The sequence below is a fragment of the Alligator mississippiensis genome, chromosome 3 (genome assembly GCF_030867095.1).
Source record: "Alligator mississippiensis isolate rAllMis1 chromosome 3, rAllMis1, whole genome shotgun sequence".
Classification (NCBI taxonomy): domain Eukaryota; kingdom Metazoa; phylum Chordata; order Crocodylia; family Alligatoridae; genus Alligator; species Alligator mississippiensis.
Genome location: NC_081826.1, coordinates 166,349,509 through 166,637,866, shown reverse-complemented (window position 1 = coordinate 166,637,866; position 288,358 = coordinate 166,349,509). Strand labels below are relative to the sequence as shown.

At 44.0% G+C, this 288,358-nt stretch overlaps 1 protein-coding gene across 5 annotated transcripts; it reads left to right on the top strand.

The window, feature by feature from the left end:
* The first annotated feature begins 97,362 nt into the window (after nucleotides 1–97,362).
* On the top strand, nucleotides 97,363–232,503 carry LPAR1 (lysophosphatidic acid receptor 1). 5 transcript variants are annotated; one of them, XM_014596357.3, is made up of 4 exons: nucleotides 97,363–97,384; nucleotides 144,724–144,893; nucleotides 170,063–170,810; nucleotides 230,175–232,503. In XM_014596357.3, the coding sequence occupies exons 2-4, from the start codon at nucleotides 144,834–144,836 to the stop codon at nucleotides 230,474–230,476; spliced, it is 1,110 nt and encodes a 369-aa protein (XP_014451843.1). In that variant the 5' UTR covers nucleotides 97,363–97,384; nucleotides 144,724–144,833; the 3' UTR covers nucleotides 230,477–232,503. The 5 variants fall into 5 exon arrangements, with proteins under 5 accessions (XP_014451843.1, XP_059580616.1, XP_059580615.1 ...); XM_059724633.1 differs by lacking the exon at nucleotides 97,363–97,384 and adding an exon at nucleotides 97,639–97,660; XM_059724632.1 differs by lacking the exon at nucleotides 97,363–97,384 and adding an exon at nucleotides 97,791–97,814.
* The last annotated feature ends 55,855 nt before the right edge of the window (nucleotides 232,504–288,358 follow it).

Genomic DNA, 288,358 nt, shown 5'->3' with positions numbered 1-288,358 from the left:
TCCATTTTGTCAAAAACCATTTTCAGCCAAGAAGAGCATTGACGCAATTATTTGCCAAGCTCCAGCATTGGGGGATAATGTTCATTGAACTGATAATTTAGAAATGTAAGTTCTTTACTGATATATTTTCAATAATATTTCAGCCCAGACTGACACCCAGCAGTTACTGCTATCTATCAGCTCTCTGTTTAGTATATATGAAACAAATTTGGTAGTCTCCGTTTCCCCACACTTTTATCAACTGTCTCTTTAGGCTCCAAACTCTTTTTTTATGTCAGGGATTCTCTCTGACTTTGTATATCTATAAAACAATGGAGTTTTAATGTTGGCTGGAAATTCTAAATGTGTCATTTTATTTCAAAAATAAAAATAAGTGAATACTCTCTATTGTGAGTTCACTATTTTTAACATTATGAGAGTTACCGTCTAGCTGCAAGGAAGTGAATTGCTTTAAAGGGTGCATCACTGAATAGTTCCCAAGTGATTATTTAAGTATTATGGATGTTTCCAAGCCAGAATCATGCAATGTTAACATGGGAACTTCACTGTGGATTTCTCTGAACATAGGATCAAGTTGGAAATAAATACAGTTTGCGAACCTTGTTTGTAGCAGTTATGGCAATTAATCTCCCCAACCCACCCTTTAAAAAACCCCCAGTTATATATAAAACACAGAAGTGGGTTTCCAACACCTGCTAGACCCCTGTATGAGCTCCTAAAATACCTGATTTCAAGTGGTGAATAATTTCTCCATAAGTCTGTTTCTCAAGAATGTACCTTGTTTAATTCTCAAAGCTTGTCCTGATTCAGTAATGGTATGAATTTGCCCATCACATAAGCATCTAGGTTCATAGGAAAGTAGGGCTGGAATGGACCTCCAGATGTCATCAGGTCTAGCCCTCTGTTCAAGGAAGGACCATCCCCGACTATGTCAGCCAAGCCAGTGTCTGTCCAACCTGCTTTTGAAAATTTCCAGGGATGAAGATTTCACAACTTAAGTAGCCTGTTCTAATGTTTGTCCACCCTTGTAGTCAGAAAGTTCCTCCTAATCTCCAAACTAAATTTCCTTTACTCAAGTCTGAGGCCCTTGTTCCTAGTCATCTCCTACAGCCACAGAGAAAAGCCCAATCTCCATCCTTTCTATAATTGCCCTTCAGACAGTTATCAAATCCCTCTTCACTCTTCTCTTATCCAGACTAAATAACCCTAGTTCTTCCAGTCCTTCCTCATAAGCGGGGATCTGGGTTTTCCATTTGCAACAGAAAAATGCAGTAAAACCCAGATTTTCTCATTTTAAGGAGAAAAACTCAGACTCTCATTTTGAGGAGAAAAACCAGGATTTTCTCCTTTAAAGGAGAAAAATGGAGGAAATGGTGAGTTTCCCCTTGCAGGTTGGCAGAGTGATACATACATACACACATACATACATATATATAATACATACATATATATATATATATATATATACATACATGCATATATATATATATATATATATATATATATATATATATATAGTGGTATTTCATTTTAATTATGGAAAAATGCAGATTTTGGGAGTTTTAGTCACAGAATTTGCTTTTTTTAATTAGAGAATTTGCAATTTTTAACCAGAGTAAACCAGAATCCCTGCTTATAAGACATGCTTCCCAGGCTCCTAATTATATTGGTTACTCTCCACTAGATTCTTTCCAAACTGTTCACATCGTTTTTGAAGTGTGGGGCACAAAACTTCATACATACTCCTAAGCAGGGCCTCACCAGTGCTGAATAGAGAAAAAGAATTGCTTCCCTTGAATTCAACCAACTATACTGTTGGCCTTTTTTGCAACAAGAGCACACTATTGGCTCATATTCAGTTTATGGTCTACTTTAAGCCCCAAGTCCTTTTCTGTGGTATTGTACCCTAGTCAATCATTCTCCAGTCTGAATGCAATATTCTATTCCAAGTTCAGGACTTCGCACTTTTCCTTGTTGAATCTTATCTGGTGGAGTGAAGACCATTTTTCCAATATATCTAGGTCATTCTGGATCCCAACCCTACCTTCCAGAGTGTCTGCAACTCCACCCAACTTGGTGTCAATTTTCTTTATATCGGTGCTGATCCAAGATGGAACTGATCAGTGCACCTGTAAAAAAAGCATTAAATAGTTCAGCTTTCTCTCCGTCATCCACAACTAGATTGCCTTCTGCATTTCATAACAGACCTATAGTTTATTTGATCTTCCTGTTACTCTTGACATACTTGTAGAATCCTTTTTTATTGCCTTTTATATCCCTTGCCAGTTGGATATCAAATAAAGCCTTGACCTTCCTAATTCTTTTCCTGCATGCCCATGTAATACTCTTATACTCTTCCCAAGTACTATGACTCAGTTTCTACTTTTTATAGGATTCCTTTTTGAGTTTCAACTCATTGAAGATATTGCTGTCTAGCCAAGCCAGTCTCCTGTTGCACCTTCCATTCTTCTGTAGTATCAAGATAGCATGCTCCTGTGCCCTTAAAAGGTCATCCTTAAAGTACAGCCAGGTTTCCTGGATTCCTTTTCTACTCATACTTGCCTCCCAGGGGATCCTGCCCACCAGTGCCCTGAGTTTATGTTTAAGTCAGTTTTTGCTAAAATGTAGTATCTTTATTCTGCTGTGCTCCTTCCTTTCTTCCTTTAGGATCTTGAACTCTGTCATTTCCTGATCACTCTCACCCAAGTTGCCTTCTATCTACACATTCTCAACCAATATTTTCCTGTTTGTGAGCAGCAATTTGAGATGATCTTCCCCCCAGTAGGCTTCTCTACTGTCTTGGACTTCCATATAGGGTGTATGGTTATGCAGGCTTTAAAGTGATGCACAGGCTTTGTGCTAGCCATCTGTATGACTCTGAGTCTTGATAAAGTTTGGCAAAAACTAAGCCATTTTTGGAAATCAACTGAAAAGGGGAAACTTTTTACTATTACTTACAGGAAAAAGGAGAACACAAGACAGATTTCTAGATCAGACTAGATAAGCTGGCTGCCTTGAAGGGACAGGCAAGCAAAGAACTGGGTGCCAGTCCTATCATGCTGCTCAATGATTTAGAGAGACAATAGAACTAAGGGAGCAAACATAGCAGCACACACACACACCATCTACTTTCGTACACCATCCATTTTGGCACAACTCTCCTTGGACCGTAACCTTGTCATGGTGGAGAGGCTTGTGTGTTTCAACCGCCCTCAGAGCTATGTCGTCTGGAGTCTTGTACTCCTGGTAGGGTCCCCCCTGGTGAACAGGTTTGAGGTGAGGTCCCAGACTAAGCATGGTCCAAACTCCTGAAAACCCCAATGGCAGAACAGGCATACTTGAGGACCTGTTGTTTCTCTGCAGCTGTGAAGGCAGATGAGCGCTGCAGTGGGATGGAGATCTCCAGTTGTCTAGGACATCCTTGCTACTGGGTTCAGGGCTCCTTCCTGTCAAGTGCAAGTAACAGCCACGTGAACACTGGCTTCTCCACATTAAAAGATGTCACACACAGACCTCTGCTAGGGATGTTAACATGTCCCACAAATCAACTCCTGTGGCAATGAATATGTAGTGGTGGGGACAGGAATAGTGATCTCTGGGAGTCCCTAGTCACAAATCTGTATGTAAGCAGCAGTCATGTGATGGCTGTTTTGCACTTACTGAAACAGAAGTACAATTTGGCAACTGTGACTGAGCAGCCCTCTTAGGATCCCCTTTGCTCACCCTGACTGTGGAAGGGGCTAGAAAAGGTGTCCTAAACATACGCTGTTTCAACCCCCCTGGCTGGATTGCTACATCCAGTGGGATCGCTCTACCTGTGGCTGAAACCAACAAAATAAAGTACTCAAATTCACCACATGGAATGTATGTACTCTCATGAGTTCCTTGAACTGTCCTGAAAGAAGAACCACCATAGTAGCTAGAAAACTTGCAAGATATGATATTGTTATTGCTGCCCTAAGCAAGGCCTGCTGGGCAGATGAAAGCCAGCTGAAAGGAGGAGGAGGTGGATACACCTTTTTTTTTGGAAAGTCACCTGAAGGGAGGCACATTCATGGGGTTTGCTTTGCCATCAAGAGCAAGATTATGAGTCAGCTTTCAGAACTTCCTGTGGGCATTAATGAATACCTTATGACTTTCCACCTCAAGCAACCAGTATGCTACAGTCATCAGCCAGTATGCCCCCATAATTGATGATGAGGAAGTCAACAAGGAACAGTTCTACTGCAGTCTTGACAAGTCCTGACCTTCACTGCCAAGGAAGACAAACTCATCCTCATGGGTGCCTTCAGCGCAAGAGTTGGGCAACACTCTGAACTCTGGAGTGGCACTGTTAGGAAAGAGGGGGTGGGGAATGTCAATTCCAGTGGTATCCTCCTCCTCAGCAAATGGCGTCCTCATCACCCTGACCCTTCAGGTAAGTTTGTGGGGCACACATAGTCTCCGCGGTTTCTGGCCCCACAGAGCTCCCCTGCATGCTGCTCCCTTCTCTGGAGGACAGCCACCTGCCTGTTTGGCTCCCTTTTAAATTCCCACCCTGATCAGCTGTGACCCCGGTGGCAGCGTTCCATTCGCTGCCTTGCCGGCTCTCACAGCCAATTGATTTAATTGACATCCGGGTCCGCTGCTCATCTTTACTTCTGCCCAGGCTTGCTGCGTCTCTTCCCTTCATCCTGGTTTGCTGCACCAGTATGTTTTGGCCCCTTCTTTGTAATTTCAGGGTCTCATGACAGGGTAGGCTTACTGCTCTGTCACAGACTTCAAGAACCAGTGGGGGCAAACGAAGGCCATGGAGATCCAGAGTTTTGCTGACCAATGTAATATGAGAAGCTTCTTTCAAGCAATAAAAGCCATCCATGGACCATGTTCCAATGGCTCAATCCCCTTGCAATCCCAGGATGGCTCCACCCTTCTCACGGATAATGTATCCATCAAACAAAGCTAGAAGGAGCACTTTAAGGTTCTACTCAACAGTGAATCTGAGGTCTCAGCTGCCACCATCGAGACCATCCCTCAACACCCAGTAATACAACCTCTTGCTGATTCCCCATCCTTCAAGGAAGTCTGGCATGCCATCTCTGAGATGAAGAACAATAAGGCACCAGGACTAAATAGTATTCCCACAGAGGTCTTCAAAGCTGGTGGAACAGCACTAGCACAAAAACTGCATGAACTTCTCATCAAAATATGGGTTAACAAGGAAGCTTCACCTGTTTTAAAGAATACCAACATTGTGACCATCTTCAAGAAAGGGAACAAGTCAGTGCATGGGAGCTACTGAGGCATTGCCCTTCTCGCTGTTGCTGGGAACATTCTTATTAGCATCCTTCTGAATTGCCTCCTCCCCCTTGCCAAAGATGTCCTTCCAGAATTCCAGTATGGTTTTAGACCATCACAGGGTACCACCGACATGATTTTTGTTGCATTACAGATCCAGGAGAAGTGTAGAGAACAATACCAGGAGCTGTTTATGCATTTATTGACCTAACCAAGGCCTTCTACTCCATCCGTCATGAAGCCTTATGGAAAGTGCTGTCTAAGTTTGGTTGTCCACTTAAGTTCATCAGCATCCTTGGGTTACTCCATGATGGGATGACCACCACAGTCCTTTGCAATGGATCAGAAACAGACCCATTTACCATCTGTACTGGTGTCAAGCAAACATGTGTTATTACTGCAACCCTTTTCTCCATCTGTCTTGCTGTGGTTTTGATTCTCATCTGTGACCACCTTCCTTCTGGAATTGAAGTTGACTATTGAATGGATAGTTAGCTTTTCAACCTCTGGCACCTTCACAGCAAAACAAAAGTTACCAAGACTGGCATTACCAGCCTTCAGTATGCTGATGACTGACCCTTAATATTGGGACAGGACTCTCCCTTAATATTAGGAAGACCAAGGTCTTCCTGCATCAGCCTGCCCCAGTACAAGCTGCCCCCCTCCCCCCACAAATAACCACTGGTGGAAAACCCCTGGAAAACATCAAGCATTTCCCATACCTTGGCAGCCACCTGTCCTAGTCAGTCTTGATGTAAAGTCAAGCATAGGATTCACTGTGCCAGCATATACTTCGGAAAGCTGTTTCACCATGCCTTTGCCAACTGAGATTTGCTGATGGAAACTAAGATCCTGGTCTACAATGCAGTGGTTATCCCCATATACATGTGTGAGACATGGGTGATATCAAAGCCATCTTAAGCACTTGAAATGGTTCCACACGCCTTGCCTCAAGAAGATCCTTCATATTAGATGGGAAGACCACTGCACCAGTGCCAGCATCCTCTCTGCAGCTAACATAACCAGCAATGAGGCAAAGATCATAAAACATCAACTCTGGGCTGGCCATTGTGTGTGGATGGCTGACACTCGTCTCCTAAAGCAGGTCCTCTTATCAACTCAGTCATGGTAAGAGGACCCATAGAGGACAGTGGAAGCACTACAAGGACACCCTGAAATCATACCTTAAGAAGGGTGGCATCAACCTTACAAACTGGGAAGTGCTGGCTGGTAACAGGTCTCATTGGCACTGCACTATACATCAAGTTATTGTCCACTTCAAAGAGAATCATCTTGCTCAGGAAGCTGAGAAATGGCAGAGGAGGAAGGAAAGTGCACAACATCCTGGCCAACAGCTGTGCCCCCTTCCCCCCCACCCAGCACCATGTGTCATATCTCTGGAAAAATTTGCAGAGCATGGATTGGATTCCAATAGTCATCTTAAAACTCATCATTAATACCCCCTGGCAGAAATCATCCTCATATTGAGAGATTGCTAATAGTACTTTGGCACACCATATACTTTGGTTATGTCCATGCTATGTTCCTGGAGTATTTGGGAAAGAGTACTCCTATTTTCTATCCACATGCTTCCACCTACATATATATGTGTGTGTGTGTGTGTGTGTGTGTGTGTGTGTGTACATATATATATATGTATATGTGTGTATGTATATACATATGTGTATTTTATATATCTGTGTGTGTGTATGTATACACACACACACACACACACACAGATATATAAAATACACATACATATATACATACACACATATACATATATATATGTATACACACACACATGTATTCTGTTTTATATATATATAAAACAGAAACACCTACTGTGGGATACCTGGCACTAAACATCCCTCAGTGAACAACAATGAATTTTTAAAAATTCCAAATTTATCCTTTTACTATAACAACAAACACAATAACAATTGGGCAACAAACTATAATTGAAACCCTAGCAAAGAAAAACATTAAAAATCACAGTAAATACAGTAAATCACCTTCCACCTTCACCTTGTATTCTGATTCTGGCCAGCAGCAGATTGAAACCACCTTCTCTGGAGCATATAGATGGATCCAATACACTTGTGTCATTTCTTCCTCCTCACCAGTTCTCAGAGCAGGACACATGCCTCTCTTTAGCAGCAGGAACTAGAGCTAGTACAGCCCTGGTCAATCAGTAGTCTCCTTAGGACAGTCTATTTCAGTCCATCAGACCTTCTCCTTTTCACAGAGAGTTCACTCCAAACACTCAGGGCCCCTCAGGTACACCAAACATGGCTGCTAGCCATCACCATTTACCCACCAGGCCCACTCAAGAAGGTCTCACTGACCTTCCCACTAAGAGGACACTCTGAAAAGTTCCCTTTTACAGTACAAGGAGGATTACATTTGGTTGCTTTCTGTTTCCTGGCTATGGATTCTGAGAGAATGATTTAATCTCAACTGGAGGCTTAATGTTGCTTAAACTATACTTTTTCTCCTGCCGTAGCTGACCTACTGTCCAAGGAGAACCATCCAGCAAAGTAATATGCTTTGAAGGATAGTCAGTATTCAGTAATGACTAGAAGAAACCAGTGCCTAGTGAATAGCACTTTACTTCCTTTCACTCCATTAACTGAATTACACACAGGCCATAATTTCTTGTTGAGATAAGGAAAATGTAATTAGAAGCAGGCATAGATAGGAATGAACTATTGATTGGTTGAGCATTTTTCTATGTGGTATAATTGAGAATCTGACTCAGTAAAGAAGAGATAGGAGGAAAAATGGCTCTGGATCACTGCTTCTCAAGAAATAGCTTATTTCACTCCCTACCCACAAGTGAGAATCATTTGCTACCAGGTTACTCCAAAAACCAAACAGTAGCATTAGGTACAATGTCTGGGTGACTTGGAGAGTTAATATATGAGACGGAGACAATTAAAGGCTTCTAAGAAACAATGAAATAAATCAGGGGTAGGCAGCCCCTGGCATGTGTGCCAGAGTGTGGCAAGCAAAGGCATTTTGCTTGGCATGTGCACCTGAGGGTGGATGGTGGGGGAGCCATGAGGGGCCTAATCCTTGTTGTGGCAGTACAACCCTGGCCCTTCCCTGCCAACCTCTTTGAGGCACACATGAACGCACCACCCGCAATTAGCCTGGGCTACAGGCTGGTGGAAGGGGCCTGCCTAGTGCCTGAGCCAGTGTGGCAAGCAGCCAGGAGGCTGCAAGCAGCTACACCAGGGTGCACGGAGCCCCAGCCCAGCTGGCTGCTGGCAGCGGGTGCATGTGCACCTCAGGGAGGATGATGGGGAAAAGGCTGGAGCTGTACTGCCACAACAAGAATCAACACCCTGGTGGCTCCCCTGCCATCCACCCCAGCCCACCATCATCTTTCAAATCAAGGTTGCAGGTATTTTGGGTGCTCTGACCAAATATGTTGCTGATCCCTGGACAAGACTGACAGATATGCCCTGACTGTTGTGTGACACTTGATCAATGAAAGGCAGCTATAAACAAAGCCTACCTAGCTAATTAAACTGGGCTTATGTTTGCTTTGCATCACTGAAGCAATGCAAAGGATCTAGAGTGCACCAGTTAATCTGGTTCCTTAGCTTTTTTTAACCTGCTCTAATGAGTGTGGGACTGCCAAAATCCAAGTTTCTCTTCCTGGCTCTGCTGTGAAGCCTCGACAAATCCTACTACCCTTCAATGCCTGTTTTCCTTAACTGCCTGTCTTGTCTATTCTAGAGACAGGTATTAGAGGCAGGACCTGCATCTCACTATTTGGTTATAAAATGCCTAGCACACTGGAGCCCAGATTTTAGTCTTCAGTTTGCAACTGTAGCACAAATAACAGCCTTTGACCCTCTCCTCTTAACTTCAGGAGACGGTCAGGAGACGGGCATATTGAAGGCATTTCTTTCCTGCCTGAGCACTGCTGCTGAAAGAATGTCTGGGTAGCCTTTGGGGGTCATTAGTTGGAGTGCCAAACACCTCACTCATCCTCGTTCAAGCTAAGCATTTGGCAATTTTATTTGCTAGCAGGTGTTTGGACACTGAACTGCCAGGTATTTTGACACTGGTCCATCTGTTAAAAGTATCTTTCTTCCAATTCCCTTGCTGTTTAATGTGGAACATCTGTCTCTTTTTTCCTAAAATAGATTTTTAGTCAGCTGCTGACTGAAATGTCTGCTTTGTTTTGAATTTTCTTTGGTAGTATACAAAAGGTTTTCAGACACCTCGCCTCACTTCTGGCAAACAATTCTAAAAATTTCCAAAAAGAATTCACTGACTTTTAGTTCGTTTCCATATAATGCCTCTTTTGGGATTTAGTTTCAATCATGTGACCCAATGAACCATAAAGTACCTGGTTCAGACAGCTTGTCTGACTAACTGCAAATAACGTTCCTGTGACTGAGATTGCCCTGGGGCCTCTGCATCTTCTCACAAAATAAAACTTTTTCCATCTGTCCTTGAAAATGCAGCAGTTTGACAGACATCTTTTATGAACTGTAGGGCTGTGCAAAGCTTTGATAGGCGATTCGATTTGGAGGAGATTCGGCCCAATTCAGCAGCCGAATCTCCGAATCTGAATCAAATCAGGAGACCAATTAAAAGGTCCGAAAGGAATCAGAAGCCTCGGAATCGATTTGGAAAAGATTCAGTGCCACTTTGGAGATTCGGCCATAGATTAAATAGGCAGCCGTCCAGCAGACACAGGATGCGGGCACTGCCACCACTTGCCCAGCTGGCGCAGGGTGGTGCAGGATGCAGGCGCTGCTGCCGGTTGCCCCGCTGGCACGGGGGGCGGGTGCTGCTGCCACTTGCCCAGCTGGCACGGGGGGCGGGTGCTGCTGCCACTTGCCCAGCTGGCGCAGGGAAGCTCTGCCCTGCTGCCTCTTGCTCAGCCAGCATGTGGGGGTGGGTGCTGCCACTACTGGTCCAGCCTTCGCAGGGGGGTGGGCTCTGCTGCCACTTGCCCAGCCAGTGTGGGGGCATGCAGGATGCAGGCACTACTGCTGCTTGCTCAGCCAGCACGGGGGGACTCTGCCCTGCCACTGCTTGCCCAGCTGGTGCGGGGGGGCAGGCACTGCCACCACTTGCCCAGCCAGTGCAGGGAGGGGCAGGGGGGAGGGTACAGGATGCATGCATGCAACCGCTATGCCCTGCTGCTGCTTGCCCCCTTACACCCAGAATAAGCCATGCCTACATTGCGCCCTCCCTCCTTTCCCCACCCCCCCCCAGCTGGGCAAGCAGCAGCAGGGCGTAGCCCCCACTCCCAGCACTGCTATGCCTGCATCCCATGTCCCCCCCATCCCTTCCCTGAGTCCCTTGCCCCCTGCCCCAGTTGGGCAGCTTGTCCTAGCCCCAATCCCTCCCTCCCCCAGGCCCCTTCCTTCCCCTTTCTACCTACCAAACAGATTTACCAGCTGGAGGCAGCTGCATCCAGTGGTGAGGACTACTGCCTGTTTAGCCTATGGCCAAATCTCTGAATTGGTGCCGAATCTTCAGATCCGATTTGGCCGAATCAAATCAGGACAGTGATCCAAATCGTATCACTGTCCCTCCAAATCTGCCAAATCTGAATTGGAAGCAAATATTTGCTGCTTTGCACAGGCCTAACGAACATACTATATGAGAAACTAATGAGTATTAAAGTCCCCTGTATTTATCACCCAACTGTAATATTATTGGCTTTTGAGTTTGGTTGCAAAATGTTTTGCAGAAACATACTGCTTTTGAAAGTGTCACAGGAGCAAAGTATTTAAACTGGAAACCTGATGTAAACCCCCATAAAGTCAGTGGAAAGACTCCTATTGATTTGGTAGTGTTGTAGATTAGGCTCTTAGACATTGGATTAAAGGAACACGGGAGGAAAAAAAGACAGAAGGACCAATTGTGTACTTGTGACTTCATTGGCTATTTTGAGTACACAAAAAATTCAGGACTGGGCCCAGTAATGACACATATATTATCTGATTGAGCTAATAGATATAAGTATCCTATTCATCTACTGGCAGTAGCTAATTTTTCTGACACACCCTTCACATGAAGGTGGCTCTTGATTTTTAAAACAGAAGTTTCTTTTTCTACTTCTCATCCCTTCCTTTTTAGGTTAGCAGTTGAACTTTTGGAAATGCCAGCACCACAGGAAACAATAAATGTTCTACATGGAGCCATTATTGAGAAATAATTGAATATCACTGCTATCTTTTAGAGCTGTGATAAGGGAGGATGTAAAAGGAAGTTAACCAGATAACCTCCGCAGTCTGTGTGCTTCATGTTTTTCACGGCTGATTATGTTTTAGCACAGTAGTGGCCAACCTCTTTGGCAGACATGCCACAAGTAAAGTCCCCCCGCTCCAGCTCCCCAGTCACTGCTCTCATCCCCCCTGCAAAGGCATATCCGATAGAGTTTATGCCCTGGGATCCCAGGATGGAGGTAGGATGGCTCCAGCATCCAACTGCAGACATACAGAGCCAAGAAGGGGTAGAACACTGCTGCAGTAGGAGGTGTCACCACTAAAACCCTTAGCCCCTGCCTCCATTCTGGCATTCATCCTTTTATAGATATAATCCTCCTTGATCGTATACTATGCAGAGCTGTTAGCTCCATATCTGTTTGGGCTGCCTAACGCTTCCTATTATAAGACCCTATTTTCAATGGCTTGGGTAAACATGGCCTAGGCTGAATTTTTCCATGCACTGGTATCTGCTTCAGACTGTACTTTTTTTGAACGCTTCAGGAAAAATTGTTTAGCCATTTTTGAGAGGATGATTGCAATTATATGCTCATAAAAGTCCTTTATGCTTCGAGAAGGACCAAAGCCTTGATGCTCTGAAAGAACAAGACTGAAATTAAACAAAGGGCATTGCCCTTATGGCAGGAATGTGATATTTGCTGCGCTGGAGGAGGCATAGATGGAACAGGATACAAATTTCAGTTTCTACCCAGTTAGCAGAGACCCAGTATCTTGGGACAGATAAGATTCGATTTGTGCTCTGCATGCTTTGGCCCAAGGCTCTGAGGAAACAGGACTTGCCCTGCAGTTATTCCTCCTGGTTGCTGTAGCAGCAATGCAGGAACTAAAAATAGGGCAACTGTATCTTGGTGCTGTCCAGGCAGTGTAGAAATGTCCAGGTAGTGTGGATGAGCTGCCAATTGACTCAAATGCAGAAGCTTCAAAGAAACCAGGTTGGCAGTGTGGGAGGGAGGGATTTAGATACAAAGTCCTGGGATGGGGGTGGGGGTGGGGGTGTGGAGCTGTAGCCAGTTGTGGAAAAGAGAAGAAAGAGAATTGAGATCAGAGTAGCCCTTGGTCTAAGGAGCACTGACTCTGAAAACTGACTAAATCAGGGTTCAACACCCGAAACCCATGGGCTGAGCATATCCTACAAAGAGATTTTTATCTGGCTTGCCAAGCACACTGCTGTACAAGGCCATAGTACAGCAGCAGCAGACGGGGGGTAGACAAAATTGCCAAATGCTTAGCAGCAGGTAGGGTCTCCATAAAGATTGCCTCCTAGGTTCCAATCAGTCCAATTCTGTAGCAGCTGGAGCAGACACAGAAAGCTGTCAGGTTCTGGTTGCAACTTTTTGGGATCAACATATGCTGTTTGAGAAGCAACCTGGCTTCCTCCCAGCCCTTTCAGTGCCAGCAGCTTGGCCATCAGGCATAAAGGCTGAGCCAGAAGCACCTGAGCTCCCCAGAGTCTTCTTGGGTCTTTGGAAATGAGCCATTGAGGAGGATGCAGGGCAGGGCACTGGATCCCCTGCAGGTAACTAGGGTGACCACCTTTTCAAAAAGCAAAAGTGGGATGCATGCCATTTAAAAAAAAGCAAGGTAGTATTGTATATGTATACATTTTGTATTCAATATTTAATAATGGTAATTAAAAAGTAAATATCAATTTACCAATGTAAATTGCTCTTAATCTCTCAGATTGTTTTTTGCAGTGAAAAAAGGTACAGTTCTCTGGCAAATGTAAAAAATAAAATCAGCAGTGTTCATTTCAATTTAAATGTATGCTTCCTATCAGGTCTTGCAGATTCCGAGAGTTTGTATCGCCAAAGCAGATGAGTTTCATGTAGCATTTCATGATACTGGGACAATAAATGGTCATAGATTGGCAATTTACACCGCCCCATATGTCAATCATTCTGGGGCTGTGTAAGTATTGTGAATGATGCAATAGGGGGTGGGGCTTTGCACTGCACTGTAGTTGCTTTTGTTTGACTGTCGCTAAACCCTAAATTTGAACTGTGTTGAGGGGAATCCAGGACAAATGCTCTCCCAGAGTCATTCAGCCAGGGACCAGGAGTTGGTTTCATTTTTGGACTATCCCACCCAATTAGGAATGGGTACAGGTCATAAGGAGCTTGGTCCTTTGTCCTTGCTCTCTGGGATGCCCCAGGGCATACACTTGTGGCCCACATTCTCAGATAGCCAGCGCCTCTATTTTGACTATTTTTTCTATTTTAACTCCTAGTCCTCCTGAAGTGAGTGGGTGCTTCAAGTGCAGCCCTAGTTGAGGTGCCAGTGGGTTGGGAACTTGCTAGCCCATGCCTGTGCCTTAGTTCTTTAAAGTGCTATATTATAGCTGCATCCATAAGACAAGAGGTTCTTCAATGAGTAGGGTGGCTGTGCTTTGTCACTGGCAGAAGGATAGAAAGGGGACTCAGCTGACCTGTATTCCTGTATTCTCTTACTTACACTGTCCTCACCTCTAAGCCAACTGTGGCTTGCTTTGCCAGCGTAGCTACCTACGCTTGTAGAGAGTCACGCCCTGCTTTCCTCTAAATGTGACATAATAAATAACATAACATACCAAGGATTTGTAAAGACAATACATCAGCCACTGCCTATAAGAGCTTCTCACAGTAGGAAAGAGGAGGAAAGGGGCGCTGCTAACAAGCTCTTAGCACAAAGAAGCCCTACTAACATTTTCTTTGGGCCTACTCTAAATAAGGTTTTGGGTGGGAAATGCACTGAAGGGAGTGTTTAGAGAAGGGGCGGGCAATTATTTCGGGCAAAAGGCCACTTACTGAGTTTTGGCAAGCCATCGAGGGCCACATGATAGGCAGCCAGGCGCAGATAACTATTAATTTTCTAAATTTTTTAGGGACCCCACAGGCCAGATAGAACGGCCTGGTGGGCCACATCTGGTCTGTGGGCGACATTTGGCGCACCCTTGGTTTAGTGGCTTATTTAGACTCCTGGCCTATAGAATATGGGGCTTGGTGGAAATGCATGTGCTGTTCAGCTGTCAGCTATTGCTCAACATTTCCATAGAAGACTGGTGGGATACATGACCTGCAACAGTGGCATAACTAAGAGAGGGGCAAACAGGATGACCAGTCCAGGTGTTGACTTGGGAGGAGAATGGAGATGAAAAAAAGCGACTGCTGCTAGCAATCACAAATGTAATTGCAAAGCAACTAGAAGTCACTGGTGGGTGCCCCTGTGTCCTGGGCACCTGACTGCATCCCTACGCTACTGACTCCCACTATGTGGAAAATTCTGCTTTCTCTATTTTTGGCTCCAACATCCCAAATTCTATTCTCTTCTGTTTCTATCAAAATAAAGAACGAGTCTGATGGTTCAGTTCCAAGTGCCAGCTCTTCCCAGAGCACGAGTAAGCATGCCAAAAACTGGTATTGTCATGGAAAATTATATATCCCACAATTAATAATTTTTGCACAAGGATGGGCCATCCAGTAACAGAATATCTAACTGCTGCTACCTTTGACCCAACACGACCTGTTAATTAAGCCTGTGTTAATTCAGCCCATTGCTATTGAAAGGTTGCAGACCCCTGGACTAAATCAAACAATCCCATCCAGTTTCCAAAGAGTCATTATGTAGGATATGCAAGAAGACTACAACAAGGAACTGGGGTAGTGTAGAGTGAGATTTAGATTAGAGGAGAATCATAAGGTGTGGCAGATTGAGACAAGGAGCAGGGACTACTAATTTAAGATTATATTATATCATATTGCAGATGCATTGAAGACTGGAGTTACGGTTACATAGACAACTTTAATTCTGGCTTTCCCTCCCACCTGACTCTTTGACTCTACCACCCTGATATTCTTTTAACATAAGATTTTCCTATGCAATGCTGACTGCACCAATAATGTATTTTCAATTGATCAAAATTACTAGTGATAATGTAGAAAACCCAAGGTAACGGTAGAATCAGTAAGAAGTCTTTCATCTCTAGATGCAGGATGTGAATGTGTACCACAATTACTTGGAAGTTTTACCCTGAGTTTTATTCTGTAGCAAATTTATGCCATAGTAAGGGGCAGAGAAACAACCAGTGCTCTGAAGGTAGGTGCTATGACAGTACTTGTCCACTCAGTGTTGAGGATGCCAGTGTGTTTTGAACAAAGTGCTACCCTTTCCTCCTGCCCCCTCTCACCCCCCAGAAGGAAAGAGACAATGGGGAGTGGACACTAAGTGCCTTCCACATAGTAACTTTCCCACAGAATAAACTTACGCAGTTTTCAAGGAAAAACTTTCCCTTGGATTTGTGTGATTTGCTTAATACTACAACTGTAAGTCATGCATTCACTTTAGCTGTACAGGAAAGAGCACCTTGGGAGAGTGACATCGTTGTTTAATTACTAGCAAGAGCATATGACATCATGTGGAATGGCTGGTTGTCTTGGGAAGTCTGCAACACTTACATTTTGTTTTCACTTTTAAAAAAGCCTCTGAGTGCTTTGTTTCCTTTAACTTATTTATGGTTTATATGCAATAAAGTTAAACAGGACATTATGTATGTTTATTTTATAGTGACTGCCAAAGATGCATTTACTTTGCTACTGATGTTAGCTGAAGTCATTATGGGCTGTAAGGTTAAAAAAATCAAGTGCAAAAATGCTGCCATTGTTGAAATTGTGATATCCTTTCAATACCTAGGGAAGTGCTTCTGAAGGAACTTAGTCTGATTGCCCAGTCTAAGGACTTTCCATGTTTCCTCACTGCTTTTTTCTGTGCATCCTACTATACCTTGACTTCTCCACAACTGACCAACAATAGTCTAAGCAACACTCAAGCTAAGGTGTGTTGACTAAATGCAAAATTAACTCATTCGTTCCAATCCATTTCCCATAGCAGCATAAAGCAGAGGGGACAGAATCATGGCTTAATTTTCTGCTCCTCCATTCTCTGATTTGCTTTGAGAATGGAAGTCTCTCAATGGAAAGGCTGTGGGGAGCAATAGGAAGCTGGAAAAGAACAAACACAACAAAGTAATAGATGAGAAAAGAGGAAAAGTAGACAGTGTTGGGAGAAAAAAAATAATAGTCTGAAGAAGAGTTAAAAGGAAAAAGAAATGGAAGTAAATGTAAAAGCTAGTGACTTAGTTGTTGAGTGGTGCAATTTCAGAAGCTAGAGGTGAATGCATTTTACTCGAAGCCACATTTATTAAGCTGCCATTTTTGAGGGATATAGATCAAGATCAGCGCTTGAAAACAGATGATCCTCTATGTTGGGGGTTCCCAAACCACGGTACACATACCCTTGGGAGTACATAAGACATCTCTGGGGGGTATGCAGGGGAAATTGTGTAATGGTGGATTTAATTTTCATTATAATAATAACTGGCATTTAACGGATTAAAATATAAAACTTATGCTGGTAGAGGTATGCGGGCAGCTGGTAAATCCGGTAGGGGGTATGCAATAAGAAAAAAATTGGGAACCTCTACTCTATGTAATGGGCCAGCCTGCGAGCTGGGGCAAATCAAACTAGTTCTGCTAACTTGAGTACTGAGAACCTGATAGCCCCACCTTGAGTAACTGCTATCATGGATCTAGGTCTGGCCACCACACTTCAACAAGGATGGGAAAAAGCTTAAGAGAGTCCAGAGAAGAGCCACCAGTATGATCAGAGACTTGCAAAGCAAGCCATATGAGAAAAGGCTGAGGGACTTGGGTCTCTTCAGCCTAAAAAAGAGAAGGCTGAAAGGGGACTTGGTAGCAGCTTACCGCTACATCAGGGGAATACATCAAGGTCTCGGTGAACAACTGTTCACCAGGGCACCCTTGGGGAGAACCAGGAGTAATGGCCACAAACTCCTGGAAGACCATTTCAGGCTTAACACTAGGAAAAACTTCTTCACAGTCAGGGTGTCCAGACTGTGCAATAAACTCCCTGCAGAGGTGGTGCAATCTTTCAGAGGAAACGGGACGGTCACCTTGCTGGGGTCACCTGACCCCAGTTGCTTTCCTGCCTAGTGTAGGGGGTGGACCTAATGATCTTGCGAGGTCCCTTCTAGGCCCTTACAATCTATGAATCTTTCTAAGTACTTCTTTGTTCTTCATGCTTTAGAATTGGGGAGTTAAATAAAGCAGTGACGTATCTCTTTGTTTTGGTCTGAAGATTTAGCATCCATTTATTTTCAACGTGAAAGAAGGCTGTTTATAAATATTGTTTGCTTGATATACTTGATGCTGTCCCAAAGGTGTGGGGATCTCCTGTCCTGATCCAGGCAGGCTGCATGGGGACTGGGCTCAGCCCAGGACCACAGCAGTGGTGTTGGCAGTGGGCAGATGGGTTTCTCTTCCCCATGCCAGCTTCCAGGCTGGCAGGAAGCATTAGGGGGGCCAGGCAGGGATGGGGAACCCACCATCCCACCTGCTGGCTAAGCCCAGTCCCCACACAGCTTTCCTGGAGCAAGACAGGAGTTACCCTCAGTGGCAGTAGCAGGTGGGATAGGGGGAGATGGGAGTGGAGGAGATATGCCTCTAAACAGGGAGGGGAAGAACTCTTCCCTTCTTTGAGTATTTAATAGGGTCCTCGGCTGCTGCTCCTGATGCATGGTCAGAAAGGGAGGTGCAACCGTGCCCCTGATGACATCCAAAGATTCTTGTGTAGAATATGCTATTCAAGGGTGACATAGCCTTGAAATGCCTTTGTCTCTCTTTGGCATCAGTTAGGTCAGATTTCCCCTTTCATAATCAAACCATAGAAAAACAGAGCTGGAAGGGACCACAGAAGGTCACCTAGTTCAACCCCTTTGTTCAAGGTGGGACTCTTTCTCTCCAAACCTTCCCAGATAAGTGTTTGTCTAGCCAGCTCTTAAAAACTTAAAGGGATAGAGATTCTCTCTAGGTAATCCATTCCAATGTTTAACTACCCTCATAATAAGAAAGTGCTTCCTAGTATCTAACCTAAATTTCCCTTGTTGCAATTAAAGATATTTACTTCTTGTCCTATCCCTTGGTTTCAAAGAATAGTCTATCACCATCCTCCTTATTATTACCAAGCCCACGTTTGAAGACTTTTGTCAAATCCCCCTTCAGTCTTCTGTCCTCCAGACTTCCCCTTTTTCTCTCTGCTTACAAATTGTAAACACCAATAAGTTGTTTTCAGAGAATTTCCCTAAAGGAAGTTCTTGTGTATTTCTTAGACATCTGATAATGGGATCAGCTTCAAAGCAAGAAAAATAAATATGACCTTAAGTGGCTTTATGACATGTCTCACGGATATTAAGCACAACTGCTTAACTTCAGTGTGTATATATAAAAAGGTTACATATGGGGCATGACCCCTCTTGCAGGCTATTGCCTTACTGTGTAGGTGTTGCTTATTAAAACTATGGGTAAGAGAGTAAAACTAGCCATAGACTTTCAAGGAGAAAATTATATGATCTCACAGGTGGTTAAAACATTCCACTAACTAAAGTCAAAATATTGACACAAAATAAAAAAGATTGTCGGTCCCATTATTTTATCATGGTCATCTATTTACATGTTAAATATATGTCACAAAAATTTACTCTGTTTCTGCTGAAACAATGGGCAATTAATTTTCCTTACAAAAGAATCTGCTTTCACATTATTTGATAAAAAAATATGAAACAAAATTAACATCTTCTTCTTCTTCTTTGTTAATGGATTTTCCTCTTTTGATTTTTGAAGCCTACAACATGTGGTTAATATAATAAAGTCTATGCTAATCATTTCAATAGCTGGATAACACTTAGAGGCAATAAAAAATATCCTGCTAGGGCTGCCACTGATCCTGCTTCCACTGAAGTCAGTGGCAAAATGTCTGTTAATAAGAATGGGAGCCAGTTGAGATCCATTGTTTTCTCAGTACTTTTCTATTTAACAAATTGCGTTTTAATTTTCTCATACCTTCTTGCTTCATTTTATGTCTGGGAGGATGGCAAAGAAGGACTACACAGATTTCAGGAAAGCATTTCTTCCTCACTAATATGAACCTAGACAATATGCAGAGAAAAGAACCCTGTAACATGCAGGATGTTCCAACACTGATCATGAAAAGCCACTCAAAAAGATAACAAGGAGGCATCAGGAAAATGTTTAAAGAAACAAATGCAGTCTAGTATCTATGCTTTGTTCCATGAAGGATGACTCTGGAAACCATTACGAGCTGAAGGTGTTTCTTCAAAAGGAGAGGTACAAATAGATGATCAGGCATTGCACTGAGTTTTGATGACACTTGGCAATGCAGAAGACAAAACGCAGAATCATAGAAAATGTTGGAAGGGACCTCAGGAGGTCATCTAGTCCAGCCCCCTGCTCAAAGCAGGACCCTCCCCAACTGGATCATCCCAGCCAAATGGAAATCACAAGGTCTTTGAACTCTGGTCCTGTGAACTTTAACAGGAAAAGGTTTGGACCTAACTATTTGCTTCTCATGGTAATTAGTGACAAACACTAAGAAAACAAGGGCGGTTCCTCAGCTGGCAGTTTCTCCTCACACAAAGTATTCTGGCTTCCCTAAACTTAGTTTGCATCAGCTGAGGCATGATCTCAAGTCTCAAATCATAACTCCATCATTAGGCTGACCTACTTCCAAGCACAGAAAAGCAACATCCAGGAAATTCTACAGGGTTTCTTCCAAGCCAAGTTTCCTAAGGATAAAGAATAATAAAGCAAAGTTTTTTAAAACATGGTAATAATTTTCCTATTAAGCTGATATGTGATCTCAAATTCAGTTGATTTTTAAATAGGAATGGGGGAAAGTGTGTTTGTAGAGGTCAGACACTGGAGTCCACATGTCTCGTTCCAGGTATAAATGAAGATTCCTGAGGTACTTCATAGATGTTAGGGTCGGAAGGGACCTCAATAGATCATCGAGTCCGACCCCCTGCATAGGCAGGAAAGAGTGCTGGGTCTAGATGACCCCAGCTAGATGCTTAGCTAACCTCTTGAAGACCCCCAGGGTAGGGGAGAGCACCACCTCCCTTGGGAGTCTGTTCCAGACCCTGGCCACTCGAAGATAGGGAATGACCTGCTGGGTGGCACAGAAGTGAAAAGGGATCTTGGAGTCCTAGATGAACGAGTCGGCAGTGTGATGAAGCCATCAGAAAAGCCAATGGCACTTTATCGTGCATCAGCAGATGCATGACGAATAGATCCAAGGAGGTTATACTTCCCCTCTATCTCCTTTCAGTTGGTTTTACAACAATTAGTTAAATGTTCATCTGTGATATTTTAGACATTTTACAGTGTTGTTCACCTTGGATCTGACTCTACCACCCACCAAAGTAGATAAGGAGAAAAAGCTCATTTTCCCCCTTTGGGTCCTTTTTCTTCTTTTTTCCCTTCCCCATCTCCTTCCACCTTTTCACATCTTCTACTACCTCCCCTCTGTTTGGTTGGTTTTTTTTGTTTACTGTGTCACTCATAAATTGGTAAAATCAGTCACATTTTTTAAATTTTAATTATTTGTTTTTAAAAAGGTTTATGAGGATGTCCATTTTCAAGAAATTAATGAAATTACTGATATGAAATTTTCATGCCCAGAAATGATTTGAAAAAGAGAAATTGTCTTTCATGATGAATTCCAGCTTTGAAAACAGGCAGTTTTGGATAAAAGAAAAGATTTGTTCTGACATTTTTTCAACCAGCTCTTCAAAAAGTACATACCATATTCTTAAGTTTAAAATTCCCTCTAGATAGTTTGCTCTAATCCAATGGTGCCCAATCTTCCAGCCTTGTGGGTCAGATGAGTGGCATGGGTTTAGTCCACAGGTGCAACCCAGTGCCCTAATTCCAACCTCACGTGCCCAGATCCAGCTGTGCACTGGAGCAATCTAGTGCAGAGCCAAGGCATCCAGCCTACAGGATTCTCCATAGCTCTGGAAATTTGTTGGTGGGGGAGTGGCAATTAACACTGTCACTGCTCACCCCCCCCTTCCAAATTTCTGGACTGGAGGAACCCTAAAGACCAGATGATGATGATGAAGCCACGATCACCATATTCATATCACAAGCATGAGGGCCAGAAAGCCAGCAACAGGTAGAATGGTCAATGTCAAGAAGACCTTGGGCACCCAAAGGAGAGTCGTAAGGGCATTCATAGATTGTGTGGTCTACCATCTCAACTCAAGCACCACAGCTGTAGCAGGCCTCATTGGACAGGCCCCCAGGAGTGCATGCTCACCTTGAACTGTCTAATGCCTGTTTGTTCTGAGATGGTCAAGAACAGTCCAGACCCTGCAGGGCAGCTGCCCACGTGTGGGGCAAAAGCTGGTATTGGGGATGAAGTTCTTTGGCTGCAGTTCTTGTGCAGCATACCAGATGACATGGCTCCATGGTTCCTTGAACCAGATCTTGCCCATGGCCCCGAGTTTCAGTTGGGTTGGCAACATACGGCCCATTGACAGGATCTGACCTTTCAATCTGACCTGTGGAGCTGCAGATTCAGAGACATTTGACAGCAGGGGACTTTGCCCATTCTGTGCTGCAATAAGACAGTGGGGCTTTCAGAAGAGTGGGCAGGGGGAAAGAAGGGGAGGCTTTACCCACACCACACCATAGCCAGAAAGCAGAAAGAAGTCACGCCAGAAAATTTTGCCAACCCCTACTCTAAACCTAGGTATTATATTGGGATCCTCCCATTTTAATAATATCTATCTGTTATTATGGTAGGTGATTTTATTACTGTTCACCTGGCTCTTCACGTGTTAAAAAGTAAAACACTGATGTATATGAGTGATCCTCTTAAAAACTCAGTCAAGGCCATCACCGGTGTATTATGTATTTAATTTAATAAGGAGATTGGAAAAGGCAGTAATACATCAAATAATATCACTGGCTAAGAAGGAAAAGCAATGCCAGGTGGGGACCCTACTTTGCAGTCCTATGAATACTTCCCCTCCCTCCCCCTTCATTGATGCAGATTTTAGGTTTCACCTGGCACTTCTACTACTGGAGCCAGAGGGAAAAAAGACATCTCATTATGTTAATTGGCACCAGCTGTTTCTCTACAAAAAGGCAGTAGTAGGCTCTCATCCAGCTGTGATTTGTGCAAATGTATCACAGCTAGAGATGTCTCGCAGCCCTACAGTCTGCTTTGCAACAGCCCTAACTACTACTTGCCACTAAAACCATTCCATTCATCTGTTTCCCATGCAACTGCCTACAGTAGCTGTTTTATGACTGATATCAGTAAAGTATTGATTCTGTGTATTGGTTCTGCGAACTAATGAAAAATGCTCCATTATTACCTTCCCATTACATGTCAAAGCTCAACTGCCAACCACAACTTCTTTGCTTCTTTCCAGCAGTGAATCAATCAAACTGAACTGCCACAGGCTTGACGTTATGCCAGTGTTTCTAGGAGAATTTGAGAGAGGTGCTGGTTGTCAGACAAGACTTTAAAAAAGACAAAAGACCTTAAAAATGTGTCAACTGAACTTTCAGTAACACTTCCTAAAGGTGTTACCTTTTGTATATCTCAACAACATCATGTCCCAAGTACCTCCATCTGTTTGAGTTTAGGCAACAGCCTATGAGAAGAGGTTGAAGGAAATGGATTTGTTTACACTAGAAAAGAGAACACTGGGCATGACGAGGGGCATGATCTGTTATATAGAATATTATGTAGAATATTCTTTAGAAAGATAAAGGTGATCAATTTTTCACCGTGTATATTGTGTATAGAACAAAATGAACCCAGCTTATTTGCAGCAAAGATAGGAACCATAGAATCATAGAAAAAGAGGGTTTGAAGGGACCTCAGGAGATCATCTAGTCCAACCCCTGCTCAAAGCAGGATCATCTCCAACTAGATCATCCCAGCAAAGGCTTTGTATACCCAGGACTTAAACCTCTGGGGATGGAGATTCCACAAGCTCCCTGGGTAACCTGTTCCAGTGCTTTTACTACCCTCCTCAGGAGAAAGTTTTTCCTAATATCCAACCTAAACTTCCCTTGCTGCAACTTGAAACCATTGTTTCTTGTTCTGTCATCTGCCACCACTGAAACCAATCTAGGTCCATCCTCTTTGTAACCACCCTCCAGATAGTAGAAAGATGCTATTAAATGCCTCCTCAGTCTTCTCTTCTCCAGACTAAATAAGCCCCATTCCCTCAGCCTCTCTTCAGAAGTCATGTGCACCAGGCCCCTAACCATTTTTGTTGCCCCCCACTGGACTTTCTCCAGTTTATCCACATCCTTTCTGTAGTAGGGGGCCAAACCTGGACAAAGTACTCCAGATGTGGCCTCACCGGTGCTGAACAGAGGGGAAGAATCACTTCCCTAGATTTGCTAGCAATACTCCTACTAAGGCAGCCCAGTGTGACATTAGCCTTTGTGGCAACAAAGACACACTGTTGGCTCATATTCGGTTTATTGTTCTTTTCTGCAGACCTGCTGCTTAGCCAGTCAGTCTTCAGCCTCTGTCTGTGCATAGGATTCTTCCATCCTAAGTGCAGGATTTCACACTTGTCCTTATTGAACTTCATGAGATTTCTTTTGGTCCAATCCTCCAATTTGTCTAGGTCTCTCTGAATCCTAGCCCTATCCTCCAGTGTACCTACTACTTCCCCCACCTTGGTGTCATCTGCAAATTTGCTGAGGGTGCACTCTGTCCCATCTTCCAGATCTTGATGAAGATATTGAACAAAACTGACCCCTGGGGCACTCCACTTCATACCAACTGCCAATTAAACATTGAGTCATTGATTACTTCCCTTTGAACCCAATGATCCAACTAATTTTCTAGCCACCTTATAGTCCATTCATCCAACCCATACTTCCTTAGCTTGCTTTCAACAATGTTCTGGGAGACCATATCAAAACCCTTTCTAAAGTCAAAGTATATCATGTCCACTGTTCTCCCCACATCCACAGAATCAGTCATCTTGTCATAAAAGGCCATCAGGTTGGTCAGGCATGACCTGCCCTTCGTGAGTCCATGCTGACTGTTCCTAATTACCTTCTTCTCCAAGTGGCTAGAAATGGATTCCTTGAGGATCTGCTTCATGATTTTGCCAGGAACTGAGGTGGGGCATGCTGGCCTGCAGTTCCCCAGATCCCCCTTCTTTCGTTTCTTAAAGATGGGCACTATATTTACCCTTTTCCAATCATCATGAACCTCTCCCAATCTCCATTAATTTTAAAAGGGTAGTGGCTAACAGCTCTGCAATCACATTGGTCAACTCTCTCAGCACCCTTGGGTGCATCACGTCCAGCCCTGTAGACTTGTACCCATCTAGCTTTTCTAAATAACAAGATCCCCAAACATATTTCCAAAGTTTTGCCTAGAAGTTCACTTGAAAAAATAACACAAATCAGATTAACTGCTCTTTCACCACTGTTGACTGTTTATCTCCCCAAACTTTGCTGCCAGGGGTAGTAGTCTGACCTGGCCTGTGAACACTGAGGTGAAAAAGGCATTAAGTACTTCAGACTTTTTGATGTCATCTGTCACTGGGTTGCCTTCCCCATTCAGTAAGAGACCCACACTTTTCCTCATCTTCCTCTTGTTGCTGACATAACTGTAGAAACCCTTCTTGTTACCCTTCATATCCCTTGCTAGTTGTAACTCCAATTGCTCTTTGGCCTTCCTAATTTCATCTCTGCATGCCCAAGCCGTGCTCTTATAGTCCTACTTAGTCATTTGTCTAGGTTTTCACTTCTTGTAAGCTTCCTTTTTGTGTTTGAGCTCACTGAATAGGTCCCTGCTAAGCCAAGCTGGTCTTCTGTCATACTTGCTAGTCTTCCTGCACCCTCAGGAATATGTTTTATATGAGATTATATATCAGGGAAAAAATATAAGGACACTAAAACACTGGAACAGGCTATCTACAAGATTGTGGAATATCTTTTTACTAGACTTTTTAAAATTGGTTATATAGCTATATGATAGGGAGGGTTTATGTATTCTTATCCTGCCTCAGTGGATGGTAAGATGGCCTCTTGAGTTGTCTGTGTGTCAATATTTTTCTGATCATAGCTACCCTTCCATGAATGCTTTAGGATGTCCACAACTACAAGCTTTCTAAGGCAGTGTATAATATACCCCTTCAGGTTGTGAACATGATAAGGTCTACAATGAAGTCACCATGTGACACATACTTCAAGGTGGCTATAGATTTAGGTTACAAATTAGAAGAGTTTTTCTCATTTTTTTTAAAAAGCCCAAGATCACAGATTAAAAGTGATTCGAAGTTACCATGATATAACCTATATACATATTCCTTTCAAAACCTATAATGAGCATCCCAGTGTTCCAGCCATTGGAACACCTCTTGAGAAACATGAGGAAATTCCAAACCAAAAATGTTCATCAACGTAGAGTTGTAATTGATATTATCGGTTTTGCTATGAACTTCCAAAAGCCTACCAGAACTTTGGCATGTGCCATCACGTGTAATCAGCCAGTAAGTAAAACTATACAAACCAATCCTAGTGAAACCTCACCTTTTTGCCTAGAAGTTCACTTGCAAATGCATCAACAGAATGTCAAAGAACTCAGCAACTGTTCCTAGTGACACTGGTAGATCTACATGTTGGTCTAGATATGTATGTATATGGGTCAGTTACATTTAATTTCATGAGATGTTCTGCCAGCTGTGATTTGGTAGTGAATGTGAACATAACTAAGAGGAAGGATCTTTTCGCTACTTTATAGCGATACTTTATACCTGGTGTGCCCGCATCCGCTCGACCAGGCGCTCTCGGGCTGCTCTAGCCCGAGTGGCCATTCTCACTGGCCACGAGCTCACGAGAGGACCCTGGGAGGTGCCTCGGGTGGTGACGGGAGGCCCCCTAACCTCGCCTGCCACGACTTTGAATGTAACCTCAGTGGTGGGGGTCTCTGTTAATGCTGCCTCCCAGGGTCGTTGTGCCTTCGGCGGGCACTCACGGGGCTCCAACCACCCCTACACCCCGGCCAATCGCCACCTGCTGCTGCTGATCTTCTAGTGGCCTTCCTTCGGCGGCCCCACCACTTTTCCGGTCCTGAATCTCCCGGTGGTCCTTATCCCGGGGATCCAAACTACCCAGGCTGAAAGCTGCCTACGGGTCTCACCCCTCCTGGTTTCTCGGCTGCCCCTAGCCCGTATGGTCCCGAGGCCTCCACAACACTACAACCACGAGCTAGCCCCAAGGGGGAGCGAAATACTGAAACTAAACTCCAACTCCTATATCACACCTAGCCCAGGGTCTGACCCGGGTGCCTAAGCCCTGACTGATGAGCTCCCCCCTGGCTACCGGCCTGTCAGGAGGCTTAAGGCCACCGGCTTCCCCGGGTGCCTACTCCCTGAGCTTGTGGCTCCCTCTCTCTGGGAGTCTTGTTCCTGGTGTTCTCTCCCTCGCCGAGTCCACTGCCAGCTCCCCACCGGCCTGCCTGTCACTTCTCTCGCGGGGTCCGCGCTTGATTGCCTCACCGGTTTCGCCACCCGCACTTCTGCTACGACTGTAGCCAGTTCCTCCTCCCGTGGTGCTACCGACGTTGTCTTCTTTTTCGTGCACGGCTCCTTTAAGAGCGCAGTCCTTGCTGCTGTAGCCGCAGCTTTCTCTCCCGGCTCCCTTAACGCAGCGGCTCTCTCTGCCATGGCCGGTGCTGCTATCACTGCAGCTCTCCCGGCAGCTGCTGCAGGTAGCGCCGCTGCCTCGGCTGACCCCGTCGGGTTGGATACATGTGCCCTGCTGGCACGGGTCCCGCTCTCGGGATTCCCTGAGGGCTTCCCCCGCCTCTCTCCCGGCCCCGCTTCCGGGGCCGCCTTTTATCTCTGCCGGGCGGCATCTCCCGCCGGCGTCGCCCGGCCCCAGCTGGATATAAGCGCGGCTTACAAACCACGCTGGCGGTCTCGTCGCGCGCGTGTCCCTGCTTGTCCCGGCCTCTGCGTGGGGTAAGTAAGTGGTTACTTCCCCCCTGGTCCAGCCCCAGGGTACCCTTCTAACCCCAGCGTCCCTGGGACACCTGGTTTGTAGGTTGGTCTAGAGCTTGCACAATGACAGAGGTGGAAGAATGCAGGTGATAAAATGAAGTAATTTCATGGAAAGGTCTAGAAAGCTCACAGATTTCAAAATAAAATCATATCCAACCTAAATTCAAATCTGTAAGCAAGGCCTGGCAGCACTTAAGACAGGGGGAAAGAATGAAGGAAACAGAGCAAAATGTTAATGCAATGAAGTATTAGCCATGAACATTTGAAAGACCAGCTCAAAGGAAAATAAAATGCTATAATAGAGTTTTTAAAAGCTCTCAGTTACTGCATAAAAATAGCTCTCCTAACATTTTTATGGAATCTGCATTACTTTGAGGGAGGATATGTTAAAATATTTATTTTAATTTAAAATAATAAGAGTCTGGAAAAAACTTACACTGTCAGCAGAAATGGAACAAATAAGAGGAAAAATAAGTCCATATAGATTTTAAGATGTAGCATAACCTAGGGCTAGAACACTGGTTTAGCGTAATGTACTTTAAATAATAGCTGTTTGACAATTTTATATGCAATACTACTATAATAATTTTGGAATGAAAAAATATAATTTTATGTGCATAAATCCAATAAAACTTCAAAGGGAATGTTTACACTGTATGCTCACTCATTTTCCTTGGACTATTGAATACAACTGTTCTCCAACCTTGTGCCTTGCAACATGTGGTACATGTGTGTATTTGTTATAACCAAACATTAATCTGTGTGATTGCTTATATTAACCTCCACTTTTGCAAAATGGCTTTCTCTCATGGATGGAGCACTACTGCTGTTATTCTTCTAATTCAAGTACCAGTGGTTCGTGGTTTGAGAACTGGATGTAATGGATTCAACCCCTGTCAACAACTCAGCTAAGAGCTCCCTCTAGCTAAAAAGTGTATTAATGGTTTTATGAAGACATCCATCTCCTCTCAAAAAGGCAGAATGAAGGGCAGGGGGATGGACACGTTAGAAACTAAATTGTTCAAAGAGGCATATACTTTTGTAGGTTATAGCCTACTTCCTCAGATTAGAAATTTTTAAGGGAAATCTCCCTCCAGTCTCCCATTTTAGTCTGACAGAAGAATCTCTGTCATCGACACTATTATTATTATTCATTTTATATTTTATTACCTAATCATGGACCAGTGCTCCTCTGTTGTAAGCTGCAATACTCACTTGAATGGAGGAGGTCCCAGACTTCTTATCCCCGAAAGATACTTCTGCACTGATATTGATGAGTGAACTGGAGACACAGACAGTTTGCAAAAACTTTTGCAGCTTGGAGGAAAATAACAACCAACCCTGGAACCTGAAAGTTTTAGAAACAAAGGTCATAAATATTGTTTAGAAGCCCTTGATTCTTAATTTACATTGGCCTGTTGTTTGTTGCCACACTTGACACTCACAGTTTGTCCTATGCAATCCATTAAAAGCAAACACCAAGTATGTTTCTTTTCAGGAGACAATGAAATCTGTCCCTTGAACCCCACTCATTCTCATTATAATGTGTTAGTGGCACAGAGCCTATTGTGCAACTTGTTCTTTTGGCAGAGACTGTACTACAAGTAACAGCCTGAAGAGGGTGGGACCCTCCAAGGCCATTTGTGAACTAGAAGAGAGCCAACTTTTACATCACAGTGCAGTTCTGGAAAACATCTCTCCTTCCCTCCCTGCTAATAATCTGGACAGGAACTCACTGTACAGAATTGTTTTAAGTAATACTGGATTTACAGCTGGCTGAGGAAGAGGAGATCTGAGGGTTAGAAGAGCAGAGTAAGAACTCAGAATACATAAAAAGAATTTAGAGCAAATTACTTCACACTGAAAGGGAAGTGAATGTTGCATGATGCCATATGGTCCTGCATTTTGCCTTCAGGAGGTGGAGACAATAGCAGGAAAAACACTGTCAGAGCTGTGTGCTTTGAAATCTAGACGAGGGCTACTTCACCACAGAGATCTTTGAAGGCTGGCCCAAAAAACATACATTGCAAATATGGTGTCCTGCACAGTTGCTGTGAATTCCTAAGTATACCTTTGGAGAAAGAACATGACTTACTCTTTACAATAAACCACAGATAAAGAAAATAAGGAGTCAGTGTGAGCAAGATCGTAGTCCATAGGGACAGACATAGCTCATGTAAATCGACGTAGCTCATTAACTTCACACAGATGCCAAAGGTCAGAAGTGACTATTATAATGATCTACTGTCACATACTGCATTACTGTCATTCTAAAATGAACAAAAATTCATGAGGTAGACCTTTCAAAAACATTAGATTGGTTTAAAGAAATATATATACAACTAGTTTTAAGATAGCTTTTGGGTTCTTTTTATTTTCTATATGGTTTTTTGCACCTTCAGGAGTGCTTTGGTCATGTTTTTCAAGCTTTTCTAAGAAATCACGAGGGCTAGAATTTTTTTTTTAAAGCTCTATGCCTGATTCCCATGTGTTCACCAGACTCCAGATGCTGGGGCTCTAAGAAAAAGATCAGATATCATGAAGTTCATGATACAGTCATCAGACTTGGCAACACTGCTACCCTAACTCCTGCACTACAGAGACTTATTTTGAGGGCAAAAGCTGCCAAAATTGTACAAGTAACTTCCGGGTTCATACATACGGACAGATGTTGTGGGCAATTTACGGCGAAATAATCTTTCCCAAGGCCTGTAGGCATGGTGCAGAGCAATACCATGAGTGATACCTCAGCTCACTGGCTATAATAAATTGCACAAGATTAACTTGTTTGTAAATAATTGTTCTTGCTGTTCTCCCAGCACTAATGAAGATCTCAGACATTTTTCACTTCTCCTCTAAGAGTTTTGCACTCTATTAGTTTCAGATTGTAAATGCTATTGTAGCTGTAGATGTATTTAACTTTTTCTCTGTGATTAGCTAGATGCCATGCTTAATCGGGACCTCCTTTAAAAACAGCCCAGTTAAGTGAATAAGGAGACACATGATGTATAAGGTCATTAGACCAGTTTGTTATACTAGTAAAATTATTTTATTGCTTAAAATTCAGAAAAAAAAGAAAATCAAACCCTGTCTGACCTACAGCTGTTGCAGGTTGTCATAGCTCCAGTGGCTTTATTCGGTGATTTCTTCCATTAGCAAATAATTGTGATCATGTGTCTGAGTGAGAGTGGCTTGAGATAAGAAAGGATTTGAAGACAAGGTAACAGAAAACTTCATTCTGAGGCTGAAAGCTTTTATGAATTTTATAGATTTACAAACCTCTGCTAAATTGACTTTGCCTGTTGTAAATGAAGTTTTATTGTAGCAGCATTAATGGACCATTTGCGGGGTTTACTCTTGCCTTTTGTCACTCCTGTTTGTTGTTTATGAAATAGTTATAATCACAATAGGGTGTACTCTCACCAAAGTGTTGCAGACAGACTACAGGAGGGCACTGAAATTTTATTTCACTGTTCATACTAATGTACTTTGTGTATTTGTGGGTAACTAAACTAGCCTCTCTGTGTGCAGATGAGGCTGGAAGTACATAAATTGTACCAATTTAACCCAATCAGTTTCTAAATCTGTTTAATTAAATAGGTGTCATTCCCTTGTGAGGACACTTTTAAATCCCTTTGAAAGCCGTTCAAATCTATTTTGCTTAATTGAGACTTAAACAAAGCCTCAAAATCAATGAGGAGAACTGGTCCTTTCTTAGAGCTTAATCCATGGGTAACTGGAGTCAATGTACAGACTTCTAATTGATTTCTGTGCATTTTGAAAAGGTCCTTACAGAAGTCTGGCAGGATTTATTTGCTGGTCTTTCATTTGCATACAAAATGAGATAATTGGGCTGCGAAAGGCTCAATTTACCCGCACCATATTCACATGAGCAAATATGGTAATTTATACCACAAAATTAGATACCATTTTTTGGAATTCTGCTACTTGCTGGTAAAAGCCTTGGCTGAAGAGGAGCTATAGATGAAAAGGATTATTCTTTTGTTACAATATACCAGGTTTTTTCATGCCTGAGTATATTTGCTCTTAATAAATTCCATACTGCAAAAGTCCCATGCAGTGAACTGAAAATATATGCAACTGCCATTGTTTGTTTAATGCCACTTACTTCAAAAGCTGTTAGTAGGAGAAGCAAGTATAAAGTTAGTTGCCCAAGCAAGATACTGAATATGCAAGATGAAGGACAGTGCAAATAGAGTTGGAAAATTAGCAGCACAATTGGAATTAATTATTCTCTGTATTGCTTTGAGACTCTTAGAAACCAGGCTGGTGGAGTTTTGCTGATGTCATCTGCCAGGAGAGCACAGCTGGAGCGCAGCATGAAGGCAGCACATCCCCAAGACAAAATCACACTGTTGGTATTTGAGCCACAGCCACATGCAGTCTTCTGGGACCTGATGTTTTAAGGCAAAGAAAATAATTATAAAAACAGAATAATAGCTTGGTCCCACAGGTGAGAGAGATTCCAGTCCAATAGGGATCTCATTCACAGTTTACATTAACTACAGATGAGGCTCCATTGCACTGGGCTGAGGTGCTCTTGCATATGTGCTCTGCAGGGTTTCTAGTCTCCATGGAATAGGTAGAAAAAGTATGATAGAAAGGAACTAGTATTGTCCCTAATCTACAGATGGGAAACCACAGCACCAGGAACATGAAGTGATGCACCCAAATTCATACAGAATGTCTAACAAAGCAGGCTGTGAGCAGAGCTCAGCTGAAGCTTGGTGCAGAGCATTAACCAGAATAGAGTCACCTTCTGTGGTATATGGAAGGGGCCAGCAGTAGGATGACCCAGTCTCTCTCCCCATGATGCCCTGTGGGTGTGGTTTGTGGTGGTGAGTCGTGGTAGTTCTCCCTGCAAGCTGTGAGCATGAGAGTTGCTGAATCCTGCTCTTAATAAAGATAAAACTGTTTACCACCCCACCGGTCTCTGCTGCATGGTGACTCGAGGACAGAACCCCAAAAGCATGGAGGTCTGAGTGAGTACCCCACCCCTGAAACCCAATGGCATAGAGTAAACATTATACCTTTGCTGTCAGTAAGAAATGCTTGTCGAGGGGCTGGAAAAGGTTGGCCAAAGCCCACTGCCCATTACTTAGTTTTCATCTTGTCCACCATGGGAAATTATTTAGAAGTAATAAGCCTCTTCAGTGTTACTAATTATGTATACTCAGTCATGTATATATTTGTATTGCACTATTCATAATGGCAAGAAAGGCAGAACCAATGCATGCAGTTAAAAATAAGCAGATAACATTTGCTGTGACGAGGCACAGGTGACAAGCAGAAGATCCAGTTGTGGTCCTTCAGGAGCCATGGTCTCACTATTACCGCTTCCTTATACACTGCAACACATGTGCCAGCACTGGAGAGGCAGCTGGAAGGACATGAATGTGAATCGGAATTGTTCAACCAGTGGCAAATTGGAAAGAACTGCTAAAAGATGAGTAGGGAAAGAATTACGAAATGTCCAGCAACATTTTTAGTATCTGGTGCCCCAGGATGAGGGCTTGTGGGGAGTAGGAAGCACCTTGGAGACTTCTGTTCCTGTTGTGCAAAAAACACAGGCAAATATCTGACTGAGCTCTAAGCCACCTGGTTCAGAAAACAAGCTGGGATCTATATCAGGATTATGGAGGTCAAGCTAGGATCTGTCAGGGTTACTTGCCTGATTGTCCTTGCCTTTCTCTTCCTCACCCTGCTTTTGGGAGCAAGGCTGGAAAAAAATTGCAGCCTTATAATACCTTGCCTTAATGGCAAAAGAGGAACAGCACAGGTTTCTCATAATTAAACTGTTGCTTATCAAGGCAGCTCAGCTATCTGCAGCTCAAAACCACAGGTGGTCTGGCTGACAGTGTACACTTCTTCCAAGCAGCCACATAATAACCATTATCTCTGAACAGATAATTTCTAGATCACAATTTGGCAAGCTATGCCACATTCTTCTCTGTATTTCATGTTCCTTCCAAAGCAAAGAGATCAGAACAAAGAGGCTGCAGATTATTTGAAGAATACAGTAGGAGCTTCTAATCAGGGTTGAAGTTTGCTGCAGCTGAGTTTGATAGTTGATTTACCAATCTGGGAATGGCCTGACAAAATGGCGCAGCTGATTATAAGCATCACCTTGATAGCTTCTTCTACCGTCTTCCTTCAGGGCCACCTAAACCAAATCTAGGGACCCCCTTGCAAAGAGATTAATGTGAGTGGGGAAAGAGGGAAGGGCTGACTGCAAACCAGGTGTTTGGAGGTGAGACACTCACTTGATGGCTACTGGCATAACTTTATTGATGGCCATGGGACACTGATATATACCAGCAGGGATCTGTTCCAGTGATGTATAACTTTCTTCCACATCTGAATTGCTTCATGTTGGGAGATTCTGTCTTATACAGGTGGTCAGAAAGCAATAGGCCCATAGCAGCTGAGTGGGTTTATGATAGCCCCAGCCAGGACACTATAAAGGGAAAGAAAATTTCTCTTTCTAGAGACTCTGAGTAATATTAGTGCTGACTTCTTCATGCATTCATGTGGTGGTTTCCTGTACAACGTCTGCCTGCTGCTTTTGGTAAGTATCAGGGGATGCTTCACAACTGAAGTATCAGCACATTTAACACATTGACCACATAAGTATTTCTATGATGCTTGTGTATGTGCTGAACTGAAGATCTCTAGGGGAAAACATAAGACTATAAAATATTTGATTTGAATCTATTCAATTCTTATGTGTGTTAATTCCTTGCACTGGACAACTTTATATGCAACTGTTTTACCATCGTTTGGTGTTCCTCTGGGTCTAATTGTGTGTGTGTATGAAATATTGATGTTTCTTCTACCTGCAGTCCAGTACACAAAAGAAAAAAATTGCAGGTGATGGGCAAATATAGGACCTACTCAACTGCTAATGAGCCTACGCAAGGACACTTAGACACATCCTCCATGGACAGACAAAGACTAAGTTTTCCTGCCACATCTCCCAATAAGTATTTTATAGTCCTATGACCTCACTGAGTCACCTCTAAATGTGGCTATATCCATGGCATTAAAAAAGCAAGACTATTTAGTACGTGTAGAGAAAATGGATGGACAAATGTACATGAGCACAAATTAACTTACTTAGCTTTGCTATAAGGGGCTCAGGAGGTTGGCGAATGGCTATGAACATGGCAACCACTTGGGATGCAAAGAAAATGGCAGAAGCAAGTGTAGCAGACTTACCTTTTGAGCTCCAGATTAATCCAGGCTCGAGATTCTGCAATTTCGATTGAAGCCCATCCACCAATTGGAAGCAAGTCAGGGTAAGCAAGGCTGCACCCTTTCCCTGAAGGGAGGAGTCAAGGAGCAATCTGGACCTGGTTTGAGACTACGCCCTGCCACGCCAGAAAACAGGGGTGGAGCCCCTGGCATGAGACGGGGGAACAGGAGCCAGTAAGGGCTTGGCTCCTGTGGGAGCGCCTGGGGTGCCCAGTGCGGAGCACCAGGCCATCGAAAGGAGTTGGAGGCGCTGCCAAAGACAGGCCCCTGTGGGACTGGCCACCAGGGGATGAGCCTTGACTGCTTCAGAGCAGGAGCGTGAATTGCTGGGGAAGTGGGCCTCACAGGGGAGGTGGGCTTGGGAGAGAAGGGTCTGCCACCTCCACCTTCCTCCATTGTGGGAGGGGACATGTCCACATCCCAGGGCCCTGAAGGGGAAGGCCTCCAGGGAGCATCTGATGGGGTGCTGAGTGCACCCCCATATTTTGTGATTGTTGTTGTTTCGTATTGTAGAGGGTAATATAGTTATGGGTACTCCTTAAGGGAATTTATATGGGTTTATCTGTCTTCATTGTCTATATGTGTTTATTGCCTATTATCAGAACTTACCTGTATTGTTGTCTGTATGTCTATGGTATTGCTACCTCAACTTACCTGAGTTATCCAAGTTGATGCTTATATGTGTTTGTGTTGATGCTTCACTTTACCTGTTCTGAAGTGTTAATGCTTATTCTGTGCCGGGGCTTAATTATTGCATATGCTGTGAATCGCCCAGTTTGTTTTTGTAGTCCCTCAAAGCCGTGCAATACTTTGATTGGAGGTTATTGTATATGGTGTCACATACTAAGTTTGCTGTAAATATTTAATGTTTCTTATTCATATGTATTTATTGTCATAAGAAATTTGTATATAGTTAAGTGCTTGGTCTTGGCCTGGCTCCTGGAAAAAGGAGGTGGCAAGCTAGGGAATGATATAGACTGATAAGAGTCCCTGCTTCATGCATCGTGCAACATCCATGTGATGAGATGATAGTCCTTTTGGGATTTCAACAATTGCTTGTAGCAAAATAATTATTTTACTCAGATGAATAAAACAACTCACTAGAGAATGAAAAGGAGTGTTTCACAAAAACTAGCCTTGTGGGTAGTATCCCAGCTTCATGGTTCCCTTCATAATATTTTCACTCTAGTCTCGCAAAGATATCATCTCCAATACATTCGTTCTGCAGCTGAGGTCCTGCTGAAGCAAAACTGACATAAAACCAGATAATCAGAGTGACACCAACCCTTGAAGGCCCTGAATCACAGTGCTGCCTTTTGTTTGGTGTTAAAACTTGCAGCACATTGCAGCTCTTTATGTAGAAGCTCCCTGGTGGCCTGTAGTAACCACAAATAATTGCATAGTCAGACCCTCACACAGTAAATGAAAGTCAGTTTTGTTCTCTGGTGTTAGTAAACAGATGATACGGATGGTGATGTATCTGATGGGGCTTGTGCATTTAGATCCTGAAAAGATCTGAGATGGCTGTAGAAAATGTGCAAAGCTTTCCTAGTTTTTTTGGGAAAGGAGCCTGAGTTAGATCATTTGAACTACTTGTGCCAATAAAGCACAATCTTTCAATTCCTCTCTTCAGGCATAGTAAGTTACCATATCCACTCTGCAAGTTTGGACAATTATTCATGTCCTTAACAAACCTCTCTGTACCTATCATTGTACACAAATCTGGTCTATGCAAAAAAAACCCAACAACAAAAAACAGAAACAAAATCCAAAAAGTAATCATGTCAATGTTCCATTATCCCCTCCATTTTTCTCTGTTTCCTTATCTGTTGTTTCACCAGCCTGTTATGCATTATCTTAACCTGCTGCCGCAACCCATAATAGACCTCCCCTGGGTGGATGCCTAAGTCCATAAGCTCCATGTGAGGGTGGGAATGTGCTTGCATTGAGACATATAGGTTAGGGACAGACAGTATACATAAACCGGTTTAAGTGATCAGAAGTGGTTTAAACCTGCAACAGAAGAGATGTTCAGTTCACATAAACCAGTTTGAAAATGTTCGAAACTGGTTTGAGATCAGTCTCATACTACATTCAACCCGACTTAACTGATTTGGATCAAACCAGTTTATGCAATGTCTGTCCCACACCCCTTGCTTGTTTAAGCTAAATCAGACTCCCCCAGCATGTTCTCTGGGCTGGGTAGGGCTCTATGCTCCACAGCAGAGCTGGCCCCTCCCTTCTGTTCCTTGGATAGAGCTCAGCAGAGACTGCAGGCATCTGCATGGCTTACCCCTGCTCCTCCCCCTCCCCTCCCTGTCTCCTCTGCCTTATGCAGACCCATCTCAGCATTAGCTAAAAGACCACATGCTGGCTACAGTCCATGCTGTGGCAGACAGGGCAAAGGCAGAATCAACAGGTAGCTGGTAATGCCCCTCTGTTTTCTTAATGAAGTGATAAACACTGCATTATGAATTCCATGCTGAGCTAGTCAGAAGGGGGGGGAACGACATCTCTTTAATTGAAGTGTCCAGCCGGGGCCTGGCTACACCCTCCCCTCCTCAGCTCAGCACTGTAGAAGTGAAGGGAGGGCTCCTCTAGCACCCCCTGGCTTCTATCCTGAGCCATTGTAGGCATGTGCCTGCATCTCTGGGATGTCTATGCAGTTACAAACTGATTCAGCCTAGCCAGATTAGACTAACCTGCAAAGATTGAATCAATTCAGGCTCAGACTTTTTGAATGTCTGTCCCTGGCCTTGCAGGATTATGGATTGTACTTTTCAAACACTTCGGGATAGGTGCTGCCTATCTGCACACCACCTAAACACAATTAGGTTCTGCTAGAATAGAAATAATTATAACAATTATTCTGTAGCATAGCCATCCTGGGTAAATTGGGAAGCTTGACGACAGCAAACTTCATATATCTAATATGCCTAGGGAGCCATTTAATGGTAATGAAAGATTCCCCCCTGCCTCCCCCTCTGATGTTTTACTAGCCATAACTAAAAAGGCATCTGATTTTAATTTTAACTACCTACTTCCAGTTTGAAACAGAGAAGCTATATTCAGTAGAATAAATCAGCCAGAGCACAGCTGCATAATACAAAATAAAGCTGTTTAAGGTGCCACACAGAATAAAACCAAAATACCATTGCAATGCACCAACTGAAAAATTCTATACTGAATAGGCAAAAAAATATTAAAGTAAGCATTGAGATTCACAGATGTCCAAGCTACATGCATTTTAATGTTGCTTGGTGTCTATCATATTTCATTTCCCTGGCTATTTTTGTCCATCTAAATTGATCTACCAATATTACAATTGAATTGGTGCAGGTAAACATATTTTAATCATTTTAATGAAAAGTCTTTTTCCTTGTGCAGTCCTTGCTCAGAGAGGTTGGGCAGCATATGTGTTCATTGAAGGGACTGTGGAGAAAGCATTAAATCTGAATATGCTGCAGGAAAAGAAAGGGCTGGGTCTGGTGACAGCCTGAGTACATTTAGGAAAATGGTTTCAGGGTGTTGAGCCTGAGTAATGGTACAGATAGCAAAACAACAATAAAGTGAGCAGGGAAGGGACATACAAGCATGTTGAACTAGTTTAAAGTTGTCTGTACAATTCAGAAGTGTACCTGGAAAACCAAGTACCATTTTTTAACTGGTTCAGTGTGAATTGGGTTAGTGTTATGTGTAGACATCAAATGTTCTATGACACAGATCTAGTGCTATACTGCATTGCTTCTCAACCACCCCCCACCTCCTGCCCTGCTGCTGCAACTGGGTATGCTGTTACTCAGCCAGAACTCTGTTACCCACTTCCCACTTTCTCCTTTTGACAGCATTTCATCAATGAGCTCACTTGCACTGCTTATTCAATAAAAGCTGTATTTCTGTAAGTGGTTGGTGTGACTTGACCATGGCCTCTCATCATGTCCCTCCAGTCCTTGGAAACCCCATAACATGGATCCAAGCCCTCCCATTCTCCTGACACTCTCTTTATTGGATTCATGTTTAGGAGGAAAGGAAAAGCAGAAAAGTGAACATGCCCCAGCCTTTAGCCACTCTCTCCCCTCCAGGTCTCCAAAGTTTGGGTACAAGTGCTCTTCCCCCTTCTTTCCCCCACTTGCCCACTCTAAGGCATGCTGGGCTGGGTGCTTACTTCCATCCCCTGGTATCAGAGCCACAGAAATTGAATTACTAAAAGTTGATGGTTCTAAGTGGAATGCCATGACACCTTTAACGCTGAGCTGCAACAATTGTATCCTGGTTCCCGGTCAGCAAGGTTTGGGAAGATTAGGTTTTTCCATGTGCCCATGCCCAGAGATATAAAGAGAAAGTCAGTGTAGAAAGGTCCTCAAGTCAGAGATGCTAAATGAAGCCTGAGATGATAAGGGTATCTCAGGCTAAAGTGGAATGAGAAATGAGGAGCAGGGTCTAGTCTCTGATCAATGCTGCAGATTGTTTTGTCTGAAATCCCCCCCACACCCATGATGTCATCAACCAAAAGAGGCAACATAAATAATTTTAAATGACATGCTGAAAGCACCTGTTTGGGCTCTTCCAATTGGCATTCCCAGCCTTGGGTCATGGTTGTTACATCCAGCTGTCAGTCTTATCTGTGTTATGACTTGCTTAATGGGGGCAAACTGATTGATCTTCCTGATGCTTATCATTACTTAAAACCATCTCAGTGGAAGAAAACAAACCTTTCAGAGTGGACCTTAAAGCTCAAATAGGTTATGCCAGGTTGAAAACCCAAGGCTTGTCCTGAGGCTGCCATTTGGTTCTTTGGAACATGCATTTCTTTCTTTTTTCTGTGTTTTTTAAAGACAGTCTAGCCAGCACGTTACAAAGGAAATGTTGAAAAGGGGATATTGGCTTAACTGTAAGGCAGAAAAGTCAACTTGAATTTGCAGAGGTGGACCTAGAGGCAGTAGAGAGATGAATGTGGACTGGACATCATGTTTGTTCCTATGTGGTCATTACAAGTAAGCCCTAAATCTTTAGTGAGAACAAATGACCAGAGCTTTAGTTCTGTGTGTTTTCTGCAAGTGTGCCTTTCTGGTAGCACACTACCTTTTGAAAACCACACGGAGGAAGGAAGTGGCAGAAGAAAAAGAAATATTTGTCACTGTAGCACCACGAACATTCTTCTGACATTTTCCGACAACACAACTCCAGGGAAAACTACTCAGGTTATTACCTGATGTCAGAGTGTACACCTTCACTTATAGAATGACACTTGGAACAGACATGGTTAGAAGCATGACTAAAAGGTTAGGACAAAAACCTAACAGATTAGGTGGTGAGAGCTGCCGGAGGAGCCACTGAAAAAGCAGTTCCCAGACCGGTGGCATGCAGCGGTGGGAACCCCCCTCCCCAAGTCCCACATCCCCCAGCCCAGCTGGCTAGGCAGCTTGTCCCAGCCCCAATCCCTCCCTCACAGTGGGGGTGTTGATTTGCCCTCCTCCACCCACCACAACAGACTTAGCAGCTGGAGGCAGCTGTGTCCAGCGTCGTCAAGGACTGCTGCCTGTATAGTCTATGGCTGAATCTCTGAATCTCTCCAAATCAATTCAGAAGCTTCCGAATCAATTTGGACCTTTTAATGGTCTCCCGATTTGATTTGGCAATTCGGCCACTGAATCTCCTCCGAATCAAATCAGCTACCAAAGCTTTGCGCAGCCCTAATTTGTAGTATGTGTGTCATACATCGGACCCCGCACCCCAAGAGTAGGCATTTGTTATACAAATCTAATGGCTTCTCTGTTGGTTGTTTATCACTGAACACTAATTTAACATCCTAATGAAGGTGTAAAATTGTGGATTACACCTGTACATTCATTTTTAAGTATGTCTGACTCATTAAACTGAGCTGTGAAGACTATCGAGCAAATTTCTTATGGGATAGATCTGTTGTATGCAAATACACCACTGATACCACTGCCTTTGTCTCCTAGCAGCACTTCACATTTAAGCAAATTTAGCTTGCAATAAAGCTACTGGAAAAATCAACAAAAACGTCAAGGGTCATGGTAGTTTATGCTCTGCCATTGCATTTATAGTCAGTGAGGCAAAACATAGAGGTAGTGTTTCACATCCTACACTAATTAACATGGGATGGGGTAAAAAGGAAGGGTATCTAATGGTATAATACTAGTTTCTGCTTGTCAGTTAATAGTGATAATATAGTTAGAATACCTGACCATCTCAGCATGTATGTGACTGTGGTATCCAAGTACTGACTACTATTGCAATCCAAACAGTTGGCTTGCTTCTAATTGTTCACTTCTTACACTGTTGATTTTAGACACAGCCATCTGTCACAGTAAGAGACAATCAGCTAAATGCCCAGTCTTCTAGCTAATATCTTTTCTCATGGGACCTGATTCAGATTACTAGGGATCTTCATAATGCCTGGGTTGGCAGATGGGTTGGGCCAAATGCCAAGCTCTTTGCATGGGTGAAACTTTCTCTGCAGTAAATGGAAGGAGATCTGCCTGAGGAAGGAGCTGTGGACTTTGACCAATTGTGAGAAATAAGAGAACAGTCTTCTGGGGGCACCAGGCTTCTTTGGGCTGTAACTACAAATAGGATCCTCTTAACGCAGGTTCCCTGGCCAAGGGGTTAGGGTGCTGGCCTGGGAAACTGGAAGAGACTTGTGAAATTGGGTTTAATCCCCTGCTTGGCTAGAGACTTCCTATGTAAATTTAGCCAAGTCACGTTCTTTCTCCACCTCCATTCTCCCACTGCACAACAGGGATAACAGCACTGTCTGACCTAACAGGGAATTAGGAAGATAAGCACACTAAAGATTGTGAGGCACTTTGGATACTCTTGTTAATGAGATTGGAATAAGGACAAATAGGTAAACAGTGCTAAGTTTCTCACTGGAAACAGAAATTGCCAGGCAACTAATATTAGATAACCTTCTGGTCTATATATCCTTAGAATCTCTTCTGTCAGATCTCCATGACCCTAATCCCTGAAGAGCCAGGTAGATGTGCTGTGGAGCTGATCATCTGGAAGCAGCTTTCCTTTAGTGCCTGAATGAAAGGAGTGAAACAGTGCCCTCTGTCCCTGACTCTACAGGGTACAATCTGGGTTCCTGGGTCCCCAAGGTTTTCCCTTCCTTTTGTCATGAAATTATGCAAGTAACACAGGCAAGCAGAACCATCATTTTTCCTTATAATACAAAAAAATACTAAAATGGTCACCCCCTCCCGTCAATTTTTGTTTTAAAGCTCCTAAGCACATGTCCTCATAGCTTTTATTACCAGAACAGATCTAAAAAGTTCTGGCAACCAGTCTACAAAGTTTTTTTGTGATGCACATGAAACACTGCCTGGGCCAAAGATGGACTTCCTATTCCAAACCACAAGCAGTATATTCCCATTTTACATGGCAGCTTAGAATAGGCTTGAAAGGAGAAGAGGAAAGGGAGAGAAATGGTGAGAGGGAGTGCCTATCACCTCATAACTCATATATCTATTGCTGACAGAAAAGGAAATCACTGGATTTTTTCCAAAATGGAAATGCTTCCAAACTTCATGTCCTGGTTGATGAACTAAAAGGGATTTTTCCCCCCAGATCAGACAGAGTGAAAATCACAGTAAAGGGCAAAGGGTCATACCTCAGGGCAGCAGAAACTGACTCCAAATAAATAAGACTATGATAACATAAAACAGATCTTTCCAGGAATTCCAGTTAGTGAGAAATTTGGAAATGGTTAACAGAGAGAGGGTTTATTCTCCTGACTAGAGAGACAGTTCATTACAAATACTTTTAGTTTAAGGAATCAATGATAAACTTAAGTATTTTTCTGTTGTTGCTGTTGGTTTGAAACCACAAAACATCCCAGAACTGAAAACCTAACATGACTCTTATCAGGATACCTTATTTTTAGCCAGAAAGAAAGGAAAAGTTACCAGAAGGAGAGAAATGATATGAAACACAAGGGGACTAGGAATACAAAGTCATACCCTTGAGTGAGAGCTAACAATTGATTAGTTGTTAGTAATGAGAGGCTGATATTCCCTCCACCCCTTTTAAATAAGTAAAATGTCTTATTTTGGATTAAGTCACTGATTTGAACAGCTCTAGAGTAATTTCATGAACATATGGGAAAAAAGGTATCTTCTTCTACCATCTGCCAGTCACTCCACATTTTTATACACATTTATTTTTCAGCAGAAGGGAAATTTCCCTGCCTTTTCCTGTGCTTCTCAGATGGTAATATTCCAAGGTAGTGATTATACAAAACAGATCCTTAGTCTGTGGCAGTGGGCTAAATTCAGGCCTGGAGTAGGTAGCTGTGACTCTGTTTCTCTGGAGTTGTAGCCACTTACTTGGCTAAATTCTTTTGTGGTGTATCTTCTTTTCTGCATAAATATCTGCCCTTCAGACTATTAGGCCATACAGGCATGCGATTTCTCAAGAATTTATCTTTTCCCTCACTGCAGCAGTATCTAAGCACTTTGCAATCTGTAAAGTAGTCATATTCACCACAACCCTGTGAGATGAGAAGGTCACTATCCCCATTTCACAGATTAAAAAATGAAGCAAAGAGAAGTTAGCTGACACATCAAAGTTGCACAGGGGTCTGCAGCAAAGCAGGAAATTGAACCCAGATGGCAAATTCAGCTGTCCAGCATGCACACACAACTCTCTTCAACAGCAAAGAAGAGCTGCACAAAAGTTTCAATAGCAGAATTTGGCCCATAGGGCACTATATTGATGCCAGAGCCCAGACCAAATAACTGGACTAGACCCAAGGCAGAGGAGCAGGGGTGGTGGTGAGCTGTACAAGAATCTCGCATCCCCCAACTACAAAGCAGCTACATAATCATCCACCTTTTCTACATTTTCTACCTTTCAGCTTTTCCCACATCTCTGGTTGCCCCCCAAGTAGGGTACCATGCTATATAGGCACTGTGCTGCCTCTGGCATGAGTGTGTGTAGGGGCTGAGAGCAAAAGAAGGAGGAGAAATCAGCAGCAACAAAGCTTTCTTATAAGATTTGGTTACTAGGAAATTTGAGTTTCTGTAGAGCTCCAGTGAGGACATGCACGAGCTATTCCAAAGAGGAGAAGATCAGATATTGCCAGAGCAGTACTTCTACACCAAAGTCAAAGAGATTCTAGTGACTAAATCCAAATGGGCAGAATTTGGACCTCAGTGAGTGCATCTGTGATGAGGAAAATTCCACAAAGCTTAATGGAAACCAATGGCAAGAGTCCCAAGGAGAGCTGGCTCTAATATTGCTTCAAATTTCCTAGGCCTCCTTTCTTTTCCACGTAACAGTCATGATTAAGGCAGTTACAATCTGCATGCACAATAAGCAGAAGATCCATAGGCCTGCCATCCTCTCCTATTGCTGAACTAGTTTCAAGGTGGCTCTCATCTTGAGAAGTACTATTAGCAAGCAATTTTGCTTTGCTTCTTTCCAACCAAAGACTGTTTCTTTGTAAAAGAATATTAAAGTCATGAAATCTTCATAACACTTGAGGATGGTTAAGGAACTCCAAAGTTGTGCAACTGAGGTCAGGATAAGGAACATGCATCAAATGGATTTCTATATTACTTATATCTGTTAGCAGTTCATGGTGATTATAGGTCCCAGTGTAAAGAACTCAGCGTACAATCCTGGGTATCAGGTCCATCATACCAACCTGAACAAATACTTTGATCAAGACCTTGCAGTGTATATTTTGAATATTTCTCCTGTCCATATTCCTGCATTTCATCTTATCAAAAGCAGCTTCTTAAGGAGTACTGGTAACAAGTCCAGGATCTTCTGCTGTAGACTAAACTTCCTGTCACAGCACATGGTCTTTGATTCTCCAGCCTTGCATTGTGTCATCAGGGCTAGGGACAGACATTACACATAAACCAGTTTAAGTGATCAGAAACTGGTTTAAACCTGTAACAGAAGAGATGTTCAGTGCACATAAACCAGTTTGAAAATGGCTGAAACCGGTTTGAGTTAAACCTGGTTGAATGTAGTATCAGGCTTAACTGATTTGGGTCAAACTGGTTTATGCAGTGTCTGTCCCAGACCCTTTGCTGGTTTAAGATAAACCAGACACCCCCAGCATCCCGGCATGATCTCTGGGCTAGGCAGGGCTCTTTGCTCCACAGCAGGGCTGGCCCCTCCCCTCCACTCCCTGGCTGCAGCTCCAGCAGAGACTGCAGGCACAGCAGGGTCTGCCTGGCTTCCCCCTGCCATACCCACCCCACCTTTGCTGCTTATTGCTTAAGCAGGAATCCTGCCCTGCTTCCTCCTTTCATCCCTCCCTCCCATCTCCCACAGCATGGACCCCAACCCCACGGACCCTAGGCATGTGGTATGCTAGCTGATGCCAAGAGAGCTCCAATTTCACTGGGGCAGGCAGACAGAACAGTGACTGCTTAGGGCTTTTTGGAGCTAATCAACAGGTCAGCTGGTAAGCTGTTTAAGAAGAGTTTCAACTAATGGAGAGAGGCTATAGTTTTGCTGATGAGGTGATAAACACTGTTAGCAGCTCCCTGCTGGCCGGCTTGCTTGTCTGTCAGTTTGCTGCAGACAGTATAAAGAAGTAGGGAGGAAGATTGAAAAGCTCTGTATATCAACAGATGCGTGCACTGCACACCTTCTCCCCCCACTTTGCCTCAGAGTGCTAGCAGGGGGCTGGGAGCTGGCAACACTCCCGCCCCTTGAGCAGCTAGTGGGAAAAGCCTGGGATGGTGCAGGCAGACCTCCCTAATCAGAGGTCATGCCCCCCTCAGATCAGCACTATGCCCGGGAAGGGAGGACTGCTCTAGCACCCCATGGCTTCTAGCCTGAGCCACTAAGCATGTGCCTGAATTTCCTCAGTCCAGAGAGAAAGTCTGTCCAGTTACAAACCAGTTAAGTCTAGCCAGGTTAGACTAACCTGCAAAGATTGAATCAATTCAGGCTCAGGCTTTTTGAATGTCTGTCCCTAGCCCAGGCTGCCAGATCCTTAATCAGACAGTGTAATTACTCAAATGCTCTAGGGTCCACCTGAGGGAATGTCTTGTTCCTTGTCAAAGTGTTGCACTCAGCCCACTACCAATACCCCAGAGAGAAAGGACCAGCCACTGTAATAGCCTGGAATGGTTGGTGCACTGACTACCAAATGTAAAAATCATCCCTTTCTACAAACTGAGGTCTCTGCCTTTGGATAACTTGAAGCTCCTTACAATAAGTGATCATCATTTGGCCAGACTGGCTCAGGAAAAGTATCTTGACCTTCAACCTACTTACTGAAAATGAAATATTGAAGGAATGGATTCATCTAGAAACCAGGAGGGAGTGTTAATATCTCCAATTTAAGGATGCCACATCCTACCAGGTTGACCCCAACACCTTTTCTACCCCCTTACCTACAAACCTGAATTTCAGTTCTTCAGAAGCTAGAAGACTTTTTTTTTCTGCCTGATTTCAAACTAATCTGTTTCTTCAGAAATTATCCTGATTACCACAACCTGTAGTAATGCAATACACATGCACATGTGCACATGTGTGCATGCACACACATCTGGCTAGGAAATTTTATTTAAACAGGTCCTCAGGGAAAAAAATGGGAGGAAAAACCAGGCCAATTATTCTCTGTTAACCAAAAGAAGCAAATTTTAGATAGCAGTCTCAGGGCCTTGTTACACAGTAATTTTGGGCAGCTCCTGGAGCTTTTAATACCTGAATTATTTTCACATTAAACCCTTAAACTAGTTTTAAGCACTCTTACCTGTATCCAAGTTATGCCACTCCAGGGCAGAATTCTCTGATCTGTGTTACCCACTTCATGTTACACTAAGGCAGGGGCAGGCAGTTCTTTCGAGCAGAGGGCCACTTACTGAGTTTTGGCAAGCCATCAAAGGCTGCATGACAGACAGCCAGGGGCAGATAAATATTAATTCTCTAAATTATTTAGGGGCCCCGTGGGCCAGATAGAATGGTCTGGTGGGCCGCGTCTGGCCCATAGGCCACATTTTGCCCACCCCTGCACCAAGGTGTAGCCACTCTAGGCTATACCTTAGTATAAACACCCCACTGATCCCTACTCCTCACCCTCCCCAGGACCCCATATTCCTGCTTACTGTCTTTCCACCTCCAAGTTACTTGTGGCTGCCCATGCTGTCTGTCCTGGGGGAGCAGGCAGCAGCCTGGCAGCAGTGGTGGTGGGTCCTGGGCAGGCAAGTTAACCCTTTCCTGCCTGCTCCCCAGGCAGCGCAGACCGGCACAGGTAAGTGGGAGTGGTGGGGAGCACTGGGCACAGGGAGGGAATGGGGAGAGCCTTGGGGATACGAGTGGGTGGGGAAATCAGGGAGCCCTGAGAAGCAGGGGGGATTCTTACCTTTCAGTGCTGAAGAGTGACTGTTCCAAACTCAAGCCAGCACTAACTCTGATCAACATTTGTGTGGCTCACAATGTAAGGTGCAACAAGGCACTCAATTGCTCCTCCAAAGGAGATTAATTCTACAGAAAATAATCTGGAAGATGTATGGGCTCCCTCTTGGATGGTTTAAAATAAATGCCCCTGAATCAGGCAAATATTAGTACTGACTGAGAAAGTGAAAATTCAACCCACGTGCTGTGGGAGTGTTTCTGCATCTACCTGTTCAAAACAAAACTTAAACAAATAAAATAGTATAAGCATCTAGCTATATAAATTTAAGCCTGGAGGGCACAAAACAGAAGCTGAATACATATGATATTTTGCCTCAGCACATCCCTAGTAACTGCTAAGAGACTAATGTTATGTAAGTGGAAACCCAGGAAGTACCCAAGTACTTAAGATTGCAGAAGAATGCCTTCCTCCCAAACTCATTCCTTTCCCTCTTTTATATCTCCTTCTTAACTCCTTGTGTCTTTCCCTAGCCTTTTATTCCTTATTTCAGTAGCTAATACAGCTGGAAGTTGGAATCAGCCCTAAAGTTAATTGGATTTTTATACTGGTGGTTTGTAAAATGCATAAAGCAAACAGTTGATCGCATTGTACATAATCATCATGTTTAAAGCTTAGGTGAAGTCAGCCTTAAAATGACTAATATTTTATGAGGTGCTATTCTATATTCTTTATAGACATCAAAATTTAATAAAAAATTAATAGGGGTGGGGGAGAAGTTCCCCCTTCAAAGCTGAGCTGCACACTGGAACCTGTAGTCTTCATGGACTATACATTGGTATTCAAAATGAAGCTGGCCTGTGGGTCCTGCCTGCAATTTACTGGTGGTACAGATGTTTTTAATTACTTGTCTAATGACCTGGCTACATGTGGCCTATATGGCACGCTTTGGCTACCTATAGATCAGTATTTTCATTTCTGAAATTATATCTCAAATGCTTTGTGAGCCATAAGGAGGTTTTGTTTTGTTTTGTTTTGTTTTGTTAATCTAGCAACATTTTTTGAGTGAAATTAAACTGGTTAAGTTTGGAGTTCAAGTACTTTCTGGCACCATGAATCTGAATTTTAATTAATGAAAAAGAAAGAGATTCTTGATACAAAGGAATGAAATGAGAATGTAAGGGATAAGAAAGCAGCTTCATAATTTGGGAAGATGGAGTTCTGGCTACATAGCCTTAGGGATGAACTGACAATAAGGAGGTCCTGGTCAAATAAAACCTGCTCTTCTGAGGGCATTAGCCACAAGTTCTTTGGTTATTGTTAGGAATGGAAACATCTGTGGGGCTGTTTATTATTTTTAATGATATTTTGGCTTATAACAACAGGAAAATGAGCTATGAACATAGAAAAGATCTCATGTCTGAGTGCAGATGCAGAAGCATACCTTTCCTGAGTTTTGGAAATCAGTGGCTTTACTTTTTAGATTTTTATTTGTTTCTGGGTCAGAAAAAATGGCTGGTCAATAAAGAGAGAGAGGCTGCTTCTGGGTAGACACAAAAATACCAAATACATTCTAGGTGTGGGCGTGGCTGTGTTTAACCTCTACACATGCTGGTAAAAGTGCAATGAGATCTAATGTATGATCCACACACTCATGCGAGGTGTGATTGTATGATTGTGCATTAGATCCCATTGAGCCTTGTTGTTGGTGCAGGAGAAGCCCGATCCTAGGCTTATCCTGCACTGGCAAGAAGCAAACTTTGGCAGCTGGGAGCCTCCTCACCTGAGGGGCTCCTAGTCGTGGGGGTACCCCACACACCCCCATAGCTGGGAGATGCACCTGCCATAATCTCCCATCCCCAGGGGTGCATGAAGCAGGGGTTCCAGCACCAGGAGGCAAGCTGCTGGAACTCAGCATCTGCAGCTGCCAGACTCTACGTCCTGGCAGGTGCAAGGTGCTGCCAAGACTTAGAGTCAGCTGCTGCTGTGGCTGAAATTCCCCTTAGCTATGGGACTTCCAGTCCCAGTTGGGCATGGTGCACCCCTGAAGCTGGAAGCCCATCAGCTGCTACATGTGAAAATTAAAGCTGGATAGCAACCAGCTATAAAGTTACTGCACATTTTCAAGATCTAACTTTATAGCTGGTTGGAGTTCTTTATGGTGTGATAAGTACTTTGCATGCATAGCTAGTCTCCAGATAATTGCTCAGTTTGCCAGTTAATTGCACAATCCCTGTAATGTATAGAGATGTGAGTGTACAGTGAGATGCATATACCCAACCTGTGTGTAAAACCTATATGCACAAAATTTCCAGTATAGTATTTTCTGGCTTCTTCAAAATAAACTTCAACCTTTTTGAGGGTTGCCCTGAGCAAATTGCACCTGGCTACATGTACAGATGTTTTGCTGTCTCATGAAACATGCTGCATTCAGCAGTAGCCCAGCTATTCCATTTCTGCGTTGAAATACGGAGTGAGGAAATCCTAAATGGTGAGAAAAATCAGAGAACAGTAATTTGTTATGGTTGTTACCTTTTGACCTGCTCATAATTCTGCGCTCAAAAAATTTGTTCCACTCTGCTAATGATACTTGGGAGCAATGCAAGCTGTGAAGAGCTCGGCTTTCCCCTCCCAACATGTATCTTTGATTGTTTATGTCCTGATGCTTGCAGACTATTATGGAACACCATGAGCCATGTAGGAATGATGCTGGTTCAGCAGGAAACACTTTTTTTGATTTAGAAACATTAATGGGCAGGCGGACTGTTCTGACCACATGCACCGATGAAATGTATACCTCTTAAAAATCTGTTTCCCTGCCACTTGTGCTTTTATCCTACAGCGGCATAGCTGTCATAGTTTAAGGACCGTTACATGATGTTTCCTCCATAGCTATCTAACTTGCTCATGGGGATGCCCTGTTTCCTTCTAATAGTACATGGGGACCAGTAGGGGAAAGTGAGCCTAGAACAGCTTTTTAGCTTCAACAGTAAAGGCTCAGGCTTTTAGCTCCTGAAAAATCAATGTTGGCCAACTGTCAACAATTGGCCCACAGGAGTGATATTTCAGTTATTAGCAATGGTCATGTGTAAATTATTTGACTGGAGGCAGAGCAGTACACTTAGGCACTATTCTACTGCAAAAACAAACTCACTCTGCTGGACTCCTGTTATGCCATCGCCCCACAAAGCAAGAGCCCCTACTACTTGCAAAGCTACATCTCCTACAGAGCAGGATATGACCCTGTCATACTCCATCAAACAACTTATTTAAGGGAGGGGTGAGGGGTTGTTGTTTTTTTAAAGGTAACCTAGCCTCATTAGCAGAATTACTGAACAGATTCAAAACTAATTGAAGTTAATGGGGTATTAGGTGCTCAGCACTTTTGATAAACTGGACCATAAACCCTTTACTCAAGCTGAGGAAAAGCTACAAATTCCATTGGGTTTCCGGGACATCATTGGTTCTTCAATACCCAGTGAAAAATGAGACATCTGTGTCTAGGTTTATTGATTATGTTCTTCGTTGTTCGCTAACCCTACCCCAGCCTCCTCTGGGTAACAGTTGTCAGTACAAGAACACAAGCTGAGGACTTAGTATCTCTCAAGACTGCACAGGGTCAAAGCAGGAACCTGCATGGAAAAAAAAAAGAGAACTGCACTTACCACAGCATCCTTTATCACAGAAAGACCTGTTGTAAATGGGACCAGATGAAGCAATTTGCATAGATGGAGAATGAATGCAGAAGTTCACCCAAAACTCAGACCAGATCTTTCTAGTGTTTAAAGTGAAAGCAGAGAGAACTCTTTTTTTCTCAATGTTTTTCATTGTTCTATAATCTTGTTCCATTGGGACTGGGAACAGATACCAGAAAACTATCAGCAAGTCTATTCTGTGAGGCTATCTGATCTCTTTGACAAAAACCACAGATCTAGAGATTATCTGATATTTGTGACGTGTTATAGTGTGGTTTCCACCTGAAAGACAAAGTGACGCAAATAAAGCCTTCGCTGGTTTTTCCCACCAGTTAGCTCTGTAGAACCAACAGGGTGACCTCAGAGGTAATTGGATTCTATTCTTTCTACTATGGCTCCTGTTGTGGCTAAATGATTTGTAAAGTACTTGAAACATGACATGAATTAGATTCAGACCAATGCAACTCGGTCACAGAGGCAGGCAGAATCTAGTAAAGACACGCATTTGAATCTTTTGTGATGGCAGACCTCTGGGTTGTGTTGTTTACCAAGTCTCTAGATATGCTGGAAGAACTTTGGACTCTTGTCCTCTTTGGTTGCTTCAAAGAAGTAGTAAAATGTTAGGTTCTCTGCTATATACATATAGATTTCCCAGGGATATATGGGCTTGACCTGTGCTCAGCAAAACAGTTCTAGAAGCTGGAAGTCCATTCAACTATCATCTTGTATCTAATCTTTCTAATTTTGGTTATGAGTACAAAAAGTTGGAACTGTGATTAAATAACTTATGCTGGCCTAATGCTTTAAAATTCCTTGTCAAGATTGTTACAGTGTAGGCACTGTCCTTGTCATACTGGTCAGTGGGGTTGAACCAATCTTACTGAGGATATGTAGGTGCAAAAAATATTCATTTGCAGGTGTGTAATAAAGCAACTAGTTCACTCAGCAAAACTTGTATTGTTTGTGTTAATGAATGAGGCAGAAGAAACTGACCCTGACTTAGAGCCCAGTGGGGTCTGTGAGAAATAAAAGTGATATTTCTTGTAAATTATATTCCATTCAGAGACCTGGAATAGCAATAAACATGCTCCTTTTTGTACTTGATCCAAACAGAATGAAACTTTATGCCACTTAAATCTGCATATCATAAGAAATCCATCCATTAAGAAAACAGGAGAAGGGAGGAATATAATTTTTTCTTATGATATGGTCTGCTCTAAGTGATTTTAATGTGACCCCAAAATAATGACACAATGTGGCCCTGAGTTGGTTTGTTTCTGTTACTGGGAATTTCCTTGAGTTTGGTATACATAATTACATAATTACACACCAATGCTTAGCCATGTACAGAAAACAGAAACCAAGTGAAAAGAGTTCTCCTTATCTTCATGCCTTTGTTTAATAACCCAAGCTTCCTCTAAATGATAGCACTCAGCCAAGAAAATTGTTATACTGTTACAAGACATGTTCATCTGAAAAAAATCCCCCAAAAAACCCAGCCATCACTTTGGTCTATGGCTGTACATTAAGGACCAAATGTGGGTCCAAATGTCCAAATGAATTTATTGATAGGTAAAGTTTCCTCTTAGACATTGAAAGATCTTTTGTCCTACTGAGGACAAAAGCATCTTTACCACTGATTTAAGTTGCACCAAAATTTGGCCTTAAATTACTATACTCACTTTCTGGGTTAGGAGCAGAGGCTTTGTGCCTTCAGGTGAACTATCAGTCCATTGTACACTGAACTGTCAGAAAAAAGATGACCACCACAACAGCAAAAATGAACCAGAATCTATATGTTCATTGGCGATTCGTAGGGAGTGAATGCAGGTGCACGTGCACCCTCTAAGATTGGCGGTGCAGCCCCTGAAAGAAGCACCGCCAACACTGCCGGTGGCACTTGCGGGCAGTCACTGCTCGCCACCAGCAGTGTCAGCAGAGAGGGTGGGATCTGTGGGCAGTCACCAACCACCAGTCAGCACTCATCACCCCTTCCCTCTCCCCTGCTGCCGACACCAACATGGCCTCCAGCAGGAGCTCTCTGCTCACAACCGCCACACCCTCGCTGCCACCACCATTGCCTGCGGGGATACACCATGCCCCCCCAGCCTCTGGGGGCATGTGTCATTCATGTATATGTTCACCCACAACATTTTTCTGACACACCCGTCAAAAAATCTACTGGAAGCAGCTGTACGAGTCTGCTTTCCTCTTTTGTAGGAGGGCTTGGAGTCTCATCTTGGCCAGGAATCCAACAGCTGCAAACTCACAATGGGAAACTCCTCAGGCTTACTGAGATCTACTTGTTTAAACAAGGTACTCAAAGGAGTTACAAATTCAGAATACAAAATCAGGGTTACTACACAGAAGTGCTAAAGTCAATATAATCACAACAGTGTACAATAAGTGGAATAGGTCAGACTGAGGCCATATTGCATGAATGTTTTCTCTAAAGGATGCGGGTGTTGAAAATCATTTAGGAACCTAACCATGCCAATAAAAATCACATGATCCAAAATACCCTATCATTTCTGACTGGAATGAGGTATAGAATATTGCTTCCCACCAGAACCATGCTGAGCCTAGAGGCTGGATGATGTTGCTAACTGAGAGATCAAGGAAATTAATTTGATTGTCCTCTGGGAGAAAAAGTGGAAGCCCCGCTGCTTAGGCCTGTAGCTGAGCAAAGTGGAAAAGAGTATTTGTAAATTGAATATTCATTTGGATTTGGCCATATTTTTTCACTCCTTCCTATCAGCTTTTCTCAAACATTCTATTAAAGGAACAAAGGATCTTACTTACTAGTAGGCAGCTTTCTTATCTCCAGCATTGGTAGAGATCAGATGTCTCAAAGGAAGGTGCAAGAAACCTTTTAGTAAACTATTCAGCAGTAATGTGGACAGAGACTTAGTCTTTCTAACTCTAAGCAGTTGTTGTGGAAACACACACACAGTATTTTTGGGTCAGGTTAGCAGAAGCTTTTATTTAAAAGAAACTATAGCTGTAGGGGGAGTTCCAAAGTAACATGGATTTTTCAAGCACTTGGAAGGGGTCCCCACCCAAGAGCAAAATCAGGAGGCTTATATACTTTTTAACAGTCGCTTACAACTCACGTGATCATATAGTGAAATTAGCATGAAAAGCGGCTATAATGTTACTTTATTATTTCTTTGTTGTTATCAGGATGGGAATTATGGGGGAGGTAGGGTTAGTTCACAAACCTCCTTCTTGCACCTGGAAATCTATTTTGTACATACTTTTTTTTTTTACCTTCAAGGCCGCGGTGAGCGAAGCATTTGTAGAAGAGTTATAAAGAACAAACACTTGCCCTTATCTGTTCTACTGTACCGAGCCAGCAATTCTACACAAAGCGGTTATGTCATCTTATAACTAAAATAATCAAAGTTTAAGGCATATATTTTTTCTGATTCCACAGCCCCCCCCTTTGAGACTATTTAGTCTCACTTTAGCCTTAAATTTTCATTTTCATGAGCCCCTCTATTTTATCATGCAGCCTTTTATGTTTTTTTTTAATCTGCTCACACTTTTGTAATATCATTATTTTAGACTCTGCTGTGGGTTTTCTTGTCTTGCTAAAGCTTCCCCTGCTGGCTTTTACGCAGCAGAGGATCAGTTGCATTAAGACATAGAACATTATCAGAACTATCAAGACAAACAATATTTTATACAGGATTTTTTTGCCAAGGGCCCCGAAATCTGGGAGCCAGGAGGTTAGCCAAGACCACATTTTTTTTAGACCCCAGTCAGTATTTTTTGAGGCCACTTGATGTAGGACCCTTAACTGATTTCGGATTTTGTGAATGTCAGTTTTGATTCGCATGTCCTGATTGACATAGACACAACAGGTGGAGTTTATTAAGGCACATACTCCTCCCTGGGATACCAATAGGTAATCTAGGGCTATGCGGTGTTGTATAGTTATTTGTGAGATCTGGGAGATCTCTTTTTGCAGAGCCTGAATTGCATCTGCAGTGGCATTTTTTATAGCTTCTATTGTGGCTGAAATGTTAATTATGGCTAGTTTCAATTCTCTTATTTCAAGCCACGGTATGAAGGTTTTCACAAATCGATGGAACCCTGTGTTTCTGGTAGCTAAGGGGTTAACCGCCCTTTTCATGTGATGGTTGAAATTTTTTATTTGTTTTAGATATATTGTACTATGCATTTTGAAACCAGGGATAACACGTCCAAGAGTGCATGCCCCCACCCAATTCCAGGGCAAGATTTTATGAGCCCTGTTTCCGCAGAGCCAGTAAAGGCCTGGGGCAGAAAGGGTATTCAAATCTCGACAGTTGTTGTGTCCTATCCGGCACTTTTGATTGATATGCATCGTATAGGACGGTCCACGTTCAGCTGCTATCCTGCTGGACCGAGATATATTATAAGAAGTAAAATTGGAGTGAATGTAAAATTCCAATCTGTTTGCAATGAGAGCCACATGAGGTTCCTTAGAAAAGTTGTAGACCATGAATCCTGTACAATTGAGAGAGGGTACGTTACCCAACAGGATTCCACTGGTGCTACTAGGGCTATAATCTAGAGTAGTTAGGCAATGAGGGTAGTGTTCTACAGGTGTGGCTTTATTATAAGCTCCGGTGTTGTTGGATCTGTAACAGAAAGGCGCCTCTACTCTTGGGGAGATTATCCAGTTAGCAGGGGCGGCCCTTTATTCTTTAGGAGCGGACCGATGGGCAGCTAACGAGTAGTGCCTAACGAAGCCGCCGTTTATTGTTCCCCATTGCTGGAGGGATATTGGTACTCCGATCATTGGGATTCTTTGGTGTAGGTGTGCTGGGCTGTGAGAGCATATCCAGCAGTCACTTTTATTTCCAGCTTGAGCCACCGCATGGGAGATCTGCAAATACAAATTTTTTTCCCACCCCCCTTGGGTGATACTGAGATACCCAAGTGTGATATATAAGGATATCAGTGCCATTTTTAGATACAGGAGGGACAAAGAATCTTAACAACAAACATAACCAGCACCAGTAAGAAAAAGAACACTACCAGCCAAACCCAGGATGGCAGCCAAAGTCTTTTTTCGTCCTCTGGGCTCAAGTTATCTAAAGGACTGATAATGTCAGCTCTTGGTCTTGATCGAGGTGGTGATCTTCCGAATGGGAGCATTCACTTTTTTCGAGGCCGAAGATGATATCTTCGTTCTTCAACTGATGAATCCGGCTGGGCTGAGGTGTTGGGTGCAGGGGAGAGGTTACTAGCACTTGCACCCTGATGCTCCTCACTTGCCTGAGTGAGGTCCTGAGGGTCTTTGTCCTTGGCCTCAGGGAAAGATCCCAACCTTGGTTGGAATACAGCTGCTTCGGGGTCCAATGGAGGTGATACCTTCTTGCAGTGCGAGGCGTGAGTCCACGTTTGGTGACCTTGGCAACGAACAGCAGAATTAGTGGTTAGAAGTACCTGGAAAGGTTCTTTTCATCTGGGTTGAAGTGCGTTTTTTCGTTGATAGACCTTTACGTAGATCCAATCCCCTGGTTCGAGGTTGTGACAGGGAACATCTGGTGGTTGAGGTAAGGCTTCTTGGACCTGTGAATGAACAGACCTGGCATATTTCATTAATGCCTTGCAATAATTTAGTACAGTTTCATCAGTTAATTGTAGGTCTGTTTGGTGAGGGGCAACAGGTGGTATAGCTGGCATCCTCATGGGTCGTGCCATGAGTATTTCATAAGGGGTTAGGCCATGTTTTATGTTAACAGTGTTTTTAATGTGTATAAGAGCAATGGGCAGTGCATCAGGCCATCTGAGGCCTGTTTTAGCACAAATCTTCGAAATGCGCGTTTTTAAATCAGAGTTTTTCCGTTCTATAGCACCACTTGACTGTGGATGATAACTACAGTGTAGGTGTTGTTGTATGTTGAGTGCTTGGCAGATGTTTTTTATTATCTGTCCTGTGAAATGGGTGCCACGGTCACTATCTATTGTGAGGGGCAATCCAAATCTAGGGATGAATTCTTTGAGCAATTTTTTTGTTACAGTGATGGAATCAGCATGTACGCATGGGTAGGCTTCCACCCATCCAGAGAACACATCAATAATAACAAGAATGTATTTATAAGAACAGCACTTAGGTAGCTGCACAAAATCAATTTGCAGATTTACAAACGGTCCCCATGGAGGGGGATGGGCTGCGGGTGTCGTTTTTACCCGTTGCCCAATGTTGTGAGCTAAGCAGATGGGACAGGAGCTACAGTACTGTTGTGCCATGGAAGGAAAATTTGGGGCAAACCAATTTCTTTGTACTGTAGCAATCATTCCTCCTTTGCTCGTATGGGCCACAGAGTGGGTTAAACGAGCAAGATGTGGCAAAAGCTCTCTAGGCGCCACCAGGCGGCCGTCCGGGGAGCGCCAGAGAGAGTCGGGGTGCAGTGAACATCCTGCACGCAGCCAGTCATTTATTTCCTTTTTTGGGGCCTGATTTTGAAGAAGGGCCAGACTTGAAAGGCTAGCCAAAGGAGACTAGTCTGCTGAAAAACAAACAAAAACAGAGTTAGGAGCCTGTGGGCCAGAAAGGGCCGCATTTCTGGCAGAACAGTCTGCCAGATCATTTCCTCGTGTGACATCATCAAAGGGTTTCTCATGAGCTTTACATTTAACAATAGCAATAGCAAGAGGCAATTGAACAGCTTCTAAGAGCGCTTTTACATAACAACCATGACTGATTTGGGTCCCTGATGAAGTGAGGAACCCTCTTTGTTTCCAGATTTGTCCAAAATCATGAACAACACCAAAAGCATACTTAGAGTCAGTATAAATGGTTGTGGTTTGATTTTTTGCAAGAATGCAAGCACGTGTTAAAGCAATGAGTTCAGCAACTTGAGCAGAACGAGCTTGGGGTAAAGAATAGGCTTTTAAAACAGCATACTGAGTGCATACTGCATATCTCGCAACTAATTTGCCTGCATCATTTTTAAGACAGGAACCATCAACAAACAAAACAAGGTCAGAGTTCGGGATAGGAATGTCCTTGAGGTCAGTTCGAGGGGTTAACAATTGAGTTGTGATAGACAGGCAATCATGAGGCTCACCATCAGAGGCAATAGGCAGAAGTGACGCAGGATTCAGAATTGAACAGCGATTTAAGGTTACATTTGCAGCTGACAGTAGAAGTTTCTCATATTTAGTAAGACGGGAATTGGAAATGTGCTGAGTTTTGCCCTTGAGCAGAAGGGCCATCACAGCATGTGGAACTGCAACGGTTAAAGAGCGTCCCAAAACTAGAGAATCTGCCTTTTTAACCAACAAGGCAGCAGCTGCAACTGAACGGAGGCAAGGAGGAAGTCCCGCAGCTACGGGATCAAGGGCAGAGCTGTAATATGCAATTGGGCGATGCTTTTCACCATGCAGCTGAGTGAGTACTCCTAAAGCGATTCCTTCCCGTTCATGACAAAACAAGGTAAAGGGTTTCTTATAATTAGGAAGTCCAAGAGCAGGAGCAAGAGTGAGGGCTTGCTTAAGGACCACAAATGCTTGTTCGGCTTCAGAAGTCCAAGGGAGGGGTTCCGGGGTGGTATCATGAGTGAATGCTTGCAAGGGTTTTGCGAAAGCAGCATAACCCAGGATCCACTGTCTACAATAACCCGTTGCACCTAAGAATCCCCTCATCTGTTTTCTAGTCATAGGTTTGGGAATGTTGGGGATAGCTTTAACTCTACTAGGGGAAAGGTGTCGTTTTCCTGCTGAGATATCATGCCCTAAATAATGTACCTTAGACTTGCAGAGCTGCAATTTAGATTTTGAGGCCTTGTGGCCTTTCTGAGCTAAAGCTGTGAGGAGTGTCAAAGTATCTTGCTCACAGGCCTCTAAAGCGGGTGAGGCTAACAATAGATCATTAACGTACTGAACAAGGGTGGACCCCCCTTTGAACGTGATAGGATCCAAATCTTTTTTTAGGATCTGGGAAAACAGGGTTGGGGACTCTGTATATCCCTGAGGGAGTCTTGTCCAGGTATATTGAAATCCCTGATAAGTAAATGCAACCAGATACTGGCTATCCTTATGAACGGGGATAGAGAAAAAAGCAGAACAAAGATCCACTACTGTGAAATATGTAGCATCTGAAGGGATACAGGAAAGAATAGTGGCAGGGTTAGGGACCACGGGGAAAGCGGGTAACACAGCGGCATTTACAGCTCGAAGATCTTGCACAAAGCGATACGTATCTTTATCAGGTTTTTTGACAGGTAGGATAGGTGTGTTGCAAGGGGAGCGTATTGGGACAATAATCCCTTGAGGAAACGACAGGCTTGATCTCTTTCTCAGCTTCCTTTGAGATGGGGTACTGTGGGACACGAGGAAGTGGCTTGGCAGGGTTTAGGAAGATACGCACTGGTTCAGCACTCAGCATGTGCCCCACTTTATTCGCATGGGTGGACCACAGCTGTGGAGGTACTCGTGCCAACAGTTCCTCTTGCAAGAAGGAAGTGTCGGAATCAGAGTACTCCTGGGTTAGCAAAGCCACAAGCTCGGTTTCCCTATGTTCCGGTACCTCAAGGTAAACAACATCTGGGCTATAATAAATCATGCATCCCAGTTTATACAGCAAATCCTTACTAAGAAGGTTGACAGGTGCACAGGGGCTAAGAAGATTTTCAGACAAAGGGCCAATAGAGATGGAGACAGGTTCAGAGACGGGATGTGGGATAGGTTGTCCGCCTATACCGACAGCATTTACAGTTTCAGGAGAATAAGGTAGAAAAGGAAACTCAGCAGCCTTTAGCGTGGAGCGGGGCACTCCGGTGTCGACAAGACAGGAGACAGGTTTACCAGAAATAGGGCATTCAACAAACGGACCAGATTGGTCAGTAGCAAGCAAAGGAGCAATGATGTCACTGTCCCTCAGGCTGTCCTATTTAACACTGGGAAAATTGACAGGAAGTGGAGGTGGGGGCTGGGGTCTGGGTCCTTGGCCGGGGCGGTTGGGGCATTCTGATTTCCAATGTCCTTCTTGCTTGCAATAATGACATTGGTTCCCATAGCCTGGGTTTTGTGGGCTCAAGGATCTATCTCTTCCCCTGAATCTACCCGGGCCTCCCCTTCCCCGTCCTCGTCCCCTTCCTCTACCTGGACCCTGCAACTGAGAAATCTGTAAGGCCATTAACTTAAACTCGGCACTGTCTTTAGACCGTTCCAATTTGTTATGAAAATGGTTAGCCGCAGCAAGGACTTTAGTCAAATCTTTAGTTTCCCAGCCAATAATTACTGTTTGAATTTTCTCAGCAATTTTAGGGTTAAGTCCCTGGACGAATGCTGCCACTATTGCTTGTTTAGCATTTCTGACTGGGTTATCCATTCCTGAGTATCGTTCAAATGCCTGTTTGAGGCGTTCTAAATAGTCACTGGGGTGTTCATTTTTGTTTTGTTTACAGGTATTTATTTTGGTCCAGTCTGCCTTTTTTGGGCAAATTGTGAGAACTGCCTGAACCAAAGCATTTCTCTTGTCAATAAAGTCTTGGCCAATCCCTGGGTTTTGATCTGGCCAAGTACAGGCAGCGTACAGACTTAGCATAGTCTCTTTGGGCAAAATGGATCGCATGAGCTGATTAATGTCAGCCCATGTTGGATTATAACAATTTATAACAGTCTGCAATTCTTCCTGAAATTTTTCTGGGTCTTCCCTGATTTTTGGGAACTTTTGAGTTAAATTGTAGAGATCACCTGGAGTCCAGGGTGCATGCACAGTTACTATATTTTGTCCATCGGTGCCAATGCCTGGCATTTGTCTTAGGGGGTAAACTTGTGCAGTTCGGGATCTCAGATTGATGGGAGATCTTTCCATGCCTATTCCCATTCTTCTAAATACACCTGTGGTGGGTTGTGACCCAGGAGTAAATTGCCACACTGGTGATGATTGAGTGGCAGATATGGTGGATGAGTCCGGACTATTAAGCTCCGTGGATGGATTTATTGAAGGAGCTTCAGCTAATGGGTCACTAGCCTGGGCTGCAGCCTGATGTTGAACCGGTTGTTGCTGATGTGGGAGTCCCAGGAGAGCAGGGTTCGAACAAAGGTCAAGGATATCCTCTGCTGGCTCCGGTGGTGGGGGCGCCCCGGGCAATGCTGGATACATCGGAGCGGTGGCCAGCGTGTAATTTGGGGGAGCAGCCAATTTTTCCCGAACAGCTTTTAACTGCTGTTTTAATTTTTTTTGAGAGTCTTTTAGGCTCCTAGTTTGAGATTCTGTCCGCCTTTTGGACATTTCATCATATCAATAAAAGAACGCGTCCCACTGGTTTTGTGGTGTTTTGGATCCACGGGACTCTAACGCCCCTCTCAAGTGCACTATTTTATCCTGATCAAATGTTCCTTTCTGTGGAAAAGGTTTCACAGGATCATCCCTAGTATATCAGTTCCACTTATCCAGGTACTTGCAAGTCTCGGGAGAATAGTGTGTGTACATAAAGTACGCCGGAGTCCCCTTAGGGGGGACAGGAACCTGTTTAGACTGACTTGTTCCCATTTTCAGTCACACAGGGAGACGTAGGAGAGGCTTATTTAGGATGTCCGGGCCGCTCAGTGCCTTGCCCCGCAGTTTTTCACTGCCCAGACAAAAGGCTTCTGACCCGACACCGGCTCATAAAATGGAAATGGGGAGGGAAACACTAGAGGGATCCTTTTACTTTTGTTTTCGGCAGAAGCTACTGGGACGAGGGGTTTGGAAAAGACAAAATCACTCAGACGCCCTGTCCACTGGGTTATGAGGTTTTAGTTGGGTCCCCTTGCTTTTAAAACTGCCCTGTCAGGCAGAATTGGGGCGGCTGAACCCAACCGTAGTCTCAGTCCTGGTCAGTGGCTCATATTTCTAAATACATACACACATTTATTTAATAAGCCCTGTCCACTGGGTCACGAGGTTCTAGTTGGGCCCCCTTGTTTTTAAAACTGCCCTGTTAGGCAGAATTGGGGCGGCTGAGCCCAACCGTAGTCTCAGTCCTGGTCAGTGGCTCATATTTTTAAATACACACACACATGCACATTTATTTAGTCAGCCAGACCTCCTACCCCACACCGCCTTAGTTAATTAACTACAACCCCGATGTGCTGTTGGATGAAGGTGCCTCAAACAGTTTCTCCCTAAAACGTACGTTACCAGACACAAAATGGGATCCTTTACCAGACAGAAAATTTTAGCCGGCAGTAAGGTTCAGACTGACCTGTTTTAACAAGGTTCAGATCCAGTTACCACGGCCAAGTTGGGAGCCTACAGGCAGTCCTCCTCCGAAACCCCAATAGAGATTTTGAATTAGGTCTCTTATCTCTCAAGTTTGGCACCTCAGGGTTCGGGGGGGTAGCCTGCGGTCCTCCTTCCTCAGCCTGTGTTCTGGATCCGAGTCACGGCACCAGGAATTGTCGTGGAAACACACACAGAGTATTTTTGGGTCAGGTCAGCAGAAACTTTTATTTAAAAGAAACTACAGCTGTAGGGGGAGTTCCAAAGTGACATGGATTTTTCAAGCACTTGGAAGGGGTTCCCCCCCAAGAGCAAAATCAGGAGGCTTATATACTTTTTAACAGTCGCTTACAACTCACGTGATCATATAGTGAAATTAGCATGAAAAGCGGCTATAATATTACTTTATTATTTCTTTGTTGTTATCAGGATGGGAATTATGAGGGAGGTAGGGTTAGTTCACAAACCTCCTTCTTGCACCTGGAAATCTATTTTGTACATACTTTTTTTTTTTTACCTTCAAGGCCGTGGTGAGCGAAACATTTATAAAAGAGTTATAAAGAACAAACACTTGCCCTTATCTGTTCTACTGTACCGAGCCAGCAATTCTACACAAAGCGGTTATGTCATCTTATAACTAAAATAATCAAAGTTTAAGACATATATTTTTTCTGATTCCACACAGTCAATGTATACCCTAAAACATGGTGCACAACCTTCTAGCCCCTCAGGCCAAATGAGTGGTCAGTCTGTAGGCTAGAATGAGTCTGGTGTTGGCCTGCAGGCCTAATCAATCATGGGATTGGTACATGGGGTTGGACCATAGGTGTGATCCTGTATGCTGGCCTAGACATGTGCTCTAGCCCAACCCCATGTGCTGGACACTGGCCTGGTTCTGAGTGCAACCTGATTCTGAACACCAGATCCAGTTACAAAGTGACCCTGAAGCACTCTGGTGCAATTTGGCAGCAGAGGATCAGTTATTAACACTGCCGCAGCTCCCCTGCTGCCAAATTTCCAGATCTACAGGAAGATCCACGTGGCAGATCACATGGACTTACGTGCTGAAACTGGCCTATGGGCTGGAGGATAATCACCACTGCTGTAAAACACAACAGTTCTTATTCATTCCAAAAAACTGAACCCTAATATATGTGTGTGACGAGGGCACCTACTGTTGGCTGGTCACCATACCAGCTCACCACTTTGTCTACAGCAGTCTGCCTGGTCTTTCCTGCCACAACTTATTGGGAATCATTCTGTTGGAATAAGCGGGAAGCTGCCCATTTAATACCCCGATGCCAGGGAGTTCACACACTATTTCAACCCTCCCTTATTGTGTCCCATGCCTCACAGATGGGATCCTAGAGTAGCTCTTTGCTCCAGTTCATGGACAGGCCAAACTCAGCCCTTTGCTAGGCCTCATACATTCATATTTTCACTCCATCCCATCAGGCCTCATTCGTACCACCTCCCAACTCTTACTGGGGCCTCTTGCACGCCGCCCTCTCTAACTGGCCCTCTTACATGCTGTTCCACACTGGGCCACACCCAACCTGCCCTGCACCCTTGTGCAACTGTGTAGGCCATCAGGGTTGCCTGCTCACACTCCTTGACTGGCCCTGGTGCAGTCTTTTGGGCCTTTCCCCTGACCCTCATCTGAATGGTGACCAGCCATTTCACCTGGCCCTGGAAAGAGCTCTGATCCAAGTTCCTCTCTGGGTGACTCATTATTCTTGCACCCTACATTAGGGCCTCAGGATCTTACACCCCCTGAGCTCAGGTGCTTCTCTCTGGGTGTACCTGGCCTACTACACACTATGCCTCCTCCACTAGGGCTCAGGGTCTTACACCCCCTTGAACTCAGGTGCCTCTCAGTAGGCTTGACTGGCCCCACAGCTTTCACTGTTACCTGCTGGGTAGTGGGGGCTGGGGTTTTAAGGCACCCCTACCCGCCTTTCACCAGGGAGGTAACTGGCCTATAGGGGTGTGCGAAGCAGGCCCTATTTGATTCGGATTCGGCCTGAATCAGGGACAGTGATCTGATTTGTTGAATCAGATCACTGTCCCTGATTCGATTCAGCTGAATCTGAATCTGGAGATTTGATGCTGATTTGGAGAATCAGTGATTCAGACATAGACACAGCTTTAAATGTTTTTTCTACATACCTCAAGGTACCAGTGCAGCTCATGAACACTGCAATGCCGTGGTAGATAGTGTCCCATAGGAGCATGGGGGCATGTGCTCAGCAGTGAACCTGGAAGTGGACCAGAAGTACTCCCAATCCACTTCTGGGTTCACCGGGGAGCACACGGGGGGAGGGGGCCCACGGCCCCCTTGGTTCAGGGATTGGCCACAGGAAGACCCTGGGTGCCCCCCCAGACCCAGGAGGCACCAGTCGCCGAGCTGGGGAGGCGTGGGGGGGGCCCCGAGCGCACTCTCCAGTAGACTCAGAAGGGGACCGGAAGTGCTTCTGGTCCACTCCCGGGTCTGCCGCCAAGCACACTGGGGAGCCCACCGCTCTTCTGTGGGGCACTCCATGCGCCCCAGCATCTCAGCATTCATGAGCCACCTGGTACCTAGAGGTATGTAGAAAAAACATTTAAAGCTATGTCTATGTCCAAATTGCCAAATCTTTCCAAATCTCTCTGAACTGATTTGGAGGGTTTTGATTAAATTCAGAGAGATTAAAGGGTCCTTTGATTTGATTCGGATTAGGAGATTCAGCCACCAAATCTTCGAGCTGTAGCTTTATATTTGGATAGACCTTATTACGATCTGATAGTTACTTTGCACATGTAGCCCATCTAAATGAATTGTGCAATTAACCAGTTAATCATGTAATACATGTAACATGTAGAGGGGGTCTGAGCACAGTGGCACAACCAAAGCCAGGTTTTCTTGGCATCTGCCATTCACTCACACTGTGCTCACATTTGTTTTGCCTATGCATGCCTTCATAACCCAGTCTATGCCACTTCCGAATAGCAGCAGAGAGGAAATGCAGTTGTTATGCACTGATTCGTGTAATTGTCTGGTTGTTCACCTTTACAGAGCATTTCACAGCTTTGGGCCTTAATGACGTTAAACTAGTTGGGATTCCACAGGACTGCAGGATGTTCCAATGCCTTTGGAAAGTCAAAAGAAGAGCCTGTCATTTATGCATTCTTCTATGATAGTCCATCATGAGTATCTTGTCTGCACTGGATCTTTCTGCCCTGAATTCAGTCTGTTCTTCTCCAAGTTTGTGTTCACTGCCATTTTCATCCTGTGCAATATCACAGTGAAGAAAATTTTCCCTACCACTCCAGAATAGAATGACTCCTCTCCAATTGCTGTAGACAGTGAGGTCACCATTTTTGAGTATTCTGTTAATAATCCCATCTGACCACTGTTAAGGAGGAGGCTCTTTTTCCCAGACCTTCAATTAACAGCTCTATCTGTTTCATTAAGATGACAATGTCAAGTGCTTTTAGTGTTTCTGATCACCTCCTTCTGTTCTGTTCTGTTGTTTTTCTGCTTCTTGACTGCAGTCTATACTTCATACAGTTCACTGGGACTGGAATTAAAGTTACATTGTTCATATAACAAAGGCTTTAATGTGGGAGTGGTTAAAAAGAATGACCTATGGATAAGTAAGACTGAGATTCACAAAGTATAATATTTTTTTCCTGCATGACATTTGTATTTTATAACACAGGCGCAATTTCTTCAGGTGTTCAAGGAAAAACTGAAAAAAAGATTTTAAAAAGTATATCTGTCCATTACAGAATTTTTATAAAAGGAAAAAATTAAGCAGATTGAGCTGAAACTGTTTGGAAGATTTTTTCTAAAATGTCAGTGCCCTTAAAAACCCTGGACCCAACCTCTCCATTTTGTGGAGTCTAATTAAACCCCCAGTTTGTGCAGTGTGGGTATGGGTTGTGCCAAATTTGAGAGTTTCAATCAAGGCATAAGAATCTGTGCTACAACATAAAACCCACAGTCCAGGGAAAGAGGATGCTAAATTGGCTTTAAGCTAACGTGCTTCTCCAGTTACATGCTGGTGGTCCCTCACCAGCCCGACTTAGCCTAAGGGACAGTTTAAGTTAGAGCAGCCTTCCTCAGCTGACTTGTAGGCTGCAGCACTTCCTGGAAACTTCACAGAACTTCGAACTACAGCATATACAGATCCCTGGCAACAATATGGCAACAACATGCCAAGTAAAGTGATCTATAGTACCTTCCACACTCAAAACCTGGAGCTTTTAGGTCCTCTTTATACCACTCCAATGGTTTATACAGAAGGGTGATTATAGAGAAGATGGAGATGGGCTTGTCTCTGTGACTGTACGGGTCAGGACCAGGAGCAATGGCCTCAGGATTCAGCAGGGGAAATTTAGGTTGGAGATTAGGAGGAACTTTCTGACTATGAGGGCTGTCAAGCACTGGAACCAGTTACCTAGTGAAACTATGGAATCTCCATCCTTGGTAGTTTTCAAAAGCAGGTTAGACAGACACTTGGCTGAGATGGTTTAGTCAGGGATGATCCTGTCATGAGCAGAGGCCTGGACTAGATGACCTTGGGAGGTCCCTTCCAGCCCTACTTTCCTATGATCCTATAGGGACCACAGCAGAGATGTGGGACTGAGCCCAGATTTTTAATAAGAGCCTTGCTGCAGTGTTGGCTTCAGATTGAGGACATCTCTCTCTACCATGTAAATGACTAATATGTCTGAGAAGTGACAATTTTGCTTTCTTTAAATGTACCGGTAAGGGGATGGTATGATTCACTTTGTCATGGAAATCCCAGTACATTTTGGTTGAAGGACTGGATTTTGTTTCACTCTTTCATAGCCCATAGGACCATAGTCTGCCTCTCTGTCCCATCACCACTCTTCCTCCATTCATGCTGAGTAGTATTTGTCAGTGCCGGTCATTCCATGGACACAAAAAAAGCTAGGTACTGCTCAGTGTGCATAAGGGGGACAGAATTGGCCCTATTATTAAGCATTTATTCCTGCACTTCATGCTCAAAATACTGAACGCAGCCTTAGAAAAGAAAACTCAAACCAGAGCATTAAGAATATGTTCCGTTAGAAACTCAGCAGGGAGGTGAAAAGTTTAAACAACTGGAAAACAGTGTAATAGACAACAGTTGGAGAGTGTGATTTATATGCATATGGGCAGTATTAACCATGCATGTCACCAAAGACACTATATCCCTAGTACAGTCCTGATGATGCAGGCACAACTCCAGTAAAATAAACTGTGTTGAACCCATTTAGACTGCAACTAAATTTATCCCGGTGTTTGGGTGTGTGTAGTTTTTGGTTGTTTTGAGAGGTGGGGTTATTCGATTTGTTTTGAATTGTTGTCAGAAGCAAAATCCATTTTGATTAAGACACATTTTAATTCTTCTTTTCTTTTCTATGGTGCCCTGGCTAATAAGTTTTCCAGGAAGGACAGTCCTATGGTTACAGCATGAGTCTGAGAATCTGATCTCATTTGCTAGATCATTCAGAGCTAGCTCGCAGAGCTGTGGACAAGTCACTTGAACTCCCTGTTCCTTGAACGGGACTCTAAGAGGAACAATAGCCGTCCTTGGATAGTATTCAGTGCACAGAGACGCTGATCTCTGTTAGGATCTGATGGTGCTGCTGAAGTGAAAATAATTGCCTGTTTCCCTAACACTGAAGGGAAGAGGATGCAGCGATGAGTCAAAAAGCAGCCAGGCAAAACTGACTCCTGATAATTTTCAAACGGACGTGAGCCACACAGGTTTTCACACAGCCTATTAAATAGAGAATATAATATTCCTTAGTTTAAGTAAGGGGGCAGAGAGATGTAATAAGTACTTCTTTTTTTTGCACAACCTAGATACAAGTCCTTTAAAAGCAGCTGGGGCTTTTTATTTATTTATCAATGTATTTGTTTTACAAAGAATAGTGTTTTTTTCCATCTGCACTGATGATGTTCCTGTCTGGCAAACTCCCCGTTATCTGTTTTGATCCCATGCTCGCCTTTCAAAGCCATTATGAGGTCTTCTTTTATGTAAAAAAAAAAATCCCACTCCCAGCCAATGTTTAATATGAAGATGTTTATCAGACTTGGCACAATCCTTCTGCTTTCCCTCTGTCTCACTTTACATAGACTGAGTGAAGCTCTACAGCACAGACCCAAGATGAAAAGCAAAGGAGGTCAGTGATAATGTTTATTTTGAAAGGAGGACACTTGAATAATGAGAAGGAATGTATGCACTTGTGTGTGCATTTCTGATGCAGCCAGTCGCCTTAAACTTTGACTGCCAGTGTGCCTTGATTATTTCACTAAGCTGTCTCACACTTTCCTCCTTTACAATGGCCAGATCTGAATTTGAAATCCAAAATGTATCATGGATTTTTTTCTGACCTTTTGGACAGGATATAACTGTCTGAACTCATGAAATCACCAGGAGTTCTTTTTAAGGCTTTTGAAAACCAAAGGGAAATATGCTGTCCTAACATGGTCATCCCCAAGGAGCTTTCAAGGTGGAAACAAAGGGACTAAGGGAAAGATGGGTTTTCAAAAAATACAGAAACCACTTGTGTTGCTGTCTTGTTACAGTGACACATGGATGCTGGTATTTTGGGATATCTCTATTTTACTTGAATATTCCTTGAAGTAAACAGATCTGTTTTCAGTCCAAGCTCCAGGTGACCATAACAGGAGGAGGAAGCAATTTAAGGGACTGTGCTGCAGACATCAAGGGTCTGAGCATTAGTTAGAAATTAGTTTGCATACAATTAATCTTTTTCCTTCTGCCTTGTAATAAAGTACTCCTTTATATTCCAAGACAATTATAACAATAATTCAAGAGTTCTCTCACATATGCAATGTATTCAGTGCCCATAGTGCAATCAAATTTGTGTGTCCTGCACAATGTTCTAGAATCAGGGCAAAATAAATAAATAATGGTGTTAAAATTAAGAGCAAGTGATAATTGGAATGGTTTTTTAATATTCCCTTTGTCCCCCTAAGTTATCTTTCACTTTCAAAATTAGTGGAAAAATAAAAAAGGAGACATGTTAAGGCTGTTTTAAGATTTGTCTCAGAACTGAAGGGGGACTTTATGGATTACAGCTGTGCTTATTTTATGGTTTCCTGGCTTTTTACAGTTTTGCAGTCTGCAGTCTCTGAGCCTTCAAGTCTGCATTTGCAAAGCAGAAGGTGGAGCTTAAGTAGAATATTTCCAAGCTGTGATACAATCGTATTTAAATCCCAGCACAAGCTTCATATTGTTATGGGAAAATGGGGTTAATTTATCACCTGAGCCCATATTTCAGGTTCCTGCATTTCTCCTCTATGCATCTCTATTTTGTATAAATAAAAAAACTGAATGTGATGTTTTTACTTTCAAGTAGTGAAAAGGGCCAGGTCTCATGGTAATGATGTCCCAGAAGGCTTTAATTTGTAGCTGTGACCTTATACCCATGAAATACACATTTTTCCAAAGTGAGAAAAACCAGGATGTTTCTATAAGTAACAGTCTGTCAAGTTACGTCCCTAGCAGCAATTATGCCAGATGCCAGTATACCTCCTGTGCCATTTAAAATAAGAGGTCATGTGCCTTCAACCCCCCATGAAGTGCAAATATATAATATAATCTAAGCACTCTTTGCACTATTTGTATAAGCGTTATTATACACATTTCTGTATCACTCTCAGACTGCAATTTTGACTGGAGTCCACATCATATTGACATGTCCCAAAGTAGTGTTGTTGCTTTCCTAAACTCTTATTTTTATGCTTTAAAATGGAATAATGAAAAGGGATGGGAGGAGGGAGGCTTAAATGTATTTAACTATAAGTTTTCACTTATAGTTTTCACTTATTTCGAAGTTCAAACCCCAGGGTGAGATTCTATGTTCTGCTTCTTTGATAGCCTGTATTTTAATCCACTTTGGCAACCTCATAATATTAAGCTGTTCTTGAATCGTGGATACTAGAAGGACAGTGTTTATAGCTGTCTCAGCAATGCCTTCACCAAAGTAACTCTTCCCCAGCTAGAATCCATACGAGTTTAAATGTAAAATTATTTTAATCAGTCTGTGACACGCAGAGTACCAACTGCCAACACCAAGTGAATGTAATGAAGAGAGAAAAGAAACTTCCATGAAGAAAGGAGGTAAAGGGAAAGGAAAGTGTGTTGGTAGGCAGATTCCTGGAAACAAGGGGAATTCCACCACTTTGCAAGCAATCGCCTCTTTCACTATGAGGAAAACTTTCCTCTTCGGGGCCCAGGACCTGCTTTCAGTTTCATCAATAAAAATCCTGAGGGTTTCAAATGTAAGAAAATCCCTGGGAAACAGAGTAGGGAAAAATGCTTCTTGGATTCACTCTACGAACTGAATTTTTGTCCCCTATCATACCAGCATCTGCTTTACAAAATAGCCAGCACAAGGAATGTTCTGATGCTTTAGGGAGGAGCACACTATCCAAAATTAGCTGACTGGTGAAAAGAGCATCTGGAAGTCACCCATTTTGATGATGACTGTCAGCCCGCACTAGTTTGTACTGTGCTCAAATAACAAGGTATGTTCCCATTTTGGTGTTTGTGGCACTTACTTTAAGAAAGGCCTTTTAAATACTAATGCAAGTTATGTCCCAGCATAATCCATGCATCCAGCTGACAGCACGGACTTCTTAGTCCCTTCTCAGCATGCAAAACTTGATCTTACTTAAATATGCAGCAATTCCTCACTATAACCATACAACCCACGCTAGGTATGTACTTTGGAGTAGCAACAGATTTTAAGAGTTCACTAAAGACACATAGGTGAGCATGTATTTTAGGACAAAACTAAACCTGTGGAAAGGTCCTTATTAATCATCTTAGGCATTTTAGTCCCCATAAATTTTTTATTTCAGAAAACACAGTTTTGTCTTACTTTCAGTGAGGATGAAAAGCAAGTTATAGTTCAAAAACCAAAAGAGAACATGATGTCCAACAATGGTACTAAAATGAACACCTGAGAGTATATTCTTAGTATATAATCTAAAGTGAGATCAACAATTCTAAAAAAAACAAATCCTGAATAATTACAATTAAGATTTAATAAGTTAGTTAATGTATTTTAGATGCCACGTTACCAAGGATGTTTTGCAACAGCACTGTGGGTGGGCTAATAATTACAGCTGAGAGACAACGCTTAAGTAGATGGCTTGCATGCCTGAAGCACCATGCAGCGCCTACTTATGGTTGGCAAGGTAGCCATTAGGGAACAGCGAGGCACATTTGAGTGCACTGCTGCCTGGCATGATAAGCTTGCAGTGTAAATATGACCATAGTTTCCAAAAGCTGAAGTAGTGGGATCTGCAACTTGTTGACCTTATTTCTGCTAAAACTGGGAGAGATGAACTTTAATGAGAGCTGCTGCACTCTGTCTGTCTGTCTGTCTGTCTGTCTCTCTCTCTCTCTCTCTCAGGTTTATCACTTGTTAACACTCTTTGAATATGCTTCACATAGTCAAGAATGGTCTTAATGAGCATCTGGTCAAAATATTTTTTCCTTGCTTTCCTATCTCTGTATAGCTGATTAGTTAAAAATGGCACACCAGGGGCACAGCTAGTTACTGCGCATTAAGTTTAGTACATTTATAACCAAGTACTAAATGTACAGTAAAGGGCACTACTGCACAGTTACACTACTGCACAGTAGCACCAGCGCATGGCTATTTAGTGATGCCAATTGCGCAGTAGTCTAATAGTACTGCACAGTAGTGCATTAGCACAGTTTTTGCCGTGATGCAGTGCTGCGCAGCAGTATTAGGCTACTGTACAGATAGTGTCCTGTGTAGACATGGCCGGGTAGTAGCTTAAATTCTGGGATTTGCATCTTTTGTGGATCTATTTTTGCCTTGTAATATTTTATGTTAGAAGACGGTTTTAACAGATCACAAATTCAGCCTAAGCAGGTGTTGCTCTTTCATGTCAATGGAAGCATGTGCTTGCTTATGCCAGGACTAAATTTGACACATAGATTGCTTCTGGGTTTTATTTCTAAAATACATCATTTTGGCACTCAAATGACATTCCAATGCACCCATTCCAACAGGATCCAATATTCCCCTTCACAGTTAGGCACTCCTTTCATTGTACATCAGCAATTGTAGTATATTGTACGGTACCACATAGTGCTTGTGCGTCCAAGAGGTTCAGGGCAGGATTTTGTACAAACAAGAGACATATCAACAGCACAGTTATGGCTATAAATCTTTTCCCTTTGTTGCCAACTGAATGAAAGCAGGCATCATGGTATTTTCTACAAAGGAAGCAGGCATTATATTTCATGAGTCAGCATTCATGACTGCATATAACCCAGGGACTATGCAGAGTAGTCCTGTAATTTTTTTTCTGTTTTACAGGAACTTAGGTCTCTTCAATGCAATACACCCTGTAGGACAGGAAATCATATTCAGAACAGGTCAATGTTTAAAATGGCCTGTGTCATGTGCTTTGGTTGTGCGGTTGAGAAAATGTGCAATGCAGAGATAAGACTATGGGTGTACAAAAATGGATTGGCCTCATCTCTCAAGCACTTACACTCCCCATTACACAATTTGGTCAGACCTCTAACTAATTCAATTGGCTTCAAGAGGGGTTACTTTTTTTGTAAGAGAAGAACAAACAGGTTTTAATGTGTCTGGGCAGGCTGCAGATGGAGTACCAAATCCACAAACCTCTGCGTAGGTCAGGCGTTTTAATTATTTATTTCCTCTAATCTCCACCCTTTGAGGAGTACATTCTCCTGTAGCTCTGAGTCAATGTCCATGGGACTGACAAAACTACATCAAGGAAAGAACATATGCTTTTGGCTCCTGCTGGGAGAGGACAGCTTTTTAATTTGGGCTCTGTATGTCAGCAGGATGTTGACTGATGTTCTGTGAGCAGCAGGAAGAGTATGTGTAAAATAAGGTACTGTATCTTGTTAACCATTCCCTAATTTGTCTGTCAGCAGTTATTCCATCGGTAGTTGTATGTTCCAAATTTAAAATTTCTGGGTGCATTTACACATACAGTTACCCCAATGCAGTAAATTCTGGTGCAGTTCATGCCGGAGTCAGCTGCTCTGGGCACAGTATTTATGTGTTTGCCTGGGATCGCAGCAATTTAAGCTGAGGCAGAGCAGCCCTGGTTTTGCAGGAGGTCTAGGAGGTTAGCCCCATGCCCTGGTAGCAGCTTTGGGCAGTAGAGGGGTTGGCTGAAGCACGAGGGTGTTACAGTGAGGAGCTAGCCAGCAGGCAGCCCCTGCACTGAAACCTTCTCATGCCCCAGCCAGCCCTGGTCACCATGTACATGTGTGTTGCAGTGGCGTAAATGACTCTGTCTTAGGATAGTTCTTGTCCCAGACAGTACTAGCCTACAGCAGAATTAATTAAATTTACTGCACCTTAATATGGGCAGATGTGTACACTGTGGGCATGTTTACATGAGACACTTTACTGCACTGTAGAGCAAATTACTGTGCAGTAAGTGCATCTGTCTATACATGGAGCCCCTTACTGCACAGTTGTTTGCTCTACTTGGCAAATGCAGGTAGCAAATTAATTGCTGAATAGTTACTGCGCAGTCAGGCATGTGTTGTCGGCTAACCAGAAGCAAATTTGCTCCTGGCAAGCTGGGCAGGAGGGGATGAGAGATTGCTCCCTGCCCCTGCAGCTGTAAGATCCAGGGATGCTGATGGCTCTGTTGTGGGGTGTAGTACTTGTCGGGGTGGTGGAGATGTCTTGGCAGGTTTTGCATTTCTTGTCCTGGCACGGTCTGGATCCTTTTGGTGTGTTCTGGGCTTGAGGAAGTTTGTTTCTGGTGATAAGATTGGCGAGGTTCGGTGCTTGTTTGAAGGCTAGGTTGGGTGGCTCTGGGAAGATCTTTTTAAGAATAGGGTCTCTTTCTAGTATGGGTTGCAATTTTTTGAGGACTTTCTGTACAGGTTCAAGGGAGGGGTGAAACTTCCTCAAGCCCAGAACACACCAAAAGGATCCAGACTGTGCCAGGACAAGAAATGCAAAACCTGCCAACACATCTCCACCACCCCCACAATTACTACACCCCACAACAGAGCCATCAGCATCCCTGGATCTTACAGCTGCACCTCCAGGAATGCAGTATACTTCATCCAATGCACCAAATGCCCTGATGGAAGATATGTAGGAGAGACCAGACAACAACTGCGCACCAGAATGAACGCACGCCAGAAATCCATCAAAGACAGAAATACCCAATTACCGGTGGGGGCACATTTCTCAGAGGAGGGCCACTGTCTCTCCAATCTCTCAGTCCTGATCCTCAAGGGAAACTTACACAACACTTCCCAGAGACGAGCCTATGAGCTCCATTTCATCAACCTGCTGGATACTAGAGATCATGAACTAAACATAGACATTGGATTTTTGATACATTACAATCTGCCTGGTAACTGACTCCCCAGCCCAGCCCCTGGCTTGTTTACTTTTCATTCCATCCAGGAAGAGCACACACCGACTGCTGAAACTTCCTTAGCCTGATGAAGGGTTTTTGAACAAGAAAGCTTGCTTAATAACTATTCTCCAACCATTTGGGTTGGTCTAATAAAAGATATCAAATTCACCCAAGGAACCTTGTCTGCCTATGTCCTTAGACCAACACGGCTACAACCTACACCACTCAAAGATATTTAGGCACTTACCTCTTATTAGGATTCTTTTCCAAAAATCTATGAGCTGTTTTAAATGTAAATTATAGTAGTGGCTAATTTTGGTCCACTTCTCAATCAAATTAATACTGTCTTACATTGTAATAATCCCAAGAAGTTTCCTGAAGCAGTAGGAGGTGAATTCCAATTGGCGCAGCCTGTTTCCAATTATCCAACCATCCTAGCTTTTAATGAGTCAGAATCTCTATATTCTGCATTGCCTATCATGCCTATTGAGGTCAATGCCCTTGCTCTGTACAGTAGCACATGTTCATCTCTTCCAGACAAATGATACATTTCCACCCCAAGCTGACCTTGATTCAGGCCAGCACTGATCATTCATAGGCTCCAGTGTTGAAGCCAGAAGGGAACATTAGATCATCTAGCCTGATCTCCTGCATAATACAAGCCAAAAACTTTTATCCCATTATCCTTGTATGGAGTACAATCACTTATGCTTAACTAAAGCACGTCTTGCTGAAAGGCATCCAGTGCTGACTTGAAAATTTCAAGATACAGAGAGAGTCTGTGGTGAAGTAAAGATTGAATCCAGGTACCTCCACTCTTAGATAATGCTTTACCCAGTAGAAAAATCACCTAGGAACAATCCTTCGACATTCTTATGTGATATCTTTATTATAAGAAATATTCTTACTCTTCTATGTTCTTTGTTCTTACATAGCAGAATTAGGATAAAGCAGAAATCCAGATATTTGGGCCAATTCTGAAGGTCCCTAATAAAAAGTTTTCCACTGCCACTAAGTTAATAGAAGTGGAATTACTTTTGGTTTCCATCAACATTAGTGAGATTAGAATCAGCCCAACCTCCTCTCAAAAGAACCGAGATTGTGAAAACTTCTTGAATACTCTATTCCCATTAAAATAAATGGGAATAAGTGTGGTGAATGAGAAGATGGCTTAGCATAAATTGGGTTCATCTGTTAAAATATTGGGTCAGATTCCCCGCTGATATAATGTGACATAGCTCCATTAAAATCCAGGGGACTATTTCAGTTTACACCAGCCTAGATTTAGGTCAATCATTAAACAGCAAAAAAGACTCCAAGTGAAGAAATATCCAGCTGATATCAAACACAAAGCTTTGTAATTCACATTCCATCTAATCCTGCTCTCATGCAAACATACCGTAAATACAAAAGATGATATGATATGTATGAGGGACAAATGCAGGAAAGAATTGTGTGTGGGTCTGCAGATATAAGCAGTGATTCATCAGTGAAAAACTGATGTAATTACAGTATCCTTTAATAATTTATTAAAGGGATTGAGATGACAAACCATGCTTTGTTGCTTGTGGCAAGTGAAAATGATATCCTTTTGGTCAGCTTGGAATGGACCATGAGTTTGGGCAGCAATACTGTGTTCCTCATTTCTCACTGGTAGCCAAACAAAAGTAATGAATTATAATGCAATCATCTGAGTCCCATAGCACAACTGTTTTATTGGTCTCCCTTGAAATGGACAGAACGGAATCTTCACAGAGACCCATCCTTCTCCATGTCTTCTTTCTCTGGGGGAGCAGGATTTTTCCTCCTTCTTTTTTTGAAAAATTTGTTTAATTTTATAAACTTTAATAACAATACATTAATAAGGTGACATGGTGGACAAGGATGGAACTAGGAAAATGATAGTCAGTCAAGATGGGGATGGAGGGGCAGCAAATGTCAAGATATCACTAGGGAAACATCCTATTTAGCCCTTCGGCTAACCACTATGCATACGTGACCCCTCTCAGTAGTTTTTCTAGCAGAAGTCCTGTCCAATTGGTGCTTTCAGACTTAGGGCTTGCAGGCAAACCACAGTAAGATTGAGATATCTTACTTACACAAACACTCAAAAGTTTCATGCATGTTATTTGTACATGAGAAGGTATGAGGTCAAAGTTCTGTATTTGAGCGTAATGAAGAGAAAGTGGTTTTTGTAACACTAAGTCAGGGGAGAACGTGAATATATGTTGGAGCTGTGCAAGGTGAGAGGAGTGTATTTGGGCTGTAACATTTTAACTGAGTTTTATATGGGTGTTGCTAACTTAAAACTGGTGATTCCCTTGCTTCTTAAAGACTGCTCTGATGGTAAGTAAACTTATGCAAATTTAGAGTTGAGGCTTTTCTTGTATAGGTTCTTAAGAGGCACTCTTCTATCAAAAAAAAATCTTCCCAAATGTGCGACCCTGTAAATATGCAGGGTCAAATTTATCACTGGGTAAACTCACTGACTTTAGTGATATAACACCAGGAATTAATTTATCCTGTCCTCTACTCTAGTCTATTGTTCATTGGTTCTGCATATATTACCTGACTAGAAATAATAAGAAAAAAGTTATGAAGTACATACATTGGCCTGACTTCCAAAGGCATTGAGCACCTGCAGGTCTTGTCTGAGGCTAGTGGAAAACCAGGCTTTTCTTTTGCATGCAGAAACTGAATAATTTATGGGGAAGTTACCGAAGGTTTTAAATGTTACAATCAAATCATAAGCAGAAAGCTAGAAAATCCAATTCAGAACAATGAAAACATCAGTTCATTAATGGAACAGCTCCAGCCATCTGGCATTCATATGTTCCTTGTTGGGACTGTTATTGTGCAGACATAAATGACCCAATCTTACCTCCAAGCAAGGGCTTTCATTAACTAAATGCATCCAAACTCTTTGTAGTTGGTTTGTGTTACAGTCCCCCCTTTCCACTATTTTATTTGGTTAAAGCTACATACCCTCAAGCCCTTTTTATCCTGTGAGGTGCTGTATATTCTCCAATCCCATTAAAGTCTAAGGGAGCTGAAGGTACTCATCGTCTTTCATGAGGCTCTTAGCAGCCCTCATGATCAAGGCACTAATCATTTATTTCTACTGGGTAAAGGCAGCCGTTACTATCCAGAACAGCAGAAGCCACTCTAGTGAAAATAAAACTTAATGTCTGATGTGAAATTCTATTGTCCCATTGTGAAATACTAGTCTAGCACTTTTGCTAACAGGACACTGTTAAACATATCACTGGCACATATTTCAATTACCCAAGTGGCAATTCACTCTCATGCCTCTTTTAAAAAAACTGGAATTTAAACAAAGCACTCATAAAGACACTGTATGTGACTATATATGGATCTCTCAGGCTTTTCTGTATAAAAACACCCCCTTTCCTCCCCTAAAAGGAGGTGTGTAATTCAGTTGTTATAACTATCTTTGCGGTAAAACAGCATACAATATTCAGTCTAAATAATATTAAAATAATACTAGCAGATCACCATAGATGGTACAGAAAGGAAAATTACCCTTTCTTGAGCCAGCTGAGAATCGTCATAGGGAGACATCTTGATGTTACTGTTGGGGCTCCAAATTACACCCCCTGCAGGTGCTGAAGAATTAAGATAAATCTGCAGAGCCACAGCTGGCCCCACCACGTTACCACCTTTCTTATTTGTGTTCATTTTTTTGGGAGCAAGGCTGGCTTTCTGTACCTTTACTTGCTCCCATGGGAGAGGAGATGCCAATCATTTTCTGCAGCAGCAAATTGCAGTAAGAGTATTTGCTACCAAGGCCTTGTGTTTAGTTGAAAGAGCATTCAGAGCAATAGCCTTGTCCTGCCACCAAATCTCTTTCTTTCTTTCTCTCTCATGCATACCAATGCTGTTTCCTAATGACTATGAAGAAGAAAGCAAAAATGTTAGCAGAGCAACAATATTCTGATGGCTATTTTAGCTCTTAAAATACTTGTTTAAATAACCAGCTTCCCTAAAACAATGATTGGGTTCCAGCCTGACACTGTAGCCCACCTATATAGCTAAGTGCTATGACAGTGGCTGTATTGCGCTTGTAATACTACAGGCCAAACATTCATGAACAAATAGAACTTGTGTGGTTGCATCTCTAGTATGCATTGCCATCACTCTTGATTGACAGCTGTCAGAGGCATAACTGGCAGGGTTTTGCACCCTGGGCCAGCAGGAAATAAGCACTGCTGTAGGCGGGGAGGTAGAGCACAGCCTGAAGCTACATGGTTAATATGGCAGCTGCTGGGTACATGAATCCTCTTATCCCCTCTAGTGCAGCCACCACCAATTCCTGTTCTGAGCAGCAGTGTGAAACACTGAGTCTGGCAGAGAGAAAAGTGGCTTCAGGAATATGAGAAGACCTCTATACCTATAAAAGTTAACCTTCTGGCTGCTGGTCATGCTGACACCTCCTTCACAGTAGCGGTGTCTTCCAAGGTGTGTATGGGTGGGGGTGGAGGGGGAGGGGAGGTCAGGGAAGAGAGAGAGACTGATGGAGAGGGCTCCTGTTCCTGTTCCCTGTGGCTGGCCCCTCAAGCCCTGCTGCCTCCATTCTGGTACCCCTTCTTAGCACCTGGGGCTTGTGCCAAGTAGAGCCATACAGAGGAGCAAACTATCCCTGCAGCCACAAGCAGAGGTGAGAAGGGAAGAGTCTTAACTCCTGAATCCACTTCCCAACAAGTCCCAGTTACGTTCAGCTTCCACCCAGTCCTAAGCCATCCTTTTCTTTACTTAGATGCCATCCCAATGGCTGCCTCAACCCCAGCTCTCCCCAGCTTCTCCCTTCACCAATAGCTCTATCTTTCCCTATCTATTGAACTTGCTCCCGTTCTTCCCTTACTGATGCCCTCAAAGCCAGTGTCACCCTGTTGTCTCCAGCCCCCACTCAAACCCAGCTGTCCTGGCTTCTCCTATCACTGAGAACCTCAGCCTACTTACCACATGCACCTATCCATCACACTTTTGGTAACCTATGTTGCTAACCTCTCGCAGATGCCAAGTTTCTTGGACCTCCATGCCCTGTTCCTGCCATTGTTGGATGGAATTTATGGTTCTGTAGCATTTACTTGAAGATGCACAATGTATTATCAAGCAGACTTGCATATCTGAATTTAATTGCATGATGCATCATACTTGCAGCTGCACAGACCTTGGCACATATGATTACAAAGTGGCCTTGCGATAGTAGCAATGAATAGATTTCATAGATTTCATAGACATTTGGTCTGGAAGGGACCCCAGAGGATCATCAAGTCCAGCCCCCTGCCCCAGGGACAAGAAGTCAGCAGGGATCATAGGATCCCAGCAAGATAAACATCCAAATGCATCTTGAAGGCGTTCAAAGTGGGTGCTTGAACTGGCTCTGGTGGCAGTCTATTCCAAACCTGGGGGGCGCAGACAGTGAAGAAGTTCTTCCTTATGTCCAGCCTTAATTGGTCGCGGAGGAGTTTGTGACCATTCAATCTTGTCATCCCTTGGGGTGCTCTGGTGAACAGACGTTCCCCCAGATCCTGATGAGCACCTCTGATAAACTTATAGGTGGCCACCAGATCACCCCTGAGCCTGCACTTTTCCAGGCTGAAGTGTCCCATGGCTCTCAGCTTCTCATCATAAGGTCTGTTTTCCTGACCTCAGATCATGTGCGTAGCTCTCCTCTGCACTCTCCCAAGCTTCTCCACATCCTTTTTGAATTGTAGAGCCCAAAACTGGATGCAGTACTCCAGCTGTGGCCTCACCAAGGCCAAGTACAACGGGAGAATGACATCCTGGGATTTGCTTGAGAAACATCTATGGATGCAAGCCAGAGTTTTTCTCGCTTTACTAGCCGCAGCATCACATTGAAGGCTCACGTTCATCTTGTGGTCAATCATAACCCCCAAGTCCTTTTCATCTGTAGTGCTAACCAGCGTAGCACTGCCGAGCCTATAAGCATGCTGCGGGTTTTTCCTCCCAAGGTGGAGAACCCTGCATTTTTCGGTGTTGAACACCATCAGGTTCTCATCCGCCCATTTCATGAGTCTATCAAGATTCACCTGGATCACCCTCCTGTCCTCAGGTATGGATGCTTTACCCCAGAGTTTGGTGCCATCAGCAAACTTAGCCAGTCCACTTCTGACACCAATATCTACATCACTGATGAAGGTGTTAAACAGTATAGTCCCTAGGACAGAGCCTTGAGGGACCCCACTGGTCACTGCACACCAAGATGCAACTTACCGTTTTGAAAAGATAAACATTTTAATTATTTAAGTAGTGTTGGCTCAATAAAAGATATCACCCACAAAAATCCTTGCCTCTCTCATACTTCCTGGACCATAACAGAGACTACATCATTTCAAAACTACCAAAATATGAGGGATATCAAAATCCACCACTTTTAATAGAAATTTCACAACCTAAAGAAAAAAGAAGCCAGAATTCATCTAATAAAAGAGATCATCCACACAAATCCTCGCCTCTTAATTATTTAGGAGATTTTTGCTCTAGTACAAGCCTCCAACCACCTCAAGTGGTCCATTTTTGATAATAGAGAATTTCAGGACCTATGATCTCTTCTGAATGTGTGAGAAGATAAAGCATAATGTTCATAATTGTGAATGAGGACAAAGCCTTGCTTCTAGGATGGGCTTGCTGTCCTCTGCCAGTACAAGCTGGGTGTGTGTATGTGCTGGGTGGGAAATTTGTGATAGTTTGGGATGGGTTTCCAGCAGCCATACAATTCTGTTAACTCTTAGTTTGTGAATACTCTAGGAAATTAAATCTGGTGGCTCTGAAGAGGGAGAGAGTGAGGATCCCAACAAGGAAGAGAGACTTTTTCTTACCTGGAAATATAAGTGCATTTTGGAATTTCTGATGATTTCTGCTGCACTGAGAGGACATTGTGTTGTGTGTTGTTAATTCTGTAGCAAAATTGAGCTGAGGCAGAAATTCTGTAGTGAAACAAAGACAGAGGAGCATTAGTGGTAATGTTGTTTCCCTTCAGTGGGACTTCTGACCATGTGCAAAGTTACTCAGGGGAATAAGTGTTTGCATATGGGCTAATGTTATTGTTTGCTCAAATCTAACTCAAATTATTGACAGTCTTATACAGAACAGATTACATTTGGGAACTGGCACAGCAGACACTTATTAGTAACAACATATTGGTGCCCTGGTACTATGTTATGCCAAAGCAGCTGTTGCTGTTATAGGGAGTATCAGCTGACCAACAGAAATCTGTTTTTCCTGGTAGAAAAACAGATATAGGACACTTTTTATATGCCATTTTTTAAGTTTATTTCATGCATTATTAATTACATTCATATAGAAACAATCTGTACTTGTAAAAATGCAATGTATATGTATATCTATTATTACTGCTATTAAAGCATTTTGCTGTATATCAGGGCTGTCCAACTGGCAGCCATTGGTCCCTATGGTCTGTGAGTGGTTAACTCATGGCCCATGGGTACCTGCTGCCTTTACTTTCTCTGCTCCCTGCACTTCCCCCCATAGGTCCAGGCACCTGTTCCTCCCAGCCACTACCTCCTCCCTCCCATTACTTGCTTCTGCTGCTGCTGCTGTCACCACCTCTCATTTCCTCCCTGTCAAGACCTCTTCAGGCTACCTCTCTCTCCTCCAGTGTCCACTTCCTGCCACCACATCTAGGAGATGGCATGGTACACAGCATGTGGTTGCTCAGAAGTTGGACAGCTCAGCTCAGCTATACACTATTATTTCATTTTAAACATGCTTTTGAACTTTATTGAACATCTTTTCAAAAGGGCAAACATGCCCATTTCGGGTGAAATAACTCAGTTAATTTACTCTGCTGATGCTTAGTCACAATTTTATTTTGGAGATGGAAATCACTACCCCAGAGAGACCTGTGGATCCCTCTAGATGTGAGAAGTGCCGAGATATATTCAAAGTTGTCAACACCTCTGGTTTTGTTGAAGATGCAACTTCAAAATCATCCTCAACCTCTTGATTATCTATTTTTATATACTAAACTCATTTCTCTGATCTTGAAGCAGCTGGGGCAGTGATTAATTGCTCATCCGTTGGTTCTCCAAGCATAATCAAGTCCTTTTCCACAGGCAAAGCAACTAACAAGTCCTCTTTTGCCTCGTGGTCAGGAAGTGGAACATCATTCAGGGGTCATCATGCTCTCTCATATCTCCACTTTGCTCTATTCCCCCTGACATGGCAAACACACCTTGCTTAAAACAGCTGGAAATTGTTTTCACTTTTACATCTTGTCATACCTCCACAGTATTGCAGAACTCAATCTAGCAAAGTATAGATTTCAGAATTATCCAAACATCTGCCATAAGACCTGTATCAATAATCAAGACTGTGATCTTTGATAAGTAATGGGTGTTCATTTTCCTCAGCAACACCCTGATCCAGAGCGTGCATCAAAGATATATTGTTAGGGTATAAGAATTAGAGTTGGGAACCACTTCTTTGTTATCCAACAAAAGGCATATCATCTTACAGCTTTGAATACTCAGCTGACAATCCCAGTATTTCACCTGACTGATGAACATGAACAGCTGGTGCTTCCTGAGACTGGGGGTGGGGCACCATTTGTAGGTGGCAGTGTCCGTGGTGAGCGGGGACCACCCGCAGACACTGGTGGTGGTGTTGGCGGCAGTGAGGGTGGCAAGCAGGGACTACCCATAGACACTGGCAGCGGTGTCATCGGCAGTGAGTGGGGACCACCTGCAGATGCCAGCGGCTGTGTTGGCAGTGAGCAGGGATGGGGGTGGGGGTAGGGGTGGTGAGCAGCGACCACTCACAGAAGCTGACGGTGGCCAATTTCAGGGGGTGGCACGTGTCCCCTGTGCCCTCCCTACACATCGTCTATGCTGATGAAAACAGGTCATTTGTTATCCAGGCATTTGTTAAACTGTCATAATCCAGGAGAAGCTTTAGAAATGTAGTGTAGGAAAAATCTAAGATATTCTGACATTCTGATCATGAGCAGCAAGCACCTGGCACTTTGGTCCACATAAGCACTGATGAAACTGCCTTTTGAAACTTTCCCACTTTCTGGCTTTTCTTTATTTTCTACATGTCCTCCGTCATGGAGCCCTTTCAAATGAAGTCCTATTTCATCATCATTGCATATGTAAACCAGAGAAAATTTTTCAAGAAAGTAAGGAAGTCTTTCCTTCTGTCACTATCAACTGCTGGCTTATCTGCCAAGTGTTTCTCTCACTGCTCTTTTTTGTAAGTGATGTTGAAGCATTTCTTCCATCTTGCAAACTGTGTATTTTGCCTCAAAATCATGCCATCCAATTGAAGTAACAAGCTGACGAACCTTTCCCTTAACAGTGGGTCTAGAGACCACTGCTTCCTCCCCTTCCTCTCTTTGAACCATTAAAACCAGCCTCTTTGTCAATAGCAGCTTTTCCTTCATGTTCATAACAGCTCTTTGCCAGGCCATGTTCTTATTCAGCTGAAAGGTTATCTCTCTGCTTCCATATTCTGTATACAAGTGATCTGTCAACTTCCAACTTGACTGCAGCTTGGTTTTGATTAACACCAGGAACTTGACAGCCACTGATAGTATCAACTTTTTCTTTAAGTGAAAGACTTGTTGGTTTCTGTTTTTGACATTCCCACAAAAGAAATACTTACTATGTGCCTTCATATAAAGAAATGGGAGGACACATCTACACATTATATCACATTACATCTACCCTTCACAAATATTACCTCTAAGTGGACTATGTTGCCTTTACTAGGTACATAATACATAGTGGGCAAAATGGTACCAGGAGAAACTCTTTCAAGGTGTTGCTGCAAACAAACATCCAGTATATTATGCTATTAAATACATATAATGGTTAAGAGATCAAATCATGAAAACATTTGTAGTATTTTGCACACTTAAATCATAACTATGTTGTGTAACACATGCCTTAACAACCTTACACATGAGGAACTGCAATGTTGTAATAAATTAAAATATTTTAGGAGTGATTTATTTTTAAGACCAAATATTAGAGTAAATAATGTCTGCTTAAAATATTTGTCAAGTACAATTGTTTGTGTTGATTCTAAACCAGCTAACTTGTAAGGATGGTGATATTCTTGTTCTTTAATAAAAAAAATAATGTTTGTGGTCTAATCTTGGACAAAATCCACACTGGCTGAAACCTCATTCTTAATGAGACCTATGGCACTTGAAAGCTGAATATCTCAAATCTTATGTGACAATATCCATTATTAAATGAATGTACTGTATAACATTTTGCATAAAAATAACTGAATGGTCAGAGACCAACATTTCCAACTTCCATTTCTTCTATTTAAAAAATAAATAAAGTCATTAGAAGTACTTTTCAGGTTCAATATGTATGGGGATCAGTTGTCTAACTTGCATGGGATCTACATGACTCGGTTTCCAGATGCTAGGCTGAAAACATATTAATTTTAGGAATTAAATGTGCAAAAATATGTGTATGTGCACATAAAGTATATCTATAACTTAAATTGCTCACAAAAATAAAATAATGGAACATAGATAACTTATTTAAATATATGTGTTTTACCAGGCTTTAAGATGGGAAAGCTTACATCCATATGTAATCACATTCAATACATCTGTCTATGATTACAGAAATATGCTCCAGACATTAGTGCTGTATAAGCCAAGTCTAATAGAAGTTATACTCGTTAAACATTGTTGGACCATATGGTATTCTCTTGGCCTTATAGTACTTGCCTGCTTCTAAGACTCAGTGAAGATCCCATATATTTTATGGTTACAGCAGGCACAAATAATTGTTATTTGATTGCATTTGACTTGAATAAATAATAAGTCACTGTTATAGTACTTAGTAAATATGTCTGAAATTTGTAAATGATGTAATAGCAATTGAAAAATCATTTCTGATTCAACCAAAAGGAACATCACCTTGCCAAAACAGGGATTAAAAATACTACTTTCTCAATATGTGATGTTGTTTTGTTTTTATATAGTTCCTTTCCATACACAGAGCAGCTCCTTGCACTTGCTGGGGAGCACAGCTAGGACAGACAATCTGCCTTGAATTGCTTCTTAGTGCTGGTTTGCATTGTCTTCTTGTGATGCCTGGGACCACCACTGAGAAAAAAAGTCTTGTCTACCAGTTCATACTTTGCACACTCCTGTCCCAGAAAGGAGGCAGTTTAGCCATTTTAGAACAGACCTGAGCAGCTGCAAATGATCTGGCTATGTTGTCTCATTCCGGGGATTTGGTGTATGCCAAGTAGGACTAAGTGGGTGGCACCTACTTCTCAATGGCCCCTCTGGGTGCAATGATGATGATGGGCGATCACTTGCGAATGAGTAAGATTGCCTTCCAAGGATCTTAATAGTGAGTCCACAGGTGGCTTCATAGCCCAGTTCTAGATCCACACGTCTTGTCAAAGTGAGGACAGGTGTTTCCAGAAGGGATGGGCACTGGGTTGCTGCGTTGGATGTTCTGATGTTCTTTTCACCTGTTCCTCTTTTCCTCTTCGGCTTGTCAACAAGCTGTTTTAAAGTGTTGAGGTCCGTCCCAAAGAGCCTTCCTCCATTTTGATCGGTCTTGAGCAAGGGTCTCCCAAGTGTTGAAGTTGATGTTACACCACTTCGTGTTTGCCTTCAAGGTGTCTTTGAAGCACTTTCTTTGCCTTCCTCTACTTTGCTGACCTTTGTTCAACTGTGAGAAAAAGACTCTCTTTGGAAGGCGGGAGTCAGGCATGCGAACAACATGATCTGTCCAGCAAAGTTGGTTTTGGATGATCATGGCCTCAATGCTATTGGAATTTGCTTCAGCTAAGATACTGATGTTTGTATGTCTATCCTCCCAGCTAATCCAAAGGATCTTGTGAAGGCACCGTTGGTGGTACTTTTCCAAGCTCTTGAGAAAAGCTGTATGTGGTCCAGGTTTCTGAGCCATACAGCAGAGTTGGAATGACAGTGGTTCGATAAACCAAGAGCTTCGTTTCAGCAAGGATGTCATGATTTAAGACGACTCTCTTACTCAGACATCCAAAGGCTGAGCTCACACATTTCAAGCGGTGTTGTACTTCTGCATCGATGTCTACCTTTGATGAAAGATGGCTTCCAAGATAAGCGAAGTGATCCATGTTCTCTAGCAATTCTCCATTGATTTAGATGGGAGCGGGAGAGGGGGGCCTTGTTTCTCCATTTGGAGCAGATTGGTAAAGAATTTGCATTTTTCCTGATGTTTAGAGTTAGGCCAATACTCTTGTAGACTTCTGAGAATACATTAAGAATGGTTTGGAGGCCTGTTTCAGCTTGAGCAATGACAGCATTATCATCCGCATACTGGAGCTCCATTATGGATGTTGTGGTCTTTGTTTTGGACTTCAGTCTGTTGAGGTTGAAGAGTCTTCCATCCAGCCTATACACAATTTCAGTTTCAGGTGGGAGCTTTCTGTTGATGAGGTACATTATGGTAGAGATTAAGATAGAAAACAAAGTTGGAGTGATGATGCAACCTTGCTTCACTCCAGTTTTAACTTCAGATGGTTCTGTTTGATTCCTGTTGCTGAGAACCCTTGCTGAGATGTCATGGAGAAGTCTCAGAACACTGATGAACTTGTTTGGGTAGCCAGTTTTAGACAGGATTTTCCATAGGGCTTTGCGGTTTACAGAATCAAAGGCTTTAGAGAGGTTGATGAGGCCCAAATAGAGAGGTTAATTTTGCTCATGACACTTCTGCTGGATTTGATGTGCTATAGTTCATGTCTGCAGTTCCTCAAGATGGTCTGAAACCACTTTGAGATTCTGAAAGAATTTCTTCCTCAAGTGGGAGAAGGCAGTTAGTGAGGATACTGGGATGACTTTCTCAGCAGTGGCCACTAATGAGATGCCTTGGTAGTTTCCACAATCAGCTCTGTCCCCCTTCTTGAAGATAGTAACAATCAAGGCATCCCTTAGGTTGGCTGGGATTTCTTCCTTGTTCCAGATTTTAAGGATAAGAACATGAAGCTGACACATAAGTTGTTCTCCTCCTCCTTTGAAAATCTCTGAAATAGATTCATAGATGCTAGGGTCAGAAGGGACCTCAACAGATCATTGAGTCTGACCCCTGCCTAGGCAGGAAAGATCACTGGGGTCAGATGACCCCAGTCAGATGCCTATCCAGCCTTCTCTTAAAGACCCCCCAAGGTAGGAGAGAGCACCACCTCTCTTGGAAGCCCATTCCAAATTTTGGCCACCCTTACTGTGAAGAAGTTTTTCCTGATATCCAGCCTAAATCTTCTCTCTGTCACTTCGTGACTATTGTTCCTTGTTACCCCAAGAGGCGCCCTGGTAAACAGAGCATCTCCAATCCCTTGCTGCATTCCCCTAATGAATTTGTAGGTGGCCACAAGATCACTTCACAGCCTTCTCCTGCGGAGGCTGAAGAGGTCCAGGTCCCTCAGTTTCTCCTCATAGGGCTTGTCCTGTAAGCCCCTAACCATATGGGTGGCCCTCCTCTGGATCCTCTTGAGTCTATCAACATCCTTCTTGAAGTATGGCGCCCAGAACTGGACGCAGTACTCCAACTACGGTCTGACCAATGCCGCATAGAGGGGAAGTATCACCTCCTTGGATCTATTTGTCATGCATTTGCTGATGCATGATGACGTGCAGTTAGCTTTGCTGATGATTTCATCACACTGACGACTCATGTTCATCCTGGAGTCCACTGTAACTCCCAAGATCCCTTTCTGCTTCTGTGCTGCTGAGAGGGTCCATTCCTAGCCAGTAGGTATGCTGGATATTTTTGTGCCCTCGGTGCAGCACTCTGCATTTGTCCTTGTTAGACTGCATCCTATTGTATACTGCCCACTTTTCTAACCTGTCCAGGTCTGCCTGAAATCGTTCCCTACCCTCCGAAGTGCGCACTTCGCCCCACAATTTAGCATCAACCACAAACTTGGACAGAGTACACTTCACATCCACATCCAACTCACTGGTGAAGATATTGAAGAGTACAGGTCCAAGGACCAAACCCTGCGGGACCCCACTACCCATATCCTTCCAGGTCAATACCGCCCTGTCTACTACCACTCTCTCTCTGGGTGCAACCATTAAGCCAATTTGCCACCCATCAGACCATGTAAACATCTATGTCACAGCATTTATGAGAATGGGATGAGATACTGTATTGAAAGCCTTGCTAAAATCCAAGAAAACAACATCCACCTCTACTCCTGCATCTAAGCATTTTGTGACCCTGTCATAAAACAAAACCATAAAACAAATTCCATCAACACCGGCTGCCTTGTTCTTCATTTTCCCAATGGCACTCCTGACCTCTGCCAGGGTAGGCGGCAAACCGAGGTCTTCTCTGATTGCTTTTTGAGGAAAGTCGTTGATGTTATCTTCATTGACAGTTGAATCACAATTCAGAAGGTCCTGGAAATGTTCTTTCCAGTGAGCATTGATGGATTCACTGTCTTTCAGGAGTGCTGTTCCATCCTTTGATCTAAGGAGATTAAGGCCTTGAGTGCTAGGGCTGTAGACAGCTTTGGTGGCACTGAAGAAGCCACAAGTGTCATAGATGTCAGCAAAATGTTGGATTTCTTTTTATTTCAGAATCCACCACACATTCTTCAGTCCTCATGTTCTCAAGGAATTTTATAAGTAGGACAGGGAGGCCTCAGTCTATAGTTGGGACTGCAAAACAGTTGCTACAGCTGCTTTATTGAGCCGTAAAAAGCTTCTGCTAGAAAAGCAAACACAACATAAGCACTATGCTATCTTCTATATAGGATACAGATATGTGTGTCACAAAATAGCTGCAATTTTGAACTACTGAAAACCACCATGTTGGTAAAAACTAGCTTCTTTTTGTTTGCTTGGGTTTTAAGGAACTTACTGGTGAGTTCTCTTCATATAGCTAAGACAATTTCCATTTCTGCTTCAGATTTCAGAATAAAATAAAATAAAAATAAAAATAAAAATCAGAATTAACTTTTGCTAAATATCTCCCTCCTCATCTGTTTCCTTTTTCGAGAGTTAAAGAATTATGTTGCGTTTCAACCCTCAACACACTTCCCTTGTCTACATTTTGGAGTGACTTTAGGGACCAGAGAAGGATTCCACCACTCTCTCCACACATTTACAAGTATTTCTTGTGTCCAGCTGGAATCTTGGTGCCAAATTTCCTGTCTTTTGCAAATTCACAATCGCAGTCACAACACTGTCCTGACAATGTAGAATTCGCATGAGCTTTTTTATTGAAATAGATTACAAAATTGTACCTGCAGTTGCTGCAGGGAATGATAGTCCCTGTTAGTTCTCACATATGGTAGTAGCCCTGACAATCTCTTTTGCTTTCTGAAGCAGACCATTTTATCTTAATCAATTCCAAACTATCCTAACCCCGACTCCTCAGAGGCCCCGGGACTACTAAGAGCTGAAAACAGGAGGGCTTTTAAAAGAAACCTACCAGCTTTCTAAAGCCTAAATCCTGTCTGAGTCAAACTTGGAATTAACTGGGTGCAATTCAATACCTATTACCCATTACTTTTTTGAAGAGAAAATATTTTGCATTTTGTCAAAACTAATAAACACCAAGGAAGTTTTCAGTTCTTACCTGCAGCATCCAACATAAAGAACTTTGCTTAAAAAAAGGACAAACAGTATGAATGCATGGAGGTAAGAGAGAATATATTTACAGGCTGAAACTGAGCAACAAATACATATGCCAGATATTACTGAGATGTAGACAGTTTAGGTTGCTTAATTATCATATCTCTTCCATAGAAGAACCATTTTTATTAAATTTACCATATATGCCACTCTTCCCAAAAAAAGGTTCACCGTAACTGACAGTAGGAGGATGTATTTTGTGAAGGCTATTCTTGCCCCTTAGCAGTTTTATCATAAAAGTCAAATTTGAGTCTTTCAAATTCACTTCAAGCATAAGCATTGCTTTAAGGATGGCCACTTTAAGACTGTTCCTTCTTCTGCCCATAATTTGTTGACAAGAGTCTACAGACTATACACTGGTCTTTTGGTTCCAGGTAAAGATACTGCAAACTCAACAACAGCAACTTATTTCATGCTGAAGTGCCAGAAAATCTGCACCTGATTTGATGATGCTCAGTCTTCTTGCTATTCCATCTGGAGGTACAGGAAGGACTAGGGTTGTCAACCGGGGGTACACATACCCCTAGGGATACTTAAAAAGGTCATGAAGATATGCAGAACTCATGTGGCCTGCAGTGGCAGCCCACCCCGCCCTGTGCACAGATGCAGGGACACCCCCCCCATGCCCTCCCAGAGTGCGTGCAGTGATGGGAGCCGCCCCCTTCCCTGAGCCCCCTGAATGAGTCTCCTGCTCCCTGCTCACAGCTCTCAGCTCCATCCCACACTCTGCCCCATCTGTGCAGCGCCTGCCTCAGCCCCAGCCCCACTCCCTCCCTCGCCACAGGGGCTTCAATCTGCCCCACCCCCCAAAAAAACAAGAAAAAAAATATAAAGAGGTACATGAGCTTTAAGTTTGAGACAGAAGGGGTACACTTGTTAAAAAAGGTTGAAAACCCCTGGATTAGGGTACAATCATGTAACACTTCATTATGTACCATCATCACACAGCAATTTTGTTCAGTTGGAATACTGCGTCCAGTTTTGGGTGCCACACTTTAAGAGAGATGTGGATAACCTGGAGAGGGTCTAGAGAAGGGTCACTCATATGGTTAAGGGCTTGCAGGCCAAGCCCTGTGAGGAAAGACTAGGGCACCTGGACCTCTTCAGCCTCCACAAGAGAAGGTTGAGAGGCGACCTTGTGGCTGCCTATAAGTTCATCATGGGGGCGCAGAAGGGAATTGGTGAGGCTCTACTCACCAAGGCGCCCCTGGGGGTCACAAGAAATAATGGCCATAAGCTAGCAGAGAGCAGATTTAGACTGGACATTAGGAGGAACTTCACAGTTAGAGTGGCCAAAATCTGGAATGGGCTCCCAAGGGATGTGGTGCTCTCCCCTACCCTGGGGTCTTCAAGAGGAGGTTAGATAGGCATCTGACTGGGGTCATCTGAACCCAGCACTCTTTCCTGCCTATGCAGGGGGTCGGACTCGATGATCTATTGAGGTCCCTTCCAACCCTAACATCTATGAATCTATGTCCTCAATTTAGGGATCCTCTGATCTCTGTCTGGTGGTTTTTTGAAATATGAACAAATGTCTGGGATTTTGCTCTGCTAGTCCTTTTTCAACATTGATGCTTGTAGAACTGCATTTCCTGGCTTGCCCTTACCCCTCCATGTTTTACCAGGGATCCAGGTTTTTCCTCTTTAAAGGAAGAAACCTCAGGCTTCCTTTTCAGGCTAGCAGCCTTTCAGACTTCATGGAGTTGCTTGGGACAATTGGAGGCAGGTGGCACTACGTGCATCTGCACACGTACATGCATGTGGCCAGCAGGGTGGTGAGAGCATCCCCAGCAGCTGGATGCAGGTAAGTCAATGGGGTGTAGGGTTTGGAGGGCCAGGACTTGGGGACTGTGCGTATGTGTGTGGAGGGGATGGGTATGTGAGCGGGGGTAAATGCCTACCAATGCTGGGGGAAGTTGGATGGGCGCTAGGGCTGTGGAGGGCAGAGGCGTGAAAAGGAGGTGCCTGCCCATCCAGCAGGGAAAGGGCAGAGGGGTCCTTTGGGGGTGGCAGGGAGCTGCATGGCTGGGCCAGCAGCTGGGACCAGTGCCTGTACTTGCAGGGCAGGGGCAGCCAGGAGATGCTGCCCAGGCAGAGGGCCAGGCTGTGGCCAAGCCACCTAGTGCAGTGCAGGTGCCCCAGCCCAGATTGCAGGGTGTCACAGGCCTCCTCTATTCCTCCCTCCAGGCTGCACCAGGGCCGGATTCACTCTGCCACTGCCTGCACAAGCTAGAGCCACTGTAGCTGCTGCACTCCAGCCCGGTTGGGACAGGGGCAGCAGGAGGTCCCCTCCAGCAGGGCTGGGGGGAGCAGGGGGCTGTGGGTTGGGACTGAGGGGCAACAGGGTGGAAGGGGACTGTGAGTTGGGAGTGTGGGGCACTGATAGTGCCAGGGGGCTGTGGGTTGGGAGTGAGGGGCAGCAGCATACCCCAGGAGAGCAGGGTAATGTGGGTTGGGAGTGAGGGGCACTGGCAGAGTCAGGAGGCTGTGGGTCAGGAATGAAGAACACCAGCAGGGCTGGGGCGGAGCTGTGGCTTTACTTTTGTTTTACATTTGATTTCTGAGGGAATAACACTTGTTATTTACTATAACTGCTCCTCAGCCCTTAGGCAGGTGTCCTCTTTTTTTGGAACTGGAAATATGGTAACTCTAGTGATCTCTCTAATGCCTTTGGCAGCACCCTCCTCTTCTGCAAGGGCAAGGCTCACTCACTTGCCTGTTCTGCTAAAGAATATGATCAATCCAAAGCTAGAACTTTGGGTTACTAAACTTCTTCAGCATTCCCTTTATCTGGAGCCTGACTATACTCTCATACCTTTCTTGAAGTTTGCTTCTGAGACTGCAACTCTTCAGGTGACTCAAGAACTATACAGTTCTGTCCTGTTAAGTGAGTTGTGATGTGTGAGCTAACAGTGCAAAAACTACAACCAAACCTCAGAAACTGGTTTTTCAAAGAATGTTGACACGTTTCTTGAGACATGAAGTATGACTTCAGAGAATCATGAAACTGTAGGGCGTGTTCATCTGTTGGAAGAAGTCATAACCAACAAATATCAATGGGTCCTAGAACAGCATAGCATTCTTTGATAACTTATAAAACTTTCCAATCTCACCTTCAGGTGGCGTTTGTTTAAAAATACTGGTATATTTTTCACAAGTACACATTCCATATCAATCAGCTGAAAATCATTAGCAGTTTGCCTGGTGTTGTATCTAATACAAGTAATACAACCAGTGTCACAAATCTCTCATCCCATCATAGGTTTTGTCTTGTACCATACATTGTGTTGTCCAAGTTAAGACGTCATTTCCAAAGTTTGTTTTGGGGGTATCTGCACAGAAGGCTATGCAGTTCTCAATGGTTTCTTCCATGTTGTGAAAAGTAGACCTGTGAGAAGCAGTTAATATTTGCTTTGGATTCGGATTTGGCCGATTCGGGGGACAGTGATTCAATTTGGTGATTCTAATCACTGTCCCAAATTGATTCAGCCGAATCTGATTTAGAGATTCAGCCGCTGCTGAATCGGCCAAATCTCCAAATCGGCCCTATCCCCTGTCCACTCTCCCAGCCCCACCGTGGCTGCCCTGCCCGGCCCCAGCTCCCTGCTCTTTGAAAAAGAAAGCCTGACACTCACTGGCTGCTGCCAGGTGTGGGAGGGAGATCCCCACTGCCCCCCACTACCCTACGCTGCATGGGGGGCTGTCCCATGAGCCCCCAGAAGCCCCGAAGCTGCTACAGCAGCCAGTGAGTGCAGGGTTTTGTTTTTTTTTAAAGAGCTGGGAGCTGGGCGGGCAGGGCAGCCATGGGGGGGCTGGGTGAGTGGGTGGGGGGTCAGGGGGGCTCATGGCAGAGCCTCCCACACAGCACAGGGCAGTGGGGGGCAGTGGGGATTGCCCCCCAGCTGGCAGCAGCCGGTGAGTGGGGGCTTTTTTTTAAAGAGCCGGGAGCTGGGGCCAGGCAGGGCAGCCATGGGGGCACTGGGACAGCGGGCGGGGTCAGGGGCTGCTCAGGCAGGGGATGGGGCCTGGCGGGTGCCCCCCCCATGGTCCCCCCCCCCCCCCTCCAGGCCTCCCTACCCCACCCCCTACTTACCAGCATGGAGTCTGTGTCCAGCTCCCTGCGGCAGTGAGAGGGGACTGCTCAAATCTCCAAAACTCTCTGAATTATTTCCAAATTGATTTGAAGAGCTTTCAATCAATTTGGATCTTTTAATTGGTCTCCTGATTCGAATCGGATTTGGAGAGCTGAATCTCCTCCTAACTGAGTCAGCACCCGAAGCTTTGCACAGCCCTAGTGAAAAGCAATTCACAAGAGTTTCATTATTTCCTCTTGCAGACTGGCAAACTCCAGTGACAGTGTTTTGAGTGTCATTGAAAGGATAAGTATCACACAAGAAGTGGATCTATTTTGGACATGCTTGTGGGTACATGTATCCAGGGGAGATTCCAGGCAGGTACAGTGATGCAGTTGCATCCCCCCTCTTTGACTCCACTCTGTCACAACCCAAACTTGTGATTCTTGTTTTGTGTGTGCTTTGGCACTGCTAAATTATTTTCCCACCAAATTTGTAGCTTTCTTTGCAGTGTGCATTTCTTTTTGCATCTGAGAAATGCTCGTTGCAAAGAGTTCCCGCCATTTGTATTAGAATTCGAGCCACATTATTGGCTAGTTCTAAAATATGCACAAGTGGCGGCTAGTGATTGGCTTGCTAGCCGTATAAAAAGCTTGAGTGGTTTCCGCCCAAGTTGGAGGACTCCACGAACACCAGGAGGAGGGATCTTCACGCTGTGTGAAGATCTCTAAGTGCTGTGGAGCCTATCGGACCCAGCGCATTTCAAGCAGGCAACAGAGGTCTGATCAGCCGCTGGCCTGTCCCCGTCGCCAATTGATTCCTAGACGTATCCCTTCCCCTGCGTGCAAAAGAGACGGACCCACGGAGCTTCAACAACTCCGTGGGAGAGAGCGAGCTTGTCGTAGTCCTCAAATGAGGATTTAATCGGAGCTGTGCCTGGAAAACTGTCCAGCCTACACAGCGACCATCTTCGGCGTAAGTAAACAATCTTTAAATCAACCACTAAGCGTCCGTGACTAATTCTAGCTCGCCGCCGGTTTTCTCCGACCCCGCGTGCCCGGGCTGCTGGTCACAGCCCGCGTGCGCAAAAGGGCCCCGGATCGCTCCCGGCCCGCACGCGCTCAAACTTTAAAACCAGCTGCCTGGAAAGGGCAGTGGCATTTCTATTCAGGCAGTGCCAAGAGAGTCAATTGACTTCATGGCTCATTATCATCTCCCTGACTCCTGCTTCTGCACTCCACAGGTCTTAAAGACCCTTTGTCTTTTTTAAGGGGCTTGATGTGCCACTATTTGAATTATCTTTTTTTTTTGCAATTTTTCTGTCTGTTGGCCATTCCTGGTAATGTCTCTCTTCTATGTCACAGCCCTGCAGGCTGTTTTAACTCTAGCTAAAAACCTTAACTCAGGCATGGTAATATTAACTTAGATGTAGAAATGACTTATAGTAAAGTATTGGAGGCACTATCAAACCATTATAAGAGATCATAGAATGATAGAAAATGAGCATTGGAAGGGACCTCAGGAGGTCATCTAATCCACCCCCCTGCAGGACCATCCCCCAAGTAGATCATCCCAGTCAAGGCTTTGTCTAGTGGGGTTTTAAAAACCTCCAAGGATAGAGCTTCTACAACCTCTCTAGTTAACCTGTTCCAATGTATTACTACCCTCCTAGTGAGAGAATTTTTCCTAATATCCAACCTAAACTTTCCTTGCTACAGCTTGAGACCATTACTCCTTCTGTTATCTGCCACCACTGAGAACAGTCTAGCTCCTTGGAACAGTGTAGCTCTTTGGAATCCCCCTTCCAGTAGTTAAATCCCTGCTCAGAGTCTTCTCTTCTCCAGACTAAATAAGTCCAGATTCCTCAGCCTCTCCTCATAAATCATGTGCCCCAGCCCTCCTAACCACTTTTGTTGCCCTCTACTGAACTCTCTCAGATTTGTCCACATCCCTTCTGTACTGGGGGGCCGAAAACTGGACACAGTACTCCAGATGTGGCCACACCAGTGCCAAATAGTGGGGAATAATCACTTCCCCAATCTCCTGGCAATGCTTCTACTAAGGCAGCCCAGTATGCCATTAGTCTTCTTTGCAACAAGGGCACACTATTAGCTTATATTCATCTTATTGCCCACTGTAACCCCAAGGTCTTTTACTGTATAGCTGCTGATTAGTGAGTCAGTCCCCAGCCAGGATTCAGGACACAATGTCTTTTAGCTATTTTGGCTATTTTTTATAATTTAGTATTTTAAAATGTAATATGTAATCTAGCAAATGAATACACACTCCAATAGTTATATTTGTTTTTGCTTTGAATTTATACTGAATAAAAGAGCACTACCCCCATAGCATATTAGTAAAGCTACTAGTTTCTCTTTAATTGGAGAAAAATCTGTGTTGTGTTGTACAGAATGATGTGCCAGAACATCTGCACCCCACTTTGCAAAATCCTAGGTCTGTCCCTGGATGTGTCCATGGCAGGAACATCACTTCTCTACTAAATTCTGGCTTTTTCCTGAGAAGAGGAGCCAGTATGCCACTTGCATTTATTCTGCTTTTAGTATGAGATTAAGTTGAAACATCTTCTTTCCTAAATTTGTGATTCAATTCCCCTGACTTGAAGTTGTAAAAGAGCCAATGAAATCATACTGGCCCAGCGAACCCTTCTTTTCTGACAGAAAAACTTGCTGTGACCCGCCAATTTGTTTTTAAAGAATTGTTGACCCTTGCACAACTATAATTTTTTAGCAGGTTTCTTTCTTCTGTGTAACAACATACCTGCCAGCAATATGTGAAAGAGCTGACGTCCACAAGACTGTGGGGTCATCTGCATTTTGTAACTGGCCTTTGGGAACTGCCTGTTCCATCTGGCTACACTGGTCCTTGAAAGTCATGTCCTGATAACGCACATGATGGTTTAGTCCATGATACCATAAATCTGAACTGAACAGCACTAAACAACAGGCAGGTGACATCTTTTTTGCTGGGGAAAGAACTGGAACGTGCTAGGAATGAAAGGGGTTCAGGGGATTCATAATGCCAAGGCAACTTGTTTGACCGGACACATTTCATAGACATGAGGGCTGGAAGGGACCTCGTGACATCATCGGGTCCAGCCCCCTGCCCCAGGGGCAGGATGTCAGCTAGGGTCAAAGGATCCCAGGTAAGAAGACCATGGTTTACAGCAGAAGAGGAAGCAACTGTCTGAGTGTGAATGGCACAAAGTAAGGCTCAGAGAGGGGCGGGAAGGGAGATCAGGCTTTCATGCTGTCACAAAGGGAGATGGATGGCACTGAAAGAGGCTGTGGCAGAAAATTAGAGGGAGAGAGGTAGTTAGTTGCCTTAGTCTGAAGTCAAGTAGAAGACATGGTAGATTTGCACCTTATACAGTTACCAAAATAGTGTGTGTGTGTGTGTGGGGGGGGGGGGGGGGGTTACAATACAAGCTGGAGAGCAGAAACGAGAAACCTGGAGGACGGGGCTGGACATAGAAAGCAACGGTAAGGGTTACATATCAACCCTGCTCTCCGGCTCTGAGCTACGACGCAGCCAGCGGCAGCTTTCTCTCGGTGTCCGCCAGGAAACCCTTTCCTCCCGCGGCTGGAGGCGGCGGCGGCACGAGCCGGGCCGGGCCGGGCGGTGTCGGCAGCGAAGGTGCTGCCCGCGCAAGAGCCGGGAGCGCCCTGACTGAGGGGCTGGTGCGGGCTGGGGCGAGTGGCAGGCGCAGGGCAAGGCAGGGCGGCCCGGAGCTGCGGGGAGGAGGAGGAGGAGGAGGAGGGAGCTGCGCCGCGCCCCCATCCCTCCCGCCTCCCCTCAGCAGCGGCGGCGGCGCCCCAGTGCCCGGACCCGCGCGGAGGTGGCGGACGCCCGGCAGCCCCGCGCCGCGGAGGAGGAGGAGGAGGAGGAGACGGCGGGGGGGATGGTGCCGGGCACGGGACGGGGCGCGGCGCGGGGGCGGCTGTTTTCCGGTCCCGGCGGGAGCCCGCGCCTGCGGCAGGTGAGTGGCGGCGCTGCCCCACGCCCGCGCCCTGCAGTGCCCTGTGGCGGCTTCCCCGGCCCGCCCGCCGAGGAGCTGGGGCCGCCGGGCTTCGCCCCCCGCCGCCTCGTGCCGCTTTCTTCCCGCGAGGCTGGTGCTGCCCGGCCAGGCTCGGCTCCGCTCGGCTCGGCTCGGCCGCCGCGGCTGCTCCCCTGCTAGAGCCGTGCCCGGCGGGGGCGGGGGGCAGTGCGCGTTCAGAGGCGGTGTGCACGTACACTGCGCGCGCGCGCGCGTGTGTGCGGTGTGCCGACAGTGTGTAGAGCATGTGTCTAGTGTGTGTGTGCGCGCGTATAGTGTGTAGAGTGTGCATAGCTAGCGTGCACAGAGGGTGTGTGCTTATAGTGTGTGTTTAGCATGTGCAGTGTGTGTGTACACCCATGTATACCCCCGTACGTGTACACACATTTAGCGTCTCTCTGTGGTCTGAGTCGGTACGAATCTCCCGGCTGTAGTTTGTGCGTGTGTGCTTGGATCGGAGCGTCTCAGCCCTGCACATGCAAGGGGGAGCTCTTCCTGGAGGAGGCTTTTGTTTCTGCTGAGGTAACTATTATCCAAACAGTTAAATCTGCCTGCAATAAGTAACAGCCGTTTGTTTGATTAGTAGACATGCAGAGTGTTGTCAGTGTGGGATTGCTTACCACCTATCCAGCTTCCCCCCCCCCCCCCCCATGCATTCATTTACACCAAGCAGAGGCATTAAAAACCCCGGTAAGTGGCTGCCACCGCGTTTCCTCCCCCCGCCCCTTTTTTTTAAAGGAAGGGTGAACAGAGTGAAGACAGAATGATATTTTTGGACAAGAGGAGGGACTCAGTGAATGACGAGCAGAAGAGAGCACAGAAGTTGGAAATAGGCTCCTGAGTAGGAGGAAAGTTTGGATGGCAAAAGCTCATGGCAAACTAAGAGTGGAGAGAGAAGAGGGGAAACTACAGTGAAACTGCAGACAGGGGGGTCTAGTCTGTTTATTCTTCCATCTCCCCCCCTCCCTGTTTTTGGTGATGAAATAGAAACTTTTTTCCTGAAAATTCAATGGCGGAATGAGAGGAAAAAATCTCTTGCCAGTAAAATGTTGGCAAATCAGTGTTTGTCTTTGCCTAGTTTTCATATGCAACTCTAGCTTTTAAGTAATGGGAACCTTTTATTACTTCATATATTCCTAAAGCTTACGTAACTTCTACTCCAGATCTAGAGGTCCAAGTGAATAAGAAATAGGAGAGCTTTTGAAAACTGTCTTCTCCCTACTTTTCATCTTGCAAGTTTCAGAAAACACAAATTGTGAGGCTGCAGTTTAAGTCCCTTGTCACTGTTTTTCTGTTTGGACTGTGGCTGACTGTGCCTTAAGGACAAAATTCCTGCAGGAAAGGAGCAAGGAAGTCTTAAGGCAAATGGAATCTCATGTGCCAAGCCAGGTTCCTGCCCTGTGCCATTTGGACTAAAATGAGTTACTCCCAGGTCTGAGAATCATGTTTCAGTTTGGCAGGGAAGGTTGCATGCCAGGCAGCTGCTGGTCCTATGCTAGCATGTGTGTACGGTACCATTAAAACAGTGCATTCTGGTGGCTTTGGCAGTAGATTGAATATCAGGATTGGCTCTGTATTAAGGCTCAAAAACTAGTTAATGTGCCTGAGTTATACTTTTTTTTAACGTATAAATACAAGTCTATATTGCAAATGAATATATCAAACAATGCATGGTCTTAAGCCTTGTAGCATTTACCCCAAATTAAGTTAGAAGGAAAAAACTACGGGGAGCTCTCTTTCTACAACTTGGTACTGTTCATTTGCATTCATGTTACCTACCATTAGGAATGTAGAAGCTGGGTGCTTAACAGTAAAATTTCTGGTAGTGAGTTACGAGTGAGAAAAGTGATGTTTCCTTTTTTTCCTTCTCCCTTTCAAAAACATAGGACTTAAAATGGAAAAAGTTAACACAGTCTTTGAGAGAAAACATTTGTGAACTGTAGCATTAAATAACATCAGAGATGTACTCAGCTTACTTAATAGGTGACCCTTTAGAACAAAGGACTGTTTCTTGTAACTAGGTGCTAAGAAACTTAAGCCAAGACCCAAGAGTTTTCACTGGGAAGGCCTGAAGGGCATTAACATTTAGAATCTAAAATGATTTCATGCTGAGCAATGTAAAGAAAAAAAACATTGCTTTTTAAATAAATTCATATAAGCACCATAATGAAGCTTGCTGGAAAAAATCCACAATGCAAGGTTGAAGGAAGAATTCTGGGGGGGTTTGTTTTGTTTTGTGTTTAAATTTAAATCTGTATAGAATTCAAATAGGCTTATGGTATTGTGATAAACCCTAATGAGGAATTCATTTCTTCAGAGAGGCCTGACTATAATGTGACATAGTTTTGTGAAATCTCTTAATTGATTACCACAGCCACTGCTAAATCGAAGTTTCTCCTTTAAATCAAAAGAGTGACATTACCCTAAGTAGCTCTCCTTGCATGGGGGAGCTGCTTCACCATTTTGTCTTTCACTTCCCAGATGTTATGTTCATTAGCTTTCAGATGTGAAGTGTTTCCATCAGGAGTCCTAAGTCTTAGGGTTTGGGCAACTCTATATGGTGTCCTGCCACCTTGCCAGCTTTTGGAAGAGCATATTAAAATATTTTAATGGTAAATGCAGAGGTTCATAGATCGCAGATGATATGTGGAAATAGTCTTCCAAAGTGTAGTGTGTAGTTCTTTGCCTCAAGAGACCTCATGATGGATTTGCATCTTGATTCTGATCAGCCAAGAACAGCATTAAAACCAAAGAAATGACATAGATATGCTTTTTTCTTGAGGGAATGAGCCCGCTGCTTACAAAAGCTTATGGCAATGGTTTTCAACCTTTTTCATTTGCGGATCCCTAAAACATTTTGAATGTAGGTACAGACCCCATAGGGAATTTTGAATGGTGGTATGGGTCCCTTTGAATTGTGAGTGAGGGTATTCACCTAATTTTGACTGATCATAGTCATCTTTTGCAGAGCCCTTTTGTGGAACAGAGGTTGAAATCTACTGGCTTATGTTCTACATCTTTAATTTAATTAGTCTGCAATATATATAAATACCCTGCCTGCTGCATAACTTCAGACAAACAGGGCTAAATACTCTTAAGGAACCCTGCTATTAAAAAATGCACGTAAGTGCTATTTTAACCATGCCCATTACAAGTATTCAACTAAAAGAAAATTTCTGGTCTTTTTAGTATCTTTGAATCACTCCGGTTTCATTCTGGGGTGTGTGTGTGTGTGTTCTAAACAGGAGCAAAAGGGGACAAGGCCTTTTAAAACAGGAAATGTGCCTGTAAAACCACAAAAATAGCAGAAGGCCAAAAAGGCAGATATGGCACCTGAACCAACTATCACTGCTACCTACTCTTCCTTTTTTAATTGACATGATTTCAGTTGGAAGTATCCCCTTAAGTATAGGCTGTCTTCTCGCTTCCCTTTTGAATGTTAGAAGTTTGGGATTAACCTGTTGGAATTTAAATGACAATGTTGAGGGGAAAAAAATCAAATACAAACTGTTGCATCCCAAGAAATGTGCTCTTAAGCTATTCAAAATTAGAGTGAAAATGCCGATTTTAGCATGTGTGTTTTGCAGCAGTACTAAGCATGTGCTGTTAGACAATGCTGTATAAACATTACATTCCACAATTGTGCAGTGTAAGGGCTGTTCTTAAAAATTTCAAGTTGCCCAAGAATTTTTTTCCCTTTAAAAATATCATCCAGCAGCTTGATCCAATGCCCTTTGATGTCAATAGAAAGACCCCCATTGACTTTAACAGACTTTGGATGAGGCCCAAAGCAAGTGTGTTACTAGGAGTAAAACAAAATTGCTTCCAGAAGTAAAAGCACTGCTTAATGAAAAAGGATTGCTGTTTCTGTTTACATTTCAGGGATTTGGGTTTTGTTTCTCTTGGTTTATTTTTATGGTATAACTGCTTTAGAAGAAGTGGAAGTATTGCCAGTACATTCTCACTCCCTGTGCTAAAGCAAACAAATACAAACATTTGAAATAGGCTCAATATCTTGTTTAGCTTTTTAATGAAGATAAACTATGAAAATTGTCTTCCTTAATATCTCCAACCCGCTTCTTTCTTTTTCCACTTCTACTCCTGCTTGCTTCCCCCAAAAAGGTAACTGACAGTATTCCTGGAGTTCAGAATTGGGCTCATTGTTATGCTGAAAAATGTTATTCTTTTGTTATATATCCTGTTATTCCTGAAAATGTAAATAACATCTTATAATTTTTTAACCTGCCCACAGAAATATAAGTTGCTCGTTTTGAATGACAGTGTGACTGTGTGTTCATCCCATTCTCACAGGCTACTACTCTGTGGTCAATGTAATTCTGTGTCAGACTCTAGCAGCAGTCTTTACAAACTGCCAAGGCTTTGCAAGGAACATTCTGAAGGGAATAAAGCCTCTTCATAATTTCTGTTGAGAGATGGTCTGCCATGCATGGACCAATTTGTCACTCCCATTGTGTCCTGCTTTCACTTTATAGGAAGTCTGACTTCTTTTTTGACCCACATAATGTAGGCAATTATTAGTGGGCATAAAACTGAGAGTAGTTTAGTGCTTACCCCAGGGGAAAGAAGAATTTCTGCTGAAAAAGAAAACAAATGTTTCTCTTCCACTTCTGACAGATGAAAATGTTACCCGTAGGTTTGTGTGGCTGCTCTGGTTAAAAGAGTCTGGGGTAGCACTTTGGTTTGCATGCTTTGCCTCTTTTAGACAAGATGATAGTGTGTTCAGATGTCAGCTGGGGATATTCTATCTATTTTTTCAAGTCACTTTTGGGATGAATGGCCTGAGCAGAGTTCTGAGCTGGCAAATATGGAGACGCTTTTATTTTTAAATGTGTTGAAGAGTACTACCAGTGACATTGAATGGTTGCCTGGCTGCCATTTCTAGTTGTGAAATACAGGGCAAGAGAAGGCAAAGCATTACTGCTTGTGGCTACATAGTCTCAGACTCTAATGCTATCTGCTATAAAAGTGATCTGTGTGATATAAATGTTATGAGCAGCAGTTTCCAGTTGCATGGAAAAAATGAGAAGATTAAATTATATTAGACAGAATACTTTTTGGCTTAGAGCTCTGTAGCAATAAGAAGGCAGCATTAAAGTTTTCCATCAGTATTATTTTTTTAATAGCCTCCAATTTTTATTTAAATGTGAGTTATTTTACAGACTGTTATAAAGTAGGTTAATGTTAAGTTTGCAAGTTCAGTATTTTCCTTCTGTATCTCATTCTGCAGGATAAGAGGTAAAATCCTCTGAAGTGAATTTTTGGAGACTACTGGAAAGGGTGCTGATAGGTTTGTTAACTGGATGGGGTGAAATTTAAGTCTCGGCAGAAGGCCAGCCCAAGGTCTATACACCATTTAATCCTTACCAGAGGGATTTAAGTGCTGCACTGACCCTCTGCACAGGGTGAAACTCACAGATACTATTTAGCGAGTACAATAATTTCTTTGCCTGCTAGGGCATATCACATATTGTAGTATTCACAGGAGCAAGAGCAAGCCAAAAAAAAAAAAAAGTTGGACTGACATCAAAAGTGAGGCCATTCTGCATAACACAGTAGAGATTTAAGAGTGGTAAAATGTTGGCAAGGGGAATGCATGCTGTTCTCCATTTTTTTTAAGGGCTTTTCTTTTTTCTTTTCAGGAGTACATGTAAAAATGAGAAATGCTGCCAATGTATTATTTCTGGTAGCAGCATGCAGAATATATTCTTAGAAGTTCTTTGGCCATTTACAAATAGTTGGCTTGTGTTCAGATCAAACAGGCTACAGTTTTATCCTTTTATCATTAAGCATGTTAGTTAAAACTTTATAGTTAAGCTTTCTTTGCATTTTGCACTTATTTACCCTTATTTATTTAGACATTTATCATGATTTTTCTGTATTGGGAATTTATGTACTATTATTCAGTAGATATTCATGAATTCTTTAATATTAATGAGCTTAACACAAAGATCAATTGTCACAAACAATGAGAGATATCCAAAGTGTCAGAGTATAGCACAGGTCATAGTAGTTCTAATATTATAAATGCCTTCGTCTGTCTGTCTGTCTGTCCATAACACTATTTGCACTCTGATTGGCTAACTGAAACAACCAATTAGAGTGCGAATATAGCACTGGGACAGGAGGTGGCGGTGCAGCGGAGTGCTGCCATGTTGGCGGGGACACGGGTGGGGGGCGAGGCCAGCACAGCTCTCTGCAGGTGGTGACAATGGAGTGGGTGGGGGGGAGCGAGGCCACTGGAGCTGGCCTCACCCCCCCTCCCCCTTGCTCCTTAGATGTGGTGGCATCAGTGTGGTAGGGAGCGGGGTCGGGATGCTGTGGGTAGGGCGAAGCCCCTCCAGCTCCCCCCTGCCCCCCCATCATTCTTGATAGGCAATTGGCTAGTTATCTTATAAATGTTGATACCTCCACTTTAGTGTTATGTAGGAAGGGAGAATGGGTGCTAGTTTTTCAGTTCCAGAAAGACATGGGCATAACATGTTTTGTTGCTTTTGATGAAGTTGTCCTGTGTGGTGTCATGGAATAAAACATGGATTTTAATGGATCTGTTTTGTCAACAGTAACTTGCAGCTGAATCTGTTATAGTTAATAGTTGACATAGGATCTACTGGATTGTAGACTAAAGAGTTTGTGTTTGAGCTGCTCTTTATAGGTTTAATAAGGATACTGGGATGTAGATCCATCATTTGAAACATCTCCATTTTTTCCTTCTAGTACACAATACTACAGGTATTACCTAGATCACTTGGACAGAAGAATGCAAAAGCAGAGACTTTTGTCTCTTATCCCTCTAACTTAAGGCGTAGCGGCATGGTTGGGAATTGTAATGGATGAGAAGGAGGGTTTGAACTTGGCAGGTGAATCAATGGCATGTACAGTTGTTACTATTGCTTTTATTGGTACCTGTATAAGAACAAACTTATTTCTTCTTATGTTTGGTGGGTGAAGAAAACCAATATTGTAAATTCACGTGACATCTAAGAGTACGGCTACTCTTACAGGTCACCTCCAGAAAAAAAGACTAAAGGTAACTGTTTCTCTTCTCTGTTGGTGGGATTCTAGACACAAACATTTGTCCTGGGAAAAAGTTACCTTGCTCTGAAGAAATTGCCATGTATTGCATCTGGTGCAGAATTTTCCATCGTAGAATTTTCTTGGTAGCAAATCAAGGGATTGTGTCATAGTCTTGTAATTCCATTTCCTCCCCTTTCTTCCCTGAGGACAGCTAGGGTTTTTCCAGCATATCCTGTTTAGAACCCCAGTTTCTTAGGTCCTTAGGAGATAACTTTTTCTCTCTTAATTGTCATTCTGTTCTCCTGATCTTATCACTGACATCAAGGGGGATAGGGTGGTGTGAGCACCGGGACTCAGGGTTAACACCCCAGAGGTTGCAAGTTTGAGGCCACAGGAGAGGGTCTCATGGTTCAGCTTGTCAGATTCCAATGAAATTTGTGAATTCTGCTAAATACCTTGTCATGATGACATGAAAAAGGACTCTACAAAATGTGGAGTAGAATGGGAGAGGTTTCTGTTTGTTTCCTCCTAGGCCCTTGTGACTCCTCTGTTGTCAGAATGGATAATGGAACAGAGAGGTAGATTACACACCCTGGGTTTTTCTTGGGTGGTTGCTGTTTCTTCTGTGCATTGTGACAGGTATGCATTTAGTGATTCATTAGAGAGATTAGGTGTGGTGATTTTACAATGTGTGTGTGTATGTAGTTGTGGGATGAGCTGTATTGAATGCTTTGATGTGGTAATGAAGCTGTAATGCAGGATGTCAGTGGACAATTTGGTTGCCTTGCCCTGGGTGATGCTTATAGGATTAAATTTTATAGCATTGTCTGATATTAGTTTGGTACTTTTACTGTTAATGTTAATTACTAGAGAATAAAAGCATTTTTGGATCACAGGTTAGGACCTGTGCCTATGCTGTAAATCAAAATAGCATTAGGCTTAGATTAAGGCAGTATATTCAAATTCCAGAGAAGCTGCTAGTGCAGTGTTATTGAAGAGTTAGTTTCTCATGGCTTGAACAGGATACTGGTATGATGCAGTTTACGGGCTTTCTTTATATGTACCAAGTATGTTTGACAGTAATATCTAAAAAGGGAATGGATTGTATTATTGCCATCATGGGAAGTCTTGGAACCTGCAGTTATGCATGGATCAGGAGGGTTTTTTTGCTATTTGCTGTACACTTTCAGCTAAAGCACACAAGATTCAATAAAGGAAATTTTTGTAAGATGTCTTAGCTTTGTGAAATAAGTGGTCTTCTTTCTATTTGGGAAATTCAGCCATTTTAACTTTGTGTAATAGGAATGAGAATGAAATTAAGGTTTAGAAAATTCCCTTGGTCATTCATCAAACAAGACTAGGCTGTGGTACTCCAAGCTACCAAATGCTTTGTGTTTCTTTTGCTCTTTTTTATTTATTTGCATTGCACTACTTTGCATTTGTGAAATTGTCCTCAAAGTTTGTATGCAGCTCCAGTGCCTTTGCGGCTGCTTGTTGTTTTTCCCAAGCAGCTGCAGAGACACAGGAGACCTATTCAGACACTGAAGACAGTGCTGCACCGTTGAGCTTTCCAAGTAAGAAAAATGTGGCTGGGCTCAATGTTGCTATTGAGAAGCAGTGAAATAGGTGGCAAACGTGTTGGTTATATTCTGCTCCTTCTTAAGAGAGTTTTTGGTTGGAGTTGGACAAAATTTCATGGTGGAAGGTTTATTGCTAAGGTGATACTGTGTTTCTTTTTGTAAACAGTCTGTAAGTTGGGTATGAGGTTTTCTTTTTGTTGTCTTGTGTTGCTTAGGGCCTATTTAGAGATTCCTACATGACAGAATCTGGGTCCTGACTGCAGGATCATCCCAGGACTTGATCAAAGCAATACCAGGTGGTTGTGAATAACTTATATAAACCTCTTTTGAGTCTGTTGCCTTTTACTAATTGTTACTAGAATACTAGAAGTGGCTGTTGGGTCTCTCTAGTAACATGAGAATGTTTCTGTTCCCTGATTGGGCAACCTTAAACTTTGTTAGCAGGAAGGGTGCTTCATCTCCTTGAGAAGTCCAGTTTAGGGGAAGGGATCTAGCAGGAGACCAAAGGGGCTGCTTAAATTAAATATTCAATTATAGGACAATTACAGTCTTGCCTGTTCTCTCTTATGCCAGGAAGAACTTTTTAGTTGGCCCTTAATCTTCCCAAGATTTAAAAGTAGCTGTTTTCTTCCTAAGTGGGGGTGGAAAAAGACAAGAAACCAGGTAAACCAGATGTATTGGTTGATAGTCTAAGAAGCTTCTTTCAGTCAATTTTCTTCTGTTATATTCACAGCAAGTAATTATGTGCTTTTTATTTATAGCAAATAAACACGTTTTTAAAATGGAGGCATCTCAGCAACAAGCAGTTCAGTTGTGAAGTGCTTATTCACATTCCTAAAGTCTCTTCCACAAACTCTCCATGTAAACAAAAGTGACCCACATGTGCACTTAAAAGAACAATTAGGGTCAGACCATGGTGGGACAGAACAGTGAGAGTTGGTGAGTGTGTATGTTTCATATGGTGGCAGCATTGTCATCAAAAAAAATTAAAAGTCATTATTTTAACTGATAGGTAGCTTAGACTGTACCCACTTTTCCCCCAGAATCTAAGGAAGGACATTTTGTGCTCAAAAGCTCATCAAAAACCTCTCCTAGCATACATTATCACTAATAAAAGAAACTACCAAACAAACCTTGCTTCTAAATTACATATTTACTTGTTTGCCCAGCCCTGGTTACAAGTAGCAATAAGCAAAGGTAGTGAAATAATTAAGACAACTACAGTATCAGACAGAAGGCATGGTGGAGGTGTATGTTATAGACTAACTCAGAGTTGTCAAATTCCCTCCAGGCCCTGGGTTGGATCTGGACCCATGGGGCTGCTTCTAGGCTGGGTCTGTAGTCAGTAGGAGCTGCAGTGGGTCCCGGTCTGGGGCCAGTGGTGTGGGTCCATATTCAGGCAGCAGTGTAGGTTTGGGGTGGGCAAGAGTATGGGTCAGGGAACAGACTGCAGCCCAAGTCCAGGAGTGGGGCAAGTAAGGGCTGTGTGTTCACAACCCTAATTTACCTACCTGTTGCTGATGGCCATGTCTGTGAGGGTGCGGGATCCCACGTTCTTCAGCAGGCCATGCTGTATTGGCTACAATCCACAGCTTCTGGTAGCCTGCCAGACTACCAGTGGACTGGCTGGAATGGTTTTGTGGGTCATATATTTGACACATCTGAACTAACAAAATTGGAGGGGCATAAGCTTTTGTCATCAACATCACACTTCATCAGACGTCAAGTATCAGGGTTTTGGTTCTCACACTTGTGAGTGACTGTGGAGCAAGAGTTCTTTTTTTCCTGCAGTAGCCAGAAAGGGGTGGACTTAAGATTTAAATTGTGTCAATTACATAGCAGCCACAGACTTGTACAAAAGAGTCATCCCTTAACTTTTCAGCAGTAGGTTGGTTTTGTTGTACATAATTGAGTGTCAGGGAAAGCAAGGGGGCTTTACTTAAGCTTGATCTGCACTTACAAGTTCTTGCCAGTAGCTCTGTCAGTCAGAATGCATTTTTTTATGTTCTTGACTGATTTAATCATGCTAATAAAACCTCAATGTAGATGTTTACACCAGGGGGGAAAAAAAAAGAATGCTTTTTTTTTTTTCCAGGGAGTACAACTTTGTTTTAGGGATCTGGGTTACTCAGCTGGACTTTTTGTTAGTGTAAGCTACATCTCCACTAGATGGGGTTGCTGGTATACCTATATTAAATGTACATTTGTAACACTCTGGGTGCAGACAAAAGTGACAATTTCCATCCAATCTGGTCCCTGAAAGCACCCTACACTCATGACCAAACAGAAGGGCACATCTGCAAAGTGCTTTTAAAGGGTCTGATCCCATGAAAATCTGAACCCTCATTGCATGTGGGTTAAGATACAGATGCTCCAAAATGGAGTGGCTTTAGTCACTTGTCGGCGCTGCTTCCCAGCCTGGGCGCTGTTTTCTGAATGGGAGAAGGGAAAGAGAGCAGAGGGAGATCGGTCTGGGTTTTCTGCAGCCAGTGCTGGAGTGTGGGGTGGGTGGATTGGAGCCCCCCAGCTCAGGGGAACTCCAGTCTACCCACCTTACCCTCCTGTGCCGGCTGGGGAGCCCTTAGAATAAGCTCCTTCCACTCCTTTCTGAAGACAACACTGGGGCTGGGGAGGAGCATTGCTAGGGGAGACCAGCTGCAGCCTAGCAGCCAGCAGCTGGATTCTCTTGTCTCCCCCTCCCTCCCAACTCAACATCAAATTTCTTTTGAGTCCAAGGGATTGTTGTAACTCTTGCAAACGCTTCCTGCAAAGTGCTGTGAATTATAGCAGGGAGCTGTTCTTCTTTCTGTACCCTCAATGTCACTACTGGCTGGAGAAAAAAAATGAAATATTTTGAGTTCCATGGAAGCATTGCTGGAATCCAAGCTGTTGTGGAACTAGGGGAAGTTGGGATACAACCATCACTTAAGGCATATCATGCTACTTAAGTACTGGGTATCTTGTTGATATAGTCAGGTCTGAATACAACTGTCAATGTTTATATGAAGTTGGCCTTTCCTAACCCTTCATCCCTTCACATGCCCTTGCAAAAAATATCTCTAGGGCTGCATCTACAAGAGACACTTAATGCCCGTTGGACTAATTCTACGGCGCGTTAGTGCAGCTGGCAAAAACCATGCTAATGCACACTAGATTAGTCTAATGAACATTGTGTCACAAAAAAGTGCTCGTTTGTGCTAATGCGCAGTAGACTTAGTCGAGTGAGATTAAGCATCACAAAACATTTGTTTGCACTAATGCACAGTAGCACCAATTACGGTGCATTAAGTTAGTACCTGTTATTACAGGTACTGACTTAATACATTGTAATTATGGCACATTAATGAATGTGTAGACATGCCATAGGAGTGAGAAGTACACCATTGGTACACTGCCTCTGGGCCAAGCCTGGGACTGCTACTGAAAAGCCTGCCCTGACTGCTTGCTTCCACTCAACATATAGGAAATCTCAGGAATTAGGTAGGGTAGCTGGCTTAGAGTGGTCCTGACCATGTCAACAAACACACCTGAGAGCAGCACCAGGGCACGTTCTTGGAGTGCTCTATGCTAGCTACTTTGCCTGATTTCCTTACAGGATTTGGTGTGTGGTAGGCAGAGTGTGCTTTCCTGTGGAGGTGCTGTGGTTGGGATGGAGATAATGAACCTATAGCCCTATGGAAGCCAGCAAGCGCAACAAACCCAAAGGTTCTGCCACATGGATTCAGTATGTGTGAAGTCCAGATGTTTGGCCCCAATCATTTGGAGGGATCTTGATACTTTTTGGTTTGTGTTACTTGGATACCTAGCACTATTTGGGATTCTAATTTTATCTTCACAGTTTTGCTGGTTTTCCTATAAGCTTTACACTTGTCTTTGTATTAAGAATGGTCATGCCATCCTTCTTTTGTATGCATGTTTTTAATTATGTCCATTCATATAAGCAAGTATCATCCGTATTCATAGAAACACTACATTCTGGGGGGGATAATTTAAGGCTAACTGTCATTCTAGGTAGTTTTTGAAAGTTAAAAGTGTTTCAGTGGTACCTCATAGTCCCCTTTATAGTTTCATATTTGCATCTTCCTATTTTTAAATATCTTTTCTCCCCCTCTTTTTGTGCAGAAGACTGATTCAAATAAAAGGAAACCAATTAGATGGGGAAACAGAAAAATCAATGAACATGTGGTGCTATCAATGTGAAAAAAATGGAAAAATAGTAAAATAAAAAAAATTCTAATAGTAGCATTACCAGTAGTTGACCTTAAAGTTGTGTAGATCCCTTTAACTTGCTATTAGTCAGACATGAAACATTTCTCTACTCCCTCAATTCTTGGAAAGAGAGCATCTTCCAGATCATCCTGATCAGAATGTTTGATTTCTGTTTTTGCCTGGTGTCTTGATTTGGAGAATTGTACGCTGAAGGCTTAAGTAGACAAAGAATACAGTGAGCTACCTTGTGGGTTTATAGTACTAGCACCTCTGTCCCAACTCCCTGTGTGGATGCCATCAGTTTACGTTATGGGCTTGTTTCTACAAAGAACCCAGGAAAATTAATCTAAATTACCTTTTAGAGTGGATTAGTTGAACTACACTTTCGTTTAAAATATTTTTTTCACGCAGGAATTTAATATGTTTTACTAATCCACGTTAAGAGGTATTCAGATAAGCTTTTCTTGAATTCTGTCTGAGAACAAGCCTGTAGTGTGTACTGAGAGCATCCACATAGGGAATTAGTGCAAAGTAGCTAGTACACTCCAAATTCACTGTCTAAGGCATTGCATACTAATTCCCGTCCAGACAAGCCATAAGAAAAATAGTAGCTACTTTTGTTTCTTAAATGACGCAATCATATAAAGCCATCAGCATATGAATAACTTGTTTACGTGTGCAAAAGTGCAAATAAATTCTTAAATTGGTGGTTTTCAATCTGTGGCCAGTAGACCTCTGGGGGTCCTCAGACTATGTCTAAGGCAGGGGTGTCCAACCTTTTTGAATGTGGGGCTGGATCACGAACTTTTTATCACCCAGTGGGCTGGTGAGCCATATTCAAAGACATCACAGGAAGTGGTATCATATCAGGAAGTGATGTCACGTTACCTTTGACAACAATGAAGTTGCAGGGGTTGACATGGTACTGGTTGACATGGCATGCATGCCTGGCTTGACATGGTGCTGCAGGAGCCGCTTGGCTACAACTGGGTTCACCTGGTGCTGGAGAAGCCGTGGGGCCAGGCCTGGGTTAACCTGGGGCCCGCCTGGCCTGCTGGTGCCATGCCCGGGTTGACATGGTGCTGTAGGACCCGCCTGGGCAGAACAGCATCGGCATTGGCCAGGAAAAGCAGCATGCAGCTGAAGCCGGCTTCCCATGTTCTGCTGGGGTGGGAGAAGGCCAGCCAGGTCTACACCGGCCAGCAGAAGCAGTGTGCCACTTGGAACTGACCGGTGCAGGCTCATCCCGTCCCGAGCGGCACACGGCTCCGCCGCCGCTTCTGCCGGCTGGTCCAGACCCAGCCGGGCTCCTCCCGCTCCAGCAGCACGTGAGAAGCGGCCCCCTCAGGGCCTCGTGCGTGGGTGACCGGGCCTGGAGAGCCGCAGCGCCCGGGGGGAGACTGGCTGGGGAAGTGAGCAGGTGCCGCCTCGCTGTTGGGCAGGGCAGGGCAGCGGGCCTGGCTTGAAGTGGGCAAGTAAGGAAGCAGGTGAGGGCCGGCAGTGCCAGCGGCCGCTGCTTGGCCTCCTGCGCAGGGCTGCTCCCCAGGCCCTGCGGGGGTAAGCAACTCCCCTCCCCTTGCTACCTGCCTCACTGCGGCACCGCCCTGCTTGTCTCGCCACGGCTGCCATGGCCCCGCACTCCGCGGCGGCGGCTCCGCAGTCCACGCTGCTGCCGCCTCCCCGCACTCTGCAATGGTGGCCCCGCGCCGCCGCAGCTGCGGTTCCGCAGTGGCAGTTCCGCCCTCCACGCCGCCGCTGCGGCCCTGCCGCTGTGGCGGCTCCCTGCTTCGCGGTGGTGGCACTGCCACCACCACGGGCCAGATAAAATGGCTTGGCGGGCCACATAGCAACCCACGGGCTGTATGTTGGACAAGCCTGGTCTAAGGAGTGTAGAAGATGACTGTGATCAATCAAATGTATACCCACACTTACAGTTAAAGGGGGTCTGCACCTCCATTCAAAATTTTTTTTACAGGTCCACAAATGAAAAAAAATTGAAAATCACTGGTTCCCTACAGTGAGCCTTGAATTATTTTTTTTAGTGTTTTGTGTGCATCTCTCTTAAGAATATGCTTCAAAAACTCCTGTTCACTTAAAAATCCTGAATGCACTGAAGCACTGCATGGCTTACCTGGGCCTGAAAACCTCAAGTAGCATCCTGATCCAGTGTTCTAGTAAATAAATGCCACTGTTAAAAGGAAATCCTTGGGGAGAGTAGATGCCTCATCAGCTGTGTCACCCTCTCAAAATGCAGCATTTGGCAAAATGAATTGCATCATAGTACAAGAAATTGTGGGAGGTGGTTTATGCAGAGGGATTGTCCCCTTTTACCCCTTTATTTTCTTTTGCTACTTTTAGTCTTACCAAAGTACTAATGTTAAAGGACAGCCATTTTTCTTTGGCTTGGGTCAGATAAAATACTCAGGATTTATAAGGGCATAGCCATAGTATGCATAGTGGACAAAAAGTAATTGTATTTCATTTGTCACCCTGGGATAGTTGTTGTTTTTTTTTTGCCTTGGTCCACTTGGCTTGCTGGTCTTCTACTGTGGCAAAGATCAAAGGTATGATCTTTTTTCTGGGTCACTGCTGTTCATCAGATAAGTTTGTTTGTGTTTTTGGGAGGAGGGAGTAATACAAGAATAGAGATTTTTAACCCAGTCATTGAAACCATTCTTCTTTATCCTCAGTTCTTAATTGGTGCAGTTAGCTTAACTACAGACAATATAGTACTGCAGAAGTTGCTTAATGAGAATTAAGTGGCCCAATGCCAATGTTACAAAAGTATTTTCTAATGCCATATGACTATTCCCAGTTTGTTTTAAAATAAGTTAGTGTGTCTGCAGTACTGGGATCCTGAAATCCATTAAAGCGATGTCTTAGTCTTTAATGTCCAGCTATGCAGGGAGGGGTTGGGAAATTTCTATTTCAGATAACTTTTAATTAAGGTCTGTTTGCACACCATGGTCAGGGGCCATGTAAATCTATATTAAGATGGTACATTTGTAATTTGGGGTTTGGCTTGTTTAATTGTGGACTCCTTTGGCTTCCGCATCTCCAGATTATTGTATCTTGTGGTAGTTTATTCTGCTTGAAGAGTGAACAGCTGTTTTGTGGATATGTAAAGAGGTGTGTATTTAAATGCCTTAAATCCACCATCACCCAAGTTGTTTGGAGAATTGTGACATTCTGTTATCATACAGATGTCTTCTATCTAATAAAAAGGATATAATTCAAATGTTTAAATGCATATTGGTTTCGAAGACTGTTACTATGTAATGATGCATACAGCACAGTGTTATGTGTAATATATCTGTATATATATCTGAAGTTGTATGACATTTGTAATATGCATACATATAAACATTTATATTAGTTATAACATATAACAAATGTCATACAGCTTCAGATTAATTGAACAAAAAGACCCTGTACTGTTAATTTATGAAATATGTTTTCAGTTTATTGCTTTATTATTTTTCTTTGAAAGTTTATATTAAAAGCATACTTGTAAATTGTCATCTTCAACACTACTTGCTGTTTTTACATACTTAAAAAGAATAAATTGGGTGCAACTGCTCTTTTGGTTTATGCATTTTAATCTGACCTGTTTTTCAGTGAATTCTATAGGTACGTTGTGTTGGGGAAAACATTGTGTTTTTTAAATGTACTAGTTAATTATGAGACAGGGCAAATGGTGGCAGCTGTCTTTTCCCTCTGGCTATGATCTTACTGATAACAAAGCACATTACTTTATAGGTGTAAGTATTCCCATTTTAAGGTAAGGGGGTTGGCTGCATGAGAAGTGTTTACACGGGTGTAGGTTGTAGCTGTGTTGGTCTAAGGACATAGGCACACAAGGTTCTTTGGGTGAATCTGATATCTTTTATTAGACCAACTTAAATAGTTGGAAAACTATTTAAGTTGGTCTAATAAAAGATATCAGGTTAACTGAGAAGTGTTTAAGCATTTGTAGATTTGTAGAATGGGTTTTCATTGCTGTTTCACATCTTCATTGAGCTATCCATGGTGACTCTGGACACTTCCTTTTCACTAAAATCGGGATTCTAAAACAGATCTAGTTATGAGAAGTTTGGGTATGTCCCTAATAGTTTATTATGGGCAGCTTTGCAGATTGTTGACATGAAAGTGCTAGAAATTGTAGATTTTGAAAGCAGCATGATGCTACTATAGCTTCCTTTTTTTATTTTTGTCTCTGCTAGCTTTTCACACAAGTTACTGTACAGTATTCTTTTCTATTCTATTTTGCAGGCAGATGGAGAGGAAAAAAGAGCTTTCTTACTTCAGGTAGTAGGAACAATACTTCACATTCCATTGCAAGGGAGTGTTTGCATTTTTCCAAAATGCTCTAAATAGGACTTTTGGATACTCTGACAAATCTATACTATTTGCAGCTAGTCAAAACCTATAAACAAAGTTTTGAATAATCTAAGATCACGCTAGACATCTTTGGTTAATCTAGATCTGTTTCTAGTTGAATAGAGGAACAGAGTGTTTTATCTCCTTGGTCCATATGCTTTGATCTCTTTTACTGTTTTAGTTTCCTCATAATATTTCTTCAGTTTTTCCTCTTGATCAGTAAGACAGTTTTCAACAAAGAAGTTCATCTGATGATGTGTGTTTCAAAACTATTACACGTCCTGATTATGTCTGGCTTCTATCACTCCAAAAGTTAGGGTTTTTCTAATAATATACTAATAGTTTCAACATGTTTTTCAGGCCTGTCTTGAAGAAAAGGTTCTGTCTGGCAGGTGTTGATGAAAAATGGTAGTGCTATTTTCAATTTATATGTTGGTATATTCTGTTTGGTAATGGCAGGAAGAGCTCTTTTACTTATTGCTCAGTGGTTTAATTTTATCCAGTTATTTGAGCTGTGACACAGTGATAGCCTGACACTTTCCGTGACTTTTTTTAAACAAACAGCTAGTTCTAGAGCATATTGTAAAAAGGCTTTTCTTATCAATTTAATCTTAAATCATGAAAGAGTTTAATTCCAGAGTTAACAGAAGTTGCATCACTATATTACTAGGACAACAGGCTAGCAGCATAGGCGACTTGTAGTGGGGGCATGTGCCCCCACTGAGATTGGCTGGTGCCATTGCCGGCTTCTGTGGACAGTCGCCACTTGCCACCCCTCCCGGCCCCCCATCACCATCACCACTGGCTTCTGTGGGCGGTCGCCACTTGCTACCCCACCACTGATGCCCACAAATTGTGCCCTGCCAGTCTCGGGAGGCACCAGTCATTCATGCCTAGCAGGATGGCAAAGCATGAAAAACAAATGCGGTAGAACTCAATTTCAGAATGGGAAGCTTCCATGGAATGAGATAAGTAAAAAAGATTGACATATTTGAATTTCAAAAACCCTTTGACAAGGACCCTAACAAATGACTGTGAAAGGAGGTAAGTAGTTATGAAGAGATTAGCCAAGTGTTCACTGCTTAGTTCAAAAACTGGCTGTGGGATGGGAAGAAATTATTGCTTCCGTTGTGGCAAAAAGACCAACAATGGAACGTCTCAAAGGTCCGTACTAGGTCTTGTGTGTGTTAACAACATGGAGACATGGTTGAACTGTGAGAGTGCATAACTGCAGGTGATATGAACCTGCTATATATTAATGAAGTCCAGAGAAGACTGTGAAGAGCTTCAAAAAGGTCCTGAGCCAAGGTAGATGAATGGCTGATATTATGGTGAATTAAGTTCAGTATTGCTAAGCACATACTGGAGAAAAACGTGAAGTAGTCAGACACCTGAGTGTGATCTGAAAACTATGGGGCTTTGTTACATGGGACACTTGGCGCATGTTTTATTTAGATTATAGTAAGCATTACTAAAGTTATAATGTGCTTAGAGCAGTTGTATGGCAGTGCTTACTATGATCTCCCAAGCTTGGGTGTTTGTTGCAGTAGTGGGCAGAGGGAAAGGCATGGGAAGCCATGAGGATGATGCCTTTGTTGCTGGTTCCTGCTGGTGCCTCAGTGTTGGAGCCAGTTGGAGATGATCAGTGGATTGTCAGTTGTAGCCCCCATGCTGGGATAGGATCAAGACTCTCTAGCAAATCCCAGGATGTCATTCTCCTGCTGTACTCGGCCTTAGTGAGACTGCAGCTGAGGTACTGCATCCAATTCTGGGCTCCACAATTCAGAAAGGATGTGGAGAAGCTTTAGAGAGTCCAGAGGAGAGCCATGCACAGGAAAACAGGCCTTATGATGAGATGCTGAGAGCTATGGGACTCTTCAGCCTAAAAAAGCGCAGGCTCAGGGGGGACCTGGTGGTTACCTACAAGTATATAAGGGGTGTACATCAGGATCTGAGGGAACACCTGTTTACCAGAGTGCCCCAAGGGATAACAAGGTCAAACAGTCACAAACTTCTCTAAGGCCATTTCAGGCTGGTCATGAAGAACTTCTTTACTGTCTGAGTCCCCAAGGCCTGGAACAGACTGCTGCCAGAGGTGGTGTGAGCACCTACTCTGGACTCCTTTAAGAAACATTTGGACATTTATCTTGCTGGGATCCTTTGACTGCAGATGACTTCCTGCCCCTGGGGCAGGGGGCTGGATTCGATGATTTTCCGAGGTTCCTTCCAGCCCTAAATGTTTATGAAATCTGTGAAGACTCCAGTATAGTGTGAGAGCTGGGATTGACACTCAGCTGCTTTTAAATGTTGGCTCCGGGACCCACTGGAGCCAGTTCCAGACTCCTGTGCAGTCCTGGGGATGGGACCCACAATCAGCAAACGTTGGGTCCCAGCCCTAGGACCACAATTGATCATATTATCTCCATGGAACAATCTAACGTTAGCTCAACATGTGTTAGTTAATGTGATCTGGAGATGCTTCTTGCTGGAAAAGGTGTCTCTGCTACAATATGGTACAATAAGAACACATTTAGCATGTGTTATCCTGCTTGAACATGTGGATGTTCAAATTTAAAGTGCACTTAATGTGTGCTAAGTATCTCATGTGACATGGCCCTCTGGGGAAAAAAAATAAATATAGACAGCTGAATATTGTCACTCAACCAAAAGAGCCAGAACTGAATAGTAAAATAGTGAGCCCTTTCATTTCCAGAGTCTAGGAGTGAGGTGCGTGGGGACAACCTGTGGCAGCTTCTACCTGTTCTTTCCCCGTTTTCCAGTTTGAGGACTGGGGCACTGTGATTAACAGCATTTAGAAAATTGCATGTAAAAGTGTGCATGTCAGTTAGTCAAATATTCTGAGCTTGTCCTTTATAAAAATGTATTTTTAGCGTACATTCTAAGTAGTAAAGTGTGTTGTTCAGGTTTGAATTTCTACTACTTAGGAAATAGGCTTAGAGATAAAAATCTGCTCTAAGACCCTGGGGGAATAGAAGTAACTGTTTTGTTTGCAGAAAACAAAAAAAAGTCAAAATTAGTTATTTAATCAGATGGAACACTGTTTATCTTCCTGCATTTGTGATGGGATGTTTATATGAAATGGAAGAAAATACCTTGTTACTGCTAACATGGCTGCTTACAGATGTGCGCCCCCCCTCCCTCCAACGGTGCTTTACTTTAGACTCATTGTGCCTCTGCGCCAAGCCCAGTGCATGCCCAGAGGAGGCATCATGTTAGTTTGACCTGGCTCGCCCAACATCTGTGTAGATTGAGCGCTTTTATTTAATAGATGATCAAATTGGCTTTAGATAAAAATGCAAAAAAGCCCAGCTGGTGGGTTTTTGGTTGTAGCTATGTTGATCTAAGGACATAGGCAGGAAAGGTTCTTTGAGTAGATGTGATATCTTTTATTAGACCAACTGAGTAGTTGGAAAGAAGTTCTTAGTAAGCTTTGGGACACAATCAGAACAGCAGAGACTCCCAATGTCTGAAGAAGGGTGATTGGTCCTGAAAGCTTGCTAAGAACTTTTTGCCAACTACTCAGTTGGTCTAATAAAAGGTATCATATCTACTTAAAGAACCTTGCCTGCAAAAAGTCCAGCTGAAACACGCAATCTATAGTGCTGCAGAGCTGGGTCAGACTAATGTGCTGCCTCTTCTGGTAAAGTGTGGTTGGGGGGGTTCCCCACATCTGTCAGCAGCAGTCTTTTTCTACCACTAAGGTAATCTTTTTCTAAGATGATCTCAGTACTTCCTATTTATCTCAAAAGAACATAATTGAGATTGGTAGGATGCATATCTGTCTTTCTCTTACCTCCAGGTTTTTTTTACTACTTTTTGATATAGAGCTTTTTCTTTGCAGAGGAAGGAAAATCCCCAAACCAAAATGCTTCTGCCTCCTCTGCTGTACAAAACACTGTCAAAACTCTTTTAAATATGACTCATAAATAACCAAAGATAACAAACCATTGTCTCCATACAGATTTCACAACAAACTGTTCTGATTTCAAGCATTCGAAGAGCCTTAAAATGAGAAATATAGAATTTAAATATTTAGGCTGGGATGTCCAAAAGTGATCAAACTCCTCTGATACAGAAGTCAATGGAAGTTCTGTCATTGACTCTAATGGGAGCAGTATTAAACCAGTGTTGAATATTTATGAAAATCTAGTCCAGTGAATCCACTGTTTATGAAATTGAAGTAAGACAAGTAGAAGAAAGAATTTGAGATGCTCATAAAGTAGTGCAGTTCTAAATTAAACAAGGAAAAAGGTCACATTGTCAGCAAGGACAAACCTATGATAGTCTTTTTTGATGGACAGGAACAGACAAAACAAAGAAACAGGCTGGGTAAAGTAATACCAAAATACTAGGGTGTCATTATCTTAACCATATGCCCAGACCTGGAACATCAAGTTTTGAGTCATCCCGTCCAAAAAGATAAAAGGAAATAGAAGGGGTCCAAATACAGCTAAACAGAACAATTGGGTAGAAAAGATTTCCATACTAGTCCTAAACTTCTTAGTAAATTTGACACGTTAATATTCTTGCATCGTATTTTAGCATGTATCTTATAGACTTTACTCAATAAAATGACATCTTTCCCTCAGAATATGCAGCAGATCAGTGTGTAAACCTGCATCCCGATCTGCATACTCTGATTTACACGAATGGACCTCCTGGGAGTTAATGAGCCTACTTTCATGAGGGAGTTTTTTGGCATGAATGAGCTCCTGAATTACAGCAGTTTGCTTTATTGAATTTAGTAGGTAAGTGACAGGTGACTGTTTTAAAGAGTCAGTTGATCAACAGTAATAAAGAAGGAACAGTCAGTTGTCTGTTTTCTGATTATGTAGTTTCTTTGCAGAGTTCATGAAACTATTTGACTTGCATAAGAAGGCTTCACAGAATACAAGTCTCTTTGCCTTTTGTATTGAACAACTTGGTGAATGTATTCTGTCAGCAAAAGATTTAGGAGCAACCCTGTAGTACTCTCAGTATAACTTAAGGCCAGAACAATACTCTTTCCCTGAATAGCTACAAAGCTCCTATTCAAGAGGTTTGAGTGATGTCATTTTTTGAGCACAGGCTGAGCCGTGAATGCAAATGATGTAAATTGGCCTTCAATCTGAGATCATCTGTTGATTATCATATTGTGGAACAATATTATGGAATGTGAGGGCAATTTAAAAAAAATCTTGTAAGAGCTTCTTTTGTAGCAAGAAAAAGCAAGTCATGAGATGCAGAGGAGGAAAGAGAGTGAATGGTACAAAAATTGAATAGAGGAGTTAATTATTTCTGTAGATACAACGAGTTGGTTGGCATTGTAAGTGGTCTTTCTACAGAGCAATTATACCAGTAGAATCTTAAGAGAAGTAGGGCTGGAAGGGACCTCCACAGGTCATTTAGTCCAGCCTTTGGCTTGAGGCAGGATCATTCCTATCAAAACCATCCTATACAATTCCACAGTTTAACCTTTTACAAAACTACACAGTCAAACCAAGTGCAACACAAGACAACACCCTAACCTGCCTTGGGTAAAACAGAGGAAACTATTGCAGCCAATGTCCTGCTGCTTCAAAGGTTGTTAATAGATGTTCAAGAGATACAAGGAAGAGGGCCAGGCCCCTATACCAATCTGACCATGGGTTAATTCCTCCCTGACTCCAAAAATGGCGACCAGTCTGACCGTGAGTGAAGGGGCAAGACCCTCTAGCCAGGAACCTCCAATTTAAGTCCCTGCAGGAGCACTGGCACACCCAAGTCAAAATCTCTCGCCTTGGTGGAGCCAACAGCCAATTCCCTCCCAGTCCCATGTGGCAACCAGCAAAGCTCAAAAGCATAGGAAATACCCATAGTAGAATATAGGCATAGGTATGCATAGATTATCCCTGAACAGTGTCTGTCCAAACTCTTCTTGAACACCTCCAGTGATGAAGAGTCCACAGTTTCTCCAGGCAGTGTATTCACTGCCTCATTGTTAAGAGTGAAGAAGTATTTTTTCCTGATATCTACTCTAAACCTGCTTTGCTGCAACTTCAAGACAGTGGTCTGTTCTGCTCTCTGCAGTGAGAGAATAAAGGTGTTTTCCCTCTTTATGCGGCCCTTCAGATATCTGACGACTGCAATCATCCCCCTCATAAGTTTCTTTTCCACCAGTTGAACATGCCTAGCTCCTTTAGTCTGTCCTCATACAACTTGCCTTCCAAGTCCTTTATCATTCTTGTCACCTGTCTCTGGATCCTCTCTAGCTTTTCCATGTCTTTTTTAAAATGTGGAGCCCAAAACTGCAGAGTAGTACTGTAGATGAGGCCTGACCAGTGCCAAGTAGAGAAGCACCTCTTGTGTCTTGTACCTAATTGCTTCTATTAATGCATCCCATACCTGCCTTTGCTTTTTGTGCAGCTGCACCACACACCCCTCCTTTCCCCTGTGTGCTATTTGGTTTTGGTTAACTTGGTCACTTATGTGACTGGGCTGGAGAAATTCCTGAGTGGGGGGAGGGGCTTGCTCTTCCTTTGTCTGGCAGCAGGCATTTTGGGAAGGGGAAGGCATTCATTTTGAGAGACAGACACTGAAGCCTCTACCCCTGAGTGCTCTCGTTCTCTGGATGTATATGTGAGTGACTTACCAAAACTTTAGCCAGTATATTAGGGTTATGTATTTTAGATGCGTATTCAAAGAGTCCTTGAGCCCATTCTGTTTTGCTCAAGATATTTTCCTCTAAAATCTCTTTGCTCTATGAGCCCATCATTCTCTTCCCCCTCCCCACCCCATCCCCCTTATCAATAAATGTTATCTGTTACAGCTTGCCTGGCTGTGAATCCTTGAGGGAAGAGGGCAGTGACCAGCCTTTTCGCCTTCTTTGCTTGGCTGAGCTGAGGGGAGTTTGGCTGTGTATTAATTGACACAAACCTGCCTGAGTTTATCCTGGGTGGCTCCAGGCTATAAGAAGCACCCAGAGATATTACCAGGGGGCAAAGCACCCCGAAAGTCTGCTGTGTCTGTGTACCGTGGGCTTCACAGAGCCCTAACTGAGACTAGAGCCCAGGTGGTGGCAGCGATTACCCCAGGCTTGCTGGTGTGCTCCAGGAAGGGGGTTGGCCAGACGTAGGTGCCCCAGAGGAGACACCCGAAGCGGGGTTTTGGTCAGGCACAGTGAGGCGGGTGGTTCAGTGTAGTAGCGCCCCCTACTGTCTCACCACAGTTTCCCCAAGGTGTATAGCACTTTGCATTTGTCAGTATTGAAATTCATCCTGTTAGCTTCAGCCCAGATTTCCAATCTGCTGAGATCCTTCTGAATTTCACTCCCATCCCCGAACATGTTCACCGTCCTTCCCAGTTTGTCACCTGCAAACTTACTCAAGAAGCTTCCTATACCAGCATCCAAATAATTAATTAACATGTTGATCAGGAGCAGGCCGAGGCCCAGAACAGACTCCTGTGGGATTCTGCTTGAAACCTCCTGCCATTCTGACATGGATCCATTGATAATATTCTTTGTTTGTAGCTATTGAGCAGTTGTCTTCTCACCCTGTAATAGTTTTATCTGGGCCACATGTCTCCAATTTGGTTATGAGAAGGTCATGTTGGACCATGTCAGAAGGCTTGCTAAATTCCAGATATACTATATCCACAGTATTCCCATCATCCAACCAAGTAGTTATTTTGTCAAGAAGATCAAATTTGCTTGACAATTTGTTCTTAGTAAATTGATGCTAGCTGCTAGTGATCCACCTTTCTTTCTCCAGATGTTTGCAAATGAGCTTCTTCAGGATATGCTCTAGTAACTTCCTGGGTACTCAGGTGAGGCTAACCAGTCTGTACTTCTCCAGGTCCTATTTTTTTTGCTTTTTTTTTTAAAAGAAAAAAAGGGGAATCATGTTGGCCCTCTTCCAGTCCTTTGGTAGCTCTTCTGCTTCTCATGACTTTATGTATATCATTACCAAGAGCTCTGAAATCTATACTACCAGTTCCTTTAGTAGTGTGGGATGAAGCTCGTTAGGTCCTGCTGAACTGAATTCATTCAGTCCTGTCAAAGGCTCTCTGACTCTTGTGTTATTTTATCTCTCGGCTTGCCCTCTTTCTTATCCAAATAATCCTTATTAGGTGCCTGGCTGCAGTTTAATATTTTTGTGAAAACTGAGGCAAAGTAGCTGTTGAGTAGCTCTGCTTTCTTTGTTTTTCCTGTTAGAGCCTCCCCAGCTAGTTAACAGTGGACCTACAGCTTCCTTGGTCTTTCTTTTCTGACCAATATACTTACGGAACCTCTTCTTGTCTTTAACCTCCTTTGCCAGGTGCAGCTCATTCTTTATCTTTGCCTTCCTGATTTTGTTCCAGTAGGTTTATGCTATCTGCTGGTAAGCTTCCTTGGTGACCTGCCCAGTTTTCCACTGCCTGCATGCTTTCCTTTTGCATTTGAGGCATCCTAGAAGCTCCTTTTGCAGCCACATTGGTCTCTTTCCATTCTTCTTGTGCTTCCATTGTGTCAGAACAGCTTCTTGTTGGGCTTTTAATACTGTGCCCCTTAGAAGCTTAGAAGCTCTTCCTGGGTGCCTTGATCCTTCAGTCTGATGATGGCACTATGCCTGTTAACTCTTGGAGTCAGGTGAAATCCACCTTTTTGGAATTTAGCATCTTAATCTTGCTGCTTTTATGCCAGTGGTTGTCAACTGGGGGTAATTAAAAAGGTTATAGGGGGTACACCATAGGCAGAGGGAGAAAAAGTTATTTGGGGGGCCTGTGCATGTGTGCCTCCCCATAGGTAAGTCTGTGGGGGAAGAGGTGGGGGGATACAGATCGAGGTCCCAGGGGTGACAGAGGGAGTGGGGCAGGGGCTGGGGTAAATGGGGCCCTGGCTGGGCTGTGTTGTGGGACAATCGGAGCCTGGGTGGATCGTATAGGGGCGTGGGGGACCCCCGCAGCTGTGTGCACCCTGGTGGAGGCTGGGAGGGGGCATGTGCCACCCCCCCCCGATCTGTGTGTGGGACAGAGGTGACTGCCACTGCACACTGGGCTTTGCATGCCTCTGCAGCTGCCCCCGGACTGGCATGATGTCACGTGCCTGCTGCTGCTTACTGCGCTGTGCTCCCTGACTGCTCCATGGCAGGACGCACATGGTGTTGCACAGCTCGGGGTGCATGAGCCGGAACCTCTAGACAGAAGGGGTACACTTGTTAAAAAAGGCTGAAAACCCCTGTCTTTTGCTTTTCCTGCCTCAGGATCTGGAATTCTATCATATTGTGATCGTTCCCTCCAAAGTTGCCTATCACTTCCAGTTCTTCCACCAGTTCTTTGCTGTTGGTCAGGATAAGATCCAAAATAGATGATCCTATCATTGTATTCTCAACTTTGTGAAACAGAAAGTTGTTCTCCACGCATTTTTATGGTTGGCTATATTGTTCTTTCAGTAGATGTCTGGAAAACTGAACTCTCCACTAGTACCATCCCATAGTTTTTGGATAGATTTGTCAGCGATTGTTTAGCTTTGCTTACTAGTTATGTAATGTCATGCCTGGGTATTATTGATTGTTGGATTTGCCATGATCTGCATCCTTTACAGACACTGTATTGTGGCTTTCCAATCTCTGGGGCTCACTGATTTAAACCATTCTCTTTCTGTCCTCAGACTGCCATTTTAAATTCCCCATATGTCATTGTAAAGGGAGGTAAATGATGGTATGAAACTATAAGATTGTACTGGTGGAAACAAATTGTTTATATCCCCAGGAAGTTGCAAGGGTCATAAGAGCCCCTTTTTAATAACTGTCTTGGAGATTTGATAGTGAATTATTGGGCATGGTTGGCACTGGTGCTGGAGGAAAAGGGGTTGATCTGATTGTCTCTTAATACTTTGCTCTTGAGATATTTGTGTTTTAATTAACTTGACTTTGAACATGTAGAACACTTCCTTCACAAAGGTCCTAGCTTAGACTTGTAGGATAATTCAAGGGTTAAGGTCAAGGTCTAGTGCATAATTAAATAAATCTATGCTACCCAAACTTTTGAGGGTCTCCTATCCTTGCAATACTATGCTACAGGTAATTAAAAAAAGAGATACTTTATGTCACTAAAACTGCACTGTAACTGCGGGATCAACCTAAGAGAGACAGTTAAGTTGCTGCATATTCCCCCTCCCCCCCCCACACTTCTTTTATTTTTCTCATGTCTTGCTTTCTCCTTTTTTCTTTCTTGTCCTTCCAAGAAGTTTGTTGTGTATTCTTGCTTGAGAAACACAACTAAACCAAGTAAAATTAAGTTTCCTTTAAAAGGAAGAAGGTCTGTTTCCCTAGTTATGTTACATTTATATTTGTTTTGATTTTTTTATATTTATATCACCTTAGACCTGCTTTTACTGAGAACATGAACTTTGGCTAAAACATTATCTTTTACTTTCTTTTAAAAACACCATAGGAACTTTAACTTTCGACTTGGATACTTACCAAACAATGGGCAGTAGACCATTCAGAATAATGTCTCCTGAGATTTGCAGAAGTATTACCTATATTTATATAAACGTTCATGCGTTCAGTAAAATCAAGTCTAAGGTAATCTACTGCTGAACATGATGATTGCCACATTTGTCTGTGCTTGCTATACTATTAAAGATTAATTTTATTGTAAATACTGGAGTGCAATATTTATTTTGCAGATAATAAAGTATACCTACCCTGAACACAAATGCATAATCATAAGCACAAGTATATTGTAAGCATGATTATAGTATCACTGAATGATCCCTAAGCAGGAAAATAAAGTCCACATTTCTGCTATGCTGCTTAGTTATACTGAACCTCTTCTGCCAGCACCATTTAAGATAATTTTATTGAGACTTGCATGGACCAATGAGATAAAAAAGTTGTACTTGGGTATCTGTTCAGACAAAATCAGTGACCAGATTGGTTTTTCCAGATGTGATAGATCTTCTTGTTTCTTCTTCTTTTTAAGCATTACTGATATGAAGGTATTCGGTTGGTCAGCAAACTAAAAAACATTGCAAGGATGATGCTCATGCAATAAAGAAAAGAGAACTGATGGAGAAGGTGTTCAACCAGCTGAAAAGGGAGTATTACCAATTCCATGGTAGACATGTATTCCATGTTCTCTGGCAGACTGTTTCTGAGGAGGGGAGGTGACCTAGATCCAGGTCTCTGGAATTAGTCAGCCACGGTTTTGTGGTGCAAGCCAGGGAGCTTACTGATGTTATGATCATGGAGGGCGGAGAAATTGAAGACCACAGTTCTTACTGTGATTTTTCTGGTGTTTCTTCACTTTTTGAGCCTCTGTGGCTTAAATCTCTGTGGTTTTAATCTTTGTGATCTTTTCCATATATGTCACTAAACGTTACAATGCAAACTCTAAAGGCCAAATTCTGCCCCACCTATTGGGCATCTAAGTAGATCTACTACATGAGCAGCAGACTGCGTAGTCATTTGGTACTTGCATAAGCAAGTACTAAATGACCGTGCAGTAACTGGTGTTACTGTGAAGTAGTGTCGCTGCACAGTTTTTTCCCAATGCTACTGCATAGTAGCTCGTTACTACTGTGCAGTAGTGTTGCCTCATGGTTGAGTGCAGTAGCTTCTTGTTACTGTGCTATAGCATCTCATGTAGACACACCCTCTGTTAGTTAATGGATTAATGAATATCCATCAGTGCATCTACCTTTGTAACATACAGTCATCTGACTCTTAATTTTGTTCGTCCTTCACAAGCGAAGATGACCACATCCAGCTGGTGGGGCAGAGAGAAAGGAAGTGGGAAAGAAAGAGGGGAAAAAGAAGAAAAAGGAGAAAAGTGTGTGGGGGGGTGTGTGTGTGGAGGCTAGGTCATGTGGGTATGCAGGTGATTTATAAGCCCAATCTTTGCCCTAAACTATCTGCTGCAGCAGGAGCAGGAGAGCGACGAGGACTGGACACAAGAGGTCCTCATTTTCCTGGCCATGTGCTTCCTTACTGCTTCTGCTGTGCACCACTGCTTGAAGGCCAGCGCTCCGCTTTGGACCGATGACTTCCAGGATGGACAGTCACGAGCTATTTGCTCCCATGAATCCAGGTCAATGCTGAAAATCTTTAGGGTAGGGGCGGGAAATTATTTTGGGTGGAGGGCCGCTTAACCAGTTTTGGCAGGTTGTAGAGGGCTGTATGGGTAGCCCCCCGTCTTGACAGGTGCCCCACGCCTTGACAGGTGCCCCGTCCCTGGTCACCATCTTGCAACCAATGTCCCAGGGCCAGCACTGGCGGGACCCAGAGCAGGGCACAGGCTGGGAGGGGTATGTGGAGCCGGGTTGGGCTGCACCAGCAAGGAGAGGGGGGAGCTGGCTTGGCTCCATAGAGCACCTGCTGGCTGGGACCCTGTGCTCCTGCCACCCTGCTCTGGGCCCCACTAACATTGGCCCCAGGACACCGGTGTGGGCCCCGTGCTCCCACTGGCTCCCCACCAACTCACACCCAGTGCTCCCCAGCCCCGCAGTACAGGCAGGGGGCAGCACACAGCCCCGACCCCCTGCTCGCTGGCAGGGAAGAAGCTGGTGCTGAGCACAGGGAAAAGCAGCCCCTTGCTCGCCTCATGGCCGGCGCTCCCTGCTGCAGGCGCTCGCAGCTCACATGGGGCTGTCTGGAGCAGGCACAGGCAGCCTCATGCGGGCTGCAGGCAGCTGCAGCGTAGGGTGCTGGCCATGGGGCGGCTGAGGGGCCACTTTTCCCCACGCTCAGCACCAGCTTGTAACCTGTCCCACTGCCAGCCTGGCAGTGGGGCTGGGTTACAAGGTGGTGCTGAGCTCAGGGGGCGCAGAAAGCAGCCCCTTGCCTGCCCCACGCCCAGCGCCCTGTGCTGCAGCCACTCGCAGCCGGCCTAGGGCTGCCTGTGTCTGCTCTGGACAGTTCCATGTGGGCTACGAGCGCCTACAGCGGGGAGTGCTGGCCATGGTGCGGGCAAGGGGTCGCTTTTCTCCATGCAGGGAAGGAGCCCAGAGAAAAGCTAAGGGTGGGGGGGAAGTGGCTCCTCCCATGCCTGGTGCCCCACGCTGCAGGTGCTTGCAGTGCGCATGGGGCTGTCTGGAGCAGGCACAGGCAGCCCCATGCAGGCTGCAAGCAGCTGCAGTACAGGGCACTGGGCATGGGGCGGGGAGGATCCACTCCCCACCCACCCCCGCACTCCTTCCCATGGTCCCCCCCCACTTACCTGAGCTTTCTGCACTGGGGCAGCCATGTGCTCCCAGCCCAGAACCCCTGACTGGGGCTTCCTGTGGGGCCGGATGGGCCCCGCTGTTGTTGGAACCCACCGGGCTTCCCCTGGGTCCTACTGCCCTTTATTCCTGCATTTTTGACAGGAACCAGGGGCAGAGAAATCTTAATTTTCAACATTTTTTTCCAGGCCCCGTGGGTTGGATAGAATGGCCTTGTGGGCCGGCCTGCGGGCTGTATTTTGCCCACCCCCACTTTAGGGACATCTTTAGGGTGTCCTTGTACCATTTATTTGGTGCATTGCGAAAGCATACTCCATTTGACATTCGCTGTAGAAGATTTTCTTCAGTAGGCGAGTGTTGGACATTCTTGAAAGGTGGCCGGTCCATCTTAGCTGCTCCAGTTTCAGTAGGGTGTGGACACTGGGGAGAGCTGATCTTCTGAGCACTTCAGTGTCTGGAATCTTGTCCTGCCCCTTGATCTTTAGTATCTTTCGCAGGCAGCACAGGTAGAAGTGGTTTAGTTTCTTGGCATGATGCTGGTATATGGTCCAGGTTTTGCAGGCATAAAGAAGGATCAGCAGAATGATGGCTTTGACTCTTAATACTGAGTCAAAAAGCAGGAAGGAGGAGGACCTACCTATGCTTTGTATTGACAGCCATTCAGGGACTCGAGCCCTAAATGTGCAGATAGAACTTTAGTGAAAACCTTGTAGTTTCCTTCTTGATAAATGGCTCCAAAACCAACAAAGGGAATATTACAAAGATCCCATTAGTAAGTACAGAAAAGACAGAGTTTTAGAGACTTTTTTGTAATACCTATAGATGGTGATTTTCTAGCAATCGGTCTCTAATCCCATCGTATTTGCTACTTTGCTTTATTACATTGACAACATAATGTGCCAGGTGTTTTCATTAAGATAAAGCAGGGATGTCTAACTCACCTAGCTCCACAAGCTGGATGAGTTGTCCAGCCCAGTCCACAGGCCTGATCCAAAGCACAGAGCTGCATCATCTGACATGTGGGGCTGGAATTTGCTGCCATTTATCCCACTGCCAGATATCTGTCCCCATGAGCAGCTCCCCTCTGGCAAAGTGATATGACTCCATGCTTTGGATCTGGCCCACAGGGCTGGAAATTTGGTGGTAGGGTGAGTGGTGGCAGTGTTAGTTGCCATGGTTGGGAGAGCCACATAAATTAACACTGCCCCTCTTCACACCGTCAAGAAATTTCCAGCCCTGTTTGCCAGATCCAAACCTAGTCGTGCATAAGACTACCTTTTAATTAGTGAGTGCTGTGGAATTTGTACTAGGACAACTAGTGGGAGACTTGGACACAACTAGTGTTGGTGCTTAAAAAATATCCTTTTTCATAGGTGCAAGAGTGGTATGAGCAAAAACCGATCTGGCTAGTGACTCTTGGGGAAAAATTCCATTCACAAGAAATTGTCTTAAAAGCTGAAAGACAAATACCTGGTGATTGAAACCAAAAGCATTTACTGCTGCTAAGAAATAACTTTTTCAGCCTGCAAGGAGAGGCTGAAAACCCTCAGTTTGTTTCCCACAGAGCATTCAGAGAAAAGGGTGAGGATTTGGTTTTGTCAACAACTTTGGGTTATTCGGAAAGAGGTAGTGACCAGGGTCTGCCAATATCCTCCCCACCCCTCCCCCACAAATGTAAGTATAGTCATGCTGACAGACCTCGAAACTGATTCCCTCTCTAGAGTAGAGATACAGCATGGGCAATAAAAAGCCTTTTACGTTCCTTCCAGTTTCTTGCATTCTTGCCTTAATTGCCTGGAAGAAACTCTAGTAGAAGAGATGGGGTAGTTCTGCTTATTCAATCTTTGACCTCACTGTTGAGCCTGCCAAAGAAAAAGATTGCCAGCTACTTAGTGCCAGTTATGGTATTGGTGGTTTTTTCTGATGCAGAAATTCATCCCCTGGGAAATGGGCAGGGTCTACCAACAACATTTTCATTAAATGCATTTTATACAGTGTTTGACATACTCATTCTTCTTCCCTCCATGCTTTACTTTAAGAAATTCTAAGACCATCTGCACTCCTAGGTGTACCGTGTTGTTAGTTCTGTAAACTGATTTGGTATCAAAATATGTAAGATGTACAGCTAATAAAAGAGGCAAAGCAGTGTATGTAAAGTGTTTAATATGTTACTACACTGAGAATTATGAAGTTGTGTGGGAGTTTAACAATTATCTTCTTACATGAGTGTAAGAGTTATGTAAAGAAAAGTGCATCTGGTTCAAGAGTGACTCTTGGACAAAATATTCCATTTGTAAGAGATTTGTCTTAAACAATAGATGAAAATAGTATACTATACTATACTTCAGTGTAAAACATACAGGTGAATGGGGTCCGTTGAGTTGTGTTGAGAGGTGAGGGCATTGTCTTAAAATTTGTTTGCCCTCCGTTTATATTGAAATTTTAAAGTCATTTTCATAGTGATTTTATCTATTGGAAAATTCTCAGGATGGTGTATAAAGCACGTATCTGTAACTGGCTGCTGTTTGCACCCCTCTTCTCTGAATTAAAAGTGCTCTAGTTGGTAGAAATGGAGGATAATATAAGGCTATGGGGTGTGTATTTTAAATTTATGTAACTTGATAACATACATCTTTATTGTGGCCAGCTATGGCAGTGCCTTATGTTCAAGAAAGATGATGTTATGTGTGCTGTTTATTGGTGTTGAATTCAACAGTAAGTTAAACAGTTATTAATGGCCTTTTTCCATTATAAAAAGATGTATAATATTTTTAACACTGAAGGAAAACACTCATTGTTTCACTCTCTGGGAAAAGATGCAGCATGCAAGTAGCATAGTCCTGTTGGTCCATCCAAGCGATGCATTACTATTATATAGAAGTGCACCGATACTTTGGTCCGATATTGGATTGGTACTCATATAAAGAAAATTGTCTATATCGGATACCGGCCCAATGGGTCCAATAAATGCCCATGCTGTGTGCAGCTGCAGCGCAGCACGGAGCAGAGCTGGCAGCATGGAGAGCTGCCTCCAGCTGGTAAGTTGGAGGGGGCATGCAGGGGCAGATCAATGCCCTCCACAGTGAGGGAGTGGGGAGGGGCAGGTGCTGCCTAGCCGGGGTGGGGGGGGTACGGGTTGGAGGCGCAGTTCATGGGGGTGTGTGGCTCCTGCCACTGTTTGCATTCTGGGAGGGGGGTGGTGCCCCTGGATTTGTCTGGTGTGGGACAGGCGCAGCCCTGCCTGCACCCAAGCACTGGGAAAAGCCGGGGCTGTGCCGGGCAGTGGTGCAGAGCTGCAGCCATATTTGGGGTGGCTGCAGCCTCTTCCCAGCACCGCCAGAGCCCACTCCAAGCCCAGTCCCCGACAAGAAAAGCCCCGTGTAGTGCTGGCTCTGGCTCCACCCTGCAGCTGCAGCCTGCCCCGTGCTGCGCAGATCCAGAGGTACATGCCCTCCACCCTCCTGGGGTGCAAGCAGCTGCAGGAGCTGCCCCCACCCTGTGAGCCGCAACTCTGTCCCGGGCCCCCAACCCACCCTAAGCGAATGCCCCTGCCCCCTCCCTCACTGCGGGGATGCTGATCTGCACCCCCCACCACCACATAGCCCCTCTCTTCCCCCTCCCTTTTCACCACACCGGATTTACCACCTGATGGCAGCTGTATCAGATATTGGATTGGTATTGGCCGATATACCTCCTTAAATACTGGCTATCAGTATCGGTCTCCAACTGGTAAGTTGGAAGAGGCATGGGGGGCAGATAACGCCCCCACTGTGTATCAGTACACCCTTTCTATTCTGTTATACACTCCATGGAATTGTTTCAAGATAGTCTTCAAACTTGTCATAAATCTGCAAAATTTCTTAAATGAGTCTTCAGAAGAGACTTGAGCAAAGAGAGATGAAGAAAATAGGCTTCTTCGGTCGCTGTACTCCCCCCTCTTCCAGTTCTAAATGGGGTAACAGAACCTTATCATCATTTATGCAAAAACAAACTTATTTTGGCTTTCACTTATGTATTGATTTGAAAATCTTTTCCCTCTTAAGGAACAACTTTGATTTCCTCTATTTTAAAATGTACTGTCATGACTACTCATCATATTTTCTAACTTCATATTAATCACATTCACAAAGCCTTCTCAAATTCAGTCATGGATTTTTCCCTCCTGTGCTGGGGGTTGTGGGTGAGCAGGTTTTGTATAAGTTGTTTAAACTAAGTTTCTGGAATATTCATGTAAAAAGTACAGATGGTTTTTATTGTTTGGTTTTTGTTTTGTTGGGTTTTTTTTGAATAGTCAGAGCTGACCACAGATGTTGACAAAAGCTTGTAAGTGCTGACTTCATTTTTTTAAAAAGCAAAGTTGATTGAATGTTAAACAGAGCTATTTGTTAAACAGGGAATGTAGATAACACACTTTAGCAACAAAAGTGTCTCTTACCATTTCATTCGTCCTGTCCAGTAGCAGGTACTAGCTCAATAGATTGATGGATCATCCAAGGCAAGGATTTAAGTAGAAAAATCCTTGAGTGCAAACAAACAACACCCAGTCCTGTGAGAAGCTGATGCTTAACTGCATGCATGTGAGGGTTCCCCGTGACTAACTTCAACTGCATTAAGGATGTTCATCAGACTTTGCAGGATCAGGGCCATCTATTTTGTTTCCCCTCTCTATCCCCCAACTTTGGATGCTTTTATTTGGTTATTAGAATTTTTTATTTTTATGTAACAGTATTTATACAAAAGGGTATGCTTTCAATTTTGGAAATGTTAATAGGTAAAATTAATGGGTAACTTACTGAATGCTTTTTCTCATTTCACTACTTGAAAAAGGTTCTTTTCCCCCATTAAATATCACTTTCCTGTTGCTCAAAAAATATTTTTAAAGTAACATCATCATCCTTGTGTGTGTATCTGCTATTTCTCATTTTCCTCTCCTGTCACTCCACCACCTTCAGTTACTGAAACAGAGGCATTATGTAGTCTAATCCTTGTAATTTGATAGAGAATGGAGGAGTTTATTTTAGTTTTCAGCCTTAGGCAAAACCATCTTGGGAGGAGTAACCAAGGGGAAGAACAGGGCATGCATTTTGAGGATTGTAACTGCTTAATTAATTATACTTGACTCATTATGCTTACACAGCTAATTTTGGTAAAGTTTCAGTTTTTGTGTGACTTCAGCTGTTCCTGCAAATTTTATTTGTCTTAGAAGGTCAAGATTCAGGCATATGCTGGCTGCTACAAAGTGCAGTGTCTCTGATAAAAGCATCATTTCAGATATTGAGGAATGAAAAAAGAGTTCACTGTGTCTCCCCATCTTAACCCTCGCTGCAGCAAAGGCAAAAATAAAGAATAATTGAATATATTTACATATGAATTTGTTTCAAATAAGCAGAATAACTTACTGTATAGAAAAAACAGAATTGTGAATGTCTGTTAGTTTATTGGCTGATTTTAGACTCGGGATCAAGTAGCAATAAGTGTCTTATTTGCGTATATCAAGTTGGGGTTGTAGCCCTGTGTCTGTCAACTGAAGATGATATTTTCAAAAACCCTATTGACTCAGTAAAAGTATTGCTCTGTAAAAAAGTATTTAGGAGTGTGGCTCCTAAAATCAGAGTTGAGTTTTTTGGGGTGGGTGTTACTGCTTTAAACTATTTGCATGAAAAATGTTCTTGTGTTGGTCTTGTCTAATGGAAATGAATTACTCATAACTTCCTTAATCCAAATATCTGGAAATATCTGTATAAATTCATCCTATATCTTATGCTAGAAGATTGAATATTTGAGATTGAACGTTTGTTTTGATGATGACTTCCCTAACTAAAATAATTGAAGGCAGACAATTAATGTAATCTATTTCCTTAGAAGGAGGACTTAATATTAGGTGGTGGTTTTTAAGAAGTGCTATATTTTTGTGGTGCCTAGTAATAACATCACAATATGTTGTATTTGTAGTGGAAGAGAACTGCATCCATTTCTTCTTTTACATCTATGTATTTTATTGTGACACTTGCTAGCATGTGATAGCACCTGCACTAGCCAAATATTCCTGTAATAAAATACAAATGAAAACTAATAGAAACTCAGTCAAATAAACAAGCACATATATACAAGAGTTTCTGTGGGGGTGGAGGGGAAGAGGAGAATGAGTGCATTTTGGGGATAGTCACTCCCCTGTGTGAGAGGAAGCTTTAAGCTTGGAAGCGACATTACGTGTGGAGGGACAACCCCTGCGTGCGTCAGGGGAGTGGGAGTGGGTAATGATGGATGGAATATGAAAAGAAACACATTCTTCCCTTTTATAGAGGTAGTGAATGGGGGTTGGGAAGCATGGTTTGGTAGGGTGTGGGGATGACATGATACTTGACTAGGTTAGCGTCAGAGGAGTGGGAATGGGGTGAATTGCCTTTGAATTTTAGGATACTTTGGGGGAATTTGTAAGTCTTTTTTATTTTAGTATTTTGTTCTGTGTGTGTACACCATTTTTAATTTTTTTATTATAAGTTACCTTGAGCCTTTTTTTGGGAAAGGTGTCTTATACATCTAATAAATAAAACACATTTTAGCTACGCATTTTTTAAGGATATTTTCTGAAGGTGTACTGGCATTTCTCCTAACTTTTTCAAATAACAGCAAAACTGACTCTATTTTTGTCTCTCTCTATTTTGCTGTGCTTTTGTAGTTGTTTTGAATAAGGTATCTGATTTTTTTTAACTAACCCAATGCTTGATCTTCTATAATAAATGGGGCTTTCTAAATATTGTTAATTGCATTATAGCCAAATAACATTGAGTAGAGATTAGACTCCTTCATACAGCAGAAGAAATTCCATAAGTAACATTACAATGTTGGTACAAACAATTAAGTACAATATTGTACATAAGAACAATATCACACCTGCCTACTTCCCTTACATATAGAAATTTCAGCTTAACCATTGTGCTTCCAATAAAGATCATACCTGTATAGAGGAGTAATTATGTCAATATTTGTATGATGCCTTCTGTTCTATATTTGGGTTATAGAACTGGTTATTAATTCTTGGCAGGATTTCAGTGATTACAAGCTGTCAAAACCTCATTTGTAAGAACCTGCCTCTGCCCTCTTTAATAAGAAATTATAATTTCTGGCACTGTCCATTTTTTGCTTTTGCAAATGTGTCTGTTTCCTATTTTTGCTTTCTGTAAAGATTTTGGGCTGAATCTGAACTCAGTGACTTTGCGTCTATGTAGCTGTATTAGCTGAAATGAAGATGGTCCTGATTTGGTGCTGATGTGAAAACACAGTCTGCTGCTCATTTTTTCTTATATGCCTTGCTTTTTGCTTGCATAAATAGTGCTTGGTTTGTAATTTTCTCTAGTTATAGGCTTTTTTTATGAGCTTGCTAATTTCCACCTGGAGCACTTAGAAAATCTGTTGGAAGCTGCTTTCTGTAACACCATTTGCAGGTTCAGTGTCTGTGTGCTCCCCCTCTGCCCACTCTTGCTGTACCGTTTCATTTGTGAACTGACCTCTCTATTTGCATACGCAGCAGTTTTCCTATATATTTGTCAGGTTTCAGTGTTCTCTAGTGTTTCCTAAATCTGCAGAGCATTGGGTGGATTAAAATCTTCCCAATTAAAGATTTACTTTTTCCCTAATGCTTTAAAAATGTATTGGACAACTACTGCCTAGGCCCTTGAAGCTGATACAACATACAAAGGGGAGGGGACTGTGAGAGTCTGGGAGGGGGCACTTTGGTGGGAAACTCAGAAATATTGCAAACCTCAGCTCCTGGAAGAGGAGAGCATGGAAAAATGGTGGTGCTGGTGAGGGGGGGTGATGGAGAGAAATTACTCCATCTAGTAATAGTTTAGAGCAGCAGCATGCATAGCATGAGCTTTAGATCCATTTGAATAAGCCTATTCCACTATAGACATTATAGACAGGAATGTGCATACTGCTCTGACAACTTTATTTTACCAAGATGTTTTTTCCTGTTCAGCCCAAATGAATGGCTTAGTCCCTCTTTTTTGAAGAGGCCCCTTTAGGAACTCATCTACACATTCTGTAGAAGAACTGTCATCAGAAATTGTGCTCTGTAACTTGTCCTGTGACTGTGTTTCCCTTTTCAACTTACTTGTATTGCAGGCACTTTGTAGGCATGGCCTATTCAGTTATTTATATGCATATGCATCCAGTAGTTTCTTTGTATCTGTGACTTTTATATGGTGTAAATATTAATCAGCCTTCTGTAGTTCATACTGAACTATGTACCTTAGTAATCTCTAGTCTTTTATGTGGTATATGAGCATCCTGAAACACGAAAGTGTATACGAGTTCACATTTCATTCTTAAATATGTGGTTTGTGGTCATTCTGATCTTTGCAAGGAATGGAGCTTCTAGAAAGCCCACTCTTCTGCCTGTGCAAGTTTTGCTCCCAAGGTTGACAGTTGCATTGCTCCATTGGAATGTAGTTGCTATGGGAGGCCATGAGTCCACTCAGTCATGTGGCCCTTCAGTTAACTTGAGAAGATTTCCTCTGTGGACTTTTGAGGTGCATCCTGAAACCTGGCATTCAACAGCAAGTAAGGAAGAAAGTTGATTACTGGGGTGAAGTGTGCTGAGCAAGTGGGGTGCTATGTACTTAGCTACTTGAGGCTATTTTTTTTAGTTCAGCTGTTTCATGGTTGTGATACTTTTATGATAAAAAAATCTGTGAAGGAACTCCCAGCTGCGGATCAGTCCTGGTGCACTGTGCACATTAGCATTATTCACCCTGTGGACTGTACCTCTATTGGCTTTCATTGGAAGATGGTGTTTCTTAACCCAACCAATGTTTTAAGTGTTACCTTATGCAATAGACTGAATAGTGAACTAAAAGTCAGGACCTTCCCATTGCTTATTTTGACTTGGTTTTAGCAGCTGTGAGCCGGTCACTTCTTTTTTTCTGTGCGCCTCTTGGGGCTGTCCAGCTAGTGGCCTATGGGCCACATGCCACCCCTCTATGGGGTTAACCTATGGTTCCTGGAATCCTAGTCTGGGTCCTGTTCACCCCATCGCTACAGCTGCTGCTATCACTGGAGTCTCTGGGCTCCCCCTCCCTCTTCCTGCTTCTGCTGCCTGCCCCCACCCCTGGCATGGTCTGCAGAGCCAAGGGACTCCACAGCTCAGTGGCTTCAGGGGTACCCAGGAAACCTGTGCAGGACGGTGCACCAACATGGTAGAAGCAAGAGGAGGCTCTGTCATAGGAAGGCACATGGCATTGCATCCTGGATGCAGGGGCAGTTATGTGGAGGCATCCACCATGCAGTGTGGTAAGAGGTTGAGGGGAGGTACGTGTCATGGCATACAAGGTGCTAGCATAGGGCAGAAGAAGAGTGCTGGCAGTGTAGCCCCCTGGCCACTCAGAAACTGAAAAGCCCTGGTTTCTCTTTTATCTGTTAAATGAGAAATAATCCTTGCCCATTTCCAAGAATAATTTGCATGGTATAATGATGACTTGTATAGCACTTTAGCAAATGTAGGTGCTTATTTGTTATCTTTCCTAGAAACTGGGGCTACTTCTCCATCCCTATAGGAGATGGTTCCACTACAGATTTAGAAGTGGTATTTAGTTCATTGTGTAGAATGTGCTCTGTTGTTTTAAGAGATGGGGGCTATTATTCATAGATGCTAGGTTCATAGATGCTGGGGTCCGAAGGCACCTCAATGGATCATCGAGTCTGACCCTCTGCCAGTGGCAGGAAAAAGCTGCGAGGGCCTTGTTTATGTATTTGATCTTTTTTTTCTTAACATCCAGATTCAGAGAGAGGGTTGTTGGTTGGTTTTCAGCCTTTGTCTTCATACAGTAAAGACAAATAATTCTTGTGTTTAGTTGTGTGCCACAGCTAAATAACTTGCTCACTTAAGACATAAGCCTTAAGATACTTGCATACTACAAAGATGTGCAGTTTGGGCCTCCCATTTGTCATTGTATTGGAGATACCTAGATGCTACTTTCCTGTACATTGGATCCTAAGTTCAAAACATATGCCCACAGCTACTCTTAGATGGGTGAAGGGAGAAAACAAAGGAGACACACCTTGGCATTCTTAATACAGATCACAGTTCAACCAGATTCAAAAGGGATGTAGTATGCTAAGATCTTATTTTTTGAGTAGGACCTGAATTTTCTTGTAATACTTTTTGTTGCCACAGAATTCTTCACGTCAGTAGAACATTGTTAATCTTCATGGTATATATCCACACTAATATTTAATAGGGATGCACCAGTAGAGATTTTTGGGGCTGATACCAATAGCCGATTTCTGACACCAGCTTGGAAGCTTGAAGAGCAGCGTCCAGCTGGTATGTCTGTTGTGGTGGAAGGGGAGGGGGAAGGAAAGGAGTCGGGGGGGGGGGGAGGGGTGCAGATTAAGGCCCATACAGTGAGGCAGGGAGTGGGACTGGAGGTGGCGCTACGCAGCCAGGGCAGGGTGTGGGAAAGAGCCACAAGTGGCTTGTTTGGCGGGGGGGGGGCAGTTACACCCTGGGAGGGCATGGGGGGCATGTACCCCGCAGATCTGTGTGGGGCGGAGCAGCTGCTGCTGGGGCCAGGGCTGCACCAAACTCTTCCTGGCTGGGGCTGGGGCTGCGCTGGGCTCTTCCTGGCAGGGGCTGGACTGCATTTGGAGCAGGCGGTGGCATCCTTGGGAGGGGGCTACAGCCACCCCAAAATTTGCCATAGCTCTCCCTGATCTCCCTCCCAGTGCCACTGCCACCCACCCCAAGCACAGTCCTGGCACAGCCCTGGCCCCAGCACACCCTGCCCCATGCAGATCTGGGGGCACATGCCCCCCCATGCCTTCCCAGATGAGTGGTGGAAGCAGTGGCGGGAGTCGCCAAGCCGCCGGACGAGCGGTGCACAGTGGTGGGAGCCACTCCCCACTCCCGCCTGGACCCCTCAAACAAGCCATGGCTCCATCCCATGCATGCCCTGCCCCAGATGAGCAACATCTGCCCCAGTCCCACTCCCTCCCTCCCTCACTGCGGGGGCCTTGATCTGCCCCTCCACTCTCCTTCCCTTCCCACTCCACCTCCCCTTCCACCACACCAGACTTACCAGCTGCATGCCACTCTCCAAGCTGCTGGGCTGTGCTCCTTGCTGCCTACATGCTGTGCTGTGGCTGTGCACATGCATAGGCTACTTATCAACCAAATTATCGACCATATCAGGCCGATTTCCAAGACGGACAGTTTTCTTTATATCGGTGCTGACCCGATATCAGACCAATGTATCAGTACACCTCTAATATTTTATAATCTCATCTCTCCCAAATTTATATTAGTGAAGCGCAGTAGTGGAGGGCTTTCTCTCTTTCTTTTATAAACAGTACACCATGAACGACATGTGTCCCTGGAAGCTGGGGGAGGCAGAGCGACCGCCCGCAGGTGGCCGTGGCAGGGGTGTGGCAGCAGTGAGCGGGTTAGGGTTAGGGCCAATGCAGTATACTTATGTATACTATTAATATACAGCTATTGAAGTAATTTAATGTGGCTCATCTTTTTAACTAGCATTTAGAGAATATTCTCTATAATGTTTTATATAACAAACCCCCTGTCAAGTAAGGAACTGCAAGAGGTCTTAAATGCAAGCATACACATAATCTCAGTATTTTGTTTTTAGATTCAATTGAAATTAGCTTTGGGAACCAATCTTCAAGATTCCCTTTTAAGTAGTGGGGACAAAGTGCCTATTGGATAGAAGAATCTTGTTCATTGCCCAGTGAGAGTTAATATTAAGGTTTTTTAACACATGTGCATACCATAAAAAAAAGATCTTGGGTAATACTCCTGAGTCTCATACACAAACTAAACTTTTTGACTGAGGAGAGGGTAGGAAGGCCCTGTATCTTTACTTGTTTGATTTGTTTGTCTGGTTGCTTATATGGTGCCCAGAAATGGCATCAAAGTGACTCTTGTATCATTAGCATCCCTAAAATGCTAAAGCAGCTAGTTTAGAGGCTTTAAGTTCTTAGGTTTGCTCCTCAGCTCTTATTGTGCTAAATAATAGAAGAACAGCTCACTGTAAACTTGTCACTGGGTGCATCTACACATGCAGTTAGTGTGCTTGAATAAATTCTGGAGCTTATTACTCTTGAGATTTTTTTTCTTCTGGGCACGCTGTTTGAAATGCTCCCGGGAGCAATGAACTCCTGAGCAATCAACTCCAGAGTTTAATTCATGCAGAGTATGTAGAGCCCGGTTGGAGCAGCCCTGGGGATCAGCCTGCCAGCCTGGGGCTGCTCTGACTGAGCTGCACGTGCTGCAGAGAGGCTGGCTGGGGCACAAGGGTGCTACAGTGTGGGGCTAGCCGGTAGGCAGCCCCCAAACTGTAGCACCCTTATGCCCCAGCTAGCCGGGTCAGCATCGACACATGCACTGTTGCATACGAAAACACCCCACAGCAGGGTAGTACTTGGTAGTACAGGGTAGTACTACAGGATAGTACTACACGTGCGCCTAATAGGGGCGCGCGTGTAGATGCTGAGATGTTTATAGCAGAGCGAATTAACCTACTCTGCAGTAAATATCTCAGACACACCCCCTGTGTGCAAACGGGGTGTTTTGTTGGGTTTTTTTGTGAGGGGAGGTTAAATAACATACATCACTTTCCACTCAGAAAATATTTACTTGCTTCTTATAATCTGCTTTCTCTTTTCCTGGCTAGATCCTGCAAGGTACCAAGCACTTCCATTTCCCAATGAAAAGAATGGGAATTAAAGACACTTCATTGTCTGTGAGGAGATTCTTGTCATCATTCAGGATTAGTTGAATAATCTGCTAAAAGGCTAAAATGTGATAGTTTACCCCTGAATGAAATGTATTACCCTGGTTGAGTTTCTGCTTAATGTGGAATAAAGTGGATACATGGAACACATGTACCATGGATCAGTTGATGCACAGTAATCCCCACTTGCTTTCTAACACTGTAATTTTGTTTTTCTGGCTGCATCCATAGTTGCTAAAATAAATGATCTGTGTAAGCTTGGCAAGTGAAGGGAAATACGTAATGATTGTACATTTAGGGATTTTATATTTGCGCTGGTAGTTTCAATTTATTTGGAGGAACCTTTAAACAAATAATTACAGATGCCTTTTCTGTCTTATCCCCAGTTAAGCTTTAATTCTATCTGAGGAATATTACATTTCTAATTGTGTCATTATGGGTTAAGCTTTTTGTATACACATTTCAGTGACTCAAACCAATTTAAAGATGATTTTAGGTTTCTCTCCCTCCCCCCCCCCCCCCCCCCCCCCCCCCCCCGGCCTACTGGCTTAGTATAGGGAGGACACAAGGACAACTTTTTATCTGGTAATTGGAGTTATGTGAATACCTCTGTTGTAGTCCATTTGGTTCCCTGGGGACAACTAGCAGCAGAACACCTTGTGCCGCTGCTACTTGTCTCCAGGGAATGCCTGTGCTATGCACCCTTTGGAACATAGCAGGTTACCTTGGGTGGGTAGGGGAGGCTGGAGCCAACACTGGGCAGCCAGAGTATAGCTCTGGCTGGCCAGGCTCTGGTTTTTGGCAGTGTGCGCTGCTGCCACGTGCACTGTCCTGCTTTTTTTGGCATGGGCTTTTTTGACCCTGGGATCTCCTGGGGTCAAGAAAACCCCTGCACTGCAAAGCAGCAGCATGGGGAATGCCTGCATGTGCAGTGCATGACGCTACATTCAGGTCTGTTGTGCCACATAGCACACATTTGCACTCATCTGGACACGGCCACTCCGTTTTGAAAAGGGATTAGGAGGTCTGAAGTGTTCTTGCTTTCCTCCAAAGGCTTTTTTTGGGGAGGAATCGCCAGGTCATTTTTTAGGAGGAGTTGAACTAGAGAACAGAATAAATAAAGTAGTTGGAAAAACTGAACCTTGTGCCTCAAAGATGTTGTAGTCAACTATACATGATGTAAGGCATTTTGGGGTGTTTATATAACTGAAGCAATGATGATGCTTTATCAGGAGGAATAATTTCCATAATGGCATGAAAAGATTAAATTGAAAAAATTAAAAAAAACCATGACTGATTCAGAAAAGCATGTGGAGTACAGCTTTCCTACGTTACTTATCTGCTCCTACTTGGCACACTAAGTGTATATTGGCTTTGAAGGAAATGAATTAAGGAGAGGAAAATGGTCTCAACCTAAGTGATTACACAATAGCCTCAGTCTGATAAGTGCCAATTAACTTTTCTTTGTATATCTGTTGGATGCTGTATATAGTTAGCAGGAACATTTTTCTGTAACTTCTCACAAGAAAGGCACTGCATCTGATGAAGTGAGCCAAGGCTCACAAAAGCTCATGCTTTACATCTCTGATTTAGTTAGTCTGTATAATGTGAATCTACCCTGCAGTTCTTGATGCAGTCAGCATAAAGTCTCTGTAGAAACTTTAAGGCTAGGGACATAAATTACACATCAACCAATATAATGATCAGAAACTGGTTCAAATCTGTAACACAACAGAAGTTCAGTGCACAAAATCAGTTTACTTAATTTCTGTCCCAGATCCCCTCCAGTTTCAAGTTAACTCACAGTTCCCCAGCATCCCTGGATGTTTTGCCTCTCCCCAGCACATCCCCCCACCCCCCCTTTTGCAGAGTGGGTAGGCTAGCCTTTGTCCAAGCTGTGCGCTGCAGCTGAGCAGGGAGCTTGCTTTAGCACCCCTTGGCTTCTGGCCTGCGCCACTGCAGGCATGTGGGGTATTTCCACAATCAAAAATGAATGTCTGTTCACTTGCTTATCAGTTCAATCTATGCAGTATAGACTAACCTGTGAAGATTGAATTGATTCAGTCTCTTTGCCTATCTATACTTAACATAAATCTTTGTCATGTCCACTCATATGCGGCAGGTGGTTGTAGGAGGTGGTAGTTTTTGTGTGTGAGTACAATCGCTAAATGTCATTTACAACAGGTAAATTCTGGAATTTCTAAGACTATTTTCAGGTAACTTTTCATTCCTTTTTACTCTTTCAGTTGTTCTTTGTACATAACACGAGGGAAATTTTTTTTGCCATCATGGTATTTAGACCTATTCTGGTAAAGTTTAGGTGACTCAATGGTAAAAATACTACTGCCATGTGTATAATTGTGCCACCACCATGATTACTATTTCTAGAGTTCTGTCAGTAACAAACTGCTGGTAGATTAGCAACAGCAAAAGTCTATCCTATACACATCCAGAAAGAGGTCAGATTTCAATTTTTTATGAAAAGAGGTATTGTAGGTTTTTTCATATAATTGTTAAGCACATTTACTATCCTCAAATAGAAACCGCATTGAAATATTTTCTATGCTTAATTCAGTGAAACAATGGAAAATATAGGTGCTTTAGAATATCCATTGTACCAAGAGACAGTGTTCAAATTGGTTCTTTGTGCCTCCCCAAAGAGATCATAAACAGTCAAACCCCAAAACAAAGTTGATGGAAGGGATTTATTTTTATGTACAAAAGTGTTTTATTTTGGATTTAAGTGGTTAATAACAACACAAATGTAAAATGATTGCAAACTTAGAATTTTAGGGGAAAGATGTACTTCCTTGTATTCTGTGTGTTCTCTCCCTTCACTGTCTCTGAACTTAATTTCACCTTGTTTATTTTAGATAACAAGTGTGTCTTTCCTTCAGAAATGGGTACTGAGCAATAATGTTTTACGTATGGCATTTCAGCTTTTCTGAAAACCATGAAATTTAAAAACATCTTAGCACATTCCTCAATATGCATGGATTCCTTTAAAATATTGAGCAGGTATTATGAGTATAGCAGTAAAATCACATGGGAGAGCTACTAGTCATTCATTTTTCACTACTGAAATTAAGTAACTCATTATCGTGATTACACACCATTGTCCTGTAATATTTAGGTAATATTTTGTAGAAAAATATCTGTATAATTTACTCTTCACACATGCTCTTTGAAATGTCTCCTGTGAATCTTTTGTAATTGGTCATACATCCAAATAAACAATCTTTTTTTTGTGCAAACTAAATTAATTGTAAGTGGGAATTGAGGCAGTTTGGGGACCTTTTCCTGAGAAGGGGTGATGCCATGCTCATGCAATTTTCTTTTTGATCTAAAGAGCTTTTTTCATTCTTTCTAGGAGCAAACGGCAGCATGACCAAGATCTGAACAGCCGCATCAGTACATCAACCAGCAGTCTTTGGGTGTGAAGGAAGGGCTGAACGAATATCTCACATCTTCTGAGCTACCATGGAAGTCCCTTCGGATGAGGTGCTTTCCTCTATGATGTCTCATCCCCAGGTAATTGAGGTGAGTAGAACAACGTGTGACAAAACATGTAGTTTATTGTGTATGGGAACTGTTTAAGGCAGCGTCCTTGATTGGTGGGTCTGGCCTCAAGTCATCAAAGAAATATCACTCAAAATACTGTATTAGAGATGTACTCAGTACTCGCTGAAGAATATTACTGCTCTTTGTAAGAAGACTTTGTTAGATTTAATTGCTAATAGCGACAATATTTTATTAATAGAATCTTCTTTATGCTTATACACATACCAACAAAAATCAGAATATCAGTAGCATCAAAAGGCTCCAATCTGGATCAGTGCCCATGTTTGTTAGATGTGATAAATAAGAAATACAAGCCTTGAGTAAGAGGCTGTCAGGGGAAATTTCAGGTTCACTGTTCTTAAAAAGCTCTATTAAAAGTTTGGACCAGAAAGCTCAATGACATTATTGTAGGGCCACTTGAGAAGTAAACTCACTTTCAATCTCCAAATATCTTCTGCATATAGTTACTTCAAAGGATGCTATGTGGCCTTTCAGCATCAAGCACTGAACATTGGTTCTTTGTGTTTATTCAGAGACAAATTGTCACGAACTGTATATTTAAATATTAATGGAGACCAAGCTGGTATCCCAGAAAAGCATTTTGTATATGTGAAGTCCTGATGACTTCAATAGGATTTGATTGCATGTTTAAATTTTAATAACCTGCCTGCAGTTAAGTGCAAGCTTTCCTAGAGAGGGCTGCTGTACCTAATTAGGGTCTAAGTGAAGATATTTATATCCAAACATTAGAACATTGCTTTTAATCTTGGTTGCTTTTGTCTGTTCAGCTGATGACAGGGAATAACCCATCAGTTTATGACAGCATGTATGCCATACATGAGTTGCTGAATATGGAAGGTAACAGCCTCAGTACCTATAAAGTGACTGATTGTAAGTGGGTCGCTTACCCTGCTTCCAGGTACAAGCTGAAGGTTCTGGCTTCACGTTCTCTGGCCAGGTCTGTTCTTTTCAGAAATGGCTTTGCACCCACTGGGTGCATCTACATGTGCAATTAATGTGATGTGATAAACTCTGGAATATGCTGCTCCTGGGCACAGCAGTACTCTGAGCCAGGGTGCAGCAGCCCTGTGCTGGCAGCAGGCTCAGAGGGTCAGCCCTGGGCTCTGGGTGGTGGCATTGGATAGTGAAGGGGCTGACTAGGGCACGAGAGTGCCGAAACTGTGCGTCTGATTCCCCTGAGCCTGCTGCCAGCCCAGGGCTGCTCTGCCCTGGCTCGAAGTGCTGCTGTGCCAGTTACCATCCACAAGTGCATTGCAGTGCAGTAAATGACTCTGCTATAAGATAGTAATGTCCTTGACAGTACTATCTTATGGTGGAGTTAATTTACTGGTGCTCGTGTAGACACGGGTGCTTTACCGTGGTGCTAATTAGTCAACTCCTCAGTAAAGTGTACATGTAGAATGCACCCACAGTCTAACCACAGTGTCAAAACAAACAAGCCAAAAATGCCCCATCATTCATACACCAGGAGACGGCCAATTTCAGCTTGGGGCTTCTTTCCAGCATAGCAGCCTGCCCCTCTCCTCCAGCACTGTCTCTCCTGGAGTTTTTAAGTTTCTTGGTGGCTCCACCCTTATTAGTAGATTATCACTTCCACCTGGCCCCCAGCCAGGCATACTATCAGTTGGTGACTTCCTGGAGCTTGCTTTCAAGCCCTTGAAGGGCTGAGGACTTCAGAGCTATTTTCAGAGCTGAACTGCGTAATAAAAGATTAATATATTAAATGAGACTTGTGATTTTAGTCCAGGAAGGAAAAGTGGCATGTTGGGGAAAACAGCAGTTTGACCGTACACAAATATGATCTCTCAGTGCTGGTGGCTGTTAAATGTCATTCTCTTTGCAACACCAATAAGCTCTGGGCAGACTTTTTTGCCTGCCTTGCTACCTGTTGACTTGAGTGCACCCTTGTGGAACTGATTAGGGAATCGGGATTCTACTTAATGTATAAAGTGTAATGACGCTACACCAGCTAGTACATAGCTACTTAGACATTGTCACAACAATCTTCAAATCCCTGAAGGGTGGTTATAAAGAGGCTGGAGTTAGAGCATTCTCTGTGGCAGCAGGGAATTAGATAAGGAGCAATAGTCTTCAATTGTAGCAAAGGAAATTTAGAACGGAGATTAGGAAGAACTTTCTTACTGTGAGAGTGGTTAAGGATTGGAACAGGCTACCTAGAGACGTGGTGGAATCTCCATCCTTGGACATCTTTAATAGCAGGTTAGACAAACACTTGACTGGGAATGATTTAGACAGAGATGATCCCAACTGGAACAGGGGGGTTAGACTAGATGATGTCCTGACATACTTTTTAGCCCTACTTTTTCTACGAGTCTATGCTAATTTGGGTTATGGACAAATGTACATATTAGCCACTTACAAAAGGGGGGAACCCGGGCGGGGGGGTGGGAGGGAGGTGGGGAGAGTTAACTGTTACATCTTCATGGTTTTGTAGTGCTATATTTGATACCACTTTAACCTTGAATAAAGCAATGTTAAAGTTGGAGTGGTTTTGCTACATTTGTACCACTGCATAATCCCTTAGATATAATAACAGCTTGTGTTGGTATCTTTTGATAGCAATACAATTGTTGCAACTGCCAGTACCCAGAATTTTTTTAATTGTTTCTCTCTGTGGGCCAACATAAGGCCTTTTTTCTAGTAAGTATGAACATAAAAACAAAATGGCTATCGGGGGAATGACTAGATTGGAACCAAGTATAATAAAGCAAGACCCAGACTAAGTAGTCATGGACTTTTGCTTTTGTGACTCTTTGCCTTCTCTGTAAACATTTCAAGCCTCTAATATATAATAAAACTGACATGTTTTCCAGCCTACCTTGAAAATCACAATACTTCACTAAAATATACATTTTATGGAGTATATTATTCTGCCTACAGCAGAGGAGATGAAAAAATGTCTGGTGCAGAACTTCAGAAACTAACATTTTTAAAGAATTTTTTTTCTGTTCTTAGAAATTGCCTTGCATACCTCCAGCATGAGTGGATTACATTTAATTCACAAAAGCTATTTTGCTGCTTTTATTTAACACAATGCTTGTCAATGGAATTGGCTTACCTTGTGTTTAGTGCATAGAATTAGGAAATGTAAGGACAACATTAAATTTGCTCAAAAAAAAAAGCAAACAAACAAGAAACAACAAACCCTAGCCTATACTATGGGGTCCTCCACCCTGAGTTCCTCTCTGTTGACAGAACTCTCTTTTTCTGAAGCTGGCAGGGTGGCTCTGCCTTTGCTGAGGGGACTATCTTCTGCTGCTGCCCAACACATGTAAAAACTCCTGTGTCTTCATTCAACTGCCATGGTCCCCTCATACTTCCCTGGGGTGGCACAGCTGTTTGTTGGAGCTGTGCAAAGTCATGAGAAGGACATGGGTGTACACATGCTCTGACATCTTGGCAGTGTTGGCTGTAGTCTGCTGCCAGAACTTGGAGGCAAAGCAGTGATAGCTGAAGTTAAATTCTTCCTGCATAGGGGTCCACAAGCATGGACTACTGTTTCTTTGTGGGGTTCCCTTGACATTAGGAGGACCGTGAGGGAAGGAGCTCCTGCTTGTATGTTCTTTTGCAGGATTAGGGCCTATAACTGTACTGATGGGAGCTTCTTATAAAATAAAGCTTGTTGTGTGGTCAACCCCATAAAAATCATTGTTTGGACCAGGGAATCAGTGACTTTCAGAAATTTTAGAAATTTGGTTTAGTTTCCCAAAATGGATGACTGGGCAGTTTTCAAAATAATTTGATAGTCTGGTACTATCATTGACTTCACACAGGTTTTAATAGTTTCATAAAGTCTCATAATATTTTTATAAAGTCTTCAGAATTATCCAAACTTCTCCTGCTCACGCACTTTTCCTTTCTAGCATCCAGTTACCACAGATAAGAAATTGTGATTAAATGCATAGATTGCAGGCGGAAGGTGTTCTTAATCAAATTTAGATCTGATGGGTAAGTGACAGTGTAGGAAGGTTTATCTACATGAATTGGTTTACAGATCTGGTACAAAAGATCCCTGTTCCAGAACATTGTCTAACACCTTAAATAAATCCATTTCCAATAATGCATTTTTTATTTTTCCCTGCATGTTTAAAATAATATATAGCTACATTCCACATTTGGAAAATTAGTTGGAACTAATTTTCTGTTTTCAAAATGGTGAACACACTTTCTAAAAGTGTCTTGTTAGAAGTAAAGAGCCAAGCAACAAAATAAGAACAAATTGATTCATGACTCTTCAATTTTAGAGGTTTGGATAGGATGTTTTAGATATCAGTCCTTCTTATCCCCCCCACACACACCTTCTCTTCAGCTGTGTTTTCCTCTACAGCTGCATGCATGCAAAAATACCATGAAGAAATATGCTGTAGAAATCATTTTTTAGCTTAAGAGTGTAATGGGTAGAAAGTTAGAGCACTCTGCAGGAATCTGGAGAAGTACTGTAATGTGCCTATAAGGCTATGTAGTTCACAAAAAGAAAATATTGCAAATGACCTTCCAGATAAGATGACTTATCCATAGAGTAACTAGAGGATTTTCTTTTAAAGATGTGAAAGGGTCAGGAAGAGGAGAAAAATATTGTATTTTCCCCTCATGAGAATGTGGAAGCCAGTAAAAGCTTATCCATTCTGTTTATATGTGAAAGGTTTGAAAAAAGATATGTGCACTGAGACCACTTCAAAGCATAAAAAAGACCATCATCCTTTTTTGTTTTTGTTTGTTTTGAATTTTACTTTTGCCAGCAAAGAGGGTTTTGCCAGCCAAAGCCACTCTGTGCTAGATGTAAGTGAATACATATAAATAAATAGCCTGCAATTGTTCTAAAGAGAAGTTCAGAAGAGAGAGTTCATTATACTCTCCACTCATACATAAGTGCCTACCAGAACAGTCTCCAAAAATTGCTGTTTCCATTTTTGAAATGGGATACATTTCTGTTTCTCTTTCCCTTTGTTTCTTCCTAGGTTCAAGGAGACTGACTTACTAGGTTTCTTACTAGGTTCAAGGAGACTTACTAGGTTCAACAAACCTTAGAAAACAATTTATTAGAAACAGTTGACAACTGACGCCCAGGAAAAAGCCAACCTATTAAATAGGTACTTTGTGTCCGTCTTGCATCAGTCCCATGGAACGCCCATGCCCACTACAGGACAGGGAAGTCAGGGTGAGGGTGATCCCCTGCCCTCCATCAATTCTGACCTTGTGAAGGAACACCTTGAGAGGCTGGATACCTTCAAGTCAGCTGGCCCTGACAATCTACACCCCAGGGTACTCAAGGAGCTGGCGAGCATCGTAGCCCAGCCTCTGGCACGGATCTTCAAGAACTCCTGGTGCTCTGGTGTAGTGCCCAAAGACTGGAAGAAGGCCAATGTGGTGCCTATCTTCAAGAAAGGGAGGAAAGTGGATCCGGCAAACTATAGGCCCATCAGCCTGACTTCCATCCCAGGGAAGATCTTAGAAAAGTTTATTAAAGAGGCCATCCTTAATGGACTGGCCAATGCCAACATCCTGAGGGATAGCCAGCATGGGTTTGTTGCAGGTAGGTCTTGCTTGACCAATCTCATTTCCTTCTATGACCAGGTGACCTATTACCTGGACAAGGGAGAGGAGATTGATGTCATATATCTTGACTTCAAAAAAGCCTTCAATCTGGTATCCCATGATCACCTCCTGGCAAAACTGGCCAATTGTGGCCTTGGGTCCACCACGATCCGCTGGCTGGGAAATTGGCTCCGTGGTCAGACCCAGAGGGTAGTAATTGACGGAAGTCAATCATCATGGTGCCCTGTGACCAGTGGGGTCCCCCAGGGCTCTGTCCTTGGACACATATTGTTCAACACCTTCATTAATGATGTGGACATTGGAGTCAGAAGCGGACTGGCCAAGTTCGCCGATGACACCAAACTTTAGGGCAAAGCATCCACACCAGAAGACAGGGGGGCGATCCAGGCTGACCTGGGCAGGCTCAGCAAACGGGTGGACGAGAACCTGATGTTGTTTAACACTGAAAAATTTAAGGTTCTCCACCTTGGGAGGAAAAACTTGCAGCATCCTTATAGGCTCGGCAGTGCTACACTGGCTAGCACTATGGAAGAAAGAGACTTGGGGGTCATGATTGACCACAAGATGAACATGCGCCTGCAGTGCAATGCTGCAGCTAATAAAGTGACCAAAACACTGGCTTGCATCAATAGATGCTTCTCAAGCAAATCCCGGGATGTCATTCTCCCCTTGTACTCGGCCTTGGTGAGGCCGCAGCTGGAGTACCACATCCAGTTTTGTGCCCCACAATTCAAAAAGGATGTGGAGAAGCTTGAGAGAGTGCAGAGAAGAGCCACACGCATGATCAGAGGTCAGGAAAACAGACCTTACGACGACAGGCTGAGAGCCATGGGGCTCTTTAGCCTGGAAAAGCACAGGCTCAGGGGCGATCTGATGGCCTATAAGTTTATCAGGGGTGACTACTGTGTGGGCCGGGAGCGGTCCCAGGTTCTCGGGGGCGCGTGGCGTGGGCTGTAGCCAGCAGCCCTGGCACGCGGGTCGGGGAATGCAGGCCGGCAGGCTAGAATTAGGCACGGATGCTTAGCGGTTGATTAAAGATTATTTTACTTACACCGAAGATGGTCACGGTGCAGGCAGGAAAACTTGCTTGAGTTGCAGTTACAGACAGAAAAGAAGAGAGGCGGACAAGAGTTCCTTCCACGCAAACCTCTAGCCCAATCTGGTTGAAGGCTCTAAACACGAGAGCCCGTCGCGTCAACCGAAGAAAACCACTCGAAGCAGAGAGCTCTGGATACACTCACACGAAGTTTGCTAGGCTCCGTGGAACTTGCGTGCAGGGAAGGAGTTCATCAAGGGATCGTTCGGCGACGGGGAGAGGCCAGAGATTGATCAGACCCCTATAGCCTTCTTGAGATACACGCTGGGTCCGATAGGCTCCGCAGCGCTTAGAGATCTTCACAAGACGTGAAGTTCTCCTCCTCCAGATGGTTGTGGAGTCCTCCAACTTGGGCGGAAACCGCTCAAGCCTCTTATACGGCTAGCAAGCCAATCGCTAGCTGCCACGTGGGAATAATTTAGAACTGGCCAATAGTGGGACACAAATTTGCATGCGAATGGCGGGAATTCCTTTGCACCGTGCATTTCTCTTTTGCAACTAAGAAATGCACCCTGCAAAGAAAGCTCCGAGTGGCGAGAAATAATTTAGCAGTGCCAAAGCGCACACACATCAAATCACACCTTTGGGTTGTGACAACTACTAGTATCTGGGGGAACATTTGTTCACCAGAGCGCCCCAAGGGATGATGAGATCAAACGGTTATAAACTCCTGCAAGACTGTTTCAGGCTGGACATAAGGAAGAATTTCTTTACTGTCCGAGCCCCCAAGGTCTGGAACAGCCTGGAGGTGGTTCAAGCACCTACATTGAACACCTTCAAAAGTAAATTGGATGCTTATCTTGCTGGGATTCTATGACCCCAGCTGACTTCCTGCCCTTCGGGCGGGGGGCTGGACTCAATGATCTTCCGAGGTTCCTTCCAGCCCTAATGTCTATGAAATTTATGAAATCTATTAGAAGTATAGTGTAGGGTGATCTGGGTTTTCCATTTGCCATGGGAAAAATAAGGATTTTTCTTCTTTAAAGAGAAAAAAATGCAGGAAACCACAGGTTTCACCTTGCGGGCTGGCAGAGTTCCAGCCTGCAAGGGCTTGTTTAGGGATGGGAGGAGTAGGACACATGGGGCACCACATGCATGTGTGTGTAGATGCATACATGCAAGTGGCCAACAATACAGCCAAGCAGAGGAGAGCAGCTCACCTTCAGGTGAGTCTGTTCGAGGAGGTATAGGTAACGTGGGAAGGAGTTGGCAGGGGTGGGGGGAGTGCAGATTGAGGTGCCGAGGAGGTGTGTGGTGTCCAGGGCCTGGGCAGGAATATGAAGCTGCAGTGCCTGGCTGAGGGAGTGGAATGGAGCCAAGGGTGGCTCATCCGGGAGGGGCTGGGTCCCTGCTGCTGCTGTATGCATTCCTAGGGAATGGGCGGGGGGGGCATGTGCCCCCCCCCAGATTTGTGCGCAGGGTAGGGTTGGATGTAGGCTGCCTGTGGGACTGCCTGCCCTGCTGCTCCCCCCCACCCCGGGGAGGCTCCTTGCAGCCCAGAGGGTGGACTCAGTTCAGGAGGGCAGGAAGGCTCAGCATGGAGTTGTCCCACACTGCTGCCAGGCCGGCATGGGGTGCCTCACCAAGGCAGCACGGCTGGCATGGGGCTCCTGGCGGCAGTGGCAGCACCGAGCCACTTTGCCCTCTTTCGCCAGAGTCCCTTATGGGCTCGGCTCAGGTCAGCTCTGGCTGGGCCTCCTGCAGGGGGAGCTGAGCTCTTTGCCCTGCTCCGGCTACAGCAGTTGCTGCCTGCTGTGTGCAGCAGCTGTATCTTGGGTGCTGCTGGGGCAGGCAGCAAGTTGTAGGCTGTGGCAGCTGGGTACTCCCTCCAGCAGGATGGGGGAGGCAGAGGGCTATGGGTCAAGAGTGAAGGGGCACCAGCAGGGCTGGGGGGGGCAAGGGAGCTATGGGTTGGGAGTGAGGGGCACCAGCAAGGGATGGGGGACTGTGAGTTCAGAGTGAGGGGCGCCAGTGGGGTTAGGGGCAGCAGGGTGGGAGTGAGGGGTACCAGCAGAACTGTGAGGGCTGTGGCTTGGGAGTGAAAAGAAATGGCATGGGCAGGGCTGCTCAGTACCAGAAAGCTTCAGCTGGACCCGTGTCCTGGTTAGCAAACGGGGCAGGTCACAAAAGCATTGAATGCAGGTGTCGCCATGGATGTAGTCTTTCTGGACTTCAGCAAGGCCTTTGACACTGTCGACCACCCCATCCTCATTAAAAAACTAGGCGAGTGTGGCATTGATGCCTACACAGTCAGATGGATTGCTAATTGGCTGAAGGGTCGTACTCAGAGGGTGGTGATGGACGGGTCATATTTGTGGGGGGAAGTGGGCAGCGGAGTCCCCCAGGGCTCAGTCCTTGGGCCCGCAGTGTTCAATTTCTTTATCAGCGATTTGGACGATGGGGTGAAAAGCAACCTGTTTAAATTTGCTGATGATACCAAAATTTGGGGTGAGGTGGGCATGCTAGTAGGAAGGGAAAGACTCCAACAAGACCTGGATAGGTTGCAAGGGTGGGCTAACAAAAACAGGATGTGTTTCAATACGGACAAATGCAAGGTGCTGCACTTGGGCAGTAGTAACCAGCAGCACACTTATAAGATGGGAAACTCCCTTCTTGAGAGCACGGAGGCTGAAAGGGATCTTGGAGTCATTACTGACTCCAAGATGAACATGGGCCGACAATGTGAGGTCACGGTCGGCAGGGCTAACCGGACCTTATCGTGTATCCACAGATGCATCTCAAGTAGGGCCAAGGAGGTGATCCTCCACCTCTGTGACACTGGTCAGGCCACAGCTGGAGTACTGTGTCCAGTTCTGGGCACCCCACTTCAAGAGGGACGTGGACAACATTGAGAGGGTCCAGAGGAAGGCTACCTGCATGATCTGGGGACAGCAGGGCACACTCTACAATGAGAGGCTACGGGACCTGAACCTGTTCAGCCTTCACAAGAGAAGGCTGAGGGGGGGGGACCTGGTGACCATCTATAAACTCACTAAGGGGGATCAGGAGGGGTTGGGGGAGACCTTGTTTCCCTTAGTGCCCCCCCGGGATAACAAGGAATAACGGCCACAAGTTATTGGAGAGTAGGTTTAGATTAGACATCCGTAAGAACTACTTCACAGTTAGGGTGGCTATGATCTGTAACCAACTTCCAAGGGAAGTGGTGCTGCTCCTACCCTGGTGGTCTTTAAGAAGCGGCTTGATGCCTACCTGACTTGGGGTCATTTGAGCCCAGTTTTCCTCCTGCCCAGATCTACAAGGTCCCTTCTGACACTACTTCTATGATTGTATGATTCTATGAGTTCTGTTTTTCTATGATAAACCAAAATCAAATACCAAAATATACAGGTTTTTAGTTTATTTTATTATTATGATTGAGACACCAGTTAGCTTCTAAATTGCTTTAAAATTGTAAATGCAGTAAAAGCTCTGTTATCCAGGATCCATGGGGAATGGGGGGTGCCAGTTAATCAAATATGTCAGTTATCTGAGAGGCATCTTTGCCTGTTCAGGCTGTTACCCCTCCCGCTGTGCCTGGGGCGCCAGAGCTTTCACTCCCTGGCATCAGTGTGCCGGGGGACAGGGAGGAGGGCCCTGCACAGGCTGCTTTGCCCTGCACTGTGGTCCACAAGGAAGAAGCAGGACTCGGCGAAACTGGAAGTGCCATGGTGGGACTTCCAGTTTCGCTCTTGCTGCGTCGATCTGCATGCCAGTTAATAGAGCGTTCTGGATGGTAAAGTGCTGGATAACATAGCTTTTACTGTATATCAATTTTATTGTGTTCAACTAATACGTACATACATAGTGGCATTTCATTTTAATTGCGGAAAAACACAGATTTGGAGGTTTTGAATAGAGAATTTTGGAATTATCAGACATTTTGTGATATTTAAGTAGAGAAAACCAGGATCTCTGGATCGGAAACTGGTCTATACCCATAACAGAAGAGAAGTTCAGCACACACAGACTGGTTAAAAAAATGGACGAACCCAGGCTAAGATTTGCCCCCCATACCAAAGGGCGAATGTGTGTTCTGCTTGCTGCCAATCTCGACTATGCTAATTATGGAAAACCACCTAATTTAGCACGATTATTCCTTGGGCTTTTTGGATGTCTATACCTAATCCTAAATTTGGCTGGAGTTCTTCTGCCTCCACAGTGCCTGTTTCTGAAGGACTATAGGAAGGCAGTGCCCAACTCCTCTTTACTTGAAGCCAGTACTTTCTAAAATACTCCTCGTTTCTAATGTTTAATTAAGAGCACTCAAGAGGGGCCTAATAGAGAATGGAGCAGTGGAGCTATTACTACTTTCATTTAGACAGCATTGTTTGCAGATTGGGTTTGGTTCCCAGTTCCTGGATCCAGGAGAGCAAACTAGCATTCCCACCCTCCCACCACTTACAGGTGAGTAAACAGATTAAAGTCATTATCCAAACAGATCCCTGGTGGTGTTAAAACAGTTGGTATGAGATAACAAAACAGCAGTGATTCAGCAGGAATGGAAATGAACAACCTGTGATAAAACGTCAGTGTACTTGGTTAGAGGCATTTTACAGGAAGAATTTAAACACCGGTGTGGCTTTTCCTTACTGCAGAAAATGAAATGGTCAAGCATTCAAAATAAATACCCACAGTTACAGGATAGAATAGCATCATGTCTGATGAACTTCTGCTTGGCTTGGCACAAATGGGTCACTGAGAGTGAGCCCATTTTTGTTAGTATCACAAAAGAGGGGTGGATTTTGTTATATATTCCTATGTATATCTTGCTTACACATACTTCATGAAAGCATTCATCAAAGCAAAGAAAAACGAGACTGATCAATGCTGCCTGTGTATGCAAAGGTCCAGCATATTTCCAAGAAAAAAATATTTGGAGAAGTAAACATGGCGAAGGTATTATTTCCATTTTAAAAACTTGCTTTCCTGCCAGAAGCTAAAAGTCCTACATTAATTAACATAATTATGAATAAACTTTTTGCTTACCTGTTACATTTTACCACATACTTAACCCCTGCATGTACACGCTGGATCAGGGCACACCCAATATACATACTCTACTTTTCACTCCAAAACAAACCCATGCCAGGGTGGATTTGATTGATTTAAATCAAATCAATTTAAATCACTGGTCAGGAAGCCTTGATTTAATCATTGTTTTCTACAAAAAGTGCATTATTGTTGTTTGATGTAACCTTCATTAAAATATTCTGAGACGGGGTCTCTTTTATGGCCTGACAAGTCTGATGCCATGATAGGTTTTCCCTTCTACCACATCACTTCCTCACTAGATCTCAAGTCAGTGGAGAGGCTTTACTCAGTAAACTTATGCCTCAAGACTTCTGGAATATTCTGCTCAAAAATGTCTCTCATTTCTACTGCCCCTCCCTCCTTGCATTTATTTCCAGACTCCTCCTCCTTGCCCTGATCTCCTCCACCCCCAGCAATCCTCTGTTCATTTAACTTCTTGAAACTTTGCACTCTTAGAGCGAGGTAAGGGCTTGGCTGTGTACACAAACTTACAGAGAGACAATAGGGCTGATGGGTAAGTAATCAGATCTGTTATCTCTCATCTCCATATACTGCAGTTAACAAGGATGACACAACTAGGGAGACACAAATCCACAGTTTGAGAACTGAAATTAAGCATCACAGATATTCTTAATGGGGTCTTCTAGACTGAGCAGTAAGTCCCTTTGGGTAAAGTGGTTTTCTTTCATCTTTACAAACCTATAGAGGATCCTATGGGAACCCTATATGATTGGACCCCTAATGTAGGCCATGTTGTGACCTAGTTATAAAACTTTTCTAAAAAGGTTACATGAATATATTGTCTCAAATAGTATATAATTAGAAGTTACAATTCCTAATCCATGATGATATATTTGAGCTCTAACATATCTTATATTAAAACTATATATAGATTTATTTTTTAAAACAGCATCTTAACAAAAACATTAAAAATCTGATTAAATCAAAAAAAATCTGATTTAAATAAAAAAATCTGGGTTGGTTTGTTTGTTTGTTTATATCACTGTTTTTTATCCATCCTGAACCAAACCAGGGATTGAATTGCACAGCATTAAAAGGCCTTGATAGGTCAGTGAGGTAGGCTCAGGAAATGACTGTGACTTCAAATACTCAAACTGCTCTTTTTAAACATGCTGAACAAGGCCATGCAGTAGCATTGGAACCAATGCTTGCACTTCCAGAGAACATGAGTGGCTTCCCTTTCCCTGTCTGGCTGAACAGCTAGAAGAAACTTTTTTATTTTATCAGTGTCTTCCAATAATTCTTCAGAATATAGACATCTGAACCTCCTTTACAGGAGGGCCAAGGCCCTGAAAGTCAAAAAGGCATATAAATCTTGCCAGAGGGAAGCTAAATAAAAGATTATTTATATCCTGACACAACAAGTAAGGATTCCAGAAAGTATGCCTGTTGACTTTTTGAATATCTGTGCATTTTTACTGAGTTGCATCTTGCGTGAGCAGGCCTAACTTTGTGGTTAGAGCTTGGTTTCTGTTTTTTTAAGACCTCACCTGGCACATTTTCATACATTCTGAAGCAGTAATGATCGTTCAGTAGACAAGATTGAAGCTAGCTTCTTGTTCTAACTATCAGTCCTTTTTATATCCAAATAACAAGTATCCAACAGATCAGGGGTAGACAACCCCCAGCATGGGTGCCAGAGCGTGGCATGCAAAGGCGTTCTGCTTGGCATCTGTGCAGTGACGACGCGTAGGGCACTGGTGCACCCCTGACCGGCCATGCTCACCACTTAGGCGGGGCAGGCGGGAGCACCGGTGCCCTCCCTGAAAGTGCCAGTTGGGGAGTGCAGCCACTTCCGTAAGTGGCCACAGTGATTGGCTGTGGGAGACTCCCTCTGTCCCCCCAGTAGCTGACTGGTCACTTGATGGGGGGGAGGGTACATGCCCCCCCCCTCCCCCCCCCTCCGACTAAGGCGGCTTCAGTACATGCATATGTGCCTTGGGGTGGGCAGTGGGGAAGGAGCCAGGGCTGCACTGCCACAACAAGGATCAGGCCCCTCATGACTCCCCCACCATTTGCCCATGGCATGTCAACATCTTACATATTGAGGTTGCAGGTGTTTCTGGCACTCTGCCTAAAAATATTCCCAACCCCTGCAACAGATTCTTTACATGTTGGTGTCCCAGGATGGAATTCTTCTCGAAAGCCTGGAAATGTCAAAAAATAGCCGTATAATAATCACAGGGAAGGGCTGTTTTATTCTGTGTTAACTTCTCTTCTCGATATTTTTCCCAGCCATACAGGTTTTTCATTTCACATTATTGTCTTGGCCTACCAATTCCAACTTTGTTTTCTAGTTGATAGACTTGACTACAGTAAAGTTGTTGGTTTTTTTGTGCTTTTGAACAGAGCGCTGGGGCCAATGATGTGGGGCACTAGCCAGACATGACCGAAACATACTTTTAACCTTAATTCCTTTTTACTGACTTTGTTTGTTTGAATAGTAAATTGCAAGCTACTCTATTTGTCTGCCTTGGAAAGATGAAGGTCTACATCCAGGTATTTTGGACATAATACTTAGTCTGTTCAGCCCACTTTTATGAGAGAGTTGCTTTGAAAGTGAGAGCACCAGTCTTCCTGCTTCTTTTTCTTTTTTAAACCCTCAGAGCTATTTTTATATTTTCTTTGTAATAACTTTACATAAATAAGCAGTAAGAAAGGTCAACGCCCTATGGTTTTATAGGCAATCTGTGGAGGTCATAATCATAGCTTCCAACAGGAACAGTCTCTTATGAATTATACCTTCCTGTAGTAAAACTATTTCATTTTCCATAGTCACTGATGACTGTTGAGTTGTCTTGGTACACTCATATCTAGGTGCATGAAAATCTCCTTCATGGTATGAATTGTTCAGTCTACAAGGTTGCATTAATGTACTTCATAATAATTAGAGCTTTTGCTGGACCTAACTTCCAGTAACCACAGTGTTTGTTTCAAAAGCATCCTAAAGATATTAGTCCCAATTCCCAGTTACAGTAGGAGCCTATCTCTTTCTGCTCTGACATTGTAAAAGGATTTTACATTGTGTATAAATGTAGACTGAATTCATCGCCTCTTTTCATGGCCGAGAAGCAGCTAAAAAGGCCAGTGGTGGGAATTCAGATTTATCAGGGTTTTCTTGATTGTTTATTAAAAACTAATGACGGTGGAGATAAGCTTTGTAAACTGGGCGAGAAATGCTACCAACTCTCAATGGTAATATTTCTGCACATTTGGTACAGGTGTGTAATGTTGTACAAGAATAAAACAGTGGCAAATCAAACTCTCTTTTTCAAAGTTCCATCTATCATGTGCCTAAGTATTTTGCCAAACTCAGAAGAAGAGATAACTAAGGGTTAGTCTCTTTTGCTCAACTTCTATATTTTAACCAATGGATGCTTTAAAAAAACTTTCTTCCTTTCCTCTGTTTTGTACTACTTTTTTTACTTTGTGCTCCACAGATAAATCAAGTTTGTGTTCTTAATTAGCTTTTGCCAGTATCCAAATTTTATTTCTTCACATTTGAAATTTCAGTTCTGTAAAGAAAACAGTTTTGTCATCATGGGCTGGGAAATTATTTTCATGCTGATTTCCTTTTTTTAACCTTTTCTTTTGGCTTTTGGATGGAACCGCTCTCCACCCCAGCCTCCCCCCAGTTCAGCCTTGCTAGTAAATTGTTAAATTCCAAGCAACAGTAATATTTTCCTGATAATTCCAGTAGTGATTAATGCTTGTAAATCTAAGCCTTACTGTTTGGAATCTCAGAATGTTCTTGACTGAATTTCTGCTGATAAGCCTAGCTTCTGGATGTCTTTGGGTGTGGCTATGATATTTAATATTATTTAGAATATCTCATATTATTTAGGGAACAAGGTAGTCCCTCAGAGTTGAGATTTCCTCATGAACTGTCTGCATTTGTTGACACTGATGACACCAAGGATATTGATTACAAGCTGAATCCCGCTGTAGAACTGAGATCCTGTGTTCCGTATGGTGTTTCATCATGAGGTTATTTTTAATCTTTCCTTAAAACTTGCTTGCAAAACCAAACAAGAAATCTGCTTTTCATCTTTGTATGTTCTCTAACCACGCATGAACATCTAGGAGCATGTAAGGCTAGTAGAAGATATTTTTTTCATATTGGAAAGATTTTTGCTTTTGTTTGGATTTGGATATATCTCTTATGCTTTCAGTTTTTAAAATTCTGCACAAATTTCAGGCCTGTAAAATGGCTTGGTTTTGGAATTCCAAGAGTTTTTCCAGTCCAGTTGTGCTCAATGAGTAAGTAATAAGGCACTTGATTGATTTTTTTTTTTGGGGGGGGGGGGGTGGGGGAGTGGGGGGGTGGAGGGGAGGGATGAGAGGGAAGATTGGGTGGATAATTTTAGAGTTGCTCAGTAATAAACTTTGAAAACTGTCAGGTCCCAGTAGGGTTTATAAACATTAGTGGTTAACTCTTTAGATGCCAATGCTAATAAATGCTTCAGTTAGAAAATATCATTCTGTTAGCATTTGAAATCGCATTTGTTCCTCCCTCCCTCCCTCCTCCCATGAAGAATCGGGTTATTTATGGTTGTCCTCGAGTGAACAATCACTCATCCCCTAACTAGTTTCCAGAACTGCTATCTCAGAGCTCAAGGTTCTGCTCTAGGCAGCCAGCCCCTTTTCACTTGGATCTTCCCCTGGAAGAATAAAGGTGGTGATGGACTCTTCACCACCCTTTGATATCTTTATCCTATGTGTTCAGGGTTTCCTCTTTTCCAGTGCCTGCGCTTACTCCTTCCCCATGTTCCTGAGGGAGGGAGTAGATGCTGTAACCATTCCCTCCAGTGAAGGGAAAATATTTACTTGTCAGAGGGAACATAGTTGCTGAAGGGTCTTAGTCCTTTTATACCAGTATCTCATTAAGGCTAGAGACAGAAGTTACACATAAACCAGTTTAAGTGATCAGAAACTGGTTTAAACCTGTAACAGAACAGAAGTTCAGTACACATAAACCAACTTAAAAATAGCTGGAGCTGGTTTAAGACAAACCTAGTTGAATGTAGTATCAGACTTAACTGATTTAGGTCAAACCAGTTAATGGAACTTCTGTCCCAGACCCCTTCCTGGTTCAGGTTAAATCACAGTCCCCCAGCATCCCAGCATGCTTTGCAGCCCTGGGCTGGGTTGTGCTATCTGCTCCAGCAGAGCAGGGTTGGCCCCACCCCTCTGCTCCCTAGCCTGAGCAGTAATAGCTGGCTGACAAGGCTATGGGGGTGAGAAACCTGGCTGGCACAGCCTGGTCTGCCTGGTGTGGGGGTAGAGCACTCCTGCCAGACTTTCCCCACTGGAGTGGAGGGGGCACGTGGGTGTGGGCCAGCAGGATCAGGGTGAGGGAGGGGAATTAAACCCCCCGACTCTCCTCTCCCACCCATACGGGACCCCAGCCTGGATCTGCCTGGATTTCCCTACTGCTTGCTGCTCACATGGCAGGGAATGTGGCCAGAGCCAGCTTGGGCAGCTGCCTCAGGTGAAAGGGGGCAGGGAGGAGGATTAAAGTCCTCTGTTTCCCATCTCCCACAAGCACATGGACTCCAGCTGGGGTCTGTCTGAGTTTCTGCCCCACTGGCCGCTTGCGCAGCAGGGAGCATGGCCAGAGCCAGCCCAGGCAGAAGCGTGAGGCAATGCCTGGGTGGCCTCTGGCTACACCCCCTGCCTCATGACTGGCCAGCAGGTCGGAAAGCCAAGCAGACCCCAGCTGGAGTCCCTGTGCCAGCAGGAGAGAAGAGAGATGGGGATTTAATCCCCCTTCTTCCCCGACTTTGCCTGAGGTGCTGCCCAGGCTGGTGTCTGGCCACGCCCCCCCCCCCCCCCCCTTGGGGACAAACCTGGCAAGGGCTGCTTCCCCCTTCCTCCTTCAGGCACACCCCGGCTGGGGCCCCTTCAAGCCAGGGTGGGGGTTTAAAACCCTTTCCAATCATACTCAGCAGCCTGCCAGTGTCTGTACCCCCACCCCACGCAGCCTCCCTTCAATCTTGTGGCTGCTTCTGAAGGGAAGGAAGGGGTCGCTCTAGCTCCCCTTGGCTTCTAGCCTGAGCCACTGTAGCCACATGCCTGCATTTCTGGAATCAAAAGTGAATGTCTGTTCACTTACAAATCGGTTCAGTCTTCACAGGTTAGACTAGGCTGCAAAGATTGAATCAATTCAGGCTCCTGCTTTTTGAATGTCTATACTTAGCCTAACAGATCAGATAACAATTATTGCTCCTACTGTTTTGTTTTGTGTGTGTGGTTTGTTTTTTTTAAATAGAGAAGTTGATGTTTATATTACTCATAAGGACAGACTGAATTTAATAAATTAAATTGTAGTGCTTAGTTTCTGAATTGCTTGCATCTCTAGCATCATGTTGTGGTTATAGATATGTTCTAAAGCAGGAGTTGGGAAGTTTGGTAGCAGGGGAGCAGTGGCAATTAATACACCCATCCTCCCACACTGCCAAAGTCCCAAACCCCAAGCCCTGCTTGGCCAGATCAGGGCTGGGCCATGACCCATTCTCCCCACTTGGCTGGATTGGGACTGGGCCACACCCCCTCCCCTTTCCCCCAACTCCATGGGCCTAAGTTGGGGCTGCATCAAACCCCTTCCCCGCTTTCCATCCCCATGGGACCAGGTTAAGCTTTCTTTACATGTGGGGCTGGGCTGCCCCCGCACTCCCCTCTGCATGACCTGATTGAACCACACCGTGCCCACTGTGGGCTCTGGATCTGGACCACTGGCTGGATCCTGCTAATGGATGGACTGAGCACTGCCCATCTGCCCTACCATGGAATAAGGTTGAGCACCCATGTTCTAAAGTCTTAATAGTTTTGCTTTTACAAATTGAACTTAAAATAGAATTTTTCTCTTTCCCTTCATACTCCTTCTCCAGCAACTATGCCATTGAGGATTAAATCAGCTTGATAAGATTAACGTGGAGCTTCAGGTTTGCCCTGCTTCTGTTCCAGGTTTCACTTGTCTCGTGTTTTATAATTTAGACTGTCTTCTTCAAGTTTTCTAAAGAGAGGTATTTCATACAGACCTTTACAATTTGGTTTGTTGGATCCTCTCTTGAGATTATCTGTGAAATGACTGAGGTAGATCTTAGGGCCTTGAACATCTGTTTTATCTGTGCTATGAAATACAGAGAGTGAAACTTCAGGAAATTAAAATATAAACTTCCTTGCCCCTTTTCCTGGAGGGGCAAGAACAGGGGTTGGCCAGCCTGTTTTCTTACACCATTTTAAGTTAACCCCTTATTTGTCTAGAAATGTACCATATTCCATTAATGCTTTGGCATAAGCTGTTAAGAATTGCTGCATACTCTTGGGACTCTGTGCTTCCATAGCTGGGTACTTAAAAAACTTCTCTAAAGATTTCTGCTGGAATGGGAAACTGATCAGCTGCAAGCTACCTTTTTGAACTTTGTCACAAAAACATGCCTGATTACAATCACAGATGTGCCTGTTAGAGAGGTCTCTTAGAACTCCAGCAGCGGCCATGAATCAATTACCCTTTTCCTTCTCAAGAGCAAACACCTGCATGGCTGACATATGGAAATGCCTTTCTTTCCCATGAGATGGAAGAGACAAAACTCTCCAGGTGTGCTAGGTTTTAGACTGGAATCCACTGCAAAATTTTCCTTCAAAGCTCCTTGAAAGAGCAGTTTATAGAGGAATGTATTCTATTGTCCTACAGATAAAATATTGCCGTAAACAGATGGGCATTGTTAGGGTGCTCAAGTCTTATAGTATTTTTTAATTTCACAAATCATATTTACGCATATTCTAAATTTATAGAAAGCAAGTACTAAATATGCAACACACTTACTAGTGAAACAAATTACATGTATTGCTGCATAACAGATATCTGTAGTTTTGCCCTAACTTGGTTGTGGGTGTATGCGATGTAATAGGGATGTTGTGTTATAACTAGGAATCTGCCCTATTCATGATTTTAACTTTTTCATGGAAACCATGATAAAAAGTAGTTTGCACTAGAAATTTTAGCGCCAGTAGAGATTTTGGGGGCTGATACTGATAGCCAATATTTAAGGATCTGATGCAGCTGCCTGCAGATGGTAAGTCTGGTGTAGTGGAAGGGTGGGGGGGAAGGGCCGTGGGGACAGATCAACGCCCCCCGTGGTGAGGGAGGAAGGGGGCAGGGGCAGGCACTACCCAGGCAGGGAGGGAGTGTGGGATGGAGGTGCAGCTTGTGGGAGGGAGAAGCAGCTCCTGCTGCTGCTTGCACCTGGGCGGGGGGGTGTGCTCCCCAGATCTATGCAGGGTGGGGCATGGTGGGCTACAGCTGGGGCTGCATGGAGCTCTTCTGAAGCCACTCCAGATTTCACCACCGCTCCGCTCCCAGCCCCGCACCTCCAGGCGCAGACCCACTTCATGTCCTGCTTCCACCCATGCGCCAGGAAGAGCTGGGCCTGCTCCAGGCAGCTGGCGGCAGTGCTGGGAGTGGAGCTGCAGTGAAATTTGGGGTGGCTACAGCCCCCTCCCAGCATTGCTGGCACCCACTCTGCGGCTGTTCGGGTGTTGCACAGGGCTCTTCTAGTTGGGGGTGGGCAAGGAGCAGGCGCTGGTAAGGGGCTGCTGCCACCCCAAATTTTGCTTCAGCTTCGTTCCCAGAAGTGCCACCAGCTGCTCAGTGCAGCCTTGGCTCTTCTTGGCATGTGGTTGAAGGCAGAACATGGAGCCAGACTGCACCTGGTGAGACAGGGCTGGGAGCTGAGTGGCAGTGAAAATTGGCACCCGCTCCAAGCCCAACCCCCGCCAAGAAGAGCCCCACACAGCCCCAACTACAGCCTACCCCGCCCTGTACAGATCCAGGGGGCACCCCCCCACCTCCCTCTCAGACTTCAAGCAGTGGCAAGAGCCACCGTCCCATGAGCCACACCTCAATCCTATGCGCCTGCCTCCCCAGGTAGCACCTGCTCCTGCCCCCTCCCTCCCTCAACGTGGGGGGTGTTGATCTGCCCACCCATGCCCCTTCTCTCCTCCCTGTCCTTCTGACTTACTAGCTGGAGGCAGCTCTCCATGCTGCCAGTTTTGCTCTGTGCTATGCTGTGGCTGTGCGCAGCATGGACATTTATCGGCTAAATTATTGGCCCCATTGGGCCGATATCCAATACAGCAAATTTTTTTTATATTGGTACTGATCCGATATTGGACTGATGTATCAGTGCACATCTAGTTTCCGCGAACCCTGTGAAAATGGTAGTCCTGTGATTCTGGCATGGAATTGCCAGGAAAATCCCCCTAAAAATCAAATACTGGCTCCCCAGTGGGTGCTAACAGTTCTCAGAGCCACTGCAGCCTGGCCTCACAGATCATGGGATGTGGGGGGGGATCCCCCAGTGTGAAGGGGAGCAGCAACATTTAGGGCTAACCTGTTTTCTTTACATGTTGCAGAGAAGCAACCGTAAAGAAGAGATTCATAGGCATGGATGAGCACTGTCTGAAACAGAGAAATTCTGTCCATTCAACCTTTTTCCTGGCCCATTTGTGATTGCTCTTAGTTCTAGGGCATTAGTTATGCTGAAGATGCAGGCTTATGCAAGATTGGTAAAACTGTCTTCCTTTATGAGAAAAAATTAAAATTGCAATTTTTCATAATTTTTAACTGTTCTAGCAATTGCCTTGTTCACTACTTCATCACTTACACCAGCTGACACCAGTTATTATACTGGTGAAATTCCAGGGTTACGGTACAGTCAGTGGAGTTCTTCAGGCACAAAAAAGTATACTGAAGTAGAAAGTCAGACTCACTGGGCGTGTACACACATGCAGGCACGTACGCTTGCAGCAGCTCAAATACAAGCTTTGCAAATTTGAGCCAGGGCTTTTTGCCTCAGTGCATGTGCCTGGACATGCACTTTGGTGTGGTGCAAGTTGTACCACTTGGGACAAATTAACCTTGTCTGGCTCTTCCTCTAGCAGCCAAGGGGAGCTAGAACCTTGGGCCAGCACCTGTGCAGAGTAAAAAGCTTCCCTGTCCTGTCCCTATCAGTATAAAAAGCTGCCTTGGCAAGTAGCTCAGGGCTACTCATGCTCAGGAGCTTCTGGGGCCTGGCCAATTTGTACCTGGGGACACTACCCCTTGCACCAACTGGACTGCTGAAGCAGCTCTGAGAGTTCTCTTTACCCACTGCAGCAGTCTGGCAGTGGGGGCTGCTGTCTGGCTGTGACTTGCTGCCAGAGATGATCTGAGCAGGATCCAGGGTGCAGGGCCCAGGGCAAATCGGCCTGTACGGCACCCCATCCCTGGATGCAAGAAGCCGCCGGGCAGATTCAACAGTGGGGGCAGAGGGTGTGCTGAGTGGCTGGATGTGAAGCCAGCAGCCGCGCAGATTCACTGCGGCCACTCTGCCTGGCTCCGTGGAGCCCCCACAAAGCACAGGGCCAGGTGCAGTTGCCCCGATTCGCGTCACCCCCAGGGATGGCCCTGCCTGCTGCACACCTGCCAGACCTGGATGGGGACTGCACAGCCAATAGAGGCATCTGGCTGTCTGGGCCAGCTGCCAGCGGGCTGTGGCTGCAGAGTTGGTATTTGGATGGCACTACTGCCATGTGTGCCCCTGTCCAGCCATCTGGGCAGATATCACCCAGAAGATGTTTCTGGTGTGGTGGCCTGCTTTGAACTGTCAAAGCATGTCCTCCTGGTCCCAAATGGGTCCAAGGTGCCAGCTCTGAGCAGGCTCCTCTGCTTGGGTCCTGCCACTTGGCTCCCTAGTAGGAATTCTGGTGTTCCCTATTTGAAAACTGAAAAATCTCTGATAAAAAAATCCCAGAGTCACTCTGTAAAATACCCCAAAATTCATGTTCCTCCACAATTAAAACAAAAGACCACTATATATATGGAGAGAGAGAGAGAGAGCGCAATCAGTTGGGCAATGTTTTATTGATATATCTACAGTGTTAAAGCAATTTGGAAGCCTATCAGTGTTTCTATCATCATAATAAAATGATTTCTAAATATCTATGTGTTTTGCTGTTTGCCTTTGGTTTTCTTACCATGCAGCATTTAGAGCTTCCCAGACCCCTTCACTAACCAAGATGTGGGGATCGCTGCCCCTGCAGCCACAGCTCCTGGCAGCAGGTCTCATCCTGCCTGGCAGCTGGGCACGCAGGTGTGTGCTGGACGGATGTGGGGCTGGTGGGAAGTAGGGTGGGGGCATGTGGGTGGCTATGGAGGGATGTGGGAGGGTGTGGGTGGATTGTGGGGGGACTGTGGGGAGGGGGCTGCTCAGGAGGGGTGGGTCCCCTGCCCCCCACAGGGTGCAACCCCACCCACAAGGGCCCCCCCACAAGGGCCACAGCCCCCAAACAGGGGCCACACACCCCCCTGCAGGGCCCATGTGCCCAATCCCTGCTTGCTCCCCCAGCCCCCCCGGATTGCTGCCCTGCCAACCACATCCCCCGCTGGCTCCTGCAGCCCCCCAATGGCTGCCCCAGCTGGCCCCATCCCCTGCTTGCACCCCCAGACCCTCGATGGCTGCCCCAACCTGCCCCAGCCTCCCAGCACTTTAAAAAAAAAACAACAAAAAAAGCCCCGCACTCACCAGCAGTAGCAGTGGCCATTGGGGTCACTGGGTCCTCCTGGCAAAGGCCCCCTGCATAACGGGAGGCAATGGGGACCGGCCCCGGCTGCCTGGCACCTGCACTGCTACTGCCCCATCGCGCGGGTATGGCCCGGGTCGGCAGAGCGCTGTGTGGCTCCATGCAGTTAAGCAGCTGGGGCTGCTGTGGCTGTCACCCGGGGCCCAGCACCACTGAGCCTGAGCGGCCCCAGCTGCCTGACAGTCTCTGTGGAGGACCCAGGCCTCTGGTTGCCCAGGGCACAGTCCATGGTCCTGCCCTGCCTTTTTTCCTGAGGTATTTTTTTTACCCCTGGATATCCAGGGGTCTAATTTTGCCCACGCATTGCAAATTTGCAGCAGGGGTAACATTTTTTTGTTCCCACACATGCCTCTTGCAGCGTCTCAAAGGGCTTTGAGATGCTGCAAGAGGGGCGTGCGCATTCATCTGGATGTATCCACTGAATGCATGTACAAGTGCTTTTTTGTCTTCTCTCTTGTTAAGCCTCACTAGCTAGTGCGGGGACATTACTATATAAACAAATAAAGTATATGTCCCATGAAGTGGTGCCTTTGGGAAATGTATCTTGAGTAACTAATGATGTCATGTTAAGAGAGCTAGCAAGTTAACAAAGGAAAGGAATGCCTGAGGCTTGTAAGGCAAAATTTGTAAGGTCCCAAGGTAGTGATGGTGTCTTTGTGTGTGTTTATATCTCTTGCTCTTTACCTGTGTCAGGTTGTAGGGTTTTTTTGTTTCTGGTGCTTTGGAGCTGTGGTGTACATAAAGGTATTTTTGGTCAATTGTTGGTTGTACAGATGCTTGTGCTTCTGGGGGACTGGACATGATGACCCAGGAGGTTCCTTTCAGGCCTGTGCTGTATTAGGCAGTGGTAGAGTATGAGATTGGTTTGCTGAGTTCATAAAGATATGCAGTACTACGGTTGGTACAGCACCACATTCATTTTTATTCCTTATATTCTTCTTCTCATCCCAAATTAAATAGTTTATTTCAACAGTAGAGAAGGATTTTACTTTTTAGGCACAGTTCTGACCAAGACTAGGCTCAGTAACCTGAATGGACTAAAATCAAGATAAAGAAAGCTAGTAGAAATAACACTCCTGTATATATGTGTGTGTGTGTGTGTGTGTGTGTGTGTGTGTGTGTGTGTGTGTGTGTGTGTGTGTGTGTATATATATATATATATATATATTTCTGAAGCATGTATTACTATATAGAATTTGGAATAAGTGTCTTTGCTCAGGAATCTACAATCCAAGACCATTTATCACAGTGAACCAATTAATTATTTTTAGGAAGGAACAATGGTGAAGTAATGCCTGTGCTGAACGTTTACTACACTGACAGTGGTAGAATTCCCTGAGTGGCTCACTGAAGGAGAAGAAGTTAACATGAGGCTGTCTAATTGTGTGCATCAGGAACACAGATAGGGCACTTAAAATCTCTTATGTATTATATGAAGTGTTGTTTGTATTAAACATGGTTTATTTTTCAGCAGGCTTATAAATGGGTTAGTAGGCTTGTACAATTTCTGTGTAATTTGCAGCTACCTTGGAAAACATTCTACCTCCAAAGACAGTAATAAGCACTTTTAGCTGCTTCTAATCTGAAAGCCACTTCTAAGCATTGTAAGGAAAAATAATGTGATCTTGTTGTGAAATGTTGTTAAATAAATTGGAAGAATATTTTCCTTTGTTTTCATTTTGCTTTGTTTTCATTCGCACCTTATCTACAGAAGTAATCTTATGGTCTGTTTAAATGCTTTCATTCTGATTTATATTTTTCTTTTTTTCCTTTTCAGTCTACAGCCATGAGTGAACCACAGTGCTACTACAATGAAACCATTGCCTTCTTTTATAATCAAAGTGGAAAATACTTAGCCACTGAATGGAACCCTGTTAGCAAGCTTGTGATGGGACTGGGGATTACTGTCTGTATCTTCATAATGTTGGCCAATCTCTTAGTTATGGTGGCTATTTATGTCAACCGTCGCTTCCACTTTCCTATTTATTACTTAATGGCAAACTTAGCTGCTGCGGACTTCTTTGCAGGACTGGCCTACTTTTACCTAATGTTTAACACAGGACCCAACACTAGAAGATTGACTGTAAGCACCTGGCTACTTCGTCAAGGTCTCATAGACACTAGCCTGACAGCCTCTGTAGCCAATTTGTTGGCCATTGCTATTGAGAGGCATATCACTGTCTTCCGCATGCAGCTGCACACTCGGATGAGCAACCGACGAGTGGTGGTAGTAATTGTTGTCATCTGGACTATGGCCATTGTAATGGGTGCCATACCAAGCGTAGGCTGGAACTGTATCTGTGATATCACTCACTGCTCTAACATGGCACCACTCTACAGTGACTCTTATTTGGTCTTCTGGGCTATTTTCAACTTGGTCACTTTTGTGGTGATGGTGGTCCTCTATGCTCATATCTTTGGGTACGTCCGCCAAAGGACTATGAGGATGTCCAGACACAGTTCTGGGCCTCGCAGAAATCGGGACACCATGATGAGTCTCCTGAAGACTGTGGTCATTGTGCTTGGTGAGTGTTTGCTTTAGCAAAAATTATTCCTCTTTTGTTTCTAGGGGGGTAACTTTTATAACACTTTTAGGTAATGGAATATAAATGTTGGACCTTTTCATCAATGTAGTGTAAGAGTGTGTGTATCTAGTAAGTGTGGGAGGAAGACCCCTACGTATTCATAATACTCATGGAATTATTGTTTCAGGAAGTCATGTCTTAGTCATTCAATATTGTAATATCTATTCCAGTCAGTATTTTTAAGGGGGGATTTTTAGGGGGTGTTGGAAAACCAGGGCCTTGAGATATGATGGTAATTTCCGCAATGCAGAAAAGGCCCCATGTTATGAAACAGTTTCATTTTTTGATTTCATATTCTGTTATGACCCTCCTAGTACAGACTCACCTTAAAAGCACTTAGTCCCCTACACGGCATTCTAACGAGCCCTTTCCATTTGATAGTACTGAATAAGGTAAGTGTTCACTGTCTTTTCCATTCTTGTTGATGGGGAGAATTCACCACCTTATAGGCATGTTGAGAGAGATCAGGTATCAAATACTTGACTAATTACTGGGGTTTCCTGTTTCACACCCAGCTTATTGACATGAATTAGTAGGTATTATCACCTCTAACCAAGTGCTGATGAATCATTTAATGAGAAAATGTGAGGTTGTGGCTTAGGTGCATGAATGCAAACATGCAAGTATGCATGTGCCAACATGGAGATCTGCTCTTCAGACAAAATATTAGCTAATGTGCCATAACAAAGACAAGGTAGAAATTTGTATAATCCCAGCAGCTGTGTTTATCTGGTAACTTGTATCATTATGATGTTTTTGCTTCTTTCTTTAGGAAAAAAATCTTTCTGAATTTTTAGCATGGAATGATAAAACGGGTAAACCCTTCCTGAGTTAAGGGATTATCTGCTATGTGGGCTGAGGTAGGTTTAAGAAGAATTCTACTTTCTTGATTCCCCAGTTCAAAAGGCTGATGAAGTTAGGGCCACAAGAATCCTGCCTTTTAGGAAGTTAATTCATATTTTCCCTTTCAGATGAACTAATGCTCTTTCATACTGCATGGTAGTTCAGTAGTTTCTCTCGGTTGTTTAAATGGTTACATCTTTTAAACCAGAAAGATAGTGATCATTTCAAAACAATGCTAAAACTGATTTTTAAAGAACCACAATATATCTTAATGCCAGTTATGCATTGGAACCAAGGTTATCTAACTAAAAGTTAGTGGAAATCTTACACATTTCAGCTCAACTAGTGGAAGTTATACAAAGTTATATCTGAGTAGTGGATACGTCATGACCATAATAGCAAAAATACACTGAGAATATAAACCAAGAGACCTTTTCTCCTAGGCTGTTGCTGAAAACATTAGGAAAAACTTGATAGTACATAGCATTAGACATGATAATTTAATGTCACTATTGTTATCTTGAAACTCCTTGTTAGGGTGTTTTGAAGAATAATTACCATATTTACTCAAATGGAAGATGACCCTGGTTATAAGACAACCCCTCAATAATTAGGCTGTATATATAGAAAATTTATAAATGTGTTATACTTTTCCAGGCATAGCATCTAATTATTGTAGATTTGATTTGAATTTGTCTGCTTCCTACTGATACAGCAGGGAAAATAAATCTGAAGGATCAGGTAGCCCTCTGCTCTCTGGTTTCCCCCCAACATTTTTCCCTTGGCAGCACCTTGCCCCTCCCCTTACTGTCAAACCCTGTTCTGCCTGAGCACATGCAAGTAAAGAGCAAATTCAAAAACGATAACCTTGACATTAAACATGGCTGTAGCAATTTGCATATAGTACCCATAGACTTGGTTCATCCAGAATTGATGCATGTTACAACTGCAGTTTTAGCACAGGTGTTTCATAAACACACTTTTGAGCAGCACTTTGGCATGTACTTAAATCTAGTATAAACTATGCATGTTATTAGTCCTGGAACTATACGGCCTTTATCGAATTGACCAAAGCCTTCAGTTCTGTTAATCATGAGGCTCTATGGAAGACCTTATTAAAGTTTGGCTGTCCAGGGAAATTTATCAACCTGCTAAGACTCCTTCATGACCAGATGACAGCCTTCATCCTATGCAGTGGCTCCACTATGGAGCACTTTGCCATTCGAACTGGTATCAAGTAGGGCTACATGATCGCACCGATTTTTGTTTTCCATCTTTCTTGAGGTCATCAAGATGCTCATCCATGATTGATTGCCACATTGCATCAGCATCAAGTACAGAATAGACAGAAACCTTTTCAATCTTTCCTGCCTCCATGCCAAAATGAAAGTTACTTCAGCTTCAATTGTGCAATGTCAGTATATCGATGATTGTGCTGTCATTGCACATCTGGAGGAGGACCTACAAATGGCCCTCAACTGCTTCTCTCAAGCATACCAGTGCTTGGGATTGACTCTTAACATCAGAAAAACAAAGGTGCTTCACCATCCTGCTCTGAGCCAGTTAACTCCCCTGGCAAAGATCCTCATTGACGGACAGAAGCTGGAAAATGTTGAACACTTTGTATGCCTTAGAGAAGGCCGACATCAACGAGATGGTCCAATAAAGGATCTGATGTGCCAGCTCTGCATTTGGAAGATTGTATCATCGTGTGTTCAGTGATCACAACTTCAGGACTGGAACAAAGATGCTATTACATAAGACTGTGATAATCCCAGTGCTTCTCTACAGCTATGACCTACAGGAAGTACCTGAAATCCTGGAATGCCTTCACCAGGGCTGTTCCTAGCGGGGGGTGAATTGGGGCAACTGCCCCAGACCCTGCTCTTCAGGGGGCCCTATAGAGCTGGGCGGAGCGGTGGCTCTGCGTCGAGCTGCTCACTCCCTCCCCCCCCCGCCCCTCCTTCTTTGCCATCACTGCCATCAATGGTGGGTGCAGCTTCTTCAGTTCCAGGATTGGAGCAGGGGCAGGGTCCCACACGGGCTGATTTGCCCTGGGCACTGCACCCCTCTTGGTTCGCCTCTGGCCTTCACCATGCTAACACTACCAGCATAGAAACATTGATTATTCAATATTGGCTGTGGTGGACAGGGCACTGTGTGTATGCTTAATGCATGTTTACCAAAACAATTGATATACTCCCTACCCAGCCAAAGACTTAGGACATGTGGGAGCCAGAGGAAATGCTTTAAGGACACCTTCAAGGCTAACACTAAGAAGTGTGGCATTGGCATCGCAAATTGGGGGAAAAAACTAGCTCAGGACAGGGCTATATGATGAGACCTTGTGAGAGTAGGTACATCTTACTTGAAGGAAAATGATCTCACCCTGGAGGCAGAAAAATGACAAACAGAAGGAAAGGAAACAAGACTGTGAAATCCACAGTTCAGTCCTCCCTTTAACCACCACCTGTGGTGTTTGCCAGAAAGTCTGCAGCTTTAGGATCAGCCTTCTTAGCCATCAGTAGACTCATTTACAACCCTTTATTTGACCCATGGGAGTGATCATGCTCATCCATGAGGGATCACCAATGACAACAATATCTAGTATTAATTTATGCATGGTATTATTCCTAAGCCAGAAGTCTCATGATTCACCACATAGTTCACTGGACTGGGCCCCACAAGTCAACAGTATTTCAAGCCATGGTGAGCCATGACATTGCATGCAGTTCACCCAGAATCCCTCTGTTGCTTCCCCTCTCAGCCTGGCACATATGATTAGTCTGGTCCCACCTGGCACATATGATTAGTCTGATCCCACAGCTCACCATTGCTCAGTATGTGTGTATACTCCAGATATCCCTCCACTAATTAGTGTCCACTCATGACTGGAACTTGATGTTCTTGGCATGAGTCCTGGAACGCTTAAAAAAATTATGTATAGATGAGGTGCAGGGCAGCCTGGTCTGGCATCACTTCTTGGAGAGCGGGGCAACACTAAGCATATGCAGCAGGTTGAGAGGGAGTGTGACAGAGGGATTCTGGGTGGACTGTTTGCAATGTCATGGCTCACCATAGCTGGAACAAGAGTCAGCGATGAGAGGGATTGCACTTACTGGGCACTAGCATATGTCTTATCTAGGTTAGTACAGCCCACGTGTCTTTGTGATAGGTTTCCACTGGTATATCAAATATGGACATTTTGACATGAAGGGGGAGGTCAGGACTAGCTCTGGCCCTCCTGGTGCTGGCCTGGTACTGTAGTACCTCCAGGCCCAGGGCCAGTTCCCTGAAGAGAGAATAGCCACCCATTTCTGAAGGGCCAAAAAAAAAAAAAAGGTTTCTATCATTTTCTTGGCCTTTTGGCTAAGATCAAGTGATCAGCAAAGAGCCTGATCAATGCCTTAAGGGCAGAGAAAGAGATTAATGGAGTGTTGGGATGACGGGAGTGGAGGGGGAAACCCAAAACCCAAAATACTGGCAATGGTGGCTGATAACCAGAGGACCATACATGGACTGGGACAAGGAAGAGATCAGAGAGGAAGAGGAGGAGAAGTAGTGGAGGAAAAGAGATGGAACACGCTTGTTTCCCTAAACCAACAGAGAGGACTGATGGGAGGGGTAGAGAGTTTCAGATGGTTACAGAGGTAATACATTTTCAGGGGTTTCTTTCCGAAGAAAAAAGAGTTCTGTAAGGAGTTCTTTTGTGGAAAGTTGATGTATGTTGTTTGCGGGTTTAATATATGTACTTGAATGTTTTTGGATATGTAATTGTTTTTATCAATATGAAACTTTGGATGCTTAATATGTGAAGCTTTTTAAGTGTTGGGTGGTAAGTGTGTGCGTGTCAGATTTTTTTGTTAAAAGAAAAAAAAAAAAAGGTTCCCAACAACATATTTGCCCAATGTGAACCATGTGTTTTATAGTCATGCTCAGTGTTGGCTGCATTTAACCAACTTCATAGCTGGTTTCCATTGCTGAGCGCATGCTGCTTTTGACAACAGTTTAATGAGAGAGAATGTATTGAGTAGGATTTCCTTGTATGCAGTTATAAGATATGGGGGGGGGGGGGGGGGGTTTCCCCATACTATCTGGAGTGTGGGGAACCTCATTTTGTATTTGAGTAAATACAGTATCAGGGCTGCAGCCAGCATATGTTTATGGTTTCCTGCAAAATTTGAACCAGCTCAAAGCACTTGACATTACTGGCAGTGTTGATATCCATTGGGCGATGTCCACAATGTTCTCTGTAGGCACTCAGTATCAGTGTAGAAAATGCTTCCTGGGAGATCTTTAGAGAACCATTAAGGAATGTGGTTCTTGGTGTGTTGGCACTTTTCTTTGTATAATATCTGTTCTATTGTTTGGTGACCACAAAGCCAAAAAGAAGCAACTCCTCTGAGCAACATATCACCTTGGGAACTCACTGTGGCAGAATAGGGAGTCAAATAGTAGGGTAATGAAGTAAGGGACTAGCTGTCTACATGAAAGAGAAGAGCAGCACTGGTGGCACATCCTAGGATTATTTACAAGTGCTGTGAATCTTCATGGTTCAGGGTATTAAGCTGCCTGACAGCTGGGGATAGAGAGCAGGCCTGTGTGAAGCGGCTAATGTTCGATTCAGATTCAGCTGATTCAGGGGACAGTGATTCGATGTGATGATTCGAATCACAGTCCCAAATTGATTCAGCCGAATCTGACTTGGAGATTCGGCAGCAGCCAAATCTCCAAATCACCCAGGCCAGGCCCAGCCCATCCCCTTCCCGCTCTCCTAGCCCAGCAGTGGCTGCCCTACCTGCCCCAGCTCCTGGCACTTTGGGAAAAAAAACCCCAAGTTACTGGGTGCTGCAGGGCAGGGGCATAATCCCCGCTGCCTGTGCCACATGGGAGGCTGTGCATGAGCCCCCTGAAGCCCCGAGGCCACTGCAGGAGTGGTGAGGCCCGTGGTTTTCCTTGGGTTTGTTTTCTTAAAGGGCCAGAGCTGAGATGGGCAGGAAAGCCATGGCAGGGAGTGTGGGGGGAGGCTAGGGAAGTAGGCAGGAGATGGGGTCTAGCAGGGGTCAGACTTTCCCCGCCCCCTACTTACTGGCTTCCCCTACTTACTGGCTCCGAGTCTGGTTCCAGCTCCCTGTTGCAGCCGGCAGGGGCTGTCCGAATCATCGAAGCTCTCTGAATCTTTTCCGAAGTTTTGGAGAGCTTTGAATCAATTTTGACCTTTTTATTGGTCCCCTGATTCGATTTGGATTTGGAGATTTGGCCATCGAATCAGGCCGAATCTCCTCTGAATCGAATCAGCACCCAAAGCTTCGCACAGCTCTAAATAGAGAGGATCCATTCTCTGGGATCTGTTTGGGTACACCTTGGGTCTGTTGCGATTCATTTTGGATAAGTTGATGTTTGTCACTATGGAAAACAGATCACCTATTTCAGTACATGGCCAATCTCTTCCAGCAATTCTCATCTCCCAAAGCCACTAAAAATCAACATTCACCAGGCTTTGCCTGATGCTTATATATAGCTAGTGCCAATTATACAGTGGAAATAGCTTGCTAATCTCTTGTCCCACTGTGTGGTGGTCTTTGGCAAATGTTGGTTTAATGGTTCTGACTACTGTAAATTTGTTATTATTCAAATGACTGAAAAGTAAAAATAAGTATTTGAAGAAATCATTCAAATTTGGGTGTCTAAAAGCTAGCCAAGAAGGTTCCAGTTCAGCAAACTGTTTAAGCACATGGTTAAATCCCACTGGGACTTGATTTTCTAGTTCATGGACTTAAATACATTACATGGTGTTCCATTAGCTCTCAATGCCTTGCAGACTTCATGGACATTGCCTCTGAAAATCTGTGCATTGTTCTAGGTGTCAGATGTGGATTTCATTTCCACTTGGGTTGGAAAATGTGATCTTCCAGACGCATTTTTTAATAGTAGCCTTCAGATTTGCCTCTAGTTCTCTGACAAGGTTTTCCTCAGTATTATTTTGTTGTCCTGTAGTAATGATGATCCCTAAGCAATCGAGTTGGGTTCCTTCACTGTAAAGACCGTGTGGCTAATAGAGAGAAAAGTTTTTAGCTGGGCTTTCCAGTGAAAATGCAAAGTGGAGCTTCTTACAACTTTATTCTGTTGAGCCCCAGTATGGGGTTGACTATGTGATTGATCCTGTTGAATGGATGGGTAACATCATTATCTCTCCCTCCTACAGGCAAGCCTACTTGCAAGTCTGGTTTAAAATGTTCATGAAAGAAAAGTTTGATTACAGCTTAAGTTGCTTTTAGATGTTTTTCTATATAGCCAACCCACAAGGATACTGTAGGGAAACTCTCTGGTTTGGATTTCCCAGCCTTAGAAAAAAGACAGGATAAGATATATTTTTCAGACCTGTGTAGAAAAGCTGACTGAATGTTTATCTCACGCTACCTGACTTTCCAAATAAGCTGTCACACTCGGCGTTGGTTTACTTCACACGCAATAATACAGAGAAAGAGAACTCAGGCTTTCTTGGTGGTCTAGCTGTCAGTACCGGGGGCTGAAGCAAAATCTGAGGCAAAGTTCAGCCTCTCACTGAAAGGGGAGGGAAAAGGATGTGTTTCACTGTATTCTCAAAAGTACCTTGCCCCTGCAATAGTTCCCTCCACTGACTTAAGAACGAAGAGCCAGTCCTCTCAGCTGGAGAGCTAGATGTGCTTTGGAGTGAGGAAAGAGTAGGCAATGTGAGGGTCAGAATGAAAAAAAAATGGGTAGGAAATTCTGAAGGAATCCTCAAATGTAAACTAGGAAACTTGCAAATAAATAGGTAGTTAGCCTTGTTGGTCTGAAGTCAGGCAGGAAGCAAAGAGATCTTATGTTGATGCATTTTTAAAGGGCCTTTAATAAAGTTCTGTAAATCCATAAATAACCACTTCATAATTCAGACAACAAGGAATGCTTTCACTTGGCTTCTGTGCTTACATAGACTGGTCTTTCCAAAGTTAGCCCATGTTAGTTATAGTCAGAGGGGAAAAAACCCCACCAGTGAACATTTAAAAATACGTATTTTTTGTACATCTGCACTGCACTTCTAAGGGGCAGAGGGGATAAACACACGATCTTCTTTATCCAACCCACTGGTACTGATACTCTCTGCCATCCTCACATCAAATTGATTTGCTGCAAGAAAAAAAGAGCTTGCCCCCGCCCCCAGCAAAAAAAAACAAACCTCTTCTGATGCCTCTGCTGTCAGCATGTGTGAGGTGGAATCCAATCAAGTTTCATAAGAGGACTCATTGTTCGGCTAATGACTAAGATGGCTTGAAGCTCTGGCTGGAGTGGTCGGGAGCTGGCACACCATGTCATCCCACAGAGCTGCCGGGATGTTGAATCCTGGGACCAAGTCAAGGCAGAAAACAGATTTTTTTCCCCCCTGCTTTTCATGCCCTTTTGTTTTTTTCCTTGAGTAAAATATTTTAAACAGAAGGAAGTGATTTCATAGTTGGACCCTTTCTTTTAACAAGGCTTCTTTTGAAATCCGTAATGTAACAAGAACATAAAGCTCTTTCTCCATTACATGCCTTTTTGCTCTGGGGCTTATGTAGAATTGATTTGTATAGCGCACACAGCCATAAAATTGGGCCTTAGTTAGGCTGCAACTCATCTTGTACTGAAAACATTTCATAATTCCAGCGTATTATGTTAAACAGAGTAGAACGGGGAATTTGCAGAAACATAGAGGAAGCTCTAAAGTGACATTCCTCCCTCCTGCTCCCCCTGATTTTTATTTAACTGTATTTTTTTTTTAATACTCTCTTTAGGATGAATCAAGCCAGTTTGGGGGGTGAGGAATTGTAATATACAGCTCTTATTAGAATTCACTTTACTTTGCTAAATGCAGGATTAACAGGGCTGCATATTTGGTTGTTTTAAACAGCCACAAAACAGGGGACATTAATCTCTTAGATTCCTACCTATAGAGTAAGAACACCTTGCATCAATGGGCATTGAAGCATGTTAAAAGTTTATGGCAGAAACTGACTGATGATACCTACTGTGGACATTGAGCTGACTGATGTGTGCAGTCTCACTGGAGAATATTTGAATGGTGAGCTGGTATTGCCAATTTGCTTTTAAAGGGCTATGTCAGTGGAGCTGTTCACAGTAGTGAACATAACACCTGGCAACCAGAAATTACAGAACGGGGCCCATATATTTCAAATTGAAATAAGAGCAACAATTCTCAAATGGTAAAAGCATGTTAACATTGTGCATGGTTAAGCTAAACATACACTAATTCTTTCCCTGGTAGTCCCCTCTGTGCCCCCCAGCCAAGGCTTTGTCAACATTATTTAACCAAAATTAAGGTTTACACATATAAAACCTAAACATAATATAAATAAATTAACAAAGTGGCTGCTTTCTGTGATTGAGGCAGAGCAAACAATGAGCTCCTGATTGTTTATTCCTGGACTTCCCTAGGAATTGGAGGAGTTGCACAGTGGTCTTTTTAGCAGTATAAGAGTAGTGTTGGATGAGTTTGACTGGTTTTATTTAATCTGCTAGACTTTGAAATAGAAATAAGCATGGGTTTAAAAGGAATTTTAGTTGTTCTATTTTGCTGTAGAAGAGTTGCATTCCATGCAAAGCCAGTCTCATTTCAATGAGGAATAAATACAATGAAAACATCTGGAAGTCCATTGGAAACATCTGGAATGGTGGAACTATTTAATGGCAGCTTTTTTCCCTGCTATAGTTATTAATTGCATAAGAGATTTTTTTTCTTTTTTAGCTTACTGAGGCTTTTCTTATATGACTAGGGTAGCAAATTATACTGATATACAGCAGACAATAACTAAAATAATGCATAGACTTCTTCAGAGCCTAATTAATCTTTTTGGCTGGTTCTTTTTCTCTTCACTTTTCTTGGTTAAAGAAAAGGAGCAGGGGGTCACCTATGTTTCAACATATGCAACAGTCAGATGGCTAAAGGAAATACCATGTATTATCCACAAGTTGTACCCTTTCCAGGTGACTATCTGATGTTCAGCATCACATGCTGGGATGAAAACCCACCAAACCACAACCCCACTGCAATTGACAAGCAGTCTATATCACAGCTTTTTCTGTTCCTCTTGTATTAGATATATTTTTAAAGCAGGGGTCTCAAACTCCCTTAGTCCCCTGGCCAGATCAATACCACAGGCCTCCTCACAGGCCAGATCCAGACCAGGGGTCTGCTCTGTTGGCACTGGAAAATAAAGATGTCTTTCTTGCACTATGGGTGAATGTTTACTTTTTCAAGGACTATCAAGTTAGTGACATACTTAACTGAATTAATCAGCTTTCAGGTAAGTGGACTTAGGAGCTGAGGTGAAGGTGATATTGTCTAGACAGAGGTTGGTTGTGGCTTTGGTTAAACTCTGGCAGACCTTCCTTGCCAATAAAAAGTTATTTTGGCAGTCCAAAGCAAACACCAACTTGTAGTAGTGCAATGCATCAATAACAAGATCTTTTAGTAAAGCAGGGATTTAACTTGGCAGTTTGTGACTGAAAATTGATGTCTTCACCTATTCATCCTGTCCCTGCAGAGCTGTGTTGACAATGAGAGCAATGAAGCCTTTAAAGCGTTTTCCATGAGATCAGTAAAAATTGGTATCTTTTCCTGGCTCATCAGCATCGTTACATTTAGCAGGCATAACCTGAATTGGTGCATAGTTAGGATTTTTTTTTCCTTCCATAATATTAGTAGAGAAAATGGCTATATGTAAAAGTGGGTGAGAAGGGGGAGGCAGCTTGGTTTCCTACAGCTGTTCTCCAAAAAGAGATGAGGTGCTTTAAAGACCAGGATGCTACTGCTCTCAAAGGCAGGATAGAATCCTTTAAGTTTCTGTGCTTATTTACCAGCCTTGCACAATCCTAGCATCACAGTAATTATTCTTGTACATTGATTCAGTCCTAAAGGAAATACAAGGCTGTAAACTCGGGGACTGGCATAGGCAATGTGAGTCTGACTGTTAATGCCTTTCAATTCTAAAACAGAAGGTGCTGCATATAATTCCCTGATGTTTTTACATAAGTATATTTTAAAGTGTGCAGACTATGAATCTGGCCTATCATCAAGAGAACTGGGAAGTTGCAAATAATACCCAAATTCTAAACTGAACAGATTTAATATAGTTCATGAAGATATCTTAAGTGATATCTATTCATACGTGGAAAAATGAGTTTGCAACAAATACTGTGAAAACTTCAGTTGTAAACAAATGACGTGGTACCAGTGCTTAACTTTTACATGATACTATCAAACATACCATGTCATTAAAGAGATGAAATCAAATGTTATACTTTAAGGTTTTCTGCATTTTAGAAATGTTTGTGAGGTCTGGTTTTTCAGTTTATGTTAGAGGAGGTGTAATTTCTTGCAAGCTCTTTTAAGAGCAACTATGACTTGGGAATACTAATACATCTAACAAATCTTAGTGGGGAAAAATAGATAGCATCTGTAACCTTTTGCTGAAGAGACTATAACTGCTGTTTCCATACTGAGGCCTTGTTACACATTGCACTGTGAGCTGCACAAAAGCTGATTGGTGTTGGTGCTGGTTCAAGTTTGAAGCAGTCACACATTCAGGCCAGCCAGGGCCTAGAGGACTGAAAGGTAAGAAAATGCTCCCCCTCCCTCCTTCCCCTGCTTACTTGTGGCTGTCCATGCTTTTTATCCCAGAGGAGCAGGCAAGGAAGGGTTAACCTGCATGCCTGGCCCATGCTGCCATGGGCTGCTGCTCTTCTCTGGGCTGATCCCAGCCCAGAGAGCAAAAGCAGCAGCATCCAGGCACACAAATTAACCCTTCCTTACCTGCTCCCTTGAGATGGGCAGCCACAAAGGCATGCGGGGAGAGGTCAGTAGGCAGGGATCTTAGGTGCTAGGGAGAATGGAGTGGGGAGCCATGGGCCCAATCTGGGCCACTGAGGGTGGGGAGTCAGGGTGTTTATGTTAAGATGTAGCCTAGAGTGGCTACACCTTTGTGTAACATGATCTGGGTAACACAGATCAAAGATAATCCTGCCCTGGAGTGGCATAACTTTGATCCTCCTAACAAGTGATTAAAACTAGTTTCAAGTGTTAATGTGTGGATAGTGTGGCTAGTCCAGTTGTTAAGAGCTCCAGGAGCCACTCAAAATTACTGTGTAACAAGGCCTTTAGTTGAGAGAGGTAGCCATGTTAGTCTGAAGTCAAGTAGAAGGCAGGGTAGATCTGCATATTTATAGACTAAATCAGAGGTGTATAGCATAAGCTCTTGTGAGCAGAGAGTTTACATCAGTATCTGATGAGGTCTATAAAAGTGCATATCTACCCTCTCTTGTTTATATTAGTCAACACAGCCTCAGAGCTAAGTCTCTTAATACTTAAATGCTGGTTGGCTGGCAAGGATAATTCCTGAATAAAGATGGACTTTGTCATTTCCCTTTTGAAAATAATAAAGATTAATCTGCTAAAATGATGCTACGACCACTGTGGGTGACTTTGGACACAGGTGCTGACTTTGGTTTTTGCTGGTGGGTGCTGCTTTTTTTTTTTGCATTCCCACGCCAAGCCCTGCACATGCCCAGAAGAGGCAGTGCATTACTTCAGTCTGGCTCACCCAACATGGCTCATGGGTACTGAGCATCTGCTAATTTTTTTGGTGGGTGCTTGAGCCCCAGAGCACCTACAGAGTCAGCACCTATGACTGGACTCCACAAATAGCTCTTCAAATCAGCTCTTGAACTGTAATTTCAACTTCAAGTTTAGAAAATACTGTCACAAATCCTTTTTCACACCCCCAAATCTGGCTTGCTGTTCTGTGAGTTTTTTATTTTTTTTTATTTTTTCCCTCTGTTTTTACCATTGAAAACTCTTACCTGCACAAATCAAACTGATGTAACTTCATTAAACAGCTTTTCTTTGATACATTCTATGTACCCGTCTTAGATTCATGGCTTCACTGTCATGAAACTTTGTAGAAATTTACCCCTCCCCAGACTTAATAACAGCTGAGGTTTATTTTTATTTAGAGTGCTTTGAAAATATGGTTTAACAAACTTCTATCATTCCCTAAAGCAGGCATGTGGCATATTATTTTTAAAAGGGGAAAATCTCTTTGGTATATTCAGCTTTATAGTTGGGGTGGAAATGGTGCCTTGTTTGTAAAAGACTTTGCTTATATTTGGTTCAGATTATTACATTGTGTTGGGAGAAATACATGGAAGGGAGAATGAAACCTCTTGGTAACAAGTTCTTGGTAAAGAATCCTGGAATAGTACCTTATATGGGCTGTCCCTGTAGCTTTCCAAACACTTAACCAAAAATAAACAGATTTTGAGACTGATTCTTTCCCAAAAGTGCACTGGGAGTTGAATATTAACTTCTATTGATATTGAAAATGAGAATAGCAGTGCTGTCCAACTGGGCCCTGGAAGGGTTAGCCTCTAGTCTGTGTGCTCCCATTCAGCCATCACTGTCCCCTGCTGCCATTGATTTTGCAGTGGTTGTTGGGTATTTTGGACTCCCTGTCCTCTGGCTTCTACTTCCTGCTCCCCTCCTGGGTGCAGGAGGAAGGGATGGTACAGAGGAAGAGGGCCAAGGTGCCTATGTTGCGTGTGTGGCAGAGGAGGGTGTTGGGCTGCTAGTGCTGTGTGAGAAAAAGGAAGGAGCTATGCTGCCTGCAGTGCAGGTTGGCATGTGGCTGAGAGGGATGGGGCTGGTGCTGTGAGTACAAATAGGAGAGTCAGGACCACAGCCGGGGAGGAGGGGGAGTCAGGCTGCAGCATGGTGTGCATGGCTGGCGGAGAGGGGAGGGGGCAAGTGGCATGCACAGTTGGAAGTAGGGTTGCCAACCCTCCAGGATTAGCCAGGAGTCTACTGGAATCAGCATCAATCTCCCAGTGACTATTGAAAGCAATCCAGGAGATTGATATTGTGGACGGGTTGAACCATACAATTAATGATATTTCATCATGTTGGGGGAAAAAAATCTCCCAGAATAGCTTCAGTCAGTTGGCAGCCCTAGTTGGGAGAGGCAAGGCACTGGGCTGCCCTTGTAACTGGAGAGAGCCTGGGAGGGTCTTGGTCTCTAGCATGCACTTTGTGCATCCCCCAGGACTGCGGCCCTTATGACATATGGCCCCCAGCTGCCCAGAAGTTGGATGGTCCTGATAATATAATTTGGACATAGCTTTATTCCCAGGTTAGAAAAGGCAGCCCTTTTGCTAGGCCAAGGAAAAACATGGAACAATTGGCTAAGGAATACATCCAGCGCTGAAAGCGCCCTCCACAAAGGAATGAATTAGTTCTGAGTAAATTGCTCTCATTCAGCAGCAGCATAGCCAAGAATATACTTATCAGGCTTGACACCTCCAAAATATTGGAGGTTGAGACTTCTGTGTGTGTGGTCCTCTCTCCTCCCCCACCCAAAGATCTTAGTATGAAACAGGAAGAACTGTATTTCTTGTAAAGAGGATGCCAAGTACGTAATTGCAAAATTAGAAATTCAGTGGGTGTAGAAAGATCTGCGTGTGAATTTTCAGTATGCAAATAAAAGTTTTGCTGTAGACCTCAGACCTTAGAGTGTTGCATATTAAAATGATGCATGAATGTTTGTACAGGAGTAGAATAGAAGAATGGAGCTCAGACTGTGGGAAGAGTACCTTTATCATTTTTGTAATATGGTTTCATCCAAAATAACATTTATGTATGTATGTATTTATTTATTTATTTATTTTGAGCAAAGCATTTGTGAGCTAGGAAGATTCTGAATTTTAATCCAGACCAAATCATTAGCTCATGCCTTTGACCTTTGACAAATTTGATTTTCATGTACCTCAGTATATTCCTCTTGACTACTGAGCTAACACTGCAGGCACCTTGTTGAAAACTGGGTTTCTGATTGAAAAACAGGTGAATAAAAACATCAGACGTTAACTTGTCAGATTATAAATGTTTTGTGTTGAATGAGTAATTACGTGGAGTAATTCATTTAGAATAAGCTAAAGAATCAATACGGAGGGAGAGAAGATTTTAATTTTAATAGAGAACTTCTTAGGGGAAAATGTTTGATAGTTCTAGTAGGTATTCCAGGTGTATCACTTACCTAAGATTTTCCAGTAAATATTTTATGAAGTAGATGCCCCCAAAATATTTTTCTCTTAATATAGACTTAGGTTGACTTTAATAGACATCATTGTACTTTCTCAGCAGCAGTACATGCAGTGATATCTGAATATTGCAGTTTTCTTCTCAGTTTACTAACAATTACTTGCTATTTTACGTAAATGTTGACTGTTGGCTTATGGCCATTGTACCTACAGTATTGGATTTACAATTAGCAGTGTGTTGTTGGAGATGCACACACATGACTGCGGTTCTTTTTATCTCTTTTCATGATATGAGAATTAGGTGCATTCATGTTCTGAAAAATGTTGCTTAAGCACCTGTTGGTGTGGGGGAGGGAGTGATAGGGGTTGGTTTAGAAAAGTGAATTCTAGATTTGCATAGACTTAAACAAAAACCAGTGCCTATGGATGACTGTCCGGTGCACAAGTCTTGCTACATGAATACATTCTTTTCAACCTATTCAGCATATTAGATGCACCTTAGAAAGACCAAAGAAACTTTCCCTTCAGTCATAAGTTCTCTGTCAGTCCTTGTGACAGTGACCCCGACCCACTTGAACTTCTTTTTTAAGACTTTTTCCCATTATGAGATTATTGACACAGGTAAAAGTTTGTAACATTGGGCTCTTACTGCTTTATAAAACACTGAGAGCTCTGTTTTGCATGACACAGTAACTGATGGTGAAAGTAAGCTGCTAAATCAGAAGTTGAATTGTTGCTGGGTTTTTGGTTGTAGGTGTGTTGGTAGGCACATTGGTAGGCAAAGTTCTTTGGATAGATGTGATATATTTTATTAGTCTAATAAAAGATATCACATCTACCCAAAGAACCATGTCTGCCAAGTTAAATTGTTGGCATTTTATCTCTCCTGGGATCACAGAACTAGGACTACTCCCACTGCTTTTATCTATCAGACTACAAACTAGTCCCTCTCTGATGCCTTTTTATTTCTAGCGTAACAGCAACTGCTTGTTTTTCTTTCACCACAAAATGATGGGGGGGACAAAGGGTGGGGGAGGGAGGAGAGCAGTCTCAGAACGGTATTCAGCCATCTTTCAGAAGAATTGCAAGTTACTCTAATCATAGAAAATTGCAAAGAAAGTATCTAGTGGTGATGGTATTCTTGGTCCTGTTGATATTGCTTTCTATGCTGGACCAATATATTTCTAGAGAATAAAGCTTTACAAACTTCCAAGTAAAACTTAAGTCATCAGATAACCCACCCACAGATAGGTTTGCAGAGGATTTCACCAGGCCAGAGGTATCTTAATAGAGTAATGTTAGGAAATATTCAGGTGATTTATAGATATATTTCATAGATTTCATAGATGTTAGGGCTGGAAGGGACCTCGGAAAATCATTGAGTCCAGCCCCCTGCCCAAAGGGCAGGAAGTCAGCTGGGGTCATAGGATCCCAGCAAGATAAGCATCCAGTTTGCTCTTGAAGGTGTTCAATGTAGGCGCTTGAACTACTCTGGTGGCAGGCTGTTCCAGACCTTGGGGGCTCGGACAGTAAAGAAGTTCTTCCTTATGTCCAGCCTGAAATGGTCTTGTAGTAGTTTATGACCGTTCGACCTAGTCGTCATCCCTTGGGGCGCTCTGGTGAACAAACGTTCCCCCAGATCCTGGTGGTCACCCCTGTTAAACTTATAGGTGGCCATCAGATCACCCCTGAGCCTGTGCTTTTCCAGGCTAAAGAGCCCCAGGGCTCTCAGCCTGTCATCGTAGGGTCTGCTTCCCTGACCTCTGATCATGCGCGTGGCTCTTCACTGGACTCTCTCAAGCTTCTCCACATCCTTTTTGAATTGTGGAGGCCAAAACTGGACGCAGTACTCCAGCTACGGCCTCACCAAGGCCGAGTACAAGGGGAGAATGACGTCCCGGGATTTGCTTGAGAAGCATCTATGGATGCAAGCCAGCGTTTTGGTCACTTTACTAGCCACAGCATCGCACTGCAGGCTCATGTTCATCTTGTGGTCAATGATGACCCCCAAGTCTCTTTCTTCCATAGTGCTAGCCAGCGTAGCACTGCCGAGCCTATAAGGATGCTGCGGGTTTTTCTTCCCAAGGTAGAGAACCTTGCATTTATCGGCGTTGAACACCATCAGATTCTCGTCCGCCCACTTGCTGAGCCTGTCCAGGTCAGCCTGGATCACCTGCCTGTCTTCTGGTATGGATGCTTTGCCCCAAAGTTTGGTGTCATTGGCAAACTTGGCCAGTCCGCTTTTGACTCCAATGTCCACATCATTAATGAAGATGTTGAACAATATGGGTCCGAGGACAGAGCCTTGGGGGACCCCACTGGTCACAGGACACCATGATGAGTGACTTCCATCAATTACTACCCTCTGGGTCTGACCACGGAGCCAATTTTCCAGCCAGTGGATCATGGTGGACCCAAGGCGACAATTGTCCAGTTTCACCAAAAGGGGATCATGGGATACCAGATCGAAGGCTTTTTTGAAGTCAAGATATATGACATCAATCTCTTCTCCCTTGTCCAGGTAATAGGTCACCTGGTCATAGAAGGACATGAGATTGGTCAAGCAAGACCTACCCACGACAAACCCGTGCTGGCTATCCCTTAAGATGTTGGCGTCGGCCAGTCCATTAAGGATGGCCTCTTTAATAAACTTTTCTAAGATCTTCCCCGGGATAGAAGTCAGGCTGATGGGCCTATAGCTAGCTGGATCCACTTTCCTCCCTTTCTTGAAGATAGGCACCACACTGGCCTTCTTCCAGTCTTCAGGCACTACACCAGAGCGCCAAGAGTTTTCAAAGATCCGTGCTAGAGGCTGGGCTATGATGCTGGCCAGCTCCTTGAGTACCCTGGGGTGTAGATTGTCAGGGCCGGCTGACTTGAAGGTATCCAGCTTCTCAAGATGTTCCTTCACGAGGTCAGCATTAATGGAGGGCAGGGGATCACCCTCACCCGGACTTCCCTGTCCCATAGCGGGCATGGGCATCCCATGGGACTGATGAAAGACTGACGCAAAGTACCCTTTTAATAGTTTGGCTTTTTCCTGGGCGTCAGTTGTCAGTTGCCCCATCTGGTTCAGCAGGGGTCCAATGTTGCCCCTGCTTTTCCTCCAGCTCCCCACATATCTGAAAAAGGACTTTTTATTGTCCTTGATGCTCGAAGCTAGTTGGAGTTCAGCTGCAGTCTTGGCTTTCCTGGTATGCTCCCTGCAGGACCAGACCAGTGCAGAATAATCCTCCTTGGAGGCGATTCCTATCCTCCATCCTTTGTAGCCCTTTCTTTTTAGCCTCAGGAGGTCTGCTAGGTCCCTGGAGAGCCAGGGGGGCTGTGATTCCTGTGATTCCTTTTCGGATAACTCCATTTTCCTCTTTCAACTTCCTCTTTAAAGCTTGCATCACCCATGCCTTGCACTATATGGTAAAGTGAGGCCTTTTCCCTCATGTTAAAGGAGGGAAATACTTCATCTTCTAATTGAATTAAAATGGTATATAAATAAGTAAAGAAAAAAAATTATGCAAAACGTGTTCATCTAGACTTTTTGCAGCTGTGCTAACATTTCCAAAAAAAGAACTGCATGCAGTCAGGAACTTAGAAGTAACATACCAGTCAAATAATGCAAGTTTTAATTCTGATACAGTTATACACATTTTAATACTGCCAGAGTATTGTCTACAGAACCACCAGAAGATGTATGATTTCTAAAGCTTCCAAAGAACTTAAAGGAACAAGCTGTTTTCTGACATGTTTCCCTCTTCAGCTAATGTGCCTGGTGAAAAACGAAGGGTCTGATTCATAATAAATTACTAAGTAAATCATAATGTTTCTTTTAATCTACAGCTAATGCTACAGATTCTGGTTTTGGAAAAAAACAGGCTAAGTACTCAACTAGAAACATAGGGCTCCTGTACATGTGCAGGAAGGCTGCTCTGAGACAATGTAATTACAGTACATTCGAGCAGACTTGATTAATCGAGTCTACTGGAGTGTGAAAATTACCACACTCCGGTAGACTCTAGCATCATGCGTATCAGCATCTCCGTGCTGAAAAATGGCGGTGGGGTGCTTTAAACTAAAATTTGTTCGATGAGCTTTAGTTTACAGTGCCCCGTCGCCATTTTTCAGCACAAGGATGCTGATACACGTGATGCTCTGGGCACTTTAATTAGCATGGCTCTCAGAGCTGAGCTAATTAAACTGCCCCTCCCCCACCTCCAGGAGCACATATAAAAATGCTCCTAGATTTGAGCAGGTGCTTGCGCAGTGAAACAGCTGACCTGGGCAGACCTAGTAGAGTGTGGTGGCGCTGTCATACCCACTTTTGGCTGTATTATTGCACTTGCACAGTGACCTTTCTGAGCTCACTGGCTGGAGATCTGCTTGTGCTTTGAGTTAATCAGGTGGTTGTGATGGGTTCTAGCTACAGCCCCAGCTTTCGTGCAGCTCCAGAGCCCAGGGGGTGACTGCTGCCACTGCCATACATACTCTTTCCTCTGCTACTACATTTGGTGTGTGTGCTTAGCGGGGGCAGGAGAGGGGGAGGAGGATGGAATGGGCAAATGGGGGCAGTGCTTGGCCCCCCCATGTTCTGGCCAAAGCTTGCATTGGTCAGCTGGTGAGGGCAGAGAGCTCACGGCACACTTGGAATTCTCGCAAGAGCTGTGCTGTCATGGTGAGCTTAAAGCTTTCTGCACGTGCACCATACAGCTGAAGTGGGAGTGGCCACACTCGTCTCACATCTTGCACATGCAGCTGACCTCAGGAATGATACAGATGAGGGAAACTTGTTTCCTTAAACCCCAGCAAGAAGAGACCTGCATTAAATGGCATCTTTCACTTCTTGCTCCAACTCAACCGGCAAAAGAGCTAAAAGAGAGACATTAATTCTAGCTTCTGCAGGGAAGGTGATAGGGGTGCAGGAAACTAATTAAAGGCTAAATCCTTGTTTACAATAGAAAGTTGCATCATTTAAACTATATGTACATAAAACCCTTTTAAAGTGATACAGTACCCAGTATGGATATAGCCTATTGGTATTTCTTATTTCTGTAGGTGGAAAGACTATAAGGTGAACCATTGTAAAGCACTGGTATGATTGGGGTCACTGACCCCAGTTGCTTTCCTGCTTGGTGCAGGGGGGCTGGACCTGAGGATCTTCCGAGGTCCCTTCCAGCCCCCAACAAGCTGTGAATGCTGGTATAACAGTTTGGTGGTAATCATGGTCCTCAAGTAACATGCCTATGCTAGTAAACTGTCAAATATAATCAAGATCAAAGTTTCCATTCGATGGGTAGGGTTCATAGCACCTTCAAATTTACTTTTCCAAATGGGTTTTTGGTATTGCTTGGGTGGACTTTTTGGCAATTTTATTGTGTTGTTTAGCTGAAGTGTGGTATATTCCTTTTCTTTTATACTGGTGGCTTTGTGGATGGTTAGGACATAGACATACATGCATACTGATATTTTTATAAAACTTGTATTTGTCTCTGTCACCCCATGGTCTTGGATGGCATACTCTCTAGCCTAAGCATTTTAATCAGTCCAAAGATTGCAGAAATAAAGAACATTCTGCACAAACCATCATGGCTCTAACACACTCCTGTTCCTAACTGTATTCTGCTCTTTTGAAGTTTTGCACCCCTTGGGTATGTGCTACAAGTCGGGAGGGGAAAAAAGACTTTAAGGGATTGAGTGCCAAAAAGTAAAAATCCTAACTCACATGGGAAGAGGTGCATTTTGCTCTTCCAAAGTAAACTATACAAGACTCACATGGAAGTAGGCCACATTATTTTCTGAGTTGGGCATTTTGCTCTTTTATCTTTTTGAAGGCCAATGTGTTACTGATTCCTGGGGGGTGGGTGGAGGTTCCCGTCTAAAGTGGTAACAATGCAGAGAGATGTTTTGATTTTGAGGTTCATAGCGTGAAACATCCGCTTATTTTATTTTACAGTGACAGTCAAGACAATCTCAACCCAGCTGCCTGAACCCCACCATCTATTATTGTTTTCAAAAGAATCTATTGTATACATGTTGAAGAATTGTTACTGTTGTTTGAATTACCTTCAGAGTTTTGTCAACACAGGTTACCAATTTACAACAAGTGGGGGCAGGAGAGGCAAATCTTACTCTCAACAGTTGAGAGCACAGGCTGGGAATAGGAAAGCCTCTAAGCCATTTAGCTACAGGCAGTCCTCGGACTTATGACACAATCAGTTCCTGAAAACCGCATCTTAAGTCAAAACGTTGCAACTCGGAACCAATTTTTCCAATAAGAAACAATGTTATTAATGGGGGATTGGTTCCTGAACCAAGGTCCAATACCCTATTTTCACCCAAAATAACCCAGAATTTTGTATTCAGTCAATTATAGATGAGTAATATAGCTACATTAATGTATTTATATTGTAAATAGCAATCATATTGATTTGGAAGGACTTATTTGACGTGACTTAACTGGACTTTTTGAAGGGCTCTTGGTTCTTTGCTGGAGTCTTCTCAGGAGTCTTGGCTGCACGTTTTTCTGAAGTCTTGTCTGCTTTCTTAAAGAAAGTGTCCAAGGAAGTTTGGAAAGATGTTCTCCAGGGAGATGGGTGATACAGCGAACTTGTTCACTGGTATGGCATTGCGTTGGAACAAGCTTTGTAAAGTTGAAACTGACATCAGAAAGTTGAAACAGGGTGTCAATTTATACATGTTGTAAGTGCGAAATGTTGTAACTTGAAATGTTGTAAGTTGAGGAGTGCCTGTATTTCTTTGTCCTCATTATGCAAGGGAACAAAAAAGCCCAGAAGTGCCCAGGACCTGCAACAGCCCCAGCAAGGTTAGAACCAATTCTTGGCCCATATGTGCCTTGTCTTACAGCCTCCTTGTGAGGCTGGAGAAGTATTGCCTACTCTCACAGAAAGGGTGACTGGAGATACAGAAGTGAAGGGCTAAATTTTTAGCTAGTTCATATGTAAGCCTCTGTTTTGCATGTTTCAGCTAGCTCAGGTGGGTGTCTAACTTCTGGAGTGAATCTATTACTTTGCAATTTAGGTGATTTTGGCTTCTGTCAAGAATAGCTGGTTGCATTCGTAAGATTAAAAATATGGTTTATTTCAGGGCTGTCTCTTATTGTGTGACATGTGGCACCTGTATGATATGAATGATATGGCCTCAATCTCTATATGGTCACTGTATAATTAACAGCAGATTAAATTTCTAAATGATCCAAATTGCAGGGGGGTGTTATATGACAATAAAAGTCTGCTTGCAGTGAGTTTTATGACTACAGAAAGTGGTGTTCAAAATCTGATTTCAAACAACTTCCCCAAAGCAACATGGGTATTGGTCCTTTTCTAGTTGTGACAGCATCACACAGTTTTGTCAGTGGTCCTGATAGAAAGAGAACCAGTGTCTTCTCTTTAAAAGTCATAGCGTAGTTTGTAACTTATGGGGTAGAAATGCTTAACACACCAAAGAAATGTAATGCAGGCAGCACCAAGAAAAAAATCAATATTTTTATAGCTTTTAAAGATAAATTTAAAGAAGAAAGTAAAATTTAAAAATTATATTTTTTCTATAGTGCTACAGTTAAGTGTCTTTATTTTTATTACTGTAAAAAGATACCAAATGTTATCATTACACTTCCACATACTTGATAGCAAGCAAAAATCTTGATTCAAATTCTAAATTGTACTTTGAGGAGAAAATAATTAGTTACCTGTGAGGAAGAGAGTGCTATTCCTTGGCCACTGAAGTTGGTACAATATATAGGCTGTAAAATGTACAGAAAACCAGTATTTTTTACAGCATATGACATAGCTATGTAATTATTCTATGGAGAATTCCATCCTTTTGTCAATAAAACAGCGCAGTTATATCCCCAGCTGAGTTTCCCACCCCCACGCCCTTGTCAGCCAGCCTTCTGCTCTGGCTAGGAAGCAAAGGGGCAGGGCCAACTGTGCTCTGCTTGAGCAGACCGCCTAGCCCAGCCCAGGGCTGCAAAGCATACTGGGATGCTGGGGGACTCTGATTTAATTTGAACCAGGAGGGGGTCTGGGACAGAAGTTCCATGAACCAGTTTTACCCAAATCAATTAAGTCTTATACTACTTTCAACCAGGTTTGTCTTTAATCAGTTTCAGTCATTTTGAAATTGGTTTATATGCACTGAACTTCTGTTCTGTTATAAATTTAAACTAGCTTCTGATCACTTTAACTGGTTTATGTGTAACTTGTGTCCCTAACTTGTAAGTTTTTATTGTTGAACTATTTGATAGCTGGCATGAAATGAATGGTGTTGGTGTCTGTCTATAGCAGTTGTGACTGAAAACTGATTGCTGATGGCAGCTTGGTAGGCTCAGGGCACTGTGTAATATGAAGGTATCAAAAAAATGCTAACTTGAAGTAATGTGTAGTGTTCTATAGACAAAGAAATGCTAGTCCCACAGTTTCCAAGCATTTAATTTGCAACATGTTGTTCAGCATTTTTAAAGAGCTAAAAGGATTTCACAAGTTCAGTGTTGTCTGTCTTCACTTACCAAGCTAGCACAGGCAATGCATGTAAAAGCTGTATGTCGTCAGGTCAATGTGACCTCTTGAGCACATTCCAGAGAGTACAGCAGTGATTGATGTTTTTGCTCCATATGACTTTTCTTTCTCTTTCTTATTCTTTCCCCTTCTTTCCCCCTTCCCCCCCATCCTCCCCTTTATATCTCCACTCCCCTTTTTTTATTTTTAACTTTATCTTCGTGACCTTGCTCCCATTCAGATAGCAGGCAAATGTTACACCTTTCAGAGCCAGCACAGTTGCTGGGATTGTAAGTGGGAGAACTCATTATCAGGGAATGTTGCAGGAGCGCTGCAGTCAGCACTTTTCTACTAAACTCTGTTCTGCTACTTCAGTGGGCCCAGTCTCAAGTGGCTTCGAGCCTAAGAGTCAGACCTGGATGCCAAACTCCTTGCGCGTTTGTCCTGGTGGTATACGGTAATTCTGGGCTTGTTTTTATAAAATGAAACATAGCTTTGAACCTTTTATTATGGGTATAAATATTTTAATATTCAAGAATTAAAAAAATTAATACTCAGGACTAAAAAAGCATAGAATTTAACCCCTAAAAGGGAAGGGCAGGCTTTTTTCTTGTAGTTTAAGAAAAGTTGTGATCTTAAAGTATGCGCTATAATCTACTCTACCAGCAGCCTCTGATGGCACATTTTTGTCACTGTGCCTAAAGAAATAAAAAGTTGGAGATAGCAGTAGAGATCATTGAATGGCTTGTTTATGTATGGAGTTAGCTGATTAACAAATTGCTCATGAACCAATTATTTGATTTTTAATTAGCAGATGTTACTATTATCTATTTGTAGGTGGTTGCTAAATAGTTAGAATAGATACCTTGACAGCAACTGTGTTATTTGCAATTTGTTACCTTGGGTAAGTTTTTCAAAATGCTTAAGACCATTCTCAAAAGTGAGTTATGCACTTAGACTCCTAAATTACTTTTGAAAATAGGACTTCACAAGTTTGTCACACCTGCTTTTTAAAACGTCATTCTGAAGTACTTTCTGATCATTATTTTTGGTGGTATGCTCTCTGAATGTAAGGGTTAAACTTTAAAAAATGGGATAAATATTGATTTTTTTTTTAATAACTTTAGAAAAGTAAACACTGCTGTTAAACTCTTAGAATTCTGGTATCTTTACTAAGAATTGGTAACACCTCATGATTACATGGGTAACTAATATGAATCAATGAATCAAACCATCCTTCATTCTTTAATTTTTTTTAAAACAAATAATTCAGTTACGTTTAACTATTCAGCCATCTCTAGTTAACAGTACTATGGGTAATCTGCTATGGATTGTAATATCAGGTCATGCAATTTGACAGCTAAGAATAGCCTGAATATCTCATTAGAAAGCTCTCAAATTCTATAGGGAAACCACTGTTAACATCAGACAATGGCTTTTGCATTACTGTTAAGGCAATGTAACTTGATCTTTTTCTGCCTTCAGAATGTTATTTTATTAAAAATAAACTCCAAAGTTTCTGATAATCATATCTGAAATATAGAAACAATGACATTGCAAAGGAAATTGTATTGCTATAAAGTAAGTACTTGGCAGTTTGAATGATCTTTGTTAACAGAGCATGAAAAGAAGCCACTTAAGTGTTTATGGAGTACTGGTAGATCTGTGATAGTCATTTATCCTTGGTGAGAAGTGCCACTTATCAACATTGATTGTTTTACAACCAATGTGGTGATTTATGGTTAGTTTGGGGTTTCTTTCCCAAATAGTAGTTTGTAACTTAGTCTCCTTACTTTGAAGTAACATCACCACTAGAAGCACGAGCCAAGTGACCAAATAGAGTCAATGGAAAAGTTCCTATTGATTTTTTTAAGTGAATTCTAGGTCAAGTCCTCTGATTTAATATGTAAAAGCATTTAGACTGTAAACAGAGGTCTCATTTGACATTGGCCTGATTTTGTTCTGTGGTTTGGCCCAGATCAAGACAGGTATGGCACAGTCATTTACACACATTGCCCTTCCAAGCTGTGTTGCTGTTTCTCTGCCAGTAGGCAGCCAGCAAATGCACATAGACTGACTGGCTTCTCCCAAGAATGACCCACACTAACTGCACAGATGCTCACAGCCATGTCCCTGGAAAAGGTGTTTGCACATTTATCTCACATACTTTACAGGGACTTGCAGCAGGATGGTGGACTTGTACACCTGTAGGATCCTTAGACCAAAGGCTTTTTCCCAGGATAAATGCAATGTCTATTTACAGCTTTAAAGTAATATTTTCAGAAGCATCTAAGTCCTGTTGGCACTTCCAAAAATTGTAATAGCTTTTTATTGCTTAACCTTTTATCCTCTCTAGTTGCCTCTTTTTCATGATTGTTCCCTACCACCATCAGCTTCCAGGGAAGCAGGACACACTAGAATTCAGGCCAGACTTAATGACCATCAAGGAATGCTCCACTAGGAAATCTGACTAGGACAGCAATTGATCAGCTGTGGGTGCATCTACACATGACATTTACTGTGGAGTAGAATAATTAGCTTTGTAGTAAATGTTGCGTGTCTACACGTGCACCCCTATTAGGCTGGAGAAAAACTAATTAATTCCACAGCAGGATAATACATGTAAATACAAGTACTATCCTGCTCTGAAGTTTTTTTCACTTTGCAGCAGCACAAGTGTAGATGCTGCTCTGGCTGGCTGGGGCACAAAGGTGCTTCAGTGCAGGGACTGCCTGCTGGAAGTGGACCTAACATTCAAGGCTAACTCTTACCTTAACTAAACCTTGAGACAAAACCCCTGGAAGCTGTTAGGTAGATCTGCATTTGAACTTTGTAGCTCAAGCTTACTTTTTCTTAATTTTTTTTAAATCCAATATCTTTGTTACATACTTAGCTTGATAATTGAGGATCCCAGTGAGAACAGTATAATCTTAATATACTGAGACTATTAAAAATATTACCTTTTCCAAAAAGAAACACTGTGGGGAGTTTATACTAGAAAGACCTTGACTTTTTAAGCTTCAAATGAAGGGCAAGTCTAGTGTCTTTTTCTTGCATTTAAAAAAAATTAAATAGGAGAATGGTTGCTGTTTTTAACAGTTTTGGTAAACATCGCTCAGATTTACCTTGAGAGGCACCAGCTGCTATAAACAAGAACGTACTTTAAAGCAAACATCTCCATCATCTTCGAGGGAGATTTTTGTTCTTAAGCAAGCCAGTAGTATGAAATGTATACTGACTTTACAAGCACAAAACACAGACTTCAACACACTGCTTGGTGATCTAGCAACAGGTGTTCAGCACGCTCCCCATCGTGGCCCAGATTCAATTCCTAGCCAAGGAAGGTTGCGCCCCACTCTTCTGAATGCAAAAATTGCACTTGCTTGTCTTGGTAAACCTGTGGTATAATCTCATAAGCCCAAGACCTTCAGACTTTCCTCTTCCACCTGATGAATGTATACATTCAAATAAGTCTCAAAAGAATTTCTAAGTACCTGCATAGTAAACACTTTTTTTGGTGGATTAGAAATAGGGGTAGAGAAAACAAATGAAAAACCTGATACCTGAAGACAGGCTATTGCCAGCAGTTTAAAGAGTACAAGCATGAGAAAAGAGTTTCTGGGCTAAAAATTGGCTCAGAAACTATGTGCTACAGAGACAGCTATTGGGACATCAGAGTTAAATGCATCCTAATTACTCGCTGCACATATTAAATTAGATGCTGTGAATTTTTTTTTGAAAAAGCACATCCTGGTGAAACTGTCATTCTTGACATTAAGTCAGAATACTCAGATCTCATGCAGAGGGATGAAGAGACGAGCACTGCTACAACCAGTATCCCACAGCACTGGACTTAGTGCTCTTAGTATGTGCTTATTGCTCAAAAGTGGTGGATGTACTGGCCATATTGTTGGTCCACACACAACTTCTCAGCAGAAGAAATGTTGTTATCCATGGGTAGGCAGCTTATGTTGATGGAACACTTCAGGTTTCTTTATTTTCAGGAGTGGATTTGAAACCAGATTTATAAGTAGACAAATTGAAATAAATGGCGATTGTGAATGGGTAACCTTGTATTTCTTTCTGCAAGCTCCAATAGTTGTTTCTCTTGTCTATTTGGGATTCCAGGTAGTACAAGATAACCATGCTGAAGGGTGGCAACATGAGGTACTTCTGGGAGGCGAGGGCTTCTATCTCGTTGCTCTTGAATTGCCTTTCCTGTGGAGTGGAAAAAGACTGTACAAGACAAAGTGATTTATGGACAGGAGCTCACTCCAGAAACTAAGGAACTTACAGGAAATCTAGGATCATTGGACCCTGACCCCATTTACCCTGTACAAAATGTCATGTCCAGAAATCTAGTTACAGCATGGTAGAACACATTTACACCTGATTTCAGTATGCAAAGCTTTAAAAACCTATTTCTGAACTGAACGGCCATAGAGGGCAGAAACTTGGGTACATTATAGGCTAACTGAATCAGAAATACATACACTTTCATGAGCAAAAGCTCACTTCAGAGCTGTAAAAGCTTAAACTGAAACCTAGTTTTTGTCCACAATAGAAAACTAACCTATCTTTTTAACCTAGTTGGGGAGATAACATACTGCAACAAGGTCACCCCATGTGGTATTTCATACAGTGTCTGACCCTTCCTATAGTTATTTATTTTATTGGGGATGTTGTCAAGAAAGTCCTAAGGAAGGACACTTGATGCTTGAAAGCTTCTCCAACAGCTCTTCTAGCTATGCAGTTGGTCCAATAAATATATCATAAAAAAATCTTTGTCCTTCCTTAAAACAGGAACACGGTGAGAATATGGCAGTCTGTAGCTTGTTGACCCCTTAACTATAATTGGCTGTGTCCCAGAAACATTATCAAAAAAACTTTTGATAAGGAATCAGTTTGTCAGCAAATTTATAAACAGTATTTTTACTTTTGATTACACAGCACAGGAAGACAGCTCATCCTCCTGTGATGATGGGTCCACAGGACAGTGTCCGCCTCATAAAATGCCTGCCAGAAAAAATGTTCCAGAGGTAGCAAGTCACCACCAGATTTTCTGAAGGGTCATTCAATTTCCATTTGGCCAAAACCTTTTTGGTCTCCTTTTGTTAGAGATGTATTTTGCACCTCTCTGCAGGAAAAGTTATTTCTTGCCCCCTTAGAAAAGCTACCACAGAATGCACTTAGCTCATTTTACTGTGGCAAGAGCTGCTGCCTCTTTGGTCTTTAATTGCCTTTCTTCAAAGTTCAGAATGATTTTAATAGACATTTTTTTTTTGAGGGGGGGGGGGGGAGATGGCATAGAGGGGGACACATACTCCATTGAATAAATTATCAAGCCCCTGCTACATTAGGACCTGGGCATTCTTACTTAGATGCATGTGTTGTGTTCTTGTACAAAAGGCATCCCTTTGTGGGAAGTTAACTTCTGTACTTCTTTTCTATTGTGGCTTTTACTTGAAGGATTGGGCTACAGCTGTAATTACCAAGCATCCTATACACAGAGAAAATGTCTTCATGAAAAGAGGTCAATTACTAATAAAACTGGAAACTAATAAAAATCAGATTCTGACTCAGCTCTAGCAGAAGCCCAGTTCTACAGCTGCAGGCTGTCTGCTGGGAAACTCCACACCCTGCCCTTCTGCAGCATATGCAGAACTCTTTGCCAAAGTATCCCTGATGAGTACAAGTATGATTCCATAATGCAGACCGAGAGGTGGGGAGCGGCTGAAGTAGCCAGGCCCCAGGCCATTTAAGAATTTACAAAATAAAACGAGATTTTTGTCGGGTTTTTTTTGTTTGTTTGTTTGTTTGTTTTTTTAATGAATTCACTCTGTGGACAGTTAGTACAAAGTATGAAGCACTGGTAGAGAGGTAGAGACACTGTTTAGCTTCTGTCACAGATGCCACGGATGTGAATGCAGAGGCAGAAAGAGGACTCCAGTTACACTCTAAACTATTTTAGCCTTCCACCAAGAACACGAACAACTGTTCTTGGGTGATGTCACTGTTGCAAAGCAGGCTGAAAGAGCCAAGGCAGCCGAATTATGGCCAGCAGCGCTATTTGTCATAGTGAACCAACCAGCTAATCCACCCAGAGCTGCACAGCTCAGATCCAAACGCTGACTCCCCTAAAGAGCTGTCAGCATACCTCACCAGTAGGTCTACTAAATAAGTATGATGCTAACTGTGAAAGAAAATTCCATGCAGGGCCAGATTATATTGCCATTTCTACCACTTAATTTAGCCACATCACATGCAACAAAACTCATGAACCTCAAAAAATACTAGAACTGGAACTTGTGAAATGGGTCTATCACCTTATAGGGTAGTAAGTGCTGGTAAACAATAGCTGTTTAAATTAAACTAAGGAAAACTTCCTTTCTGTCAGAACAGGACAGTGGAACAAATTTAATAGGGAAGTTGTAGAATAAAATTAACTGGAAGTTTTCAAAAGGATTGGGTATGCATTTGCTTGAGAGTATAGGAATAGTGCATTCTGTATGTGTGTAGGGGATTGGACTAGAAGACCCTTGAAGTCCCTTCTAAACCTATGATTATGTGAACAGTTGTGCCCTCTGCTAATTGATATAGTTGGTTCCTCCTTCAGAGAAGTACACACACCAAACTACTTTAAAAGCAAAGAAGTTTCCGCTGTCTTCCACAAGGCATCAGTAGGTAAACCATGAAGACCCACCCAATTACTGTCCTTTTCCCAACCTCCCATTCACAGACATGTTAATGAAAGTAATGACTACCACCTTACAATGATATGTGACATTGATCAATATCAGGGCACAGGGCTCAGCAAAAAGATGTCTCTAATGTTACTTAAAATGTCTTTATCACTGTGGCTGCATGATCGCTTGTTTTCTTACACTGATCATGAGTGGAAATTGGATGAGAAAATTGAGTCCAGATTAGGGTCACTGAGAAGGGCAAGCACCTGTAGTCCCTGCTTGGGGTCTGTCTGAGATGAAATGTAGTGAATTTCACACTATTCTGTCAGTTTTGCACAGTCCTGCAGTTTACCCTGTGATCTGTGGTTCTGAAATCCGTCATAATGATTTAGTTTGGGGCTTGAATTTTTGGGAGCCTTTTTCCCCAGGTCATAATGCCACACATATTAGCATAAGCATTCAAGCTACAACACTTCTTTTAACAGAAGACAACTGGTGATGGTCTTTTTCCATTGGAAGGCCACAGTTCTGAAACATTCATCCTCTTTTTTTTTTTTTTGTATTAGTAAATCAATGACTTGCTACAGCAGAGCTGTAAGTCTCTGAAATAGTGAAAAACTAGCAATACCCTCCATCAGTTGTGAAGTGTTTAAGCTAATGGGGTTTGACTCTGTTCAGTTGTCTCTGTTACAAAGGGGACATTCACTTTTAAAGGAGAACAGGTCGTGTTTCCACCCTTCCCCCTCAGTGGTTTGGCCCTGCCAGGGCAGGACAGATTGTGGCAGCCCACTGAATCTTTGGTTAACAATACATCCTTCTTGGGGTTAGCTGCCTGGTTGCGTTACCCCTACATACAAGACCTTCTCACCACTGTGGGTCCTGTATCTTGGGTTACATTGACGGAAGTTGGCATATCACAGGGATTTACATTGCCCATTGTGTATAATGTTTAGAAGGCAAAGATTTGTCTCCCTTTCTGATTCTCAATTTAAAAAAAGTGAGGTCGGTTACAGCAGCCTGTACATGGTACAGAATAGCTATCTTTAAATAGTGTACTGAAACAGAAGACAAACCCAGCCCACTTATACAATAGCAGAGGAAAAAGTTTGCCTGAAGAGGCTAATTTTGTAAGACCCTTTGTTTGCAATGTACTGTCTGACTTTTCAACAGTTTTTGAAGGAACATACTATCTCAATAATACTGCAGTTTTTATCTTCATGCAGCCTCTATGCTAGGTGCAAGCCTACAGTTGTCTCTAAACACTGACTTGCTGTGGTGTGTGCAAATTCAGGCCTTCCAAACACTTGCAACTCCTGTCTAGACTTTGCTCACTCTGGTAATGCTCTTTGTATGATACTGGAGACCACATGGCAGGGGGGCAGTCCTGGGCAGCAGGTATTTGAGGAGCCATCTTGTATCATCCTCACTTTTGTGTTTTTTGGGTGTTTTTTGTTTTTCTTTTTCCCTACACTCTTCAGGTTGTTGTCTCCCCCTCCTCCCATAGCAAGAAGGTGCTTTTCTGGGTGTAGGGCCATGTGACTGCTTAAATGCAAAGTATCATGAGACTAACCTATCTTGAGCAGGAGTTCATGGTAGTCATCTTAATTCTTCACCTCTTCATTTGCTAGGAATAACTTAAGTCTTCCATTTTATAGTATGTAGCCGCAGAGAGTCCTACTTGAGGACTTCCATAACAGAATTGATACGTGTCATACAAACTTGTAATGTTTCTCCATGTGGACACCATGAAAAAATCTTTGACTTCCTTCTAGTTTTATCACTGCCCCCAGCTTCCTGAGTTTCATATTGTTACATGAGCATGGTTTTCTTTTTGTTAATGCAATTGTGTCTATCAATATTGCTAAATTCTGCAATTACTGTATTGTTCTGACTACAAGTCTCCCTTTTTCTTTGTCCCTTCTGCAAAGGAACCATAAAAATTGTGCTCAACATACACAAGGCTGACCTATAATTGGGACTCCTACTGTCTTAACTTTTATACTTGTAGGGTTTGTGTACATGCAGTAAAAATACCAGGTCAGAATTTTTTTCAGTGCAATTTTTTGTTTTTAGTGCATTTAACTCATTGGGTCCTTCCTTTGGTTAGTTGATTTTCCTGTGTTTTTTGTAAGAGTGTCCCAGGGGAACATAAACGGAGGTCCTGAAACACTCTTCCATGGCAGGCCCTGAGGCTGGGGTGAGCTGCAAGAAAGAACCCAAAAGCCCTAAGGAGGGGGCTTGCTTACCTCCCTTAGGAAAAGCTGCGCTGCGCTGAGAAGAGCCGTTGACGCGCTTCATCAGCCACTTTTATTTGCGGCTGGGAGCGGCGCCAGTGGATGACGTCATCAGAAACTGCCACCTGGCTGATTTAAAAGCCAGTGGTGGGGAAACAGGGTGGGCAGCAGCAAAGCTGGAGACGGGAGGCGAGGCTGCTTCCCGCGCCTCGCAACAAAAGGATCACCAGCTCCACGGGGGACTGGATGAGGACCCATAGGAAGGGTCCTGGCTCCCTTAAAGGGGTATACACCCTTCACGTCAGGACATCAGGGCCAAGGAGGATGGTGTTGAGGGATACTGATGACCATAAACACCAGATCCGTGAGTGGGGTGGGCTGAGGCCCAAACCCCTACTGTTCTTTTCTTTTTTCTCTTCTTTTTCTTCTGTTTTATGTTATAAACTTGAGGAGTACCCAGGGCCCGAACCAGGGAAGGCATCCCCAATCAACCTGCAGGGTCAAGGACAGGAGCAGAGGCAGCTCCGTGGAACATGACATCCTGAGGGCAAGGTCAGAATGGACATTGAGGCAGGACTGGTCCCACACCCTGTAGACACCTGGGGCAAAGAAAGGCACCAAGGGATGGGCAAGAGGGGAACAGAGCAGGAGAGAACATCAAAGAGGCAGACTGGCGATCCATCACCTGGTCATTCTGAGGGCTGGTGTATGGCTGGGGTGTAGGGGAGGTGGAGCCCCAAGAATGCCCACAAACGGCAGCACCTGATCTGTGAGATCCCATGAGGGAGAGTCCCACTACTAAAAGGAAGACCAAGTCATGGCAGGCGAGCATCGGGGCCTCCCTCAGGGGCAAATGCAGCCCAACATCCAAGCCGTGGGGACATGCCCCGCAGTCTGAAATGGGCATGCACTCTAAGGCCACTAGAGAGCGCCTGTACACCAAACCAGATGGGTGGAAAAAGCAATAGCAGTTACAAGTCCTTTATCTATAACTATCAACTTAGATTCGGGGGGAAAACTGTTTCTCTTAGAACAACCTGAAAATTTGGGTGTGACTTATAGGGTAAGTTTATTGGATGTTTAGCATGCCGGCTCAACCTTTCTGGAGTGTGCATTTCAGAGGATTGTTAAAATACAACAAGTATTTTTGTCATCTTGATATCCAAGCCCAAGAAGGAGTACATTGGATGAAAAGGGTTCTGAACTACACTTCTTATAAAAAAATATTAAAGTATTTTCTACATAGAAAACTAAGATTCATGGCATGAGAAAAGTCAAAAAGTAAATGGCTGTTGCAAAAGCTAAGTTAAGTAGACACCATTTAGTGTGAGGTAAGGCCTGTTTGCATGGGTAAGTGTTTGGTGTTAGTACTAGCTGTAACTTGGTATCTGAGAGCTTTTGTTTGGCTGATGAGAAATGAGTTTTGTCTGTTACTGGTCGTGAGAGCAGGTGAAGCATTTTTTAATGCTGCTACCCTCCCTGCTCTATATATGCAGAACACTTAAATCTGCAGTCCTCTGTTTATCTGACACATCTCATGAACATGGCTTCTGGAGATGGTGGAGGCTGGGAATAAATCCTGCTCATGGTTCAGTAATCTGTTGTACTATGCCTATGCTTTTATGACTAGTTTAGTTTAGAAGGAGTGTACTTGGAGAGAGAATTTAGCTCTGATTTTTTTTATTCCTTTCTATCACAGCCAAAAACTACAGTCTTTCATGGGGATGTGAGAGGAAACAATGAATCAGAGATTAAAGTAGTCACATTCTCAAAAATGTGGATTGAGCAATCTTCCAAGTATTGAGACTGCACTTCTCCATTGTTCTTCAAAGGATATTTATAGATAGTTCTTGAGCTGTGAGATGGGGATTTAGAAGTTGAGCCAATGTCCGCTGCTGGAAGGTCAATATCATTCTCAGGGAAACTTACCGTCAGGTGTGCGTCCCTTTTTTCCGGAGAAGTAGGTTTAGATTGTACGAGTGCAGTGGTGAGTGACCTAAGAGAAATCTTAGGCTACTGTTCACAAAGATTAATTAGCAAAATGAGAATGAATTCAGTATAGAGAGTCACACTTTGATCTCTTAAACAAATGTGAATGTGAAAGAACTTGGTTGAATTCCCTGGATTCATGACACATTTGCACCAGTGAAACAGGGACCAAAATTTAGACCAGAAGTATCTACAGCGGGTGGAAGTTTAAATGAATTAAATCAATGTTACCTCTGTTGTAGCAGTGTGTTGTTTCTTGTGCCTATCTTCTAGATCTTTACTTTAGCTTTTATTTTCCCTGGGAAAGCTGACCAACAGTGTAAAATGTCACTGACTTTCCTACACATCACTAATGTACACATGGCATGTATTGGAAGGAGGCAGAACCAACCATTAATGCAACTGTTATCCAAATGATGCCTCTTAGCCATGTGACACTTGTTTGTACCAGTTGACCTTAAGGCTAAATGCTGTGTACTGCCTTGAAATCTACTTCATTAGTCTTTTGAGCTAGTGGGTGTCTTTGGACTTCTGTTCCCCCCAGACTTTTTCTTACAGGTTTTATGATGTCATACAGAAAGGAAGATTTTAGATAGTTGCCATTAAAACTGATATTTTCCATCAGGAAATAAGCATTTCCCAAGTGTTTCCCAGTATTTCCTGGACTTAAATTGGGAAATACTGCAGTTACTATAGTAAAATTACAGGCTTCTGTGTGATAAGCACCCTTGTACAAAAAAGTGTTCCCTGTATAATGAGAATATATTTGTATTATACTCTGTTTTTCTAAGAGCTTTGCATGCCACTGTTACAGCAGTTACTTTTGCATGAAAATTAAGTGAATGTAGGATTTGACTTAGTTGAAGTCAGTGAGGAATTAATTTTTCATTTTCCCTACCTCAGATACAGTAGTTAATGGATTTGGTTCAGACATTACCAATTAGCTGGCTCCAAGGGAAACCAAGAGGAACTATGGAAACCATCAAGTAGCTATAGCTGAAATGTTAGCTACATGCTAAATGCAGTCCATGAAGTTCTGTATTCTTTTCAGTACAGAAATGCATTCTGACAACTGAGTATATTTTCTAGTATGTTATCCCCATACTTCTGTAATTCAGTGCTGTGAATGTCTTGGTCTGTCTACAGGCTTTATCATGCTGTTGACCAGGATTGTAGTATCTTTAATATTAAGCTAATACCCAGAGAGAAAGGTCTAGTAGACTTCATAAAGTCTCTGGCACAACACCTTTTTCAGGGTAAAAAATGTTTGGAAAAAGGGAAAAAGGTTTGTGGGTTGATTTTTGTTTTGGCTTTCAAAGATTATGTTAATTTATTTTTGTATAAGATTTCATTCAAGGTAACAGAGTTTTTTCGGGTGGGCATGGTTTAGAGTAGAGGAGGACTGTATTCTGATATTTCTTATACGCATATCTGAAATCTGATGGTCTTTCTTCCTCTGTAAATTTGTTCCATAGCTGGGTTCTCTTGACCAAGGGTGCCCTGTCCCAAGCCCTCAAAAGTTTCTCTCTGGAATTTGTGATCTGACTGTTGCAGGAGAGTACAGCTGTCCTAGCAGTTTACAGACTGAAATATGTTATTTAATGGTACCAGAGGTTTGGATCTAATTGCTTTAAAGAAGACTAACACACCGTAACTGGCTAGCCATAATTGGATATCATTCCACTCTAACTATGTAGGAGAAAAGACAGCTGGATTTCATTGAATGAAAATGTGGATCTTGTTTGATCAGTCAATTGCATTTTCCTTTCTTAGCATCATGCTGTTATAGTACTGTCATCACCATGATATCTGGGCACCTTCCTTTCATGTATGGAGCAGGTTAGATGTAATTTCAGCTGTGTTAAGAAAACCAAACATGTCTAATCATTATTTTTGCTAATACTATTTGATGCATCCTTTGTTCCTCCATTTGGGATCAGATACACCCATAATTGTCTCAGAAATGCGTGTTGTGATCAGACGCAACCCAGTCATACTTCAATAACACTTATTTTCTTTAACAGCAAAAGAAAATACAATTAAGCAATATTTCTTACCAAGGTTACATTCAAAAGATATTAGACAATTGTACTGCTTAAACATCGCATTTTAATCAGCTGTGGTAAATGCCAAAATATTTGTAGCAGATGAAGTTCGAGAGAGAAGAAAAAAAGGATCCCTTCCCCCCACCCCTAGTTTTAACACGAAAGATATTTCTGTGACTTAAAAACTGCAGTAACTGTAATAGTGATGAAACTCTGAAATCTTGAATGTGTTAAATATACCTTGCCAATGCAGACACTAACAAAGTCTAGTTTGTAAACTGCTGCTGTCAGCATGCCAATGATCCACTTTGTTCCTCAGATGACCTCTTGTGGTGAGCCCTAGTGTTTGCATAAACATGTTTGTGCATTGCTGTATCAAGATTCAGAATATTTTATAAAATTTAAAGAGCCTTTTGTGCTGTAGACATTCACAATAGTGTCATTACTTTTGAAAGTGCGGATGTAAGATCAGGTGCACTTACTGACTTAAAACAATAATCACTTACTAAGCAGTTCTGATTAAGTGTAGATGACAAAGATCTTCAGATTTACCTAGTCGTCTCAGGTGTCTGTGTTTTTCACATGCTTACCTTGAAACATCTTCAAAGAGAACCAGTTTTTACATGGTACAATGCTTGGCACTTCCTGAATAGCAGTGCCTGAATCTGAATCTTACAAAATCAGTTGTGAGGCTTAAAAATCTTGATCACAACAATCTACTCAGACCAACTAGTCTTATTTTTTTTTACATTTATTTGGGGAAGAAAACTCTTTGTCAAATGATGTACCGCCATAGTCCAACTGCCAATAAATAAGGGTCAAATTCATCCTATGAGCTTTAAGTGGAAAGGGACGTATGAACTGAATACATTTTGTCCTTCTCATAGTTTTTCTCAAATCTAAATTCCTTTAGGTCTGCTTTTCCTCATCCCTTTCTTGATGTGTAACATGGTGCCATGTTATCTATGCCATTGACTCTAGTATGCAAAGGTCTGACTCTGCGTGAATCTTAATCTGCCGTCAGCAATACCTTATACACCTGTTCCAGCTGAGTTAATTTTACAGTTCAAGGCTGTACTACTTTTACTTCATGGTGGAATATTAAGGCCATTATGTAGCTCTTGCAGGCTGAGGAAGATACCAAAGCTTCCTATTTATGTCGTATTCTTGGCAAAAGTAAGATTCCATACTATCATTTATCTTCTGCAGGGGATAAATATTTAAATTGCTTTGGCAACAGGCTTGTTCACAGGTTAACTTCATGTATCTTTGCAGTTTAGAAGTCAGTCAAAATCTTGACCATTATGACTCAAATAATTCTTGTTTATCTCTAATGAATAAATAAATAAGTAAAATAAAACCAGTTTACTTTCTTTCTCCACAGAAAAATAAACTCTTTTCTCATGATTTGCGCCAAATCTAGTAATGGAATCAGTTGAGAATTAAATGTTAAGCAAATCTTTAATTTGAGAGATTTAACTGGACATGGATAAATTGTTTTAGTCGAAGAGTTTATATTTCCTTAAGAACAGTGGATTTTGTGGACCAGTTCTGCTGAGGAAGCCTTTTAATAAATAATTTAGATAAGGGAAAGAATGCTGTATAGGCTTTTTGTGATAAAAATACACAGTTTAGTTGAAACCAGGGATGCACCAATAGAGATTTTGAGGGAAAATACCGAAAGCCAATTTTTAAGGAAGCATATTTAACCGATACCAATGTGATTTCTGATACAGCTGTTTGCAGCTGGTAAGTCTGTTGTGGTGAAAGTGGAGGGGGGTGGGAAGGGGCATGGGGGGACAGATCAACACCCCCTGCAGTGAGGGAGGGAGAAGGGCTAGGGTAGGCGCTGCCCAGCCAGGGCGGGGTGGGTACAGGATGGAGCTGTGGCTCATTCGGGTGCCGTGGGACAGGGGGGACAGCTCCCACCCTGCTCCTGCCGCTCATTTGGTGGGGGCAGGGGGCGTGTGCCCCTGGATCTGTGCTGGGTAGGCCGGTCAGGCTATAGCGAGTGCTGTGCTCGGGGCAAGTGGTGGTGGTACTAGAAGGGGACTACAGAAGAGATGGGAGGTTCAGCCATCCCAAATTTCGCTGTTGTCCCTGCATCGTCCCTTCCCAGTACCTCCACTGCCCACCCTGAGCACAGTCTGGCCCCTGGCCCCAGCCTACAGCTACAGCCTGCCGGGCCCGCCCTGCGTAGATCTGGGGGCACACACCCCTCCCACCACCCCGTGCCCTCCTGTATGAGTGGTGGGAGCTGCTGGATGAGCCACTGGACGAGCAACATGCAGTGGTGGGATCTGTCCTCCCCACACCCCCCGGACAAACCGCAACTGTCTCATGCCCGCTCCACCCCAGCTGGGCAGTGCCTACCCCAGCCCTGCTCCCTCACCACAGGAGATGTTGATCTGCGCCCCCATACCCCTTCCCCTCCCCTCCCCTTTCTCTACAACAGACTTACCAGCTGCATGCAGCTCTCCACACTGCTGGGCTGTGCTTCTCGCTGCCTGTGTGCTGTGCTGCAGCTCTGTGCACTCATGGGCATTTATTGGCCAAATTATTGGCCGCATCAGGCCGACTTCCAATTGTGACAGAGCAGCTTCAGTGCTCCGTCACTTCAAGGGCTGAAGCAGGTAGCTGGCAGGTGGCTGATTAGGGCAGCCACTTTAATGCACAGCTGTCAAGGCTGGGGGAGCAGTTTGCTGCTAGCCAGCATGGGAGGAACATGACCCTGCTGAGCTACTACTCTAGGAACATCTTGGAGGTGAGGTAAGGGAAGGGACTATGGGGAAGGAGGAAGCCCCTCGTCCTGGGCATGACCGAAAACTGCACCATGCTGGGGTAGTGATGCCTGGTGGGACTGCCTGTGGTGGGGTAGTACCATTTAAATGCCAGGACTGTGTACCTCCCCAGTGAAAGGCAGGTAGGGGCGCCTAAACCCCCACCCCCACCTTTGGGCGGACATTGTGTATACGGGAGAGGGGGGACAGGTATGCTTGCCAAAGCACCTGAGTCCCAAAAGAGTGGAGGACTCTGGTGAGGTGGACCAGGCAAGCTAGGTAGCAGCACCTGAGCCTGCAGGGGTGGAAGACCCTGAGCCCTAGAGGGAGGGAAGCGTTGTTAGGGCCAGGTATGCTTGTAGGGAAGCACCTGAGCCTGAGGTGGATGTTCAATCCCAGAGCCCCAAAGTAGTTTCATAGTGCTTAGGGTCAGAAGGGACCTAAACAGATTATCAGGTCTGACCCCCTGCCCCGGGCAGGAACGAGTGCCAGGGTCATAACACCCCAGCCAAATATCTGTCTAGCCTCTTCTTGAAGACCCCCAAGGTAGGAGAAAACACCACCTCCCTTGGGAGCCCATTCCAGATTTTGGCAGCCCTAACTGTAAAGTAGTGTCTCCTGATGTCCAGCCTGAACCTTTTCTCTAACAATTTGTGGCCGTTATTCCTAGTAACTCCGGGTGGTGCCCAGGGGAACAAGCCTCACCCAATTTCCACTGGTCCTCCATGGTAAGTTTGTAAATGGCCACCAGATCCCCTCTCAGCTTTCTTTTGTGGAGGCTGAATAGATTCTGGCCCTTTAACCTCTCTTTGTAGGGCCTGACCCGCTGCCCCTTGACCATGCGAGTGGCCCTCCTCTGGACTCTCTCAATGCTAGCCACATCAGTCTTGAAGTGCGGCGCCCAGAACTGGATGCAATGCTCCAGCTGTGGCCTGACCAACACTGCATAGAGGGGAAGGATCACCTCCCTGGACCTGCTTGTGATGCATCTGTAGATGCATGACAAGGTGTGGTTAGCCTTACTAACCGCTTCCTCGCATTGGTAGCTCATGTTCATCCTGGAGTCCACAGTGACTCCAAGATCCCTTTCTGCCACTGTGTTGACAAGAAGGGTGTTCCCCAGCCTACAGGTGTGTTGCTGGTTCCTTCTCCCTAGATGCAGTACTCTGCACTTGTCTGCGTTGAATTCCATTCTATTCTAATCCGCCCACCTCTGTAACCTGTCTAGATCTAGTTGGATTCTGTCCCTCCCCTCCGCATGCCCACCTTGCCCCACATCTTGGTGTTGTCAGCAAATATGGACAGCTTGCTTTCCACACCCTCATCCAGATCGCTGATAAAGATGTTAAACGGTACAGGCCCCAGGACTGAGCCCTGGGGGACTCCACTGCCCACATCCCTCCAGGTTGAAAACGACCCGTCCACCACCACTCTCTGGGTGTGACCATCTAGCCAATTTGCCACCCATCTGACTGTGTAGGCATTGATGCCACAGTCACCTAGGTTGTTTTTTTTAAGAGAATGTGGTGGGAAACGGTGTCAAAGGCCTTCTTAAAGTCCAGGAAAACAACGTCTACCTCAACGCCCTCATCCAGGGACTTTGTGACCTGATCATAAGAGGAAACCAGGTTAGTCAGACAGGATCTGCCCTCAGTGAACCCATGTTGGTTGCCCCTGACCACTACCTCCCCTGCTTGGCCCTTGCAGATGTGCTCCTTGATAATTTTCTCAACGGTCTTCCCAAGGACCAAGGTGAGACTAACTGGTCTACAGTTACCCAGATCCTCCTTTCTCCCCTTCTTGTAATGGGGACCACATTGGCCCTTTTCCAATTCTCTGGTACCTGGCCAGAGCCACACAAGTGCTCATAAAGCCATGCCAGGGGCCCCACTATGACCCCCGCCAATTCCCTCAGCACCCTTGGGTGGAGAGCATCTGGACCTACTGATTTAAACACATCCAACCCCTCCAGAAGTTCCCTAACTAGGTTGTCCCTGACACTAAGCATGGCGATGCCTCCCCTGGGTCATCTGTAATCTTAGTCCCCATCCTGGTCCCTGTTCAGGAATATGGAGGCAAAGAATTCATTAAAGAGGTCAGCTTTTTCATTTGCTGCATTGTGGTCTGGTGTGGGGCTAGGGGCAAAGTTTGCCCAGAGTGGAATAATTGCCCAGTTCCCTGCAGATGAAGGCCATGAGAGAGGTCCAAAAGGCTGCACCAGAACTGGTTGAGGCATGGAGAGCAAAGCCTGATGGCCCTATGGGGTCACTCAAGGGAGCTGGGCGGTATGAATGTGGCCCCGGAGTGGGCAGAACGATAGAGGCCCTGTGAGAGAAGGTGGAGAGCAAGAGGCCCCAGTGAGAGGGGCGGTGTGGCCTGTGAGGGCAGTATGTGAGAGACCCAACTGTGTGCCCAGTTTGGCCCAGCCTTGAGCTGGAGATTTAACACACAGAGACATCTGCGAGGCATGGGACACAAATAGGGATGGTTGGAGCATGTACGTATCGTCCTTTTACAGCAGGGTGCTCGAAGGGCAGCCTCGAACCTCGTTACCATCTTAATTAAATTACAGCAAGGCGTTGCAGGAGAGTAAGGCAGGCAGTTTGCCCAGAGAGGTGAGGCAGGCCAATATTGAGATCGGGCCTGGGAGCTTGCCCCTGTCGCACCAACATAGTCAATTTTCTTTATATCGGTATCAGCCTGTTATTGGACTGATATATCAGTGCACCTATAGTTGAAACCCAGTCCAGATAATCTCTGTATCCATTTAGTCCTTTTGTTTTTTGTTGTAGTATTGTTCACAAAGTCACAATGGCAGTTTTAGATAGAGTCTACCAAATTCATTTTGCATAAGTTATTAATATCTCAGCACATAACACCCAGTCTTCACTGGCCTGGGCTACACTTGAGTCCAGCAATCTTGGCATTTGAAAGTTGGTCTTGTTGTCTCTGTACATGTTGCCTCTCTTTCTCCTTTCACCATTTTTTGTTTGGGGGCCATGAAACTGGGAAGTTTCAAGAGCTTGAAACAGTGACAGGAGAATGAATTGCCTTTTTAACTTCATCTTGGGTTGAGAAGCTCAAGTGAGCCTCCCAAGAGCATGGTGAAATGCACCCCATTGTGTAATGAAGAATCAGAGCAGCATTGTGGGCAGAAGAGGGAGGGAAAACATGGCTATCACACCAGAGTAACAGCCAGTGCTGTGTGGTTATGGAAGAAGGCTCAGCACTGAAAACTCTGGAGAAAGCAAAAAGAGATGGCTGTTCCTCTGAAGAGGAAAAAAACACTGTGGTGGGGACTTTAGGACCACCCTGCATGCCACCCTCTGTTCAAGATGTGTGCAATATTTAGGAATATTAATCAGCACATTGTGCTGTTGTGACAGTCTCATGTTCCTTCATAGTTTCAGCTAAACACAATAATCTGAGAGATTCTGCAGTGAAGTTCTTTGTATTCCTTTCTACTAGAATGGCTTGGTGCACTGTAGCAGATTTCAGGCAGGTTATTTTTGGAGCTATCTCAGAATCATTGTTGCAGCTTGTCTGTTGCCACTGGAGTTTGGTGCCACCTGGATGCCAGAGCAGGATGTGCCTATGCAAACAAATAACTGACAAAAACTCGGGAGGAAATGGTGACTTCGGAACACAGTAAAGCCAGTGAGAGTAGAATTGTATGTGCTTCAAACTCCGTTAAAAAAAAGAAACAGGAGAAATTGAGAAGTAAATTGAAGGTTGAACCTTAAAAAAATTTAATTCACTGAACTACCATACATGCCATTGAGGGGCTAGAAAGTGCTGGACAAGTAGTCTGCTGTTATAGAATGGAAATAACTTTGAGGCTAGAGGCAGATATTACACACAAACCAGTTTAAGCAGTAAGAAATTGGTTTAAACCTGTAACAGAACAGACATTCAGTGCACATAAATATATGGCTGAAACCAGTTTGAGATGAACCTGGTTGAATGTAGTATCAAACTTAACTGATTTGGGTTAAACCAGTTTATGCAATGTCTGTACCAGACCCCTTCCTGGTTTAACTTAAACCAGAGTCCCCCAGCATCCAAGATGCTTTACAGCCCCAGGCAGGGCTCTCTGGTCTAAAGCTGGGCTGGCTAAACTCCTCTGCTCCCTATCTTGCTGGAGCTCCAGCAGAGATGGCAGACACAGAAGCATCTGCCTGGCTTCTGCCTGACCTCCCTCTCCCTCCCCCACGTAGTATGCTAGCTAATGCTGAACAGTGTGTCCGTTTAAGGCTTTTTGGAGCTAAAAGAAGAGCTTGAACTAATGAGAGGCTTTCGCTTTCCTGATGGGCTGATAAATTCTGTGTTACTCCCTGCTGTTTAAGTAAATGCTGTGTAACTCCCTGCTGGCTCTGTTGCTACCTCAGTGAGGTGGGGGGAATACCTCCCAAATCAGAGCGTCCTGCTGGGGCCTGGCCACATCTCCCCCTCAGCTCAGCACTTTGGAAGGAAAGGGAAGAGGGCTACTCTAGCACCCCCCCAGCTTCTAGCCTGAGCCACTGCAGGAATGTACCTGTATTTCTTCAGTCTGGAGGGGATGTCTATGTGGTTACAAACTGGTTCAGCCTAGACAGGTTAGACTAACCTGCAAAGATTGAATGAATTCAGGCTCAGGCTTTTTGAATGTCTGTCCCTAGCCTGAGTAGTTAAAAGAGAACATCATGGGCATCAAACGAGAAGATAACTAGAGGATGGAGGAAGTCAAGGAATAAGATTAACACTTCAGGAAATCTTTTTTTAAGTGTGGGAATGTAGGAAAATATTATTAAAAGGTGTCTTTTCACAAAGGCAACACAGACGTTTTACATTTATAGATCCAACCTAAAGAATAGTGAGGAAGTAAAATCATAGAAAATTAGTGTTGAAAGGGACGTCAGAATGTTTTCTAATCCAACCATCCCCAACTGTATCATCCTAGCCAAGGCTGTCTCTACCTGGGACTTAAAAACCTTTAAGGATAGAGAGTCCACCACCTCTCTGGGTAACCTGTTCCAGGGCTTTCCTACCCTTCTAGTGAGAAGTTACTACTCCCATAGTGGGAAGTTTTTTCCTAATATCTAGCCTAAACTTCCCTTGCTGCATGAGACTGTTGCTCCTTGTTCTGTCATCTGCCACCACTGAGAACAGTCCAGCTCCATCCTCTTTGTTATCAAATTCCCCCTTAATCTTTTCTTCTCCAGGCTAAATAAATCCCGTTCCTTCAGCCTCTCCTCATAAGACATGTTCCCCAGCCCCCTAACCATTTCTACTGCTATCTGCTGGATCCTCTCCAATTTGTCCACATCCTTTCTGTAGTGGGGGCCCCAAAACTGGACATAGTTTCCAGATGTGGCCTCATCACTGCCTAATAGAGCAAAATAATCACTTTCCTCAACATGCTGGCAACACTTGTATTCATGCAGCTTAGTATGCCGTTAGCCTTCTTCACAGCAAGGGCACGCTGTTGAATCATATTCAGCTTATTGTCTTCTGTAACACCCAGGTCCTTTTCTACAGAGCTGCTACAAGAGAGACTTCGGGATCTGGGTTTGTTCACTCTGAGTAAAAGATAGCAGAGGGGTGACTTTGTAGCCACCTACAAATATTTCAAGGAAGAACACCAGGATCTGGGAGAGCAACTTTTCAGAAAAGCACCCCCTGAGAGGACAAGGACCAATGGACGCAAGCTCATCACAGAAAAGTTTAGGCTAAACATACGGAAAAACTTATTTTCTGTACGGGTAACCAAAATCTGGAATACACTTCCAGCAGAGGTGGTGCAGTCACCATCCCTGGCGGTGTTCAAGAGGAGGCTGGACAAGCACCTTGTTGAGCTCATTTGAGACCATTACCTCCTCCCCATGTCAGGGGACCAGACTTGCTGATCTTACAGGTCCCTTCCGGTCCTTCTTTCTCTGATTCTCTGATTCTATACTTAGCTGGTGAGTCCCCAATCTGTACAGGTGCATGGGATTGTTCTTTCCTAAGTGCAGGACTTTGCATGTGTCCTTATTGAACCTGATGAGATTTCTTTTGGTCCAATCCTCCAATTCATCTAGGTCCCTGATGAGGTATCTGCTACTCCACCCAGTTTGGTGTCATCTGCAAATTTGCTGAGGGCACACTCTATCCCATCTTCCAGATCATTGATGAAGATATTGAACAAAACTGGCCTCTAAACCAGCTCCTGGGGCACTCCACTTGAGACAACTACTCTCCAAAAACTTCCTGAATTGTCTGTGCGCTGCTGTATTGCCCTCCCAGTAGATAACAGGGTGACTGAAGTCCCCCATGAGAACCAGGGGTGGTGACTGGGAAACTTCTGCTAGCTTTTTGAAGAAAGTCTCAAATAAGTTATCTGTATATGTGTATCTTGTGTATATGTGTTAGTACTTAAAGGTAAGAAGGGCAGAGGTGAAATATTAAATATCAAACCCAGGAATGAAGTCAGTTCTGTGAAGCCAGTAGATATTGGCACCTGATGCTCTGTTTGCAGTAGAGACATGCAAATCCCAGCACAACCAAAGGAAAGGTGGAGCATGGCAGGAAGCTTTCACAAGATATTACATCATTAGGAGATTAAAATCACTTAAGAATTCCAAGAAAGGAGGAGTCAGGTTCCTAAGAGAAAAGGTAATTTGTTGACAGAGATAACTATTGTTAAATATGAATAAGTTCTTTACCGTAGCGTTAAAATAGATGGAGACCAGGTGTCAGTCAGAAGCATGCATGCTATATTTATAAAGGGAGGGAAAAGAAATGGCAAAGCAAGTCAGTTTTACTTTGTAACAGAGCATCCAGAAATTATTGAGCAAGAATGTACTCAACATCTCAAAAGTCTGGAAGAGGAATCAGAGAGAAATTAGAGTGCACAGGAGCAGGAGAGAGGAGAATGTAGCGTGAGCAGATGAAATTTAGAAAAAAAAATCTTTGTAAACATAAGGTCAAGGTTCTTTGAAAGACATGACAAAGTTTGAGGTGAAACCCTTGCCTCACTGAAGGCCGCTGGAGTTTTTCTTTTGGCTTCAGATAGGCCAGGATTGGTAGCCATAGGCTAGGGACAGACATTCAAAAAGCCTGAGCCTGAATTGATAAAATCTTTGCAGGTTAGTCTAACCTGCACAGATTGAACTGATTTGAAACTGGATAGACATTCACTTTTGAATCAAGAAATGCAGGCACATGCCTGCAGTGGTTCAGGCTAGAAGTTGGTGGGCCCTAGAGCAAGTCCTCCTTCCCTTCCACAGTGCTGAGCTGAGGGGGGGCATGGCCAGGCCCCAGCAGGACAGGATGCGTTGATTAGCGGGGGAGAACTGCTTGTGTGGATTGCATGCATCTGTTGGTGATGCTGAGCTTTTCAGTTTCCTTTTCCCTGCTTCATACTGTCTGCAGCAAACTGACTGCACTCACAGGTCGCGTTCATTGCAAACCAGGTCATTTTCACACCTTTCTGTCCCCTCTTGAACACTGACAGATTGTGGCCTTTGAAGCAAGCCAGTAGGGTTGCTTGTCGGCCCTTCAAGCCCTACAAAAGAAAACAAACACATCTCTTATTAGTTTCAAGCTCTTCTTATCTGCAGGGTGCATTTGCATTTGTAAAGCCACTGTCTGTCTTCTAAGTGGATGTTCTGTCTGCCTTTGTTCCAGTGAAATTGGAGACACACAAAGACACCTCTCAGCATTAGCTAGCACGGGGGGCATGGCCAGATGGTGGTTGTTGTCCATGTTGCTGGGGTCCTTGCCATAGGAGAGGAGCAGGAGGAGGGGGATCCCTGCTTGAGCAGCAGGGGCAGAGGAAGGGGTACTGGGAATCCTGACAAATGCTGCAGTCTTCTGCCTCTTTCTCAGCCAGCTGGAGCTCCAACTAGGGAGGACAGGGGCAGGACCAGCCCTGCTCACTGGAGCAGACAACCCAGCCCAGCCAAAAGCTACAAAGCATGCTAGGATGCTAAGGGACTCTGATTTAACTTAAACCAGGAAGGGGTCTGGGACAGAAGTTCCATAAACAAATTTGACCCAAATCAGTTAAGTCTGATACTACATTCAACCAGGTTTATCTTAAAGCAGTTTTGGACATTTTGAAACTGGTTTATGTGTACTGAACTTCTCTTCAGTTACAGGTTTAAACTAGTTTCTGATCACTTAAACCAATTTATGTGTAACTGCTGTTCGTAGCCATATTCTTTATAGTTTTGTTCAACTGACAGATCACTTTGAGACACTGATGTATACAGGGTTTTTTATTGGTGGGCCCAGTAGAATATAGCTGGAGATAAACTGTGGTCACTGCTATAGGATGAGTTTCCTGTCTCATAATATTTAGCATTCTGCCTCCAAAATACCATTACCATCTTTCCCTCCTTCCACGCAAGTTTTCTCTTCCTATCTTTGCTTTAGTTCTCTTACTCCATATACTCTTAGATTATGTACATACCAAATACTGTTTTATGGTGAGATTAATGTAGCCTAATATTTTGTGTAACCATAAAATACACCCCGCATCCCTTCATAGAAATATTTGCAGCAAAATATACAGTACAATGTATACAAGGCAAAACCTGGATCAGGGGTCGGCAACCCCCGGCACACGTGCCAAGCATGGCAGGCGAGGCCATTTTCCTTGGCATGCTTTGGGGCCAGGGAGGCAGCAGCTGTTTGTAGCCCCCCGGCTGCAGCCAGCCCCAGCTCTGGGTAGCTGCTGCCAGCCAGGACCCCGGGCTGCTCCCAGCAGGCAGCTGGGATGCTGCAAGCCCTGCTGGGAGAAGCCCGGGGTCCTGGCTGGCAGCAGCTACCCAGAGCTGGGGCTGGCTGCAGCCGGGAGACTACAAACAGCTGCTGCCTCCTTGCCCCTGCCCCCAGCCCCAGGGGCCATGGGCTGGGGTGGGAGGGCAGCAGCTGTTTGCAGCCTCCTAGCTGCAGCCAGCCCCGCTCTGGGTAGCTGCTGATAGCCACAGAGCCCGGGCTGCTTCCATGGAAGCCCTGTTGCAAACAGCCCTGGCTCCGTGGCTATCAGCAGCTACCCAGAACCTGGGCCAGCTGCAAACATCTACTGCCTCTCCACTCCGGCCCCAGCTGCCTCCCAGGCCCGGCCCCGGGCTCTGGGGAGGCAACACATACCGGCAATGCTCCCCGCTGTGCTGCCCACACCGATTCTGCAAAGCAGTGTTGGAACCCAGTGCAGCAGGGCACAGCAGGGGGTGCAGAAAGCTGCCTGCTCCGAGCTTCCCGCTGCCGGGCCACACTTCCCCTGTGTGCGCAGGAGCAGCATGGGCAGCAGTGCAGGTTTGTGCCCCTTGCTGTTGCCCCTGCCTGCAGGGGAAGTGTGGCAGGGCAGTGGGGAACTGGGAGCAGGCAGCTTTCTGCGCCCCCGCTGTGCCCTGCCGCACCGTGTTCCAATGCTGCTTTGAAGAAGTGGTGAGGGCAGCACAGCGGGGAGCATTGCTGGTATGTGCTGCCTCCTTGGAGGCTGGGGCTGGGGCTGGGAGGCAGTTGGGGCCAGGGCCAGGGCAGAGAGGCAGCAGATGTTTGCAGCTGGCCCAGGTTCTGGGTACCTGCTGAGAGCCACAGAGCCTGGGCTGGGGGGCAAGGGGCAGCAGGGCTAGGGGGCAGGGGCTTTGGATGGGGGGCAAGGGGCAGCAGGGGTGGGGGCAAGGACTTTGGGTGGGAGGCAAGGGACAGCAGGGCTGGGGGGCAGGGGCCTTTCCACAGAGAGCTGGTCTGTCAGAGATGCAACAGAGGTTTCTCCTTACTTCCTAATGCACATTCACAGCATTCCTAGCTAGAGCCCCAGGTACTAAACATGGCTTTCTCCATTCCTACCTTACTCAAAAAAGCCAACATGCTTTTTTGAGTAAGTATGTATTCAGTATCCCTCTCCTCCCATTTCTCAAGGTCCCCAGTAGAATGAGGAGAGGAGAGGTAGCTGTTTAATCCAAAATACTGTAAAGGGATCAGGACTAGGAGAGGGGCAGATGAGGCTCTGAAGACATTTCTTGAGTAGAGAGGGACAACGAGGGGGAAAGAGTTTTGGTAACTGGAGATCAAAGGTTCTGTGAACAGAGGGGTACAACAGGAAGACTCACCATTTAAAAAAAAAAATTAGACATGGAAGGGATCTAAATTCTCTTTCTATTGCAAGGCCCTGTTTTGCAAAGAGAACAAAAATATTATCTCTGTTCCAAAAAACCTTTTAGCCTAAGTCATCTTATCCCCAACTTTCAGATGAGGAAATGGATTTGAAAAGTTTAAAAGCAAACCTGAAGACAACAAATGCAAAGCTATAGCTAGGTCCAGGATGGAGGGCAGTAAATTACAGGGTTAAGCAAGAATGAAGGAGCACTTTGGAATAAATCACATCTTATCAGAGCCTTGGAATAACTTCCCCTTCCTTCCTTCTGCCTTTCTTTCAGATTTTATTACCTTGGCCTCCTCTTTCATTCCTTCTAGCTTTGTCTCATTGTTTTCTTGTCCAAGTGAAACATTTTTTAAAAATATATATTCACAAGAAATGCTGATTCTCATCCCACATTTGCGGGGGGTAGTGAGGGAGGGCTAGGGCTTGGAAAACTGAGAATAGAAGAATTGCAGTGGTGCGCAACTTGGCAGGACCAGACGCATTCTATTTTGTTTTGCCATTGTAAAAGGAGAAGAAAATAAATGTTCATAGAATAAATGTAATCTCTCCTCTCCTTGTAGGTAAAAAGGGGGAAAAGTGCTACTGAGGAAATGCTCTGTCTGCAATTCAGAGAACTTTTAAGAGTTGCCATTCAGTCTGGTTACTTAAAATTAGCACACTCAGATCCTTAGCGTCTGGTTTGAAAATCTGTAAAGGTTTCAGACTTAATTGTATCTTAAAACAAGGGCCTGCAGTAGGGGGCAGAATAGAGGCATAATGGCCCACAAGGACCTCCTGGATGTGTTGTGCCACAGGCAGGCATGCTGCTGCTAAGGAAAATAAAGGAACATGGCAGCTACCCTACTCTGCACCTCTTTGCCGGAGAAAGCTAGTGCTTGCTGGTGGGGCTAGACTGAAGTGGTCCTTGTGCCAAACTTGGCCCAAGCACTCACTTGTTTGTAAGTTTCTAATATCCTTATTAACATGAATCCTAATACAGAATTATATGGCAGTTGATACTGGATGGATTTCCAGCTAAAACAAGACTCTTTTTTTTGTGCTGCAGCAGTAATAAAAAGACATGATCTACAGACCTAGGGTAAATGTAGACCAAGTGCTCTTCCTTTGCATAAAGCCAGACTTGTGTGTAGAGGGGCAACAGCTTGGAGTCCTTCTACCCTCCCGTGTTTTTGGACCTGCCATGTGTCTGCGTTTGCTTTTAAAAATAACAGAAATCCATCAGACACGTTGAAAATGTTTTCTCTCCTCTCCATCAAATATTTCAGATCTGCTTCCAGTGATGTCTGTCTCTTCAGAAGAGGGTCTCTTTTTCTTATGTTGGCTCTCATGTTGTTTGTGTAAACAAAGCCATTGGTTTAAGACAACCTGTATTTGTAGGAATGGCCTGACCTTAGTGATGAACCAGACTGACAGATTTTGAACTAGTTGGCCTAAATCATATAGAAATTATGTTCAAGCCTAAAATTAAACACTGTTTTTTTCAGACATGTCTTCCCTATTCTGGATTTCTCTCCTATTTTTGCTAGCACCTGTGTTTTCCATCCCTGGTGAACAAATGTAACAGTACCAAACTACATGGCCACATAGCTAGTATTATGGGGTGCCAGTTTACCAAAGGTAGATGTTAGGCATATTTTCCTGGGGGGACAGTATTTATTTGTTTTTTATTTTAGTTTGTTTTTTTAAACAAAGGACAGAAAAATTAAATTTCACATTTTTAAAATGCTTGATTTTGTACATCTGTCATCTGTGCCAATTTTTCACTATTTTATAAATGGAATTATGCTGCAATGCCATGCCATGTTTTTCCAGGCCTTTCCCAAACTTGGAACATATCACCCAAAAATATTATCCAAGACAGATAAATGTGGTGATGATATAAGACTGATGTAATTTAGCTAGATTATAGTAATGCCTAAAATGGGCTAGGTGCTTTCCACACTTGTATCAGGGCCATCTCTGACATATTGAGCTTGAATGTGAATCCTTGACAAGTTGTATCATGTGAGAGGAATGGTAGTTAGAGAAGTAGTCATATGGTTACACTGTTGTTACCCATGCTTTATTTATTCATATACCACCCATACCCTTTCCCAAAAAATCAGTCCTCCAAAATTGGGAGGTATATTTTAAGAGGAGAAGCTGATTTTTCTTTGATGGAATGAAGCAGGGAGTAATGGAAGCAAGTAGACAGTGTGCTCTAATGACTGCCAAAATTACTTCCTCTCTTTGGCCCCAACAAGCAGAAGTCTCCTGTTGTTTTCAAAGCCATAGTATATATTGGCTAAGTACCACAGCTTGTGCCTGGAGTAGCAGTTGAACTGGCTGAGAGCAAGTGAGCTGCTGCATGCAGTCTGTAGTATCTTGATGAGGCTTGTGGTATGGAAACAACACTGTTATTTACAGGACCTTCTATAAAGTACTATTTACAGTAAGGAACTAACACTCTTGCTTCTAGCCTTGCAAGGGTCTGGGGCCTAGCCTTGTTGCCATCCTGCCACACCAAGAAGTTCCTGCTGCCTCACCCAGGCTGTTCCTGGGATGTCACACTTCCTGGATAGTCTGTGTCACACAGTTGGTCATGACTTGGGAAAAATCTTTTTCCTCCCCTATATTATGCCATCTAAAAACAAGGTGCATATTTGGCGCATTTAGCGTGTGAAAAAAATTCAGTATCTTTTTTGTAGAAATATGTTCCTCATTATTTGCAAAACATCCCCTCTCTCCACTGTGAGGAAAATAAATGAAGAGCAGATGAAAAGTTGAAAGCTAACTTGGATGGCCATGCTTTCATTTTATTAATATATGATTGCATTTCCTAGTACTTGTGAATTATATTCTGATATAAGACTGGAATTAATTTATTGAATGGGATAGAGCTGCGCTCTGTTGTCATTTTAAAATGGCTGGATTCTGTTTGTAAAATGTCAATTAAAAATTCAGGAAACAGAACTGGAAATGGATTGCTCTCTGCTTTGAAGGGGATATATGTCCAAAGTTACAAGATTTCTCAATATCTGGTATTTCGTTGGCACTGAGCTTTCGAATGTCATGCTATTAGACATGAAATATTTATATTTTGGCAAACTGAGATGCAGGGAAGGGTTTGAACCACGCTTCTAACTGATTATCACTTTATCTTAATGTCTAATAAATATGTAAGCCAAATTTAAAAAATAATGTTCAGGTTTACTTTATTTTCAGAGGAAAGAGTTTGTATTTGCATTCATAATACACACTAAGATTAAAATTAGTATTAGAAATTTAAATTTATACAGTTCTTTCCGTTCTTCCCAATTTTTCCCTACACTTATTGTGAATGATGTTTTCCAGTGTAATATTGGGATACTTATAGCTAAACGGCACATGTGAGAGAACCTGGGCATTATTTGCACTGCCGTTTGTAAACATTTAAATTAGTGAACCACAGGAGCTGGTAGCCTGGTGGGACGCTATGCTATGAAAATCTCAGGGGCCTGAAAAAAACACCAGACCAAATGGGTCATTTGGAACAGTGATTCTCAACCTTTTTTTGTACCAGGACCCATTTATAAACGTCAATGGCCAGTCCCAACCCATTGCCTCTCACTCCCAACCCTCTGCCCCCTACCCTCCAGTGTGTGGGACAAGGGGTGGGTGTATGGGACAGCGGGGTGTGGAGCATAGGGTGGGGCCGGGGGGCTGGGGGGCCCTAAGTAGCTCCTTGCAGTTTGGAACTCTACCAACCTGCAAAGGAAAAGCCATGGCTTCCCATGTTTTTCTCCTTTAAAGAAGAATCCATTTTTTAAGTTTGCTCACAACCCTTTCATATATTCTTGCGGCCCACTTCTGGGTTGCAACCCATGGGTTGAGAAATGCTGGTTTGGAGGATTTTGCTTCCTACTATTAAATGAAAAGTCTGTTCAGAAGCTTAAAATTATCCTTGTTTGCACAAAGTCAGTTCTGGGTGTCCATATTCCTTTCATTGTCACCACTAGTACATGGAATAAAACTCAAGATCACAAAGGCAATATTGTCTAGTGATTAAACCAGTGAACTGGGAAACAGAAGGACTGAATTCTATTCCAGATATGGGGTAGGGTATTGTAGCATTTATTTCTTGTTCTCAAACTCAAATCTCTGTCACTTCATTCAATTAGCTCACAACCCCAGCATGCATGGCAGGGGGCAGAATGTCAATGATGGACTCTAATGGTGTTGTTTCAACTGGCCCCTTCATTCTCATTTATTTGGGTTGGGAGGGACTGTGCAGAACTTGTCATCCTTTACAAGGGTGGTTTCCTTGTCACAGTCCCAAGCCCATTAGGGGTGGGGGCACGCTTTGTTGGACCATCTTTAGTATTGAGGCATTCATAGAGGTGTATATATTCTGAAGGAGAATTCTATTCAATAATATTTTCTCCAAGCTTCTTGGGTGAAAATTGCCATTTCTCAACTTCCTGAAATTATTTGCAGAAAGTTTTTTTTGCATTATTTGATATTCTGGCTTTCTGATATAAAAAGTCAAAAAAATACTGAAAAATAGGATTTCAGGGGAAATTCTGAACAAAAGAAACATTAGCAGATTTTTTTCAGCAGTTCACTCACATTCACTAGATTTTTCTCTCACCATTACCATCTTTTGTCCTTAACTTTCAAATTCAGTGGATTGTAACATTCCTGCCTCAATGCCATCCTTCCAAGACAGATTACAACAAAGGAAACACATGGCATTAGAAAGCCAGGTAGGACTCCAGTACTGCCTAACCGGTTTAGTTTGAATGTGGAATATGTAATTTCTACAAGACTGTAATTTGGATCAAAAATGTTCACATGGAATTTGCAAAATCTACATCAGCAGATTGCTATGGGTGGAAGATCTGCTGTGTTTATCCAACGATTTTCATAAAAAAATTACTCCAGCAACAAGTGAGAGAGTGCTGCCAGACTGGCAAGGATGGAATATATTGTAAACTTGAAGTAAAGCTATGCATTCATTGCCATAAGCAGATTCAACAAAAAGTGACTTTCAATTGGCACATTCAGCATATATACATCTCACACTATTCAAGTAGATTGATATTCCATCACCTACTGGCTTTTCACTATGCCTGTATTTTTCAGCTACTTTGCAGTTAAAGTTGGTCATGTTAGGAAGAGGGGGTTTGTTCCAGGAGAAGAAAAATGATTGCACTGATTTTTCATTTCCTCTTGATTGCCTAAAACTGGAGAGTGAAGATTAACCAGTAACATGTAAAACAGACCCATGCCCTTTTGTGTCTAGTGAGAGTTCAGAAGTAGGAGAATGTTGACTCTTTTTCCTGCAGGAGGGTAGGTTTATGCTAGCTTCCCAAGCAGGTGGTTAATCCATGTAAGAGAAGTCAATGTTTTACCCTAGCAGCCTACCTTAAATTGTCTCCTTATTTCATCCCTTTTCTGTTGGCTGTGTGGCTCATTGGGAAGGCTGATCTTCATACTTCTAATATATAGTAGTTGTTTATTATGAATCTAATGTTTTAAGCTTGTCATCTGATAAATTCCATTGGGGTTTAACCAGTTGGAGGTCTAGCTCTAATGAATGTCATAGCCCAGCTGTCCATACCAATGGGTTATAAATCTGTCAGCTGCCTTTGATACTCTTGATCTTGACATGTCTGGGTTCTTGTAAGGATGAATGGGACTTTTGTGAGGGATGCCAAAGTACTTCTCTCATGAGCAGTCAGGATGCAGTTTTTATTCTCCCAGATGTGACTTGACATGTGGTTCTGCTAGATTTTATTCTTTCAGCCACATAGCAACAGGGTAAGAAATTTTGACTTGTAGGTCATTGTGAATTGAGCTGATAAAAAAGTAGCAGTCTAAAGGACTCCCTGCTCCCCATGCTATAATCAGTCCAGACACCCACACTGATCTGGGAATACACATGGCTTGCTCCTCAGAAGATATCTGACCAGAAAGCCAGGCTCAGTCAGCAGTCAGAGTCTTCTCCCCTCTGAGCCTGACTTCCCCCTTCTGTACCACTCCTGGAGAACTCCCACTGGCTGCAAGCCAGTGCAGCCCAGCAGCTCTCCAGCCCAACAGCTCTCTTTAATCTCTTCCTTGCCAGGACCTTTCCAGTATACACCATCATGCACCCTTCCCCTCAAGATCTCTTTCGGGGTATTTCCCTCCCTGGTTACCTCCTCCCCCGCCCATAAAAAAAATCCACATTGCAATGGGTCTTTCTGCCTGTGATGGATTTGGAAGGAGAAGGGTTGCAGAATCAGGTATACTTTGGGTGTTTGTCATCTCCATGGTGTACAACCAGTGGAGGGATGTGTGGTCTGTGATCCAGGTGAAGGTCCTGCCCATCAAGGAATATTTGAGGGCTTCCACCATCTTTTTTACTGCCAGAGATTCTTTCTCAATGCTAAACTGATTCTTCTCCCTTTGCAAATAGCTTCCAGCTCAAATAGAGAATGGCTTGTTCCTCCCCATACACCGTTTGGGACAACACTGCCCCCACCCCATTCCAGAAGCATCGGTCTGGAGTATAAACTCCTTTGAAAAGTCCAGGTTGTACAGGACTGGTTCCCGGCTTAGGCAAGTCTTCAAAGTGCAGAACACCAGGGGGGATTCTCTGGTCCACTGTACCATTTGAGGAGGTTCACCCTTCAGAAGGACTGTGGAGGGGCTTGCAGTTGAACAGAATGGCACTATAAACTGTCAGTAGTAACTGGCTAATCCTAGAAACCAGCATAGCTGTGTTTTGCTGTTTGGTGTTGTGAACCTCTGCAAGGCCTGGACCTTGTCTACCAGTGTCTGTAATTGGCCATTCCTCAGGGGGTACCCCAGGTGTGTGATTTCAGTCTTACCCATGTGGCACTTAGCTGGGTTTGTGGTTAGACCCACTTCCCAGAGTGACCACAGCACCGTGACCATGAGATCCAGGTACTCTGCCCATGTCTAGCTGTAGACCACTGTGTCATCCAGATATGCTACTGCACATCCCTGATGGGGCTGCAGCACTCAGTCCATCAGCCTCTGGAATGTGGCTGGGGCCCCATGTCCAGAATTGGTATAAACTGAGTGATAGAAGGGGATAGAAAATGCTGTCTTTTCTCTAGTTTCTGGTGTTAATGGGATCTGCCAATACCCTTTTGTCCAATCAAGGGTTATCATATACTGGGCAGCTCCTAGCTAGTCCAATAACTTGTCAACCTGTGGCATTGAGTACATTGAATTTTGAAATTACATTGACCTTTCAAAAATCAATAAAGAATTCTGCCTATAAGTTCATCACGGGGGCACAGAAGGGAATTGGTGAGGATTTATTCACCAAGGCGCCCCCGGGGGTTACAAGAAACAATGGCCACAAGCTAGTAGAGAGCAGATTTAGACTGGACATAAGGAAGAACTTCTTCACAGTTCGAGTGGCCAAGGTCTGGAACGGGCTCCCAAGGGAGGTGGTGCTCTCCCCTACCCTGGGGGTCTTCAAGAGGAGGTTAGACGAGTATCTAGCTGGGGTCATCTAGACCCAGCACTCTTTCCTGCTTATGCAGGGGGTCGGACTTGATGATCTATTGAGGTCCCTTCCGACCCTAACATCTATGAATCTATGAAAACCACATAGTTGCCAGGGGCTAGCCAGCCCACATCATCACAAGCAGACTAAAGCAGAAGGTTAGTGTACCCAGGGGAATAGTGCTCCTAAGAAAGAGAGTCACTGCACTCTGAACTGGAAGAAAACTTCTAGGTGATCCTTAATGAAAGATTCAAGTACAGACTGCCTTATTCCCTATAACAGCCCAGCAAGTTGAGCTGAACCTAGATACTCAGTTTTAACAATGCTGAAGTTTAAGATGATGGTCACTGGTGGCATAGCATTTTCAGTAGAGCTTGTTGAATGGGAGGCACTGGCAGAAGCAAGGTATCTGTATCATTTTATTGTAGGGGTTTAGTTTGATCTGGAGATCACACTGTCAGCATCAGGCAGCTATTCACTCTTTTGCTTTTAAGAAAGAAAATTGCAGTCTCCCTTACAGATTTGTCTGCCAGGTGCACGCCTATAAATAAGAGGATAGGGCTGGAGGAGAGCTCCAGGGCTATCCAGCCTAGTCACCTTCCATCTCAAATCAACACATCATCTAATCTCTTTCAAACATGGATCAAAAACTACATCTTAAGAGCACTTATTTCTTTTGTCCTCATTACTTCTTATTGGCAGGCTGTTCCAAAGTGATTGCTTTAATGGTTAAGTACCTACTTCTAATTTCCAGTCTGAATTTAGTCATGGCTAGCTCCTACCTATCTATTCTTATGCCAGCCTTGTCCTTTAACTACAACACTTCTTTTCTCTCCCTCCCTCTCTAAATTCCCTTAATTTATTTATGAACAGTGATCCTATTCACTTTTAGTCTTTGTTTTAGGTAAGGTGATTTAGTCTCCTTTCCTATGACAGGCTCTCCATCCTCTGGTTGTCCTAATAGGCCTTCTCAGCACGTGATCCAGTTTCCATTAATCTTTCTTGTACAGTTCTGGTTACTCATATTCCCAGTAGTCAAGAGGAGGTCTCACCAGTGTATTGCTTAATGATACTACTCTCCATCTCTACTGGAAATACCTCTCCTGATGCAACCATAGTGCTCATTTACCTTTTTCATGGCTGCATCAAACTAACAGATTGTGTGGTCTCCTAGTAGAGTATACCCAGTTGTCTTCTCCTTGGTCATAAAATAGCCATATAAAAAGGCAACCCGAGTCTCTGCTGAAGAATTCTAAGGACTTCATTGTGTCAGGGAAAGCTTATGGCTGCACAGGGGCCCTGGTTAAATGAAATTTTGTTTCCTCGTGGAAAGATGTCCAAATTGCACAAAACCACCACTGGCCTTGCTAGAAATAGTGGACAGCTTTTTGGTGTGCACAGAAGAAAAGTGGTAGATTTAAATTGCATATTAAACTTTGTTTCTCCAGGTTGCTCCCCTCAAACACAATGTTGATCTATTAATAATAAGATACTATAGTGATGGTGTGGCATAAGAAGTCAAATAGAATAGATTTAAAAAGGCAGAAACTTGCATTGCTGCTGTCTGTTGTAAACATTTCTGTTCAGACTTGATTTTTCCAGATATAAATCCAAGAAATATTAGGAGCACTGAAATCTTAGACTTTTTTTTTGTTTAAATGTTTTCATGTGTAACAATTTCCCCTCTCTGTGTATGCTGAATACATCTTTAAGTGTACAGTAAGAAAATAGCTGAACACAGTTTCCCTATTAAAATAAAAACTACTTGGTTTCATCGCCCACTAAATGTAGTTTTGTTCTGGGCTTTCCCAACTCGTTGTTCTGCAAGTGAAGAAGGAAGGAAAAAGTGTATTTAATCGGGGCAAGACTCTTTGGCATTCTTGCTACTGAAGCTTGAGGAGCTTCTGAATTTCTGCTGAATAGAACTCTATGAAAGGAAATAAAGGCATGGAAGGATGACATTTCAGTGCAAGAAGAGCATGTATTTAGTACTTTCAATTACATAATGAGGCTGAAATGGATTAACAGGACCCACGCATTCTTTTCCTTGAGAATTGCTCCCAGCACTGCTTTTCTCTGCTTCTGATACTTCATTCACAGTACTAACAAAAGGGTTTTCTTTGTTATTGCTGTTAGTTTGAATTGCAGTAAATTGCATCAACGTTGCTTAGAGCAAAAGGGTGATTAATCAGCAGTCCCTAGCTGAAATGGAAAAATGTTCCCCATCATCAAGTTTAAATGTGAATATATTTGCCAAAGTGCATCATTTAGGGTTGGGAGTGCTTGGAGAGATGCTTCTCTTTTGAGCAAATACTTTTGGATTTTAAAAGATGTATTTCTCATCACATCAATGAATAAACTGTGGTGGGATATTCCTCTAGACAAAGGAATTGAAATATTGCTGCCTTTGGCCAGATCATCTTCATTGCATTTTATGTGATCTGTGCAGTGTTACTATTACATTTTTCTCTTTCTCTCCCTCTCTCTCTCTCTTTCTAGGTGCTTTTATAATCTGCTGGACCCCAGGACTAGTCTTGTTGCTCCTTGACGTTTGCTGCCCTCAGTGTAATGTCCTGGCCTATGAAAAATTCTTTCTGCTACTTGCTGAATTCAACTCTGCCATGAATCCTATCATCTACTCCTACCGGGATAAGGAAATGAGCGCTACCTTCAAGCAGATCCTGTGTTGTCAGCGCAGTGAGAATGCCAATGGTCCAACAGAGGGTTCGGACCGCTCTGCCTCGTCACTCAATCACACAATCTTGGCAGGGGTGCACAGTAATGATCATTCTGTGGTTTAAAAAATGGGCAAAGAAATCAGAAAGAACCACTGAGAACCTAGCGATGGATGAACAATAGCAGGTTGTAAAACCCGCATATGAAGAGGGGTGGGCACAGGGAGCAGAGAAAGTAACAAACTTTACCAGATGCTCTTAAACAGTAATGGACTACAGAAGTTTCATCCAGAGAACCCACTCTTGCACAAGACCTGCATTGTGTGCAGAACTGGCTGTGCTGTAGCCCTTCATCCTTTTTATTTCTACTTTTTGAAAGTAGAAAGCAGATTCCTTGCAATGAAATTCATAAGTAACCTTTGGAAAGTCTTGTTTTGACTATGCTAACTAGACTATCAGACGCTGCTTTGTCTTGGTGCCAGTTGGAATCAACTCGGATTAATTAAGCTTGTACCTGCTTCACTGCATTTACATGTAGCCACTTAGTCGTCTTAAAAAAACCCACAAGAATACATTTCATTTAATAAACACTTAATATTTATCGCCATCAGCATGCTTGTGATGGACACTTTCTGAGCAAGGAGAAAAACCAAGCTGTAGTCTTTGTATTCTTAGCTACACTGCCATTACTACAATAAAACAAAATTATTTTTTCTAATGCAGGCAACAGAAAAATGGTGGAAATTCTGACTGTTCTTATCTTTGCTGGAGTTAGGAGCATGCATGTTTTTTGTGTATGCAGATTGTATGTTTAAAAAAAAAGATGCTCATTGTAAAGTTTTCAGGAAAATAGAAAAGCATAGACTGTATTACAGTATTTGTTTAGATTATGAAATAAACAGCGCTCTAGTCACAAGGTATTTAACTTTCTTTTTTTGAAGTGTGGTATAAAATATGTAACATATACAAGGGGTCCCAAGTTACTTGCGGCCAGTTCCTTCATGTAAGGTACATCTTTACTGCTCTAAAAGAGCCATAGTCACATTAGTAAGATGAAGCACAACATGTTTTGTTTTTAGGATCTGTTTATGGTGAAGTGCTTTCCTCATTCAAGTGAGAATGCAAAAGGGATTTTTTTTAAAGAATTAAATATTCTGGGGTGTTTTGCACAGAGCAAAAGGTATTTGTTAATTAATTACCCTTTGTGGTTACTTGGACCTAAGGTACAGTGTTTTTTAAGGAGACCAAATATATAATAGTCTATCACTATAATTGAAACATCTTTATTTTTATATATATATATATATATATATATATATACACACTCTGTTATACTCTGTTATGACGAGCCAACCTAACATATGGATGCTTTTTCAATTGTGGCTACTTTAAAAACAAATGCCACTTACCTAAATATAAAATCCCAACAATATTTAATGTTAATCAAAGTCCATCAATCGAATCATGACTAAATTATAGGGAAAGTATCTTTAGTATAAAGAACTTGGGACCTTTGTATGCCAAATTTTACACAGCTATGTGCATAACAATGTAACGTACAGCAACCAGAAAAAAAATTAACAGGTCATTTTTTTGTGTTGTTACATGCCTATATACTGGTAATAAACTTTTGTTTGAGGTTAGCAGTCGGTGTAATATTCTGGAATGTTATGCTAGTATTCCAACATGAAGCTTTTGTACAGGGGGAGTTAGCGTATGTAGATTTTAAGGATACCTGAAAAAGGAAATTAAGTACTGAAAACTGAAAGCATAAATGCCAAGGGATAGGCTGGAATCCTGGCCCTACTGAAGTCAGTGGCAGTTTTACCATTGATTTTGATGGGGCCGGGATCTCTTCCTGTGATGTTCAGCATGTGTATAAAGGCTAAGTGGAAGTGGGACAGGTGAGAGCAGACAGAGGGGTGGGGGTGGTCCGAGAAGTGTCCAGGGACCATTTGCCAGTAAACCAAAAGATTGTTTTTGCACTTACTTTGTATAAAACACACAGTTATATTAATACTTATTGAGGAAATAAATGAGCCCATGGTTTTTCACTTATGTAACTAACTACATTAAGAAATAGAAGGTGGGCTGTTTTGAACTTTAAGAAAAGTCTACATGCTAAGCCACTAATAAAGTTTTCTCAATGAGTATACAGTGTTTTGTTTGCATGCCTCTCAGCTATTCAGGAGGAGGAGGGAGAAATACAGCAGCAAAAGGAGGGGAATGGGTTGGGGAAGATGTCCCCTCTGATCCATAATCCCTCTTCTTAGCATCCAGATGTACTTCCTTTTCCACTAGTTGCTTTAGTAAGGAGGTAAAGATGGGTTAGAATAGACTTTTCTGCCCCCAGTGTTTCCTGCAGTTGAAACAGAGGTGATGCAATGTCTAGGTTTAATAGTGACTTTTACTCCTTGTAGGCATTTCTAACCTGAGTTACAACAGTCAGAAGGACAGTATTCAGGTGGATCATGGAAGGAAGGGAAAAAGGAATTGTCCAGTTGGTGAAATAGCCAATGCTGTTAATATAACAGGGCTCAGAAGATGGGGAGGGTTCTGTTTCAGCTTAAAAAAGAATCTCATTTCTTGCAACACTTTAAAAGTAGGGTTGACCAAAAGCAACTGGGTTTTTGGAGAAGGTAGATGAGAGACTGAATCAGCAGTCATTGTCCCCAAAAGAAAAGTGGGATGATGTACATGAAATGTACATGTTGAATGTTTCATTTCCTGTTAGTTGATAAACAGGCAGCAAGTTGCCGCTTATATCCGCTAATCAACAGTTAAACTTCATTCATCAGAGCAATTAGGATGGAAACACTCCTGCCACCAGATGTTTTTTTCCCTACAGAAAGTAAACTGCACAGCTTTTGCTCAGAATTAATGAGTTAACTGAACCACAGACAACATGGTTTCTCTGTAGGCTAGTGAAATTACAGCTGCTCTGAACAAAGGGGATAAAAATGAGAGTTTGGAGTAGAATGATTCTTTCAGCCTCTTCTCCAGCACGGGGCTTGCACCACTTGTTTTGGCAGAGAAATCAAGAAATATGCCCTTTGGATTTTTCAGGTTCCTTAGCATCGGCGACGCATAGGGAGTGCACCCCTGAGATCGGCTGTGCACCTCCTGGAAACTCAGCCATGAAACTGGAAGTGCTACCGGAAGTGTACTTCTGGTTTTGCCGCTGGCTTGGCAATTGGCCTCTAGGGGACCCCCCACTCCTCCCCCCATCGGCAATCGGCCTCTGGAACACGCCCCCCCCCTGCCCCGTCAGCAATCTGGTGCCTCCCCCCACACTCGGGAGGCACCAGGTGCCCATGTTCTTTAGGCAGTTCCATAACTCTTCAAACCTGTTGAGATGTGGTGCTAAATGTAGGTTGTGAGGGTTTGTTTGTTTTTAAATAATTCTTTTTTTCCTTCCTCTAGAATTCTACAGAAAGTTTTGGAAACCTCTGAAATATTTCTCCCAACTTTCTTAATATACTTGTATATCTGGCCTGAGTAAATCTTGCCCAAATTCAAATGCAGTGGTGCTTGCTCAGGCAGTTGATGTGGGAGTTCTGAAATGAAGCAGAATGCTTGATAAAGATGTTTGCATGCTAGCTGAAATGTGTTTTCTAGTTTGGTTACTTGGCAGTGGCATATTGTCTTGGAGTTGTCTGGGAAAAGCTTAGGACAGGGGTGGCAATTGCACTTGGCCTTATTGGCCAGATTCTGACCCACCTCTGGCACCAAATGAGTCCCTGATAGGGTCTGTACCTCAGGTTTCACCATCAGGGTGAGTGACTGTGGTACCAACCCACATAGCTCCCTGAGCTGTTGTGTTAGCTCAGGAAGCCTTGGGGGTTATCACCACTGCTATATGCCCCACTGCCTAACTCCTGGCCCCTCCAGAAGCCCTGGATGACATGACTCTGTGGGCAGGATCCAACCTGCAGGTGTGTGTGTGTGTGTGTGTGTGTATACCCCTCAGCTGGGACGTCCCTGATACTGCACAGATTTTGTTGAGAGCTGGAAGTAGGGCACATTTACTGAAATTTTTGCTTCTTTGTATTGTGTCTAACTTCTAACATCAAAGGAACCCACATTTCCCATTTAATCCATATGTTTAAAAGATGCATTTGTCTTCATACGGAGACAAGGTTCCTTGGGTGAATTTGATATCTTTTATTTGATATCTTGTCTTCATACTACATTCAGGAAGAAACAAGAAAAGATTTGAAGGCTACCAATCACAAAATTCACAATAAAATCTGTTCTATCCTTCTAACTGCATTTACTTTAAAGCCTTACTGCTTGATCAGTGGCATCTGACACCCCCTGAAAACCTCACGCTTTGTAATAAATTGAGCTGTTACTCAGCTTGACCCCCTTTCTGAGCATAATGAAGTCTTGAGACCAGATTCAACTTTGTTGCTAGCTCCCATCACAGGAAGCAAAAACCAGCTATCGAAATATGTCTGAAATCTGGAGCTCATATTAGCTGCCTGGCACATCTATTGAGAGGAAGAAAAGCTAGTGCTAGGTCAGTTAAATAGGCCTCTCAACTGCTTGATTTGCACAAGCCTCAGTGCAAAGACTTTGTGAAGTTCACATGTCAGAAGAAATGCAGTGGCCTTCAGAAGTTAATACTGAATTTCTTTAGCTCTTTTATGAGGACTTGTAACAGTTTACAGTCACACTATTTAACATGTTAAAATAGGATTAGGAATGATAGTGCCAAAACAGCCCTTTATTTGTAATCCTATTTTAGCATGTTTACATTAGTTGTGCAGAAAAATCCTTAAGTGATAAAGTGCAAAGTATTATTTAAGGTTTAAACACAGACAGCAACAAAGGTTTTGTTCTTATCTATACTAATTTCTACTAGAAGGCGGTTTAAAATGAACTGCTGCTTTGCAATATAGGTAAAGCCTAAGAGGAGAGTAAAGCTCTTCATAAATACTAATGATGCTTTCTAGCACCTCATTCTTGAAAGCAGTGATCAGTCTGTGCATGTCTAAAGTCATATTAACGAAGACCTACAGTTTTCAACCAGATCATTCAGCTTTTAGATGGGGACTGTACATGGCTCTTTAAAAAGACAGCAAGTCTAAAGAGTCACAGAAATTCTTACAAATGCTTACCCACTTTGCCCCTACAGAAGACATCCTATCATGCCCATATATTTCCTTCCTCTTGTTTTCTCCTCTTATGTCATTTTCAGATATAATTGCTGACCTGGATAAATATTTCTCAAGCTATTAGAGAAAAAGCACAAGACTAAAAAATACAACTGTGACAAAGGCAGGTATATTAGGGTTTTAAATAACTGCATTGTCACTTACAGTCTGTTAAGCAAACCTAGACCAAGGAGATGCTGCCAATATTTTAATGAGTCTTCCACAAAAAGCTCTTTTTCTTCACCTGCCTCCCTGGCTACGGACAGAAATGACACAAACTGATATAAGAGACTGGAAACAGGTTCAGAGCTGTAACACAACAGAAGTTCAGTGCACATAAACCACTTTTTAAATGGATTAAACTAGTTCAAGATATACCTAGATAGATCTAGTATCAGACTGAACTGATTTAGGATCAGACTGAACTGATTTAGGTTAAATTGGTTTATTGAACTTCTGTCCCGGATCCCCTCCACATGCAAGTTAACTCTCAGTTCCTCGACAGGATGCTTTGTAACTCCTCTGCAAACCCCCAACTCCCTGCAGGGTGATCGGGCTAGCTTTGGCCCAAGCTGTCTGCTCCAGCTGAGCAGGGAGACATACTCTAGCACCCCCCAACTTCTGGCCTGGGCCACTGCAGGCCTGTGGCTGCATTTCTGGAATCAAAAGTGAATGTCTGTTCACTTACTTAGCAGTTCAATCTACACAGTTTAGACTCACCTGCAAAGATTGAATCAATTCAGCGTTCAGCTTCCCTCCAGATTCAAGCCATCTGCTCCAGCAGAGCTGGGAGGCAGGCTCTGGTGCCCCCTGGCTTCTGGCCTGGGCCACTGCAGATGTGTGGCATTTCCAAAACCAAAATGAATGTCTGTTCACTTGCTTCTTGGTTCCATCTACATCTAACCTGTGAAGATTGAATCAGTTCTGCCCCAGGCTTTTTGACTGTCTGTACTTAGCCCTAAAGAAGACCTGGACTTGGCAGGGGAGGATTTTTCAAAGATGTATCTGGATGCACCCCAGTCCATTCAAAGGGCAGGAGCCTTGCTCTTCAGAACCCACAGCTTATATAGCAACATTTTAAGATGTATTATTTGTAGAAAATCATTTTAATTTTTCCCCTTAGTATTGGTTGTTGCTCTATGTCCTGTCTTTATTCTGATTTAAATTCTATTAAAAAATTCTATTTAAATCTGTGATTATAACATTTTAACTTTTCATGGTCTTCATGCCTCTCCAAGGGTCTGCTTTCATACCAGTGTGGGAATACAATACGATACCCAAAACAGATTCTTGGCAGCAGAGACTGAGCTCAGAAACTCAGTGTGGAAAAGTATGAACCTCTATTACTTGTTCTAAAGACTAATCTCTGTTAGTCCAAAGCTAGTGATAAAGCTTACTGTCTTCTGTCCCCTGGAGGGGAACAAAGAGCTACAACATGCAATTGCAGTTTTGTATGGTGATTCTTCATAAGCATTGGGAGGAGGAGATAAGTGCTTGCTGCTCTCGCATATAAAGGCAGCCAGGGAGGGTTTGGGATTTTTTTTTTCCTGCTTAGCTATCTCTTTAGAAATTAAATTTGTGTTCAGCCTAAGGTTCTGTAAGGTCCAAAAAGCTTGTGAACTAATGTTGCTAGAGGGGCCAAGAGAGAACCTTAAACAATTTGGAGGGAAGGGATTGTTATTTGGGCCACATTTATATGTTGAAATCAGTTTCAGTTCACATCTTCTGTTATTGTAGTGCAAGTCTGCGTGGACTTATTTTAAACTAAGTATCCTACTTTGATTTGCATTCAGTAGGTAAACTACATATTTTAATAGCTAAGTTATTTGGTCTAACCCAAAGTGGGATGCTGATACTCTGAAATGAGTGGGTCCATAAACAGACTTGCTGTACAGTAAGAAAAATGGGGAATTAAAAGTGCCACTTCATGTGTAGACCAGCTTTCATGTTCCAATCCTTGTTTTACTTTTTCTGGGATCCATATTTAAGTTCCCAAGACTAACAGTTTTTGAGGAAGGAGATCTTCGTTAAAGAATCAACAACACCCATCCCTCCATTTAAGGTAGATATTAGCAGCCTGTGCACTGTGAGAAACCCAATGACTCCTTCAACAAATCAATGGGAAAAAAACAAGTTGACATTTTTGGAACTTTTTTTATACCCCCTAAAAATTCAAACAGAGAAAAATCCCAATTTTTCTCAAAAATCCTTAGAATTCAGCTTTAATGATTGACTCTTCATGATATGGCATGCATAATGTAAAGAGGTTTCATAAAATTTGATTGCCTTGACATAACGAGCAGGAAGCCAAAATACACAATTGCTATATAAATCGCGCCTTGTGAAAAATTATTGTGGTACCTCTGGGATTTCTTTTAGACCTGGATAACCATTTGCTGGGGAATTTAGATAATTTATGCAGCAGGCTGTTACCACTGAACAAACAACACATGCAGTGAAGCAGGACACAGGGTAGGAGTACACTAGCCAGAAAAATTAGCATGAATGTAGAGAACTAATCAGCAATTTAGATGCCATGAACCAGTCTGTAATAAGGTCTCTGGAAGCTCAAAGGTCTGCCTGCATAAGCATGGAGGTGATGTCTAGAAGACAGAGGTGCTACTCTAGATAATTACCATAAAGCAGGGGAGAGGTGTACCTTCCAGACTAACTGAAACAGCAATATAAGCATTTGTGACTAACAGCTCACTGACAGCATCTGAAGTGAGCTGTTGCTTATGAAAGCTTATGCATCTCTGATTCAATTCAATCTATAAGGTGCATCTCTTCCTTACCTTCTGCCTGACTTAGGCTAATATGCCTACATACCTCCCTTTACCTTAAGAAGGCCTAACAAACTATAAGGGCTGCAGAGATCACCTACTCTGTTTCTTTGCTCCTATAGGATAGTTTTCTATAGTAAGTCTTGCCTAACTTGATATTTGGCAAGGGCTCTGGTTCTTGCTGCCCATTACCCATATGGGGTGGGGGCTGACCTTTTTCTAGGGGCAGTGGTGTCTGTGTGGCCTTTTTCCAGAGGGGGGTGTGTGTAAATTTTTGTTTTCTGGAGACTGCCAAAACACCCAGGTTTGTGGACAGCCAAGAAGCTAGCAGATCCTTCCTGTTCCCTTATCTCCTTGGCCAGCTACCTTTATTTTTCTTGGCTTCTCTTCCAGCTTCCCACTTTGCACTCAGTGCAGCATGGGCTTGTAGTGATAGTGTGTGTTGGGTGCTGGAAGTCCCCTGTTGCTGACTCAGGAATGCCAGAAAGCTTTAGGGAGCAGCCCCAAGCCTCTTGTGGGCCAAGAGTCAAATAGGAGAACAGGGACATGTGGGAAGCTGAAGGAAGACACAGGCAAATGAGGAAAGCTGAAAGGATTCACAGACTCCGGGAAAGAAAAGGGAGAGAAAGATACGGCAAACCTTGAAGAGAGCAAGCCTGTGATCAGAGGCTTCTATGATCTGAGGGATGGAAAGAAGGTCAGCTTTGATTTTTTTAAACAAGTTAATGCCTGTGCAGATAACCACTGAAAAGTACAGTAACTAAGGTGCCTAGCTACTGGAAACAGCCAGCTATGGGATTTCATCTATGAAGCAAGTGGCTGAACCAGACCTTCATACCTGCTTTATGAGTTAGTCACAGCTGAAGTATATCCTACAAAATCCACTTACTAAGTTTTCTTCAACCCATCAGCCCAGGTCCTGCAAGTGGTGGACAAAGAGTTGCTTATGTTTGCAAGGCGGGTGACAAACACCACTCTAGGAAAACACCTTGAAGCCTAACCAGAAGAAGGAAAGTCTTACTGAGTCTGGAGAAGAAAAAACTGAGGGGGATTTAATATAGCCATCAACTACCTGAAGGTGGTTCCAGAGACGATGGAGCTAGACTGCTTTCAGAGCTGGCAGATGACAGAACAAGGAGCAACGGCCTCAAGTTGCAGCAAGGGAAGTTTAGGTTAAATATTAAGAAACATTTTCTCACAAGGGTAGGAAAGCACTGGAACAGGTTACCCAGAAAGGTTGTGGAATCTCCATTCTTGGAGGTTTTTAAGTCCCAGGTATACAAAATCTTGCCTGGGATGATCTAGTTGGAGATGGTCCTCCTTTAAACAGGGGGCTGGACTAGATGACCTCCTGAGGTCCCTTCCAACCCTAATAATTTCCTTCCAACCCTAATTTCACCTAATAATAGAATACATCATAAGACGTCGAGTGGGTAAGGTAACTAGTAGGGTGAAAGTGCTAGACTTTAGGAAAGCTGATTTCAATGAACTCAGGCGATTAGTCAAGGATGCACTGCAGAGTAGGAGATTTGAAGAAATGGAAGCCCAAGAAGGGTGGCTGTGCCTTAAGGAAACGATCCTTCGGGCACAAAGCAAGACGATCCCCGAGCGAGGCAAAAGAGGGAAAGGGGCCAGGAGGCTTCCCTGGCTGACCAAGAAATCCAGGGCAGCCTAAGGGCCAAAAGGGGAGCACATAAAAAGTGGAAACAGGGAGAGATCACCAAAGATGAATATACCTCCTCTGCTCGTGCTTGCAGGGGGGCAGTTAGACGGGCCAAAGCTACCATGGAGCTGAGGATGGCAACCCAAGTAAAAGACAACAAGAAATTGTTTTTTAGATATATAGGGAGTAAAAGGAAGGCCCAGGGAGGAATAGGACCCCTGCTAAATGGGCAGAAACAATTGGTGACAGACAGGGGGGACAAGGCTGAACTCCTCAACGAGTTCTTTGCCTCAGTGTTCCTAAGTGAGGGGCACGACAAGTCTCTCACTGGGGTTGTAGGGAGGCAGCAGCAAGGCACCAGACTACCATGCGTGGACCCTGAGACGGTGCAGAGTGACTTGGAAGAACTGGATGCCTTTAAGTCGGCAGGCCCGGATGAGCTCCATCCGAGGGTGCTGAAGGCACTGGCCAACATCATTGCAGAGCCACTGGCGGGAATATTTGAACGCTCATGGCGCATGGGCCAAGTCCCGGAGGACTGGAAAAGGTCCAATGTGGTCCCCATTTTCAAGAAGGGGAGGAAGGAGGACCCAGGCAACTATAGGCCAGTCAGTCTCACCTCCATCCTTGGTAAAGTTTTTGAAAAAATTATCAAGGCTCACATTTGTGAGAGCCCGGCAGGACAAATTATGCTGAGGGGAAATCAGCACGGGTTCGTGGCAGGCAGATCGTGCCTGACCAATCTAGTTTCTTTTTATGACCAGGTTACGAAACGCCTGGACACAGGAGGAGGGGGGGGATGTCGTATACTTAGACTTCAGGAAGGCCTTCGATACGGTATCGCACCCCATACTGGTGAACAAGTTAAGAGGCTGTGACTTGGATGACTACACAGTCCGGTGGGTGGCGAATTGGCTGGAGGGTCGCACCCAGAGAGTCGTGGTGGATGGGTTGGTTTCGACCTGGAAGGGTGTGGGCAGTGGGGTCCCGCAGGGTTCGGTCCTTGGACCGATACTCTTTAATGTCTTCATCAGTGACTTGGACGAGGGAGTGAAATGTACTCTGTCCAAGTTTGCAGATGACACAAAGCTATGGGAAGATGTGGACACGCTGGAGGGCAGGGAACAGCTGCAAGCAGATCTGGACAGGTTGGACAAGTGGGCAGAAAACAACAGAATGCAGTTCAACAAGGAGAAATGGAAAGTGCTGCACCTAGGGAGGAAAAATGTCCAGCACACCTACAGCCTAGGGAATGACCTGCTGGGTGGCACAGCGGTGGAAAGGGATCTTGGAGTCCTAGTGGACTCCAAGATGAACATGAGTCGGCAGTGTGATGAAGCCATCAAAAAAGCCAATGGCACTTTATCGTGCATCAGCAGATGCATGACAAATAGGTCCAAGGAGGTGATACTTCCCCTCTATCGGGCGCTGGTCAGACCGCAGTTGGAGTACTGCGTGCAATTCTGGGCACTGCAATTCAAGAGGGATGCGGATAACCTGGAGAGGGTCCAGAGAAGGGCCACTCGTATGGTTAAGGGCCTGCAGTCCAAGCCCTACGAGGAGAGACTAGAGAAACTGGACCTTTTCAGCCTCCACAAGAGAAGGTTAAGAGGTGACCTTGTGGCCGCCTATAAGTTCATCACAGGGGCACAGAAGGGAATTGGTGAGGATTTATTCACCAAGGCACCCCCGGGGGTTGCAAGAAATAATGGCCACAAGCTAGCAGAGAGCAGATTTAGATTGGACATTAGGAAGAACTTCTTCACAGTTCGAGTTACCAAGGTCTGGAACGGGCTCCCAAGGGAGGTGGTGCTCTCCCCTACCCTGGGGGTCTTCAAGAGGAGGTTAGATGAGCATCTAGCTGGGGTCATCTAGACCCAGCACTCTTTCCTGCTTATGCAGGGGGTCGGACTCGATGATCTATTGAGGTCCCTTCCGATTCTAACATCTATAAATCTATGAAACCCTTTCTATGTTTCTATGAAAGCAAGAAGGGAAGACCTCCCAAGAGAGAAGGGAGAGATCTATCTTCTTGGCCCTTATGGACTACCTTGCTGTAGTCACTCAACTTCTCCAGAAGACTATAAAACAAGCTCTAAATTCATCCTTTCCCAGCCTGAGGCAGAAAGAGCTCTTTGAAATTATAGGAGTTTAAGTGAATGTGCTGACCTGTGTGTATGTACACACATGGGTGACTGGTGCCTCCCAAGTCTGGGGGGGCACCAAATCACCAATGGGGGGGTCCCCCTGCTGCCGGTCACCAAGCGCGGAACCAACAGTGGCGAAACCGGAAGTGCACTTCTGCCGGAACTTGCAGTTTCACAGCTGGCGTTTCCAGGGGGTGCATGGCCAATCTCAGGGGATGCACATGCATCCATGTGCATCCCCTATGCATCGCCAATGTGTACATATAGTTTGGGAAAGAGTGAATTCTGTGACAATTCTACACTCAATCTAGGGCCAGGTCCTCTGCACGTTCGCCTCCCACCCTCACAAGCTGTCTCTAGCTGAGTAACGTTTCCATCATTCTTGGGATCAGTGCATTCTGGGAGATTTCACACGGTCCCAGTGCCCTCTGAAACAGCAATACTAGGTAAACTGACTGCACTTGTCTACGTGCGCACTCACAAATGGCTCAGACTGAGCTAATTTCACATTAACCAGATAATAGACAACTGATAATTAGTCCATTCCAGTTATCAGAGAATTGTGTAGTATTTGAGGGTTGTCCATGTGGAGATATACACAGGACTTTATGGCCTCAGGAATTTAGTCATACTGTAGAACACATCTTCTACCCAGGATCATCTTCCCAAATAATTTGGCCCCTTCCTTTAAACATAGGCATGTTGTATGGTTGCCCTGGTTTCTATTCCTGATATTCCTTACTACAGCAATTCTTTTTTTTTCTTTTTATCTAATCCTTCTAGCTTCTTCAGCATCTTCATAATCCTTCTCTGAACTCTTTCCACATTATTTTCATTACTTGTTCTCTATTTGTTGTCTGTGGACCACAGGACAATACTAGGTACTTCAGAGATGGCATTTTCACATATGCCTTTTAAGTGCTTTCAAGTAGCTGTTTGGTAATAAGTGTGCAGGGCTGGTCTCAAGAATTGTTGAGAGTAGACATCGGTGTGTTGCTCCAAGAAGTTTGGAAATGGTTTCTTTATACTGTATGTTACAAGAAGGTTCTCAATTGCCTTCTAGGCAATTCCTGCACCCTGGGTGACAGTGGCAGCAGTGGCTGAGTTGAAGGCAAAAGTGCCCATAATTTCTTGCCCCCTTCCTTCCCAAAGCCCTGAAGCTGGTGCACCACTCACCCATCCTTTGTTACGCTGTGCTGACTGAACACTCCGAGGAATGGAATAGTGAAAAAGGACAGAGAACAGCAAGGTAAAAAAATTAAAGTAGGGACAAAGAGACAAAGGAGAGAAAACCCCTACCTTTCATGCAGAGTTTTGGCTACAAGTCCCTCAAGCGTTTCCAGCAAGTTCAGAGATTTTTATATATATATATTTATATATAGACCTAATATATAGATATAAATATATCTATATATATAATATAAATCTATATATAGATTTTTTTTTGGTTATTGTTGTTTTCAGACGGAATAATGCCCTGTGCTTGGTATGGCTTTTTCCAGATGGAGACTAGAACACTATGTGTTTTTAGGTGCATTTAATTTATTAAGAGCTCAAGGAGCCAATTTAAACAAGCTTTCTGCCTCTCCCCCCATTTGATATAAAATTAAAATGCTTGTAAAAAGTGGCACTTCACCACGAACAATTAAAGTCCACTGAAAAGCTTGAAACTCTGATTCTTTTTTTTTTCTTCCCCCACTCTCTGCTCTTCCTAGGCTCAAGATTTCTGGATATTGTGTCAGAAAGATTGTTCTTGGGTTAGAGAGTTTCCAAATTCTTTTCTTCTTCTCAAGTGTCTATTCACAATCTTTTTTAATGCAGACGCACTCAGCAGTTCAAGAGAGTTGCTCAAAAATGTGCCTGAGTTTGAGCTATTCCAGCTGCTGCTGCCTCCTAGACCCCTCTGCTGTTTGTTAACAGGCAGGACTGAGGGTGAGCCACTGCTGAATGCTAGCAGACCAACGCTTATTTTGTTTAAAAATTCTTGTGTTGGAGGAGATGCCAGCACCGGATACATGACCTTACAGCTAATGCAGTACCCTGCAAGCAAGCAGCCTACTTCAGATGGTGTTTCTTAAACAGCCACATCAGGAAAACATACATTTTCCTGTGTTTGAGTGGCTTTTCATGGTGGTTTTTCTTTCTTTCCAAGATGCAATTCCTCAGCTTTCTCATTAACTTTGGAAAGCGGGTGATGTGTATTCAGACCATATGTTCAAGATGTATAATTTTTTTTGCTTGGGGCTCTACTCACCTCTGTGATATTCATGAGAAGGTTGCAGAAGTAAGGAGCATTTGCTCCAAGGCTTAAGGAGCAGGAGACAGGGAGGAAGAAAGGAAGAGGGCTGCATTGTCAAAAGGGCTCAGAGATGGCTTAACTCTGGTAAACCATTGACATGCCTCAATGGGAACCAAGTCAGACTGAGGCTAAGCATTTTTTGAAAATCCCAATTTAAGTAAACGTTTATGTGAGTCATGAACTAGTAGGCTATGACCAGGCTGGGACTAAGGAGACCAAGAGTCATATCCTGGCACTGTTGAAGTCCATAGGAGCTTGACAATTGTCATCTTTATTCCTGGCTCTGCTGCTGACCTGATAGGCTCTGTTTGCTTTCCCTTCTTTTGTTTATCTTGACAATCCATACCAAGTTCCTTGATACATATCATATGCTAAGTGTATATACAGCACTAGCCCAGTTAGGTCCACTACTGTATTACAAATATTAATCACAAATCCAGCTCCAGAGCCAGATACAGACATTTTACATTTACCAGTGTAAGTGATTGGAGACCAATCTATATCATAACAGAACAGACATTCAGCACACAAAACCAGTCTACACCCATAACAGAACAGAAGTTCAGCACACATCGACTGGTTTAAAAATAAGGGTGCAGGGTTGTTCTCAAGAACTGTCGAGAGTAGGCATTGATCTGTTGTTCCAAGAAGTTTAGAAATGGTAAGATTGGCAGAACCTGGTCTAAGATTTCCCCCTACTACCAAAGGGCAAATGTGTGTTCTGTTCACTACCAATCTAAACTGCGCGCCTTACCAAAAACTGTACAACTTAGATCAGTTCCGCCTTAGGCTTTTTGAATGTACCTAGCCCAGGTGTTCACACACTTTTGTGGATGTGAGAAGAAGGATAATACCAGTCTGTACACATTAGCCTTCACTCCAAAGTTCATTCCATAGATCTGGACAGTCCAATGCAGGCCACAGTTTTGGACTATGGACACAAAAAAGGGAGTTTCTTAATTTACATTAGGGAGAGATAAAGGAAGAATCTTTGGAAATAATCCTTAGGCTAGTGGTTAGTGGCCAACCTTCCTGGCAGGCATGCCATAAGTTAAGCCTCACTCCCTGTCCCTTTCCCTGAGTGATGCTCTGATTCCACCTCCAGAGGTGTATCTGATAGAGTTTCCACCTGAGATGCCAGAGTGGAGGCAGGGGGAGGACAGAATGGAGTGGAGTGAAGCAGGGGAGGGTATTCCTGCAACAGATACCACCTCGGAGACCCATGTTAACTCTTCCCTGGTCCCACAACCATTTATAGGACCAACAAGGATCCAAAGCCCTGAATTCAATGGTGGCTGCACAGCCAGAGAAGAGTTAACCTGGCTCCTGGCAGTGACACCTGATACCTGCCCTGCTCCCTCTGAAGAGCACTCTGCTTCTAGCTCAATTCCATCCCTTCTCTTAACTGAGTGCCCAGGGCTAGTGTGATGCACACAGTAGTTGCCTGTGCCCCTTGTGGCACATGTGCTGCAGGTTGGCCACCCCATCCTAAGTAAAATGTAAAAAGTAAACAATTAGTAATACTAGGACTCTTTGGAGGCTGCTCCTGGGGCTCTGGTAGGATTGCAAAGAGAAGAAAGGATCAGGACTTCTTAAAGCTAGTGAGTGTTCACTTAACACCCTCAAAAGTTGGTAGAAATTCAGATCCATTCCCAGGGGCTCCCACATCTGCTTAATTTCAGGGATTGTAGTCTGCAGGCTGGCACACCTTGTGTGCACTTTATGCCTCTTTGTTTTAAAGGTGAAAATAACTCACTTGAGTTCTGGCTGGATTAAAGTTGCAGTATGTGTTTCACTGAGGCTAAGCACAGACAGTCAAAAAGCCCAAGGCTCAATTGCTTCAGTCTTTTCAGGTTAGTCTGAGCTGCAGAAATTAAACTGAGAAACAACTGGACACACATTTACTTTTGATTTAGGAAATGCAGACACATCCCTGCAGTGGCTCAGGCCAGAAGTGGGGGAGTGCTACAGCATAGCTTTCTGGCATGTAGCCGGCATGGGCTGTATATTCACTTCCTCCTCCTCCTCCTCCTGCCCCTCAGGTCTCTGGAATTTCATAGTTTCATAGTATCATAGTACTTAGGGTCGGAAGGGACCTAAACAGATTATCAGGTCCGACCCCCAGCCCCGGGCAGGAATGAGTGCTGGGGTCATAACACCCCAGCCAAATATCTATCCAACCTCCTCTTGAAGGAGAGGTAGGAGAGAACACCACCTTACTTGGAAGCCTATTCCAGAGCCTGGCAGCTCTGACTGTAAAGTAATGTCTCCTGATGTCCAGCCTGAACCTTCTCTCTAACAATTTGTGGCTGTTATTCCTAGTAACCCCAGCTGGTACTGGAGGGAACAGAGGCTCACCCAGAGCTGGTCCCCCCTGGTAAGTTTGTAAACGGCTACCAGATCCCCTCTCAGCATTCTCTTGTGGAGACTGAATAGATTCAGGCCCTTTAGCCTCTCTTCATAGGGCCTGACCCGCTGCCCCTTAATCATGCGAGTGGCCCTCCTCTGGACCTTCTCAATGGTAGCCACTTCCCTCTTGAAGTGTGGCGCCCAGAACTGGACGCAGTACTCCAACTGTGGCCTGACCAGTGTCACATAGAGGGGAAGGGTCACCTCCCTGGACCTGCTTATGATGCATCTGTAGATACACAACAAGGTGCGGTTAGCCTTACTGATCTCTTCCTCGCATTGGCGGCTCATGTTCACCCTGGAGTCATTGTTGACTCCAGGATCCCTTTCTGCCACTGTGTTGACAAGAAGGGTGTTCCCCAGCCTGCAGGTGTATTGCTGGTTCCTTCTCCCTAGATGCAGCATCTTGCACTTGTCTGCGTTGAAGTCCATCCCATTCTCATCTCAATTTGCAGTCCAGATTCACAACAGCAGGACTCTTCCTGCTTCCAGGCACCTCTTCCAGAGCCAGGGATCTGCATTGTGCATGCACCGGGCAGGGGCATGCAGGCTGTAAACTGTGGTTCTGCCCTGGCTCTGGATCACGGTGTCATCGCCGCAAGATCCCACCGGGCTCTGGAGCAGCTCCACGCCTTGCCATGCACCCTGCTAATGACAAGCGCTAGAGAGAGGCTTGGAGGACCTATAGCCACCCCAAAATTCCCCATAGCCCCCATATCCACCCCTCCCAGCAGCACCAGCGCTGCCCACCCCACACAGGGAGGAGCAGCTGAGTCCACCCCACTCCCACCCGCAGCACAGCCCCCTCTCAGCCCCACCACCAGGAAGAGGCTGGGCCACTGGGCTGCTGCTTGGGTCTCCATGGAAACCAGTGCCAGTCACATGGGCTGCTGGGAAATTGAGTCCACTGCTGGCCTGATTTGGCACGCGGACCAGACTTTGCCTGTCCCTGAGTTAGAGCATAACAGTCGGTGTGTGCTCCTGCACAGTTACAGCTACCCCTTGATGCCCACTCCCTTACCCACGCTATTTGGAACAGCTGCAAGCGATGGCTTGTCCCTGCCCTAGGCCTTCTGTTGTGCAATTGTCAGAAGTTAGCCAGGCACGGGGACCCCCCAGGAGAGTACTTGGTCCTGGCCGTGCCTGATCTCTGAGTGCCCTGAAGTCCCAAGAAGCAGAACAAAGAGATACTCTTCCACAAAGCCATTTATGGGAGAAAAAGGCACCCAGCCAGAGGTTCCCTGACCCCTTCAAAGAGTTAAGCAGTCCCTCTGTCCCGCAGCCACAGTCCTCCCCCTCCCCCAGTTATCTCACCTGTTCTCTCTCCAGTCTGCACAGCCCCAAGTCCCAAAATGACTCTCCCATTCACTCTCTTTGCTGATGCTCCCTCCTCTCACACTGTTCTTTGCTACATCACCCATCATCCTGTTTATTTTTCTCACCCAAGGCCCTGCTGGGTGTCACCTTTGTTAAAACATCAACAAAGCTATTCAAATGTCTGTTGATGGTGAAGATCCATCTTGTCTTTTCTACGCATAGGTGGTTGCGGGACTTAGCAGGACCTCAACTAATCTTTCATCCCCCCTGCATGACCAAATCAGGGAAACTGAAGCTCATGACATTATTACAAGCATCAGCAACCAGAAGTGTAACCAAGGGTGGTGCAACCACAGCAGCAGCCCAAGTGCTGCCTTTGTCAGGGGCTGCAAAAATACCCATGACTGCAGCAGGGGCTGATCACGCTTGTATGATTGGCACTGAGACAGCTGGGGCTGGCCCAAGGATCATACAGCTGCTCCAGGCACAGAGCTGCCCAGCTAGGCTTCTATCAGCAACAGTATTGCATTGCCCTTAACATGAATGACTTTCATGTCATCCTGTGCCAGGCTCCACTTCATCACTTTGCATCATTACCTTTCAGCTGATTTAACCAGGCCAGGGGTAAGTGATTTGTGCTCAGGGGTAGGATTTAAAACAGCTGGAATTCAATCCCAGCCTCTTGATCCGGGAGAAGTTTGAGTTAAGCAGTTGGAAACAGTGAAGAGAGAAGGTTGGAATCCCATGTCTGTGTAAGATGAGGACACGCAGCCCTAGATCTTCTCTTGGATTTAAGTATTGAAGGCCTTGTTTACAGTAGGCTGCTTCTGCTGTCAAAAGTACTGGCAGCTGCTGCCATTGCTAATCTGCCTGAGCATGCACGCAGCCCTGAGCTTCTGGTGGCTTGCATAGCTCCATGCAGCAGCTCTGCTGCTAGAGCTTAAAGTGTGCCCTGGGAAGGCACCAGTTGCTGGAGGCACAGCAGCAGCTGTCAGAAGGTGTTCACATGTACCTGATGGCAACAGAAGCCTATTTGTGCCCAGCAGAGGTGGGCTAATTCTGCCAGTTCTGTGGCTGCAGAGGAGGTTTGGGTGTGGACACACTAAATTATGCCTGTAAAGTTTTGTAGTGTAGACTAGGCCTCCATCATCCCTTTAGAGTGGAAGACGCATGCTCTTTTAAGACCCGGAAGTGGTCACAATTGTTTTTCATGTAGCCTAGTTGCAAGAGAATTTGCCTGGAAAATATTTTCTCTGCCATTTTCTAGCTGGGGGAGTGGGGAGGGGAGGGGAATCTTCTCATTGGAACTATAACGAAGAATAAGATTCAGGAGAACAGAGAGGGAGCAAGAGCCAGCATGCTCTCTACCAAGTAATTAGATTGCTGCTCTGGGCGTCTTGGCTTCCCCTCTGCTTTTTAGTTGGCTTACACATTGAGAAGTGGGAGGCATGGATTTGATTCTGCTTAGGCCGATAACAGCTTTGGTCACAGATCTCGCACATCCCAGGTGGTGGCCCCATTGCCACCTCTTTTTCCGCTTCCTCCTATGGTAGCTGCATTTTTAAAAATATACCTGATTTAATGCTGTCAATGTGTTAGATGTGCTCTGAACATGTTTCCTGGATTGGAGCCTAATTTGTGGATCCTCATTGGATTTAAGTATCGGTGTTGGGACTCTTAGCCTTGTCAAGAGTATGTCACTGCTGAGGAGGTAGAAGGCATCTAGGGCAGGGGCGAGCAATAATTTTGGGCAGAGGGCCGCTTATTGAGTTTTGGCAAGCCATCGAGGGCCACATGACAGGCAACCCAGGGCAGATTAATATTAATTTTCTTAATTTTTTAGGGGACCCACGGGCCGGATAGAATGGTCTGGCGGGCTGCATCCGGCCCCCAGGCCGTGTTTTGCCCACCCCTGATCTAGGGGAACATTCCCAGCAAAGAACTTAAGCACAGGTCCTTTTCATCCTTGCTGCCCAGCCAGTCAGCCCCCAGCCTGTACTGATGCATGGGATTGTTCTGTCCCAAGTGCAGGAGTTTGTGCAGGAGTTTGTACCTGAAATTGAATTTCTTGGCCCAATCCAGATGTTCAGTTTGTGGCGCAACAAACCTGTTTGCAGCACCCCAAACCTCATGCCTGGCATGTTAAAACATACCCCAGTAGCAAAAAAAAAAAAAAAAAAAAAGCTCCACGAAAAACCAGTCTGGCTCACGCCACAGGAGCATGTGTCAGCAGACATGGAGGCTCGGTCCTCCAGGGAGACACTCATGGAAAAGGAGAAAAATGTGGGAAGCCTGTAAGGGGCTACTTGGGGCTGCAGGGAGTGGGAGGAGGGTGATCAGGCAGGGAGCTCCATGTGTATATGAGCATGCACGTGGCAGCCTGGCAGCGATGGAGAGCAGTTCCAGTGGCTTCCTCAAAGTAAGTTGGGGGGGGGGGGCAGTAAGGGGCCCAGACCACACGTTGGACAGTGGCAGCGAAAAGGGCACAGGCCATGCAGGAGAGAAGGGGCACAGGCCACGTGTTAGATGTGGGGAGGGGGAACAGATCATGCATTGGGTGAACGGGGGAGCACAAGTGGCAGGGAGGGCATGTGCCCTCCCAAGATTTCTGCACCCACAGCAGGCCACCTAGCATGGGCTGCAGTGGAGCCAGACCAGCTCCAGGCAGGAGCCGCCTCTGCAGTGCAGTGAGGGGACCCAGCACTGGAGGGAGTGGCATGCCACCATAGCTGCCGAGGTGAGGCGCCTCCTGCCCACTTGGCAAGGGCACAACTCCACACTGCTGCCACTGTCACATCTCACCATGGTGGCACAGCATTTCCTCCAGTGCCAGGTGCCTCCCTCTGGGCTGCAGAGGTGGCTCCTGCCAGGAGTTGGTCTGGCCCTGCTGCATCCCCACACCCCCCTGTGGGCATAGAAATCTTGGGGGGCATGTGCCCCCCCTGCCATGTTGCCTGTGCCCCCCCATCTTCCCCACATACCCACTCCCTTTCTCATACACTGGGGGACTGGGGGACAGGGATAGCAGGTTTGGTGTGAGGGGCACCAGCAGGGCTGGGGGGGCGGTAGGTTGGGAATAAGGGGTGCCAGCAGGGCTGGGGGGGCTGTAGATTTGGAGTGAAAGGCACTGGCAGGGCCGGGGGGCTGTGTATCAGGAGTGAGGGGCATCAGCAAGGCTGGGGGAACTGTGGGCTTGGGGTGAGAGGCACCGGCAGGGCTGTGGGGCTGTGGTTCAGGAGTGAGGGGCAGTGGCAGGGCACCAGCATATCAGGGCTGCCCAGCACTACAAAGCAGAAGTAGGAGACATCTGCAGCTGTGTCCATATCCTGATGAGCGAAGGGGGCAGGGGGAGCTCATTTTCCATGATTGAAAAGCCCAAAATCTAACACCAAAATTTATAGGTATTTAGAATTGATTTTATTATAATGATTGAGGCACTGGTAGGCTTCCATGCTGCTTTAAAATTGTAAATATATCAGTAAAACATTATGTTCAACTGATAGCTATATACATAGTGGCATTTCTTTTTAATTGCAGAAAAACATGGATTTTGTGGGTTTTTAATCAGAGAGTTTCCAATTTTTTTTTATCAGAGAAAACCAGGATCTCTGGTTATGAGCTAACACTGAGCCAAATGATGACAGTGATAGTTCTTCAGATGGCTGCACTGTGGTAGGTTATGCTAAGGCAGGGGTTGGCAACCCCTGGCACACGTGTTGAGCATGGCATCCAAGGCCATTTTCCTCAGTGCACGTTGGGGCCGGGGCTGGGGTGGGGAGGCAGCAGCTGTTTGCAACCTCCCAGCTGCAGCCAGCCCCAGCTCTGGGTAGCTGCTGCCAGCCAGGAGTCCAGGCTGCTCCCAGCAGGTGGCTGGGAGGCTGCAAGCCCTGCTGCAAGCAGCCGGGGCACCATAGCTGGCAGCAGCTACCTCAGAGCCTGGGCTAGCTGCAGCCAAGAGGCTACAAACAGCTGCTGCCTCCCCGCCCTGGCTCCAACGGGCACAGTGCCAGCACCTGCTGCTTTCCTAGAGCCTGGGGCTGGGAGACAGCTGCCCCTCGCTGCTGCCCCCACCTGCAGGGGAAGTATGGCCAGGGCAGCAGGGAGCTCGGAGCGGCAGGCAGCTTTCCATACCCCCTGCTACACCCTGCCACACTGGGTTCCACACACTGTTCTGCAGAAGCGGCGGTGAGGGCAGCACAGCGGGGAGCATTGCCGGTATCTTCTGCCTCCCCGGAGCCCGGGGCTGAGACGGGGAGGCAGCGCTGTTTGCAGCCTCCCAGCTGCAGCTGGTCCAGGTTCTGGGTAGCTGCTGATAGCCACGGAGCCCGGGCTGGGGGGGCAGAGGCTTTGGGCTGAGGGGCAAGGGGCAGCAGGGCTGGGGAGCAGGGGCTTTGGGTGGGGGGCAGGGGTTGGGGGGCAGGGGCACAAGCAGGGCTGGGGGGCAGGGTCTTTGGGTGGGGGTAAGGAGCAGCCAGGTTGGGGGGCAGTGGCTTTGGGTGAGGGGCAAGGAGCAGCAGGGCTGGGGGGCAGTGGCTTTGGGTGAGGGGCAAGGGACACAAGCAGAGCTGGGGGGCAGGGGCATGAGCAGGACTGGGGGGCAGGGGCAGCAGGGCATCCTGCCATGTACCCCCTGCCCTCGTTTTGTTTTTCTGGCATGCCAGCACTCCGGCACCTTCCAAGGTAGGCACTGTGGGGTTTTTTGGCACTCCGTTCAAAAAACGTTGCCTACCCCTGTGCTAAGGTATTGCATTAGTTCAGACATTACCAGAACCTATGCATCTGTCCTCTGCCTCCAAGGAGTCAGTCGGTTGTGGGAAAAATTGAGGAAAATGGGCACCAGGGTGTCCCCGGGGGGGCTGCAATGCCACCTGGTGGTAACGCAACCCTAGCTTGTTCTGCCTTTCTAGGGAACTCTCCTTTGCTCCCCCTCTACACCTTGATGTTCTAGTTTTTTGAAGGAAGGGAGGCTTCCCCCCAGGGCTTTCCAGGCCTGGTCTCACCCACTAGCTTGTGGACTAATTATGTGTTTCAGAATACCCATATATGCTTGTCAGGACTCAGTCTTTCTGGTCTCAGCCCTCTCTTTCTATTGGCTGGCTCCCATCTAAGCCCAGTGCACCGAACCTGGCTTCTGGGTCCCAGGCATGTCCCGGCCCTCCTTGGGTCTTGTCTCTGTCTGGCTCCCAAATGCTACCTTGCTCTGGTCCTTGGACTCTCCAGCTCCCAAACACTGCCCTGCTTCAGGCTCCCAGTAGGGTTCAAGGCAGTCAGGTGCCCCTAGTGCACTGATGGGATCTCCAACAAACCACCTTTCATACAGTCCCACCCAAACCATTGGTATAACTTAAGATGTGGCAAGCAACTGGTTCATACAAGCCTTCCCTTCTGGGCAAATGTGCATCAACACAAGGAAGACAGCACCTACCACTTTAAAAAAGAAAACCTTCCTCCCCTATCAGGGTAGGGGAGTAAACAACCAAGGTAGCCTTCCCTGGATACCAACATAACCCCCAGCTCTGGATTATATCCACCTGTAGACTCTCGGCATCTTGCTGGTAGTTCCCAGGCAGCTCAGCAGTCCACAGATGCTCCCTTGCAGGCTTTCTAGCCAGGGGCTCCTTCTCCTGTAGCTTGCAGGACCAGACTGCCCCCCTCTGGCTCAGCGCCTGTGGTCATATGGCTCCCCAGTCCCTGCTGGTCTGCTGGAGGTGGTTTGTGATATGGCTTGCTGGGGCAGCCTCAGGGAGGCCACTTGTTGCTGGGACCTCCTTCAGTGTTTCTTTGCGAGCCTCCAGCCCCTGATGTTGCTGTCACTGTTGGCTCTGTGTGGTAAGCGTCTGTTCGAGTCTTTTTCACCCTTAAATCTGTGGGGCTTGTTTGGCCAGCAGGCCCTGGGATTTGCTCTCCTTCTCAGTAATAGGGTACGGAACCCTGTTATACAAGGGAGAAACACCTTTTAAAGCAGGAACATGGACAGAGATGGCTACAATTACTTGTATTGGAGGGGCGGTCAGACCAGAGCTCGTTACTGAAGGCAGTCAGCTAGTCCAAAATACCGATTACCATCAATCAATGTATCTCCAACAAAACCAAGGAAGTGATTCTTCCGCTCTATTCAGCGTTGGTGAGACCCCAACTGGAGTACTGCGTCCAGCTCTGGGTGCCGCAATTTAACAAGGACATGGTAAAACTTGAGAGAAGCCAGAGAAGGGCCACCCATACGATTAGTGATTTGCACGGCAAGCCATACGAGGAAAGGCTGAGGGACCCAGGACTCTTCAGCCTGGAAAAGAGAAGGCTAAAAGGGGACTTGGTAGCAGCTTACCTCTACAAGGTCTCAGTGAATAACTGTTCACCAGGGCACCCTTGGCGAAAACCAGAAGTAATGGCCACAAACTCCTGGAAGACGGTTTCAGGTTCCACATTAGGAAATATTTCTTCATTGGGTGTCCAGACTGTGGAATAAGCTGCCTCCAGAGGTGGTGCAATCATCTACACTAAAAATCTTCAAGAGGAGACTGGACTGTCTCCTGCCTGGTGCAGAGGGACTGGACCCGACGATCTTCCGAGGTCCCTTCCAGCCTTACAATCTTTGAATCTATTTCTGAAAGAACAAATACACAAAATCAAAGTGGAAACTAGTATTACTGTTGTGAAAGCTGTAGGTCAAGGAATTGATCTAGTAATAGATCTAGTAATGTTTCTGGAGGGACTAATAGAATGCAATATTTCATAGATTTCATAGACACTAGGGCTGGAAGAGACCTCGGAAGATCTTCGAGTCCAGCCCCCTGCCCCAGGGGCAGGAAGTCAGCAGGGGTCATAGGATCCCAGCAAGGTAAACATCCAAATTTCTCTTGAAGGTGTTCAAAGTAGGTGCTTGAACCACCTCCAGCGGCAGTCTATTCCAAACCTTGGGGGCTCAGACTGTAAAGAAGTTCTTCCTTAGGTCCAGCCTGAAATGGTCCTGAAGGAGTTTGTGACTGTTTGATTTTGTCATCCTCTGGGGCGCTCTGGTGAACAGACATTCCCCCAGATCCTGGTGAGCACCCCAATAAACTTATAGGCGGCCACCAGATCACCCCTGAGCCTGCGCTCTTCCAGGCTGAAGAGTCCCATGGCTCTCAGCCTCTCATCATAAGGTCTGTTTTCCTGATCTGTTTTCCTGATCTCTGCCAAGCCTATAAGCATGCTGCAGGTTTTTCTTTCCAAGGTGGAGAACCTTGCGTTTTTCGGTGTTAAACACTATCAGGTTCTCATCCTCCCATTTCATGAGCCTGTCAAGATCAGCCTAGATCACCCTCCTGTCCTCAGGTGTGAACGCTTTACCCCAAAGTTTGGTGTCGTCAGCGAACTTGGCCAGTCCACTTCTGATACCAATGTCCACATCATTAATGAAGATGTTGAATAGTGTTGGCCCAAGGACAGAACCTTGAAGGACCCCACTGGTCACAGCACACCATGACAACTGACTTCTGTCAACCACCACCCTATCAGTTCAGCCACAGAGCCAATTCCCCAGCCAGCAGATCGCGGTGAAGCCAAAACCAGAGTTGGCCAGTTTTGCCAAGAGGTGATCATGGGATACCAGATCAAAGGCTTTTTTTAAAGTCAAGATATACGACATCAATCTCTTCCCCCTTGTCCAGGTGATAGGTCACCTGGTCGTAAAAGGAAATAAGATTGGTCAAGCAAGACTTACCTGCACAAACCCATGCTAGCTATCACTCAGGATGCTGCCATCAGACAGTCTGTTAAGAATAGCCTCTTTGATGATCTTTTCTAAGACCTTACCCGGAATAGAGGTCAGGCGGATGGGCCTGTATCCAGCCTCTCAAGGTGTTCCTTCACAAGGTCAGCATTGATAGAGGGTAAGGAATCACCCTCACCCAAGCGTTCCTGTCCTGTAATGGGCAGAGGCACCCCTTGGGACTGGTGAAAAACCGATGCAAAGTACCCATTTAGCAAGTTTGCTTGTTCCTGGGCATTGGTTGTCACTTGCCCCATCTGGTTTAGCAGGGGTCCAATGTTGCCCTTGCTTTTCTTCTGTTTCCCCACATATCTAAAAAAGGACTTTTTATCGTCCTTGATACTTGTAGCTAGTTGGAGTTCCATCACAGCCTTGGCTTTCCTGGTTTGCTCTCTACAGGACCGGACTAGTGCAGGATATTCCTCCTTGGATGTGGATGAAGTTCTCCATCCTTTGTAGGTCTTTCTTTTTAGACACAGGAGGTCTGCTAGTTCCCTAGAGAGCCAAGGGGGCTGCTGTGCCCTTTTGCTGCCTTTCCTCTGAGATGGAATAGACTTAGCTTGTGCATCCAGGATCACTCCCTTGAGGAGCAACCACTCATCCTGAACTCCACTTCCTTTTAGGTCGGGGTCCCATTGGGCCTCACTGACAAGCCTCCTGAGCTGCCAAAGCCAGCTTTCCTGAAGTCGAGGACTTCTGTATTACTGACTGACTTGCCAGCTTTACGGCCGATGTTGTAGGTGATCAGCTCGTGGTCACTGTCACCCATCTTCCCTTTGATCATTAGGTGCTGGTTAGGTCATCCCCCGTAGCCAGTACCAGGTCAAGCAGCGCTTTACCTCTCATTGGCCCGTCAACTTCTTGCATCAGGTAGAGCTCATCCACACACGAGAGAAAGCTTTGCGACTGTTTGGATTTGGCCAAGCGCTCTTCCCACTAGATGTCTGGGTAGCTGAAGTCTCCCATGACAACCACGCACCAGGAGCATGTGGCCTCGGCCAATTCCCTGGTGAACTCCTCGTCTAGCGGTTGATCCTGGGTAGGAGGTCTGTAAATAGACTCCCACCATTGTGCCCCGTGCCATGTTCCCCACGGATTTTAACCCAGAGGGTCTCTAGTCGTCCACCCTGGGCACCTATGTCAGCTGGCAGGGATGCATAGCTTTCCTTAACATAGAGAGCTACATCTCTCCTGTACAGGGTATAGCCATCTATACCTGTGGTCCAGTCATGGGTGGAGTCCCACCAGGTCTCTGTTATCCTTTTGATGTCATAATTATATGTGTTTAGCAGGAGGACAAGTTCCTCCTGTTTATTCCCCAAGCTCCTGGCATTTGTGTACAGGCACACAAGTGTCCCTTTAGGGGTCCAGAGCTGGGGCAGGGGTGGGCTCCCGTAAGTGCCTTGGCCTGCTAGCTTTGCAAGGGTTGCTCAGTGGGTCAGCAGTGGCAGTAGTCCCCCCATCCCCCAGCGGGCTTAGTTTAAAGCCCAGTGGAGCAGGTCAGCCAGTCTGGCTGAGAAGAGCCTCCTCCCCAGCAGAGAGAGGTGGAGGCCATCCCTTCCCAGCACCTCACTGCCTCTTTCACCAAAGAGTGGACTGTGGTCATGGAAGCCAAAGCCTTCCTGATGACACCAGTGCTGCAGTTTTTGGTTCACTACCTGGATTCTCCTCTTCCTCCTCAGCTGAGATGGGGAGCACGCGGGCTGGGTGCGAATCCACGGCCCTTGTCGCGCTGCACGCGGGCTATGGCTGGCAGCCCGGGCACGCCGGGTCGGAGAGGGCGGGCACCGAGCTAGAATTAGGCACAGACGCGTAATGGTAGATTTTAAGATTGTTTACTTACACCGGGATGGTCGCGGTGCAGGCTGGAAACTTGCTTGAGTTGTGGTTACAAACAAAAAGAACACGAACAATCACGTGGAGTTTGCTAGGCTCCACGCAAACAGAACTCCGGATGTCCTGGACAAGCGCGCCACCGAAATAGAAACTCGTAGATACGTCTTATAATGTTTTCGTTCGAAGACGGGAAGAGGTGGGCGGTGGATCAGGCCGCCAAACTCCTCTGGATCTCACACAGGGTTTCTGTTGCCCTGCCGTGTACCCAGAGTCCCCACGAGATCGATGTGGAGTCCTCCTCGGCTTGGGCGGAAACCGCTCAAGCCTCTTATACGGCTAGCAGGCCAATCGCTAGCCGCCACGTGGGAATAATTTAGAACTAGCCAATAGCGGGGAACAAATTTGCATACGGGTGGTGGGAAATCCTTTGCACCGTGCATTTCTGTCGCAACTTGAAAAATGCACCCTGCAAAGACAGCTGCAAAGTGGCGGGAACTTTTCCCTTGCACGCGGGTTCTCTATGCAGCAAAACTCCACCGTGCAATGAAGCTGTAATCCCATGGGGATAATTCTAGTGCTGAAGCACACACAAAATCATACCTTTGGGTCATGACAGGGAGGATCGAAGAAAACACCGCCTGCGCCCCCTAACCCCTTTAGCCCCACTCCCAAATCCCTGTAGCGCTTCATGACCCAGCTGGGAGGGTTCCGAGCCATGTCATTTGTGCCCACATGAATGAGCGGCATAAGGTAGTGGTCAGTGGGCTGGAGGAGTTCAGGGATCTTCTCCGCAATGTCTCAGATACGGGCTCCCAGGAAGCAGTAGACTTCCCAGGCTAAGGGGTCGGGGTGGCAGATTCCATCCTGACGGGGACTGAGGGGGCAGTCTCCCACAAACACTTTGCGTTTTATCTTAGGGAGAGTGGAGGCAGTAGCTATAGATAAGCCTGTGCTGTCTACCAGAGCTGACAGCTTAGCAGGCACTGCCGGGGCTGCAAGAGGTTCGTACCTGTTGCAAAGCTCCAGTGGGGCAGGGACCTTGGTGTGGCGGGCCTTGGGGCCCTTGACTACCTTGGTCCAACCCCTTGGCTGGACAGAATGGGAGGTCCCCAAGTCCTCCCTTGTGCTGGAAGGCAACCTTGATCTACCCTCCACTTCCAGGGGATGAAGGGCCTGGTAGTAGGAGTCCATCTCCCGCTTACCATCCCTGATGACACGCAGTCTCTGGACTGTGGCCTGGAGCTCCTCCAGCTGGAGCGCCAGAGACCCCAAAAGGGAGCAGACCTCACAAGGGGAGGTGGCCATATTAAAGCCTTGGAATTGACAAACTCACCAATTATGCAGTTAAACTGAGTATAATTAGGTTATAAAGTAGACAGTGAGGCTGGTGTTTTTATGCACTTGAACAGTTCATGCAGTTAATTGTATTTGTCTTTAAATACAGAAGGGTTGTTACAGAGATGATGGTGATCTGCTAGTCTCTACGTCCATGGGGGACAAGTAGTAATGGGATTTAAATTGCCACAAGACAATTTAGGTTATTCATCATCAACAATCCCTCACAGTCAAGGATGATTGTCTTCCATGATTTCCTAATCTATGGGTCCAAAGATGGCTGACGAAGGGAACTGGGAATATACAGGCTTGGTTACAGCTCAAACACATGTTTCCATGCAGGGTGGTTGGCTCTGGATTCTTGATTCAATTTCGGATATTAGGAGGCACTAGAGCAGATTATCTGGAGAGGTGATGGAACCTGTCCCATACAAGTTTCTTTTGCCTACAGGCAAGACAAACCTTTGGGAGGAACACTGTAAACAGGGATCATCTTGCTCTGAACAGGCATTGGGATTGGAAGAATTCCTGAGGGTCTCTTCCAGCCTTATTTGTCAGTGGTTCTGAGATGGGTGGTGTTCAGAAGAGTAGAGAGTGTTTTCTCAAGTGGTATCTTGCTGCTGTTGCTTTTGATATCCAGACTGCTGAGGTGTGTGGGTTCTGGAAGGCCAACACTACCAAGCAGTCTTCCAGATTCCAAAGGCGACAGAAAAATTACTCGAATCTGCATTAGATGACAAGTAACCTTTCTGCGCTTTTGTGCCTGGACTGGACTGGATTAACAATCAGTACAATTTAAAGAAGCTTGCCCATGACAGTATTCAGTATGTTCTTTACCCTCCCCAAAGTCACTACGAGCAGCCCCTGTATTTATATTGAGTGTTCCTCCCACTCTGCATCTCCTACCAATTTCTCTCTCTCTGGAGATGTTCATCTCTACTTGTCTGTTGCAATGTTTACATACCTGCATTTCAGTTCTCAGTATCTCTGCCTCATTAGTGAGTTCTTACTTTTTACATTCCTTCAAGTTCTTCAGCTGCTGTTTTCTTACACCCTTTTTGCATCAACATCTTTATGCTCATTAGTGTGTTTTAATTATTTTCCTTTCTTATGAGGTCATCCAGTGGTCATGAGCTTGTTTCTCCCAAGCTCCTTTTCGGCACTTTATCTTACTATAGCTTAGCATAACTACAGCTTAGGAGTTCTGGTTATGCTACGATGCGCAGATAACAAACATATGTCAAAAAATTGGGACAGATGTCATTTTATGCATTAAGCAAAATCTGCACTTAGAGGCAAGCAAGTGAAGTAGAGTGTATATTTAAATTCCCCTTCTGGGTTGCAAACCTTGCACTACTGTGCTGCTACCATAAAACTAGCTAGCAGAACCTGGGAAGCCTGTTTTAATGTCAGAGGTTAGAAAACAAACAAACAACAGACTGGTGTGATTTGGATTTGAGTATATTGTCTGACAGCAAGCACCTTACAGATGGACAAGCCCATTGTCCCATATTATGCACCTGTGAAGTATCCAAATTAACACTTTCCCTTTGAACAAATTTCAAATTAATTGGCATTTAAACCCAGTTGGTAAATGGCTGCCCTGCCCCTGTTTTCATGGGAGTCTTATCTCTGACTAATCAGCCCTGGATTAAACTGGTTGGCTGTTTTTAGTCTAAGATTTAGAAACAGAGATCATCACAGGTTGCAGAGTAAAAATTATTTACTAGAACTGATAAGGAAGGGAAGAAGCAAGGAACATCACGCGCTGCATTGGTATAATAACTGTCCCCATGAGCAAAAGCAGAGGATTATCAGAGCTGATAAACATCATGTTGTTCATATATAGTTTACTTTGTATCCTCTTGTTTTTACTTTAGTGGCCTGGACTGGACATGACTTGATTTATAATAAGTGCCCAGAACTGTTTACATGTATTAAGAGAGATTCTGTTCGGTTAGCTGGTGACCCTGCATTTTTTTTAAATGTACTGCAGATCTCCAACCAGCCAACTATTGCACTCGTCTGGAATAAACTCCAGAATTCATCCGTTTCATAATCCTGCCTCAAGCTATCTGTTAAATATAATAGTAGGCAAGCTAAAGTCCTCTCTCTGAATATGCAGGTCAGTCTTAAATGAAAATTTAAACAGTTATGACAGAAGGCATGTAGATTTTGGAACCCAGGATTTTGAGCAGCACATGCTCCTGAGATGGGTACCACACTGCTCTTGTTGATTCTAGTAGTATTCAAAATACAGAAGAGGAAGAGCACAGCTTGGGAATTTAAAAGCTATTTAAAGAGGTGTTGCCCTGTCCCTATGCATCACAAAGTACATAATAAGGTACCTTTTACTGGAACAAAATACAAGTCATAAAGCACAAGCTTTCTGGCCCAAAGAAATCCTTTTCCACAACCATGCTTGGCCCTTCTGTTGTGCCTTTCACCTGGAGATCTCAAAACGTGTTCCTTCTTTTCTCCAATTCAGCTTCACAATTACTTCATCAAGTGGGGAAGAGTTAGTATGTCTTCTCTACAGCCAGGGATGCTGAAGCTCTGAAATTCTTAGACCTTAAATGCTGGAGGCTGCAAGTGAGAGAGAGGAACAGTGGGAAAAAAACCTAGATCATACCCTGTCCATTCTCCTTTTCAACATCCATTTTCTGCCACTGTGTGACACAGGATACCAGGCAAGACAAGCTTGCGGTCTAACCCAGTAAATGACAATGCTTATGTTCTTAAAAGAAAGACTAAAGATAGTGTGGTGACTTGGGCTATACAGGCGAATAAGAGCATCCCTTTGTGGGCCATCTGGGTTTGACCTGAATTGAAAGTCAAAGAGACTTATGTTTCTAAGAGATGGCAGCACAGCCCCCAATGCACATCCCATTCACCTGCCCCACCTTCCAGACTCCAAACCCAGAAATGGTCTAGTGAAGATACTCCCAAGGCATTCTGCTGCAGCTGCCCTTGATTTTTTTGATCTCTGGCTTGCAGCCACTATGGTGGGGACCCTGGAGCGGCCTTATTTCCAGGTTTGGAGCATTTATGTGAGAGTGGGTAGGTGTAGCACTAACGACTGTCCCAACCAGGACATGCTGCCAATCTTCAGCCACCCAAGTAGACAAGCCCTATCTGCTTAAGTCACTACAAAGTTTCCTTCTTTAGCAATAGAAATGAAAGTGAGGAAGATTAGTGGTTCAATTTCCCTAAGTGTGGGTGCAACCAGAGGCGTACCTGGGCAGCCCTACAATGCCTGGGCAATGCCAGCTGCTGCAGTGCCAATTGCAGCAGTGTAATCAGCTATTTTTGTGCCCCACCACAGAGGCAGTATGTGGGGCTTCTGCCTCATTTACACTACTGGACACAACCCTACTAATCTTATACTATTATAGCATGTCCTACTATAGCTTATTCCAGTTTGGGAACCAGCATAAATTCTGCTGCCAAGAAGGACTTTTCTATGCCTGAACATGGACTTCAACCCATGTTAGGCAAAACACACACACACACCTAGATACAGCCCTGCCAATGAAACTTTTCAAGTCTACACCACTTCTTAGGGGTTCCAAGTAAGAATGTTATTAAGATAAGTCACAGAGCAGTCAGTATGTGGAATGTGGCTTTCCTAGTAATGTTAACAGTGTTTAAAGCAGCCTCCTGCTCTTTTCCACCTCCAATGAGTAACTTTATAGTTGAAAAACATAAAAATGTTCCAAACAAAACAGTGTGTTTTTCATTAACAGTGGGAAAAAACTATACTGCATATAAAAGTACTACGAAGCCATGTGGTTAATAATGACATACGTGTGATTTTAATACAGAAAACCATGATTTCATTAGCCCACTCAGTATGCAAGTCAAGCATACAATGGAAGAACAAGGCAGGTCCTGTCATTCCTCAGAGAATCATTCATCAGGAAAGCTATGTGAGCCTTTTGTAATGCAACCCAAAACCAGGTATAGGTTTCCCCCTGGTCACTGGCTGTGTCACTATGTTACAACTGCATGTCACAGCAGGCATGCTTCTCCCTCCATACACATGCTCAGCCAACATTGCTTCAGTGTAGATTTCCCATCCTCAAGGTCTCTAGCAAGCCTGCCAGTATGGCTGAATTACTCCCAAACACTGTCCTTCGCAGGAGATCTTTCACTGGCCTGTGCTGATAAAGAGCCCTGTCTGGGATTCCACTTCTATACTATGAAAATTATTGCCATATATGAAGTATTTGGACTTTGGCAACTACTCAGATACCATAATAACAGTAGTAACAACAATGATAATACTAATAATACTGCTGCTACTGTTAGTTAATAATCAGCACTGTCCAACTGATGGCCTGTGGGCTACATCTGTCCCTTGAGGGGTTAACCTAGGATCCTAGCCACTGTGCTACTCTCAGTACCTCTCCAACTACCTCTCTGCAGAAGTCTCCAAGCTCTTCCTTCTTCCTCTGGCTGCTGTTGCCTGTCCCTTTCCCTAGCGATGGGCTACTTGAGGGGGACACAGGGACTCCATGTGGTGGGCGGGGGTGGGGGGAACACCTAGTACAATGCGGTGTTCAGGGTGCAGGGGTAATGGCACAGGGCAGCAAGGGAGTGCCAGGTGCATGGTGCAAGGGTGTGTGGCCTGTGGCACATGGCCTGGGGGCAGCTTGCAGTAATAACAATGTTTTATTATAATAATAATAATAATAATACTTTATGTGAGCTGTGCAAATGAGTTGAATCTGCACATGTATAACAGAGGACCTTAACCATGTTACGGGGAAAAGTGAGGCAGGGAAGGAAAGTCAGCAGGTCCCCTTTAAAGCCAGAACCTTTGTAGCCTGGAGGAGGGAAGGATTACCTGCTGCAAGAAAAGACCCTGCCAAGGCGGCCAGAGCAGAGGAGATCTTAACTGCCAAGAGAGGCACCCAGCTGGATAGGAGGGGGCAAGTGGCTTGTGTAGGTGGTAGCAGGGACCCCCAAAAGGGAGATGCCAAGCCTTGGGCTGTGGCCTCGCCCCTACAAAACCCAGCCTGCAATCAGCTGGCTGCAGAGTGGAAAGAAATTAGCCACAGGTGAGCTAGGGGAACAGGAAAACTGGTCAGCTGACCAGGTGGGCATTGCTCGCTGGGGTATAAACTCTCCTCAGGGCAGAGGAGGGAGGCTGGCCCCAGCAGTAAAGGGAGACAGAGCCCTTTGGGAAGGCAAGAATGAATACCCATCTGGCCAGGAGAAGAGCTGCCTGTGGAGGAACCTCTTGTCAGTAGAGAGTGAGGGAGCAAGTACATGAGAAGTACTAAGGGCTCTTTTTTCCTCTGGTACCTTGGGAGACTCCTAGGAAGGGGTGTATACAGAGAGCTGAGGACTGAATATGTTAACCTGGAAGAGCCCTGAGGGACTGAACACACCCAAAAAGACTGAGGACTATTTGTGTTGGCACAGGAAGGGCTCAGAGGCATGGGTGTACCCAGAGGTCCAAGAAGTAGTTATGAGAGCCCAATATAGGTTTACTTTTCATTCCTTTTCTTCTTTTTTCCTTCTGCTCCTTTTTTGTAGTAATGCCTGGTCGGTCAGGGTGGCAAAAAGGCTGCAGACCAGAGTAGCCAGCACCCTGCTATTTTTTTTTCCTGTGCTTTTTTCTGTTCCCTCTTCTCTATTTTTTTTGCTGGTTTCAGAGCAGAAGATAGACGCAAACCCCCACTTTAGGCAGGAGGCCTGGGAGAGGGTCAGAGCCCAGACATGCCAGGAATTAATTAAGGCAGGCTGGAGCCCCTGAAGCCCCCACCCACAGATGGAGAAGGGGCCAAAGGAAGAAAGAAGGGAAGATTCCTGCTCTGCCCAGTCAGACCCTTGACTGGGGTGGGAAGAGTAAGGGAAAGCAAAGCGCCTGTGGCTGAAACTTTGGTTAACTTAAAGGCAGGCTCCTGAAAAAACATCTCAATTATAGCACCAAGACATGGCAAGCAGGAGAGAAAAGTGCTAGATTAGGGAGCTGGAGTTAGGCAGCCAGATTCAACTCCACCACCAGGGGTTAGGGCTGTGCCAAACAGCATCGTTCTTTTTCGACGGGACAGTGTTTCATTTCGAAACCACTGTTCCATTTCATCTCATTGAAACTGTTTCGACGCTGTTTTCACATTTCGCCCATAGGCTATAATGGGGAAGCACAAAACTGCCTATAACTTTGTCATTTCTTGCCCGATTTGGATGAAACTTGCAGGGATGGTAGCCCCTTCTGTGGCCACAAAGCCTGGCGAGTTTCAAGGAGATAGGTGCAGGGGTTTCTGGAAAACTACACCTCAAATTCCTGAAAGCAAAACTTGTGTTGTGTGTGTGTTAAGGCACAGCGGGGTGAAAACTGCAGGCATGCTAGGCCCTGCTGAGGCCATGGAGCCTGCCAGCTTCCAAGGAGATAGGAGGGGTTTCTGGGAAACTGCACCTCAGGCTGCTGACAAGCAAAACTTGTGACATGGGTGACACTGTCTGCATGTTAAGGTGCACCCTCACTGGCGCTGGAGCCTCTACATGACACAGTAGTGTGTCCCAATGAGGTCTCCTCCTCCCCTACAACCTCAGTCTGGTCCACCACTTTAAATGGCAACAGGTAAAATAGTAACTTAGTGAGCAGCAGCACAGTAGCACCAGCAGCATCTCAGGGAGCCAAACTATGACGGAGCCTTTCTTTCCTCTCCTGCAGGAGCTTTTTCTCCAGTAGCTACCAGAGAACTCTCCCTGCCAGCCCCAGCCATGGGGCTTAGATGTGCCCAGGGCCCTGCCTCCTTCCATTCAAGTGCTAGGGGTGTTGGTCTAAGGACATGGCACTGGCAGACAAGGTCCTTTCCTTTGGGTCAATCTAATCTGGTATCTTTTAGCGACCAACTGAATAGCTAGTTACAGAAATATAATCTTAGCAAGTTTTCAGGTTGAAAAATCCTTTGTCAGGCTGAAGAAGCACCTGCAGTTGGTGTGTATATATCCTGTTCCTGGATGCAAGGAATAGTAAAGCAGCCAGAGGCTGGCCCGCAATGCAGGCAAGAAAGCCGTCAGTGGAAATGGAGGTGTCAGGGGGTGAGGGACAGGCTGGGATTGGGGGGGGGGGGAGAGGGGTGTAGCAGCGCAGGTAAAAGTGGAGAGGTACCTGCGGAGTCAGATGTCTGGCAGGTTGTAGTGTGTCATAAATCCAATGTCTATGTTGAGTCCAGGAGTTTCTGTACCTAGGAGGCTGATGAAGTGAAGTTCATAGGCCCGGCTCTGAAAAGTGGTTTGTAAAAAACAAGCACCGAATCTGGCTAAGTTAACCTCACCACCAGAAGCCAACTTCCTACAGCTCAAAACACAAAACCTGCCAACAATCTCCCCCACAAACTGCACACCAGAATCTATCAAAGACAAGAATACCTAACTACCTGTGGGGGCACATTTCTCACAAAAAAACCCCACTCTGTTTCCAGTCTCTCAGGCCTGATCCTGAAAGGGAAGTTACAAACCACTTTTCAGAGCTGGGCCTATTAACGTCACTTCATCAGCCTCCTAGGTAGTAGGTACACAAACTCATGGACTCAATATACACAGTTGAATTCTTTAGGAGAAGGGCTGGCCATCAACAGGAAGCATCTCCTCAGTTCTCTCCATGCTCTGGGAGATCTCGCTTGCCCTTACAATTCGCCCCCCTCCCCTTTCTGTCTGCCTTTCTCCCACTGTTCCAGAGTGGCCTGCCTCTGCTTTGGGGGGATGGGGACTTTGGAGCGAGAGGGGGACTTCCCTTTGGGCACACTCCCACTGGTATCAGGCTGAGGAGGAGCAAGGGCAAAGGGGTGGTGCCTGTGGAGAGGCATCAGCATCCCCGTGGTGCTCATGTGTTTTGTTCCCTTGCCCCAGCTGGTTTTGGCTCAGCAGTGCATGCAGATACCATATGTGGGATCATCTGCCAGCTCAAAATGATCCCAGACCACACTACCCATTCATTTCTGGGGTGCAGGTGCATGTGTGGATGCTGCAATTTCCCCCTCCTTAGCAGGGGCAGGCACAGCAACAGGAGAAGCGAACTCAGCTGAGCTGCTTGCCTCTGCAACCTCTACCTCAGCCTCCTCTGAAGTGCCTTCTGGGGAAGGAGACCTGGCTGAAGGGGAAATTTGAGGGGTGTGGAGCACAGACTCAGCTGATTCCCCCTCCTTCCCCAGAATTTCCCTTGCTATGGCACTCGGATCCAGATCCAGCTCCAGCTCTTCCTCTAGCACTGGAAGGCTTAGCATGGGAAGTGAAATGGGGGTGGAGGAGACTGTCATGCTAGTGCTTGTTGTCATGGCGGTGTGGGGGGAGGGTTATGGCTGGTGCTCTTGGAGGGGATACAGTCTCAGGCGCAGGCAGTGGCACTGGCACTGCTTGCTGCTTCTAGAAGCCTCATCCCTTCTAATTGTAGGCAAGAGGCTGCTGCTCAGTTTGGGGGGAGCGGGGAACTTACACCTCTCCCACTACCCTCTATCCTCTCCCATCCCCCCCTGAAGGCTTGCCAGCTGCCTTTTCACCATGCTTTATGGTGTGTTTCATAGTGTCTTGTTGTTTTTATACAAATATATAAATGTATCTGTGTTCCTATATAAATTCTATAAGGTATGTAGTATATGCTGCCAGGTATAAATGTATAGAAATAAAATACAAATGCATCTCCCTTGCTATATAAATTCTATAGTATAATATCCAATATAATTATAAAATTGAAAAGAATAAATAAATTAATATAATTATAAAATAAAAGTGTCTAGAAGAAAGAAAAAGGTATTATGGAATAGCACTTGCTAGGCTAGCAAGTAGGAAATCATTCAAATCAATGCGAGTAGTAGCCTTCATTGTCCAACACTCCTGAAATGCTGGAAGATAGCTCAGTAACTGTCAGACCTCAAGGCAGAAAGCAGGCCAGGTCAAACAATGCTGCCTTTTATGCTGTTTTTCCATCCCTCCCCCAGAGCACTGGGATTGGAAGGGACCTCAAGGAAGGATCACAGTCACTGGCCAGCTACACAGTCAACATCAGAGCAGTACTTCTCCTCTCTTCCCCCTCCCTCTCCTTACTTTCTGTTTCCCTGCAGGCAAGCTCAGCTTGAGCTTTGAAACTTTCAAAACGTTTTGACTGCCCTCGTTTCATTTCGAGGCTGTTTCAAAACCCTTTGTTTCGATTTTGCTGTTTCGAGCTCGAAATGAGTTGAAACAGTGTCAAAATGAAACAGCCGGTGAAATTTTGCACAGCCCTACCAGGGGTTACCCAGATGTGTGAATCTAAAGTTACTTTGTTGTTACACGTTGAATCTGCTAATGGAAATGAATGCATAGTTTTACCTAATTTACAATAAATTCTGTGCTTGCCAGTCTGACATCACTCTTTCCTATACTTGTGGCTGGATTCATTTATTTGTAAAGGCCCTGGGACAAGTGTAATAAGTGGCAATGAGAATGGGATCCTATGAACAGGGCATGCAATAAATCAACCTGAAGAATTTGTTTTAGTTGTGAGTACTTGAAATCTGTTGGAACCCAAAATGGCTACTTGTACTGGGACAGCTGGAGCTTATGATAGCACTCTGGAAAAACTGGCCCGCATATATAGAATGGTTGGAACAGTTTAAGTAAATGAGATTTCTCTCATGGAAACATCTGTCTGCATTGCTGAGTTTGATGGGAGGTGAAACACACAATATACTTGCAGCCTACTCACCCCAGAAAAGCCAGCAAGTAACCCCTTTAAAGATTTAGTCAAAATTGTCCAAAAGCATCTGACACCCAGGCCATTAATTCTTGCAGAAAGGTTTAATAAATAAACTTGAAGGCAAATCTATTTTCTCTTTTGCAGTAATGTTACAGAAATTGTCAGAACACTGTAATCTTAAGGATGGACTGAATGAGGCCCTCAGAATAAAAAAAAATGGTGTGTGGGTTACTTGACAATGCCATACAAAAGAGGTTCTTAGCAGAGAAATACCTCATCTTTAAGTGCGCTTCTGAGATTGGAATAGCTATGGAAACTAGCAAAAGGTGCCATTGAATCACATAGAGGAGTGCCTATGGAAACAGGAATTTAATAAGCAACAGATGAGTCAGTGCATTCTGCAGCCAGATGTGTTATAGGTGTGGAAAAGGATCCCATGCCCCAGCTAATTTTTGGCTTAAGGAACTTCAATGCTGAAGTTGCAATAAAAAGGGACATATCCAAGCTGTGTGCTGTGCTAAGAGAAATAAAGAAGAGAGTAAGGTAAAGTATAGAAAAGGAAATAGAAAGATATATGTAATAGATAGGAGCAGTAGTGACAAAGATAGCAAGAATGCAATAACTAGTCTAGGCCAATATAATGTATAACAAAGGTGCTAAAAAGCCATCTGGCTGACATGCCGGGGTTGCTGGGAAAACCCTTAAAATGGAGTTGGAGACAGGCTTTAGTGTCTATTATCTCATATTTAAATATGAAGAAAAACTTTTAAAAATATAAAATTAAGGAAGGCACCAGAGTTGTTAAAAGCATACAGATGAGAAGATCGTGGCAAATAGGGCTATGTCAGTGTGAATCACGAGCTGATCACCTTCAACATCCGCCGTAAAGCTGGCAAGTCAGTCAGTAATAAAGAAGTCCTTGACTTCAGGAAAGCTGACTTTGACAAGCTAAGGAGGCTTGTCAATGAGGCCCTAAAGAGCCATAACTGAAAGGGGAGGGGAGTGCAGGACGAGTGGTTGCTCCTTAAGGGAGCAATCCTGGATGCGCAAGCAAAGTCAATCCCATCTTGGACGAGAGGCAGCAAAAGGGCACAGCAGCCTCCTTGGCTCTCCAGGGAACTAGCGGACCTTTGGTGTCTTAAAAGAAAGACCTACAAAGGATAGAGGACTGGATCCACCACCAAGGAGCAATACTCTAAACTGGTCCGGTCCTGCAGGGAGTGAACCAGGAAAGCCAAGGCTGTGACAGAACTCCAACTAGCTACAAGTATCAAGGACAATAAAAAGTCCTTTTTTAGATATGTGGGGAGCTGAAGAAAAAGCAACGGCAACATTGGACCCCTGCTAAACCAGATGGGACAACTGACAACCGATGCCCAAGAAAAAGCAAAGTTGCTAAATGGGTACTTTGCATCAGTTTTTCACCAGTTCCATGGGATGCCCCTACCCACTACAGGTCAGGGAGGCCTCGATGAGGGAGATCCCTTACCCTCCATCAATGCTGACCTTGTGAAGGAACACCTTGAAAAGCTGGATACCTTCAAGTCAGCCGGCCCTGACAGTTTACACCCCAGGGTACTCAGGGACCTGGCTAGCATCATAGCCCATCCCCTGGCACGGCTCTTCAAGAACTCCTGGTGCTCTGGTGAAGTGCCTGAAGACTGGAAGAAGGCCAATGTGGTGCCTATCTTCAAGAAAGGGAGGAAAGTGGATCCGTCAAACTACAGGCCCATCAGCCTGACCTCTGTCCTGGGGAAGGTCTTGGAAAAAAATGATCAAAGAGGCCATCTTTAACAGATTGGCTGATGGCAACATCCTGAGGAATAGCTAGCATGTGCTTATTGCGGGTAGGTCCTGCTTGACCAATCTCATTTCCTTTCATGACCAGGTGACCTATCACCTGGACAAGGGAGAAGAGATTGATGTCCTATATCTTGACTTCAAAAAAGCCTTTGATTTGGTATCCCATGATCACCTCTTGGCAAAACTGGCCAACTGCAGCCTCGGCCTCACCACAATCTGCTGGCTGGAGAATTGGCTCTGCGATAGGACCCAGAGCGTGGTGGTTGATGGAAGTCAATCGTCATGGAGCCCTGTGACTAGTGGGGTCCCTTAAGGCTCTGTCCTAGGGCCTATACTGTTTAACATCTTAATTAATGATGTAGACATTGGTGTCAGAAGCGAACTGGCCAAGTTCGCCAATGACACCAAACTTTGGGGTAAAGCGTTCACACCTGAGGATAGGAGGGCGATCCAGGCTGACCTTGACAGGCTCAGGAAACGTGCAGATGAGAACCTGATGGTGTTTAAACACCAAAAAATGTAAGGTTCTCCACCTTGGGAGGAAAAACCTGCAGCACGCTTATAGGCTCGGCAGTGCTATGCTGGCTAGCACTATGGACAAAAGGGACTTGGAGGTCATGATTGACCACAAGATGAACATGAGCCTTCAGTGTGATGCTGTGGCTAGTAAAGCGAGCAAAACGCTGCCCTGCATCCATAGATGCTTCTTAAGTAAATCCCAGGACGTCATTTTCCTGTTGTACTCAGCCTTGGTGAGGCCACAGCTAGAGTACTGCATCCAGTTTTGGGCTCCACAATTCAAAAAGGATGTGGAGAAGCTTGAGAGAGTGCAGAGAAGAGCCACGCGCATGATCAGAGGTCAGGAATACAGTCCTTATGATGAGAGCCATGGGACTCTTCAGCCTGGAAAAGCGCAGGCTCAGGGGTGATCTGGTGGCCACCTATAAGTTTATCAGGGGTGCTCATCAGGATCTGGGGGAACGTCTGTTCACCAGTGCGCCCCAAGGGATGACAAGGTCAAATCATCACAAACTCCTCCATGACCGTTTCAGGCTGGACATAAGGAAGAATTTCTTTACTGTCTCAGCCCCCAAGGTCTGGAATAGACTGCCGCCAGAGGTGGTTCAAGCACCTACCTTGAACGCCTTCAAGAGACATTTGGATATTTATCTTGCTAGGATCCTATGATCCCTGCTGACTTCCTGCCCCTGGGGCAGGGTGCTGGACTCAGTGATCTTCCATGGTCCCTTCCAGCCCTAGTGTCTATGAAATCTATGAGTGCCAGTAGAATAGAATAGTAATAATTGGTGCCTCTTACATCTACATGTTATTGAAAAAGGGGGACCTGCTCTGTGGCATCATGAATGATTTAAAAGAAATTCCCCTGCTCTGGAATTGTGTAAAGATGCCACATGCACTTTCAAAGATTCCTGCAGAAGCAGTTAAACAACAACGGGAAAGGATATTTAACCAGGCCTCTTTTAGTGGTCAGGGAAGGAATAGCAACTTTAAAACAGATGAAAATTCCCAGGCCAAGTTTGAAAAATAACTCAGCCAGTTCCTTACAACCTGTACACCAAGGTAGATGTTGAATTGAACCATCAAGAAAAAGAAGGCATACTTTCAAAAGTAGCCTGGAGTGAGTGGGGCATGCCTACAGTGCCAATGATTTTTTTTTTTTTAAATGGTGCAGTAAAGGTAGTGGTGATTTTAAGGTTACTATGAACCCTGTACAGAAAGTTGATACATTTTTCCCTACCTCAAACTGAAGGTATTTTTGCCACATTAGCAAGGGTGGTAGAGATTTAACAGAATTGATTTAGCTCAAGACTACTTGCAGATGGAAGTTGAAGATTCAAAGGTTTATCTCGCCATAAATATGCAAAAAGGGTTATACAAATATAGTAAGATTAGTGTTTGGTATTCCTTTTCCTCCAGCTATATGGCAGCGAGCAATAGATCAGATGTCAAGAACACAGTGTCAATGGGATGTCAAGAACACAACCTTATTTGGATGACATTGTAACTGGTGAAAAGGATGAAGAACATCTGCAAAATTCGAAGGGACTATTAGAATGTCAAGAAGAATGTTTTGTGAGCAAATTGTACATAGTCAATTTTTCCAAAGAGACAGTTCTTTATTGTGACCATGTTATTGATGTGCAAGGCCTACATAAAATCTCAAGAGATGATTAAAGCTGTTCCCAAAATGCCAGAGTCAAAAGGGTACTGACAGACATGAAAAAGAAAGAGACAGCGCTTTACCAGGAGAGGAAGCATGTTAGTTTGATCCGGATCTTCAGCATCTATATAGATTGTGTACTTCAGCAGGGCTTTTTGGCACTTTTACCTAATAGCTAATTAAATTAGCTATTAGATAAAAGTGCCAAAAAGCCCTGCTGAAGTACACAATCTATACAAACATCGGGCAAGCCAGGTCAGATTAATGTGCCTCTTCTGGGCATGCGCTGTGCTTGGCACAGGGTCACACTGACCTTAAAGTGCTGTTTTGGTGGGGTTTTTCACATCTGTAAGCAGCCAAAATGTTTTGCAACTTATATAATTTCTAGAATTATTAATCAGCACAGTAGATTTGTACTAAACTAGCAACTGTATTGTATCCTTTAAATTGTTTGCTTCAACCAAACTGCAAATGGGTTTGGCTACAAGAGCAACAGAAAGCTTTCCTAGAAGGAAAAAGGTCAGTCACATCTGTTAGGGTACATTCTTTCCTTAGGGTGCAAAATTGAGACTATGGGTTGGTGTTCTGTTAGTGAATGATGGGTTCAATTTAACCTCTCATCCTCACATGACCTTGGGGCTGTTACACTGTGGCTGGTGGTATTAAATGGCCCATAGCATTTGCATCACAATCACTTACAGAAGCAGAATGGAATTATGCACAGATAAACAAAGAAGCTTTAAGTCTGGTATGGGAAATGAAGAAATTTAACTAATATCTACATGGGAAAGTTCATGTTGACCACAGATCACCAACTTTTAGTTTCAGTTCTTAAGAAAGGACTATTTGGGCTAAGCACAGCAAGTATGTAACAGTGGACTCTCTTGTTAGCTGGTTACAGTTACGTCATTGAATATTAAAAACAAAGGCACATAGAAATGTTAATGGTCTCTCATTTATCTATGAAACAACCTTCTATAGCAAAAGCAGAATCTACTGAAAACATTAACTTTTTTTCAGCTGGAGTATGCCTGTCATAGAGCATCATCTCCAAAAGGGTGGCCATGAAACCCCTGGAGGCTGACCAGATTCCTTGCACCCTCTTCTCCGGGCAGTCCACCCTTCTTTCACCCACCACGTCTTGATGTAAATGGTTATTAAAACACAGGAGGCTGCCCTGGTCTTGCATTAATCATCCCCAGATGTTGGGGGTCAATGCCTTAAGGGCTAATTGCATGACTCCATTCCTTCCCTACACCATGCCCCATGCTTCGCAGGTGTTTTGAGTCACCAGTCGGGTGGGACACTTGTCCCTATGTCTCCAGGCCTTTTCAGGCCTTTCTTCCTTTGTTGAGGTTTTAACCCTCCTGGCTTCCACCCCTCGGCTCTGGCTGGTCCTGCAGCCAAGGCCCACTGTTCTAGGCCTGGCCTCTGAGCCCCAGCCCTGGTCTCTGTGCTCTGCACCTGTTCTGCCTGGAACCTGCCTCCAGCAGGGCTCAAGACAATCATGTGCTCCTAGGATACTAATGGGACCTCCAAACCACCCCTCTAATCCCAAACCCAAACCACCAGTGTAACTTCAAACACTTCAGCCTTCTGCACCAAACCCTCACTGGTCTTAACATAAAACAAAGACCACATACTTGCATAATGAAGGTCTCTCTATGCCCCAGGTAGTTCTTCCTTGTTCCTAAGCCTGCAGAGCTGCTTTTCTCCAGGCCCTCACTGTACATTGGGGGTCCCCACCATGCTGCTGTCAGGTACTCCATGACTCTCAGGGCTAACCTCCTTGACTGACTGGATTCCAGGGCTTATATAGCTCTGGCCTGAGCCACCTTCTGGTCATTTGATGCCTGCAGCCAGCTGACCTGGCTGTCCCTTAACCCCCTCTCTGCTGGCTGCCTGTGCTATAAAGACTCTGCCCTTAAAAGGGTCACTCTGCTCTCCAGTAACAGGGTTCCCTGTTACAATGCCCCTGTGACCTGTTGTATGATTGGGCAAGAAACCAAAAAGATCCCACATATAGCTTATTAGTGCTGTTTTTGATGTGACACGCTACTGCACAGTAGTATTAGGCTACTGCGCATTTAGCATCTTGTTTAGACACTCCCACAAAATACTAGAAGTTCATTGTATATCTGTCTGAATGACAGTATAGGTAACTGTCTTTTCTGTCCTCTAAACCTTCATGGAAGATGCAATATTTTTCTGTAGGACACTGATTTAGGGTCAGACTATATTTATCATATAGTTTGCACTTGCTAGTTTGGCATCACTCCTTTCCACACTTGTGGCTGGAGTCTTTTATTTATGAAAGCCCTGGGACAAATATAATACTTTATACCTACAGTATGTATAGCACTTTAAAATTGGCATTCTGAGATGATAAAATTAGCTGTCATTCATAATAATGCCTCTGATTCAAAGACCCATAAGCATTTGACAGACATCAGTGACTGTATAGAAAAAGGAATGTTTTGCTGGCTTGTGGCCAAAAGGCTCTGCACCTTGTTGGACTGTGTTCTAGGACTCTTTCAAGACTTGCTTATCAGTAGGGCTGACCATTTATAACTCCCACTGAAGTCGGAGATAGCTGCAGTTTGTCAGCCCCTCTGAAAATCTGACCCTAAATAGGTGTCCTACAGAAAAATACTGCATCTTCCATGAGGGCTTAGAAGACATAGAAAAGACAGTTGCCTATACCAACATTCGGCCAGATGTACAATGTACTTCTAATAGTCTGTGAGAGTGTCTACACAGGATGCTAAATGTTCAGTAGCCTAATACTACTGTGCAGTAGCATGTCACATCAAAAACAGTGCTAATACGTTACTGCACAGTACTGTCACTAAAAAGGCGTGAACTGATGGTAACGCCCAGTAGCACTGATTACTATGCATTGATTTAGTACTTGATTATACAAGTACTAAGCTTAATGTGCAGTAAGCATGGCGCATTCATAAATGTGTAGACGCATGAGAAGGAAGTCAGAAGTTGCATAAGAACCATCCAGTTCTGAGGACTGTTTTCACTGTAATCCAATGATGCTCCATCCATAGAGGTGCAGAAGGTGAGAGGAATGAGTTTGTTCTGACCAAACAGAAAGAGAGGTCCAGGGTAATAAAGCTCTAAAATATGGCTGTAGTGCAAAAGGACATTTGTTAGAGTAGATATATATTACAAGTGGTGAATTACTGATGATTTTCCTTATTCTTTATTGTTCTGAATGTGGTAACTACTGTATTCACATAGGTCTTTAATATGATTATGATTGCACGTTTCCTTAATATAAAGTATCAACACAATATGCTCCCTTACTTTCTGTAATGCATGTATTCCTTTCATACATGTTCATTCCCTTAGGACAACCAAGAGAGTTTCTTCAAAAAATCCACTGTGAAAAGTTCAACCTGGAGGAGGATAAAGACTAGTTTCCATGTCAAACTGACCCTCCATGGGCTAGCTGCCAAGACCCTGTGGGTAGTTTTCTATTGGGCATTATGTAGGATGCAGCCTGAGCTGTCAGGCTGCCAGCCCTGTGTTTCCTGTTTTGTTTTCCCCCCCTCCTTTGTGCCATATGGAAATATGTTCCACATCCCTTGCACAGAGTCAGGAGAATATGATCGGTATGCAAGGCATATAGTAAAAGCATTTCATTAAGACAATCAGTCTACAGTACAGGAGCACAGGAGGAACCAGAGACTGAACAGCTGAAGCCAACAGCATTACTATGCATTCATGCCATTATTTATGGCCAGGTCAGAAAGTAATGCTGATTTGACCCCAGCAAGCATAGGGACCTATGTATAATAAAGAAAATATTATTATCCCAGCACCTGTCTGTACCACTATAATCTTAGTGGCAGACTCCAGAGGTTGAAGTGGCTTTGCTTTTAGAACAGTCATTATAATGGAAAAATTGGAGTATCAGGTCCCAGGCCACAGGTAAAGCCTTTCATTTAAATAATTTTGAATATATTTTATATATGTAGTAAATTTCATGGGATCACAGGTCTGATCTAAAAACTTGAAGTCAGTGGAAAGATTCTCATGGACTTCAAGGGGTTTGAGTTGGGGCCTTATGGCATCATGGCCATTAGTCTCTGACAATCCTAAGGACATAAGTGTTTTTTTTTTCTTTAGGCTGAGATTGCTCACACTTCCTGGGCATGTATTTCAGCTATGACATTGAAGAGGAAAGAGTCAGCCAGCCTATACACTTGGCCTCTTCTGTAAAGGCTGAAAAAACTGTCCTATGAATGCCAGGCATGGTGATGTTGGTTTGATTGATAGGAATACTGGACAGCAGCAAATGATTGAGGTCAACAGACTTGCTTTATACAGGTGAATGGTAAACCATCAAATAGAGGTATCCCTGAATATGTACTGATGAGGAAGAGCTCTGTCTCCTAGCATAGTCCCTGTCCCTGATTCTGAATCCATCCCACCAGGCTAAGACAAAAGGAAACCATTTTATTTTGACCTTTTTCAAATCTCTCTCCTCATCATCACTGAACGGTTTCAAGCTATTGCTCTTGAATTTTCATCTTGGGTCTTGACTGCTTCCCCAGCTGATCCCAATGGAAATTTTACACATGGAGGGAAAGGAGAGCATACAGGTTGACATTCAAAATACTGATGCAAGAGCAGAATTTTGTTCCTGGGTTTTTTAAGCCTACCAAACACAAACTGTATGTGTTGCATTGTAGTCTAAGAGTAATTTCTTCACAGTTTCTGCTTTCATGCCTTTTGACTTTTACTTTCTTCATCTGTAGAATGGCTACAATTCAGAAACAGCAAGGCAAGATTCTGAACTCTACATTAGAGCACTTCAGATCTGACCTGGAGAGATGCTCTTGAATGAGAAGTTAGTCCCTTCCCTGTGGTGCTGCAAGCCTCCATGAAGATTGCATTTAGGGTTCAACTGGGGCTGTCACTCAATTGTGTGTCTCCCACTTAGGCTGAGGCCAACAACTCTTTTCACTCAGTGACCTCAATGCAAAAAATCCCAGGAACTGTTTCCCAATTAAGATATTTTATTAATAGCATCATAAAACATAATGAGCCTGTCCTACCTCTGTTAAAGTGGAATTTAAGTTTCAAATCTCCATGTCCTAATTTTATTACCATAAATCAGACTATTAATGAGATGTTTTCCATGTGAAGATCATGGACTGAAAAATGTAGTGAAAAAGGAGTTGATTTCCTAAAAATCAAACCGTCCATGCTGTTTGGAAAGTTTAAACTAGTACTATAGCTAATATAAAAAAATGTCTACAGGAAAGAAAGGAATGCCAGATCATCAGCCAGAATCTCAGAGCAAATCTCTTTAAAGTATAAACATACTTTGCATACATACTTCCATTCTCTTCTACCATATCCTCCTACCTTTTCTAAAATTCATTTTGGAGTTCCATTGAGTCATATGTACTTGGTAGGTATCAGGGACTTTTTTCAGAAGTAGCAGCAAAACATTCTGATTCTGGGGAGCTCCTGGAGTTTCCCAACTCTGAATTTAGCAAATGACTACTATCCACCAATGAAAAGGCCTGCTCCCCAATGTATTTTCCTTATAGAATGTCATCAAATATATTGATATGGTTTGATGAGCAGCAGTGGTGGCCCAGGCAGGCAGGTTAACCCTTCCGTACCTGCTCCCCTGGGACAGAGTACAGGCAGCTACAAAAAAGCAGGGGAGGGAGATGGGAGGACAGTGAGTGGGGATCTGAGTGCTGGGGACAATGGAGAGGCAGTGGGCCTGATCTGGGTCAGCAGGAGAAGCGGGGCAGGTGGGGTGTTTACTCTAAGGGGCTACACCGTAGTGTAACATGAAGTAGGTAACACAGATCAGAGATAATCCTGCCCTGGAATGGCGTAACTTTGAGCTGCCTAGCGAGTGCTTAAAATTTGTTTTAGATGTTAAGGTATGAACAATCCAGGTATTAAGATCTTCAGGAGTGTTACCAAATTTGCCCATTACTTTGGGGTGTGCTCATTTATTAGGGATAGTTTCTAGGGTCTTGGTGATTCTGTCAATGTGCTGCTTGTGTTACTATACGGAGCTGTATTTCTCCCTTCTGCAAGCCCTCACCCCCAGTGGAGCTATCTTGCAGGACTCAATCTCAATGGGACTGGGTTCCTCCAGTCACCAAATCAGTCATACACACAAACACACACAAGTTAACGTGACACGCCTGATCTGGCCGGGCTGATCAGCATGGACAGGCTGACACCCTCATGGGCCAGCATTCAGTTCATAAGGGCACGTCTGAGTCAAACTGGGTCAATCAGCCTGTACAAGCTGATCCCCTTATGTGTTTCAAACTCAGCACGTCCCAATCTTGGCCTCTTGATGAGCAGACCCCACAATAATTTAGGCTTCACGGGGATCTTTAGCATAGGTAAAAGAAGCGTTGCTGCAGAGCACAGGAGGAAAAAGAAGCAGAGAAGGAAAAATATACCCAATTACTACCAGTTTGCCTATAAAAGTTATTTATTGCTAAGCATATGAAATATATAATAGTACTAGTAGTAATAGACATGCAAAAGAAAAACAAACACAAACAATGACAATACTACCCTGGTTTCACTAAGTATTTGGGGAAACTTAGCTCAAGCTTAACTGATACAGGTCAGGTTCAGAAGTTTATGCCTAGAAAGAAGAGAGAACGCTGGGAATCTCACCGAGTCCACGGTACCCAGGCTGCAAAGCTGACAGGCACAGTCCGTAGCACAATCCTTGAAGAGAGAGACAATCTGTTCTTCCAGCGTCCCAAGAATGACAGGGGATGGTGTCAACACAGGAGTTTTCTTCTTCTTCTTTCTTTCTCCCTTTTCTTTCCTCCTGCTTCTTCTTTTTCTTTCTTCTTTTCTTTTTTAAGCACACACACTTACAGATTTTTATACCCTCAGTTCAGCTGCTTTGAAGCACCCTCAGTAGTGTAAATCATTGTCTTTTCTATTGACAAGGGGTTATCTGGTTTGGACCATCTCAGGAAACTGATTGATAATCAGGAAACACTTAAGATTAGGGAGTAACCCAAATACTTGGGAGCCAGCTTGAGATTCCTATGGATGGCAGATATCCTGATGGGATATCTCATGGTTTCTTCAGGAACAATAGATAGCTTGCAGCATCAGGATTTTGGATTTTTACTTGTTGTGCACAAGCCTCAGCTTAGCATGACTTTTCCAGATCTTACTATAGTCTTTTAACAGACTTAAAGCAATTATTGGGGTGCTCATAACCTTTTGTGGAGAGGACTCCCACCAGTCGTCTCGGGAAAGATACGACAGCACCTGGGATTAGGGCTCCAGCAGGCTGGATGCTGTGATGAACCCTTAACCATTGTTCAAATGTTGCCCGTACCCCCTCGGACTCAGTCTCTTGCCTCAGCATTCCCTAACCCGGCAACCGAGTTTTAGTCAATCAAGTTTAAATAGGCCTCCCATAGTGGGACCGGGGAATGTACGGCCCGAGATGCCTATTAAACTTAGAGCTGTGTGTGTGTGTCTGGGGGGAGAAAAGTCCTTAGCAAATCCAGATTAGAACTGGTCTGATAAATGCTGAGCTGGGTGTGTGTGAACATGGGTTAATTAACATTGGAATCACAGATTCCCCATCATGCAGCGCTCTCCTGCTTCTCTGGTCCCAGAATTCACTGCAGTCTCTGCTTCAGGCTTTCTGTTTTCCATCTCTCATGTAAATGAACGGTCATCTGGTTCCATCTCGGATGTAAATGAGACCTAGGGCAGTTGTTTCACTCTTATCGCCCTTATCTGGAGAGTTTTAGGTGCGTCTCTCACTGCATCTTAATCAGTTTCGTTTATGTAGAGGAGGGGAGGGGGGGGGGGGGTGAGTCCTTTGTGAGTCAGACAGACTGCATCCTGTGCCAGGGTTGCCCAAGAACACAGAGCTGAGACGTAACAGGAGCTGCCCAAAATTACTGTGTAACAAGGCCCAAAAACATGGCAGGCAAGAATAGCTTGGCCACCAGGACATCAGGAGGGCGGGCAGGCAAGGACTGACCACTGGTGGGTGGCAGACCATCTACTTTAGATGTTTAATCAGAACAGGTGTCTAAACAGAACAGATTAGACACAGGGTTACAATAAAATTCTCTTAAGTATATCTGAGGCATCAAGCACTGTGATATCCAAGAGCCTGGAAAGGCAAGAAGGGGTGGTTTCTAGTGGCAGGATTTAGCCTTTAATGAGTGCACTTGCATAATTGTCCTTGTAGGGTAAGTCTCTTCCCATATCTTTTCCCTATAAAAGTTGTCTGAAGGCTTGATCTTACAAGATATTAAATATGCCTGATTCACATTGACTTTACAGTATGACGTCCTTTCAAGATTAGTGGATAATTAATTCCACTGTTGATTCTTATCCATTTTGTCTTTATGTTCTCTAATGCCCAGTGGTTTAATTCTACACATTTCTTCCCCCTGCCACTTCCTCCAGTATGAGACAGTTGGTCTGATCCTTGTTGCATCCTGCATTGTTGTTGCTCATCATCTGTTAACAAACAGCCTCTGCTGTAGTTTCATGATGAGCTGCCCCCGTAAGAGCCTTGATAAAGTTTGTACAGCTGTTGACCGGCTGAGTTGCTCATTTGCTTTCTCACATGCAACAGTTCTCAATACAACTACATGAGACACTGACTACTCAATAGCACATTACTACTGCACAGTAGCTTTGCATGGCACAAAGTGTGATATGACACTATTGCACAGTAGTAATCAACTACTGTGCAGTAGCAACGGGCTACTGCACAGTCAGTGTCACCAAGAAGCTGTTTGGGGATGCTACGGACCAGTAACTGGTTACAGTGCAGTCATTTACTACTTAAGTATGCAAGTACTAAATGACTGCACAGTAACAACTGCGCAGTCAGCATTTCATGTAGATGTAGCCAATGTGTTGTAATGTTTATGATAAATGCAGAATGTAAGATGTGATGAAGGGAGAGAAGCTGGAGGAATGTATAGGATTTTAGTTATCAGTGCTCCTGAAGCGGACAATCCAGGTGCTCCTGAAGCCGACAGTCCTGAAGCAGCTTAAGTTTTGTTGACCAAATGTTACTTTCTTAAGTAACTTGAACATTCTCCAGATTCCACTCACAAAGACAGGACCACCCTTTAAAAATAGCTGGCATTCTTGACCTGCAAGAAAATATGTCTGGGAGTCATAGGAAAAAAAGCCCAATTCATGGTTAGCTTGGAAAGATCCCACCAAGCACCTCTGTCACCTCTAGCTAAGGGAGGAGAGTTAAAAATGCAGTTCTTTTACCTTTTGCCTCTCCTGATCCATGAAGAAATAAACACTGCCTTCTGACAGAATGGATCAAAATAACATGAGCAAATGATGCTGTGTGTTGCTGAATCCCTTCAAAATGGGATCCATCACATATAAATACAGACATGTACATGCTCAGCACTGTCTCAATTTACCTGCATAGCTGGATCTTTTCTTATCATTTGTGAATCGGAGGACTGGTGTTTTAAGCGCAGTCTGCCCATGCTTATATTAAAGCAAAGCAAAACAGCAGCCAAGTTCCAACATACTGACCACCCCCACATCCATTAGGAATCTGAGGGGTAATATTATTTTCTTAATAAACCCCAGCTCTTCACCCTTCAGCCCTGCTTGGAGGGATGAGACTTTGTAGTGCATCTAGAACAGCAGTTCCCAAATTGTGTGTTGCAACCCCAAATGGGGTTGCAACATCAGTGGATGGCATCATGATAAGGGATCCGGGGTACAAATGCGATGCGTTGGAGGGTTGCGGGGGCCCATAGGCAACATGGCAGGGTGGGGGGGGGCATGGAGCAGAGGCAATGCAACAGAGAGGGGTAGGGGGGCTAAGGCAATGTGACAGAGGGGGTATTTGCCCCCCCGAGATTTCTGCACCCACAGTAAGGTGTTGTGTTTGAGCCAGGCTGGACCAGCTCCAGGCAGGAGCTGCCTCTGCAGCCCAGTGGGTGGGACCTGGCACGAGAGGGAGTGCTGCACCACCATGACTGCCAAGACAAGGCATGGCAGTAGCAGCATGGAGTTGTGCTCCTACTGCTGCCAGGCAGGCAGGGGACACCTCAGTTTGATGACCACAGTAGCAGTACAATCTGCCACATGAGGTCCTTCCTGCTGGGCAATGGAGCCCCAAGTGGGAGGGCAGCAGGGGGAGGACGAGTCTGTGGTGCCACATACTGAACGGCCGTACTTGCCTGGACACGGTCTCCGAGTTCTTTGCAACAGAAGAATTGCTATATTATTTTTTGTAGTAAAAAATTAGTAAAAGCTAAGAGCTTACATTTTCTGTGGGGTGCCTTGATTCTGTAGAGGGGTGCCTTCCTTGAGTCTACTGATGGCCGCCTTGAACCTAAAAAGGTTGACAACCATTGCTCTAGAGTGTTTTATGATAAAAAAGTGCATTTTTACCCTGCCACTTGGCATGTCAAGATAGAGCCTGGGATAGGTTTTTATTATAATTAGGGGAGTAGTTTTAAATGATATTGGTTCAGAGAGGCTTGTATAAGATAGGACCCTAGCTGAAATGCAGCCTGTGGGTCTGATTCATCTTCAGTGGGAATACAATATGTTTGTACATTAGTCAGTGAGAAAAGCTGATGCTCTAACTGTGCGGTTGCTCATGTAAAATGAGCTGTTTGTATAATTTTGACTAACTGTCAACACATTCATATTGCAAATCATTCTCCACAATTGGCACTGGTATTGGCAGTCTGGGCAGGAGGGGTAAGTAAACTACTCTCCACTCTCCTGCTTAAAGTCCTCCTGAGTCAGGATTTTGACACTTTGGTTGGGGGCTGCAGGGAAGCTCATACAACTGTTATCTGTATGCTGCATGGCTAAAGAGAAGAAGTAAGGCTGAAAAGTCCAGCTCTTTTCATGAACAATATATTTATTCACTGACATTCAAAAAAACTGAAACAATATAGTAACTACATTTCCTCTAGAAGCAGTGCCAGTCACCACTACAACAAAGGAACACAACAAAACCAGCAAGAGGACTGTTGAATATAATCCGTTGGATATTATGGGAGTGGAAAAGGCTCTTAGCTTCAGCTTTGCCACAACCACAATACCAATGGTGAGCAAGTGTTTATCATCACATCTGATACCCGAGCTGCTGGCATATTTTATCAGAGGGATTATGGAGAGGGGAAGACCAGGAATAAATTCTGAGCATCTAAAGAACGATCTGGGAGTACCACAGAAAGAAAAGAAATACGGCTGTAGTACAGAGAGAATAATACTGCCAGATACATTTCAGCACGCCTTGCGTCTCAAAGGATCGTGAAGCACTCTGCCAGAGGCATAACAATACAGCCAGGCACCTGGGGCAGTTGTGACACACAGGGGCAGTGCCAACTTCTGACTGCTGCTGTGCTGTCAGTGCAACTGCAAGGCTGCAGCAGAAACAGTTGCCAGCCTAGTTACACTACTGTACTTTCCAGGCTCTACTGACAGATATTTGGCTGGGATAGTTTAGTCAGGGATGATCCTACCTTGAACATGGAGCTGGACTAGATGACCTTGTGAAGTCCCTTCCAGCCCTAATTTCCTATGCTCCTATGACTTCAGGCATGGCTTTTTGGAAGATAACAGTGAAAACATAACTTACTGCAAGAAGAATAAGATCAAGCCCTGCATGTGTACAGTAGTATCTCTTCCTCTGCAACTGTCATTTTGTATGGTAAAACAGAAATTTATGAATCTATTAACATTGCATTTCTTAGCTCCATGCCCAGAGGAAGCAAATCCATCAAGTGAAATGTTTCCTAAATAGGTCTATAATGAATTAAAACATGTGCTTCAGGGAAAACTGAATTTTTCCTAAGCAAGTGAAATACACTGTGAAAGCCATCCCAAGATGCAGAACTACCTAGATACCATATAGAGATTTAAGTGTCTACTTTAAGCTAACAGACCTGGCACACTAACTGAAGTAACATAAACTCACGATGGTATGGTCACTGAAAGAGAAAAAAAGAGCTGTGCTGCATAAGAAGAGCTTGGCCTGATAAACCATTGTCATTTGATGACAGCTTGGCTGCTGGTGAACTATTTTGTTCATATAGCTGGTCTACATAAAAAAAAACAAAAACAAACATGCTCATGCAATTACCTCAGTCCTCTTCTGCTCCAACCTCAAGGCATTTGTTTCTCTACTGCATCTTTGCATGGCATGTGGTGCCGTGGGGCCCTAATCCTTAACAGGTGTTTCTCAGGATGACTTGCATGCTAATAATTAATTTTACTGAACACTGGAATAATGATGACTCTCTTGTTTTGCATACTTGGGGAGAGCAGGATGATTTGTCAACAGTTGCCCTAGTAAAAAAAATACTTAAATTCAGTTTGAAGAATTTGATGCTCGTTTAATAAATAAAGCAAGATCAGGTAACCTGAGAAATTCACCATCTGCAAGGAAATTTGTAGGAGGCTTTAGTCTGCCTGTACATCTCTCTCTCTCTCTCTCAAAGGAAAGTGGGGAACTTCTGCCAAGCTAAAGGTATGTTTAGCCCCTATTTAATGGCAGCATGAAGCATAGTGTAGAAAGTTCCAACTCACTTTGCTGCTGAGCCCATTAAGAGACTTCTGGACAAGCAGACAGTTAATCCTCAGAGGACACTGGCTCAGTTATAAAATTGTCTATTGGATCTGAGAGTACATGAATCAGACTAGATGTTTCCTGCTGCTTTCTGGATTCCACCACTTGAAAATACTCTTGCTGGAAAATATATGAGATGGACAGTGGGGAGCAGTTAACGTGAGTGTGAGAAATTGTATAAACGTGTGTTTCCTTGACTCTTTTTCCAGTGTCCTGCTCATTCTTTACCTCTGCTGTGATCTTCTTTCCCCTAATCCATTTGTTACATTTTCCATTTTTGTAGTGGTGCGTTATGAAGAAAATGGATGCACTCAAATACACGGGCGACTGGTGCCACCTTAGTCAGGGCAGGCACATACCCCCTCAACGACCAGTCAGTGACCAGGGGGAGTCTCCCTGCAGCAAAACTCACTAACCGGGGCGAGGGGGCCCTCTACGACAAAACTCACTGACCGGGAAGTGGCTGTGGCACTATATCCAACACTCCTACTCGCAGGGGGGGTTACCAGCACTCCCGCCTGCACCCCCTGCCCGTTGCCTAAGTGGAGAGCGCAGCCTGTCAAGGTGTGCATCAGTGCTCTCAGGGGGTGCACGTGCACCCCCGTGCACTCCCTATGCATTACCACCGCTCAAATAGATAAATATCTTCCCATTTATTAGGTAATGGCCTGATGCCCTAATCTTTACTTGGGCAACTAGGCTCACTGACTTTAAAAGGACTATTTGAGAGGTCAAAGATACCCAAGTAAGCAGTTCAGGATCCTGTCCGATATTTGTAAGGAATATCGAGGAGGGGTTTAAGGGCAGGGTTGATGGGATTCTGAAGATATATGGGGCACATGAAGGATATTCCAAGCATGTAGAAAGAGGTGGGGTCACTTCATGTCAGATAACTGATAAATCCTTCATTCAGATTAATGCAAAAATTCCTGAGCCAACATCATATTTCCAAGAAAGGCATTAGTATCAGAAATAAATTTACAAATGGAAATATGAAACAACCAAAGGTATGCAAATAGGGACAGAAATACTTTTAGTGGGACAATGAAAAAAGGGCAGTAGTACAAACAGAGAGAGAAAGAAAAAGGAAAAAAGGACTTACATACTGTTTTAAGGCAAGCCCCAAAATGACTCCTGTAGAACCACTACTCATGTTGCTTCCCACAGATCCAAGCTGTAGGAAATCATAACCCATTTTATAGCTAAAAAGTCCCAGCTGCCCTGTAAGATCATCTCTTATAAATTACTATGGCTGTACTAAAATCATCTATGTAAGCTGAAGATAGAATAGAACCAAAAAAAAAAAAAAAAATTCATGGAATTTTGTCCATATAAGTCCAAATTGGGAAAATAATTCTATATTTGCTCTCTTACATGGTTTAATATGAAAATATCCATAAACAGGGTTATCATGTATTTTAGAATTTCAGTTGTACTTTCTATTGAGGTGCTATTTTGCAAATAGTTTGTTAAGAACTAATAAAGTATGAAGGTGCAATCATAGTTGTCTGTATCATAGCATATTTTGAGATCATCAGTAGGTTATGTGATACATGGTGATGTAGCCATGGTTATAAAAAAACAGTTGATCTGGTGAACTGTTTAACAGCTGATAATATATTAAAACAATCTAATGATCATTAGCCCTTGAGAAACCATTTGCAAATGCAGCATTAATACAGGTGTATCTCAAGCTTTTTTAATTTCTGTAGAATGCTATTGTTCTTGACCCTAATTTGCTCATCAGTATTTTCTACCCTGATTCATTGATCTCAGCAGAGCTATTTTTTCCTGTTTATGCAGTGTTAGCAAGAAAAGCAGAATGTATCTCATAATGACTAAAATTCTGTTGGATTTTTCCATGAGGGAGGGAAAATTTGCTGTGTGTTAATACCAAAATAGCATTACAAAATATGTAGCCAGTAACAATGTGGAACTCTAAACTGAGGACTGAGATGTATACCTGCCAAACAATGAGGCATGAAGAGATACACAGTACTCCAGATTACAAAAACACCTGTCATGCTACTGGAAAATACATCTGCTTTATGAGTAGCCAGTAAAATGCATCCTGTTCTGTCCCTGTTCTTCTGCAATTAAGAGGCCTGTCCATCTTCACAATAAGGTACCCCAGGGTGTTTTATTAGTTGGGCTTAGAAGGATATGAAAAACCTAATATACAATTGGAAAATCATGGGATTTATATTTTAATTCAAATTTTTGAAAACTGTCCCAATTTTTAAGGTTGGGAGAGGGGATTGGCGATAGGTTCCCCATCTGTTTAACAAAGCAAATTGCACCTACTAATTATCTACCATCCATTAGTAATCCTACTTGATTAAGTACAGCCAACTAATAAAGGATATAGCCCATTCAAGGAATAGGCTGGTAAGCAGGCACAGAGGCTCATTCTTCCTATGATAAATGAGGTGTTAATAGCAATTATGGTTCATTCAGCTGCTATAGAGGAAGTGAAGGTACTTCAAGAACAGAAGTGAGGCATTTTCAGAGCTGTTCTCAGAATGGGTGGTTGGGTAAGGCACCCCCAAGCTGAGAGAATATGTTTGTGTTGTGTTCTAATGTCTTTTGTGATAAATTCCCCATCTTGGAAGAGGGGACCCAAACTGGCTGCTGAGCTGCTTCAAGACCTCAAACCAAATGCTTATTATGGGGCTTATGGAAGGGCAGCATCATAGCCTGTATAATTATGTGTTTTAAACCAGACAGCATGACTACAAGTTTTACAGCAGGATGTATTCACTTAACTTAAGCCCTGTGTAGAGTAGAAACATAGGGCCTTGTCATGTAGGGCCTGCCATATATAGCACTCCTGTTGCTTTCACTGGGAGGCTTGCAAGACCCTGGTCCTTTGAAGGGCCTGCCTAAGAAAAGCCTACATTAGCCTTTTTTTCCTCCCAACTAAAACATTTTGCCCCACTTAAAATTAAACTATGCTATAGCAACAGGGAAATGTTGGAGCGAATGTGGTTAGTTGAGAGGATT

Coding starts and splice junctions, on each gene's coding strand:
- LPAR1 (XM_014596357.3), top strand. CDS start 144,834: ATGGAAGTCCCTTCGGATGAGGTGCTTTCCTCTATGATGTCTCATCCC. Junction 144,894..170,062: donor CTCATCCCCAGGTAATTGAG/GTGAGTAGAACA, acceptor TTTCCTTTTCAG/TCTACAGCCATGAGTGAACC. Junction 170,811..230,174: donor GACTGTGGTCATTGTGCTTG/GTGAGTGTTTGC, acceptor CTCTCTTTCTAG/GTGCTTTTATAATCTGCTGG.